The 231,823-nt window shown below is 44.7% G+C and overlaps 1 protein-coding gene across 20 annotated transcripts; it reads left to right on the forward strand.

Annotated features, from left to right (window-relative positions):
• Positions 1-91,638: 91,638 nt before the first annotated feature.
• Positions 91,639-220,990, forward strand: LOC122939068. Of its 20 annotated transcripts, XM_044295014.1 has the most exons (32): positions 91,639-91,729; positions 92,938-92,994; positions 96,147-96,215; positions 105,135-105,218; positions 116,324-116,348; positions 122,799-122,843; positions 128,859-128,912; positions 129,488-129,526; positions 130,009-130,047; positions 130,730-130,768; positions 131,389-131,427; positions 138,624-138,662; positions 139,148-139,186; positions 153,164-153,202; positions 154,184-154,222; positions 156,941-156,976; positions 160,065-160,103; positions 161,201-161,239; positions 163,882-163,920; positions 166,081-166,119; positions 170,025-170,063; positions 179,435-179,515; positions 187,297-187,439; positions 200,166-200,282; positions 204,881-204,935; positions 205,878-205,896; positions 207,471-207,489; positions 208,296-208,331; positions 208,449-208,556; positions 209,887-210,022; positions 211,945-213,417; positions 220,564-220,990. In XM_044295014.1, the coding sequence occupies exons 2-31, from the start codon at positions 92,989-92,991 to the stop codon at positions 213,414-213,416; spliced, it is 3,012 nt and encodes a 1,003-aa protein (XP_044150949.1). In that variant the 5' UTR covers positions 91,639-91,729; positions 92,938-92,988; the 3' UTR covers position 213,417; positions 220,564-220,990. The 20 variants fall into 20 exon arrangements, with proteins under 20 accessions (XP_044150949.1, XP_044150950.1, XP_044150951.1 ...); XM_044295015.1 differs by lacking the exon at positions 153,164-153,202; XM_044295016.1 differs by lacking the exon at positions 138,624-138,662.
• Positions 220,991-231,823: the final 10,833 nt, after the last annotated feature.

Here is a 231,823-nt window from a genome sequence, read left to right on the forward strand (position 1 = left end):
GGCAAGTTATTTAGTGTCCGTCAAAGCACAGTTTTTGTTCTGGGTTGAAATACAATTCCCAATTTAGCAATTTCCTAATTTAGTGGTTTCTGCTGTATCAGAGCTATTTGAAATCTATCCCTAAAAGGGTATATAATATTCAAGGTGCACATAGGGTCATTCTGAATAACTTCACACACACGCTACTGTGCATTTCAAGTCTAATTCTGTCAGTAAACCTATACCTGTCACCCAGCGCCTAAATACTAGGCCTCAAATTTATATCCTGCTAAATCTGTCATTACTGCTGTACTGTTGTGGCTGGGCAAGTTATTTAGTGTCCGTCAAAGCACAGTTTTTGTTCTGGGTTGAAATACAATTCCCAATTTAGCAATTTCCTAATTTAGTGGTTTCTGCTGTATCAGGCCTACTTTAAATACATCCCTAAAAGGGTATATAATATTCAAGGTGCACATAGGGTCATTCAGAATAACTTCACACACCCGCTACTGTGCATTTCCAAGTCTAATTCTGTCAGTAAACCTATACCTGTCACCCAGCGCCTAAATACTAGGCCTCAAATTTATATCCATCTAAATCTGTGGTTATTGCTGTGGCTGGGCAAGTTATTTAGTGTCCGTCCAAGCACAGTTTTTGTTCTGGGTTGAAATACAATTCCCAATTTAGCAATTTCCTAATTTAGTGGTTTCTGCTGTATCAGGCCTACTTTAAATACATCCCTAAAAGGGTATATCAGAATCAAGGTACTGATAGAGTCATTCTCAATAACTTCACACACACGCTGCTGTGCATATCCCAGTCTAATTCTGTCCGTAAAACGTATACCTGTCACCCAGCGCCTAAATACTAGGCCTCAAATTTATATCCTGCTAAATCTGTCGTTACTTCTGTACTGCTGTGGCTGGGCAAGTTATTTAGTGTCCGTCAAAGCACAGTTTTTGTTCTGGGTTGAAATACAATTCCCAATTTAGCAATTTCCTAATTTAGTGGTTTCTGCTGTATCAGAGCTATTTGAAATCTATCCCTAAAAGGGTATATAATATTCAAGGTGCACATAGGGTCATTCTGAATAACTTCACACACGCTACTGTGCATTTCAAGTCTAATTCTGTCAGTAAACCTATACCTGTCACCCAGCGCCTAAATACTAGGCCTCAAATTTATATCCTGCTAAATCTGTCATTACTGCTGTACTGTTGTGGCTGGGCAAGTTATTTAGTGTCCGTCAAAGCACAGTTTTTGTTCTGGGTTGAAATACAATTCCCAATTTAGCAATTTCCAATTTAGTGGTTTCTGCTGTATCAGAGCTATTTGAAATCTATCCCTAAAAGGGTATATCATATTCAAGGTGCACATAGGGTCATTCAGAATAACTTCACACACCCGCTACTGTGCATTTCCAAGTCTAATTCTGTCAGTAAACCTATACCTGTCACCCAGCGCCTAAATACTAGGCCTCAAATTTATATCCAGCTAAATCTGTGGTTATTGCTGTGGCTGGGCAAGTTATTTAGTGTCCGTCCAAGCACAGTTTTTGTTCTGGGTTGAAATACAATTCCCAATTTAGCAATTTCCTAATTTAGTGGTTTCTGCTGTATCAGGCCTACTTTAAATACATCCCTAAAAGGGTATATCAGAATCAAGGTGCTGATAGAGTCATTCTCAATAACTTCACACACACGCTGCTGTGCATATCCCAGTCTAATTCTGTCCGTAAAACGTATACCTGTCACCCAGCGCCTAAATACTAGGCCTCAAATTTATATCCTGCTAAATCTGTCGTTACTTCTGTACTGCTGTGGCTGGGCAAGTTATTTAGTGTCCGTCAAAGCACAGTTTTTGTTCTGGGTTGAAATACAATTCCCAATTTAGCAATTTCCAAATTTAGTGGTTCTGGCTGTATCAGAGCTATTTGAAATCTATCCCTAAAAGGGTATATAATATTCAAGGTGCACATAGGGTCATTCTGAATAACTTCACACACGCTACTGTGCATTTCCAAGTCTAATTCTGTCAGTAAACCTATACCTGTCACCCAGCGCCTAAATACTAGGCCTCAAATTTATATCCTGCTAAATCTGTCATTACTGCTGTACCGTTGTGGCTGGGCAAGTTATTTAGTGTCCATCAAAGCACAGTTTTTGTTCTGGGTTGAAATACAATTCCCAATTTAGCAATTTCCAAATTTAGTGGTTTCTGCTGTATCAGAGCTATTTGAAATCTATCCCTAAAAGGGTATATCATATTCAAGGTGCACATAGGGTCATTCTGAATAACTTCACACACACGCTACTGTGCATTTCCAAGTCTACTTCTGTCAGTAAACCTATACCTGTCACCCAGCGCCTAAATACTAGGCCTCAAATTTATATCCAGCTAAATCTGTGGTTATTGCTGTGGCTGGGCAAGTTATTTAGTGTCCGTCCAAGCACAGTTTTTGTTCTGGGTTGAAATACAATTCCCAATTTAGCAATTTCCTAATTTAGTGGTTTCTGCTGTATCAGAGCCTACTTTAAATACTATCCCTAAAAGGGTATATCAGATTCAAGGTGCACATAGGGTCATTCTGAATAACTTCACACACACGCTACTGTGCATTTCCAAGTCTAATTCTGTCAGTAAACCTATACCTGTCACCCAGCGCCTAAATACTAGGCCTCAAATTTATATCCTGCTAAATCTGTCGTTACTGCTGTACTGTGTGGCTGGGCAAGTTATTTAGTGTCCGTCAAAGCACAGTTTTTGTTCTGGGTTGAAATACAATTCCCAATTTAGCAATTTCCTAATTTAGTGGTTTCTGCTGTATCAGAGCTACTTTAAATCTATCCCTAAAAGGGTATATCAGATTCAAGGTGCACATAGGGTCATTCTGAATAACTTCACACACACGCTACTGTGCATTTCCAAGTCTAATTCTGTCAGTAAACCTATACCTGTCACCCAGCGCCTAAATACTAGGCCTCAAATTTATATCCTGCTAAATCTGTCGTTACTGCTGTACTGTTGTGGCTGGGCAAGTTATTTAGTGTCCGTCAAAGCACAGTTTTTGTTCTGGGTTGAAATACAATTCCCAATTTAGCAATTTCCTAATTTAGTGGTTTCTGCTGTATCAGAGCTATTTGAAATCTATCCCTAAAAGGGTATATCATATTCAAGGTGCACATAGGGTCATTCTGAATAACTTCACACACACGCTACTGTGCATTTCCAAGTCTAATTCTGTCAGTAAACCTATACCTGTCACCCAGCGCCTAAATACTAGGCCTCAAATTTATATCCTGCTAAATCTGTCGTTACTGCTGTACTGTTGTGGCTGGGCAAGTTATTTAGTGTCCGTCAAAGCACAGTTTTTGTTCTGGGTTGAAATACAATTCCCAATTTAGCAATTTCCTAATTTAGTGGTTTCTGCTGTATCAGAGCTATTTGAAATCTATCCCTAAAAGGGTATATAATATTCAAGGTGCACATAGGGTCATTCTGAATAACTTCACACACACGCTACTGTGCATTTCCAAGTCTAATTCTGTCAGTAAACCTATACCTGTCACCCAGCGCCTAAATACTAGGCCTCAAATTTATATCCAGCTAAATCTGTCGTTACTGCTGTACTGTTGTGGCTGGGCAAGTTATTTAGTGTCCGTCAAAGCACAGTTTTTGTTCTGGGTTGAAATACAATTCCCAATTTAGCAATTTCCTAATTTAGTGGTTTCTGCTGTATCAGAGCTATTTGAAATCTATCCCTAAAAGGGTATATCATATTCAAGGTGCACATAGGGTCATTCTGAATAACTTCACACACACGCTACTGTGCATTTCCAAGTCTAATTCTGTCAGTAAACCTATACCTGTCACCCAGCGCCTAAATACTAGGCCTCAAATTTATATCCTGCTAAATCTGTCGTTACTGCTGTACTGTTGTGGCTGGGCAAGTTATTTAGTGTCCGTCAAAGCACAGTTTTTGTTCTGGGTTGAAATACAATTCCCAATTTAGCAATTTCCTAATTTAGTGGTTTCTGCTGTATCAGAGCCTACTTTAAATACTATCCCTAAAAGGGTATATAATATTCAAGGTGCACATAGGGTCATTCTGAATAACTTCACACACACGCTACTGTGCATTTCCAAGTCTAATTCTGTCAGTAAACCTATACCTGTCACCCAGCGCCTAAATACTAGGCCTCAAATTTATATCCAGCTAAATCTGTGGTTACTGCTGTACTGTTGTGGCTGGGCAAGTTATTTAGTGTCCGTCCAAGCACAGTTTTTGTTCTGGGTTGAAATACAATTCCCAATTTAGCAATTTCCTAATTTAGTGGTTTCTGCTGTATCAGGCCTACTTTAAATACATCCCTAAAAGGGTATATCAGAATCAAGGTGCTGATAGAGGTCATTCTCAATAACTTCACACACACGCTACTGTGCATATCCCAGTCTAATTCTGTCAGTAAACGTATACCTGTCACCCAGCGCCTAAATACTAGGCCTCAAATTTATATCCTGCTAAATCTGTCGTTACTTCTGTACTGCTGTGGCTGGGCAAGTTATTTAGTGTCCGTCAAAGCACAGTTTTTGTTCTGGGTTGAAATACAATTCCCAATTTAGCAATTTCCTAATTTAGTGGTTTCTGCTGTATCAGAGCTATTTGAAATCTATCCCTAAAAGGGTATATAATATTCAAGGTGCACATAGGGTCATTCTGAATAACTTCACACACGCTACTGTGCATTTCCAAGTCTAATTCTGTCAGTAAACCTATACCTGTCACCCAGCGCCTAAATACTAGGCCTCAAATTTATATCCTGCTAAATCTGTCATTACTGCTGTACTGTTGTGGCTGGGCAAGTTATTTAGTGTCCATCAAAGCACAGTTTTTGTTCTGGGTTGAAATACAATTCCCAATTTAGCAATTTCCATATTTAGTGGTTTCTGCTGTATCAGAGCTATTTGAAATCTATCCCTAAAAGGGTATATCATATTCAAGGTGCACATAGGGTCATTCTGAATAACTTCACACACACGCTACTGTGCATTTCCAAGTCTAATTCTGTCAGTAAACCTATACCTGTCACCCAGCGCCTAAATACTAGGCCTCAAATTTATATCCTGCTAAATCTGTCGTTACTGCTGTACTGTTGTGGCTGGGCAAGTTATTTAGTGTCCGTCAAAGCACAGTTTTTGTTCTGGGTTGAAATACAATTCCCAATTTAGCAATTTCCTAATTTAGTGGTTTCTGCTGTATCAGGCCTACTTTAAATACTATCCCTAAAAGGGTATATAATATTCAAGGTGCACATAGGGTCATTCTGAATAACTTCACACACACGCTACTGTGCATTTCCAAGTCTAATTCTGTCAGTAAACCTATACCTGTCACCCAGCGCCTAAATACTAGGCCTCAAATTTATATCCAGCTAAATCTGTGGTTATTGCTGTACTGTTGTGGCTGGGCAAGTTATTTAGTGTCCGTCCAAGCACAGTTTTTGTTCTGGGTTGAAATACAATTCCCAATTTAGCAATTTCCTAATTTAGTGGTTTCTGCTGTATCAGGCCTACTTTAAATACATCCCTAAAAGGGTATATCAGAATCAAGGTGCTGATAGAGTCATTCTCAATAACTTCACACACACGCTGCTGTGCATATCCCAGTCTAATTCTGTCCGTAAAACGTATACCTGTCACCCAGCGCCTAAATACTAGGCCTCAAATTTATATCCTGCTAAATCTGTCGTTACTTCTGTACTGCTGTGGCTGGGCAAGTTATTTAGTGTCCGTCAAAGCACAGTTTTTGTTCTGGGTTGAAATACAATTCCCAATTTAGCAATTTCCTAATTTAGTGGTTTCTGCTGTATCAGAGCTATTTGAAATCTATCCCTAAAAGGGTATATAATATTCAAGGTGCACATAGGGTCATTCTGAATAACTTCACACACGCTACTGTGCATTTCCAAGTCTAATTCTGTCAGTAAACCTATACCTGTCACCCAGCGCCTAAATACTAGGCCTCAAATTTATATCCTGCTAAATCTGTCGTTACTGCTGTACTGTTGTGGCTGGGCAAGTTATTTAGTGTCCGTCAAAGCACAGTTTTTGTTCTGGGTTGAAATACAATTCCCAATTTAGCAATTTCCAAATTTAGTGGTTTCTGCTGTATCAGAGCTATTTGAAATCTATCCCTAAAAGGGTATATCATATTCAAGGTGCACATAGGGTCATTCTGAATAACTTCACACACACGCTACTGTGCATTTCCAAGTCTAATTCTGTCAGTAAACCTATACCTGTCACCCAGCGCCTAAATACTAGGCCTCAAATTTATATCCTGCTAAATCTGTCGTTACTGCTGTACTGTTGTGGCTGGGCAAGTTATTTAGTGTCCGTCAAAGCACAGTTTTTATTCTGGGTTGAAATACAATTCCCAATTTAGCAATTTCCTAATTTAGTGGTTTCTGCTGTATCAGGCCTACTTTAAATACATCCCTAAAAGGGTATATAATATTCAAGGTGCACATAGGGTCATTCTGAATAACTTCACACAGACGCTACTGTGCATTTCCAAGTCTAATTCTGTCAGTAAACCTATACCTGTCACCCAGCGCCTAAATACTAGGCCTCAAATTTATATCCAGCTAAATCTGTGGTTATTGCTGTGGCTGGGCAAGTTATTTAGTGTCCGTCCAAGCACAGTTTTTGTTCTGGGTTGAAATACAATTCCCAATTTAGCAATTTCCTAATTTAGTGGTTTCTGCTGTATCAGGCCTACTTTAAATACATCCCTAAAAGGGTATATCAGAATCAAGGTGCTGATAGAGTCATTCTCAATAACTTCACACACACGCTGCTGTGCATATCCCAGTCTAATTCTGTCCGTAAAACGTATACCTGTCACCCAGCGCCTAAATACTAGGCCTCAAATTTATATCCTGCTAAATCTGTCGTTACTTCTGTACTGCTGTGGCTGGGCAAGTTATTTAGTGTCCGTCAAAGCACAGTTTTTGTTCTGGGTTGAAATACAATTCCCAATTTAGCAATTTCCTAATTTAGTGGTTTCTGCTGTATCAGAGCTATTTGAAATCTATCCCTAAAAGGGTATATAATATTCAAGGTGCACATAGGGTCATTCTGAATAACTTCACACACACGCTACTGTGCATTTCCAAGTCTAATTCTGTCAGTAAACCTATACCTGTCACCCAGCGCCTAAATACTAGGCCTCAAATTTATATCCTGCTAAATCTGTCGTTACTGCTGTACTGTTGTGGCTGGGCAAGTTATTTAGTGTCCGTCAAAGCACAGTTTTTGTTCTGGGTTGAAATACAATTCCCAATTTAGCAATTTCCTAATTTAGTGGTTTCTGCTGTATCAGAGCTATTTGAAATCTATCCCTAAAAGGGTATATCATATTCAAGGTGCACATAGGGTCATTCTGAATAACTTCACACACACGCTACTGTGCATTTCCAAGTCTAATTCTGTCAGTAAACCTATACCTGTCACCCAGCGCCTAAATACTAGGCCTCAAATTTATATCCTGCTAAATCTGTCGTTACTGCTGTACTGTTGTGGCTGGGCAAGTTATTTAGTGTCCGTCAAAGCACAGTTTTTGTTCTGGGTTGAAATACAATTCCCAATTTAGCAATTTCCTAATTTAGTGGTTTCTGCTGTATCAGAGCCTACTTTAAATACTATCCCTAAAAGGGTATATAATATTCAAGGTGCACATAGGGTCATTCTGAATAACTTCACACACACGCTACTGTGCATTTCCAAGTCTAATTCTGTCAGTAAACCTATACCTGTCACCCAGCGCCTAAATACTAGGCCTCAAATTTATATCCAGCTAAATCTGTCGTTACTGCTGTCTGTTGGCTGGGCAAGTTATTTAGTGTCCGTCAAAGCACAGTTTTTGTTCTGGGTTGAAATACAATTCCCAATTTAGCAATTTCCTAATTTAGTGGTTTCTGCTGTATCAGAGCCTACTTTAAATACTATCCCTAAAAGGGTATATCAGAATCAAGGTGCACATAGGGTCATTCTGAATAACTTCACACACACGCTACTGTGCATATCCCAGTCTAATTCTGTCCGTAAACGTATACCTGTCACCCAGCGCCTAAATACTAGGCCTCAAATTTATATCCTGCTAAATCTGTCGTTACTTCTGTACTGCTGTGGCTGGGCAAGTTATTTAGTGTCCGTCAAAGCACAGTTTTTGTTCTGGGTTGAAATACAATTCCCAATTTAGCAATTTCCTAATTTAGTGGTTTCTGCTGTATCAGAGCTATTTGAAATCTATCCCTAAAAGGGTATATCATATTCAAGGTGCACATAGGGTCATTCTGAATAACTTCACACACACGCTACTGTGCATTTCCAAGTCTAATTCTGTCAGTAAACCTATACCTGTCACCCAGCGCCTAAATACTAGGCCTCAAATTTATATCCAGCTAAATCTGTGGTTATTGCTGTGGCTGGGCAAGTTATTTAGTGTCCGTCCAAGCACAGTTTTTGTTCTGGGTTGAAATACAATTCCCAATTTAGCAATTTCCTAATTTAGTGGTTTCTGCTGTATCAGGCCTACTTTAAATACATCCCTAAAAGGGTATATCAGAATCAAGGTGCTGATAGAGTCATTCTCAATAACTTCACACACACGCTGCTGTGCATATCCCAGTCTAATTCTGTCCGTAAAACGTATACCTGTCACCCAGCGCCTAAATACTAGGCCTCAAATTTATATCCTGCTAAATCTGTCGTTACTTCTGTACTGCTGTGGCTGGGCAAGTTATTTAGTGTCCGTCAAAGCACAGTTTTTGTTCTGGGTTGAAATACAATTCCCAATTTAGCAATTTCCTAATTTAGTGGTTTCTGCTGTATCAGAGCTATTTGAAATCTATCCCTAAAAGGGTATATCATATTCAAGGTGCACATAGGGTCATTCTGAATAACTTCACACACACGCTACTGTGCATTTCCAAGTCTAATTCTGTCAGTAAACCTATACCTGTCACCCAGCGCCTAAATACTAGGCCTCAAATTTATATCCAGCTAAATCTGTCGTTACTGCTGTACTGTTGTGGCTGGGCAAGTTATTTAGTGTCCGTCAAAGCACATTTTGTTCTGGGTTGAAATACAATTCCCAATTTAGCAATTTCCTAATTTAGTGGTTTCCGCTGTATCTGGCCTACTTTAAATACATCCCTAAAAGGGTATATCAGAATCAAGGTGCTGATAGTGTCATTCTCAATAACTTCACACACACGCTACTGTGCATATCCCAGTCTAATTCTGTCCGTAAAACGTATACTTGTCACCCAGCGACTAAATACTAGGCCTCAAATTCGTAGTCAGCTAAATCGGTGGTTACTGCTGTGCCTGTATTAGTGTAATACGGTACCTAGATAGATAGGCAGATAGTGTTAGGTGTCTGTAAAAAAAGGCCTGAATTTGAATTCAATACATTGGGCCAAATAATATTTTTGTTGTTGTGGTGAACGATAACAATGAGGAAAACATCTAGTAAGGGACGCGGACGTGGACATGGTCGTGGTGGTGTTAGTGGACCCTCTGGTGCTGGGAGAGGACGTGGCCGTTCTGCCACATCCACATGTCCTAGTGTACCAAATACCTCAGGTCCCAGTAGCCGCCAGAATTTACAGCGATATATGGTGGGGCCCAATGCCGTTCTAAGGATGGTAAGGCCTGAGCAGGTACAGGCATTAGTCAATTGGGTGGCCGACAGTGGATCCAGCACGTTCACATTATCTCCCACCCAGTCTTCTGCAGAAAGTGCACAGATGGCGCCTGAAAACCAACCCCATCAGTCTGTCACATCACCCCCATGCATATCAGGGAAACTGTCTGAGCCTCAAGTTATGCAGCAGTCTCTTATGCTGTTTGAAGACTCTGCTGGCAGGGTTTCCCAAGGGCATCCACCTAGCCCTTCCCCAGCGGTGGAAGACATAGAATGCACTGACACACAACCACTTATGTTTCCCGATGATGAGGACATGGGAATACCACCTCAGCAAGTCTCTGATGATGACGAAACACAGGTGCCAACTGCTGCGTCTTTCTGCAGTGTGCAGACTGAACAGGAGATCAGGGATCAAGACTGGGTGGAAGACGATGCAGGGGACGATGAGGTCCTAGACCCCACATGGAATGAAGGTCGTGCCACTGACTTTCACAGTTCGGAGGAAGAGGCAGTGGTGAGACCGAGCCAACAGCGTAGCAAAAGAGGGAGCAGTGGGCAAATGCAGAACACCCTCCGCCAAGAGACTCCGCCTGCTACTGACCGCCGCCATCTGGGACCGAGCACCCCAAAGGCAGCTTCAAGAAGTTCCCTGGCATGGCACTTCTTCAAACAATGTGCTGACGGCAAGACCCGAGTGGTTTGCACGCTGTGCCATCAGAGCCTGAAGCGAGGCATTAACGTTCTGAACCTTAGCACAACGTTCTGAACCTTAGAACCTTGCAGTGGAGTAAACACCTTAAAAACAAGGAAGTCACTCAGGCTCCCCCTGCTACCTCTTCTGCTGCTGCCGCCTCGGCCTCTTCTGCTGCTGCCGCCTCGGCCTCTTCCTCCGCCTCTGGAGGAATGTTGGCACCTGCCGCCCAGCAAACAGGGGATGTACCACCAACACCACCACCACCTCCGTCACCAAGCGTCTCAACCATGTCACACAGCAGCGTTCAGCTCTCCATCTCACAAACATTTGAGAGAAAGCGTAAATTCCCATCTAGCCAACCTCGATCCCTGGCCCTGAATGCCAGCATTTCTAAACTACTGGCCTATGAAATGCTGTCATTTAGGCTGGTGGACACAGACAGCTTCAAACAGCTCATGTCGCTTGCTGTCCCACAGTATGTTGTTCCCAGCCGCCACTACTTCTCCAAGAGAGCCGTGCCTTCCCTGCACAACCAAGTATCCGATAAAATCAAGTGTGCACTGCGCAACGCCATCTGTAGCAAGGTCCACCTAACCACAGATACGTGGACCAGTAAGCACGGCCAGGGACGCTATATCTCCCTAACTGCACACTGGGTAAATGTAGTGGCAGCTGGGCCCCAGGCGGAGAGCTGTTTGGCGCACGTCCTTCCGCCGCCAAGGATTGCAGGGCAACATTCTTTGCCTCCTGTTGCCACCTCCTCCTTCTCGGCTTCCTCCTCCTCTTCTTCCACCTGCTCATCCAGTCAGCCACACACCTTCACCACCAACTTCAGCACAGCCCGGGGTAAACGTCAGCAGGCCATTCTGAAACTCATATGTTTGGGGGACAGGCCCCACACCGCACAGGAGTTGTGGCGTGGTATAGAACAACAGACCGACGAGTGGTTGCTGCCGGTGAGCCTCAAGCCCGGCCTGGTGGTGTGCGATAATGGGCGAAATCTCGTTGCAGCTCTGGGATTAGCCGGTTTGACGCACATCCCTTGCCTGGCGCATGTGCTGAATTTGGTGGTGCAGAAGTTCATTCACAACTACCCCGACATGTCAGAGCTGCTGCATAAAGTGCGGGCCGTATGTTCGCGCTTCCGGCGTTCACATCCTGCCGCTGCTCGCCTGTCTGTGCTACAGCGTAACTTCGGCCTTTCCGCTCACCGCCTCATATGCGACGTGCCCACCAGGTGGAACTCCACCTTGCACATGCTGGACAGACTGTGCGAGCAGCAGCAGGCCATAGTGGAGTTTCAGCTGCAGCACGCACGGGTCAGTCGCACTGCGGAACAGTAGCAATGAGTCGACCAGCACTCGCTAGGATGCACGCCACGCGGGATAGGACCGATTCCACGTGCAACCAAATAGAGAATCCCAGCAGACGCGACTTGATCTTCAAGGAATTTTATTTTCACAAATCAATATGTCCCATCATCTAGGACACGTTTCGGCAACTGCCTTTTTCAACAAGTAAATTTACATGGTCAAAAGCACATATATATACAGGCATCAATGATTAAGGATAGGGAACCTCCCAGTGACATCACCGTCCATAAGGGGTGGTACATTTCAAATAGATATACAAATAAAGGGTTAATCACTCAAGTGAACGGCACTGGTGTTAGAACACATACTGATGGTATAAGAAGTAGATGATATATACCACTGCGGAACAGCACCACTTCACCACCAATGACTGGGCCTCCATGCGAGACCTGTGTGCCCTGTTGCGCTGTTTCGAGTACTCCACCAACATGGCCAGTGGCGATGACGCCGTTATCAGTGTTACAATACCACTTCTATGTCTCCTTGAGAAAACACTTAGGGCGATGATGGAAGAGGAGGTGGCCCAGGAGGAGGAGGAAGAGGGGTCATTTTTAGTACTTTCAGGCCAGTCTCTTCGAAGTGACTCAGAGGGAGGTTTTTTGCAACAGCAGAGGCCAGGTACAAGTGTGGCCAGCCAGGGCCCACTACTGGAGGACGAGGTGGACGAGGATGAGGAGGAGGAGGAGGATGAGGATGAAGCATGGTCACAGCGGGGGTGGCACCCAACGCAGCTTGGGCCCATCACTGGTGCGTGGCTGGGGGGAAAGGCAGGACGATGACGATACGCCTCCCACAGAGGACAGCTTGTCCTTACCCCTGGGCAGCCTGGCACACATGAGCGACTACATGCTGCAGTGCCTGCGCAACGACAGCAGAGTTGCCCACATTTTAACGTGTGCGGACGACTGGGTTGCCACCCTGCTGGATCCACGGTACAAAGACAATGCGCCCACCTTACTTCCTGCACTGGAGCGTGATAGGAAGATGCGCGAGTACAAGCGCACGTTGGTAGACGCGCTACTGAGAGCATTCCCAAATGTCACAGGGGAACAAGTGGAAGCCCAAGGCCAAGGCAGAGGAGGAGCAAGAGGTCGCCAAGGCAGCTGTGTCACGGCCAGCTCCTCTGAGGGCAGGGTTAGCATGGCAGAGATGTTGAAAAGTTTTGTCAACACGCCACAGCTAACTGCACCACCACCTGATACGCAACGTGTTAGCAGGAGGCAACATTTCACTAACATGGTGGAACAGTACGTGTGCACACCCCTCCACGTACTGACTGATGGTTCGGCCCCATTCAACTTCTGGGTCTCTAAATTGTCCACGTGGCCAGAGCTAGCCTTTTATGTCTTGGAGGTGCTGGCCTGCCCGGAGGCCAGCGTTTTGTCTGAACGTGTATTCAGCACGGCAGGGGGCGTCATTACAGACAAACGCAGCCGCCTGTCTACAGCCAATGTGGACAAGCTGACGTTCATAAAAATGAACCAGGCATGGATCCCACAGGACCTGTCCATCCCTTGTGCAGATTAGACATTAACTACCTCCCCTTAACCATATATTATTGTACTCCAGGGCACTTCCTCATTCAATCCTATTTTTATTTTCATTTTACCATTATATTGCGAGGCTACCCAAAGTTGAATGAACCTCTCCTCTGTCTGAGTGCCGGGGCCTAAATATATGCCAATGGACTGTTCCAATATTGGGTGACGTGAAGCCTGATTCTCTGCTATGACATGCAGACTGATTCTCTGCTGACATGAAGACAGATTCTCTGTTAAGGGACCTCTCTCCTCTGCCTGTGTGCTGGGCCTAAATATATGACAATGGACTGTTGCAGTGGTGGCTGACGTGAAGCCTGATTCTCTGCTATGACATGCAGACTAATTCTCTGCTGACATGAAGACAGATTCTGTGTTATGGGACCTCTCTCCTCTGCCTGTGTGCTGGGCCTAAATATATGACAATGGACTGTTGCAGTGGTGGCTGATGTGAAGCCTGATTCTCTGCTATGACATGCAGACTAATTCTCTGCTGACATGAAGACAGATTCTGTGTTATGGGACCTCTCTCCTCTGCCTGGGTGCTGGGCCTAAATATCTGACAATGGACTGTTGCAGTGGTGGCTGACGTGAAGCCTGATTCTCTGCTATGACATGCAGACTGATTCTCTGCTGACATGAAGCCAGATCCTCTGTTACGGGACCTCTCTCCTCTGCCTGGGTGTTGGGCCTAAATATATGACAATGGACTGTTGCAGTGGTGGCTGACGTGAAGCCTGATTCTCTGCTATGACATGAAGACTAATTCTCTGCTGACATGAAGACAGATTCTCTGTTACGGGACCTCTCTCCTCTGCCTGTGTGCTGGGCCTAAATATATGACAATGGACTGTTGCAGTGGTGGCTGATGTGAAGCCTGATTCTCTGCTATGACATGCAGACTAATTCTCTGCTGACATGAAGACAGATTCTCTGTTACGGGACCTCTCTCCTCTGCCTGTGTGCTGGGCCTAAATATATGCCAATGGACTGTTGCAGTGGTGGCTGATGTGAAGCCTGATTCTCTGCTATGACATGCAGACTAATTCTCTGCTGACATGAAGACAGATTCTCTGTTACGGGACCTCTCTCCTCTGCCTGTGTGCTGGGCCTAAATATATGCCAATGGACTGTTGCAGTGGTGGCTGACGTGAAGCCTGATTCTCTGCTATGACATGCAGACTAATTCTCTGCTGACATGAAGACAGATTCTCTGTTACGGGACCTCTCTCCTCTGCCTGTGTGCTGGGCCTAAATATATGACAATGGACTGTTGCAGTGGTGGCTGACGTGAAGCCTGATTCTCTGCTATGACATGCAGACTGATTCTCTGCTGACATGAAGCCAGATCCTATGTTACGGGACCTCTCTCCTCTGCCTGTGTGCTGGGCCTAAATATATGACAATAGACTGTTGCAGTGGTGGCTGACGTGAAGCCTGATTTTCTGCTATGACATGCAGACTAATTCTCTGCTGACATGAAGACAGATTCTCTGTTACGGGACCTCTCTCCTCTGCCTGTGTGCTGGGCCTAAATATATGCCAATGGACTGTTGCAGTGGTGGTTGACGTGAAGCCTGATTCTCTGCTATGACATGCAGACTAATTCTCTGCTGACATGAAGACAGATTCTATGTTACGGGACCTCTCTCCTCTGCCTGTGTGCTGGGCCTAAATATATGACAATGGACTGTTGCAGTGGCGGCTGATGTGAAGCCTTATTCTCTGCTATGACATGCAGACTAATTTTCTGCTGACATGAAGACAGATTCTCTGTTACGGGACCTCTCTCCTCTGCCTGTGTGCTGGGCCTAAATATATGCCAATGGACTGTTGCAGTGGTGGCTGACGTGAAGCCTGATTCTCTGCTATGACATGCAGACTAATTCTCTGCTGACATGAAGACAGATTCTCTGTTACGGGACCTCTCTCCTCTGCCTGTGTGCTGGGCCTAAATATATGCCAATGGACTGCTGCAGTGGTGGCTGACGTGAAGCCTGATTCTCTGCTATGACATGCAGACTAATTCTCTGCTGACATGAAGACAGATTCTCTGTTACGGGACCTCTCTCCTCTGCCTGTGTGCTGGGCCTAAATATATGACAATGGACTGTTGAAGTGGTGGCTGACGTGAAGCCTGATTCTCTGCTATGACATGCAGACTGATTCTCTACTGACATGAAGCCAGATCCTCTGTTACGGGACCTCTCTCCTCTGCCTGTGTGCTGGGCCTAAATATATGACAATGGACTGTTGCAGTGGTGGCTGACGTGAAGCCTGATTTTCTGCTATGACATGCAGACTAATTCTCTGCTGACATGAAGACAGATTCTCTGTTACGGGACCTCTCTCCTCTGCCTGTGTGCTGGGCCTAAATATATGCCAATGGACTGTTGCAGTGGTGGTTGACGTGAAGCCTGATTCTCTGCTATGACATGCAGACTAATTGTCTGCTGACATGAAGACAGATTCTCTGTTACGGGACCTCTCTCCTCTGCCTGTGTGCTGGGCCTAACTATATGACAATGGACTGTTGCAGTGGTGGCTGATGTGAAGCCTGATTCTCTGCTATGACATGCAGACTAATTTTCTGCTGACATGAAGACAGATTCTCTGTTACGGGACCTCTCTCCTCTGCCTGTGTGCTGGGCCTAAATATATGCCAATGGACTGTTGCAGTGGTGGCTGACGTGAAGCCTAATTCTCTGCTATGACATGCAGACTAATTCTCTGCTGACATGAAGACAGATTCTCCGTTACGGGACCTCTCTCCTCTGTCTGTGTGCTGGGCCTAAATATATGACAATGGACTGTTGCAGTGGTGGCTGACGTGAAGCCTGATTCTCTGCTATGACATGCAGACTGATTCTCTGCTGACATGAAGCCAGATCCTCTGTTACGGGACCTCTCTCCTCTTCCTGTGTGCTGGGCCTAAATATATGCCAATGGACTGTTGCAGTGGTGGCTGACGTGAAGCCTGATTCTCTGCTATGACATGCAGACTAATTCTCTGCTGACATGAAGACAGATTCTCTGTTACGGGACCTCTCTCCTCTGCCTGTGTGCTGGGCCTAAATATATGACAATGGACTGTTGCAGTGGTGGCTGACGTGAAGCCTGATTCTCTGCTATGACATGCAGACTGATTCTCTGCTGACATGAAGCCAGATCCTCTGTTATGGGACCTCTCTCCTCTGCCTGTGTGCTGGGCCTAAATTTATGACAATGGACTGTTGCAGTGGTGGCTGACGTGAAGCCTGATTTTCTGCTATGACATGCAGACTAATTCTCTGCTGACATGAAGACAGATTCTCTGTTACGGGACCTCTCTCCTCTGCCTGTGTGCTGGGCCTAAATATATGCCAATGGACTGTTGCAGTGGTGGTTGACGTGAAGCCTGATTCTCTGCTATGACATGCAGACTAATTCTCTGCTGACATGAAGACAGATTCTCTGTTACGGGACCTCTCTCCTCTGCCTGTGTGCTGGGCCTAAATATATGACAATGGACTGTTGCAGTGGTGGCTGATGTGAAGCCTGATTCTCTGCTATGACATGCAGACTAATTGTCTGCTGACATGAAGACAGATTCTCTGTTACGGGACCTCTCTCCTCTGCCTGTGCGCTGGGCCTAAATATATGACAATGGACTGTTGCAGTGGTGGCTGACGTGAAGCCTGATTCTCTGCTATGACATGCAGACTGATTCTCTGCTGACATGAAGCCAGATCCTCTGTTACGGGACCTCTCTCCTCTGCCTGTGTGCTGGGCCTAAATATATGACAATGGACTGTTGCAGTGGTGGCTGACGTGAAGCCAGATTTTCTGCTATGACATGCAGACTAATTCTCTGCTGACATGAAGACAGATTCTCTGTTACGGGACCTCTCTCCTCTGCCTGTGTGCTGGGCCTAAATATATGACAATGGACTGTTGCAGTGGTGGCTGACGTGAAGCCTGATTCTCTGCTATGACATGCAGACTAATTCTCTGCTGACATGAAGTCAGATTCTCTGTTACGGGACCTCTCTCCTCTGCCTGTGTGCTGGGCCTAAATATATGACAATGGACTGTTGCAGTGGTGGCTGACGTGAAGCCTGATTCTCTGCTATGACATGCAGACTGATTCTCTGCTGACATGAAGCCAGATCCTATGTTACGGGACCTCTCTCCTCTGCCTGTGTGCTGGGCCTAAATATATGACAATGGACTGTTGCAGTGGTGGCTGACGTGAAGCCTGATTCTCTGCTATGACATGCAGACTAATTCTCTGCTGACATGAAGTCAGATTCTCTGTTACGGGACCTCTCTCCTCTGCCTGTGTGCTGGGCCTAAATATATGACAATGGACTGTTGCAGTGGTGGCTGACGTGAAGCCTGATTCTCTGCTATGACATGCAGACTGATTCTCTGCTGACATGAAGCCAGATCCTATGTTACGGGACCTCTCTCCTCTGCCTGTGTGCTGGGCCTAAATATATGACAATAGACTGTTGCAGTGGTGGCTGACGTGAAGCCTGATTTTCTGCTATGACATGCAGACTAATTCTCTGCTGACATGAAGACAGATTCTCTGTTACGGGACCTCTCTCCTCTGCCTGTGTGCTGGGCCTAAACATATGCCAATGGACTGTTGCAGTGGTGGTTGACGTGAAGCCTGATTCTCTGCTATGACATGCAGACTAATTCTCTGCTGACATGAAGACAGATTCTCTGTTACGGGACCTCTCTCCTCTGCCTGTGTGCTGGGCCTAAATATATGACAATGGACTGTTGCAGTGGTGGCTGATGTGAAGCCTGATTCTCTGCTATGACATGCAGACTAATTGTCTGCTGACATGAAGACAGATTCTCTGTTACGGGACCTCTCTCCTCTGCCTGTGCGCTGGGCCTAAATATATGACAATGGACTGTTGCAGTGGTGGCTGACGTGAAGCCTGATTCTCTGCTATGACATGCAGACTGATTCTCTGCTGACATGAAGCCAGATCCTCTGTTACGGGACCTCTCTCCTCTGCCTGTGTGCTGGGCCTAAATATATGACAATGGACTGTTGCAGTGGTGGCTGACGTGAAGCCTGATTTTCTGCTATGACATGCAGACTAATTCTCTGCTGACATGAAGACAGATTCTCTGTTACGGGACCTCTCTCCTCTGCCTGTGTGCTGGGCCTAAATATATGACAATGGACTGTTGCAGTGGTGGCTGACGTGAAGCCTGATTCTCTGCTATGACATGCAGACTGATTCTCTGCTGACATGAAGCCAGATCCTATGTTACGGGACCTCTCTCCTCTGCCTGTGTGCTGGGCCTAAATATATGACAATGGACTGTTGCAGTGGTGGCTGACGTGAAGCCTTATTTTCTGCTATGACATGCAGACTAATTCTCTGCTGACATGAAGACAGATTCTCTGTTACGGGACCTCTCTCCTCTGCCTGTGTGCTGGGCCTAAATATATGCCAAAGGACTGTTGCAGTGGTGGTTGACGTGAAGCCTGATTCTCTGCTATGACATGCAGACTAATTGTCTGCTGACATGAAGACAGATTCTCTGTTACGGGACCTCTCTCCTCTGCCTGTGTGCTGGGCCTAAATATATGACAATGGACTGTTGCAGTGGTGGCTGACGTGAAGCCTGATTCTCTGCTATAACATGCAGACTAATTCTCTGCTGACATGAAGCCAGATCCTCTGTTACGGGACCTCTCTCCTCTGCCTGGGTGCTGGGCCTAAATATATGACAATGGACTGTTGCAGTGGTGGCTGACGTGAAGCCTGATTCTCTGCTATGACATGCAGACTAATTCTCTGCTGACATGAAGACAGATTCTCTGTTACGGGACCTCTCTCCTCTGCCTGTGTGCTGGGCCTAAATATATGACAATGGACTGTTGCAGTGGTGGCTGACGTGAAGCCTGATTCTCTGCTATGACATGCAGACTAATTCTCTGCTGACATGAAGACAGATTCTCTGTTACGGGACCTCTCTCCTCTGCCTGTGTGCTGGGCCTAAATATATGCCAATGGACTGTTGAAGTGGTGGCTGACGTGAAGCCTGATTCTCTGCTATGACATGCAGACTAATTCTCTGCTGACATGAAGACAGATTCTCTGTTACGGGACCTCTCTCCTCTGCCTGTGTGCTGGGCCTAAATATATGACAATGGACTGTTGCAGTGGTGGCTGACGTGAAGCCTGATTCTCTGCTATGACATGCAGACTTATTTTCTGCTGACATGAAGCCAGATCCTCTGTTACAGGACCTCTCTCCTCTGCCTGGGTGCTGGGCCTAAATATCTGACAATGGACTGTTGCAGTGGTGGCTGACGTAAAGCCTGATTCTCTGCTATGACATGCAGACTGATTCTCTGGTGACATGAAGCCAGATTCTGTGTTATGGGACCTCTCTCCTCTGCCTGGGTGCCGGAGCCTAAATTTATGATAATGGACTGTTACAGTGGTGGCTGACGTGAAGCCTGATTCTCTGCTATGATATGAAGACTGATTATCTGCTGACATGAAGCCAGATTCTGTGTTATGGGACCTCTCTCCTCTGCCTGGGTGCTGGGCCTAAATATCTGACAATGGACTGTTGCAGTGGTGGCTGACGTGAAGCCTGATTCTCTGCTATGACATGCAGACTGATTCTCTGGTGACATGAAGCCAGATTCTGTGTTATGGGACCTCTCTCCTCTGCCTGGGTGCCGGGGCCTAAATTTATGATAATGGCCTGTTACAGTGGTGGGTGACGTGAAGCCTGATTCTCTGCTATGATATGAAGACTGATTATCTGCTGAAATGAAGCCAGATTCTGTGTTATGGGACCTCTCTCCTCTGCCTGGGTGCCGGGGCCTAAATTTATGATAATGGACTGTTACAGTGGTGGCTGACGTAAAGCCTGATTCTCTGCTATGATATGAAGACTGATTATCTGCTGACATGAAGACAGATTCTGTGTTATGGGACCTCTCTCCTCTGCCTGGGTGCCAGGGCCTAAATTTATGACAATGGACTGTTACAGTGGTGGCTGACGTGAAGCTTGATTCTCTGCTATGACATGCAGACTGATTCTCTGCTGACATGAAGACAGATTCTCTGTTACGGGACCTCTCTCCTCTGCCTGGGTGCCGGGGCCTAAATATCTGAGAATGGACTGTTCCAGTGGTGGGTGACGTGAAGCCAGATTCTCTGCTATGGGACCTCTCTCCAATTGATATTGGTTAATTTTTATTTATTTTATTTTTATTTTTATTCATTTCCCTATCTACATTTGTTTGCAGGGGATTTACCTTCATGTTGCTGCCTTTTGCAGCCCTCTAGCCCTTTCCTGGGCTGTTTCACAGCCTTTTTAGTGCCGAAAAGTTCGGGTCCCCATTGACTTCAATGGGGTTCGGGTTCGGGACAAAGTTCGGATCCCGAACCCGAACATTTCCGGGAAGTTCGGCCGAACTTCTCGAACCCGAACATCCAGGTGTCCGCTCAACTCTAGTGAGGACCCATTCATTTTCAATGGGGCCGGAATGTGCTGTCTGCATCCGCATTTGCAGATCTGCACTTCCGTTCAGCAAAAAAATAGAACATGACAAAGGCATTTTCTATGAGAGAGCTGGTGATGTGCATTCCACAAAACACATACGGACATGTGAATGGACCCTTAACAATCTTCCTGCTAATCTCCACCAGCCCTGCGCAGCCAGGAGAGGCAAAAGGCACCTCTGATACAAGCAGGGTGCTTTTAGGACCCAGACAGCAGCACAGGCTTCAGGCATGGACCAGGCAGTTCCTTCATGGCAGGAGGGGCATGGACTAGACAGGCTGCTGTGAGCGCAGGACAGAAGGGGCGTGGCTTCGAATAGCAAGGAAATGAGGCAGATCTGCGTAACCCCTTCAAGACCCTGCCATTTTTCACTTTAAGGACCATGCCGTTTTTTTTTTATTTGACATGTGTCACTTTATGTGGTAATAACTTTGGAATGCTATTATTTATCCAAACCATTCTGAAATAGTTTTCTCGTGACACACTATATTTCGTGATAGTGGCAAATTTCAATATTTTCCCCTCCCCACGACAGCACCACTGAGAGATGGCTCCGCCTCCATGGACAGGAAACCTGTAGCATAAAAAAGGTGGAGCCACTCTCTCACCTCAGTGAGGTTTCCTGTCCCTGGAGTGGGAATCCTAGTAGCTTTCTTTCCCTAGGGACCCATGACTAGGAAATCGTAGGAAAGCCTAGAGAGTCATGCGGTCTTAACAGCCAGAGACCAGGTGCCGGGTCCTTCTCTCTAGGAAGACAGGGGATGGTCTGGGCCGTTCCTTGAGCTTCACGGCTGGAAGCGCGAGTCCCTCAAAAGAGTGAGACCGCGTGGTGGGCCGCAGAACGCCGGGATGTTGGGCGGCTGGAGGAGGAACATCCCAGAGGGGTAATGTTCCGGGCGCACACGTGGAGGCTGCACGCTGCGTTTAAAGTCAGCAGAGCAGTAGAGACGAGCCAGGAGCCAGAACCAGTCACAGAAGAGTGACGTCACAGGTGAGACATGCATTCCACAGGCCGGGTTCCGGTTATATGACCGGAAATAAAAGCAAAGTTCGGAAAGCCGGCATTTCCAGAGCTGGGAGCACCCTTTTCTTCAATCTACTGGTGAACAAAGTCTATTCTAACCCCTCTGGGCCAACCGGATTGTTTATTATCCAGCTCCCGGGACAAACAAAGCTCAGGCTCCGGGATCTGCTATTGGTGAGAACCTGCAGGGTGGATTTCTGGCACGAGTTGGCTCCCAGGGAACAAGTGGAACTCTCAAATGAGAGGTGCTGTTCCATGCTACATCTAAATATGTTCAAAAACCTCTATGCCCTCAGGAGTAAGCATGGAGGAGGATAAGAGGTCTGAAGAGATGGAGGCAGAGAGGCAGACTCCGGTATAGAAGCTTCTGAAGGGGTAAGGTACATTGGTTGGTATCCCAAAAAATTATATATGGTTGTGTATATACCTTTTTCTCTTTAGATGGTGCCAAAAAAGGTCATGGCGAAAAGGAAAAATAATGTGCCATATGTAGATGCCCCTTGTTGTCCTCCTATCCTAAATAATTGTGCCAGCAGTATATCGAGAGGACGCTGGCGGAGGAATCCCCAAGTTTTATGAAAGACATTAGGGCTTTAATTAGATCTGAGGTTAAAGATTCCCTTAAATCATCTAAGAAGTGTAAGAGATCAAAGGAACAGGTGGAGTCAGAGGTGGAATCCTCTGGCGATAGTGAAGGGAATAAAGACGAAGAGTCCGAGGATTTGTCTTCTTCAGATGAAGACAGTGAGAAAAAAATCCTATTCCCAGTGAGTGATACGGATAAATTACTTAAAACTATATGGGCCACTTTAGAATTAGAGGACGTTAAAGAGGACAAGTCAGTAGCGGACGCAGTTTTTGATGGTTTACGTGAAAGGAAGAGATGTTTTCCCTTACACAAAAGTATAACAGCCCTAATAGAAAAAGAATGGAAAAAAACAGATAGGAAGGCCTTTGTAACAAAATTTTTAAGAGAAAATATCCCTTTGAGGAAGAAGCCTCTACATCTTGGGATAAAGCACCTAAATTGGATGTACCCATATCTAAAATATCTAGAAGGTCTTCTCTACTGTTCGAGGACATGGGGTTTTAACCACCTCAGCCCCCTTAGCTTAAACACCCTTAATGACCAGACCACTTTTAATATTCTGCACTACACTACTTTCACCGTTTATTGCTCGGTCATGCAACTTACCACCCAAATGAATTTTACCTCCTTTTCTTCTCACTAATAGAGCTTTCATTTGGTGGTATTTCATTGCTGCTGACATTTTTACTTTTTTTGTTATTAATCAAAATTTAACAACATTTTTGCAAAAAAAATGACATTTTTCACTTTCAGTTGTAATTATTATTTTTTTAAACGACATCTATATATAAATTTTTCCCTAAATTTATTGTTCTACATGTCTTTGATAAAAAAAAATGTTTGGGTAAAAAAATGAAATGGTTTGGGTAAAAGTTATAGCGTTTATAAACTATGGTACAAAAATTTGAATTTCCGCTTTTTAAAGCAGCTCTGAATTTCTGAGCACCTGTCATGTTTCCTGAGGTTCTACAATGCCCAGACAGTAGAGAAACCCCACAAATGACACCATTTCGGAAAGTAGACACCCTAAGGTGAGTTCATAAAACTTTTTATTTTTTGTCACAAGTTAGCAGAAAATGATGATATTTTTTTTCTTACAAAGTCTCATATTCCACTAAGTTGTGACAAAAAATAAAAAATTCTAGGAACTTGCCATGCCCCTCACGGAATACCTTGGGGTGTCTTCTTTCCAAAATGGGGTCACTTGTGGGGTAGTTATACTGCCCTGGCATTTTAGGGGCCCCAACTCGTGATAAGTAGTTTGAAATCAAAATCTGTAAAAAATGGCCTGTGAAATCCGAAAGGTGCTCTTTGGAATGTGGGCCCCTTTGCCCACCTAGGCTGCAAAAAAGTGCCACACATGTGGTATCGCCGTACTCAGGAGAAGTTGGGCAATGTGTTTTGGGGTGTCATTTTACATATACCCATGCTGGGTGAGAGAAATATCTCGGCCAAAGATAACTTTTCCCATTTTTTTATACAAAGTTGGCATTTGACCAAGTTATTTATCTCGCCCAGCATGGGTATATGTAAAATGACACTGCAAAACACATTGCCCTACTTCTCCTGAGTACGGCGATACCACATGTGTGACACTTTTTTGAAGCCTAGGTGGGCAAAGGGCTTCAAAAAAGAGGACCTTTCGGATTTCACAGGCCATTTTTTACACATTTTGATTTCAAACTACTTCTCACGCATTTGAGCCCCTAAAATGCCAGGGCAGTATAACTACCCCACAAGTGACCCCATTTTGGAAAGAAGACACCCCAAGTTATTTCGTGATGGGCATGTGAGTTCATGGAAGTGTTTATTTTTTGTCACAAGTTAGTGGATTATGAGACTTTGTAAAAAGATAAATAAAAAAATCATCATTTTCCGCTAACTTGTGACAAAAAATAAAAAATTCTAGCAACTCGCCATGCCCCTCACGGAATACCTTGGGGTGTCTTCTTTCCAAAATGGGGTCAGTTGTGGGGTAGTTATACTGCCCTGGCATTTTAGGGGCCCCAATGCGTGATAAGTAGTTTGAAATCAAAATCTGTAGAAAAATGGCCTGTGAAATCCTAAAGGTGCTCTTTGGAATGTGGGCCCCTTTGCCCACCTAGGCTGCAAAAAAGTGTCTAACATGTGGTATCGCCGTACTCAGGAGAAGTTGGGCAAAGTGTTTAGGGGTGTCATTTTACATATACCCATGCTGGGTGAGAGAAATATCTCGGCCAAAGACAACTTTTCCAATTTTTTTATACAAAGTTGGCATTTGATCAAGATATTTATCTCACCCAGCATGGGTAAATGTAAAATGACATCCCAAAACATATTCCGCAACTTCTCCTGAGTACAGCGATACCACATATGTGACACTTTTTTGCAGCCTAGGTGGGCAAAGGGGCCCACATTCCAAAGAGCACCTTTCGGATTTCACAGGCCATTTTTTACACATTTTGATTTCAAACTACTCACGCATTTGGGCCCCTAAAATGCCAGGGCAGTATAACTACCCCACAAGTGACCCCATTTTGGAAAGAAGACACCCCAAGGAATTTAGTGATGGGCATAGTGAGTTCATGGAAGTTTTAATTTTTTGTCACAAGTTTGTGGAATATGAGACTTTGTAAGAAAAAAATAATAATAATTTTCCGCTAACTTGTGACAAAAAATAAAAAATTTGAGGAACTCGACATGCCCTTCACGGAATACCTTGGGGCGTCTTCTTTCCAAAATGGGGTAACTTGTGGGGTAGTTATACTGCCCTGGGTTTTTAGGGGCCCTGATGCGTGAGAAGTAGTTTGAAATCGAAATCTGTAAAAAATGCCCTGTGAAATCCGAAAGGTGCTCTTTGGAATGTGGGCCCAATTACCCACCTAGGCTGCAAAAAAGTGTCACACATGTGGTATCGTCGTACTCAGAAGAAGTAGGGAAATCTGTTTTGGGGTGTCATTTTACATATACCCATGCTGGGGGAGAGAAATATCTCGGCAAAAGACAACTTTTCCCATTTTTTTATACAGAGTTGGCATTTGACCAAGATATTTATCTCACCCAGCATGGGTATATGTAAAATGTCACCCCAAAACACATTCCCCAACTTCTCCTGAGTACGGCGATACCACATGTGTGACACTTTTTTGCAGCCTAGATGCGCAAAGGGGCCCAAATTCCTTTTAGGAGGGCATTTTTAGACATTTGGATCCCAGACTTCTTCTCACGCTTTAAAAATCCAGGGCAGTATAAATACCCCACATGTGACCCCATTTTAGAAAGAAGACACCCCAAGGTATTCAATGAGGGGCATGGCAAGTTCATATAAATTTTTTATTTTTTTGGCACAAGTTAGCAGAAATAGATTTTTATTTTTTTCTCACAAAATCTCCCTTTCCGCTATTTTGGAAGAAAAATTTCAATCTTTCATGGACTCAATATGCCCCTCAGCAGATACCTTGGGGTGTCTTCTTTCCAAAATGGGGTCATTTGTGGGGTGTTTGTACTGCCCTGGCATTTGAGGGTCTCCGCAATCATTACATGTATGGCCAGCATTAGGAGTTTCTGCTATTCTCCTTATATTGAGCATACAGGTAATGAGATTTTTTTTTCCGTTCAGCCTCTGGGCTGAAAGAAAAAATGAACGGCACAGATTTCTTCATTCGCATCGATCAATGTGGATGAAAAAATCTCTGCCAAAAAAAAAAAAGGAGGGAAAGGCGTCTGCCAGGACATAGGAGCTCCGCCCAACATCCATACCCACTTAGCTCGTATGCCCTGGCAAACCCGATTTCTCCATTCACATCAATCGATGTGGATGAATAAATCATTGCCGGGATTTTTTTTTTTTTTTATATACAAAGTGTTTGCCAAAGCATATGAACACCGCAGCCTCCTCAGCTCATATGCCTCGGCAAACGTATCTTTTACTGCAGAGGAGAAATCTCGTCTTACAACGCCACATACACCGACTTTTGTGTAATCTGACAGCAGTGCAATGCTTCTGTCAGAATGCATATCAGTGCTGCAGCTAGTCGATCAGTTGGTCCACCTGGAAGGTAAAAAAATATAAAAATAATAAAAAGAAAGAAAAAACCAGGCCGCAACGCAATAAATTTATTAACTTTATAATAACATTTGAAAGGAACATATAAACTTTATTTAAGTTTTTAAACACAACGTAAACTTTTTTGCTTACTGGTGATTTTCCCCAATTTTTTTTTACCTTTATAGGACAAACCTCTCCTTCCCCATGGGACAATGTGCAAAGCGCAAATCGCCCAAAGATGTGGCGAAGTACATTATGCACTTTGTCCCAGGTGAAAGGAGAGGTTTGCAGCAGCTGTGAGTGAAAGGGCCCTAATAGCCCTGTGTGCCTGTCCTGTGAGATGCAATCCCTATGCTAAGTGTACCTGTGTGTGGTACTTCCGGAAACACTCCCCTAAGCACAGGGCAGGGTGGTCAGAAATAGCGGGTGTCACGCCTTATTCCACTCCTGCTACAGACACAACATCTTTTTTGGGGGGACGGTTGGGTTGAGGTACCAGCAACGACATTGGGGAAATGTTGCTCGTGTAGACAGCTCACTACACTGGTGGATGGGGCCACGGAACCTCCTGGATACAGGAGGTTCTCGATGATCTCTTCCTGAAATTTGAGGAAGGATCCTGTTCTCCCAGCCTTACTGTAGAGAACAAAACTATTATATACAGCCAATTGAATTAAATATACAGACACCTTCTTATACCAGCGTCTGGTGCGTCGGGAAACTAAATAGGGAGCCAACATCTGGTCATTGACCCCTCCCATGAGCAAATTATAGTCGTGGACACAGAGGGGCTTTTCAATGACACTGGTTGCTCGTTCAATTTGTATTGTCGTGTTTGCGTGAATGGAGGAGAGCATGTAAACGTCACGCTTGTCTCTCCATTTCACCGCGACCAGTTCTTCATTACACAAGACAGCCCTCTCCCCCTTGCAAGACAGGTGGTAACGAGCCATTGGGGGAAGCCCCGGCGACTAGATCACGCGGTGCCACAGTATCCAATCTGTTCTAGGAACAAATGCCTGAAGAGGGGCACACTTGTGTAGAAATTGTCCACATAAAGATGGTACCCCTTGCCAAATAAGGGTGATACCAAGTCCCAGACTGTCTTCCCACTGCTCCCCGGGTAGTCAGGGCAACCGACCGGCTCCAGAGTCTGATCTTTACCCTCATAGAGCCGAAATTTGTGGGTATAGCCTGTGGCCCTTTCACAGAGCTTATACAATTTGACTCCATACCGGGCGTGCTTGCTTGGGATGTATTGTTTGAAGCCAAGGAGCCCGGTAAAATGTATAAGGGACTTGTCTACGCAGATGTTTTGCTCAGGGGTATACAAATCTATGCAAATTTGTTGTTGAAGTGGTCTATAAGGGGCCGAATTTTGTGGAGCCGGTCAAAAGCTGGGTGGCCTCTGGGACGGGAGGTGGTGTTATCGCTAAAGTGCAGGAAACGCAGGATGGCCTCAAATCGTGCCCTGGACATGGCAGCAGAGAACATGGGCATGTGATGAATTGGGTTCGTGGACCAATATGACCGCAATTCATGCTTTTTGGTTAGACCCATGTTGAGGAGAAGGCCCAGAAAAGATTTTAATTCGAAAACTTGGATGGGTTTCTACTGGAAAGGCTGGGCATAATAGCTTCCCAGGTTGGCGGCTATAAATTGAGTGGCATACCAATTTGTTTCTGCCACGACTATGTCCAAGAGCTCCGCAGTCAAGAACAGCTCAAAAAATCCCAGGGCCGAACCGATCTGAGCTGTCTCACCCCGAACTCCAGACTGGGCGGTGAAAGGGGGAACTAATGGTGCAGCTGAAGTTGGGGACTGCCAATCAGGGTTTGCCAGCACCTCAGGGACTCTAGGGGGTCTACGGGCCTGTCTGTGCGGTGGCTGCGACGGGGTAACTATTGCACGTGCCACCGTACCAGCTTCAACTGCCCTTCTGGTGCTCGCCACTTCACCATGTTGTACGGCAGTGCTGGTACTAGGTCCAGGGTGGGCTGCGCTGCTGGTGTATTCCTCACCACGTAATCCGACAGCGCCAGCCCCACTCTGCTGCCCTTGAAGCGGATCCTGCGCAACCTGTGGTCTAGCAACACATGGCCGGGTACGCCTGGTGCTATTAGGGACCTCAACCTCCTCATCCGAACTTTGGGTCAGACTGCCACTGCTTTCTACAGGTTCATATTCGGACTCGCTGGATTCGTCAGATGAGGGTTCCCATTCCTCATCCGACTGGGTCAGAATCCTGTAGGCCTTTTCAGAAGAATACCCCTTGGTTGACATTTAGACTACTAAATTTAGGGGGTATTCCCTGAGACTACCCAAGAAAAAAGGCAAGCCTGTCTTACAAATGGGAGGCTAGCGAAGTACCGGTGGCCGCTGCGATTGATAAAAAATATTAAAACTGATTTTTTTTTATCGCCGCTTGTAAAGTGATTGTGCAGTGATCAAAAAAATAAATGTTTTGTCACTGCAGCGGGGCGGGCGTGGGTGAACGCACGTGTGGGCGACCGATCAAGCCTGATCGGGCAAACACTGCGTTTTGGGTGGAGGGTGAGCTAAGGTGACACTAATACTATTATAGATCTGACTGTGATCAGTTTTGATCACTTACAGATACTCTAAAAGTACAAATGCTGATTAGCGATAAGCTAATCAGCGAATCGGTGACTGCGGTGCGGTGGGCTGGGCGCTAAACGATCGCTAACTACTTAACCAAGGGGCCTAAACTATCCTAAAACCTATCAGTCGATACCAGTTAAAAAAAAAAGTGACAGTTTACACTGATCACTTTTTTCCCTTTCACTAGGTGATTGACAGGGGCGATCAAGGGGTTAATTGGGGTGATGGAGGGTGATCTGGGGGCTAAGTGTGGTGTTTGGTGTACTCACTGTGAACTGTGCTCCTCTGCTGAGACCAACCGATGAAAAGAATCAGCAGAGGGGCACAGCAGCCATTTAACACCTTATATTTTTAAATATAAAGTGTTAAATGGCCTGTGATTCGTTTTTTTTTAAATCATCAGCCTGTCAGCGAGTCATTGGCTGGCAGGCTGATGATGTAATCCCCCTCGAAATTTTGCCGGCGCGCGATGCGCATGAGCGGGCCGGCTGTAAGCGTCATCTCGCGTCTCGCAAGATGACGCATCCCTGCGTGACTCTGCCTGAGACTGCCGCCTCCACACCGCGATCCTGCGTTAGGCGGGTCCGGAGGCGGTTAAAAAGACCCATTGGATAAGAAGATAGATTCCTGTCTTAAAAATACATGGGAGGCATCTACCGCATCCTTCAGACCCAATATAGCGGCAACGGTTACCGCCAGATCTTTGGCCATTTGGCTTGATAGGCTAGAAGGGCAGATAAGGGATAAATGCCCTAGAGATCACATTCTGGCCTCTTTGCCGAACTTACAAAAAACGGCGGATTTCTAACTGACGCTTCAGTGGAGGCGGTCAGATTGTCAGCCAGTTCAGCCTCTATTTCTAACTCTGCCCGTAGAGCCTTATGGCTTAAGAACTGGAGAGGGGGAGATATGGCTTCCAAACAATGTCTATGCAGTATTCTCTGTCAGTGACAGTTTCTGTTTGGCCCAGAGCTTGATGCCCTTCTGGAAAAGGCAGCAGACAGAAAAAAGAAGTTACCTCAGGAGCACTCCTTCTCACAATTTAAGAGTTACAGGCGTCCCTTTCGAAATACCTCGAGGTTTCAGGGGAACAGGCAGCCAGGGGATAGAGATCAGTTTCCCAGAGCAAGAGGTTCAGGGAGTAAGGGCTTCATGTTCAGGGGTGCTTCCTCCCCCCCCCCCCAAAAAAAAAAATGTCCAAAAAATGACGCCAGGCTGCAGGTAGGAGGAAGGCTAAAATACTTTCTCCATGCATGGGAAAAGATCACAGGAAATTCGGTCAGGAATACTATTACAGAACAGCTAAAATTAGAGTTCAAAGGACATTGTCCACAGAGGTTTGTGATTACTAGAGCATATCCAAACTTGTCAGCAGAAGTGGAACTGTTAATAAAGAAAAGAGTGCTAATACCAGTACCGGAAACAGAGTGGGGGAAGGGCTTCTACTCAACGCTTTTCCTTGTGTTGCGAGCACATGGTGAAGCAAAAAAAAATGGGGAAAATTCTATTATAACCTTGATTAACCAAAAGGGAGTCCCTCTCATGCTCTGTAAACTCACTCCGTGGGAGTCAGAGTGGCTCCACCTTTTTTATGCTACAGGTCTCCTGTCCATGGAGTCAGAGCCATCTCTCAGTGGTGCTGTTGTGGGGTCAGGAAAATCCGATTACCGGTAATTGTAATCATTATTTTTTCATTTTTAATAAAAAAACAAAAACTAATTTACAAACAAATTTGAAAAAAATGTGCAACTTTCCAAATTTCAATTTCTCTGCTTTTAAAACAGATAGTGATACCTTACATAATAGTTACTTTACATTTCCCATATGCCTACTTTATGTTTGGGTCATTTTGTGAATGCCATTCAATTTTTGGGGGGACGTTAGTAAATGAATGTTGTAAATAACAAAAAATAAAAACGGTGCCAAAACAGCTATTTCTTAAAAATATCACATGATCTAACCTGTCAGATGAATGTTGTAAATAACAAAAAATAAAAACGGTGCCAAAAACTGCTATTTCTTAACAAGAAATAGCTGTTTTGGCACAGTTTTTATTTTTTGTTATTTACAACATTCATCTGACAGGTTAGATCATGTGATATTTTTATAGACCAGGTTGACATGGACGCTGCGATACCTAATATGTATACTTTTTTTTTATTTATGTAAGTTTTACACAATTTAATTTTTGAAGCCAGTTTAGGGTACATATGATTTTTGGTTGCTCTATATTACACTTTTTGTGAGGCAAGGTAACACCTTACCTCACAAAAAGTATAATATAGAGCAACCAAAAATCATATGTTCCCTAAACTAGTACCAACAATACTGCCACCCTATCCCGTAGTTTCTAAAATGGGGTCACTTTTTTAGAGTTTCTACTCTAGGGGTGCGTCAGGGAGGTTTCAAATGGGACATGGTGTAAAAAAAAAAACAGTCCAGCAAAACCTGCCTTTCAAAAACCGTATGGCATTCCTTTCCTTCTGCGCCCTGCCGTGTGCCCGTACAGCGGTTTACAACCACATATGGGGTGTTTCTGTAAACTACAGAATCAGGGCCATAAATATTGAGTTTGGTTTGGCTGTTAACCCTTGCTTTGTAACTGGAAAAAAATTATTAAAATGGAAAATCTGCCAAAAAAGTGAAATTTTTAAATTGTATCTGTATTTTTCATTAATTCTTGTGGAACACCTAAAGGGTTAACAAAGTTTGTAACATCAGTTTTGAATACCTTGAGGGGTGTAGTTTATAGAATGGGGTCATTTTAGTTTTTTTTTCTCTGTAAGCCTCGCAAAGTGACTACAGAACTGAACTGGTCCCTAAAAAAGATTCTAAACTTCTAAGTCTTGTAACATCCACAAAAAATTAAATATCATTACCAAAATGATCCAAACATGGAGTAGACATATGGGGAATGTAAAGTAATAACTATTTTTGGAGGTATTACTATGTATTATAGAAGTAGAGAAATTTTTACTTGGAAATTTGCCATTTTTTTTACAAATTTTTGTAAAATTTTGCATTTTTTATAAATAAAAATTATTATTTTTTTACTACATTTTACCAGTGTCATGAAGTACAATATGTGATAAAAAAAAACTATCTCAGAATGGCCTGGATAAGTCAAAGCATTTTAAAGTTATCAGCACTTAAAGTGACACTGGTCAGATTTGCAAATGGCCAAGTCCTTAAGGTGAAATAGGGCCTTAAGGGGTTAAGAACCAGTTTAGTCACTTTGTGAGGCTTAGGCCTCTTGCACACGACCATGTGTACCCCGTGGCTGTGCTGCGGCCCACAAATTGCATGCAGTAATGCAGGAACACCAACCATGGGGCAGCCGCAGCAGATCGTGGAATCATTCACTTTAATAGGTCCGCGATCCGCCCATTCCGCAAAAAGATAGGACATGTTCTATCTTTTAGTGGAACAGAAGTATGGGACGAAACCCCACAGAAGCACTCCCTAGTGCTTCCATAAAGTTCCGTGCTTCCGTTCAGCATCTCTGGATTTGAGGACCCATTCAAGTGGGTCCTCAAATGCCCACAGAACTCCACCCGTGTATTGCGGATCCGCAAATACAGTCCGCAATACGGCCACGGAGCGCACACGTTCATGTAAAAGAGACCTTACATAGTACAAACCCCCCATAAATGGCCCCATTTTAAAAACTACACACCTTAAGGTATTTACAAACTTTGTTAACACTTTAGGTGTTCCACAAGAATTAAAGGAAAATGTAGATTAAATTTCAGAATTTCACTTTTTTCGCAGATTTTACATTTTATTCCAAACAAACAACCAGCCAAACAAAACTCAATATTTATTATCCTGATTCTGTAGTTTACAGAAACACCCCATTTATGATCATAAAACTGATGTACAGGCACACGGCAAGGAGCAGAAGGAAAAAAACACCATATAGTTTTTGGAGGGCAGATTTCACTGGGATAATTTTAAGTTGCCATGTCACATTTGAAGACCCGCTGATGTACTCCTAGAGTAGAAACTCAAAAAAGTGACCCCATTTTGGAAACTATGGGATAAGGTGGCAGGTTTGTTTGTACTATTTTAGGGTACATATGATTTTTGGTTGCTCTATATTACACTTTTTGTGAGGCAAGGTAACAAAAAAGCTGTTTTGGCACTTTTTATTTTTTATTTACAATTAGGGATGAGCGAATCGACTTTAGATGAAACATCCAAAGTCGATTTGCATAAAACTTTGTTCTAATAGGCCCCTTTCACACACAAGAGAGTATTCCGCGCAGGTGCAATGCGTGATGCAAACGCATTGCGCCCGCATGGAATCTGGACCCATTCATTTCAATGGGGCTGTGTAAATGTGCGTTGGTTTTCATGGATCACTTGTGCGTTGTGTGAAAATCGCAGCATGTTCTATATGCTACGATTTTCACACAACGCTGGCCCCGTAGAAGTGAATCGGGCTGCGTGAAAATCGTATCCGCAAGCAAGTGCGGATGTGATGCTTTTGTCACTGATGGTTGCTAAGAGATGTTGTTTGTAAACATTCTGTTTTATATCACGCGCGTGCAAAACGCATTAAATTGCATTCCACCTGCGCAATAAAAACTGAACAACTGAAAGCGATCGCAGACAAAACTAAATGACTTTGTTTGCGAAATTGCAAAGTTTTCACTGAATGCATTCACAACGCATCCGGACATAATCCGCACACTGTCGTCTGCAAGGGGCTATACTGTACGGAGAAGGAGCTCCGTACAATATTAGAATGTATTGGCTTCAATGAGCCAAAGTTATTGCTTCACAAAGTCTTGCCAGACTTCGCGCAATAACCTCATAAATTAAATTGTACTGTAAAAAAACATTTCCCAAACTCGGGTTCAGTTCCAAGTGGTACCTATTTTAGCGTTTCCATATTCTGAAAGCCATATTATTATTTTTTGGGTGGCGACAGTCTTATGTAGGGTCTTATTTTTGGGGGGATGAGATGACAATATGACTGGTACTATTTTAGGGTGCATATGACTTTTTGATCGCTTGGTATTAGACTTTTTGTATTGTAAGGTGACGCTTTTTTGACACACTTTTATTTTTGGTATTTTTACGGTATCCACCTGAGGGGTTAGTTTATGTGATATTTTATACAGCAGGTTGTTATGGACACGGCAATACCTAATATGTATATTTTATTTCTTTTTTTAAGTTTTACACAATAAATGCATTTTTTAAACAAATACTTTTTTTTAGTCTCCATATTCCGAGAGCCATAGTTTTATCTTTTTTTGGGCGATTGTCCTAGGTAGGGTCTAATTTTTTGTTTGTGGGATGAGCTGACGGTTTAATTCATTCTATTTTGGGGTGCGTATGACTTTTTTATCGCTTGGTATTACACTTTTTGTAATGTAAGGTGACAAAAAATGTTTTTTTTTACATAGTTTTTATTTTTTAACGGTATTCATCTGAGGGGTTAGGTCATGTGATATTTTTATATACCAGGTCGTTATGGATGTGGCAATACCTAATATGTACGGTATACTTTATTTTATTTAATTAAGTTTTACACAATAAAAGCATTTTTGAAACATAAAAAAAATCACGTTTTAGTGTCTCCATATTCTGAGAGCCATAGTTTATTTTATTCTTTTTACCAATTGTTTTATGTAGAGGCTAATTTTTTGCAGGATAAGGTGACGATTTGATTAGTACTATTTTGAGGGACATACGCTTTTTTGATCGCTTGGTGTTTTTGTGATGTAAGGTGGCAAAAAAATGCACAGTTTTTATTTTATTTTTTCTACAGTAAGGGGGTGGATCATGTGATATTTTTATAGAGCCGGTCGTTACGGAAGCAACTAATACCCAATATGTCTGATTTCCTTTTATTTTTTTCAATTATTTTTTTTACGATTTTGTGTTTTATTTTTCCAATTTTTTTTTTTACTTGAAGCTTTATTTTTTTTATTATGAAAAACTATTTTGTTTACTTTTTTTTGTCCCACTCTTGGACTTCAACTTCTGGGGTCTGATCCCCTCTGCAACGCATTACAATCCAACCTGTATTGTAATGCCTGCCTGTGAGACCCAGCCTAAGGTTCTATTCAGACGTCTGTTTGAATGGTCCGGATCCGTTCCGCAATTATGCGGACCCATTCATTTTCAATGTGGCCGGAAAAGATGCGAACAGCACACAGTGTGTTGTCCGCATCCACACTTCCGTTCCGCGGCCGAACTTCTGATCCGCGGCTCTGCAAAAAAAAATTGAACATGTCCTATTCTTGTCCACAATAGCGGACAAGAATAGGCATTCTCTATTATAGTGCTGGCCATGTGCACATGGCCGCTGTCAGTGTTTTGCGGATCCGCAAAACACTTACGGACGTGTGAATGTACCCTAAGTGGCTGGATCTCACAGGCATCCGTAGAAGGCAAGTCCCGATGCCTTCTCTGCCATCGGCTCTCTGCAACTGCAGCGCGGGGACCCGATGGAGATGCGGAGGGCACCCGTATCCTCCGCATGCTGCAGTCAGCTTTGACCATGGCATAGGAGGGGCTAATACGCTGACATCAGTGTTTTCTCCCATGCTGGAGTATGCAGCAGGGGCCCGGCTGTCAGTGACTGCCGGGTCTGTGCCGCTGATAGGGCGAGCGTAGCTCCTGTACCCGCCCGATCAGCCCACCGTACATCTACGGCGCTGCTCCTTAAATTATGTCCATCAGCACCGTACATGTACGGCGAGGGTCCTCTACGGGTTAAGAAGATATATTAAAAAGTGTAATATCTCCCTACTTTCTTTACAGTTTTAATAAGTGCTAACAGGGTGGCCAACCCCTTTAATTTTCATAAATCTGAAGCGTTATCTTCCGCACAGCCAGGAATCATTGGGGTAATTTATTCCCATTTTAGTGGCTGACTGAGTCCATTACATATTCGGGGGTAAGCTATTGGCTAATCCGTCTCATCTTTATAAGATGAATTTCCGTCCCCTCATCTCTTCTATTGTTTCTTTAGTACAGTCTTGGCAAAATGTTACTTTGTCTTACTCTGGTCATCTTGTTAAAAATCGTGGCTTCCCTAAATTATTATACTTACTTCAGACTCTTCCCCTATTGCTATCTAAATCTGACATTAGACTTCTTCAAAGACCTTTTTGGAGATAAATATAGGGTAGTGCCTGAAGAAGTCGTAGTACCTAGTTTATTTAAATTGCAGCAACCCAGAGCAATGGGAGGTTTCAACTTTGCTGATATACAGTCAGGTCCATAAATATTGGGACATCGACACAATTGTAACATTTTTGGCTCTATACACCACCACAATTGATTTGAAATTAAACGAACACGATGTGCTTTACCTGCAGACTGTCAGCTTTAATTTGAGGGTATTTACATCCAAATCAGGTGAACGGTGTATGAATTACAACAGTTTGCATATGTGCCTCCCACTGGTTAAGGGACCAAAAGTAATGGGACAATTGGCTTCTGAGCTGTTCCATGGCCAGGTGTGTGTTATTCCTTCATTATCCCAATTACAATGAGCACATAAAAGGTCCAGAGTTTATTTCAAGTGTGCTATTTGCATTTGGAATCTGTTGCTGTCAACTCTCAAGATGACATCCAAAGAGCTGTCACTATCAGTGAAGCAAGCCATCATTAGGCTGAAAAAAAACAAAACAAACCCATTAGAGAGATAGCAAAAACTGTTTGGAACGTTCTTATAAAGAAGGAACGCATCGGTGAGCTTAGCAACACCAAAAGACACGGAAGACCATGGAAAACAACTGTGGTGGATGACCGAATAATTCTTTCCCTGTTGAAGAAAACACCCTTCACAACAGTTGGCCAGATCAAGAACACTCTCCAGGAGGTAGGTGTATGTGTGTCAAAGTCAACAATCAAGAGAAGACTTCACTAGAGTGAATACAGAGGGTTCACCACAAGATGTAAACCATTGGTGAGCCTCAAAAACAGGAAGGCCAGATTAGAGTTCTCCAAACGACATTAAAAAAGCCTTCACAGTTCTGGAACAACATCCTATGGACAGATGAGACCAAGATCATCTTGTACAAGAGTGATGGGAAGAGAAGAGTATGGAAAAGGAAAGGAACTGCTCATGATCCTAAGCATACCACCTCATCAGTGAAGCATGGTGGTAGTGTCATGGTGTGGGCATCTATGGCTGCCAATGGAACTGGTTCTCTTGTATTTATTGATGATGTGACTGCTGACAAAAGCAGCAGGATGAATTCTGAAGTGTTTCGGACAATATTATCTGCTCATATTAAGCCAAATACTTCAGAACTAATTGGATGGCGCATCACAGTGCAGATGGACAATGACCCAAAGCATACTGCAAAAGCAACTAAAGAGTTTTTTAAGGGAAAGAAGTGGAATGTTATGCAATGGCCAAGTCAATCACCGGACCTGAATCCGATTGAGCATGCATTTCACTTGCTGAAGACAAAACTGAAGGGAAAATGCCCCAAGAACAAGCAGGGACTGAAGACAGTTGCAGTAGAGGCCTGGCAGAGCATCACCAGGGATGAAACCCAGCGTCTGGTGATGTCTATGCATTCCAGACTTCAGGCTGTAATTGACTGCAAAGGATTTGCAACCAAGTATTAAAAAGTGAAAGTTTGATTTATGATTATTTTTCTGTCCCATTACTTTTGGTTCCTTGACAAGTGGGAGGCACATATGCAAACTGTTGTAATTCCTGCACCGTTCACCTGATTTGGATGTAAATACCCTCAAATTAAAGCTGACAAGCTGCAGTTACAGCACATATTGTTCGTTTCATTTCAAATCCATTGTGGTGGTGTATAGAGCCAAAAATGTTAGAATTGTGTCTATGTCCCAATATTTATGAACCTGACTGTATATCTGTATAATCTGGCAGCTGATTTTAGATATGCTCTTGACTGGATGCGTGGTAAATCTCATTTTGCCAATGATGAAATGGAAAGGCAATTCTTTCCTAACATATCCCCTTTAGTTCTGCTTTATCTTTCGGTAGATAATATGACAAAAGATGTATAAAACTATTAAATCTTATGGAACACAATTAAAGCCCTGCGTAAAGTTTGGAAACTTTGCAATTTGGACAGTTACCATACTGTTATTTCTCAACCTTTTGTAGGCTATCCTGGATTTCTTGGGGGTAATCCGCCAGTGGTATATCACACCCTAACACCCTAACAGCACAGGGGTATATCTGGATCCTTGATCTTCTGGATTCTAATTACTCTACTCTTTCCTTTGCAGATGCCTCCCAAGAATACCCCACTTTTGATCAGAATCAATTTCTTTTTCTACAGGCCCATAGATTTGTTCAACATTGTTTGGGCTTATTCAGAGCTTCTGGACAGAGGTCCACGCTTATATAAACACTAAAGCTGGCTTTCCAGATATTTGCATACTGATGATGAATCTATTAGGGCTAGTTAAAGGGGTTGTCCGAGTTCAGAGCTGAACCCGAACAAACCTCTATTTTCACCCAGGCAGCCCCCCTGACTTGAGCATCAGAGTATTTCATACTCCGATGCTCTCTTTTGCGCTGTGTTAAATCATGCAGGGCAAAGGCTCTTTTGTTTACAATAACACACTGCCCGGCGGAAGCCAGTGTGTTCGCTGACATCACAAGCTCTGATGGACGGGTTTTAGCACTGCCCTAGCCGCTTTACTGGTTAGAGCAGCTCTAAAGCCCGCCCATCAGTGCCGGTGACCTCACCGGGCTCCCTGAGCAGCTGGAAGAAAAGGTTTCAGCGCTCCTGCAAGGGACCCGGTCTAAGAAAAGTTCACTTCCGGCGAATCATTTCCTATAATTAAATGGGGCTTGAAAAACCTGTGGAAAAGGTAGGACATGGATGTATGTTATATGTTTGTCTGTATTGTACTAATGTAACAAAGTCCTTAATCCCGGACAACCCCTTTAATGATGTTATTCCTACTAAATACGGTAGATGATTATACAGATCACTTCTGTATTATGCAAAGAAAACCATTCTTCTGAAGTCTTCCAAAATTCCCACAAAACAGCATTAGATACAGTCAACTCTGATCTAGAACTATACAAGATCGTCTATGAGCATAGGGGGATTCCTGACCATTTACTTAAAATTTAGGATCCTTGGATTAGCGTCCTACAGTAATACCTTAGCACCCCAGGACGAGGATGCTCGTCCTCAAACGCCGGCACTTAGAACTCGAGGATGAGCGCTCTCGTCCTGGAGTCATTCCTCCCCCGCGTGCGGTCCCCCCGGTCAGCAGCAGAGATCTGGCGGTTACTGACCGCCGGATCCCTGCTGCATCCACCAGCATCGGCAATAACGCTGATGCCGGTAAATTAACCCCTCATATGCCGCGGTCAGCGCTGACCGCGGCATATGGGAGGTTTGCACTCCCTCACCTGATGGATCGGGTCCCCGCTGTGCTGTGGCGGGGACTCGATCGTTGCCATGGCAGCCCCAAGCCATTCTGAGGCTTAGTGCCTGTTAACTACGGAAGCCTAAGAGGCCCAGCCCACAGGCTGGGTCTCCTAGGCAACTGTTAGTGTAAGACTAACAGTTCAAGACACTAACAGTTCAATACAGCACAATACAGATGTATTGTGCTGTATTGAAACAAGGATCAGACCCTGTAATGTTGAAGTCCCATAGTGGGACAAAAAATAAAGTGAAAAAAAGTTAATAAAAATAAAGTTTTACAAAAAAATTTAAGTTTCAAGTAAAAAAAAAGCGTCATTTTCCAAAAATAAAGTAAAAAAAAAAATTGGTAAAAGACATATAGACATATTAGGTATCATTGCGTCCGTATCAACCAGCTCTATAAACATATCACATGACTTAACACGGTAAAAAATAAAAAATTAAAACTGTGCTAAATAAACAATTTTCTTGTCACCTTACATCACAAAAAGTACAACAGCAAGCGATCAAAAAGGCGTACGCCCATCAAAATAGTACCAATCTAATCATCACCTCATCCTGCAAAAAATGAGCCCCTACTTGATTATGTCTCAGATTATGGAGACACTAAAATATCATTTTTTTTGTTTAAAAAAAGCTGTTATTGTGTAAAACTTACATAAATAAAAAAAATTATACATATTAGGCTTTGCCGCATCCGTATCGACCGGCTCTATAAAAATATCACATGACCTAACCCCTCAGGTGAACACCGTAAAAAATAAAAACTGTGCTAAATAAACCATTTTTTGTCACCTTACATCACAAAAAGTGTAATAGCAAGCGATAAAAAAGTCATATGCACCCCAAAATAGTGCCAATCAAACTGTCATCTCATCCCGCAAAAATATGAGACCCTACCTAAGATAATCGCCCAAAAACTGAAAAAAATCTATGGCTCTCAGAATATGGAGACACTAAAACATTTTTTTTGTTTCAAAAATGATATTATTGTGTAAAACTTACATAAATAAATAAAAAGTATACATACTCGGTATCACCGCATCCGTATCGACCAGCTCTATAAAAATATTACATGACATAACCCCTCAGATGAACACCGTAAAAAATAAAAACTGTGCTAAATAAACCATTTTTGATCACCTTACATCACAAAAAGTGTAATAGCAAGCGATCAAAAAGTCATATGCACCCCAAAAGTGCCAATCAAACTGTCATCTCATCCCGCAAAAATCATATCCTACCCAAGAAAATCGCCCAGAAACTGAAAAAACTATGGCTCTTAGACTATGGAAACACTAAAACATTATTTTTTTTGTTTCAAAAATGATATTATTGTGTAAAACTTACATAAATAAAAAAAGTAAACATATTAGGTATCGCCGCATCCGTATCGACCGGATCTATAAAAATATCACATGACCTAACCCCTCAGATGAACACCGTAAAAAATAAAAACTGTGTAAAAAAAAGCTATTTTTTGTCATCTTGCATCACAAAAAGTGTAATAGCAATCGATCAAAAAGTCATATGCACCCCAAAATAGTGCCAATCAAACCGTCATCTCATTCCACAAAAAATGAGACCCTACCTTAGATAATCGCCCAAAAACTGAAAAAACAATGGCTCTCAGACACTGGAGACACTAAAACATGATTTTTTGAAAAATGAAATCATTGTGTAAAACTTACAAAAATAAAAAATTGTATACATATTAGGTATCGCCGTGTCCGTGACAACCTGTTCTATAAAAATACCACATGATCTAACCTGTCAGATGAATGTTCTAAATAACAAAAAAAAAGTGTGCCAAAAAAGCTTAAAAAAAACATTGTTTGGGCAATATGCCTATGGAATCAAGAGGTGCTTTTGAATGTTTTTCATACAAGGGCTAGAACTCAGATTTTGTCCATCAGTCATATTTGTTTTCTTAGGCCGGTATTATTGTCGGACACAAGTGAAACTTGGACTAGGGATTTTCCTAACTATGATGTTAATATGCTTTTAGGGTGTTACCTTGAAAATACATAAACATACGCCAATCAGTAGTTATACTGATATGGCCTTGTTAATATTTCATAGAGCCTACATTATGCCTTATATAAAAATAAAAATAAATCAAGATGCCCCCTTCCTCCTCTTTCTCTAAATGTAATACTCTCAATACAAATATTGTCCACCATTTATAGAACTGCCTTCAAATTCAGTCTTTGGGTGGAAGTGCAATCTCATATACGAAACACCTATAATGTTGATTTTAACATTACTCCTCAGTGGGCCATCTTATCAGATAAACAAGTTCATCTTTCTAGACAGGATAAAGCTATGTTACACATTTGGACGGTGTATTTGTAGAGTATGCTACACAGATGGCTTGATCCAGAGATTCCTTCTATTTCTTTTATTCACTCTAAAATCCTCTATTTAAAATAGATTGGATTTATACTTTGACAAAGACAAATTGACCAAGCGATTCTTTGAAGAGTGGACATCATGGTTCTTCATGGACGGACAGTATCTGTCAATGGATGATTGCTGCCATGAGGAGGTTGCTTGGTGATACTGGTGCACATGGGAGGGGGGGGGGGGGGGGTTGCTGGTTAGCATAGGTTCTTTTCATTTTGTTGTTGTTCGTCCTTATGATTGAGGATGAGACTGATTTTATTACTCTACTGTTTTAAAACTTTAATAAACTGATTAAAAAATAAAGTGTAATATCAAATGATCAGAAGTTCACGTGTACCCCAAAATGGTACCAATAAAAAGATCACCTTATCCAGGAAAAACAAGCCCCCACACAAGACCATTGGCAGAAAAATAAAAAATATTTATGGCTCTCAGAAAATGGCATTGCAAAACCATGATTTTGTTTAAAAAAATGCTTTGAGTAAAACTGGTAAAACATAAAAAAAATTATACAGTGCCCAGTGCTCCCCGTCTTACTTGCTCCTGACTCCTCCCCTCTGTATCGTCCGGCCAGCCCTGTATCCTTGCTGGGTCATTCTCATTCTCCATTCATAATCCAGCACCTGTGCACTTCACCGTTGGGTCCGTTACTTAACTGGCGCATGCACACTGCATTTCAGTATGCCACTGCCCACAGTGGGCAATGTACTGCGCATGCCCGGACCCGGTGGTGAAGCGCACAGGCACTGGATAATGAATGGAGATGAGAATGACCCAGCAAGGATACAGGGCTGGCCGGACGATAGAGGGGAGGAGTCAGGAGCAAGTAAGGCGGGTAACACTGGGCACTTGCAGCACACACCGATCCTGGGCACTTGTGATAGGTAATTTGCATATCTTTAAAACTTCCTTTTTGGCACTTAGGAGGCTCTGAAAAACTAAACATGGGTACCATCAGCGTTATGGATCTGCCTCCCACAGAGCTATATCATCAGTTTAAAACATTTTATGTAGGTGACAGACTCACTTTAAAGTCTGGACCCATATAAAGTAGTCTTTAACACATAATACAGGAGGCAGGTGCCAGCAGCAGAACCACATAGCCGGCACCCTGCCTTTGACGCTTAGCTCATAGCCTGAGAGGCTTTTTTTCTCCCAGGCTATGAGCTGAGTGCTGTGATTGGCCAGCACTCCAGCCTGGGAGAAGGAGACGCCCAAGAGAAGAAAGAGCAGGCTCCTCCCGGTTGAGTCGAAAATCTGAAGATACCGGAGCCTATATCGGGAGAACGACGCGGCGCCCAGGGATAATAGTAAGTGCAGGGAGATCTCTGGACGCCGCTATCCATGTCAGCATGCTTAGTTTAGATTTTTTTATTGTAATGAAAGGTCTTCTTTAACCACCTCAGGACCGCCGTACGCAGGATTGCGTCCTGCCGGCGGTCCTGCTCTTCTGGGTGGACGCATATACGCGTCCTCCTGCGAGAGCCGAGATTTCCTGTGAACGCGCGCGCACAGGCGCGCGCGCTCACAGGAACGGAAGGTAAGCGAGTGGATCTCCAGCCTGCCAGCGGCGATCGCTCGCTGGCAGGCTGGAGATCCGAATTTTTTAACCCCTAACAGGTATATTAGACGCTGTTTTCATAACAGCGTCTAATATACCTCCTACCTGGTCCTCTGGTGGTCCCTTTTGTTAGGATCGACCACCAGAGGACTCAGGTAGGTCAGTACAGTCGCACCAAACACCACACTACACTACACTACACCCCCCCCGTCACTTATTAACCCCTTATAAACCCATGATCACCCCATATAAACTCCCTGATCACCCCCCTGTCATTGATCACCCCCCTGTCATTGATCACCGCCCTGTCATTGATCACCCCCCTGTCAGGCTCCGTTCAGACGTCCGTATGATTTTTACGGATCCACGCATTGGATCCGCAAAAAGCATACGGACGTCTGAATGGAGCCTTACAGGGGGGTGATCAATGACAGGCGGGTGATCACCCATATACACTCCCTGATCACCCCCTGTCATTGATCACCCCCCCTGTAAGGCTCCATTCAGACGTCCGCATGATTTTTACGGATCCATGGATACATGGATCGGATCCGCAAAACACATGCGGACGTCTGAATGGAGCCTTACAGGGGGTGATCAATGACAGGCGGGTGATCACCCATATACACTCCCTGATCACCCCCCTGTCATTGATAACCCCCCTGTAAGGCTCCATTCAGACGTCCGCATGTGTTTTGTGGATCCGATCCATGTATCCATGGATCCGTAAAAATCATGCGGACGTCTGAATGGAGCCTTACAGGGGGGTGATCAATGACAGGCGGGTGATCACCCATATACACTCCCTGATCACCCCCTGTCATTGATCACCCCCCTGTCATTGATCACCCCCCTGTAAGGCTTCATTCAGACGTCCGCATGATTTTTACGGATCCATGGATACATGGATCGGATCCGCAAAACACATGCGGATGTCTGCATGGAGCCTTACAGGGGGGGTGATCATTGACAGGGGGGTGATCACCCTGATCACCCCCTGTCATTGATAACCCCCCTGTAAGGCTCCATTCAGACGTCCGCATGTGTTTTGTGGATCCGATCCATGTATCCATGGATCCGTAAAAAATCATGCGGATGTCTGAATGGAGCCTTACAGGGGGGGTGATCAGTGACAGGGGGGTGATCATCCTGATCACCCCCTGTCATTGATAACCCCCCTGTAAGGCTCCATTCAGACGTCCGCATGTGTTTTGTGGATCCGATCCATGTATCCATGGATCCGTAAAAAATCATGCGGATGTCTGTATGGAGCCTTACAGGGGGGGTGATCAGTGACAGGGGGGTGATCACCGTGATCACCCCCTGTCATTGATAACCCCCCTGTAAGGCTCCATTCAGACGTCCGCATGTGTTTTGTGGATCCGATCCATGTATCCATGGATCCGTAAAAAAGTCATGCGGATGTCTGAATGGAGCCTTACAGGGGGGGTGATCAGTGACAGGGGGGTGATCACCCTGATCACCCCCTGTCATTGATAACCCCCCTGTAAGGCTCCATTCAGACGTCCGCATGTGTTTTGTGGATCCGATCCATGTATCCATGGATCCGTAAAAAATCATGCGGATGTCTGAATGGAGCCTTACAGGGGGGGTGATCATTGACAGGGGGGTGATCACTCTGATCACCCCCTGTCATTGATAACCCCCCTGTAAGGCTCCATTCAGACGTCCGCATGTGTTTTGTGGATCCGATCCATGTATCCATGGATCCGTAAAAATCATGCGGATGTCTGAATGGAGCCTTACGGGGGGGTGATCAGTGACAGGGGGGTGATCAGGGAGTCTATATGGGTGATCACCCCCCTGTCATTGATCACCCCCCCCCCCCCCTGGTAAGGCTCCATTCAGACATTTTTTGTGGCACAAGTTAGCGGAAATTTTTTGTTTGTTTTTGTTTTTGTTTTTTCTTACAAAGTCTCATATTCCACTAACTTGTGTCAAAAAATAAAATCTCACATGGACGCACCATACCCCTCACGGAATCCAAATGCGTAAACATTTTTAGACATTTATATTCCAGACGACTTCTCACGCTTTAGGGCCCCTAAAAAGCCAGGGCAGTATAAATACCCCACATGTGACCCCATTTCGGAAAGAAGACACCCCAAGGTATTCCGTGAGGGGCATATTGAGTCCATGAAAGATTGAAATTTTTGTCCTAAGTTAGCGGAAAGTGAGACTTTGTGAGAAAAAAACAAAAAAAAAATCAATATCCGCTAACTTATGCAAAAAAATAAAAATTCTAGGAACTCGCCATGCCCCTCATTGAATACCTTGGGGTGTCTTCTTTCCAAAGTGGGGTCACATGTGGGGTATTTATACTGCCCTGGCTTTTTAGGGGCCCGAAAGTGTGAGAAGAAGTCTGGGATCCAAATGTCTAAAAATGCCCTCCTAAAAGGAATTTGGGCCCCTTTGCGCATCTAGGCTGCAAAAAAGTGTCACACATGTGGTATCGCCGTACTCAGGAGAAGTTGGGGAATGTGTTTTGGGGTGTCATTTTACATATACCCATGCTGGGTGAGAAAAATATCTTGGTCAAATGCCAACTTTGTATAAAAAAATGGGAAAAGTTGTCTTTTGCCAAGATATTTCTCTCACCCAGCATGGGTATATGTAAAATGACCCCCCAAAACACATTGCCCAACTTCTCCTGAGTACGGCGATACCACATGTGTGACACTTTTTTGCAGCCAAGGTGGGCAAAGGGGCACCTTTCGGATTTCGCAGGCCATTTTTTACACATTTTGATTGCAAGGTACTTCTTACACATTTGGGCCCCTAAATTGCCAGGGCAGTATAACTACGCCACAAGTGACCCCATTTTGGAAAGAAGACACCCCAAGGTATTCCGTGAGGGGCACGGCGAATTCCTAGAATTTTTTATTTTTTGTCACAAGTTAGCGGAAAATGATGATTTTTCTTTTTTTTTCTTTTTTCCTTACAAAGTCTCATATTCCACTAACTTGCGACAAAAAATAAAAAATTCTAGGAACTCGCCATGCCCCTCACGGAATACCTTGGGGTGTCTTCTTTCCAAAATGGGGTCACTTGTGGGGTAGTTATACTGCCCTGGCAATTTAGGGGCCCAAATGTGTGAGAAGAACTTTGCAATCAAAATGTGTAAAAAATGCCCTGCAAAATCCGAAAGGTGCACTTTGGAATATGTGCCCCTTTGCCCACCTTGGCAGCAAAAAAGTGTGACACATCTGGTATCGCCGTACTCAGGAGAAGTTGGGCAATGTGTTTTGGGGTGTCATTTTACATATACCCATGCTGGGTGAGAAAAATATCTTGGTCAAATGCCAACTTTGTATAAAAAAATGGGAAAAGTTGTCTTTTGCCAAGATATTTCTCTCACCCAGCATGGGTATATGTAAAATGACACCCCAAAACACATTCCCCAACTTCTCCTGAGTACGGCGATACCAGATGTGTGACACTTTTTTGATGCCAAGGTGGGCAAAGGGGCACATATTCCAAAGTGCACCTTTCGGATTTCACCGGTCATTTTTTACAGATTTTGATTGCAAAGTACTTCTCACACATTTGGGCCCCTAAATTGCCAGGGCAGTATAACTACGCCACAAGTGACCCCATTTTGGAAAGAAGACACCCCAAGGTATTCCGTGAGGGGCATGGCGAGTTCCTAGAATTTTTTATTTTTTGTCGCAAGTTAGTGGAATATGAGACTTTGTAAGGAAAAAAGAGAAAAAAAAAAAATCATCATTTTCCGCTAACTTGTGACAAAAAATAAAAAATTCTAGGAACTCGCCATGCCCCTCACGGAATACCTTGGGGTGTCTTCTTTCCAAAATGGGGTCACTTGTGGCGTAGTTATACTGCCCTGGAAATTTAGGGGCCCAAATGTGTAAGAAGTACCTTGCAATCAAAATGTGTAAAAAATGGCCTGCAAAATCTGAAAGGTGCACTTTGGAATATGTGCCCCTTTGCCCACCTTGGCAGCAAAAAAGTGTGACACATCTGGTATCGCCGTACTCAGGAGACGTTGGGGAATGTGTTTTGGGGTGTCATTTTACATATACCCATGCTGGATGAGAGAAATATCTTGGCAAAAGACAACTTTTCCCATTTTTTTATACAAAGTTGGCATTTGACCAAGATATTTTTCTCACCCAGCATGGGTATATGTAAAATGACACCCCAAAACACATTCCCCAACTTCTCCTGAGTACGGCGATACCAGATGTGTCACACTTTTTTTCTGCCAAGGTGGGCAAAGGGGCACATATTCCAAAGTGCACCTTTTGGATTTCACCGGTCATTTTTTACACATTTTGATTGCAAAGTTCTTCTCACACATTTGGGCCCCTAAATTGCCAGGGCAGTATAACTACCCCACAAGTGACCCCATTTTGGAAAGAAGACACCCCAAGGTATTCTGTGAGGGGCATGGTGAGTTCCTAGAATTTTTTATTTTTTGTCGCAAGTTAGTGGAATATGAGACTTTGTAAGAAAAAATAAAAAAAATAAAATCATCATCATTTTCCGCTAACTTGTGACAAAAAATAAAAAGTTCTATGAACTCACTATGCCCATCAGTGAATACCTTAGGGTGTCTACTTTCCGAAATGGGGTCATTTGTGGGGGTTTTCTACTGTTTGGGCATTGTAGAACCTCAGGAATCATGACAGGTGCTCAGAAAGTCAGAGCTGTTTCAAAAAGCGGAAATTCACATTTTTGTACCATAGTTTGTAAATGCTATAACTTTTACCCAAACCATTTTTTTTTTGCCCAAACATTTTTTTTTAATCAAAGACATGTAGAACAATAAATTTGGCGAAAAATTTATATATGGTCGTTTTTTTTGCAAAATTTTACAGCTGAAAGTGAAAAATGTCATTTTTTTGCAAAAAAATCATTACATTTTGATTAATAACAAAAAAAGTAAAAATGTCAGCAGCAATAAAATACCACCAAATGAAAGCTCCATTAGTGAGAAGAAAAGGAGGTAAAATTCATTTGGGTGGTAAGTTGCATGACCGAGCGATAAACGGTGAAAGGAGTGTAGTGCCGAAGTGTAAAAAGTGCTCTGGTCATGAAGGGGGTTTCACCTAGCGGGGCTGAAGTGGTTAAGGCTACTGGCAGGTTTAGCTGTATACACATATAAGCTATAGTAGCAACCTAGGACAGGTCTTAGCTAGCCAGCTACAGACCTAGGATTGAATATGACTAAGGACTACCTTTGTATGGTCTCCCCATGTTTGGGAACTTGTGATCCCCATTGGGGACAGCGTGATGACAATGTCTATAAAAATATATGGGGGGAGATTTATAAAACTGGTTTAAAGTAGAACTGGCTTAGTTGCCCATAGCAACCAGATTCCGTGTTTCATTTTCCAAGCTACATTAGGTTATGACCACATATGGGGTGCTGCCATATTCAGGATAAAATGAATAAAACATTTTGAGGTGCATTTTTTTCCTGTTAACCCATCTGAAAATAAAAAAATTGGGCCTGAAGCTACATTTTCTTGTAAAATTTGTAATTTTTCATGTTCACGGCCAATTGTTTCTAAATTCTATGAAATGCCTGTTGGGTCAGGTTGGTCACTGCACCATTTGAAAAATTCTCTGGGGAGTGCAGTTTCCAAAATGGGGTAACTTTTTGGGGGATTCCACTGTAGGGGTACCTCAGGGCATCTTTAAATGCAACATATCACCAGGAAATTATTCCAGTGAAATCTGCCCTCCAAAAGCCATATGGGTCTCCTTCCCTTCTGAGCCCTGCTGTACATTAGTTTACGACCACATATGTTGCCATATTCAAAAGAAAACTAGTATTAAATGCCTGTTGGATCAAGGTTCTCAAGTTCCTTGGGTGGGGGGTAAGTTCCAAAATTGGGGCTTCCACTGTAGGAATGCATTTGGGTGCCATAAAATGCAAAATAGCACCCTTAAACTCTTCCAGAAAAATCTACCCTCCAAAAACCATATGGTGTCCGTTCCCTTTCGAGCCCTGCCGTGTGCCTATACAGTAATTTTTGACTGGGTGTTTCTGAAAACATCATGGTAATAAATATTAAGGTTTATGTTGCTGTTAACCATTGCTGTGTTACAAGAAAATTTTTACTAAAGTGGAAAATCTGCAAAAAAGTGAAATTTTACCTCAATTTTCCTTTCTTGTGGAACACCTAAAGGGTTAACAAGGTTTGTAAAATCAGTTTTGAATAACTTGAAAGGTGTAGTTTCTAAAATGGGGTCATTTATGGGCTTATGTAAGAGCCTCAAAGTCACTTATGTCGGGCATATTTATATCTGCACATTAACGTCTGACAATATTAGAACCAAAAAAAAGATTCACATTACCTTCAAGAGGCCAAACTCTCTGATGGAATAAGCCAGAAAAGGTCAGGATAAGTTTAACTGGTACGGAAAGTCACTGGCATGTAATGTATATTGTTTTAAAAGTTATTGCAAACAGATGTGGTATCTTAAAGAATATAATGGGTCTTACATAAACTGTCTTAAAGAGGACCTTTCACTCGTATATAAACTAAAAATTAACTATATCAGTGGGCAGATCGGCACCCAGGGGTCCCCCTGCACTTACTAGTATGCCTGGACGCCGCTCCGTTTGCCCGGTATAGGCTCCGGTGTCTCAGCTCCGTCTGTTGTATTGGACTGATTTTTTGTAGGAGGCGTGTCCCTTGCTGCAGTGCTGGCCAATCGCAGCACACAGCTCATAGACTGGCTACAGATAGGAATGGCTATATCGATGCCACTAGTTGTCATTATAGCCTATGGCTACAGGGGGTCCCCAAGAGTCAGCTCCAACGCATAAAAATAAATTGCACCCACCAGGCAGACTATGAGACACAGAGTGAGATTGTTGTAAATAGGTTCAAAGAAAAGGGTTATAATGAGGAGGTACTACAAGATCAAAGAAGGGTAGTTGGTGAAAACAAAGGTGGAATAAAAACAGCTAGAGAGAATTCACTGATAGATTCAAGTGGGCATTTAAAACTGTGTATTCAGCTTCTTGTCCTGAGATCAAGCACGCAATCAGGAAGAACTGGAGAATATTGAAGAATGACGAGGTCATTGGTCCTCTGATCCCAAACAAACCACCTTTTATTTTTAAGAGGGCACCCACTGTACGGAACAAAATAGTAAGAAGATGTCTAAAAGCAAAGACCAAAAGGTCCACCAAAAATAACTTTGTGTGGTGTGGTTTTTGTTTGGGTTGCAAAAATAGATCTATGATGGATAAAAAGTGCAGTACTCAGAATACTATATCTTCCTGCTCCAATCAAAATGAATTGCGCATGAGAGGACAATTATCTTGTGAGTCCGCAGGGTTAATCTTTGTTTTAGAGTGCCCCTGCGGGCTACAATATGTTGGTAGAACCTTAAGAAAATTAAAAACTAGGATTGGTGAACATATAGGCAATATAAAACGGGGTCTTGAGTCACACTGTGTATCTGCACACTTTAAAAGAGTCCACCAGAAGAATCCTGCCGGTTTAAGATTTGTTGGAGTTGAACATGTGCAGAAAAATTGGAGAGGTGGGGATGCGGTTCAACAGATCAATAAAATTGAGGCAAAATGGATATACGAACTGAATACCCTGCAACCTAAAGGCCTAAATATAGAATGCCACATGAAGGCAGTTAGCATGTATTGAACGGCATCACCAGGTTACATATCTTCTAGTGTCCATCAGCTGCTCCTTATTTAGTATATGTAGGAAAATAGGTGGTTCAGGTACAGGGTGGGTTAATAGAGATTTTAGCGTGGGGTATTTATTAGGTAGTCCTTAGCACATTAACAGTTTCCATGATATAGGTGTTTTTTTTATATATAAGTAGGCATTGGGGTTATCATAATTCCTTTTATTGTATGACATGTGTAGAAAATATAATGAAGTATGACACTTAGATTATATGTGTGGCTCATGTCCAACTCGCGCACACTGACACTTTGCTTTAATGTGCTTGTTGTGACACTTTGCTTTAATGTGCTTTTCAACAATGTAGCAATGTGTTGGCGATTTTATGTGTGAAAATTTTCATGAAAGGAAGGGAGAGAAAGGAGAAAAGAGGAGAGGAGAGGAGAAAAAGAGAGAAGGAGAGAAGGGGAAAGAGAAAGAGAAAAAAAAAAGAAAAAAAAGAGGAAGGAGAGAAAAAAAATTATTTTTTTTGTCTTACGATTTTATTGTATGTTTTAAAAGGGTTGATTGTATACGATTATATGTGAATCAGAATTCAGGAAACAGGATCTGACATAAGAGTTGGGAGGTATAAGAACACAGCTTTGGCTGATTAGTTTGTAAAGCCCCAGATGAAGCAAAGGCAAAACCCGGGTCGGGCATCTACACACGCTTTTACCTATTGATGTTTGTAAGTACAATAAACCTTACTTAATATTAAACACCCTGGGTATTGCACTATGTTCTGTTTCTCCTGAAGGAGAGGAGGAAAGAAACTTTGCTGGTCGGTATCGGGATTGTTATTGGAGATATGCCTGTAACATCGTGGAATCTCCATAGAATCTTCCTGTGAGTGAAAGCCTGCCTGTGGAAACCTAGCGCGGACCCATACATATGTACTTTGGCTGATATACAGTTATTGATAATGTATCATTGTATCCATTTATATATATATATCATGCCAAATATGTGTCAATGAGAGTATATTCTGTAGAAGCATATAAGCTGGTTTTCTACTCAGGGATATTCTTTTAGAGAAGAGCTCAGTTATCTTAGATGGCAATTAATTAGTCATTTGGATGGCTAAGATACACAAACTGGGTAAAACTTTCTAAGGACTATTGTACTCGTATCTGCCACATAAATTCAAGGATTAGGGACCGCCAGTCGGTCTGAGCAAAGTGTCAGAAAGAGTACCTCCTTGGTTGAAATAATGGGAAAAGGTTAATAAAAGTCATGTGAATAGGTTAGATATGTGTGCATTTGGCATTCCTGAACATTAAATTTTTTATATGATACAACAGTGCCATCAAGTGGTAGATGGGAAGAAGTTTCTAAGGAATGCCAATTAAGTAATCGGATTTTATTATTCGTAGTTAGGCCAACGGGCGTATTTATAAGGTGTCTCTTACTGCCATATTCTTTAATTGAGCATAAGGGACTTTCCACAGATTCATTTCTATAGTTTTTTTTTGTTGCATTATAATGTTTTGATAACCAGTACACTAATCAGTAATAATTTGATTTAAAAAAAGAGTAGCATTGTATTGTACTTGGTGTAGTAAATTAAATGAGTCTGGTGTAAACGGTGGAGCACCACCTTGTGGTCAATTAAGATATTGTCCTCGTATTAATTTGTATGCCATTTTTACTGTATTTATTTGTGATAAATTATATTTTATACAATTAATTGCAAACTGTTTCATTAGCTGCACAAATTGACTTTAGATCTCATCAATAAAAGAACTGGCGTTTATATGTCCGCCAATGACATTTTTCATATTTCATAAAAATATGAAATCCTAATTTTTATGATTTCATATCTTATATGAAATAAATACTTGACATATTTGGAGGCACTGCTGAGATTGGTTGAGATATTTCTATAACCAATTTGTGCAATTAGTGAAACTTTTCCTTAATCCTTATTGGCAAGTCAAATTGTTGTTGTTATTGATTAGAATCATGAGTGCAACAGGCAGTGACTCGGGTAATGGCCATGCTACAGCAGATAGTCCATCATACCCGGAACAGATAATCCAGAAGATTATCAAATATCTTTATTCCCGGACAAGGACATGAATGAATGGATTAATGAGATGCAGACAAGAGCCTTTGAAGAACATTGTGATGTATGGATGCTAGGGGGCACAGTTGATAGATACCTGACATATATGGATTTGGCAAATGATAATACCAAGAGGGATCAACTCTTATGTGCATTGCCACCTGTTTTATATGCATTATTGGCGGTCAGTACTCTTTCACAAAAGAGATACGAGTCCATAATGGGAACGAAAACCCATATAGCCCAGATAGAAGCAGAACTAAAGTCCCCAGAGGACATGATCAAGGACCTAAAATGCAACCTTGATCATAGCCATGATGCATACCAAAAGGCAAAAAGTGAGTTAGAGGAGTTGCACTTCCGATATTCAAAAATTCAGCAGACGGGCAAATCAAGCCATACAATGATTAATGCTGATAGAGATCCGTCTAATACTGTGGGATCTCCTGGCCATCCAAATCTTACGCCCCAGCATTTAGACATATCATCACATGCTCTTAAAGCAGGATCCATCCAAGACCCTAAGCCACCCGAAAGTGATGCCCTGATTACACAGGAGGCATTGACCCAATTAAGTCAGGCATTCCAAACTAACTGCCTTACTAGGTGCCAGTAACATGGAAGCCCCTAGAAGTTCCTCTCCACATGTTCCCCTGAGGAGAGATGTTAGGGTTAAATCACCTATGTCGTATGAGTCTCATGAAAGTTGTGAAAGTGTATGTGCATCCTTGCCATAGGATCACAGGCGACCAACATATGCTAAGGTGGTTTCTAGGAAGAAAAATTCCCAATATTCAGACAAGGATCAGAGCTCCTCCAGCATAATTAAGTTTTTAAATACTACAGTATCCAAATTATCCAAGAAAGGTTCTTCTCAGATAGCCAATCACTTGGAACTGCATGAATCCACTATGAATTATTTAAAATTGTACTCTGATGCTGACCAAATCAGATTCCTTCCATGGGCATTTGATGATAAATATCGTCATTACTTTACATCCTTTAAGGAGAGAGGAGTACAAGATTGGCCAAGTGTTTTACATGAGGTTAAATTGGAATTCGGACCATACCAAACCACTACTGCTGCAAAACGGTACATATATAACCTTACATGTAGACCCAATCATAGTTCCCGTGAATTCCTCTCTGTCCTCAAAAATGCCTAAGGGTTGGCATATAGATCCCCAAAATGGGAATCCAAACAGTTATTCTATGATGCTATTCCAACCCAGATCAAACTTAACTTAGCCAGAGATCTGGATATTGATGACCCCTTGAATAGGTTGGTGACGGCTGCCACCACGCTGTATAATATCAGTTAATGCCATGCAACAGGTGAGAGAAGGTTTAAAAAATCCCCAGAGCAAAAGGTAGCTGAAGCTAAGGTAAACCCTAGCTTGGGATTTGAAAGCCAGCCACGAAGGTTCCCTCAGTCTACAGGACCTGCTCAACAAGCCCAGAAACAACAGGTAGGACCGACCAAACCCCAAAATACTAATGGATCAGAGGGGAATAATTCAGGTAATGGGAAGTCTAACTACCGTCCCTATTACAATAGGGGTCCCCAGGGATATAGTCCCTATAACAATAGGGGTTACCAGGTGTAACGGATCTCCTGGCACCCCGACCGGGTACCTCCGTCGATAGATGCTCCTAGTGCTTTCAGAGGACTCCAAGCACTCCACTTGACACCGTACGCACTGCAGACCCCACGAACCGCCGAAGCTTGGTTGAGGTCTCACCGTCTCCTACCCACCCTGGACCTACGACAAGGCTCCAGGCTCCAGTAGGTGAACCTCTCCTACATCCAGAGAGCAGGAACAGCTCTTACAAGAGCTAGTAGTTATGCCAGGGGAGTATAGCAAATCTTCAGCGTATAGCAATCCCCCAGTGTCGATCAGTTACCCAAACACCAGCCTCAACTTGGTTAAAAAACAGGGTAAAAACAGGAACTCTTTATTTGGACAAACCAGCATTGATTTATATACATTTTCCAACAAGGTTACCACCCGCAGGGTTTTGTAAAAACAGCCAATAAGTACAATACACTCAGACACTCCCACACAAAATCCTCCCCTCTGCCTGTGATATAATTACCTCACACTGGGTTGATGTAATCATCAAAGGCAGGAGAATACACAATAGTCTTCTGTCCTGGAGACAACTGAGACGTAATTCAATTATCTCTCAGGACAAAGGGACATCGCCAATACACACAGAGAGACAATGGAACAGACCTCACTACTCAACGTATACAATGTCCCACCCTTTACAATACACATAGACATTTAACATCCCAAAATGGCACGAATTAGACTAGAGGTTCAAGTAAGTACAAGTCCTTTGTGAACAAAGGAGGCCTGGCTGATGAGAGGGCCCATAATCCTGGGGCAGGAGGCAGGCAAACAGCCCCCTCCAAAACACTGTGGCGAAGTGGCTTTCGACACACCAGGGTTATAGGCGTTGGAATAATAGGCCCAGACAACAGAGGGAAGATAGGCAGGAATCCTCAAATTTACCCAGGAGTAGGTCACCTACCAATAACCAGGGTGCCCAGTAAAGCCAAAATGTGCCCAAACCAAACGGGTTTGATCAGCTGGTAGAGCAAGTGGCCCAGCTGAGCGACATGGTAAGTAAGTTGTCCCAGTTATCCCCAGAAAAACAGCCTAAATCTTTTTTAGGTGCAACTGCCGGTCCCAGCAGTTTAACATTATAAAGAATATTGGGCCGGTTCAGAACCTAGGCCACTGTAAGGATATTAAGTTGATTGTGGTAGAATCTGATGTGATTCCTAATTCTATATTTCCTTGCAGGATATTAAGTTGATTGTGGTAGAATACGATGTGATTCCTAATTCTATATTTCCTTGCAGTACCCCTGACCCTGAAATTAGGGCCAGGGGGGAAATGTCTAATATGTCATTTGTCTTGCAGTCTATTAATGTCAATTCATATGACCAGATGTCTGTTCCCGTGTGTAATCCCATCGTTCCAGCATCTAGCCATGAGCCAGCTATGACTTGTGGTGTCACACAGCTTGTCCCAAAGGGGGGGGCTAACGCTGCTTCTCCAGCTTTTTCTGGGAGACTCGGGAAAGCAGAGGTCACGGAGCTGCAGAGAGGTCAACCTCTCAGACAGCAGATGGGTAAACATCCTAACTTTCTCTGTGATTTGTTTCAGATTGATGGCCGATACTTTATGGATACATATCTCCAAAATGAACTTATCGGACCAATCAAAGACTTAATAGACACTGGATCACAAGCCACCATTTTATCTTGCACTTATTTCCAACAGGTTTTGGATTTAACATCAAAGAAGCCACGATTAAGGTAATTTGATGGCTCTTTGATAAGTGTAGGTGGAGATGCCTTACAGGTAAAAGGAACATCCTGGTTGACATTTAAGATCTGCAAGAAGACAATTAGACATCCCACATTGATTGTGGATCTTCCAAAGGATCGGATGATCATAAGAATCAATTTAGTAAAAAGATTGAGTTCCATAGTTGATTTCATTAATGAAGCAGTATGGACTCAGGTGAAGGCACCCATTGCCTATGAATACTCTTGCAACACACAAGCACAACGCAGTTGTCATGTGATTGAAGAGTAACCTAACTCTATTGAAGTGCATTTCAGGAACAATCAAATACCGGAGGTCACAATCCTGAAGAATGGTAAGCCTGAGGAAGATGTCAATGGTACCACTCACATCATTACCATCCAGAGGGACAAAATCAAGAAGGTAACTCTGGATAATTATATATTAACCATTTCTCTTGAAAGGGGGAATCACAAAGTCGTGGACCTGACCAGGCACATTCAATCGATGGTACGGATTGAAAAGGTCAATGACAATTTATTGATTTCCGTACAGGTAAACAATATAGCCCGGGTGAAATATGCCCAGTTGGATTTGAAATCCGAAGCAAGTTACATAAGCCTAGGACTCCTAAAACAGGTCGCCAATCCTAAAATGATTAAAAGTTCCTCTCCACAGGACCAATGGGTTCATGATCTGGATGGAGATTCCCAAAGTCATAATGTGGTTGCAAGATGCGTTTTGTCTATTTCCATAGGAAGTAAAACTGCGGAGCACGTTTTCATTGTGATAAATGAACCAAGGTATCAAATGTATACCTTCTGCACCGATTTGCCTTACAGATTGACCTGGTGAATAACACCTTATGGTCCAGATTGCCGGGAAACCCAGAGGGGTTCCAGGATGTAGAACAAGCCTTACGATGGGGACAACAGATGCCCTATGCCGTAAGTATCATGGTTGCTGATGAAGTTGAAATTCCTGAAGGATGCAAACCATTTCTTCTCCCCATTAAAGTAAAGAAGGGACAGAAGCTGAAGAACGCAGGAGCGTTGATCTGTTTATCCAACAGAATACAGCAACTCGGCCTAAAGGTAAAACCTACTCCCCTGATAAATATCCATCAGGATCCGTTACATATGGTAATTCATAACATGGTTCCCCATAGCATATCCCTACAAAAGGACACCGTAATTGGTTTAGCTATGGATTCGGAATACTACACATTTGGATTCCAAAATGATGTTATTGGAATAATTCCTGATGAATACCTGACAGAGGAACAACATTTTTCCTCAACCCCTGAGGGGTTATTTAACATCCACTCTGTTTATCCTTTCAGCTCTGAAGAAAGTACATGCCACAGTTGAAGCGTCAACGGCTAAAGGAGTTCCAGGAGATCCAAAATCTTCACTGCCCTTGACTGTACACAAGGATATTGGACGATTAAGGTGGATGAAAAAAGGATCAGTACAAACTGGCCTTTACATTTGGCAAACGACAGTATGCGTGGACCCGACTGCCCTACGGGTACATAAATGCGGGCCATGAGTTTGCAGTGTTCATGCATAAGGCAATGCCTGATGCCGCTGAACGAGGTACCTTATCCTATGTGGCTGACATCCTGATCAAAAGTACAACTTTTGAGGAACATATTCAGGAGTTGAGGCATGTACTAACCCGGCTGAGGAAAGCAGGTGTGTGATGAATACCACACCTCGTGCCCGCTTGACGTCAACTACGTCGAGCTCACAAGACCTGGTATGGTCACAGGGCCACCAAAAACATGAAGTTACGCCCTCCAGAGGAGCACATAAGGTCAGGCTGGTATAGTTTACACACACACCACCTGTCCACGTGGGCATAGAGAGGTAACAAGCCGAGAGAGCCTTTTCACTGCTGCACTGAAAACAGCACGCCCTCAGCCCGGGTAACTGCCACCAGTTCTCGTTTGATATAAGCCCGGTCCGCTAATGGGATTATATAGGGTCAGAAACCAACCCGCGGTAGCTTATAACTAGGCCAAAACATGGACATGGGGATTCGTGATCGAGATACAAGATAGCGCAAGATTAAATTATAGATTTAATCGCCGTATGGGCACACTAGATTTAACACAATATACACATAGAGATGTCGTGAACATAAAATTTTCCATTTGCGAACGGCGAACGCGAATTTCTGCAAATGTTCGCAAACGGGCAAACCGCCATTGACTTCAATAGGCAGGCGAATTTTAAAACCCACAGGGACTCTTTCTAGCCACAGTAGTGATGGGAAAGTTGTTTCAAGAGGACTAACACCTGGACTGTGGCATTCCGGAGGGGGATCCATGGCAAAACTCCCATGGAAAATTACATAGTTGACGCAGAGTTGGATTTTAATCCATAAAGGGCATAAATCACCTAACAATCCTAAATTTTTTTGAACAACGTGGTTTAAAAACATCCAGTGTGTGCATACGATCAGGTATGATGTTGTATCGATCAGGTAGTGTAAGGGTTACGCCCGCTTCACATTGACAGACCAAACTCCCCTTTTAATGCACCGCAAACAACCGCAAACAGTCCATTTGCCCAACCGCAAACTTCCCATTTGCACAAGGTTGGATATCAAGCTAGCCATGTCCTGTTGATGTCATTGAAGGTTTCTTCTTCCACCCAGCCACGTACAACACCAAGGGTCCCCGAAAGGTGAATTGAATAGATTTTTCAAACAGGGAGATGGTTAAAAAAACGCTGGCTCCCTCCCCATTGTTTGAATCCACGCCACGGTCACTGCGTCTGCGCCGTGCAATTTACTGTCACACCCGATATGAGTGGTATTTTCTGTAGTACTATTCTGATCAGTGTAATCCCTGTTACATGACGTCCCCAATCTGGGGTCCATTTATTAAATAGATTTTTCGAACGGGGAGATGGTTAAAAAAAAAGCTGGCTCCCTCCCCTTTGTTTGAATCCACGGTCACTGCGTCTGCGCCGTGCAATTTACTGTCACACCCAATATGAGTGGTATTTTCTGTAGAACTATTCTCATCAGTTTAATCCCTGTTACGTCCCATATCAGGGATTGCCTTTTGTGAAAAAAAATTTAGGCCGGGTACCTACGACTGCCTTCACAGTGACAGACCAAACTCTGATACACCAAACTGAATTGATTTTAGGAACCAGGAGATGGAAAAAGCAGCTTGGTCGGTCCTCTTACTCCCAAGTTGGGGCACTGCGCATGCACGGAGCAATGTGCTGTGACACCCTATATGAGTGGTGTCTTAACTAGTACTATTCCTATCAGTTTAATCCCTGTTACGTCCCCTATCCGGGGACGTGTGTTGAATTGATTAATCATTGTCGAATTAACGGCATCCTGAAATAATTTTGTTCTGAGCTCTGTACTTGCTTTGTGTTGGAATTGATGGGGATTTTTTTAATTGTCTGCATTATTTCTAATAAACTAAGAGACTTTATTATGATTTTTTTATTTTATGTATTAAAAACCCATACAACTTAAAAAAAAAAAAAAGAAGAAGAAAAATAATGTTTTTTCTATGAAAAAGTATCCAGCCGATCGCTTTTAGTCTGATCATAATAAAGCAACGGTGTTATCTGGGGTGTGGCAACATTGCCAACACACTCATAGAGGTGATGATCGCTTCATTGTGATACGCAAGCCCCTTCACCACAACAAGGTACCGATCACGAAGGGGAATTGACACATGTATGTGCATTTTTTTATATTTTTTTTGCAGCCACAGTGCAGCACTAGAGGCCAGAAAAATTAGGCATGTACACATGACAAAAAAATTAGGTATTGTTGCAGCCGCTGGAAAAATTGATGTTTTCCAGGCAGAAAGGTGACTAAAACATTGCGGCTTTAACCCTAGTTGGTGGCGGAGAATTCACAAAAAGTCATCCGGTATGCAGAGATTAAATACAGCAGCGTGGGGACCATTTTGAGGCCAAGGCATGCCATCAGGCAAACGTATCCCCCACTGTCAGTCCCTTCAGGATCCATGCCTCATTCATCTTAAGGAAGGTGAGGTAATCAACACTTTTTTGACCGAGGCGACTTCTTTTGTCAGTGACAATGCCTCCTGCTGCACTGAAGGTCCTTTCTGACAGGACACTTGAAGCGGGGCAGGCCAGAAGTTCTATCGCAAACTGGAATAGTTCAGGCCACAGGTCAAGCCTGCACACCCAGTAGTCAAGGGGTTCATCGCTCCTCAGAGTGTCGATATCTGCAGTTAAGGCGAGTTAGTCTGATCCCTGTCGGTCGAGTCGTTCTCTAAGGCTGGATCCCGAAGGGCTGTGGCGATGTGTAGGACTGAAAAAGCTCTGCATGTCCTCCATCAACAACACATCTGTAAAGTGTCCTGTCCTCGCTGTCGTGGTAGAAGGAGGATTACTTTCACCTCTTCCCCTGTTAGATTCCCGTTGTGCTGTGACATCCCCCTTATAAGCTGTGTAAAGCATATTTTTTAGTTTGGTTTTAAACTGTTGCAGCCTTTCTGACTTTCAGTAATTTGGTAACATTTCTGCCACTTTCTGCTTATACCGGGGGTCTAGTAGCGTGGCCACCCAGTACAGGTCGTTCTCCTTCATCTTTTTTATATGAGGGTCCCTCAACAGACATGACAGCATGAAATACCCCATTTGCACAAGGTTGGATGCCGAGCTACTCACTGATGGCATTGACGGTCTGTTCTTCCCCCCAGCCACGTACAACACCACGGGTGCCAGATAGGTGACAACAACGAGCACCCTTAGATGCCTGCTGTGGTTGGTCTTGCTCCTCCTCAAAGCCACATTCCTCCTCTGACTCCTCTTCCTCATACTCCTCTTCCAGCGTTGCCGCAGGTCCGGCAAGCGATGATGACAAGGCTGTTTCTGGTGGTGATGGTGACCACAACTCTTCCTCTGCACGCTCATCTACAGCCTGATCCAGCACTCTTCGCAGGGCACGCTCCAGGAAGAAAACAAATGGGATGAGGTCGCTGATGGTGCCTTTGGTGCTACTGACTAGGTTTGTAACCTCCTCAAAAGGACGCATGAGCCTACAGGCATTGCACATGAGCGTCCAGTAACGTGGCAAAAAAATTCGCAGAGGCTGTCCTAGCACCCCGGTCATACAAATACTCGTTGACGGCTTTCTCTTGTTGGAGCAGGCGGTCAAACATTAGGAGTGTTGAATTCCAACGTGTCAGGCTGTCGCAAATCAAGCGCCTCACTGGCATGTTGTTTCGGCGCTGAATGTCTGAAAAGTGCGCCATGGCCGTGTAGGAACGCCTGAAATGGTCACACACCTTTCTGGCCTGCTTGAAGACGTCCTGTAAGCCTGGGTACTTAGACACAAAGCGTTGTACGATGAGATTCAACACATGTGCCATGTACGGCACATGTGACAACTTGCCCAAATTCAATGCCACCAACAAATTGCTTCCATTGTCACACACCACTTTGCCGATCTCCAGTTGGTGCGGGGTCAGCCACTGATCCACCTGTGTGTTCAGGGCGGAAAGGAGTGCTGGTCCGGTGTGGCTCTCTGTTTTCAGGCAAGTCAACCCCAAGACAGCGTGACACTGTTGTATCCGGGATATGGAACAGCCCCTGGGGAGCTGGGGGGGATTCAGTTGATGTGCAGCCAGACGCCGCAGCAGAAAAGGACTCAGCCGAGGAGGTTATGGAAGAGGATGGAGTAGGAGGAGTAGAGGAGGTGGCAGTAGGCCTGCCTGCAAGTCGTGGCGGTGTCACCAACTCCGCTGCAGAGCCACGCATTCCATGCTTGGCAGCCGTTAGCAGGTTGACCCAATGCGCAGTGTAGGTGATATACCTGCCCTGACTGTGCATTGCAGACCAGGTATCAGTGGTCAGATGGACCCTTGCCCCAACACTGTATGCCAAAGATGCCATGACTTTCTTTTCAATCACTGAGTAGAGGTTTGGGATTACCTTTTTTGAAGAAAAAAAAATTAGTCCGGGTACCTTCCACTGTGGTGTCCCAATAGCGACAAATTTTTTGAAGGCCTCAGACTCCACCAGCTGGTATGGTAAAAGCTGGCGGGCTAAGAGTTCCGTCAAGCCAGCTGTCAGACGCCGAGCAAGGGGGTGACTCTGTGACATTGGCTTCTTACGCTCAAACATTTCCTTTACAGACACCTGACTGTGGGCAGATGAGATGGAACTGCTTAAGGTGAGAGGCGGAGTGGCGGGTGGTTGAGAGGGGGCAAGGAGGACAGCAGTGGTTGACGTGGCTGAAGATGCTGGACCAGGAGGATGGTGGCTTTGAGCTTGTATGCTGCTTCTACTCGTCATCATGTGTTGATCCCATAGGCGTTTGTGATGTGCGATCATGTGCCTTCGCAAAGCAGTTGTACCTAGGTGGGTGTTGGATTTCCCACGACTCAGTTTCTTTTGGCACAGGTTGCAAATGGCATCGCTGTTGTCAGAGGCAGACACACAAAAAAAAATGCCACACTGCTGAGCTTTGCAATGATGGCATTCTGGTGGTGGCAACAGCATGAGTTCATTGGCGTGCTGTCTGGCTGACACCGGGTGCCGATACATGCTGTCTGACTGTGCCACTAGCTCCTTGCGACGACCTCCCCCTGCTTCCAACTCGTCTCCTCCTTCTCTCTGTCTCCCCTTCTGAACTCTTCCCCTCTTCGAGCAGGCACCCACGTGGCATCCACAGACGCATCGTCATCATCAACCACTTCACTTGTATCTGACACCTCAGCAAAGGAAGCAGCAGCAGGTACAACATCATCATCATCACACTGTACGTCCATGTGTGTAATGCTGCCTGACTGAGACATATCCCTGTTATCTACATACTTTGGCAATAATGGTTGCGCATCACTAATTTCATCCAACTGATGTGTAAATAACTCCTCTGAAAGATCAAGTGAAGCGGCTGTGGTGGTAGTGGTGGTGGTGGCGGTGAGCGGGAAAGTGGTAACTTGAGAGCAGGTGACCAAAGCTGAGCTGGAAGAGGATGGTGCGTCAAGGTTCTTAGCGGAAGCTGTTGAAGATTCGGTGTCCTGTGTAAGCCAGGACATCACTAATTTCATCCAACTAATGTGTAAATGTGTAAATATCACTAATTTCATCCAACTGATGTGTAAATAACTCCTCTGAAAGATCAAGTGAAGCGGCTGTGGTGGTAGTGGTGGTGGTGGCGGCGAGCGGGAGAGTGGTAACTTGAGAGCAGGTGACCAAAGCTGAGCTGGAAGAGGATGGTGCGTCAAGGTTCTTAGCGGAAGCTGTTGAAGATTGGGTGTCCTGTGTAAGCCAGTCAACTATTTTCTCCGGATTTTTTGGGTTCAGGGTACAAGGCCTCTGAACACTGGGCATTATTCCAGGGCCAGTGGAAATCACAGCACCACGACGGCCCCTGCGGGGTGGCTTGCTTCTGCCTGTCATTTTTTTTAGATAAGTGGTACTATGCGTGCAAGGTACTGTGCCACCCTATATAAGTAGTGGGCAGTGGGCACAGTACAGTCTGTGTGGGCCTGACACACACGGGCTTGCAACTGTGATTATATCACAGAAAAATATTAAATCGAATTTTCTTTATTTGCAAGGTATTTGAGTGAGTGACACCCTGTAACGGTATGAGTGGAGGCCTAGCCACTAGCCAGTGGCCACAATACAGTCTGTGTGGGCCTGACACACACGGGCTTGCAAATGTGATTATATCACAGAAAAATATTAAATAGAATTTTTTATTTGCAAGGTATTTGAGTGAATGACACTCTGTAACGATATGAGTGGAGGCCTAGCCACTATACAGTCTGTGTGGGCCTGACACACACGGGCTTGCAAATATGATTACATCACAGAAAAATATTAAATAGAATATTATTTTTTCTGTCACACCCTGTATGAATGGTGTGCACACAGTGCTGTCTGTGACTGAGCCTGCAGCCTCTCACACATGGGCAGCCAGGCAACTGCAATATATATATATATATAATCCAGAAAAGTAGGCGGCACTCCGAGAAAGATGACAAGTGAACTTTATTCACCCAGGTGGTGCAACGTTTCGGTTCTGCACTAGAACCTTTTTCAAGGCTTGAAAAAGGTTCTAGTGCAGAACCGAAACGTTGCACCACCTGGGTAAATAAAGTTCACTTGTCATCTTTCTCAGAGTGCCGCCTACTTTTCTGGATTATACATTGGGGTAAGAAGCCTATTCCCCTGGAGACGTGCACCCTTTTTTTTATTTTCTTTGATTGTGTTCCAGTGCCGCCATTTTTCCTGTGTGTGTGTATATATATATATATATATATATATATATATATATAAATTAAAAATAAAGCAGACTGATGTACCAGCCCTGAAAAGGGCTTTTTGGGGTGCTGTCAGGACGCTGTCCTTACAGCAGATGAGTCTGTGGACACAGAACAATGCCCTAGCTAACGCTTTCCCTATTGAATCAGCAGCAGCACTGTCCCTCCTCTCACTGAGAATGCAGCTTCCGAATGAATCTAAAATGGATGCTGTCCAGGAGGTGGGAGGGTCTGGGAGGGAGGGTCTGCTGCTGATTGGCTGGAATGTGTCTGCTGACTGTTAGGTACAGGGTCAAAGTTTACTCAATGATGATGTATAGGGGGCGGACCGAACATCGCATATGTTCGCCCGTCGTGGCGAACGCGAACAAGCTATGTTCGCCGGCGAATAGTTCGGGATATCAGTATATACACAGACAATATATACAGTGGTCTGAGGTTACAGATACAGGTTATATGGTTACAACAGGGTTAAGCAATGTAAAAGTCAGTTACCGAGTATGATGAAAGTTCCTTTGAGATGTTCTTTGCTGGAGTCCACATGAAGGGCCGTGAGCTCAGCTATTTCCTGGGTCCCTCTAAACACATTTGTAGGATGTTACCCCTCTTCAGAGAAAGACTACTTGCTGGCACCAGATTTTTAACCTGTAGCCAGCCCCTCCCCTCCCGGCCTCAGGGAGGGGTCCATTCCCCCTCTTCTGGGCTGGCAGCTAATGACCCACAAAACCCTTTAGGGTTCATAGCTCCAGACCAGAGGGTCACAGGGAGATGGTTCTGGGACCAATAGACCTGCCTGGGTTCCGGCTACAAGTAGAGCCCAAACCTAGTACCATTATATGGTTTCTATGGGGAGATATGGATATCTCCCTACCCTGACCTCGTCCCAGTAAACAAAGACCATGGGAACGTACCTCGTGGCCACCGGGACACAAATACGTATCCGGTTTGCGCCTGCGATGGCCAGGCGATTCATAATTCCTTATGAAAGGTAGGTGCCAACGTGTCTGGGAGGTCTCATTGATCCTGGGCAAGGGCGGATACCCGATGCTGAGGGTTTTCCTGCAGGATTCAGTTGGCTCCAAACTGGTGCACGGAGGTGTGACCTTCTCCTTGAAGCCTGGACCCCCTGGGGGCTTTCTCCCTTGCCAACTGACACTCAGATGGCTGGGGGGGGGTGGAAACCCATTTTGCATGTACACTGAACATGCCAAGAAGTGCATCAAATTACAATCAGGGCTGGGGCTTTGAAGCAGGGCCCTCCTGTGGAGTTCCCAACCTCCGCTATCTGTCAGCAAATGGGGGTGTGAGGACATGGCTGACAGTAAATATTAATCCATATTCCTCACAAGGTATAAAACTTTCTTTGCAGAAGGCTCAATGGTGCCGGACCAAGGTTAATTTCCTAGTTCATGAAGTCACTGCAGATGGAATTAACCCACAGAAAAAGAAGGTGGAAGCAGTGACCAAGACAAAATCTCCTACAAATCTCAAGGAGTTGAGATCATTCCTGGGCATGATGAATTACTCAAGTAAGTTTATAGATAATTATGCCGAAATTACAAAACCTCTTTTGCAGTTGCTAAAGAAAGGAGTAAAATGGGAAGGGAGTGAGCGTCATGAGCAAGCTGTAACCGAGCTCAAGGCCAAACTTATCCAGGCTCCATGCCTTGCTTATCCAGAAGGGAGAAAACCTTTCTTCGTGGAAACAGGTTTCACTGATAAAAGCATAAGTGCAGTTCTTTTCCAAAAACAGGAAAACAAGATCATCGCCTATGCCAGCAAGTCCTTATCACCGGTTGAGGTAAAATTCAATGATTGTGAGAAAGCATTATTGTCAACTGTATGGGCTTTGCAATATTTTAGGAGTTTTATCCAAGGCGAAAGGATCATTGTGGAGACCACACACCAGCTGCTGCAATACTTGCAGAGTGATCGTATAAGAGATGGAAACTTGTCAAACAGCAGGATAACCGCCTGGACAATGTCCTTAATCGGATGACCATTGGAGATCAGGTACAAACAAAATAATAAAAACCCAGTTGCTCAAGGATTAGCAGAACTCTATTAATTGTATCAATGCGGAACATCAAGGTGAGTCACAGGAGAATGATTTCATGGAGGAACAATCATCATCCCCATATAAATCTTATGAAGAGGAGTTCTGCAAATCGTTACCATGTGTGTACGTAGACGGCTGTTCCTTCCATGCCGATGAAGGATCCGAACGTACATTGGTTTCAGGTATTGGAGACGTGTGGAAAATACATTCGTAGATGTATCCGTTGGATACAAAATTGGTTCCAAAAGCAGCCAGGTTGCAGAACTTACTGCTGTATACAAAGCCGTGCAAATGGCTATCGAATATGATGTTAAGGAGTTTGTAATCATCACAGATTCTGATTATATTCGTAACAGCTTTGTGGAGTACTTTCCGGGATGGAAAGGATCCGACATGGTGAGAAGTAATAACAAGCCAGTAAAGCATGGTAAGATGTTTTGTAAAATTGATGAGATGGTTACTGCCCACAGTCTTACCATTTATTGGAAGAAGGTAAGAGGTCATTCAAAATATCCAGGCATGGATAAAGAGGGGAATGACCTAGCAGTTTCCCTTGCCAAGCAAGCAGCCATTGACGGAGAAGTCTTTGACGTTGATGACCTCATGGGAACTATATAAGTGGATGCTATGACAAGGAGTCAGGCCCAAAAGGGAGCTGAAGCCAATGTGGCGCAGTGGAGCCAAGATTCCCCTAGTGAGGATCTCATTGCGAGCCAAAAGGGGATTCAATTATTGGTCTCTTTTATAAGCACATTGAGGATCCACACACCTGTCCCATAACCACGGAAGACTGTGTGGGTAAGGAGGAGTTACGAATTTTGATGAAAGGTAAGTCCCAATTCTCATTATAGGATGGACTGCTTATAAGAACCTCGAAGAACGGTATCACGCAATGGGTAGTACCTGCAGCATACCGAGGTCTGATGTTGTAACATGCACATGATGCCCCAGCAGCTGGTCATCAAGATGAGAAAATAATGTACGAGTTACTACGGGACTACGCTTACTGGCCACATATGTTACAAGATGTGCGAACATATTGTCAGGGATTTCTAATCTGCCCTCAATTCCAGCCACAAGGACCCACTCATCGGGCACCGCTAATGAAAAGGGGGGATTTCCATGCCATGGTCAGACATCCAAATTGACTTCAGTGTTTACCGTAACTTGTCTGTTTACCAAATGGGTGGAATGTTTGCCGTGCAAAACATGCAGTTCAAGCGTATGTGCATCTCTGTTCATTAACCACGTATTTTCTAGATTTGGTCTTCCCCAGCACATCGAATCCGATTGTGGAAGTCACTTAACCAGTGAGGTGATGACAAAGATGTGGGAAATCCTGGGGGTAAAGAGGAAGATACATATAGCTCAGTGTTTCCCAACCAGTGTGCCTCCAGCTGTTGCAAAACTACAACTCCCAGCATGCACAGACAGCATTTGGCTGTGCGGGCATGCTGGGAGTTGTAGTTTTGTAACAGCTGGAGGCACACTGGTTGGGAAACACTGATATAGCTTATCGACCAGCCTCTAGTGGTGGAGTAGAACATTACAACCAGTCCATTGTGAACATCCTGAAAAAGTTTGTCAATGAATATGGTAAGGACTGGGATGTCAAGTTGCCTTTGGTGCTTATGGCCATCAGAGCCACCCCAAGCGCAGCAACTAAGCTTTCTCCCTTCGAGATGATCACGGAAAGGAAGATGGTGTTACCCCAGCATTTACTTTACAGGACAACAGACCATAACTTGATCAATGCTACAACATTGCATCAGTATGTGGAAAATGTACGCAAGCACCTTCAGTATGCTTTTGCGTTCACCCAGAAGAATATAGAGAAAGCCGTAGTGAGTTCTAAGACATACTAAGATCTGAAGACTACACAGAAGGAGTATCAAATTTCCGATTGGGTGTATCTCTATAACTTTGCTTGGGATCAAGTGAAGGAGAGAAAATTCCTACCTTCCTGGAAAGGTCTCTATGTCATCACTGACAAATTATCTCCAGTGGTCTACAAGATCAAAATCCCTAAGGGGGATGAGTTTATTGAAAAATGGGTGCACATTAATCAGCTACGTGTTTGTCATCCTAGTGCATGACTTCGAGAGATTGAAGAAGCTGGATGAAAAGAGAGAAGAGACTTTACGATCCCAGCTAAAGATGGAAATAAGGATTGGTATAGTATGAACGGAAAATTGTTATCTGTTATTCTACATCTTTAAAATCATACTAACCCCTCCTGATGTACGTTTCCTCTGTAACAAAATGTCTCCTAACTCACCTCTGAAACCAGAATTTACTCTGTCCAAGAAAAGAACTTATGCCAATCAGAGGTATATGGTATTAGTAACTCTTTTCTTGCAGGATAAAGTTGAAAAATGTATGTACTCATAAGTGTCATATAATATTTTATAGGCGTAAGATGTCATCAAAGATGATTGCCATTATCTACGTCGTCCTGATCTTGGGGAAGGAGTTCCATGCTGGGTCGATTGCTGTGCCAGGTCCTTTGCCCGGAATCATGCTACAAGATAAAGCGGGGTTCATCTTGACGAACAAGAGGATATTATCCCAGAAGGTAATTTTGAAGAAAGGTCTCAGATTCAAATTGGATCCATGTTAAAACTGCTTCTTTATTGGAACATCATGTAGACATGACAAACTGCCACTTAGTACAACAGAATGGCGTTGACGACTAAGGGTCCTAGTACCCAAAACGCGTCAACGCCATTCTGTTGTACTAAGTGGCAGTTTGTCGTGTCTACATGATGTTCCAATAAAGAAGCAGTTTTAACATGGATCCAATTTGAATCTGAGACCTTTCTTCAAAATTACCTGCAGCCTACGACGGGGTCACACCCCTAGGGTTTCGGAATCGGGATTATACAAGACTGGGAGGTGAGCTGGATAAAGTTTTTCTCTATTATCCCAGAAGGTCTACATCAGCCTGGATCCACGCGTTTTCGTCGAAAGGCAATTCAACGTGTCCGAAATCCAGTCACCGGAAATCCAAGCCTGGTACCAGATGCACATCGGATATTCCCAAGAGCGGATTACCCAGATCCTGGAGCAAGCAAGGAAGACCTTGACCAGAGAGCAATTCTCTACAAGCCAAAGACTGTGGCCAAGCTATGGTTAAAACATCACAAACAAGGCCTATGCTCCGTGCATCACAAAGAAAATATATGAGAAGCCCAATTGAACATTCCAAATATATTCACACTTTCTGGAATATTTTGGAATGAAGGGGGATTTGTCGGGCATATTTATACAGTACAGACCAAAAGTTTGGACACACCTTCTCATTCGAAGAGTTTTCTTTATTTTCATGACTATGAAAATTGTAGATGCACACTGAAGGCATCAAAACTATGAATTAACACATGTGGAATTATATACATAACAAAATAGTGTGAAACAACTGAAAATATATCATATTCTAGGTTCTTCAAAGTAGCCACCTTTTGCTTTGATTACTGCTTTGCACACACTTGCAAAGCACCCCCACACCATCAAACCAGGATTGTACAGTCCATCCGTTCACCTTTTCTGCGTCGCACAAAGACACAGTGGTTGGAACCAAAGATCTCAAATTTGGACTCATCAGACCAAAGCACAGATTTCCACGGGTCTAATGTCCATTCCTTGTGTTCTTTAGCCCAAACAAGTCTCTTCTGCTTGTTGCCTGTCCTTAGCAGTGGTTTCCTAGCAGATATTCTACCATGAAGGCCTGATTCATACAGTGTCTTCTTAACAGTTGTTCTAGAGATGTGTCTGCTGCTAGAACTCTGTGTGGCATTGACCTGGTCTCTAATCTGAGCTGCTATTAACCTGCATTTTCTGAGGTTGGTGACTCAGATGAACTTATCCTCCGTGGCAGAGGTGACTCTTGGTCTTCCTTTCCTGGGGCGGTCAGCATGTGAGCCAGTTTCTTTGTAGCGCTTGATGGTTTTTGTGACTGCACTTGGCGACACTTTCAAAGTTTTCCCAATTTTTCGGACTGACTGACCTTCATTTCTTAAAGTAATGATGGCCACTCATTTTTCTTTACTTGGCTTCTTTTTTCTTGCCATAATACAAATTCTAACAGTCTATTCAGTAGGACTATCAGCTGTGTATCCACCTGACTTCTCCACAACGCGACTGATGGTCCCAACCCCATTTATAAGGCAAGAAATCCCACTTATTAAACCTGACAGGGCACACCTGTGAAGTGAAAACCATTCTAGGTGACTACCTCTTGAAGCTCATCAAGAGAATGCCAAGAGTGTGCAAAGCAGTAATCAAAGCAAAAGGTGGCTACTTTGAAGAACCTAGAATATGACATATTTTCAGTTGTTTGACACTTTTTTGTTATGTATATAATTCCACATGTGTTAATTCATAGTTTTGATGCCTTCAGTGTGAATCTACAATTTTCATAGTCATGAAAATAAAGAAAACTCTTTGATTGAGAAGGTGTGTCCAATCTTTTGGTCTGTACTGTATCTGCACATTAAGGTCTGACAATATTAGAACCAAAATGGAGATTCACATTACCTTTAAGAGGCCAAACTCTCTGTTGGAATAAGCCAGAAAAGGTCAGGATAAGTTTAACTGGTACGGAAAGTCACTGGCATGCAATGTATATTGTTTTAAAAGTTATTGCCAACAGATATGGTATCTTAAAGAATATAATGGGTCTCACATAAACTGTCTTAAGTACCGGGGTCAAGAGAGGTTATTGCTTAAGACACTGGTATGCAGCGTTATTCCATATAATCACCAGTATAAAGTATATATTCACGTGTGATTGCATATAATTTAATATATTTTAACCAATGAGATATATTTATATCCAGTTATTGATAATGTATCATTGTATCCATTAATATATATGTATATATATAATGCCACATATGTATCAATGAGAGTATATTCTGTAGAAGCATATAAGCTGACTTTCTACTAAGAGGGTATTCTTTTAGAGAAGAGCTCAGTTATCTTAGACGGCAATTAATTAGTCATTTGGATGGCTAAGATACACAAACTGGGTAAAACTTTCTAAGGACTAATGTACTCTTATCTGCCCCATAATTTCAAGGATTAGGGAAACTTCTAATACCGCCAGTCAGTCTTAACAAAGTGTCAGAAAGAGTACCTCCTTGGTTGAAATAATGGGAAAAGGTTAAAAAAAAGTCATGTGAATAGGTTAGATATGTGTGCATTTGGCATTCCTGAACATTTACATTTCATATATGATACAACAGTGCCATCAAGTTGTAGATGGGCAGAAGTTTCTAAGGAATGCCAATTAAGTGACATCATCCCCATGATTAACATACGTCACACCCACCTTATCTAATTGGAAATCCCTAATCCAAGAGGGGATGGGCATAGATAGGGATTAGAATATCTGCTCCAGTTTTGGAGATCAGGGGATCATCACTTCACACGTCAGGAAAGTACCACAGGATGTCACAGATCACAGAACATCTTCACCACTTCCAGTCCTAAGAAAAAGCTCCCTACACCCTAAGGAATTCTTCCAGGGACCCACTCGAGACTCGCATAAAGAAACTGACAGATCTAAATCTTGGAAAGCTGGGTCCCTTCTAAAAGCTCTTTATCCCAAAGCCAGACGTAATGTATAAATTATTTCATTTGCAGTAATTATAAATCGCTCCAATTGGCATATAGTTGAGACCCCATTATTAGTGGGTCAATAGTGTCAAAACAGTAATTTTATGGGAAATTTAAATGAACGTGCACATCATTAGAATTCCTGTAATAGTGGGATCTCTGATCGGATTTTATTATTCGTAGTTAGGCCAACGGGCGTATTTATAAGGTGTCTCTTACTGCTATATTCTTTGATTGAGCATAAGGGACTTTCCACAGATTCATTTCTATAGTTTTTTTTTTTGTTGCATTATAATGTTTTGATAACCAGTACACTAATCGGTAATAATTTGATTTAAAAAAAAAAAAGAGTAGCATTGTATTTTACTTGGTGTAGTAAATTAAATAAGCCTGGCGTAAACGGTGGAGCACCATCTTATGCTCAATTTTGATATTGTCCTTGTATTAATTTGTATGCCATTTTTACTGTATTTATTTGTAATAAATTATATTTTATATAATTAATTGCACCCTGTTTCATTAGCTGCACAAATTGACTTTAGATCTCATCAATAAAAGAACTGGCGTTTATATGTCCGCCAATAAAAAATTTCTTTTTTCATAAAAATATGAAATCAAAATTTTTATGATTTCATATCTTATATGAAATAAATACTTGACACTTAACTGTATAGAAGGGTGTTAATTAGTTGAGGTGTGTCCCTGCACAGTCTGACAATGGCAGCACTGACAGAATAGAGTGAAACTCTGTAGGGACCCCCCCCCCCATTCATATCTTCTAGTTGACATAACAAAGGAATGGCAGAACATAGAGCCATAAGAATAGACGCTCCAGAATTGTTATTACATGGGGAATGCATGTAGCTATTAAACAGGCATGTCAGGAGTGGTTATAGGTCCTCTTTAAAAGCAGAGAAATTCAAATTTTGAAAATTGCAATATCAGTATCGGTTAGATAAGTAAAAGCATTTGAAAGTTATCACATAAAGTGACATGTCAGATATGCAAAAATTGGCCTGGGCCTTAAGATGAAAAGAGGTTCATTCTTGAGGGGTTGTCCAGACTACATATATTGTTAATCTATCCTCAGGATGGGTCACCAATGTCAAATTGGTGGAGATCCGACTCCTAGCATGCCTGATGGTCAGCTGTATTAGGGGGCCAAGGTGCAAGCTCTGCACCCTCTTCAATGTTTACCTGCATGCCATCTCCATTGTAGAGGAAGTGCAATATAATTACAGCTTCCTTTCCCATTCACTTGAACAGCTATAATTACACTGCACTGTGCAGCTAAACATTGAAGAGGACGCAACCCTTGCATGAGTACCATGGCTTCTTCAAACCGCTGATATACAGTTAGGTCAATAAATATTTGGACAATGAAACAATATTCATGATTTGGGCTCTGCATGTGTAGACTAATATTTGAAACATGAAATATTTAGGAATTGTTAACCATTTTTCTACGAAGCCTCCACATTTCAGGGGCTCAAAAGTAATTGGACAAATTAACATTACCATAAATAAAATGTTCATTTTTAATACTTTATAGAGAATCTTTTGCAGGTAATGACTGTCTTAAATATGGAACCAATGGACATCACCAAGTGCTTGGTTTTCTCCTTTGTGATGCTTTGCCAGGCCTTTACTGCAGCCGTCTTTGGTTGTTGCTTGTTTGTCTGCCTTATGTTTTGTTTTAAGCAAGTGAAAAGCATGTGCAATCAGGTTGAGATTTGGTGATTGACTCGGCCATTGCAGAATAATCCACTTCTTTGCCTTAAAAAGCACCTGGGTTGCTTTCATAGTATGTTTTGGGTCATTGTCCATCTGTACTATGAAAAGCTACCCAATCAAATCTTGCTGCATTTGGTTGAATCAGAGCAGAACGTATATCCCCATACACTTCTGAATTTATTCAGCTGCTTTTTCTTCAGTCATATCATCAATAAACATTAATGACCCAGAGCCTTTGGAAGCCATGCATGTCCATGCCCTCACACTGCCTCCACCATGTTATACAGATGATGTGGTGTGCTTTAAATCATGAGCCATTCCAAGCCTTCTCCATACTTTCTTCTTCCTATTATTCTGGTACAGTTTGATCTTAGTTTCATCTGTCCAAAGAATGCTATTCCAGAATTGGATTGGCTTCTTTAGATATTTTTTTTCTCAAAGTCTAATCTGGCCTTTCTATTTTGAGGCTGATTAATGGTTTGCACCGTCTGGTGAACCCTCTGCAATTGCTCTCATGAAGTCTTCTCTTTATTGTAGACTTGAGAGAGTTGTTCACATGTGTGGATGTTTTGAAGGGCTTTTTCTTCACCGTGGGAAGGATTCAGTTATAATCCACCACTGTTGTTTTCTATGGACATCCAGGCCTTTTTGCGTTCACAAGCTCACCTGTGCTCTTCCTTTTTTTTTTTTTTTGGCCACTCCTAACACTTCCGCTCTCTGATAGATTTATTTTTTTAAGCCTGATGATGGTCTCTTTCACTTCCATTGAGAGCTCCTTTGATTCAATTTTTGTGGGTTCACGGCAGCAGCTTCCAAATGCCACACCTGGAATCATCTCCAGACCTTTTACATGCTTAATTGATGATTGATTAATGACGGAATAGTCCATTAAATATCTTTTGATCTATTGAAAGAGGCAACTACATATTAAAGAGCTGTAATCCCTAAAGCTTTCCTCCAATTAGAATGTGAATACCCTCAAAATAAAGCTGAGAGTCTGCACTTTAAGCCAATATTGATCATAATTGATCATATAACTGTATCTTTAATATGTTTTAGTACCTTGCTACCTTGTACATGGTCACCAGGACTCGGACCCTCGTCAATCTGATATTAGTATCTCCTGAGGATAGGTGGTCTCTAGTCCAGACAATTTTTTTTTTTTATGACTCGGCAAAAGCCAATATGCCCTCTACTGTTAAGCCAAGTCCTACAGCTGCCAATACTTGATATGTCAGAATAAAATGGTTGATTTTGGGAAACCAAATGAAAAATTAAAGGAGTATCCCATATCAGATTGGTAGAGGTTATACTGTTGGAGTACAGGGGGCCACAAACCACCTGCTGCCCCACTGAAATCCTGAAATAAGCAGAGGGCTCAGCTATCTCCAGAACTCCCATAGAAAGGAATAGATCTGCTGCGCACATGTGCAACCAGCCATTCCAGTAATTTCAGGGGAGCATCAGAGGGTACATGGTCCACAGCCCTCTGATCAATAGGGGTTCCCAGTGGTAGGACCCCACCGATCTCATAGTTAACCCCTATCCTGTGAATAGAGGATAACTTTTACCTACTGTAATACCCGTTTAATGCAATTGTTTAAAGGTAAAGGCATACTTTTGTCTGCCAAAATGTGATCAGCCAGGTTAGAAAATTTTAGTAGCTGTGTAAGTATGATCGGCTGAATTTGCCAAATCACTTACTACTTTTCTCAAAGCCACATTGGCCAGTTTCTCTTGTGTTGCTCCCATGAATTACTGTTTGGCAATCATTAACTTATGTGCAGGAATGGATTTGGCCGCCATGCAGAAAATGCAATTGCATTCTTTGCAATTGCGTTTGAGATGAAGAGGACACCTAGTGAGGTGCCCGGGCTGCCATACCATTTTCATCTGCAGACACAGATACAGCTGAATACAATGTGGAGAGCCTTGAGGTCCCTGCTCCACCATTCACCCTGGTGCAGGTACAATGAAGGAATGCCATTGTGCCTGATGCTCCTAGCCAGCAGACACACTGGAGCAGATCTGCAGACAGAGATCTGCTCCGTTTGATGTGGGAACATGGGCTAGGTAAAAATTTTTAGACTCTAAAAAAGGGCAGCATACTGTGTTGTTGTACATAAGGGGGTATTATACTGTGCATTGTATCACAAGGCCCCCAAATTACCCCCTTCCCACATATGGACATTACTGCACGTGCGGATTGCATGTAATTTACCACAATCAGGCATACTGCTACGTCTGAACTGTTAACCGGGGCTGTGACAACATAAAGTGGCACAGCCCCAGAATATCCACTGTCACAGACAATCAGAGTGTATTTCAGCGTAACAAAGCTGGTTACAGGCTTTGATCTCCTCAGTGAAGATCAGAACCTGTAACCATATCCACTGCTGCCTTATCTGTATAGCCTGGTGCCTCCTCTGTGTCTGCTGCCGCCTCCTGTTTGGCCCCTGCTGCGTCCAATGTCCTTCTTCTGTCTTCCATGTTCCCATGGTCTGACAGGTAATGCCTCCGATATGCCTGCTGCCAGGTACTTCCATCGGACCCCTGCAATGCGTTTCCAGGGTCCTGATGGTTGCCATGGCAGCTGGAGGCCTTACTAGAGGCAAGGTCTCATCAGGCGAAACGTTAGTGTAAAACTGACATTACAATAACCTGAAATGATTATAGATGACCATTGTAGGATATAGTACAAGTCATCAGACCACTCTGGAGCTCCAAAAACCCAAGTGTGACAGGTAAAAGAATCAATAAAAAAAACAAATTCTAATAAATCTGAAAAAACAAACAAACACTATACATAATTGGTATCGCTGTATCTGTAACGACCTGATCTATAAAAGGATTATGCTACTTATCCCACACAGTGAATGCCGCAATCAAAAAGTCATATCTACCCCAAGATGGTACCAATAAAAACTACAGTCTGTCCCGCAAAAACCAAGCCCCCACATGGCTACATTGAAGGAAAAATAAAAAAGTTATGGGTCTTATATATGGCAATGTAAAATAAAATATATTTTTTTAAAGAGTCATTTTATGAGGCAAAAGTGGTAAAACATGAAAAAAATAAAAAAATAAATGTGGTATCGCCATAATCATATCAACCCACAGAATAAAGTTATATCAAATATACCAAAGAGAACCCCATAAAAAATGTAAAAAACCACTGACAGAATTCCAATTTTTGCACTACCTTTAAAAAAATGAAATAAAAAAACGATCATGGTACCAATAAAAACTTCAGTCTGTCCCCACACGGCTACATTGAGTTAGGGGTCTTATATATGGCAATGCATAAATAAAAAAAGATTTTTCCAAAGTGATTTTAAGATGCAAAAATGGTAAAACATGAAAAAACTATTTGGTATTGCAATAATTGTATCAACTTACAGAATAGAGTTATCATATAGAATATACCGCATGGAGAAGATAGAGATAAAAAAAAAAACGACAGAACAGTAAATAGTGGCCTTCACCTCCTAAATAATAAAATAAAAGGCGATCAAAAAGTCATTTGTACCCAAAAATGGTACCAATAAATATCACAGCTTGTCCTGCAAAAAATGAGCAGTCAACAGAATAATAAAAATAAATAAATTGCTCTTAAAACACTTTAAAATGTTCCTTCCCTTCTGAACGCTTCATGTCCCCAAACAGCAGTTTATGACCCCATATGGGGTGTTGATATATTCAGGAGAAAATGCATAACAAATTGTGGGGTGCATGTTCTCCTGTGTTCACCCTTTGTGAAAATGAAAAATTTTGGGCTAAAGCAACATTTTATTGGAAAAGCAAATTTTTCATTTTTGCAGCCAAGTGATTTAAATTTTATGAAGCACTTGCTGGGTCAAGGCACTCACTCCACCCCTTGAATAGATCTTTGAGTAGTGCATTAGGGTTTTTCCACTGTAGGGACACCTCAGGGTCTCTTCAAATTTGACATGGCACCTGAAAACCATTCCAGCAAAATTTGACCTCTAAAAACCATATGGCACTCCTTTCCTTCTTAGCCCTGCCACGTGGATATGAAGAAGTTTAGGACCAGATCAGAGGTGTTTCTGTAAACTGCATAGTCCAGCTAATAAATATTGGAGGTTTGTGCCGCTTGTTGCGTTATAGGAAAAATGGATCAACCCCTTCAGTACCGAGCCACTTTTCATCTTAAATTCCAGGCCGATTTTTGAAAATCGGACACTTTTTGTGGTAATAACTTTGGACAGCTTTTTCTTATCCAAGCCATTCTGAGATTGTACTTCATGTTAATGATAAATTTGAGTCAATATGTTTTACCTTTATTTAAAAAAAATCCCCAAAATTAGAGAAAATGTACTATTTTCTAAGTAGGAATTTCTTTGCTTTTATGGCAGATAGTGATACCCCACGAAATAGTAATTACTTTACATTTTCCATGTCTACTTTATGTTAGCATCATTACATGTAATTTAATTTTTTTAGGACATTACAAGGCTTTTTTAAGGAGATTTCCAAAACCATTTTTTAAGCACCAATTCAGTAAGTGATTTTGAGGGGCTTATATAATGGAAACCACCCATAAATGACCCATTTTAGCAACGAGGAGAGAGAAAAAAAGAAAGAACCCAACCACTGTGTGGGCGCCAGTCCACAGATTAAAATCGGATCAGATAGTACTATAGAGCCGTAGGAATAAAAAAAAGTATTCAGCATTTATGGCAAATATGAAATATAAAGTATAAAATAGATCTTAGTGTGAGATAATCATAAATAAGAAGCTGGGTCAGTGTATAATGACCATAAGAAGCCTTGCAAACCAGTGTATATCTGAACAATCAAAGACGATTAAAAATATCAATATAGATAAATATGCAGGTGTGCATTGGATAACTCCCTTCACGAGGGGAGATAATCTATGGGATAGAGTTCAAGGCACCCATAGGCTAACCTCCCCTGCCAGGATCGCTTGTAGAATCACAGGAATAACCGCAGCAACCACAGATGGTACTTCTGGCAGATTCCCTTTATTGAAATCAAGGCATGTCAAGACGTGTTTCAGGGGTTTACAAAAAACACCCCATTCCTCAGGAGCAAATAGTATGCACAAAAACATAAACATACATGGTACCTATGGTTTTATATACCTATCTGTGTAATGTATCAGTTTGGAAGAAGCGCATTGTGAGGAGGGACCAGAGGTAAACGTCACTTTCGGTTCAGGGTTGTTTCTGGGCCAATCGTGTATTTAATTTGTAAAAAATCTATAAAATAAGTTTCTATAATGGCATGGGGTGGTGGGGACGTATGTGTCCCTGATCAGAAGTGCCGTGGATGGTACCTGAATACCGGAGGCCGCCATTTGTTCCGGACCAGTAAGTGAAACCACTTCCGGTCTTTGGAACACATCCGTGGGCTGCATCAACCATGTGACAACCGGTCCTCGACCCTCTCCTATTTTCCTTCCATTTTAAAAACTACACTCCTCAAATTATGCAAAACTGATGTTACAAACTTTGTTAACACTTGAAGTGTTCCACAAGAATTAAAGGAATTTTTTTGGGGGAGATTGTTCATGTTAATTTGTACTTACAACATAGCAAGGGTTAACAGCAAAATAAACCTCAATATATATTATTCTGATTCTGCAGTTTACAGAAATTCCCCATATGTGGCGGTAAATTGCTGTATGGGCATGTAGCAGTGGTCAAGAGGAAAGGAGCGCCATATGGTTTTTGGAGGCAGATTTTGCTAGAATGGTTTTTGGGCACCATTTTGTATTTGAAGAGACCCTGACGTACCCCTACAGTGGAAACCCTGAAAAAGTGACCCTATTTTGGAAACTACACCCCTCAAAGAATATATTAAAGGGGTGTACTGAGGATTTTGACCCCATAAGCATTTTACGGAATTTGGAAACACTTGGCTGTGAAAATGCAAAGCTTAATTTCTTCCAATAAAATGTTGCTTTAGCCCCAAATTTTTAATTGTCACAAGGGGTAACAGGAGAAAAAGCACCCCATAATTTGCTACCCATTTTCTCCTGAATATGGCAACACCTGCCATCAAAATCTGCAGCGCAGATTTTGATGGATTGGTTTACAGGTGCCATTGGTTTTTATTTTTTTTAGTGATTGCAGGATGAGGTAATGTTTTCATTGGTACCAACTTGGGGTATATATATGACTTTTTGATCACTTGATATTATACATTTTGTAAGGTTAGGTGACAAAAAACGACTGTTCTGGCATTATATGTATTTATTTTTATAGCATTCACCTGACAGAGTATATCATGTGATATTTTTATAGAGCAGGTTGTTACCGACACTGCAATACCTAATGTGTCTAATGCAGTCTAATTGACACCCGGCTCAGTCGCCAGGACCGCGCTTGTACAGGCGGCGCATGCGCCGTCGGCCTCAGTAGCAGCGCAATCCTGTCTGACGCACGGACTCAAGCACGATCCTGTAATTCAGTTACAGGATCCCGCTTGAGTCCATCTGATAGACGGGATCGCGCTGCTACTGAGGCCGACGGCGCATGCGCTGCCCGTACAAGCGCGGTCCCGGCGACTGAGCCGGGTGTCAATTAGACTGCATAGAGAATGACACCTAGAATATGACATATTTTCAGTTGTTTCACACTTTTTTGTTATGTATATAATTCCATGTGTGTTAATTCATAGTTTGATGCCTTCAGTGTGAATTTCATGAATAGTCATGAAAATGAAGAAAACTCTTTGAATGAGAAGGTGTGTCCAAACTTTTGGTCTGTACTGTACATGACAGAAAAGCGGGACAAGACTGTATGATAACACAATGAGGATGATCTATAAAGGTACTTTTGATAGTTTATTAAGTGAAATACAGGTGAAAGGTTCGCTTTAAGTTTTACACAGTAAAAGCATTTTTGAGAAGAAAAATATCTTGTTTTTGTATTGCCATTTTCTGAGAGCCATGTTTTTAATTTTTTGAGTGATTGTCTTATGTAGGGTCTCACTGTTTGCGGAATGAGATGACTGTTTGATGGGTACCATTTTGGAGTACATACGAATGGCAGGTGGCTGCAGTGAACTGTAATATACCCATTTCTGTATAGGATAATGGAGAAAATTCCATTACCCAATACAAATTGCAATCTGATAATTGCATGTTGTGTTTCACTTGGAGACCTAATATAAAAAGTTTTAAAAAAGTTTTTTTTTTTTATAAACAAAAAATATAAAATCACTCAACCTTCCCCAAAATAAAAAATACTTAATTAAAAAAATAACAAACATCATGGCATCGCCATATGCAAAATTACCTGTACTATTAAAATATAAAAAATACATCACAAATGGCATAATGGGAAAAAAAAAGTTAAAATGGTCAATTTGCTGTTTCTTACATCACTTTACCTCCCCCAAAAAAATGAATAAAAAGTTAACAAAAAGTCATACACACCCAAAAACGTATAAAAAAAAAAGAAGAGACCAACCTGCAAAAAACGAGCCCCCACATATCTCCATAGACTTAACTATGAAAAAGTTATGTAGGGTCAGAATATGGCGAAGAAAAAAATATTTTTTTTTCAAAAGTTTTATTATTTTTTCAGTAATAAAACAAGAGACAAACTATACATACGTGGGATTGCTATAATCGTACTGACCTGGGAAATGAAGAGCACAAGTCAGTTTTATAGCATAGTGAACGCAGGGCCGTCTTTAAGGCAGGGCAAAAGGGGCAGCGGACCCGGGCCCAGTTGGTCCTGGGGGGCCCAAGGCAGGTGCCTCTTGAGCCCCGCTGGCCACTGGTGATGTGGGGAGGAGGGAGCAGCAGGGCACAGGGAGATGAGCACTTCCATTGTGGAAGTGCTCATCTCCATAATCATCTGTATCGCCGTTCTCAGGACAGCAATACAGATGGAAGTGCTACGGTGGGGCAGGGGAGGAAGAGGCCTATCAGAGGCCGATGCAGGCAGCGCGATGACGTCATCGTGCCGTCTGAGCCGTAGAGTGCAAAACATAGGCCGGAAGAGGCTTGCATCGCATCGCTGCCAGGCTGATGAAGGTAAGTATAAGTGTTTATTTTTTTTATATGGTACTACTACTGGCACATGATTGGGGGGCATCTATGTGGGCACCTGTTACTGGCACATGATTGGGGGGCATCTATGGGGGCACCTGTTACTGGCACATGATTGGGGGCACTTGTTACTGGCACATGATTAGGGGGCACTGTGGGGCATCTCTGGGGGCACTTCTTACTGGCACATTATTGGTGGCACTTTTTACTGGCACATTATTGGGTGGCATTACAATCTACAATTTTCATAGTCATGAAAATAAAGAAAACTCTTTGAATGAGAAGGTGTGTCTAAACTTTTGGTCTGTACTGTATATGCATGAAAAAAAAATCACCTTATAAAGTACTCTTCTCCAGCTCCACAAGTCACGATAGAAGTCAAGGGGGTAGCCCTTCCCTCACTCCAGGCTGTAACTCCCCTGCCCTAACCCCGCCTCTATGCAGTCTAATTGACACCCGGCTCAGTCGCCAGGACCGCGCTTGTACAGGCGGCGCATGCGCCGTCGGCCTCAGTAGCAGCGCAATCCTGTCTATCGCACGGACTCAAGCGCGATCCTGTAATTCAGTTACAGGAAAGCCTTTGAGTCCGCCTGATAGACGGGATCGCGCTGCTACTGAGGCCAACGGCGCATGCGCTGCCTGTACAAGCGCGGTCCCGGCGACTGAGCCGGGTGTCAATTAGACTGCATAGAGGCGGGGTTAGGGCAGGGGAGTTACAGCCTGGAGTGAGGGAAGGGCTACCCCCTTGACTTCTATCGTGACTTGTGGAGCTGGAGAAGAGTACTTTATAAGGTGATTTTTTCATGCATATACAGTACAGACCAAAAGTTTGGACACACCTTCTCATTCAAAGAGTTTTCTTTATTTTCATGACTATGAAAATTGTAGATTCACACTGAAGGCATCAAAACTATGAATTAACACATGTGGAATTATATACATAACAAAAAAGTGTCAAACAACAGAAAATATGTCATATTTTAGGTTCTTCAAAGTAGCCACCTTTTGCTTTGATTACTGCTTTGCACACTCTTGGCATTCTCTTGATGAGCTTCAAGAGGTAGTCACCTGAAATGGTTTTCACTTCACAGGTGTGCCCTGTCAGGTTTAATAAGTGGGATTTTTTGCCTTATAAATGGGGTTGGGACCATCAGTTGCGTTGTGGAGAAGTCAGGTGGATACACAGCTGATAGTCCTACTGAATAGACTGTTAGAATTTGTATTATGGCAAGAAAAAAGCAGCTAAGTAAAGAAAAACTAGTGGCCATCATTACTTTAAGAAATAAAGGTCAGTCAGTCCGAAAAATTGGGAAAACTTTGAAAGTGTCCCCAAGTGCAGTCACAAAAACCATCAAGCGCTACAAAGAAACTGGCTCGCATGCGGACCGCCCCAGGAAAGGAAGACCAAGAGTCACCTCTGCTGCGGAGGATAAGTTCATCCGAGTCATGGATGGACTCTACATGCCTGGTTCCCACTGTGAAGCATGGAGGAGGAGGTGTGATGGTGTGGGGGTGCTTTGCCGGTGACACTGTTGGGGATTTATTCAAAATTGATATTCAATACTGAACCAGCATGGCTACCACAGCATCTTGCAGCTGCATGCTATTCCATCCGGTTTGCGTTTAGTTGGACCATCATTTATTTTTAAACAGGACAATGACCCCAAACACACATCCAGGCTGTGTAAGGGCTATATGACCATGAAGGAGAGTGATGGGGTGCTGCGCCAGATGACCTGGCCTCCGCAGTCACCGGACCTGAACCCAATCGAGATGGTTTGGGGTGAGCTAGACCGCAGAGTGAAGGCAAAAGGGCCAACAAGTGCTAAGCATCTCTGGGAACGTTACTGGATGTAAGAGGTATGTGGCGCTGTAGTACCCTGTATGTAGGGGTGGATGGAGGGGTAAGTAGTACAGTACTGTCTTCACATTGTAAAAAAATGGTCTTGGCGCCGCCATCTTGCGGAAGTGACGCCAGGTGACGTCACTTCCGGGTCTTTCTCCGGCCGATCGCAGCTGCGTCGGCCGGGGAGTATTTTCACTGTTTAGGGCTATTGGGGGCCTTTAGTTGATTCAGGGTCCCTCTCTGGGGTCCAGAGGAGGGTGTTTTTTTACTCAAAGCTAAAAAATAAGCTTTTGAGGTTTACCCCGCCCCTTTGTGGGCGGGGCTTCTGTTTGGCGCCCAAACACCCTATTTAAACTTGGTGAGGCTCCAGGTTCAGTCTCCTGGAGTGCAGTTACCTGTTAACCTTGAGTTGTGTGGTTGGTGCTAGAGTTGTTTGCGTGCAAACCTCTGTGTTGCTGAAAACCTTTTCCTTTTCAATAGAGCTTGCTAGAATCTTCTGGGTAAAGATCCTGAAGCTTGCGGTTAAAGGTCTTTTTTTCTTGAATTATGCTTAAATTCATATCTCTTCTATTTTCAGCCATGTCTTCTACCGGGGACGGTGAGCGAGAGCCCGGCAGGAAGTCCACGGGCAAGAGAAGTCACCTGCAGTGTCATGACTGCCAGATCGTGCTGGAGGACTCCTACGATTTTTCCCGGTGCCCACCCTGTAGGACCAAGTCTCTCCCCCAGCTGGAGCCATCGGTCCTCGACGTGGTCGATTGGGTTAAGGGCTATATGGAGACCAATATGAACCAGATGAACGCCTCCATACAAGAGCTGAAGAATACCCTGGTTTTCAAACGCCATCGTCCCTCCTTCCCCCAGCGGCCGATGGAGGTATCAGGGTGTCAGGAGGCGAGAGATGGTTCAGCCTCTTCCTCCTCGGATGAGGAGGATGGGTTTTCATATTTTTTCCCGCTGGAGAAAGCCCAGCGGCTACTAAAATCCGCCCGGTCGGGGGACCAGGACGTTGATCCGGGGGAAGCCTAATCCTCTGCCTCTAGGGGGCCTAGGGCCTTTAAAGCAGATGATTCTCTCCTGTCCCTCATGAAGACGAAATGCAGAAAGCCGGAGAAGGGTCCAGTGTTGACCAAAAGATTCAAGGCTGTGTTTCCGGTCAAAGAGTATCAAGTATCTTCCTGGGGGCCTGTCCCCAAGGTGGACATGGAAATTGCAAAGCTCTCTACAAGGACCCTGATCCCATCAGACGACGGGTCAAGTTTCAAAGACCCAAAGGACCGGAAGGCGGACTGCGCCCTTAGGCGCGCTTATTCCGCAGCCTCGGCCTCCGCCTTGGTTGCGATTTCTTCATCTGAAGTGGCGAACTTTTTGAAAACTAGATTCAACCAGATTCAGTTTGACCTAGACCAGGGGGTCTCTAGGGACGACATTCTGGCCTCATGTAAGATGGCCAGCCTTGCCATAGACTTCCTGTGTGACGCAGCTCCATAACAGTTGAAGCTGGCATCTAAGTCCATGGCTCTCTCAACCGCGGGCAGGTGTCCGCTTTGTTGAAACCTTGGAAGGCCGATACGACCTCAAAGCACAATCTTTGTGCCATGGCATATGAACCCGGCAAACTTTTTGGTGCAGAGCTTGACCAAATAATGAAAGGGCTGTCGGACAAGAAGGGCAAGTCCCTTCCCCAGCAGTCCTTTCGTGGTCGGGGCAAGGGGTTTAGTTCCAGGGCGGAACCTCAACCCAGAACCCAGAGGAATTGGGGCTCCCGTAGAGGAGGAAAATCCTCTTGGGGTTCTAGACCCCCCAAGAAGTCCTCGGCGCTCTGATTACGGGCCTCCTTGAGGTTTTTGGTATTTAGCCGGTCTGACTGGAAATCTCAGGCTCCCTTCTCCTCACATTCCAGTAGGCGGTCGCCTACAGCACTTTCTACCTTGTTGGCAGGATCATATCCAGGACAGTTGGGTCATGCGGGTAATTTCTCAGGGCTACCTTGTAGACTTGAGCAGTCCACCTTCGGACAACTTCATCCATACAAGGCTTCTTCCCTGCAACAAGCAAAAGATTCTAGAAAATTTTGTGCTAGAATACTTCCAGAAGGGGTCCTTAGAAGATGTTCCTCTCCAAGAGAGGGGAACAGGTATCTACTCCCCAGTTTTCCTGGTACCAGAGGTTGGAGGATAATTATAGATTTGAGGTTCTTCAACCGTTTCATAAAACAAAAGAAGTTCCGTATGGAAACGATACAGTCAGTCACCAATCTTCTTATGCCGGGAGATTTCTTGGCAACCTTAGTGTCACGACCATGTTTATGGCCGTGACTCCTTGGGAGCCGCATACAGTTGCCCGCGGTTTGGGTTGTAGTGTCAACCGCAGCTGGAGGCATAATGTTGTTTGCCTCAAGTGCGGTTGCCGCGGACAACAGGTATGTGTGCGGTTTCCTTGGAGTTGTGTGTGTGTTTGGATGCACTGTTGTATGTCTGGTGTGCACTCTGTGTTATGTGTGGTGTGCACTGACATCTTTCCTACACTGTGGTTGCCCGTGGCAACGTTTGGTTGTAGTTGTACATGAGGGGGCAGTGTCCCGGCCTTCGGGCTGACTCCCAGGACATGGTTGCCACCCATGTCGTTGCCAGCGGCAACAGCCACAGTGTGTTCTTGAGTTGGACACTTCTCCTTTTAAGTTGTGTTTTCCCTTCCCTGGTGCTGGAAGGGTTAACTCCCTTCCCAGTGTGTGTGTGAGTCACTGGGTGTGTCCGACTGTGGGGTGTGGCTTCTTGGCCTATAAAGCCTCTCTGTTAGCACAGGTCTGAGGATTGCTTCAGCCATGCTTAGCTGGAGCAGCCTCCTGTGTTTTCTACCTGCCAGTGAGAGCCACCCCTGTGGTCATAAAGATATTGTCACATTACGTTTATGTCTTGTTGTGTGTGATCTCCATGTGATGTTCTGTTGGGACTTACCTTTGTGGTTTTGTGCAGCTTATGGTTCTGGATCCCTGTGTGCACAGGGATCCAGTCAGCAAGGCTGTGGCAGGTAGGTGGAACTACTTAGTTCGCCTGCCATTTCCGTAAGTCTGTTTGTGTTCCCCTTTTCCCAGCAGCTTGGCCATTGAGACCCCTGTTCCTCCGTGTCCTGGAGGAACAGGCCGTCTTACCCTGACTCCTAGTCCAGGGACCGGACGGAGGGTGAGTTAGGGATCCGAGGTTCCGGAGCATGGGTCCTCCTACCTTAAAGGTCGGCCCATGCAGCTAGGAGTTAGGGTCAGGTTAGGGACGCGTTAGGAGGTGACCTGCTCCCTAAGGCTCCATTCACACGTCCGCAAAATGGGTCCGCATCCTTTCCGCAATTTTGCGGAAAGGGTGCGGACCCATTCATTCTCTATGGGGACGGAATGTGCTGTCCGCATCCACATTTGCGGATCCGCACTTCCGCATCGGTGCTTCCGTTTCCACAAAAAAATAGAACATGTCCTATTATTGTCCGCAATTGCGGACAAGAACAGGCATATTCTATTATGTCGGCAATGTGCGGTCCGCAAAATGCGGAAAGCACATTGCCGCTTTCCGTGTTTTGCGGATCCGTGTCTCCGTGTATCCGCAAAACACATTGCGGACGTGTGAATACAGCCTTATCCTGTTCTCCTGGCCGAGCAGCCTAACATCATCCAGCACCGCACGGCTGGGGATTTTCCCCATCCTCAGCCGTGACACTTAGACCTCAAGGATGCTTATCTCCATATTCCCATCCATCCTGGGTCCAGAAGATTCTTAAGGATCGCGGTAAACATCGGGGGGGGTCCTAAAACTTTTTTTTTTTTCGTTTGTGGCCCTCCAGTTTGGGATTTCTTCAGCCCCACATACTTTCACCAAAGTGGTGGCCGCGCTTAGACTTCAGGGCCTGAGTATAGTTCCATACCTGGATGACTGGCTCCTCAGAGCTCCTTCCCAAGCGATCCTGTCCCAACACATTCAACAGGCTGTTACATTCCTATATCAATTAGGATGGATAATCAATTGGGACAAATCCCAACTTCAACCAGCCACCTCGGTAAGGTTCCTGGGGTTCATGGTGGATTCAGTCAGGATGACGATTCATCTCACTCCCGAAAGAAGGCAATCCGTGCAACAGACAGCCCGTTCTCTCTCTGTACCAAAACAGGTAACGATTCGAACGTTGATGAGGATGTTGGGACTAATGTCTTCAACCGCAGAGTCGGTACCTTGGGCATTATGGCATCTACGTCCGCTCCAGTCGGAAGTATTAGCCAAGTGGAATCACAGTCCAGTGGGACTCAATTCCGTGCTCTCCCTGCCTTACAAAGTCTGATCCTCTCTAAGGTGGTGGTCCCACCTCATGGACGGCAAGTCCCTGATCCAGCCCTCTTGGATCATACTTACTTCAGACGCATCCCTAGTAGGCTGGGGTGCGCACCTTCATTACAAGACAGTCCAGGGAACTTGGACACCTCAGGAGAGGTTATTGTCATCGAATCTTCTGGAGATCAGAGCAATCAGACTAGCTCTTTTTCATTCTGCTCCCGTCATTCGAGGGAAGGCAGTGAAGGTACAGTCAGACAGCATGACCCTGTGCTGTATATCAACAAGCAGGGAGGAACGAGGTCACAAAGAATCCTAAGAGAGATAGGGGTGATATTGGATTGGGCAGAACTGAACCTCACCCACTTATCAGCCGTTCACATTCGCGGAGTTCACAATGTGATTGCGGATCGCCTGAGCTGAGGTCTTCCAACCGGAGAATGGTCACTTGATCCAGAGGTCTTCAACGAGATAACGCTCAGGTGGGGCATGCCAGAGATCGATCTCAAGGCAACGAGGTTCAACACCAAGGTGGAGAGGTATTGCTCCCTCTACAGGGAGGACAACCCAGTGGCAATAGATGCACTGTCAATCCCATGGGGGTTCAGGCTGGCCTACATCTTCCCTCCAATTTCCTTGATACCAAGGGTCTTGATGAAAATCAGGCAGGACCAAGCGTCAGTTATCGCCATTATCCCATACTGGCAGAAAAGAGCTTGGTTTACCCAACTCTTACAGATGAGTCGGGGTCAATTTCTGAGGCTTCCCCCAGAGAGAGTACTGGTGTCGGGGGGCACCCAGGTCTCCTCAAACCTTCAAATGTTCAACCTGACGGCCTGGAGGTTGATCAGTCCCTTCCAAGGATAGCTAGGGTTCCAAGGGCTACCAGGGTCTGTCTTGAGAACCTTAGAACACTCCAGATCAGAAGCTACCAATAAGGCCTACTCCAGAATCTGGAAGATCTTTTCATCCTGGTGTACAAGGAATCAGCAAACATCCGCTGAAGCTTCTATCCCGATAATTCTTCAATTTCTCCAAGACGATCTGGACAGGGGGCTATCACCAGCTACCCTTAAAGTGCAGATTTCAGCAGTCTCTCTCCAAGGTATTTAGGAAGGATGAAAACCTCCTTATCCTTTTTTCCGGTGCCCATAAAGGGAGGAAAGCCTCTAAGCCCTCCATCAGTCGCTGGATTAAAGAGGCAATTCGGGAGTCTTATATGTCTCAGGGCTCGGAGCCCCCTGAATTTGTAAGGGCCCACTCTACTCGAGCAGTGGCCACTTCTTTTGCAGAGAGAAGCTCAATCCCATTGGACGTGATCTGTAAGTCAGCTTCTTGGAGTTCTCACTCCACTTTTATCTCACACTATAGAGTGGATACTAGAATACATAGTTATTCCTCATTTGGCCGGACAGTGTTATCTTCCGCCAGGCATGAGGACCCTCCCATGGGGGTTTCTACTTGCTAAATCCCCATCTGTGCCACTGGTTAGGACGTAAGGGAATCATTAATTTCTAACGATAATTAGTTTTCCCTTACGCTGGGTTCAGACCTGAGCGTTCTGCAACGAGCGCTCTGTATGCGCGATTGTACGGGCGTTTACAATCGCGCATACAGAGACTGGCGTTCACACATTGTCGCGCGTTCCCGAATTTCTATGTGCGGGAACGCGCGACAAACGCCGAAATAAAAGCTCAAGCACTTGTTTGAGCGTCGGGCGTTTTACAGCGCGATCGTACGCGCTGTAAAACGCCCAGGTGAGAACCATTCCCATAGGGAATCATTGGTTCTTGCCTGTTGTGCGTTTTACAGCGCGTAGGAACGCGCTGTAAAACGCTCAGGTGTGAACCCAGCCTTAGTCCTAACAGTGGCACACAAATTCCCCCCCTTTTTTCTTTTTTAATTGTGGTCATTTTTGTCTACTTATAATTACACAAGGTTCTGAAGGTCACACCCCTCTTTATTGGGGGCAGTGAGGGCGTGTATATGTCAGTTTTTTATTAGTTCATTAAAACTTCCACCTGTCCTAACCAGTCCACAGGGGCAGAATACTCCATCTGTGCCACTGTTAGGACTAAGGGAAAACAAATTATCGTTAGAAATGAACGAATATTTGTGTCGGAAGTTTTTTTTTAAATACTTTTAGAATAATAATACAGCCATTTTATTTGATACTTTTGTACTGATTCTTTTTTTTCCTCTATATTAAGGGACACTATAGTCACCAGAACCACAACAGCTAAATGTAGTAGTTCTGGTGTCTACAGCATGTATCTGCAAGCTTTTTAATGTAAACACTGTTTTTTCAGGAAAAAAAAGGCAGTATTTACATTACTGGTTTTTTGTGTGTTGTGGTGGAGGGCGTGATTGCATGCTAGGGAAGGCAGGATCCAGGGGGCCCAAGTAAATTCCTGCCCAGGGTCCAATCAATATTAAAGACGGCCCTGGAACGCCATAAAAACAAAACCCGTAAAACTGTGGCAGAATTGGGTGTTTATTTTTCAATTTCCATCCCATTTGGAGTTTTTTTTTTTTCTGCTGTATGCAACATTAAATGGTGGCATTAGAAAGAACTTGCCCCACATAAAACAAGCCCTTGTATGTCTATGTGAATGAAGAAAACAAAAACTGTTATGGCTCCTGGAAGGTAGGGAGCAAAAAAAACAAAAACGTACCGGAAAATCGCTGTCAGGAAGAGGTTAAAATTAATCTTACTGTAACACCATGTGTGTCCCCCTCTCCTAGCTGCTCAGATGGCCTTCAAGAACCACGCATGGGGAGTCATACCACTGAGGTGACACATAATTGGTCACCATGTCCACCTCTGCTTATTGCTCCTAGCAGCAACTGAGATGACCAACAGTGCTCAGGAGTAGGGAGCGCCAGTCAGGTGCACCGCCATTTTATGTGTTTCTCCACTCTGAGGCCATGGAATATAAACCCTCCCTGAAGTTTAGCAACTGCCAGACATTGCGCCGTCATTTCCGCAGAGACCACGTGTGAACACAGCCACACTGCAGCGCGTGCTCCCTCTAGTCTCTGTGTAATCGCGCGTCTTTGGCGCGTCATCGGCCAACCGCCAATCACATCGTTGCTTACTTCTTCTAGACGTTTCTTGGATAACAGAAGGGTGGCGTCTAAATCCCATGCGCCGTAAGGACCTTGTGACGTCACAAGTTCAGACAGCAGGAGATTGGTGTGGCTCGGTGCGGAAGTGACGTCATTGTCATTTCCGGATGGTTTCGCTGGACGGAGGCAGTGTAGTGCAGGTAGAGATGATTATAAACTGTATGCGTGTGTTATGGTGGCTTTGATTACAGTAAGACGAGTAGTCCACTCCCAGTGCAGGCTGGTATGTAGTGCATGCTCGAACCTGGAGGGGCACTTCGTGTTGTCTGTATACACTCCCACCTGATATGCTAACAACGTTCACAGGTCAGATCGTGATCGTTGGACATTTCACCTTTCAGGCACTTCTGTCTCCGTTGTTCATGTACTCCAGGGTATATGGACCCATCTATATCAAGTTATCTACTTGATAAGCAGAACCAAGCAACATGTGCCTTCCTTGCTGTAAATGGCATTAAAGGGTTTTTTCCATGTTTCAGGATAGGTCATCAGTATGTGATTGGTGGAATCATACCCCAGGCACCTCCGCCAGTAAGCTCCTATGAGTGCCGTAGCCTCTTCCTAGTCCAGTGACGCCCCTGAATACATTTGGCGCGTCTCCAGGCAGTCCATGTACCAGAAATTCCAATCTACACCGGTGATGTGCTAGGGTAGATGTGAACTATCTTTGTAAATGATAGCAAGCCTATTGGGCTTGCAGGAGACCATGCCATGTAGACACATCCACTTTTGAAAAGTGTCAAGACTTGGAAAAACCGTTATTACGGCTTGCGCTATCATTTATTATTATTTTTTTTTTACGCCATAATAGAGATGAAAAGCATGTGATAAATGTCCCTGTACGACTTTAAAGGGGTTGTCCGGTTCTCAATAGAGATGTATTCTCAGGATAGGTCATCAGTATCAGTTTGGTGGGGGTTCGACTCCCAGTACCCCTGCTGATCAGCTGTTTGAAGAGACTGCAGCACTTGTATAAGCCCTGCATTCCCTTCACTGTTCACAATTGACATTACGTTGGCGGGCAGTGTAATTACAGCTCCTCCTTCCCATTACTACAACTGCTCTCGTCTGCATTGTCGACGGCATCGTATGAGCGCCACTTTCTCGTTAAACAGCTGATTGGCTGAGAGTCGAATCCCTGCCAATCTGATACTGATGACCTATCCTAACGGTACGTAATCAGTACTGGAAACCAAAAACCCCTTTAATGTTTTCACTGTGCTGTTAGTTTTAAACACAGCCCTTACTAGAAAACAAAGAAACCACTAGATGTTTAGAATAGTAACTTTATTGTGGCCGTGAGACTTATCTTACTATGCATATTTTAACTAAATGTTTTTCTCCACAGAAGTCTACAGCTGGTGATCGATGTTTTATTCCTTAAACTACAACTGAGAAAATGCAGGTTTGGAAAATGTGTGATGTCTTTTGAACCTGTAGAATGTCTGGGATGAGATATTCTATTTTGGAAGGCTTAAAGGGGTTCTCCGGGCTTAATCTTTTTTTGGCTATCCAAAGCTAACATGTGGAGGAAAGATTATTGGTTCCAGAGTGCAGCTGTTCTTGAAATCTGGCTCCCGTTCCCGTGGTCCCTCCAGATGGCTTTTCTTTGGTTCCGGCCAAAGTCCGACTTCTTTTTTTTCCTGTCAAAAGCAGGAGACGGATCGTCACTAATGATGTCACCGCCTCCTGCGAGTGGAAGCGCCGTCCCCATCTTATTCCCCAGCCGGCGCAGTATGCACAATTACAGTGCGCTTGCGCCGGTATCTCGGCTCCATACAAACATGCACTGCGCATGCGCCAGTGAAATATAGAACGAAACGGACAGCGCTTCCAATAGAAAACCGTGATTTATTCTGCCCAAGTGGCACAGTGAGGCAACGTTTTGGCTCGGACACAGAGCTTTTTTCAAGCATAAACCATAAGTGCAATACAGAGTATAAATGGACAACTATGATTAAGGGGTGGAGCAATCAATCAACATGATCATTACAATAGAAATATAATAAAAATAATGAATACAATGTGAAATAACATGATACAGTGTATTACAATGATTATAAAAAGCATGATTGCATGGGAATTACAAAAATTGATAATTATAAAGTGCGGACAATGAATAGAATCCATAAATGACACCAATACATATCAGCTGCCGTGTATCATGATAATTAGATTAAAATATGAAAAGGTGGAGCAAAGGATAAGATCAGTAACATACCACACAGAACCATCGTAAATCCACATGCGGTCAATGGCCAAACTCGGCGTGTAACAACTATCAATGCGCAAGCGCCAGGTTGCGTCTCGACTGTATGATCTCATTCCGTACGTCCGGGGTGGACGTATCACGCATCTCCTCCCCATTCGGACACGGCCAGACCGGAAGCTGCTGCCAATGTTCCAACGCGCATGCCCACATCAAGCCGAGTCGGGAAGCGCCATATTGAATATTGGCAAAGTTGTCCCAAGTTGTAATACTATTATAATATTGGCTAGCAGGAAGCAAATGTAGGACGTAGACACTCCTTGTCAAGGGGGTACATTATCCTAATAATTGGCATTTAATATGAGCCCAACCGGTATTGCTGTGCCAATCGTGCATCTAAGCACCACCCCATACACGCCTCCTATCCCAGCCGAGAACAGGGTTCTCCTGACTACAATGGGGTACAATATAAAAAATGTACATCAAGGCTCAACCTGGACAATGGCACAGATAATAACACAATTGTACTAGACAAGCATGGGATAACAATGTTCATCCATAAAGTATGCTAGTGTCTTCTCTATCACTCCTCGTCTTTCATTGAAAATACTATAAGAGAAAGAGAATAGAATCATCAAAAACTATTACGATCACTTATGTTTAGCAATAATCACCACTACAGAACAAAGACAAAACAAAAATGCAAAAGGACATTGAGGCAAACCAATCCCTTAAGAATATACCCCTGGATTGTAATGTATGTATCCAAAACAATTCCCTCCACGTCTGGGTAAAGAAATATGGTCAATAATCCAACATTTTATTTGTTTCTCTGAGTGATTTAACTAAAAAATGTTTAGGGATGGGCAAATCCTGGCGTTTCTTCCTGATAGTGGATCGATAGTTGTTTAAATGGGTTTTCAGATCTGTTGATGTCTCGCCCGCATACAATAATTTGCAGGGGCAGCTGAAGGCTACTTTCACACTAGCGTTCAGAGCGGATCCGTCTGAGACGGATCCGCTCATATAATGCAGACGGTGGCTCCGTTCAGAACGGATCCGTCTGCATTATATTGTAAAAAAAATTCTAAGTGTGAAAGTAGCCTGAACGGATCCGTCCAGACTTTTACATTGAAAGTCAATGGTGGACGGATCCGTTTGAAGATTGAGCCATAGTGTGCCCTTCAAACGGAGCTCACAAGCGGACACCCGAACGCTAGTGTGAAAGTAGCCTAAGACATATATCACAAAGTTAGAATTACATGTGAGGTAAAAAGGAATAGAATACCTCACATCAGTGATTGGATGTACAAAAGCTTTGCCCTTGCAAATATGTTTACTGTTGACACAGCTGAGACATGGGAAGCATCTCAGACTCCGCTGGGTCAAAGTGCCCTTTACTGATCTAGGACCGGGACCAATATCAGCTCTCACTAGCTAGTCAAACAACCCCGATGTCCTTGATGACACGCTTGAAGTCATGGTTGACAAGTTTAAACAAAGGGGTTATCCTCCTAGATTATTAGTCTCAATTTGACAAGGTACATGCTATTGACAGACACGATACATTGATGAGAAAGGATGTAAAGGGATCCCATCATAGGATTCAATTTATCTCACAATATACTGAGCATAGCAATGAACTCAACCGGGTCATCAGGAAGCATCGGGGTATTTTGGGAGGTTGCTTGAATCAAATTCCGGAATTCGGGTCCCCTCCTTTTGTTCTCCTATCGGTGATCTAGGAATTTGCGTGACCAGCTGGTAAGAGCTGATATTGGTCCCGGTCCTAGATCAGTACAGGGCACTTTGACCCAGCTCTCTAGTATGTACCGTTCCTGAGAGATTCCCAAAAAATGACCCACGTTAGCCAATACAAGCCTGCAATTCTTTCTCTTCAAATCCCAACTGCCATAAACACAGTTTTACTCCAGGTTTTAAAGGGAACCTGTCACCAGGATTTTGCTGATAGAGCTGAGGACATGGGTTGCTAGATTGGTTCTAGCACATCCGCAATACCCAGTCCCCATAGCTCTGTGTGCTTTTATTGTGTAAAAAAACAACAACGATTTTATACATATGCAACTTAACCTGAGATGAGTCCAGCGTGAAGGAGCCCAGCACCACCCCACATCCTCAGAATCTCCTCCTTGCTCCCCGACATCAGAAAGCTACAGCGCCGTAATCTCGCGATGCTATTGTGGACTGGGTATTGTGGATGTGCTAGTGGCCATCTAGCAACCCATGTCCTCAGCTCTATACACAAAATCCCAGTGACCGGTTCCCTTTAAAGGGGCGGACACTGTGAAAGTCACTGTTAAATAATCTTCCAACTTTTTATTTTCCAGAACAACTATAAAGGCGACCCAAATCAAGCAGCTCCGAATCCAAATGGGAAAGCAAAATTCTCATGCGATGTAAGTACTGATGTGATTGTCTTTGTATTGGGTGTGTGTACCTAAATGATAGATCAGGTCTAATGGAAAGCAGTTATTTCTATTACAGTGCATTTATGTACACTATCCAGGCAGGTCACATTGCAGTGGGGGCTTCTTGCTTAATCATAAATAAAACTGTCATGGAGCAGTGTATAGTTATCCTTCAACAGATGTATTTTTTCTTCTACAAGGATTCGATGATTCAGGGGCACCAAACATAATCGATTCAAGTTGGCAGATAATCGACCAATAGTAGAAGTACCACCCAGTATGCACGTGTAACTACTAGTCTGCATGCTGTTTGTCTGAAGTTTTACAAACTTTTTATGGGCTGTTCACATCTCAATTTTGCTTATATACTTGAATTCAGCAAACATGTGTTCATGCTTATTACTCGACATATCCATATACTGTCATTTGGAAAGTGTAATTCAGAAGTTTATACTTTTGATTCAGTTTGTTTATATTTCTGTACTTTTTCTTTAACCCCTTGAAGACTGAGCCAGTTTTCATGTTTAGGCCTCTTGCACACAGCCGTGGCCATATTGCGGCCTGCGTACAGCGGGTCCGCAATATGCAGGCACTGACCGTGTGCTCCCCACTTGAGTGCTTCTGTGGTGTTTCTGTCCGTCCCTCTGCACTGCAAAAAAAAACATGTTCTATTTCTTGCAATGTGAACGGCTGCACAACAGTCGTGTGCGTGAGGCTTAAAGGGGTTGTCCAACCAAAAATATTCCACATTTTTAAAACCAGCACCAGGATCTGAATTCTTTTGTAATTGCGTGAAATTAAAATCTTTTGATTTGTCACTTTGTTAATTACTCTGGAAACTTTTACTTATCCAAGCCATTCTGAGACTGTATTCTCGTGATACATTGTGCTTCATGTTAGTTGTAAGTTTTAGTTGATGTAATTTACAGAACATTTTTAAAAATTTGCAATTTTCTCTGCTATTAAGACAAACTAATCATCATTCCCCATATGCCTACTTCATGTTGGCATCGTTTTGTAAATGTCATTTCTCGCCCAATTCCTTGGGGGACACAGGAACTCTTGGGTATAGCTTATCTCCATAGGAGGCGTGACACTAAGTAAAAGACTGTTAAGCCCCTCCTCCAGCAGCTATACCCTCAGCCTGGAGAGAGAGACTTCCAGTTTTTTGCTTAGTGTCAAGGAGGCAAGACACTCTCTGCACTGCAGAGTTGTCTTGAGAAGATTTTAGAGTTTTTAATTTTTTATTTTATTTTTTTCACTTGGATTTTTCCACAGGGACAACAGAGTCGCAGTAGACTTCTCTGTTTTCCCGGGGTTGAGCTGCACCAGGGCCGGTTATCCGCCCTGCTGCCTCCCCCACAGAAGAAAAGGAGGACCAGGGCAGCTCATGCTCCCCTGCATCCCGCCAGCACTGGGTCGCCCACCTGCAAGCCCCTCTCCAGCTACTGTCACTTTTGTGCCAGTGGCTGAAGGGGCGTCCCAGCTGGATGGACTAGAGGGTGAAGACGTCGCATGGTGAGGTGGCTAGTGCAGCCGTTCCGCTCCCCTCCACCTCCCTTCCTCTCCTCTCCGTTCTGTTCTAGGCTCTCCCTTTTGCTGATGGCCTCGTTGCTCCGATTCGGAGGCGGCCTGGCGCCCTGTCTGTACTGAGCGGCGCTCATGGGGGGGGCTTGTTTGGGAGCGGCCGGGTATGCGACCGCTGTGCCGTTGTTCTGCAGGACGCCTAACCCGGTCCTCCTCTTTCGGCTTCCTACCTCTCGCTTCCGCTGCGGCGGGGGCCATTGGGAGACCTGTGATGGTTCAGAGCGGGATTTGAATCGCGCGCGCGCGACAATGTTTTCGGCGGGGGGCGGAGTTTCGGTCCGTCCCAGCGTCCTGCTTGGTCTTCAGTCAGGGGCCGGACGTCCTTCTTCCCGCGCCTCACTAGTCCCGCCCACTCTCGTGCCTGCGTGCTTCTGGGATACTCACTGCAGGACGGACCATTGCTCTGGTTGCCGCCGCCGTTCTTCTGCTGCTGCCGCTGCCGTTCTGCTTCCTCTGTGACCTGGTAGGACTGTTGACCCTTCCTCCACTGTAGCCCCCTGGCCTGGACGCAGGGTTTTTTCTATTGCTCCTACCAACATGTCTGACCCCTTAGTGCCTGTGGGACCTTGGTATCATACCTGCACCGCATGTAAGGCGCCCCTTCCTCAAGGGCAGTCTGACCCACATTGCTCGCTTTGCAAAGACCCATCGCAGGGTCCGCCATCTGTTGTGTCACCCCCTGGCCTCTTGGATCCCCCTGACTGGGCTAGATCCCTCTCCCAGGCTGTGGTTAGTCTCACTAGCGTTGTGGGCCGACTTGCAGATGTGTTGCCCTTGTCGCAGCCGGATGATTCCCCTGCTGGGCCCTCCGGGTCCGCTATCTTGGCCGACCCGTCTGAGTCTCTCAAGGGCGGATCACCGGTCATCCTCGGATGCTTCGGTATCCCCCCCAAGGGTGCGTTCTCAGTCGGGTCCTTCCTCTTTGCAGGATTTGCCCTCTGAAGGGGAGCTGGTTGATTCCGATTGGGATATGGATTCGGCACTGCCTTCAAAGCTGGCTTCCGCTGTGGGCCACCTTATAAACAATATCCGTGATACCTTTAAGATTCGCGATGATCCTCCTGATCCTGAAAAAAACAGTGTTTCCTTTTTTCGCCAGAAGCAGGCTTCTGCGGTTTTTCCCCTCCATGCTGACTTTTCGTCAGTGGTTTCTAAGGCCTGGGCCCGTCCTGATGCACGTTTTACCCCTCCAAAAAAGTTAGATGTTTGTTATCCGTTTCCGGCGGATTGCATCACAAACTGGGCGTCTCCTCCTAAGGTCGACCCCCCTGTGGCCCGTTTGTCCAAGAGCACGGCTATTCCCGTCGCAGATGGTTCTTCCTTACAATCCACTGAGGATCGCCGTATAGAGGCCCTCACAAAGGGTATCTTTTCGGCCTCCGGATCCGCGCTTAGGCCAGTCTTTGCCTCCGCTTGGGCTGGAAAAGCGGTTTCAGAATGGGCGTCTCAGCTGGATCTGGAGCTTGAATCCGACGTCCCTATTCAAGACCTCCGTGCCTTGGCTCAACTTATCGTTCAGGCTGGTAGATTTGTATGTGAAGCATCCCTGGATGCAGGGGCTCTTATTGCCCGTTCGTCTGCCCTGGCCGTTTCGGCTAGGAGGGAGCTTTGGTTAAAGGTTTGGTCGGCGGACGCCGCGTCAAAGCGGTCTCTTACTAGCCTTCCTTTCTCTGGTTCTCGTTTGTTCTGGACCCGTTTGGATGAAATCATCTCTGAAGCCACGGGGGGGGGGGGAAGAGTACCCATCTTCCCCAATCCAAGGCTAGGAGCTCCACTCGTGGTCGTCCCACCTTCTCCCGCTTCAGGTCTTCTCGTAGGGCTTCCGCTCCTCGCACCGCCTCAGGTCCGTCCGCTAACCCTGTCCAGGACAGGCGTAAGAAACCCTTTTTTCGGACCCAGCCCTCCTGGTGCAAATCTCAACCTGCTCGCGCTCCCGCGACCAAGCAGGCCCCCGCCTGAAGGTGCGCCCCCACCCACCCGGGTGGGGGGACGTCTCCTCCTGTTCAGGGACTTCTGGCAGGCGCACGTCTCCGACGCCTGGGCTCTCGAGGTTGTGTCTTCCGGGTACAAACTCGAGTTTGCGTCCCTTCCCCCAGTTCGGTTCTTTCGCTCTCGGGTTCCCCGGGATTCCCGAGGGGCGGCCGATTTCTTTGCTGCCGTTCACACTCTTCTAGACAAAGGAGTCATCGCCCCGGTTCCTATGGGAGACAGGTTCAAGGGGTTCTATTCGAACCTTTTTGTGGTCCCCAAGAAGGAGGGTTCGGTGCGACCCATTCTGGATCTAAAACGGCTGAACCGCTTCCTTCGTCTTCAGCGTTTCCGAATGGAGTCTCTCAGGTCGGTGGTGGCCTCTCTGGAACAGGGGGAGTTCCTGGCCTCCATCGACATCCAGGACGCCTACCTTCATATTCCAATCGCACGGTGTCATCAGTGCTTTCTGCGTTTTGCAGTGGGGTCCGACCACTACCAGTTCGTTGCCCTTCCCTTCGGGCTGGCGACGGCCCCTCGTGTTTTCACAAAGGTCCTTGCCCCGGTCCTCGCCTTACTTCGTTCCAGGGGAGTTTTTCTGCTTCCATATCTGGACGACCTCCTAATCAAGGCGCCTTCTCTGTCACTGACTTCCGCCAGTGTGGATCTCTCGCTGCAAACCTTGCGCCGGTTCGGTTGGGTTATCAACCTACCCAAATCCTCTCTTGTTCCTTCCCGGCAATTGGTCTTTCTGGGGATGCTGCTGGATACGGATTCAGCGGTGGTTCGGCTTCCGTTGGAAAAGCGCCTGCTCCTCCATCGGTCGGTTCAGAGCCTTCTGTCCCACCGCCGTCCTTCTTTCCGGTTCAGCATGCGGGTCCTGGGACAGATGGTGTCCTGCTTCGAGTCGATTCCTTACGCACAGTACCACTCCCGCACCTTTCAGACGGCCATTCTGTCCGCCTGGGACAAGTCCCAGGAGAGTCTGGATCTGCATTTTCCCCTTTCCCCCCAGGTTCGTTCCTCTCTCCTCTGGTGGCTGCGGACCCCTCTTCAGGGGAAGTCTTTCCTGCCAATGACTTGGCTGGTGATTACCACCGATGCCAGTCTGCGGGGTTGGGGGGGAGTGTTTCCTCCTCGGTCCGTCCAGGGCACTTGGTCTCCATCGGAGTCCAGACTGCTGATCAATGTTCTGGAGCTGAGGGCCATCCTCCTCTCGCTCCGACACTGGACTTCGTTGCTTCAGGGTCGCCCTGTTCGGGTCCAATCGGACAATGCCACGGCTGTGGCGTACATAAATCACCAGGGGGGCACTCGCAGCGCGGCGGCGATGAGGGAGGTGTCTCTGATCCTTCGCTGGGCGGAGGTTCATGTTCCTGCCCTTTCGGCCATTTACATTCCGGGGGTGGACAATTGGGCGGCGGATTTCCTCAGCCGGACGACGATCGACCCGGGGGAGTGGTCTCTGCACCCCGACGTCTTCGAGTCTCTTTGTCTCCGTTGGGGTCGTCCGGACGTGGATCTCATGGCCTCCAGATTCAACCACAAACTTCCCATCTACGTGGCCAGGGCCAAGGATCCGGACGCTTACGGCGCGGACGCGCTCGTCCTCCCCTGGACGGAGTTTTCGCTCCTCTACGTGTTTCCGCCCCTGCCTCTTCTTCCGCGTGTCCTTCGGAAGATTGCGGCGGAGGGCACGCCAGCAATCCTAATCGCCCCGGACTGGCCGCGTCGTCCGTGGTACGCCGACCTTATGTTGCTTCTGGCAGACGCTCCCTTGCCTCTCAGAGAAGACCTCCTCTCTCAGGGGCCCATCTTCCACCAGCATTTAGGGTCGCTACGTTTGACGGCGTGGCTATTGAAACCGCGGTCCTGACGCGGCGGGGGTTTTCTGCTGACGTGGTCCGTACCATGATTCGTGCGCGAAAACCGGCCTCGTCCAGGATTTATTATCGTACCTGGCGGGCCTATTTGGCTTTCTGTGAGGCCTTGGGGACTCCCCCTCTGAGGTTTTCCCTTCCTACGGTTTTATCCTTTTTGCAGTCTGGTCTGGTTCTGGGCTTGGGTCTCAGTACCCTGAAGGGTCAGATTTCGGCTCTTTCGGTCCTTTTTCAGCGTCCTCTGGCTCCGCTCGGTCCGGTTAAGACCTTTCTTCAGGGGGTTGCTCACTGTGCTCCCCCCTATCGCCCTCCCGTTCCTGCTTGGGATCTTAACGTTGTATTGACGGCTCTCCAATCTTCCCCTTTCGAGCCTCTGCGCAAGGTTTCCCCTCGCTTGTTGTCTTGCAAAGTTTTCTTTCTCGTCGCTATCACGTCTCTTCGGCGTGTGTCTGAGTTGGCGGCTCTTTCTTGCGTGGAGCCTTTCTTGGTTTTTCACCAGGACAAGGTGGTCCTCCGCCCTGTTCCGGATTTTCTTCCGAAGGTGGTGTCCGCCTTTCACCTGAATGAGGATATTGTCCTTCCTTCTCTGTGTCCGTCCCCGTCACATCCCCGGGAGCGGGAGCGGGAGCTTCACCGTCTGGATGTTGTTCGGGCTCTCAGGATCTACCTGGATGTGACCAGACCCTTTAGACGCTCAGATTCTCTGTTTGTGATTCCGGAGGGTCCGCGCAGGGGGCTGGCGGCGTCTAAGGTGGTTGTTGCCCGCTTCCTCAAGATGGCTATCGTTGAGGCTTACCGTGCTCGGGGCGGGGATCCGCCCTTTGGTGTTACCGCTCATTCTACCAGAGCGGTCGGGGCTTCCTGGGCTCAGCGTAATCGTGCCTCGGCTGAACAACTGTGCAAGGCGGCCACCTGGTCTTCTTTGCACACGTTCACCAAGTTTTACAGGGTGAACACTTATGCCTCGGCGGATGCTGCTTTGGGCCGCTTGGTCTTGCAGGCGGCGGTGCCTTAATGTTTACGGTGCCTGGTTCGCTTTTGATTGTGGTCCCTCCCTGTTTGTGGACTGCTTTTGAACGTCCCAAGAGTTCCTGTGTCCCCCAAGGAACTGGGCGAGAAAACGAGATTTTTGTATAACTTACCAGTAAAATCTCTTTCTCGCTCTTCCTTGGGGGACACAGCGCCCACCCATTGTTTTTTGTTGCCCTACGGGTGTTTTTTTCTGACTTGTTGGTATTGGTTTGGTTACTCCTTGCCTTTGTCTTGCACTACTTGGGCACATAACTGGAAGTCTCTCTCTCCAGGCTGAGGGTATAGCTGCTGGAGGAGGGGCTTAACAGTCTTTTACTTAGTGTCACGCCTCCTATGGAGATAAGCTATACCCAAGAGTTCCTGTGTCCCCCAAGGAAGAGCGAGAAAGAGATTTTACTGGTAAGTTATACAAAAATCTCGTTTTTATTTTATATGGGAGTGTATTTTGTAAATGCAAATTTTAAACTAAGGGGGGTCATTTTTTTAGCTGAAATACTCCTATATTAGGCGTATTACAGTCGCAGATTGCGGGGAATGGGACAGGCTGGCAGGCCTGTCTCATTAACTATTTTCTATGCCTGTTTTAGGCAAGAAAAATGTTGAATGCCCCTTGCAGATGAGCATTCCTCCCGCAGCAAGTCAGCAACGCAGCTCCTGGCTTGACCTCCCAGCGCTGCCGGGGGTCACATAGCAATATATTGATTTATGATGCTATGTAACTCTTACAGTTCTGGAATGTATTGGATAACACTGGCATAATACGGTCAGTGTTATCCAATACATTCCAAAACTGTAAGGGTTATATCGCATCATAAATCAATACAGTGCTATGTGAATCCCTTCAGTGCTGGGAGGTCAGGCCCGGTGCTGCGATGTGGACTTGCTGCGGGAGGAGTGCTCGTCTGCAAGGTGCCTAAATGTAAGACAGCTAGATGCTGTGCTAGTACGTCACTGCCGGGACGGGGTTAAAGAGGAAGTAGCGCTTGCACAAGCACCACCTCCTCTTCTTAAAGGTTCACATACTTTTGCCACTTAGTCATTTATTTATTGAGGAAAATGATCCAGTATTACATGTATAAGTCTAATATTTTTTACTTATTTGATTATCTACTTTTATGACTTGTGTGAAAATCTCATGTAGTTTTAGGTCATATTTATGCAAAAATATAGAGAATTCTTACAGATTCACAAACTTTCAAGCACCAATGTACTTAAAAAATAAACAGCCCCTTTTTAACCCCTTCCCGACATAGGGGTTTTGCATTTTAGTTTTTCACCCTCTGCCTTCATTTAGCTATAACTTTATTCTTCTGTTCACATAGCCAGACGAGAGCCTGTTTTTTGCAGGGCAAGCTATACTTTCACTTTCTTTGAGTACTTTCACACTAGCGTTTTTTCTTTTCCGGCACTGAGATCAGCATTGGTGTTGTGCAGGTATATGACATATGATGACTGCAGCCAATCGCTTTCCTCAGCAGTATTCTCTAACTTCAGCCACTACCAGAGTCGTTATGCCCCTTGATTGGGTGTCTCTTTAGATGTGTAAGGCTGCTGTGTGGTCTTTTCTACACACCTTCAACAATGCCAGGTGCATACTTTTGCATCCTTGGATGCTTTGGGGTGCAAAGTACAACAGGCCGCAGTAACCAAGGTGCATCCGGCAGTGTGGTCTTTTTTTTTCATAGTTTTTCCTACTCCTATGTACTGTTTCGAACATCCCATGGTCCTGTGTCCCTCAAATTACACAAGCAAGAAAAGTTTTTTTTTTTTTTTTTTTTGTGTTACTCCCACCAAGTTCTAGGCTGTTGTTGTTGTTCCTTTTTTTTTTTTTTTTGTTCCCGCTAGGTTCAGACCCATCGTAAAAGGGTTATCCGAAATGCGGCTGCCATACGTTCTTCATGTGACCCCAAACTGGTATTACAACCTGCAGCGCATACGTGAGTCTGAATCTCTCACGGAAGTGCTAGCAAGCAACTTGGACGCGTGCATGTGCTGCAGGTTGTAATCCTAGTCTGGGATCACATACTAAACATATGGCAGACGCATTTTGGTTAACCCCTGTGCTTTTAATAATCTATCCTCACGATAGGTCATCAATATCAGATTGGCAGGGGTCTGACTCCCGGCACCACCAACGATCAGCTGTATGAGGAGACGGCGCGCATAGTGTGTATGTACCATCTCTTTTCCTGCTTTGCCATAGACATAGCAGCAGCAGGTAGAGAGATGGGAGACAGAACATGCACGCTGCACCATTTAAATGCATTCACAGTTTTTATTTGATGCATGATAGACAATCGCACCCAGTCCTTCAGTGTTTGTAGGATTTTATCGTATTACCAGTATGCTTCCTGTATTTCACCTTTATTGCTATTTGTTCAAACTAATTAAACCTTTACCTTTTTTATTTTTTTTTTGTTTTCATTGTCTGGCTCTGCAGGACTGCAGCTTTTCCTGTAATTCCTTGCAAAATTTTAGAATACATCTGCAAATTGTACATAACAAGTCAAGTGAAAGCCTTCAGGTACGACAGTTTCCATGGCATATTTAATGTCACACATAAAATGTTGATTTTTCTGTATTTGTGCACTTATTGTGCATTGTTCAAATACTAAAGGGGGCTATACTAGATTGTCAGCTGAGCCCACCAATTACGGTGGCACTGGCTGACCATTTATTGTTTAAGGGGGTTTTCTCTATCATGCCACATGTAATAGTTAAGTTCAGCAACTCAAGATAAAATAACAAATCTGCAGCTTAACATATAAAACATTATAAAGTGACTGGTGTTCAAAAGACTTAAAGGGAGTCTGTCATCACGGTTTCACCTTTTTAAACCTTCCCATAGCTTTCTAGCAGCATTAGTTGATAAAAACGTTGCCTTTATAAGCAATCGTGGACTTATAAAACTGGCAAAAATCATCTTAGTAGGATAGCCGGCGCATGCGCATTAATTACTGTGATGCCGTACCAGGAATGGCCATCGCAGTGCGCATGCAGCGGCCGAAGGCAGGCGTGGGATCTCAGCGAGAGAAGTAGTAAGAAGATGGGCGGGCAGAGGGAAAGACTGGGCGGGGGGAAGCGATGATAAGGCAGAGCTGCCTGGGCACCTATGAGGTTGACACCGCCCCTGGGCGCTTGCGAGCCCTCATTTGCATATCCTACTAAGATGATTTTTGCCAGATTTAGAAGTCCACGATTGCTTATACAGGTAACGTTTTTATCAACTGTAATGCTGCTAGAAAGCTATGGGAAGGGTTAAAAAGGTAAAACTGTGATGACAGACTCCCTTTAAAGGGGTTTTCTGATATTTTCGAACTGATCAACTCTCCTCTGGATAGGTCATCAGTACATGATAGGTGAGTGCCTAGGCCATGTTAGGTCACGTCTGTTGGTCACATGGTGTAGGCGCAGCTCAGCCCCATTGAAGTGAATGGGGCTAAGCTGTAATACCAAGCACAGCCGCTATGAAATTGGTGGCACTGTACTTGGAGAGCAGAGAGAAGGCCGCATCGCCACTTGGAGCTCCGGTGCCTTCTAAAACAGTTGATTAGTAGGGGTCCTGGGTGTCTGACCCCTACCGATCAGATACTGATGACCTCTCCAGGGGTTCTAAAATCCCAGAAAACCCCTTTATTTTAAACTCCAGTCGCATTTTAATATTTTACCCGTTAGGCTGGAGATTTGTTATTTTGTCTGTTGATTAAAAAAAACACACTATTACATTTGGCATGATATCTAGATTAAGGTGGTCATACACCTTACATAAATGTTGGATGAACCCATGGGTTATTGTGAGACAGACTGATATATAATATATATATTGTATACTGTGATATTATTAGGGGGGGGGGGGTGTTTCAGGCCTGTTGCGTTTTAACATGCCTGATCCTTTTGTTCTTGAGGGAGATGTGCCTTGCAGATCTGTACTCCCCTCTTGCTCTTGAGATAATATGCATGTTTATGAGGTTTAGTCAGCATGAATAATTGTCAGCTGAAAGAGTTGTATAAAATGTATTGCCAGTTTTAAAGGGGTTGTGCAAGAATGAAGGGAAAGGGGGTTTGGCCAGATCACCATCATGACTAATAGTCACATGGCGCAAGGGGATTCGGTCACCGGGATTCGGCAGGCGATCTCAAACGGAATGTTAACAGAGAGGGAACCCAGCAGAGCATCTCAGGCCTGGAAGTAGCGGGGATCCAGCACAGAGAAGCAGGTAAGTGTAAGTAAGCTTCTCTTTACAGGTCCGGCCAAGTTGGGGGGGTTTGCTAAAAACCCCTCCATTCTTGCACATCCCCTGAGGTTTTATGATAAGTGTTCAATTTTTTTTCTTTTTCAATTAGAGTTTAGATCAGCAGGCTGACATAATTGTGTCTTAAATACACTGCTGTTTATATGAAAATATGGCAGTGTGTTTTGTTACACTTTTTTTCTCTGTTTGGGCTACAGAGATTATGGCCTTGTTTTTATCAGAGCTCAGTGGCGTACAATGGGTAACCAGGCAAAAGGCGTGCGCTTTGTCAGAAGTTGGGCCTAGCATCCAGCAGTCCGTGTGCTTGAACTGGCAAGAAAATAAATGTGGCAGGGCCACCATGCTCAATTTTCGGGACAGTGACAAAGCCAGTGACACATAATTGTGTCTTAAATACACTGCTGTTTATATGAAAATATGGCAGTGTGTTTTGTTACACTTTTTTTCTCTGTTTGGGCTACAGAGATTATGGCCTTGTTTTTATCAGAGCTCAGTGGCGTACAATGGGTAACCAGGCAAAAGGCGTGCGCTTTGTCAGAAGTTAGGCCTAGCATCCAGCAGTCCGTGTGCTTGAACTGGCAAGAAAATAAATGTGGCAGGGCCACCATGCTCAATTTTCGGGACAGTGACAAAGCCAGTAGTGTAACTGCACTCGTGCAAAAAATGTTGCACAAGTGCCATTGAAAAAGTTGCAGCTGTGCAGTTTGCAAGTTTTTTTACACCACTAAAAGTGGCATATTTTAATAAGTTCGGCCCCATGAGTTAATCACATTGTGTCCTAGGATCTGCTGATGCTAAGAGAATTCGCCAGGATGGCCAAAATCGCTGCAACAGTGGGAATGAAGTAGCTTATGCCTCCTTTTGAAATTTGGAGAGCCCTCATTGTTATTTAAAGGGGTTGCCCCATTATAGCAACTTTGCACATATCCCCTTATACTGTGGACAAGAATGGGGGCTCCAGTTGCTCTGTTAGAATGACTCCGCAGACTCACTTGATTTTACTGTATGATGCTACTGGAGATAGTACTCCGCTATCTCCAGCAGTCTTGTAGAAAGTGGAATGCAGTGCATGTGTGTGTCTGCTACTTTATTCAAACTGAAGAACTTGGGCTTCTTGCACACGACCCCATGGCTTTTTTTTTTCAGTTTTCCGGAACAGCTGGCCCCTGATAGAACAGTACTATCCTTGCCCGTTATGTGGACAATAATAGGCATGTTCTATCTTTGAACGGAAATACATTTTTTTTTTGGGCGGATCCGTTGATAGGAATGGTTTTGTAAACGGAACGCAAAAAAAGGAACGTATGCAAGAGGCCTTAGGCCCATGTTCTAGTGATTATGGGGCTCACAGAGGTCGGACCTACGGTGATCAGACACTTATCCCCTTGTCCCGTGGATAGGATATACTGTTTTAACCCATTTATCACTTTGGCAAAGTCTTTTCCTTGGCTGAAAAAGGCACAATGCACTTGTTTGCTAAATCTGGACTATTGCAGTGGTTCAGCTTGCCTACAAATTATGTCATTCCTTCGTCTATCCACCTTCCTGTCTTTTGTGCAAACTCTAAGGACCCTTTTCATGGCCACTACTTGAAGAATCTTCTGTGCAAACTTTTAGGTAATCTGTGTTTATAATGTTAGAGATTACTGAGAAGAAAGAGATGCAAATGAGCTCTTAAGCTCTGCAGTCAATGTTCCACAAGACTACTGAGAAACTTTGAAGAACTTAAACTGGACGGTAGTAGGATGCTAGGATGAGAAGGCTTTACATTAGAAAAAGACTTGCTATAACTTTGAAACAAAATATTTTGTCATTCAACTAACCGTTCTGGGCAGAAGACTGGTTCAGTGTACTCATTATAATAAAGATGTAACTATTAAAACTGCTTTACCTTTGGACAAAAGCCATAAAGTAATGAAATGCCTTTTCCAATGCGCAATGTAGAATTTGATGTCTAGAAGAAAAAACTATATGGACAGGCGAACAAAACAAAAAAGTATATTGTTACTGGAATTCTCTATCTGGAATTGTGGGCCCTGTGAATGAAGGTTTCTCTTTACATCGGACAACCTATGGATACTATGAATACTAACTGTATTTCATGAAATTTGACTGACCATTGTACATTTCCTTAAATCTTGGATTGAGAAGACAAGATGACAGCTGGATTGGTTCTTGGTTTCAAGGTCGATGGTTTCTGCATACAACAGGCTATACTTGAAGAAATACATACATACCTGCATAGAAGATATACTGGAGAGGAATTTCTTCGCATTTCCATTTTTCATGCATTAACTGGCCTACCTACATGTAAACATATGTGTGAGTGGGCCTCATGTCCAGTGTAGGATGTGCTGTTATTTTCTGTATCCTGCAGGAGTTCAGAGGGAGGGAGGGTGAGGCTCTTGTGTCTCCCTGGGGGCTTCACCGGCTGAACAATTTGCTGAGCAGTCCAGTGACAAGACCTGGAATGTGTTGGAGGGAGGACAAATGGGCTTTTCACCTTTTACTCATGGACATAGAAGGATGGTCGAGGGCATGTAGTTGTTCACGCCCCTACTTGCCCTAAGCGAATTATGAAAAAACTAACTAGAGGAAGTAGAGGTTCCTGTCTGTACTGGAATGGTCAGGATCTATGTTGAAGCCAGGAAGTGAGGCTATTTGTGAAGATCGCTGGGTTGGGGTCTTCCCCTGAGATATCCGTGCAATATTGGACTATAAATAAAAGAGTTGAACTCCATCTGGCTATTGTAAGAAGACCCACAGTCGCCCCCTTGTGATAGTTTGTCCTGTTAAAGAACATTGCAGACCCATATATTTATGTGAAAGCTTATCATGGTATATTGATTTTGCCAAGATATATACTTGTTCCATAGTTAACAGTAAATACCCTTGTCATATTTAAAGGTAATTTAGACCCTGAAACCACTATCACATTAAAATGTTGAGTAATTGCTTTATAAAGTGGTCCCTAAATACATTTTCAGTTTCAGCATTATTTAAAAAATTAACCTATGTAGTGCTTTCTGTATGCTAATTAGGGTTAACTAGTCCTAAAATGTCTGGTCGTGAATACCTCACTTCCAAGTTGATTGACATCCCTTGCCTCTTCTAAGTCTCAGATATACAGTTGCATTGTGCTCCCTGCACATGTGGAGTCTGTCTATAGAAATGTACTGAATCCAGCTTTAACCCTTAGGATAGCAGAGGTTTTTCCGTTTTTGTGTTTTAATTTTTCTTCCCCATCTTCCTTGAGCCATAACTTTTTTATATTTCCGTTCACATAGCTGTATGAGGGCTTAATTTTTGCGGGACAAGTTGTACGTTCTAATGCCACCATTAATTATGGCATACAATTTAGTGGGCAGCGGTAAATAAATTCCAAATGGGGTGGAATTGAAGAAAAAATGCAATTCCTCCACCATTTTATAGGTTGTGTTTCCCACGGCGTTTCTGTATGCTGCAGAACTGACCCATGACCTTCATTCTCTGGGTTAGTATGGTTACAAAGACACCCCATATGTATATATATATATTTTTTTTTTATGTCTACATAGTGTACAAATGTGAACATTTTTTATATATTTTTTTTTTTTGCATCACCATATTCTGCCCCCACAACTTTTTTATTGTTATATCTACTGAGCTGTGTGGGTGATCATTTTTTGCAGGACAATCTGTAGTTTTTATTAATACCATTTTGGAGTGTGTGACTTTTTGATGACATTAAAAAAAAAAATAATTGGTAAGAGAAGCAATGAAAAAATTTCAAATTGGCCATTTTGACCATCCCCCCCCACCGTTATTGGACAAATATATTTTTGTTTTAATAGTACGGGTGTTTCCGGTTGCAGGGATACCCATGATGTTTATATTTTTTGCTATTTAGGTATTTATATTTTTATTATACGAAAAAGGGGGTGATTTGAACTATATATATATATATATATATATATATATATATATATATATATATATATATATATAAAATTATTTTATTTTTTTACTTTTTGTCATGATTTTGACGCTTGTATTTTAGAGTACAGAATTCATTTTTTAATTTTGAACAATCATGGATTCTTAAAATGCATTTGTTACTGACTATTACTCATTTCTTATGTTGGCCTGCCACCTGGTGTCCAAAATAAGAATTGCAGCTTGAGTGCCCTTAGCTTCTTCAGCGAGGCTGAGCACATTAAAAATCAATTACCAGCATCCTCATTGGCCACATAGGATGCCGTTAACAAGCCGGAAGCGTGAGCGTCTGGGTTTTTGATCTTACTTGATCACAGCATCTAAAGGCTTTACTTACTGCAATCGCAATTATTGCCGGCCATGTTTGTATAGTGCGCCAGTGCCCTACATGTATTAAATATTATCTGGTATTAATATTCACATTACTCTATTACGTCATATACATTTAGAAATGTTAATCATAAATGTAGTTCATGTTCTATCAAGCTAAAGCCCGTTTCACGCTCTCCTGCTGGATCTGTACTATTGTTTGCACACGTGTGCTGCCAGAAGTCCACCCGGCCCCATTCACTATAAGGCCTCTTTCACACGAGTGTGACAGATTGGCTCCGGATGTGTTTAGTGAAACGCGCACCATTTTGCAAGCAAGTTGTCTGCACATGCGTTCAGTTTTTTACACGCAGGTGCAATGCATTTTTCACGCGCGTGATAAAAAACTGAAGGTTTACAAACAACATCTCTTAGCAACCATCAGTGAAAAACACATTGCATCCGCACTTGCTTGCGGGTGAAATGTGTTTTTTGCTGAACCCCCATTCAGTTTTATTGGGCCGGTGAAAAACCTAGAACTGATGCATGAAAAAAATGCTCATGTACACAGACCCATTAAAATGAATGGGGCAGGATTTAGTGCGGGTGCTATGCATTAATGTCACGTATCGCACCTGCGTGGGAAAACTCGCTTGTGTTGAAGAGACCTAAAGGGTAGGGGAGTAGATCCGGCTGCCCTTTGGCATGTGTGCCGGGCTGCGGCCAGATTTCCGGCTTGTGCCCATTATAGTGAATGGGGCCGGGGGGACTTCCGTTGCTGGAAAAGCTTAACGCCAGTGTGAAACTGGCCCTACTTATTAAAAAGAGTGATAAGCAGGGGTTCTAGTAGTGATAGAAAATCAGTTTTCACCTCTCCTATTTTCTCTCCTGTCCCTTAGGCAAGGGCTACATGGCGGCACTAGTTGCGAGCAGGATCACTGAGTAGTGGTGAGCCCAAAGAAATCCAACCGTGTTTGATTTCTTGCAAGTGCCTCGGCAATCCCATTAATTTCTATGGGATAGTCGCTACTCAGCCATCCTGACCACGTCAGCTGTCGCGTTACCAGTGTCGCCATGTAGCCCTAGCCTTATACTAGGTATCTTCATTCTGCTTCAAGGCCCTTTACAATGCCTGAAACTGCGCTGCACATGTTCAGTAGTAAGTTCTTCCTCTAAAGACCTGAGGAGGAAGTTCACTACTGGGCATGTCTGCAGTCATCTCAGAACAGCTACAAGTAAAGTTAATTAGATGGTTCAGTGCTTCTATATGTTAGGTATAATGTGTTGGGGTATGTTCACACAACGGATTTTGAAAATGCACTGAAAAAATTAGCATTGAATCTGTGCTGATTTCCCATCTGATTTTTGGTTCTGAAGACAGGATCAGGAGCAGTTAAGCACTGCCAAGCTATCAGACGCAGTTAGAGCACTGCTAGTCTAAACATGGAACACCATAGAACAGGTACAGAAGATCAGACAAGGCAAAAACATCAACAACACTTTACCAGGTGACACCACACAGAAGGGCAGATGGCAAAACCCTATGGGTCAGCAGCAAGGGGCTACACCCAGCAAGGCACAAGACCGACTGACCCCAAGCCCCACATCTCACTGGTAGAAATGGCTGCAAGAACAGGGGCGCCTGATAAGCCACACCCAGGAACAGATCAGGGAATGTTAACCCCACCAGAACCAGGAGTACAAGAACCATAGAACACACAATCACACGTGGATCGGAATCTGTGCTGATTCTCCCATTGAAATGAATGTGAAGCTGAAAAAAAATAACTTGGGAATCACTTGGGAAATCAGCACGGTTCACACACAAGGCCGCAACCAGCACGCATGGCAGAACCAGCAAACATGGGAACACCCACATCCAGTACACAAACCGCATGCAGCCAGCCTGCACTGCATCGGTGGCAGGAACCACAGAGATACAGACATGGGGAGTACACATGTTCACAGGCATAGTGCACACAATACACTGCAGCCAGCATGCAGCCCATGCAACCTGCATACACAGGTTTCAGCCTGCAGCCAGTACGCAAGAGAGCATGCAGCCAGCCTGCACGATCACAGTGGTCACAGTGAACCGCACCGTGACAGCTCACCTTAAGTCCAGTGAGTACTTTGGTCTCTTCACAGATTACCAAGCACAGCGCCGTACATTGTATAGTGGCTGTGCTTGATATTGCAGCTCAGCCCCATTTACTTGAATGGGACTGAGCTTCGCCTAGGCCACATGACCGATGTACAGTGATGTCACTGGCCGAGGAAGAGGCTTAGCACTCAAACAGTTGATCAGCGGGTGTCCTGGGAGTCTGACCCCCGCAGATCTGATATTGATGACCAGTCCTGAGGGTAGGTCATCAATATCACATTCCTGGATAACCCCTTTAAAGGCTATGTACCGCGGCAATTTTATTTTTTTGATTGCATTTTACTCATCATAGGCTTAACATAAATTTTTTCAATTTGTCTTTATTAAAAAAAATGCTGCCTAACTGTTAGAATGCTGCTTTTATTTTGTGCCAGTCATCTAATAACCCTGATCTATAAATTACTAATAGCTCAAACATTTATTTACAGGCTGTGTACACCTTTGGGACAATTTTTTTGGGGGGCGAATTTGGGGCTAAAATTTGTTCAATTGGTCTTTATTTATATTGAGCTGTTCAGTAACAAAGGGTTAACTGTTTTGCTTGCTGTGTGCATTCTACTTTCAATTTATGCTGGTCTTCTAATAACCCTTATCTGTAATCTACTAAGAGGTCCTAAACACTTATTTAAGCCACATTGTTATCAGTAAGATATAAATTAAGCTTTGAGTGTTCAAAATGTCAGAGATAAGGAGCCTGTTAGCTCCCTGACTGATGGAAAAGAGAATTCAAATCTCTCTCTTCTCTAATCTTTCTAAGGATTCCATATTTTTAATAAAGACCAATTGAGAAAAAGATTTTCAGCTCATAATGAGTACAATGCAATAATAAATAAATAAATTACCCCAAGTTGTACATGCCCTTTAAGCCACATTCTTGAACAATTGAGCTCTAATGAGTGTTTATACATCAGAGATGAGGAGCCGTCAGCTGAGCTACGGGGAGCATGATACTGGAGAATTTCAAGGCTGTACAGAGAAAGGGGCTCACATTTTTAATAAGGACCCATTGAAAATATGATTTTTAGCTCAAAATGAGTACAATGTAATAATGAAAAAAAATGCCCCCAAAGGTGTCCAGAGCAAAGAGACACTGAATACAACAACTCCTGCTATGGCAGATCTAGCATTTAAAAGGCTAGCAAGGATTTCTTCAATTCCTGCATAGTGGCTGCTGCAGATGAAACGTATGGCAAAGTGCAACTTGTCCCAGCAATAATGGCCATCATTTCTGAACCTGGGGCCACAGCTTTTTTTTTTTTTTTAAAAAGGCATTGCATTATAGAGGGCAAATCTTCTAAATACATACTTGGTGAAATGCTGCTGGTTTTTCACAATACTGCAGAACTGGACTTAACCTATAGCAGTTGCCTTTCTTCCCCAAGGACTTGCAGTAGGTTAAAATTGTCAACTGGAAAATAACTGAATGGCCACAAGAAAAAAAATATATGAAGCACTTAATGACTTTGGCATGCAACATGTACACAGAAATGACTCACTAGATGACTGAAACTCAATGATGGTGGCAATGGGTAAAGCAGATGGAAGTCTGGCAATGGAATAGGCTGAAGATGATAATGGGATTTAAATAGAGAGCGGTGAACAACAGACAGCAAAAATAAGAGCTGCAGAAACTGACCTTGTTGTGCAGTATAACCCAGCAAGATGGCCCGGACAAATCAAACACTAACGTAGGGTACACAAATACAATACCAATAGACTAGATTCTGACTGTGTGATCAAGAAACTGGGAACAAATGCACAGGTCTTTCACTTTACCCAGAAACATTGAAGATCTAAAGGAAGGCTAATCAATCAATAACGCCTCCCTAAATTAACCAGGCTAAGCGAGTCAATAAAAGTGAGCCTGATTCAGGTGCTGTGTTTGTTATGCAGCTGTCATACAATCAGTGTCCATAAAGAGGCGAGGATGAGGCAGCAAGGAACTGTCTGTTGCTTATTATTACACTTGGCTTTTATTTGTTATTAAACTGAAGTATATTTCTAAATTCAAACTATTTTGATAAAAATACACATCTGTTAATACAATAGGGAAAGCCCACAAGTAATCTTTCACTTCTCAGTTGCAGAGAAATTGTTCCGGTGCAGCTTTCCCCGACAACGGGAAAAGGCCTTTATAAGACAACCCCTTTTAAATAATATATGGTCATATAATGTAGATATTTTGTTAATAATTTACATACATACAGACAATGGTCTGTTCTAAGAACAGAGCTGAGGTAGTGGGTAGTAGTGGTCTGCTTGGCCCAATAAAGTAAATGGGTAGGGCCACTTAATACTATACGGGGAGACTGGCAGCCTGAACCCTATGGATACTCCATGTGTGTTTTGATGGGAATACCCCTATAGTGGATTTATGAACTGGAATATACAGCAATGTAAGTGCGTTTATAGGGTTAGTCATGATATAATTTAAGAAATCGACCTGTACTTTTGCAAGTAGCGTCCAGTAATTCTTCCTTCTTGAGGGAATATTGGCACTTCCTTGTGCATAGTGATTGATTTACTGACACATTCTTATTGTTGGTGTGCTTGTGGCATTGCATGATCTAGTCCACAAAACATCACCTTGCCCGTCGGGTCAATGATTAAAAGCACTGTGACATTACTTAAAACAGGTATTTTTTTTTCTGTGCAGAAAACTTGTATATGACTGCTTGTATTGAACCGTCTGCAGCAATTGCCTCATCGGGGTAAAACGTCTCTGGGTGGCCTGCTTCTTTTCACTTCTCCACAATACAACAGAGGATTCCTTTCCACATGGGGATAACTGGATCCTAAAGGCTTTAACTTGCTATTCTTTCAGTGGAAAAAGTTTATTTTCCCAAGTAATTGTGAACTTGTTTTTTTCATAAGGTTAATTGTTTTTTTTCTTTTGTTTTGGGGCTGATTTGCTTCTTCACTTTAAAGGCTTTGGGCACAATACATAAATCAGGTAAGTGTATTTTAATTCTGACATGGATCCATACTTCTATGCATTTGCTAGGGAGACTGTGAGCTTCTGTGCAATGCTATTGTCTACTCTTTTACAAAAAAACTCATTTTTAGGCACTGCATTTACCATTTACATGTTTTTGACACTAACTGGAGTGGCAAGCTGAATAAAGTATTTTCTATACAATTCACCATCACATTAAACCTTTAGATTGGGTTCAAGTACAGTTTCCTTTACCCTCGGGAGAAATCCACCTGTCATAGCATTTATTTTAACACTACTGTAAGAAGTAATGTCGGTGAATGATGGATATAATTCTTAGGGTATATTCACACAGCAGAAAATACATGTCAGTACCCAGTGTGTTTGCAGAGGAGTCCGCATCAGAAATCCGGGGCTGACGCTTGGGTATATGCTGCGAATGTGTAGTTTGAATGCTGCAAATTACCTGTATTGATTGGGGCTAATCCCTCTGCGGACACCCTGCCCAGTTTCCCTTTAAAGATGAGCTCTTTGCTTTGTGAAGGCACAGCTGATTCCCTTTGAGGAACAATGGGAGACAGAATAAACAGATTTATTGAGAACATCACACCAAATCTCCGACATGAATGTGTCTTTAGCATATATTTTAAAACATACCTATTGCTTTTTTCCGTGCAAAACTATGTATTATCTTGGACTTTTTCCTGCAGGCCCTTTCTGTAAGTGTTGAGAATCCTCCTCTGGATCCCCATCCTATTGTTGGGTTTTCTAAAACCTGGCTGAGATAATGGAATAAAATAAACGTTTAAAACCCACCTCCTGCCAGAAGTGGTGAATTCACTCAATCATACAGATGACCTCTTGCAACCCAGTCACTGACCTCAGTGGTCGCATGCTCATTTGGGGCACATGACAATTGAGGTTAGTGATTGACTGCACTAGTCAAATGAATGACCTACATGATATCGTTGAAGTACCTGCAGTTACAGGAGGAGGATTGAACTTATACTCATCCATTCAGTCCAGCATCTCCAGTCCTTGTTGGTCTTGCAGTGAAAATGCCACGTGTGTCATAATTGCTGCAGCCAGTCATTGTTTGTGCATGTGCATATGACCTCTGTGGCCAGTGATTGGCTGCTGTAGTCTTTTGAATTGTGTACATGACATCACTGCAAGTTTGGCGGGTGGTTGAGAAGATAATATTTTTATTATAACTTTGCCTACTCTAAAGTGAAGAAAAACTGAAGAATATCTACATCTAGTAACCATCAGTGAAAAATACATTGCATCTGGATGCCTTCTATTTTTCACAAATGCCCCATTCACTTCTATATAGCCAGGGCTGAGTGAAAAATATACATTATAGAACATGCTGTGATTTATTTCTGGAACGCAGTGAAATTAATGGGTCAGGATTCAGTCCGGATGCTATGCATTCGCTACATGGGAAAGAGCTACTCGTGGGAAAGAACCCTTGTGCTGAAGATTGCCCTCCAAGGATTTCACCTTGTGCAAAGCTTGGGGTGAAATGTGCTTCAAATCCACCGTCCATTTATTTCTATGGGGCTACAAAAAACGTGGACTGCACACTGATCTGCCCTATTCTTGCCTTTATGTGGACAAGAATAGGTATTTTTTCAATGGGGCTAGTGGAAAGTACAGGATGTACACAGACAATGTCCATATTATGTGGATCTGCAGTTTGCGGACCACAAAACTGATAGTCGCGTGAATGCTCCCTAACTAGAAGGTGATAGGATGACGTTGTACTAAAGTGTGACTGTCATATTTTTAAAAAAATTTTTTGCTAATGTGTAGGGTTAGGGATCATTTTTCAAATATACTTTTACTTAGGGAAAACCTTTATTTATAGTAGAAAACTAGGGCTGAAATGTCCCTTAGCAGCCATCCTTTTCAGAGCCGTTGCTAAGGGACGTACGTCTGCGCTGACTAGTAAGACTGGCTGGAAGCTGGTGGGCGTCTGCCTGCACTGCTCCTTCATATAGTGAGGCCAATAAAGTGATAACTAATGTAAACATATATTCAATATATAAATAAATATACATTCTTCCTTTCTGCTCACTGACCAGCTTAGCCAGTGCTGTCGGTGAGCTCTCCCCCTGTACTCCCGCCAGGAGCGAAGCCTGTGTGAGCGGCAAGTGCTCACAACAGGCAATGCAGGGGGACAATCCTCTATGGTATATAGGGACAGTTATAGTATATAACATGTCCCTATGTACAGTAGCAGTTTAACTGGTTGACATGTTGTGATGACCTTTTCACTACATGGCCCTGTCAATCAGAGGGCAGAGGGTGTGGCAGAAAGAGCAAAGTCTCGGAGTAACAGCAACGCCCCCGCTGCTCCTAGAGGCTCATTTACATATATTAAAACCTCATTTTGCTCAGCACTGCGAGAACATATGAACATGGGACCTACACAGATGTCTTCAGCTGCCAAGTGCACATGTAACAGGCCAGCCAGTCTCGTACTGTAGGTACAAATCTGCTGAGAGATGTCTTTTTAAGCCTTGCCTCTGGAGAATGTACAACTGCTAGAACTGAGCGCTTTTTAGAAACAAGGAAGTTGTATGTGGATATCTTCAACATCAAAATGTGTTGCTTGGCCAGGAAATAATAATAATAATAAAAAAATAAATAAATAAAAAGTCCATGCTATGGCTGTTAAAATTTTGTACTATTAGTGCATGTTTTTAATTGACGTTACACATTTATGGAATTCACAGCTGTCCATTGGCTAGGCTTTGGGAATCTAGATTCACACGACTATATAAATGGATCCTCATCCGTTCCGTAATTTTGCAGAACAGGTGCGGACACATTAATTTCAATGGTGCCGCAAAAGATGTTGACAGCACACCATGTGCTGTCCGCCTCCGTTGTTCTGTTCCGCAACCCTGCAAAAAAATATGGAGCATGTCCTATTCTTGTCTGTGGTTGCGGACAAGAATAGGCATTCTCTATATAGCGCCGGTCATGTGCGGTCCGCAAAATACGGAACACACACAGCACGTATCCATGTTTTGAGGATCCACAGTTTGCCAACCGCAGAACACTTACGATCGTGTGAATGCATCCTTATAGTTGCATTGTCCTGCAGTCAGAAGATTACTGTATTACAGCTTTATAGGTGCTGTTGGCAGTCTTCTGTCTGTTTGGCTACCTGACAATGCTTTCAGTTTTTAGTGGTTGCAGGTGGGAAGTTAGGGTTGTTTTCCCCTCATTCTTGCTGCAGGGTTAAACGCCTTGTTTGATATGGCTGTGAATGAAGAATCCAAGGAGCAGAAGTGAGTAACTTAATGTTACATTATCAAACTTGTTGATGGTCCTGTTCCCAAACTGCTCGCATAAACTGAGACTCATGTGTGTGTCATGATTCTTTTGTTTTTGTTTTATTTTTTAGACTGGGGAAAACCAACGTAAGGGGAGAGATTTTTTTTTTTTCTTCTTAGAGCTAGTTCACTTGGAAGTCGAGTAATTTCCCATAGTAGGCCCTTTTGAAAATGCAATGGCTTTATTGCTATGGAACAAACAGCTCCACTTTTCTGTTGCCATGAGCGTTTGGGCATTTTGCATTTGTAGACAGGACAGTTTTCCCAGTATAACCCCATATACCTACCAATGTGTGTGTGTATGTATAAGCACTTTACAGGGGCATGGAAAAGTTTGGGCTCCCCTGGTCAAAAAGATTAAATGATCTCCAAAAGGCATAACGTTAAAGATGACACATTCCCTTTGTACAGTATTTGAAGCAAAAACAAATTTTTATATTTTACATTTTCAAAATGGCAAAAAAGGAAAAGCACACAAAGCTAAACTTTGGGCACCCTGCATGTTTAGTACCTAGTATCACCTCCTTAGGCAAGTATCACATCTTGTAAGCACTTTTTGTAGCCAGCCAAAAGCCAAGATTCTTCCTTGCAAAAGTCTGCTATTTCTATGAGATTCCTGGGTTGTCTCGCATGCACTGCTCTTTTAATGTTTATCCACAGATTTTCAATAAAGTTCACATTAGGGGACTTTGAGCGCCATGGTAAAACCTACATAGACACCTTTTACGCAACTTTGTGTCATTATAATTGCATAAAAGTTGATATCGGTGGGTAATAGTGAGACCCAAGCAGAAATGTATATGCACAGTTCCTCCTAAAAATCAATGTCCAACATTTGCAGAGTTCATACATACCACTTAGGCCCAAAGTTAAATTCACATATCGTTATAATTCACAAGAACTACAAAGAACCAAAATCTGGTTTTAAGAGGTAAATTTTAAAAAAACTAATAAAGTATCTGTAAAAAAAAAACAGACACCTGACGATTGCAGTTGCCTTTATGGACTATTGACGCCATTATTCAACTTCATTTATGCTAGTTTCATACTGGCGTTTACTTGGTGCGTGTAGCAGTCTTTGTCGTGCTGCCGACAGATTTACACTGCTCCCCATTTATAGTGAATTGGGTCGGGCGGACTTCCAGCAGCGCATGGGTGTACACTGTTCCCCTGCGGGAACAAGATAAATGCCAGTGTGAAAGTAGCCTAAAGGGAGTTTTCCAGGCTCCTGATATTGGCGACCTATCCTTAGGATATGTCATTAGTGTCTGTTGATGAGGGTCTTACACCCAGTATCCCCGTGATCAGTTGTTCCCTGGAGACTTCAGTGCTGGAACTAGCATTTTTGAATGAAATAGGAAGCACAACTCCGTTCGAAGTGTGGTAGTTGTGCTGGCTAAATAGAGCTTCCTGCCTTCCGGGAGCCATTCATTTTTATCTTTTTCAGTTCACGTAGCTGTAAAAGGGCTTATTTTTGTGGGACAAGTTTTGATTTTTAATGGCACCGTTTACTACTGCATAGGATATAGTGGGAAGCTGTAAAAATATCCAAATGTGGAATTGAGGGAAAAAAAAAAGCTATTCTGGCTTTTTTTTTTTTTTATGGTAAAAATGACCTGTTACATTCATTCCCCAGGTCACAAAGATTAGGTTGATGCCATAATTTGTCTAGTTTTTCAATCCAAAAAATTAAACCCCCATAACTTTGTTTATAGTTATTTTTACGGAGCTCTCTGAGCTCATTTTTGCAGGATCGGTAGTTTTTATTTGTACCATTTTGGAGCGTGTACAGCTTTTTGATTTACTTTTTAAAAAAAAAAAAAAACTACCTTTTTTTTTTTTCTTTTTTTTTTCCGTTTCGCTGTATGGGATAAATATTTTAGTAGTATGGGCGTTTTCGGATGTGGTGATGCCCATGAGGTTTAGAGTGTGTTTGTTGTTTTTTTTTTTTTTGTTTTTTTTTTGTTTTTTTTCCTAAGTCAACCTCGGTTACTATAACTTGCAATAATTAAATTGCATCTTGTATTCTATATCTATGCACTATAGAATACTGAATTCGGTATATTCCAGTGCAGTGCTGCCACCTACAGGCCTGCATTGGTATATACTAGTAATATTGGCCTGTACCCATCTGGTAAGATGCCCATTTTGCTCTTGAGGGGGCTCCATCTTTAATTAGCGCGAGTTACCTTTCCTCAGTATAGGTCATCAATATTAGTAGCCTGGAAAACTCGTTTAAGGCCTCATGCACATGACCGTATGTATTTTGCGGTCCGCAAAAAGTACGGATAACGTCTGTGTGCATTTCGTATTTTGCGGAAATGAAAAGCTGGCCCCTGATAGAACAGTCCTAGCCTTGTCCAGAATGCGGACAATAATGGGACATGTTCGTATTTCCGTTCCGCAAAATAATAGGACATGTGGAAACGGAATGCACACCCATTTTTTCAAGACCCGTTTAAATAAATGGTTCTGTATACGGTCCGCAAAAAAAAATAAAAAAAATTAATGGACACTGAAAGAAAATACGCTCGTGTGCATGAGGCCTAACTTTGTGACAAACGGGAATTATAAAAAATAAAATAAAATTTGGATCTAAAATAGACATCCAAGCAGAAATTTACACACAAAAGCAATGCAAATGAGGTCGTCTCATCTCGCCGTTACTAAGGCAAGATGAGACACAGTCCCGACCACCTTACGGCCGGGAGGCTCTGTTTATACTGCCATCATGGAGTCTTTACAACTTTCTTGACTGTTGAGAAAAAAGTTGGTACATCATAGATTCCATTTTCTTTTAATGGCTTACTTGAGCTTCCTTTTAATTTCTGTGTTTTTAATATATTTTAACAAGGGAGAATTAGTTAAATGCCTGTCAGCATAACCCTCCTACTGCTCTGTTATGGCAAAGGCTCGTATCCCCTTCATTTACACAAGTACAGTGACTTGTCCATAACAGCCGACTGCAATTACGACCCCATAAATGGCCTCTTTTACGTTAAACTTGTAGAATCCTCTAGAATGTAATGTTGTATGTTAAAGGAAAATGCTTTTAATCAGAATTCTCTTGTAATGCCAATGTCTGTGTTGATGCATAATTACTTTTGTTATTTTTAAGTTCCAGAAAAGCCAAAATGGAGTGTGGTACTGGAAGCTCAGCCAGGTATGAAAATCTATATATTATTTTTTTCTTTAAAAGCTCTACATTGTAGCCCTGTTCCAAGAGAATCACAACCCTTTTATTCTGGGCCAGAGGATAGGTCATCTATGCTGGGGGGGGGACATTTCCCTGAATTAATATAATACTGATTCGCCAATAGCTTATAGGTCACAAATAACCTCCTTCTTTTTTTTTTTTTTTTTTTAACTCGTTTTATTGAAGTATAAAGTTGCAATATTGTCATACATGACAGTTTGACCGGACCATAAAGTCAATATTGCGAGTATACAGAGTCAACGTGCAAGTTGACGTTAAACAAACAAAGGAAACAAACATTCCGTGGTACATAATCCCAAAAATAATTTCCCCTGGACGCAGCAGGGTTGCGTGGCAGACACCATTCCCAATCTGAAAATAATTTCCCACCATTCATGTCAGGGACAACATCATATATGGCAATTAAGATCAAAGGAGAAAAAAAATGTACGGTATATACGCATAATAAAGCAATTACAGAGAAGACCTACATTTCCCAGCAAGGCCTGCATAGCTAAACGTAAATAAGAGGCTATCGAGAATTCAGCGTACTAGCGGACGCGCACCACTCCCCCCACACTTTCTCAAATTTCTGGGGGCATCCCCTATGAATGTAGACCACTTTCTCCAGAGGAATAATCTGGTTCACCACCCGCTTCCAGTGGTTAACATTAGTCATCCTATCTGCCATCCACCTAAGAGCTATCGCCTTCCTGGCCAGAAATAGTTTCCTCCAGGAATATCCTGTGGTGATGAGACCACATCTCCTCATCAATAACTCCCAACAGGCACATCTTGGGACATAGAGGAACAGTACCTGGCACTAAGTTAGACAATAAGGCCGTCACATCCCTCCAAAAGCATTGTATCGCTCTACATTCCCACATCATATGCCAGAAGTTAGCATTGGGCTGTTGACATCTTAAGCAGTTGTCATTCTGCATCCTACCCATTCGAAATAGCCTGCTCTGTGTGAGGTAGCTCCTATGAAGTATATGTAGCTGTATCATCTTATTATTAACCGAGGGGGAAACTCTTGTGGGAGCTGCCAGCGCCTCGGCCCATTCAGTCTCAGAAAGGGACGGGATGCAAAGCCTCCATTTGTCCTCTACACCCAGAGGGGAGGCAATCATCTTCGTGGTTATGAGGTGCGTATAGATAGCCGATATGAGTCCTCTGGGACCTTGTGTGGATAGCACTCCAATCAGCGGGTAATTGGAAATCTTTCTAGATCCTCTTCCGAACTGTGCGGAGAGAGCGTGTCTAATCTGCAGAAACCTAAAAAACATGTGTCTCGGGATTCCATATTTATCCTGCATTTGAGTAAAGGACCTCAGGGATCCTCCCTCGTATAAGTCTCCCAGGGTCAGTACCCCATGATCCTTCCACATCGCAGCGCCGTCATGACTACTCAAATGCGGAAACATAGGGTTTCCCCATAGGGGTAATGCGTCCGGTAGATCAGAGTATACCTTCAATTTAGCTGCCTCCCAAACCTGATGGGCCAACCTATGTAGTAAGAGGGTTTTACCGTGGAAAAGGTTAATATCTTCCAGCACCGGCCATAAGGAGTGTAGCTGGAGAAAGTCCTGCAAATAGAATTCCGCATTGGGGAGGGGCTGCGAAGAAACCCAGGAGGTTAGATAACGTAGTTGACCCGCTAGGAAGTACATGAACAGGTCCGGGAGTGCCGCACCCCCCTGCAACTTGGGTCTCTGAAGAGTGCGCAGCGCCAGCTTCCTTCTAGCCCTACCCCAAATAAAAACGGACATCATAGAGTGGAGGCGGTCAAAGAACCGTCTCGGGATAGTCGTACTAGCATGTTCCAATAAATATAAGGCTTTGGGTAGAAGGACCATCTTTATGAGGTTCAGACGTCCCATCAGGGAAATAGGGAGAGACCGCCACGCTGCAAATTTCTTCGTGAAAAACAAAGTTAAGGGCTCTATGTTCAAAGCGTAAGCTGAGGGAGGATCCCTAGTTATTATAATACCTAAGTATTTAAACCTATCCACAACAGGGAGATTGTGATATGTCGCTGGCCATCCCTCAGGCCGAAGGGGCATCAGGGCCGACTTGGTCCAATTAATATGCAATCCAGAGAACCGGCCAAAAGTTTCAATTAACTCAATCGCCCTGGGTAACGACTGCTCCGCTTTATCCATAAAAAGGATCAGGTCGTCAGCGTATAACCCGACTCTGTCCTCTCTATCCCCCAAGGATATTCCTCTGTAGACCCCATCCTGCCTCAGTCGAAGTGCTAAGTGTTCTATTGCGACTGCAAAGAGAAGGGGTGACAGAGGGCAACCTTGTCTTGTACCTCTACCCAAACCAAAACTACCTGAGTGCGAGCCATTCACGAGTATATTCGCTTTAGGCTGTCTATATATCATTCGTACCCACTGGGCAAATACTGGACCAAAGCCAAAGCATTTCAGCGCTTCCAGCAGATACGGCCATTCCACCGAATCAAAGGCCTTGGCCGTGTCCAAGGAAGCAAGGACCCATGGCTGTTCTAGAGCTCTCCTAATTTGCGTTATAACTTGCGCCCTCCTGATGTTATTGGATGTGGACCTCCCGGGTATGAATCCAGATTGATCCTGGTGTACAATAGAGGCAACGACCCTATTCAATCTATTGGCAATCATTTTCGTAAGAACCTTATAATCTAGGTTTAGCAAGGATATGGGCCTATATGAGCCACAATCCAAGGGGTCCTTATCCGGCTTCAAGATGATTACAATGGTGGCGTCATAAAAGGAGTCCGGCAGTTTCTGTTGAGACTTAGCTGCCTGCAGCATACTCCTCATTCTAGGGGCCAAAATGTCACCGTACCTATTGTACACCTCGATCGGGATGCCATCCGGCCCGGGAGCTTTCCCAGTATTTAGACCTCGCATGGCATCCTGTATTTCCTCCAAAGTAAAATCTCTCTCAAGCGAGTCCCTATCCTCAGCACTTAATTGGGGATGCGTCACCTCCTGTAAATATGTCGTGAGTTCCTGGGATGAATATCGTGACACCGAACTATATAATTCTTGATAGAATTCCTGGAATCTAGCAAGAATGTCAGGCGACCTTTCCTTTATCTCACCGTCCGACCCTCTTTATACGTAGGACAGGGGGGGCTGAGGAATTATTCCGAGCAATATGTGCCAAAAGCTTACCTGCCTGGCCTCCCTGTTCAAAAGACTGCTGTTTAAGAAAGAAAAGTTTCCGGTCACTCTTTTCCTGCAGATGTTGCATGTACTGTCTCCCTTTAAGAAGCCAGTCTACCCTGTTAGCCTCAGAGGGATCTCCAATAAAGGCAGTCTCTGCTACCTTACAAGTCTCCTGCAGTTCTACCTCCCTGCGGTGGGACTCCCTTTTAATATAAGCTATGGATGATTTAATACAGCCCCGTAAGTAAGCTTTTAACGTTTCCCAGATTAGTAGTTCGTCTGATGTGTCACCCTGCACCTCAAAAAAACATACGGAGTTGATCCGGAATCCGATCATTAGGCCCGATCAGGGTGAGCCAAAAGGGATGTATGCGCATCTTGTTCCCTCTCTCCCGGCCATCTAACAACAAGAACTTTGCCAACAGTGGGGCGTGGTCAGAGGGACCCTGCGGACAGTACTCAATGCTCTCCAGTTCAGTAAGGGTTAGTGCATTACCCATGATGTAATCTATCCTAGATAAGGCACCTCTAGAAGGGGTGAAGCAAGAATACTGCACCGCTACGGGATGCCTCTCCCGCCAGAGGTCCAGCCAGCCCATTTCAGTGGCCACTTTCAGGAGTGCCGAAGTTGAGCTAACGGGCCCCATACTTCCCGCCTGGCCCCGAAAACGGTCCAGCTCCGGATCCATTAGCATATTAAAGTCCCCCATACAGATCAGTCTGACATTCGGATACTGCACCACAAAGCTCACCACAGCCTGCAGGACAGACAAACTGGCCGGTGGGGGATTATACACATTAATGATGACGTACGGAGTGCAATTAACATACGCATGCACAAATATGTACCGGCCGTCTGGGTCCTCCACGAGCCTCTGCATTTCCCATCGTAGACTACTGTGTACCAAGACCGCCACCCCTCTCGAGTATGAGTTCCCATATGCGTTGGCGCTCCACTGGACCCATGACTTCTTTACTCTGTTGCCCGTCTCCAATGTTAAGTGGGTCTCCTGCAAACCCAGAATATGTGGGGCTAGCCGACGCACATGTGAAAACACCGCTAATCTCTTCCTAGGCCCACCCAAACCCCTCACATTCCATGACATAACTGTTAGTCCCGCCATGCTATCTGGAATCCCATGGATATCATAAGTAATGTGTCCCTAAACAGAATCTCGGGGCCCCACTCACTGCCATCCACTCCATACATCTGCGTCATACATTCCCAGGGAATAATAGCGTACCACCAGAACAAACACAGAAAAATAATGTAACATCTAGATGTCAGTAACATCAAGTGTAAAGCAGGCACAAGGCCTGCAACATTCGTGACCGTGTATACGGGGACCTGCATGGTGTACCTAGATGTTAACCCAGTGCAGGTAATCGCCGGGTGAGACCCGTGGCTATATAAACTAGCAAAATAGCAAGATACCAACTAACACAAGTGCAGGAAAAACAAAAACATTTCAGGGTACATAACACTCCGCATATCCTAAGAAGAAAACCATGATGATCATACGATACCAATAGAGTGTTCCTGCAAGCGAAGTCCAACTAGAAACAAATTAAAGTCCTGCACGAGTCCACTCAGAGTAGGTTAGTGTAGTAAGAAACCCAAAGTTCCTCAGATCACTATCTCGGTCTGCTGGCTATCCATTCATCGGCTTCCCTCGGGTCCGTGAAAAATAAGGATTTCCCGCCGTCTACAACCCGGAGCCGCGCTGGGTATGACATGGAGTACTGGGTATTCAGCTCGCGTAGCTTCCGCTTGACCGCCACAAAGGTGGATCTTTTTTTCTGTAACTCCGCCGAAAAATCAGGGAATAGCGAAATCCTGGAGTTGTTATGCGATAAGTTCTGCGCAGTTCTAGCCAAGGTAAGGAGCAGATCCCTGTCCTTCCAGTTCAAGAGCCTGGCCAGCAAAGGTCTGGGGGGAGCCCCCGGTGGGGGAGGTCTCGCCGGGACCCTATGGGCCCTCTCCACCGCGTATGTTGCCGAGAACGCTGCCCCAGGAAATGTGGTCTTGAACCAATTTTCTATAAAAGATGCAGGATCCATTCCTTCAGCCCGTTCCGGAAGGCCTAAGATTCGGACGTTATTTCGTCTGGATCTATTCTCCAAATCATCGCATTTTTGCTGCCACAGCTGTACTTTCTGCTCCAGATCAGACAGCTTGACCTGCATCGGCCGGGTGATGTTTTCCAGCTCTGACACCCTGTGCTCAGTCTGTCTCGCTCTTTCCCGCAGCTGCTGCACATCATGCCTCAGGAGCCCTACATCCACCTTTTACCTCCTCAATTTTGCTGGTAAGGGAGGTCTGGCACATAGAGATCGCTGTCATGAGCTGCTCATGGGCTTCTTTAGGTGAAAGCTCAGCTTCTTCCTCACTTTGAGGATCCTGTTGCAGGGCCGGATTGCCGCGTGTCACATGCGCGCGCTGGGTAGATGGAGACACAGCGCCATGTTGAGTCTCGGCTCTAGCGAATTCACGGAGCCGTTCCGCCGCTGCCTGTGCCTTGCTTGGGCTCATTTTGCTTCTCCTAGTGGACCCCCTCCGTTTCTGCACTTGCCACTCTATGATTGCGGCTATTTAGAAATCAGGATGGATAAGGATTGTGATCGGGTCTCGGAGCGGCGCTCAGAAGCGTGCGCTCATACCGGAAGTTGGTCACGCCCCGAATATCACAAATAACCTCTTTAAGTTTAACTTGTAGCATCCTCTAGACTGTATTGTTGTACTTTAAAAGAAAGTGCCTTTAGTTAGTTTTCTCTAGTGATATCATTATCTGTGTTTGATGCATAACATTTTTCTTTTTAGTTATGTATGTTCAAGGAAAACCGAAAGGTAGCGAAGAAGTGAAAGCCCAGCCAGGTATGAAACTATATATTGCTACACTTGATTGACAGGGCCAGGCAGCTGTGCTGGTCTCCTCTTGCCGGCCCTGTGTGTCGGGGAAATCTCACGCCGCCCCGTTTAGTATTAGGCGCAGTGAGTAAAGGCATCAGCCGGCGAGTGTCCTTCGAATACTGAACGGGACGGCACAGGCGTGAGATTTCCACGGCAGACAGGGCGGGCAAGATAGGGCCAGACAACGCTGGTCTCATCAATCAAGTGTAGCAGGTCGTGAGCAGAGGTGGGAGCAACCCCACCCCCGCTCCTAGAGGCTCATTTGCATTTTATAAAAGTTTTTTTTATTTTTTCTCAATAACAGCGGCACGCAGTGAGATGGCACAAATATAGTTATGTTCAGCTGACATTAGCACAACGCTAATGTCAGCCAGCTTAATACCCATTTTCCTGCTGACAGAAACCCTTTAAGTTAAGCTAGAATGCTCTAAATTATATTGTTGTACCCTAAAGGAAATCACCTTTACTCAGAATTCTTTTAATGACAATATCTGTGTTGGTGCATAATTTCTTTTTTTGTTGTTATTTTTATGTTCAAGCAATTCCAAAACTAAACCAGATGGTGCAAGCTCAGCCAGGTATGAAAATCTCAGTTGTGTTTTTTTCTTTAATAGCTCCAGGAGAATTGCAAATCTTTTATTCTTTGCCAGAAGATACGTAATCTGTGCATTTGGGGGGGATAGATCTCTCTGAATGAATAAAACACTGGTGGCTGGTTCTAAATACCCCTTTACACTGCTCAATTAAGCAGATGATTGTTGGGTAGGAAACATTCTTTTCTAGAAATTGCCTGCTCATCAGTGGCATGCAGAGATCTCCTCCACAGTATAGGGAGGAGTGATCACTAATGCCATTGCTCGCCGTCATACAGAATCATTGTTTGCCGGCAGAAGAGGCTGTTTAGATGGCATTATCTGCCGCCAGTAAACGATGATTTAGTTGTCCGCATTAACAATCCTATTACCCGATGCATAAAGGAAAGCACCTTTACTCAGAATTCTTTTAATGACCATATCTGTGTTGGTGCATAATTTCTTTTTTTGTTATTTTTATGTTCAAGCAATACCGAAACTAAACCAGATGGTGCAAGCTCAGCCAGGTATGAAAATCTCTGTTGTTTTTTTCTTTAATAGCTCCAGGAGAATTGCAAATCTTTTATACTTTGCCAGAAGATACGTAATCTGCACATTTGGGGGGGAAAGATCTCTCTGAATGAATAAAACACTGATGGCCAGTTCCAAATGCCCCATTACAGATGCAGAGATCTCCTCCACAGTATGGGGAGGAGTGATCACTAATGCCATTGCTCGCCGTCATACGGAATCATTGTTTGCCGGCAGAAAAGGCTGTTTAGATGGCGTTATCTGCCGCCAGTAAACGATGATTTAGGTGTCCGCATCAACAATCCTATTTCCCGATGAATAAAGGAAAGCACCATTAGGCTATTTTCACACTTGTGGCAGGATGGATCCATCCTGCCGCTATTTCGCTGGACCGCTGCTCCGTCCCCATTGACTATAATGGGGATGGGGACGGAGCTCCGGCGCAGCACAGCAGTTCGCGGTGAGAGGCCGTTGGACTAAAAAGTCGGACATGCAGTACTTTTAGTCCGGCAGCCTTTCGCCGTGGGACGGAGCGGCGGCAGGACGGATCCGACAGGGTGAACAGCCTGTCGGATCAGTCCTGCCGCTAGTGTGAAAGTAGCCTTACTCAGAATTCTTTTAATGACAATATCTGTGTTGGTGCATAATTTCTTTTTTGTTGTTATTTTTATGTTCAAGCACGTCCGAAACTAAACCAGATGGTGCAAGCTCAGCCAGGTATGAAAATCTCTGTTGCTTTTTTCTTTAATAGCTCCAGGAGAATTGCAAATCTTTTATTCTTTGCCAGAAGATGCGTAATCTGCGCATTTGGGGGCGATAGATCTTTGAATAAAACACTGATGGCCAGTTATAAATGCCCCTTTACACTGCTCAATTAAGCAGATGATTGTTGGGTAGGAAACGTTCTAAAATTGTCTGCTCGTCAGTGACATGCAGAGATCTCCTCCCCAGTATGGGGAGGAGTGATCGCTAATGCCATTAGGCCTCATGCACACAGCCGTTGTTTGGGTCCGCATCTGAGCCGCTGTTTTGGCGGCTCAGATGTGGACCCATTCACTTCAATGGGGCTGCAAAAGATGCGGACAGCACTCCGCGTCCTGTCCACATCTGTTTCTCCGTTCCGTGGCCCCGCCAAAAAAATATAACGTCCTATTCTTGTCCGCGCTTTGCGGACAAGAATAGGCATTATATGGAAGGCTGTCCGTGTCTTGCGGATCTGCGATTTGCGGACCGCAAAATACACCACGGTAGTGTGCATGAGGCCTTACTCAGTATTCTTTTAATGACAATATCTGTGTTGGTGCGTAATTTCTTCTTTTGTTATTTTTATGTTCAAGCAATTCCGAAATTAAACCAGATGGTGCAAGCTCAGCCAGGTATGAAAATCTCAGTTTTTTTTCTTTAATAGCTCCAGGAGAATTGCAAATCTTTTATTCTTTGCCAGAAGATACGTAATCTGCGCATTTGGGGGGGATAGATCTCTCTGAATGAATAAAACACAGATGGCCAGTTCTAAATGCCCCTTTACACTGCTCAATTAAGCATATGATTGTTTGGTAGGAAACGTTCTAAAATTGTCTGCTCATCAGTGACATGCAGAGATCCTCTCCCCAGTATGGGGTGTAGTGATCACTAATTATATGGGGGAGAAAAAAGAACTGGGTCGCACATCCACAGTGCTTGGCTTTGACCTAAAAAGTGTACAGCCCCCCGTATTGCATGCTGTACAAGAGGCATTAGTGTACATTTTGATCAAAAGGCATAAGCCCACTCACCACGTCAAGGAAGCCTCTATTGAGTGGGACCTACTCTGACAAAAGGGCGCAGCACGGTGCGATGACAAAGCGGTGATGTCCTGGTAGGCGGCGGGACCCAGGAGTCAAAACAGCAACCATGCTGTCTGACAATGCCACCCATGGCACTGGGTCCCACCAACCCACCAGAACAGCACCACAAAAACAAAGGCCACCACACAGTACTGCACCATGTGAACAGCTGTCTAACACAGCATGTCCATTACTATCAGGAGCTACAGGTCAATGACCACTATATGCAATCCTGTGTGATTAAAACCACCTGTGCCGAATGGGAGGAGTGCTGACGCCAGTAATAAAGAAGAAAGATACAAATAACAATTATATGGGGGAGAAAAAAGAACTGGGTCGCACATCCACAGTGCTTGGCTTTGACCTAAAAAGTGTACAGCCCCCCGTATTGCATGCTGTACAAGAGGCATTAGTGTACATTTTGATCAAAAGGCATAAGCCCACTCACCACGTCAAGGAAGCCTCTATTGAGTGGGACCTACTCTGACAAAAGGGCGCAGCACGGTGCGATGACAAAGCGGTGATGTCCTGGTAGGCGGCGGGACCCAGGAGTCAAAACAGCAACCATGCTGTCTGACAATGCCACCCATGGCACTGGGTCCCACCAACCCACCAGAACAGCACCACAAAAACAAAGGCCACCACACAGTACTGCACCATGTGAACAGCTGTCTAACACAGCATGTCCATTACTATCAGGAGCTACAGGTCAATGACCACTATATGCAATCCTGTGTGATTAAAACCACCTGTGCCGAATGGGAGGAGTGCTGACGCCAGTAATAAAGAAGAAAGATACAAATAACAATTATATGGGGGAGAAAAAGGAACTGGGTCGCACATCCACAGTGCTTGGCTTTGACCTAAAAAGTGTACAGCCCCCCGTATTGCATGCTGTACAAGAGGCATTAGTGTACATTTTGATCAAAAGGCATAAGCCCACTCACCACGTCAAGGAAGCCTCTATTGAGTGGGACCTACTCTGACAAAAGGGCGCAGCACGGTGCGATGACAAAGCGGTGATGTCCTAATGCCATTGCTCGCCGTCATACAGAATCGTTTGCCGGCAGAAGAGGCTGTTTAGATGGCATTATCTGCCGCCAGTAAACAATGATTTAGGTGTCCGCATAAACAATCCTATTACCCGATGAATAAAGGAAAGCACCTTTAGGCCTCATGCACACAGCCGTTGTTTGGGTCCGTAATCTACGTAATCTGCGCATTTGGGGGGGGGGATAGATCTCTCTGAATGAATAAAACACTGATGGCCAGTTCTAAATGCCCCTTTACACTGCTCAATTAAGCAGATGATTGTTAGGTAGGAAATGTTATTTCTCGCCCATATTCATTGGGGGACATAAGAACCGTGGGTATAGCCATGTCCTCTAGGAGGCGTTGACACTAGTAAAAGCGGTTAGCTCCTCCCTTGGCAGCTATACCCCCTCCAGCCTGGAGAGAGAGCTTCAGTTTTTTCTAGTGTCAATAGGAGGCAAGACCTCCCTGCTCTGCAGGGATCTCCTGAAGATTTTTTTTATATTAGTTTATTTTCTTCCTTCTTTTTCAGATGGGAAAACAGTGGACGCCTTTGCCTCCCTGTTCTCCCGGGACGAGTTGCGCCAGTGCCGGTCACCTGCACTGCTGCCTCCCCCACAGAAGACAAGGTGGACCAGGGCAGCCTCGCTCCCCTGCATCCCGCCAGCCAAGGGGTCACCTAGGTCCGCCAAAGTGAAGACCCTTCCGCCATACCAGACTCCTGCCACTCCGGTGCCAGCTGCTGAGGAAGTGACCCTGCTGGAGAAGGTGACCTTGAGGGTCCACTTAGGGAGGGTGAAGAGAAGAGGATGAGAGAGGTGAGTACACTGGACTAGGTAAGTATCCCTCCCTCCCTCCCTCTTGGTGACAATTGGCCTAGGATTTGGGCACCAGGAAACAGGCACCAGCCTTATTATTCCCCCCTTGGCTGAGCAGGCGCTGGCTATCGTGGGCACAAAGGGGGTTAATAACGCCAAGGCAGCCGCTGTTGCACTGCGGGAGGCCCTGTGCAGGAACCAGTGGTCCGGGTGCTGGGGTCAGGTGAGAGTGCTGTCCTTTCAGCCCAAACCGGTCCAATTCCGCAGCCACAAATTCCACTCTTTTGGGAGAGGGGGGGGAAGAGAATCAGTGACGGATTATATTTTCAGCGGCAGGAGAGCTCTTGAGCTCTCACTCAGGTACCTCGGCGCCCCAGCCGACCGACAGCTTTGGTCCACCGTGCGCTAATGCATAGACCCGACTGCCCCCGCTGCAGACCGAGAACATGCACCGGCGGAGACATGGGGAAGGGAGCGAAGGAGGCTCTCCCCCATCTGTGATCCTCTGGTGTCGGGGCTCTTAGGGGGTTAATAACTTCCCTGACAGGAGTGTGCTCTGGCGCAAATCTTCCCGCGGGCCCTGCCCTCTCCAGGAAACCTTAACCCTTTCTAGCCAGCCACTGACGGCCAGCACCAGATTATTCTGAGGATTCTATCTCGGTACAGGTGCCTCCACGTTATACAGTTAACCCCTTCCTGCCTCTCTGCCCACTTGATGTTGGGCATCCAAGTTTTATTTAAAAAATAAATAAATATGCCCGTTTATACGGGCCCCCCTCAGCCTCATCACCGCAAGACCACCCTGTCTGTGTGGTACCAGGCTGTGCCCGTGTCCTATAGTGGACAAAGGAGGACATCTCATAGTTCCCAATCCCCCTCCTGGGTCGTTGGTTGATATTCCTCCACCTGTGCAGATCCAGGGAGGACAGCTGAAGTATTCCCAATCCATCCTCTGTGTCGTGTGGTTGATAGTTCTCCAGTACAGGACCTCTGTATTCCCAATCTGTCCTCCGGGGCCGTTTGGTTGATAATTTGCCACCAGTGCAGACCCTCTGGAAGTTCCCATTCCATCCTCCGGGGTCGTCTGTTTGATAATCCTCCACCTGCACGATCCATGGACAAGATTCTGAGAGTTAAGACTGCATACAACGGGCCAGAGCAGCATATTTTACTCCTCGGTCACCTCCACACCCCCACCCTTCCTCCCTAGGGTCACGCTCAGTCGCACCCTCCTCTCCCTGGAGAGGTTCGGTCTGAAGGGGGGGATCAGTGGTTCGGTCTCTGCTGTGATTCCGGTGCGATCTTCCTAGATGGCGTCTGAGGTAGACAGCAGTACTTGTCGTATGCATTACCCCCTTCCTTAGGCGGAGTATTTGCATTACTACTGGATGCAGTACTCCCTTGGATATTACCTCCCTCCATTGGGGTCTAATCGCACTAGAACTGTTTCAGTGCTGGCAGGTGGTGTTCCCCCATTTTGGTAGGTGGCGGAACTGCATTCCCACTAGGGTCAGTACTTTCTGTATGCATTAGCCTCTTCCATAGGCGGCGCTATGGCATTATCCCTGGTTCAGTGTTTACTGTATGTCTTATCCCCTTACGTAGGTGGGGTATTGATACAGGACTCTCCATATGCCTTGCCCTATCCGAAAGAGGCGTACTCTCTCTGCTTGGATTCGGTTCCTGCTAGATGCATTACTGCATTGCCACCCTTCATGGTGGAGTATTTGCACTACCACTGAGTTCAGTGCTTGCCGCAAGCATTACCCCCTTTCATTGGTGAGATAATTGCAACATTGCCCCTTCCACAAGTGATCCACTACCGTGGGGAATGAGTACACATCTTGGATGTTGCACTTCAACTATGCCACGGCTATAGATGCCTTAGCTTCTACAAGTGGAGTGTAGCGAGTATCGTTACACGCTGGTGCCCTGTACTCTTCTAATGGTATTTCAGTGCCGCCAGTGGATACCAGTGTTTCCACGTTGTGTCCTTTTTCCTTCGGTGCCAGTTCGGGGCATAATTATGACAACCTCTCTCTTCAGGGGGTTGCCCAGCGTCACTCATGTGTCCTAGCTTCCCCTATATCCATGGTCCTCCACTGTTCCAATATGTGTCTTCAACAATATGTAGTGCGTACACCATGGCACGTAATATTGTGATTATGTTCCAGCAAGTCGAGTGTTAAACTGACTCTCTATTCTCTATCCACCATTCCTGATGTGCGAAGAGGTTGTGCTGGCAGTCTGGTTTGTCTTTGCAGTGTGTTCTCCATTGGTGCGGTTTTTAAGCTGGTACTAGCGTTCGCAGTCGCTGCAGTGCGGCATCCTCTCAGTTAGGCGTTCCACCCGAATGCTGGCTTGGCGGTTGTTCCTGTTTAACGCCCTTCCCAGGTGGGGTGTTTAAGGTTAGCTCCCCTTCCCTGAGGCAGTATGGTACCTTGGCTTCTACCGGATTTCTCTAGTCTGCCCCTCAGTTTGTTCTGACGGGGCATGCTGCGGCTCTTACGGTATGGGGGTCATGGAGTAGCCATTACGTACTCTGGCTCCTCCTGCACGGCTCCTTCGTCAGGTGACGGATTCTTCTAACGCCGAATTCGGTGGCGTACGCTGCATGGCCTCCTCCTTAGGCGGAGTATGGCACCGCAACGATCATCCAGTGGCTACGTCTGTATAGTGCCAGTCTCAGATGGGGAATGGGCTTCGCCCTGTCCCCTTTTCCTTCCGTTTTTTCCTTCTCTGGCTCAGGTTTCATGGTCACTCCGCAAACCTTGGTAGCTCCTATGTTACTACTTCCCCTCATCTACTTTGATGCAGGGTATTGGTTCTGTGTTTTTTTTTTTTTTTTTTTTCTTCCAGTCTCGTTCCGAACTGACTGTTGGGCTGTAAGGTTTTCCATATTCTCCTTCTACAGGTGAATCCTACCCGTTGGTCCTGGGTGTACTAGCCGTATCTACAGGACTTGACTACTGACTGCCACGTCAGTCTGATGGTAGTCATGCCTTTTTACTGCACATTCCGTGGCTAGACTACGAGACTCAGCACGCCAGGCGGAGCGGGGGTGCTGTCACGACTGGCCACCGTTGATGGAGTTTCGTTCATTGAACGGAACACCCCTTCTATTCTTCCTCCTCAAGGCAGGAGCTTTTCTCTCATCTTGGTCTCATCAAAATTTCCGTCGAGCTACATGGTCACATATCGTCTCTACTTCTACCTATCCAATGTATTGATTGCTTGGCTTGCGGTTAGACACGCCTCATTCAGGTGTTTTTTCTTGGTAGTTTATCAGCCGGCTTCTCAGTCTCCCCACAAGCCTCTTCGGCTCGAGGGACTTCGGTGGTCCAATTACCGTTTCCGTGGAGCGCTTCCCTTTAGCAGGGGTGGGTCCTGCGGTCCTGGGTTTTTTGGTTTAGCTCTTGGTTTCTTGATGGGTCAGGTTCGGCGCTTTCTATCCTTTTCCAGCATCCTCTGACCCACCCGGGGCCCATAATAACCTTCCTTCATGGAACGGCACCTCCGTACCGTCCTCCTTTTACCGCCTTGGGATTTGAACTTAGTCTTTTTAGCGCTCCTGAATCCCCCCCACCCCCCGAACCCTTGCGGAAGATGTCTCTCTGACTCCGGTCCTGGAATGTAGTTTTGTCTTGAGGCTATCACATCCATCAGACGGGTGTCCGGGTTGGGGCGCTCTCTTGCAGAAAACCTTCCTGGTTCTTCACAGGGATAAGCGGTTCTCCAGCCCGTTCATTTTGTCCTTCCATCACAGTGTCCCTCCCCTTCACACCCTAGGGAAAGGGAGTTACACCATTTGGACGTTGTCAGGGCTCTGACGATTTATTGCCAGCCTCCAGTTCCTTCCGGTGTACGGACGCCTCCTTTTTTTTTTTTTTTTTTTTTTGTCATCCCGGAGGGTCCTTGCAAGGCATTGGCGGCTTCCAGGGTGGCAATTGCTGAAGCATACTGCACCCGGGGCAGGGTTCCGCCCTTTGGTGTCACGGCTCACTCCACCAGAGTGGTGGGCGCTCTTGGGCTCTGAGGATTCAAGGTTCGGCCGTGCAGTTGTGCAAGGCGGCTACTGTCGTCCTTACGCACATTCACAAAATTTTGCCAGGTGCATACTTGTGCATCGGTGGGCGCTGTATGGTCTTGCAGGGGGCAATTCTTAGTTGCCTGCAGGGGCGCTTGCTCGATGGGTCTGTGGTTTTCCCTCCCTGTGGACTGCTCTCGGAGGTCCCATGGTCTCTGTGTCCCCCAATGAATATGGGCGAGAAAACAAGATTTTTGTAAAACTTACCAGTAAAATGTCTTTCTCGCTCTTCATTGGGGGACACAGCACCCACCCAGTATTGTTGTTCGGCCACAGTTGTGGCTGTTGCTGGTTAGAACCTGGTTCGGTTCTCAGCATTGTTGCTGTGTATTGCGTTGTTGTGCATGTTTTTTCGTTTGTTTACTTGCTTCTCCTACAGCTTCTCACAAACTGAAGCTCTCTCTCCAGGCTGGAGGGGGTATAGCTGCCAGGGAAGGAGCCAACAGCTTTTACTAGTGTCAACGCCTCCTAGAGGACATAGCTATACCCATGGTCTCTGTGTCCCCCAATGAAGAGCGAGAAAGAGAAAAATCTTTTTTCCTGAAATTGCCTGCTCATCAGTGGCATCCACAGTATAGGGAGGAGTGATCGCTAATGCCATTGCTCACCGTCATACAGAATCATTGTTTGCAGGCAGAAGAGGCTGTTTTAGATGGCATTATCTGCCGCCAGTAAATGATGATTTAGTTGTCCGCATCAACAATCCTATTACCCGATGCATAAAGGAAAGCACCTTCACTCAGAATTCTTTTAATGACAATATCTGTGTTGGTGCATCATTTCTTTTTTTTGTTATTTTTATGTTCAAGCAATACCGAAACTAAACCAGATGGTGCAAGCTCAGCCAGGTATGAAAATCTCTGTTGCTTTTTTTTTTTTTTAATAGCTCCAGGAGAATTGCAAATCTTGTATTCTTTGACAGAAGATACGTAATCTGAGCCTTTGGGGGGGAAAGATCTCTCTGAATGAATAAAACACTGATGGCCAGTTCTAAATGCCCCTTTACACTGCTCAATTAAGCAGATGATTGTTTGGTAGGAAACGTTCTTTTCCTGAAATTGCCTGCTCATCAGTGACATGCAGAGATCTCCTCCACAGTATGGGGAGGAGTGATCACTAATGCCATTGCTTGCCGTCATACAGATTCGTTGTTAGCCGGCAGAAGAGGCTGTTTAGATGGCATTATCTGCCGCCAGTAAACGATGATTTAGTTTGTCCGTATCAACAATCCTATTGCGCGATGAATAAAGGAAAGCCCCTTTACTCAGAATTATTTTAATGACCATATCTGTGTTGGTGCATAACTTCTTTTTTTGTTATTTTTATGTTCAAGCAATTCCGAAATTAAACCAGATGGTGCAAGCTCAGCCAGGTATGAAAATCTCATTTTTTTTATTTTTCTTTAATAGCTCCAGGAGAATTGCAAATCTCTTATTATTTGCCATAAGATACGTAATCTGCGCATTTTGGGGAGAAAGATCTCTCTGAATAAAATACTAGTTCTAAATGCCCCTTTACACTGCTCAATTAAGCAGATGATTGTTGGGAAGGAAACGTTCTTTTCCCGAAATTGCCTGCTCATTAGTGACATGCAGAGATCTCCTCCACAATATGGGGAGGAGTGATCGCTAATGCCATTGCAGCCCCTTCATTCTGTTCAGTTGAGGAAGGATCTCCATGAATGAGTAAAACATTGATAGCCAATTCTAAGACTACGTTGTTAGTGTCCCAAATGAAGCCCCTTGAAGGAAATGTGTCACCAAAATTTTTATCTGCCAGCTAAAACCAGATAGTAACACACATCCCTTTTTTCTAATCTAATCTATTTTTATTTTCTGATTGCAGATTTTTTATTCTCTTTCTTGAACATTATTATGGGGCAGCCATCTTGCCTGAGCTGTTCTTAAAGGGCTTCTGTCAGCCCACTAAACCCTTTTTTTCCCCCCCGTTAATATTAATCCCTACACTGCAAGCTCCCTGTACATATGCTAAATATAAATTTTCGTTCAGTAGATATTGTTAAAAATCAAGTTTTATCATATGTAAATTACCTTGCTACCAGCAAGTAGGGCGGCTACTTGCTGGTAGCAGCCGCATCCTCCTCTCATCATGACGCCCCCTCCGCCGTTTGATTGACAGGGCCAGGGAACGGGTTCGTTCTCTGCTGGCCCTGTTCGAATTCAAAATATCGCGCCTGCGCCGTACCTTTCTTTAATCGGTGCGGGCGCACTGAGAGGCGGCCTCTCTCCCGGCCGCTCCATCCTCAATGCGCCTGCGCCGGTTGTGGATGTGACGTCATCGGCGCAGGCGCACTGAGAGGCGGCCTCTCTCCCGGCCCTTCCATCCTCAATGCGCCTGCGCCGATGACGTCACATCTACACCCGGCGCAGGCGCATTGAGGATGGAGCGGCCGGGAGAGAGGCCGCCTCTCAGTGCGCCTGCACCGATTAAAGAAAGGTACGGCGCAGGCGCGATATTTTGAATTCGAACAGGGCCAGCAGAGAACGAACCCGTTCCCTGGCCCTGTCAATCAAACGGCGGAGGGGGCGTCATGATGAGAGGAGGATGCGGCTGCTACCAGCAAGTAGCCGCCCTACTTGCTGGTAGCAAGGTAATTTACATATGATAAAACTTGATTTTTAACAATATCTACTGAACGAAAATTAATATTTAGCATATGTACAGGGAGCTTGCAGTGTAGGGATTAATATTAACGGAAAAAAAAAAAAGGGGTTTAGTGGGCTGACAGAAGCCCTTTAACAACATTTACAAAGCATTAAATAAATTGCTTTACGGCAGCCCCATAGACACAATTGAAGTTAAGCGAACCTGCCTTTTGGCAGGTTTGAGTTTGGGGTTTAAATGAATTACGTAATGGATTCCGTTCTCACAGAATTTATAACGTAATTCAATGCCGGCATGCCAAACAGAATGCCTTGAGACCTCATTTGGAGTATTGTGCCCAGTACTGGAGACCATATCTCCAGAAGGATATTGATACTTTGGAGAGAGTTCAGAGAAGAGCTACTAAACTGGTACATGGATTGCAGGATAAAACTTACCAGGAAAGATGAAAGGACCTTAACATGTATAGCTTGGAAGAAAGACGAGACAGAGGGGATATGATAGAAACTTTTAAATACATAAAGGGAATCAACAAGGTAAAAGAGGAGAGAATATTTAAAAGAAGAAAAACTGCTACAAGAGGACATACTTTTAAACCTTTGCCCCTCTAATTTAAAACTAATATCAGGAAGTATTACTTTACTGAGAAAGTAGTGGATCCATGGAATAGCCTTCCTGCAGAAGTGGTAGCTGCAAATACAGTGGAGGAGTTTAACACGTTCAGGACCTTGGACGAGTATACTCATCCTGGAGCGAGGGTACTTACCGTATGGACCGCGGTATGGAAAGGGTTAAGTCAGGGAGCTCCCCCCCCTCTGCCATCGGGGGGCTGCTGTGCCTTTGCAGCCCCCAGATGGATGCGGGGACAGAGGGAGGGAGCTCACCTCCTTCCCCGTCTGCTCAGTTGTGGCAGTCGGGGAAGGTTCCCATGGCAACAGGACGCCATGGTGCTGAACAGATCTATGCTAAAAGCATAGATCTGTTCAGTGTAAGTAAAATACAGTACAGTACAATATATATTGTACTGTACTGTATTATACACACATCAGACCCACTGGATCTTCAAGAACCAAGTGGGTCTGGGTAAAAAAATAAAGTAAAAATCAAAAAACACATTTATCACTGAATAAAAATTAAAAAAATAAAATACACTACACATATTAGGTATCGCCACGTCCGTAACGACCTGATCTATAAAACGGTCATGTTACTTTCCCCGCACGGAGAACGCCATAAAAATAAAAACTATCAGGAAATTGAAATTTTCCCACCTTAATTCCCAAAAAAGGTAATAAAAGTGATCAAAAGAGTCGCATGTACGCCGAAATAGTACCAATCAGTCACCTCATCCCGCAAAAAATGACACCCTACATGAGACAATGGCCCAAAAATTAAAAAAACTATGGGGATACTATAACATTTTTATTTTTTTCGTTTCAAAAATGATATTATTGTGTAAAACTTACATAAATAAAAAAAAGTATACATATTAGGTATCGCCGCATCCGTATCGACCAGCTCTATAATATCACATGAGCTAACCCCTCAGATGAACACCATAAAAAATAAAAACTGTGCTAAATAAAAAAAAAATGTCACCTTACATCACAAAAAGTGTAATAGCAAGCGATCAAAAAGTCATATGCACCCCAAAATAGCGCCAATCAAACCGTCATCTCATCCCGCAAAAATCATACCCTACCTAAGATAATCGCCCAAAAACTGAAAAAACTATGGCTCTTAGACTATGGAAACACTAAAACATGATATTTTTTTTTGTTTCAAAAATGAAATCATTGTGTAAAACTTACATAAATAAAAAAAATTGTATACATATTAGGTATTGCCGCATCCGTGACAACATGCTCTATAAAAATACCACATGATCTAACCTGTCAGATGAATGTTGTAAATAACAACAAAAAAACGGTGCCAAAAAAGCTATTTCTTGTTACCTTGCCTCACAAAAAGTGTAATATAGAGCAACCAAAAATCATATGTAACCTAAACTAGTACCAACAAAACTTCCACCCTATCCCGTAGTTTCTAAAATGGGGTCACTTTTTTGGAGTTTCTACTCTAGCGGTGCATCAGGGGGGCTTCAAATGGGACATGGTGTCCAAAAAAAAAACATCTAGCAAAATCTGCCTTTCCAAAACCGTATGGCATTCCTTTTCCTTCTGTGTCCTACTGTGTGCCCGTACAGTGGTTTACGACCACATATGGGGTGTTTCTGTAAACTACAGAATCGGGGCCATAAATAATGAGTTTTGTTTGGCTGTTAACCCTTGTTTTGTAACTGGAAAAAAAAATAGTAAAATGGAAAATTTGCCCAAAAGTTTAAATTCTGAAATGTCATCTCTATTTGCCAATAACTCTTGTGGAACACCTAAAGGGTTAATGATGTTTGTAAAATCCGTTTTGAATACCTTGAGGGGTGTAGTTTCTTAGATGTAGTCACTTTTATGGAGTTTCTACTCTAGGGGTGCATCAGGGGGGCTTCAAATGGGACATGGTGTAAAAAAAAAAAAACTGTCTAGCAAAATCTGCCTTTCAAAAACGTATGGTATTCCTTTCCTTCTGCGCCCTGCCGTGTGCCCGTACAGTGGTTTATGACCACATATGGGGTGTTTCTGTAAACTACAGAATCAGAGCCATAAATATTGAGTCTTGTTTGGCTGTTAACCCTTGCTTTGTAACTGGAAAAAAAAATATTAAAATTGAAAATATGCCAAATAAGTGAAATTTTGAAATTGTATCTTTATTTTCCATTAATTCTTGTGGAACACCTAAAGGGTTAACAAAGTTTGTAAAATCAGTTTTGAATACCTTGAGGGGTGTAGTTTCTAGAATGGTGTCATTTTTGCGTGGTTTCTATTATATAAGCCTCACAAAGTGTCTTCAGACCTGAACTGGTCCCTAAAAATTGGGTTTTTGAAAAGTTCAGAACAATTTCAAGATTTGCTTCCAAACTTCTAAGCCTTGTAACATCCCCAAAATATAAAATATCATTCCCAAAATGATGCAAACATGAAGTAGACATATGGGGAATGTAAAGTAATAAATATGTTTGGAAGTATTACTATGTATTATAGAAGTAGAGAAATTGAAACTTGGAAATTTGCAATTTTTTACAAATTTTTGGTAAATTTGGTATTTTTTTTTATAAATAAAAATGTATTTATTTTACTTCATTTTACCAGTGTCATGAAGTACAATATTTGCCGAAAAAACAATCTCAGAATGGCCTGGATAAGTTAAAGCGTTTTAAAGTTATCACCACATAAAGTGACACTGGTCAGATTTGCAAAAAACGGCCTGGTCCTTAAGGTGAAAATGAGCCGGGTCCTTAAGGTGTTAAGTAGGGGTGCACCGAAATGAAAATTCTGGTCCGAAACCGAAAATTCAGGATGCCCTTGACCGAAAACCGAAACTGCCTTTTTGCCCAAATACTTTTAAAATACTTTTTTTTTAAATGATATTTATAACAGTGCCATCCACAGACCCCCCCCCCCACCTCATGACAGTGCCATCCACAGACCCCCACCCACCCCATAACAGTGCCATCCACAGACACCCCCCCCACCCCACAACAGTGCCATCCACAGACACCCCCCACCCCATAACAGTGCCATCCACAGACCCCCCCCCCTCATAGTGCCATCCACAGACCCCCCCCACCTCATAACAGTGCCATCCACAGACCCCCACCCACCCCATAACAGTGCCATCCACAGACCCCCCCCCCCCCCCCCCCCCATTGCCGCTCCAGTACAGACTAGTTATAAAATGTGTACAATTAATAAGGATTCTATTCACGAGGCCCCCTCTGCAGTAGAACATTCAATATAGCCACATCCTACTCACAGGGCTGTTATCTTAATGCTGGCCAGCCGGGCAGACGAGCGGCAGCGTCACGACTGACGTCACATGCCTGCGCCGCCTCCTTCATTCAGAAAGTAGGCCGGGCACATGACGTCAGTCGTGATGCTGCCGCTCGTCTGCCCGGCCAGCCAGCATTAAGATAACAGCCCTGTGAGTAGGATGTGGCTATATTGAATGTTCTACTGCAGAGGGGCCTCATGAATAGAATCCTTATTAATTGTACACATTTTATAACTACTGGAGCTGGGGGCCGGAGCACAGTGAACGCACCGGCCCCCAGCTCCTCCTCCCAGTCCCTCCCCGCTGATACATCGCAGCCGGCGATGCTGGAGCATGGCAGGCTGCGATGTCAAAAGGTGGCGGAACGCCGTTCCGGTGCGTTCCGCCAGAAAAAAAGCCCTGTATATAACCAACGATATTTTCTGCCGATATGTACCAATATCGGCCTAAATGGATTAGGCCCATTTTCGGCCGATATTTTCGGCCACCGGAATTTCGGTGCACCCCTAGTGTTAAGCATGCATGGGATAGGCATAAGGCCTTCCTTCATATAAGATAGGGCCAGGGGCTATCCATAGTATCTAGTATATTGGGCAGACTAGATGGGCCAAATGGTTCTTATCTGCCGACACATTCTATGAGAGGCATTCCGTTTTGCATGCCATCATAATACAAGTGTATAGCCAGCAGAATGGAACTCTCTTCTGGCCATACAGTTGTATTATGCAGCATGCCGGCATTTAATTACGTGATGGATTCTGTGAGAATGTAATCTATTACGTAATTCACTTAAACCCAGAACCCGAACTCTAGACAATGGTCTGAAGGAGAGCTCATTGACTTCAATGGGAGAGTTTTCTAGGCATGCTCTGTGAAGGAAAGAATAGATAACCTTTGACAAGCACTTATTGTGAATGGAGGATCCTGTCTTATCTATACACAGAGATGATATCAGAGGCAGGAGTAGAATGATAGATAACTGCAGTAAAGTAATCTTTATAGACCAAGAAGTGGTGCCAATAATTTGGCTTAGTGGCCAGTGAAAAAATTGCAGAAATGTATGGTTTTTATAGCTATTGATATAAAAAATTAACATTTTATTTTATTTTTTACATAAAAAACATGATCTTAAAATTAGGTCATTTTCTGATTACACATTTCCTTTGAAGGCTATGGACACCCTTTTGGAGGCAATTTTTTTTATGATTGCATGCTACTCATTTAGGCCCCAATTTTTTTTTTTTTCAAGTAGTCTATAAAAAATATTGAGCTGTAACAAAGGGTTAACTGTTTTTCTTGCTGTGTGACTGGTACTTTCACTTTTACTTTGTGGTGGTCATCTAATAAGCCTTATCTTTAAACTACTGAGAGGTCATAAACATTTATTTAACCTGTTTAGGACATGGGGTGTACCGGTACACCCTGATTTCCCGGTCCTTAAGGACACAGGGCGTACCAGTACGTCCTATGTATTTCTGATCACCACCGCTCGGCGGGCGGTGATCAGAACAAGGTGCCTGCTCAAATCATTGAGCTGTAGGGTGGACCCTGTGGCATGGAAGGCAGCGCGATGAGGCAGCCTTCCTGAGGCATCTGCGCTGTTTTCCGGTGACGAGCCTGTGATATCCAGCCCCCTGGATCTCACAGGCAGGAAGCTGTATGAGTAATACACACTGTATTACTCATACAGCCAATGCATTCCAATACAGAAGTATTGGAATGCATTATAAAAGGATTTAGACCCCCAAAAGTTGAAGTCCCAAAGTGGTACAAAAAAAAAGTAAAATAAAATTTTCCACCCAAAAAATTTAGTTTCAATTAAAAATAAACAAAAACGGCATTTTCCCCAAATAAAGTAAGGCTACTTTCACATTTGCGCTCGGGGCTCCGCTTGTGAGTTCCGTTTGAAGGCTCTCACAAGCGGCCCCGAACGAGAATGCATCAGTCTGGCTCCGTCTGTCCTCCACTCCGCTCAGCAGGTGGACACCCGAACAAAGCCCCACACCAAAAGGAAGAGAATAAAGAGGTGCTGTCGTGGGGTAGGAAAATCCGATTACTGGTAAGCGTAATCATCATTTTTCCCCTCCCCCACGACAGCACCTTAGAGAGAGATTTGAGAGATCATCCTCAGGGTGGGTGACAGTGCCCAAGACCTTTGTGCCAAAGAGTAGGTCAGAAATAGAATGAAGCCTATAGTGCTTATAGAAAGTGGACGGAGAAGACCAGGTAGCTGCCCGACAAATCCTCTTATGTGTATGGCTGAAAGATGTAGAACTTTCCCTTCTATTTCTTCAAAAATCCATTCTGTCTCCCTCCGTAAGGAATCTTACCTGGTTCCCCCCTGATGATTGAGGTACGAGACGACCGCCCGATTGTCGGACATTACTCTCACATGCCTGTTCTGGATCATTGGTAGCGCTGCTCTCAAAGCTAGTAAGACCGCCCGTAGCTCTTTCCGATTTAAAGAAAAATGGCTCTGACCCTGGGACCATTCTCCCTGAAAAATCTGATCCTCCACATGAGCACCCCATCCCCAGGGGCTGGCATCTGTAGTTACTACTACTGGTTCCGGAAAGGACCATGTAACTCCCTGAGTCAAATTCTCTGCTTCCTTCCACCAGTTCAGGGATGGAAGCGTTGGATCTGATAGCTTTATAATCGACTCCAGGGAAGTCCCTGCCCGTTTCGTGGCGGCCAGGATCTCTCCTTGTAGTTGCCGACAGTGCCTCTGAGCCCACTGGACTTCTGGCATACAGGATGTCAGAACTCCCAAAAGGGACATAGCTTTCCTTATGGACAAGGCCTCTCTTGACTGCACCCTCTGAACTGTCTCCTGAGCCCCGGCAACTTTCTCCACTGTGAGTAAAGTTCTCTCCTGTTTGGAATCCAATACCAGACCCAAGAAAACCTGACTTGTTGATGGCTGCATCCTCGACTTCTGGAAGTTCAATAACTTTCCTAGGGACTGCAGTACATCCATCACCCGATTCAGCACCCTGACACATGTCTCCCGAAACGGGGCCACCACCAGAAAATCGTCCAGGTAAGGCATGAACGTGATATTCTCCCTTCTGATGAAGGAAGCCATCTCCGCCACTACCTTGGGAAAGATCCGAGGTGCCATAGAGAGGCCGAACGGTAGTGCCTGGAACTGAAGATGAAGAACACCGAAATCAGATCTTACAGCCACCCTGAGGAATCTCTGGTGGTGTGGGTGTATCGGGATATGATGGTAGGCATCCTTTAGATCCAGAACCGCCATATGGCATCCTGGAGATAAGATAGATCGCTGACCTAATAGTCTCCATTTAGAATTTTCTGGCCCTCAGAAATTTGTTCAGATGCTTTAGATTTATGATCGTCCGTTATGACCCATCTGGTTTCTTCACTAGGAACAGAGTAGAATAGAAACCTCTCCCTAGCTCTAACTCTGGGACATGAATAAACACCTTTTTGTTTGTTAATTTTTTTATTTCTTGCATTAGTGCGAGAGAAGATCTCGAGATCACAAATCTTTCTGTGGGATATTTCATGAATTCCAACTTTAGCCCTTCCTGCAGAAGTCCCACCAGCCATTTTCCTGCAATCTTCTCCCAAGCAGGTAGGCAGAATTTTAATCTTCCCCCTACTGGGATCATGGCGTCATTGCTTTCCCTGTTTCTCTGCACGGGCGGAGGCTGATCTGAACAAAAAACCCTTATTCCCAGATCTAAGCCTTGCTCCCTGCTCTCTGTCTCCCGTCTGCTTTTTACTCTGGAATCTGGACGGGTTCTGAAAGTGCAGTTTATATTGCTTAAACTGGGTAAAGGACTCCTTTTCAAGCAGAATTAGAAAGGGATGCGGCTCTGGCCTCCAGTCTCACTGCATCCACTGAGGCATCCGCAATAAAGTCTACGGCCTTTTGGAAAATAGGTATGGATGCTAACAACTGCTCCCTAGGATATCTGTCCCTGATCTGCCCCTCTAGTCTTTCCAGCCACAGAGACATTGACCTTGCGGCTATACTAGGCCTGAATGCAGCCACAGAAGACTCCCAAGTATTTTTAAGTGAAGAATCTATTCTTTTGTCTAAAGGGGCTCTTAAAAAACCCATATGCTCAAAAGGCAAGGAGGATCTCTTAGAAATTTTTGAAATAGCTACATCTAGTCTTGGGGCTTTATACCAGGATGTAGATTCTTCTTCCTCAAAGGGGTACGTCCGTTTATAGGTCTTTGAAATAGATGGCTTCTTATCTGGCTTTTTCCATTCTTTCTCTATTGCCGCTAAGATAGACTTATGAACTGGGAAACCTCTACGCTTCCTTTCCCTAAGACCCTCAAATACGGAATCCTCCACTGATCTATCCTCCCTGGTGTCCTCTAATTCCAGGGTAGATCGAATAACACTTTTAGTAATTTGTCCGTATCTTCCGCTTGGAATAGGAACTTCCTTTCGCTTCATCCTCTGAAGAGGAGGAATCATCAGTCCCCATCCAGAGAATGAGACTCGCTGTCTTCTGACTCCACATCCGACTCCTGCCTCACCGCTCTTCTCCTCTTTCTACCGGCTTTCAGGGACACTTTAACTTCGGACATAAGAGACTTCAAATCCCTCAGAATACGCGGAGTCTCTTCCGCCACAGTTTTTTCAATGCACTGCTGACAGAGCTTCTTGGCATACGAAGATGTCAGCGAACATTTGCAGATAGTGCATTCCTTATTCTTTTTCTCGCCCATTCCATTGGGGGACACAGACCATGGGTATAGCTTAGGCTACCACTAGGAGGAGACACTATGCAAATAAGAAAAAACGGCTCCTCCTCCACTGGCTATACCCCCATGCTCTAACAGGAGGACCTCAGTTTTAGCTTATTGTCGGATAAGGAGGTGACACTCCTGCTCCTGCAGGGTTGTCCCTGTAGTTTTTTCTTCTCCTGTTTTTTTCTAAACAGAGGACGCAGGGTCGCATGGTGCGTCCCTGGTCTCCCGGCGGAGCGCGCCGGGGTCGAATGGCCGTCCCAGGCTACCTCCCTTTCCCCCCAGAAGATAAGTGGAACCGGGCTCGACCTGCAGCTCCGGTGGCCTACCAGATCCAGGGTCACCTAGTCCTGCCCTCTATCCAGTGCACTACCACTCCTTGTGCCAGATGACTGAAGAGGTGACCCCCTGCTGGTCCGGAACAGAGGGTGAAGACTGCAGGACTCAGATAAGTACAGCGGCTCTCCTGCAAACTCCTCCCCCCCGTGCTCACACTGACACAGCTCTTTAGGGCTTATCTGGGAGGGCCTGCTGGGTGAGAGGGAGGAGGGATTCATTCTTGGGGCGGTGGCTATTCGCAGCGCCATGCTGCTGCGCCTTTCCAGTTTTGTTCGGAGGGCTCCTTAACCCCTGCACGGCAGGCGCCATTTTCGGAGTCGGGTCTGCATATTTTTTCGCGTGATCTGTGATGCGACTGGGGGGCGGAGCCTATCCCGTCAGCTCTGGCGCTTCCACTTTGCCTCAGCGCTTCATCCATGCTTGGCTGCTACTCCAGCTCCTCACAGGTCACGGTAGGACAGATAGTGTTCCACATGTGTTCCAACTGTAGGAGACCCTGACTCCGGGATTACCGCCATCATGCCAAGACCTGGGGCCCCCCATAAATCTAAAGAGACACCTCAGGTCCCACTGGGATCCTGTAAGTTTTGCTGCTTGCCACTATCGGTTACAGGCTCCTGTGACTCTTGCCTTGCCTTGGGACAGGATCATCCACCACCTCCTCCACCAAACCAGCCCAATCCCTCCTCCTCCCCTTCGGAGCCCGCAAAGCCCTCCTGGGCCTCTGCCATAGCTAGGGCGGCCGCAGACTTGGTTTATGGAACGCATGGCGGCCCCGGATCCACCGCCTGCTGTGCCTGTGGTTAGCACTGCTCCACCTCCCGGTGCCCCCCACAGAGGACGCTCGACCGTTAAGAGGCAGTGTACGCAGCAGCATCCCTCCTCAGATGACTCTGCTTCTCCCCCTCGCCTGGAGGCATGTTCAGCCTCTCCCCCTCATAGGGACTACAGGTCTGAAGGGGAAAGGTCCGGCTCGGACGAGGACACGGAGCCAGAACCCTCGCCTAAGCTCTCCACCATGGTGGCAGACTTGCTCACGGCGGTCCGTGACACCTTTGACATCCAGGGGGAAACTCCTTGTGCTAGTAGCCAGGAATTCCCCCTTTTCCACTCCAGAAGGGGTGGCGCACCAGTGGCAGTCACATTCCCCATTCATGGCGAGTTCGCCAAGGTCTTTTCAAAGGCTTGGGAGCGCCCTAATCACAGTTTTTCTGCCACAAGGCGAATGTATACTCTGTATCCTTTCCCGGCAGATAATGTGCAGCAGTGGTCTTCTCCTCCTAAGGTGGCTAAGAATACGGCAATACCAGTCCTGGACGGGTCCTACCTACAGAACTCCGTTGACAGGCGTTTGGACACTCTTTCCAAAGCCATCTTTACTCTGGCGGGCACAGGTCTGCGGCCCGCGTTCGCTTCGGCCTGGGTAGCCAGGGCGCTTTGGGTGTGGTTGCAGCGCCATCATCAGGACCTCGCGGAGCAGGATGCCTCTGCGGACACCTTAAACTTCGTCCTCCAGATGTCCCAAGCCCTCTTGGTCATGCAGCGCAGGGAAGTCTGGTTGAAGGTCTGGGACGCCGACGCTCCCTCCAAGTACTCCCTCACTAACCTCCCCTTTGTGGGCTCCAGGCTCTATGGTGCGAAGCTGGACGATATTATCTCTGATGCTACGGGGGAAGGGGGGGCAAGAGCACACACCTGCCCCAATCTAGATCCAAGCGCGCCTTCAGAGCTCGCCCCTTTGGCTCTAGAAACCAGTCCTTTCGGCGCTTCTCCTCCTCCTCCTCCTCCTCCTCCAGGTCTGCGATAGCCCCCTCCTCCGGCGGCTCTCAGGACTCCCGCAAGAAGCCTTCCTTTAAGCCTCAAACTTCCTGGCGCCCGCAGGCACAATTCCAGGGGAGTTTTGCCCGCCCCGCGGCTCCTAAGCAGTCCTCCGCCTGAAGGGGTGCCCCCACCGCCTGCGGTGGGTGGCCGTCTGCTCTCCTTTCAGCAGGTCTGGAGAGCTCACGTTCAAGACGCCTGGGCCCTGGAAATTTTAACTTCCGGTTACAAGATAGAATTCGCTTCCAGACCTCCGGAACGTTTCTTCCCTTCTTGGGTTCCGGGGGATCTGGCCCGAGCCTCGGCCCTTTTACAAGCGGTCTCTTCCCTTCTGCCCTGGGAGTACTAGGGTACAGGGTTCTACTCAAATCTCTTTGTAGTGCCAAAGAAGGAGGGATCAGTAGGTCCGGTCCTAGACCTGAAGCTCTTAAACAAGTCCCTGCGGGTGCGGAGGTTCCGGATGGAATCCCTTCGCTCAGTTATTGCTTCTCTTCTTCCAGAGGAGTGCCTCGCGTCAGTGGACATCCGGGACGCCTATCTGCATGTCCCTATCGCAGAATCTCACCACAAATTCCTGCGCTTCGCCATTGGCGGCCGTCATTATCAGTTCGTCGCCCTTCCCTTTGGGCTGGCGACAGCCCTGCGGGTATTCACAAAGATCTTGGTGCCGCTCATGGCGTTTCTTCGCACCAGGGGCATAGCTCTGTTGCCCTACCTGGGCGACATACTGATAAAGTCTCCCTCTCGTCCCCAGGCCGAAGACAGCGTCAGGATCACTGTTCAGACTCTGCAACAGTTCGGCTGGCTGATCAACTTCCCGAAGTCCTCTCTCAAACCTTCCCAGAGGGTGACCTTCCTGGGGACGATTCTGGACACCACTGCAGCCCGGGTATTCCTACCGGATTGCAAGTTCTCACGCATTCGGGAGCCAGTGTCTCGCCTTCTGCATTCCCTGTCTATCTCCATCAGGGAGTGCATGCAGGTTCTGGGGCTTATGGTGGCCTCCTTCGAGGCTGTCCCCTTTGCCCAGTTTCACACTTGGCCTCTGCAACAGCCAACCCTGTCCTCCGGGGAGGACATTGAGGGGGTCTGGACTCTCAGATCCGCCTCCCTCCTCCGGGTTCGCATGGAACTCCCGTGGTGGCTGTCCCCTCAGAATCTGGCTTCAGGAAGATCCTTCCTCCCAATCTTCTGGTCTGTCGTCACCACCGATGCCAGTCTCCTGGGTTGGGATGGCGTTCTCTGGGCTCGGACAGTTCAAGGGGTGTGGTCAGAGGTGGAAGCCCGCCTTCCGATCAACATACTGGAGCTCAGAGCAATTTTCCGCTCTCTGTCTCATTGGACCCCCCTCCTAGCGGGTCTCCTGGTAAGGGTCCAGTCGGACAATGCCACAGCTGTGGCCTACATCAATCATCAGGGCGGAACCCGCAGCCGGACGGTGATGCAAGAGGTGAAAAGGATGCTCCAGTTGGCGGAAACTTATGTTCCAATGAGACAGAAAGTTCCTTTAGTCCTAATTCTTTATTATTGTCAACATCTGTTTTCATGCTTTTTTTTTTTTTTTTTTTTTTTTTTTTTGTTCAAGAAAACCCAAAATTGAGAAAGCGGAAAGCTCAACCAGGAATGAAAATCTATATATTGTTTTTTTCTTTAAATGCTCTACAGAGATTTGTCCATACAGGCGACTGTAGCCAGGGTAATCACAACCCCTTTATCCTGTGCAGTGGGGAAAGCTCTCCCTGAATTAATAAAATACTGATGGCCAGTTCTAAGGCTACATCATTAGCGTTTAAGCCCAATTACCCCTTTAAGTTAAACTTGTACAACACTACATTCAGAGAATTGTACATTAAAGGAAAATGCCTTTAGTTAGATTTCTCTAGTAATGCCAATTTCTGTGTTAATGTTAAAAAAAAAAAAAAATTTTTAGTTTTGTATGTTCAAGGAAAACCAAAAGGGAGCATAGAAGTGAAAGCTCAACAAGGTATGAAAATCTGTATATTATTTGTTCTTTAACCCCTTAAAGCATAATGCCATACATGTATGACATTATGCACCCGCAATTGTATGGAGCTTGCTGCTGCGGTGAGCCTGCTCCATAAGTGGCGGTTGCTGGCTGTATCATACAGCAGTCACCCCTCATATGCCGTATTCATTGCAGATTGCGGCATCTCTAGAGTCAGGCAGAAGGATGCTGCTTCCTTCTGATCTGAGCCCATCCAGTGAAATCTCAGAGTTCCAATCGGTTACCATGGCAGCCTGGACACCTGAAGCTTACCAGGTCTGCCTAGCTCCCTGCTGAACTATGCATGAGGCACAACTCTGCAGGGAGCATGTCAATATCTCGGTGAATGGGACAAGGGATTGAAAGATCGCAGGTTCTGGCCTCCTAAGGGGGACTAATAGTTATTTTAAAGAAAGTGGGGGAAAAACCCCCCACCAAATATTAAGTTTAAATCACCCCCACCCACTTTACCGGTGTTACATATAAAATATATAAACAATAAAAGCAGTTATCAAAAAGTCAAACATAGCACAAAAATGGTACCATTAAAAATTACAGTTTGTTCCGCAAAAAGCGAGACCTGATTCAGCTCTCTAGATCTTTTTTCAATTTATTTTTATTTTTTAAGTACTTAAAAAAAAAAACACTCTACAAGTTTGGTATCACCATAATCTTACTGAGCTGCATAATAAGGATGTCATGTCATTATTGGCACACTGTGAATGCCATGATGTCAAAACCCTTGGCAGAATTGTGTTTTTGTTGGTAGTTTTTTTTTTTTTTTTTGTTTCTTCAATTTTACCCCATATTTTTTTTTTCACGTTATATAATACAAGACATGGTAAATTAAATCGTGGCATTAAAAATGCATCTTTTCCCGCAAAAAAATTGTTGTATGTTAAAGGAAAGTTAGACAGTCTGTGTTGGTTAAAAATTTATTTTGTTATTTTTATGTTTAAGAAAAACCGAAATGGAGCACGGTAGTGGCAGCTCAGCCAGGTATGAAAATATATATATTTTGTTTTCTTTAAAAGCTCTATAGTGATGTGTCCATACAGGGTGTTGCAGCTCTTTTCCAGTAAAATTGCTGCTCCTTCAGAGCTCATTCAAAGGACCTATGTATTTGGCAGTCCGCAAAATGTTGATCTTTAAAATACGGATGCAGCATTTTCTTTATAGAATGGCCTGTTCCTGTTGCACGTGCGCTTGCCAGCTAAAGGCATCTGTGTTGATCCTGTGTTCATATAATATGTGCCCGCATTGCTGAGGAAAAACAATGTTTCAATTTATGGAGATGATGTTTTAGGAGCAAAGGGGGCATTGCTGTTACACCCAGAGTCTCTGCTCTCCAACTGTAGCGCCCTCTGCACCTTGACAGGGCCAGGCAGTATAAATGCACCTATAGGCTCATATATTAAATAATCATTTTTCTCATCAGTGTGGGCACATATGAATATTTAATCAATATCAAATTGGCAGGGGCCCGTCTCCCGGAAACCCCACCATCAGCTGTTTTGTTTACCTGCTCGCCACAGCAATTGCAGTGGTGATCAGGTGTAATTTCAAGTATGGTGTCCCCATTCACTTCTATAGGACTGCTCCTTTCTATTCACTTAAACAGACTGAGCCGTCCCATAGAAGTAAATGGGGACACCATATGTGTAATTACACCTGCTCACCCTGCAATTGCTGCTAATAGCATGTAAACAGAGCAGAGAAGGGAACTCTCGTATGAGCGCTGCCTTCTCTTTAAAAAGCTGATCGATGGGGGTTCCGATCTGATATTGATGACCTATCCTGAGGCAATAGTAAAAAGTGGACAACCCCTTTAAGTTTAATGCCCAGTGGGAAAACTGCAGGCTTTTATGGATTTTGTTTAAATATACAATGCCTTGCAAATGTATTCACCCCCCCTTGACTTTTTTCATATTTTGGTGCCTCACAACCTGGTATTAACATGGATTGTTTGAGAATTTGCATAATTTAATTTACAGACCATACCCACAACTTTCAAGATCATGTTTTTTTTTTTTTTTTTGTGAAGCAAACAACAAATAGGACAAAATAACAGAAAAAGTCAATGTGCATAACTATTCACCCCCCCCCCCCCCCTTAAAGTCAATACTTTGTAGAGCCACCTTTTGCGGCAATCGCAGCTCCAAGTCGCTTTGGATAAGTCTCTGTGAGCTTGCCACATCTTACCACTGGGATTTTTGCCCATTCCTCCTTGCAAAACTGCTCCAGCTCCTTCAAGTTGGATGGTTTGCGCTGGTGAACAGCAATCTTTAAGTCTGACCACAGATTTTCTCTTGGATTGAGATCTGGGCTTTGACTAGGCCATTCCAACACATTTACATGTTTCCCCTTAAACCACTCAAGTGTTCCTTTAGCAGTGTGTTTGGGGTCATTGTCCTGCTGGAAGGTGAACCTCTGTGCTAGCCTCAAATCACACACAGGGTGGTACAGGTTTTGATCAAGAATATCCCTGTATTTAGCACCATCCAGCTTTCCCTCAACTCTGACCAGTTTCCCAGTTCCGGCTGCTGAAAAACATACCCCACAGCATGATGCTGCCACCACCCATGTTTCACTGTGGGTATGGTGTTCTTTGGGTGATGTGTTGGTTTGCGCCATACATAGCGTTTTCTTTAACCGAAAAGTTCAATTTTAGTCTCGTCAGACCAGAGCACCTTTCTCCATACATTTTGGGAGTCTCCCACATGCCTTTCTGTTTTTTGCTGAAAGTAATGGCTTTCTTCTGGCCACTCTGCCATAAAGCCCAACTCTATGGAGCGTACGGCTTGTCGTCGTCCTATGTACAGATACTCCAGTCTCTGCTGTGGAACTCTGCAGCTCCTCCAGGGTTACCTTAGGTCTCTGTGCTTCCCATGAGTTTTGGTGGGCGTCCGTCTCTTGGCAGGTTTGCTGTTGTGCCATGTTCTTTCCATTTGGTTATGATAGATTTGATGGTGCTCCTGGGAATCGTCAAAGATTTGGATATTTTATTATAACCTAACCTTGACTTGTACTTCTCAACTACATTGTCCCTTACTTGTTTGGAGAGTTCCTTGGTCTTCATGGCAGTGTTTGGTTAGTGATGCCTCTTGCTTAGGTGTTGCAGCCTCTGGGGCCTTTCAAAAAAGGTGTGTCTATGTAATGACAGATCATGTGACACTTAGATTGCACACAGGTGGAGATCATTTCACTAATTATGTGACTTATGAAGGTAATTGGTTGCACCAGAGCTTTTATGGGCTCCCTAACAAAGGGGGTGAATACATACACACTAGCCAATTTTCTATTTCTAAACAATAGGTTTATATATTTTTTTCATTTCACTTCACCAACTTAGACTATTGTGTTTTGATCCATTACATAAAATTCAGATTAACAAAACATTGAACTTAAGGCCGTAACAAAATATGAAAAAAGTCAAGGGGGTGAATACTTTTGCAAGGCACTGTAGATATTGATATGGAAATTTAAAAATAACCATAAAAAATTATTGAAATTATGTTTAACATATTTTTAAACAATTGGTCATTTTCTAATGACACATTCCCTTTAAGTCCCAAATGACCCCTTTATGTAAAACTAGTAGCATTCTTACAATGTAGTGTTGTACGTTTAAAGGAAAGAGTTTTTAGTCCGAATTCTCTAGTAACCTGAATATCTATGTGGAGCATAATTAAACTTTTTGTTATATTTATGTTCAAGAAAAACTGAAAGGGAGCGTGGTGGAAACTCAGCCAGGTATGACAATCTGTATATTGTGTTCTCTCTAAAAGTTCTGATGGTTAAAGGTGTTATGCCCACATTGTCTAACATGGGATATCGCTAGGATACTCCCCCATTGTCTGATAGGTGCGGATCCCACCTCTGGGACCCGCACCTACAAGGAGAAAGTTGAGGAGGGTGCACTGCGCATGCGCAGCCGCCCTCCATTCATTTCTATGGAGCCGGCTATTTCAGTCAGCCCCATAGAAATGAATGGGAGCGGTGGCCGCGCATGCGCAGTGCGCTCCCATTCACTTCAATGGGAGAGGCGGGGTCCTCCAGCCACACTCTCTCCGGCTCCATTCTCCTTGCAGGTGCGGGTCCCAGAGTTGGGACCCGCACCTATCAGACAATGGGGGCATATCCTAGCGATATGCCCCCATTGTCGAAGATGGGATAACCCCTTTAAAGGGATTCTGTCACCTCCCCTCAGCCAAAAAACGATTTAAAAGCAGCCATGCAGCACAGCTTACCTGGATTAAGCTGTGCTGTTTAATCTTGAAATCCGTCCAGCAGTTACTTTAAAAAACGACTTTGATCAATAAGGAAATGCGTCCTGAAGGTGCCCAGAGGGGAGTTTTTTTCTTCCTAGTGAGCCCAGTACCGCCCCTCTTTCAGTGCCCAGCCCGCCTTCCTTGTATTTTCTAACTGCCGCCCCCAGCCTGCCACAGCCTCTCCTCCCCCTCCCTCACGCCGAACGAAGTCTCGCACAGGCGCAGTACCCAGTGAGGGCTGCGCCTGTGCGATCATCAGGAGACTGAGGGCAGGAGCTTCATCCTCGTCACTGGGCATGCGCCGAGCCCAGTGACGTCCGATGCTCTCTCTTCCCTGCTGACTGAGGGAAGAGCGAGCATCGGACGTCACTGGGCTCGGCGCATGCCCAGTGACGAAGATGAAGCTGCCGCCCTCAGTCTCCTGATGATCGCACAGGCGCAGCCCTCAGTGGGTACTGCGCCTGTGCGAGACTTCGTTCGGCGTGAGGGAGGGGGAGGAGAGGCAGGAGAGGCTGTGGCAGGCTGGGGGCGGCAGTTAGAAAGTACAAGGAAGGCGGGCTGGGCACTGAAAGAGGGGCGGTACTGGGCTCACTAGGAAGAAAAAAACGCCCCTCTGGGCACCTTCAGGACGCATTTCCTTATTGATCAAAGTCGTTTTTTAAAGTAACTGCTGGACGGATTTCAAGATTAAACAGCACAGCTTAATCCAGGTAAGCTGTGCTGCATGGCTGCTTTTAAATCGTTTTTTGGCTGAGGGGAGGTGACAGAATCCCTTTAAATTAAGCTTTCTGATACCTCAGTTAGTGCCTTATCAGTGAGGAGTCATTTGCCTCTGGTACCCCCACAAGCGAGTAGTATTAAAGGGGTTATGTGGGAAAAGATACTGCTCTCCAACTGATCAGCTGTTAGGAGACTGGGTGCTCAGTGAGCGCTTTGGCCTCTTCATAGGCCAGTGATGTCACCGTACATAGGTCATGTGACCTAGTTGCAACTCAGCCCAATTGAAGTCAATGGAGCTGCGCTTCAATATCAAGCACAACTGCTATACAGTGTACAGCGCTGTGCTTGGTAAGGTACCCGGAGGCCGCAGCATACACCAGAGCTCCGGTGAGCATCACGGCCCCCTGAAATGGCTGATCAACAGGGGTGTCAGGGGTGATGATGATAAACTATCCTCTGGATGGGTTATCATTATTTCACATTTCTCTTTAAGAGCGTTGCATGCCCTTCATTGCATCGGTACAGTGATTTGTCTATGCAAGCGTCTGTGGCTTTGTTCCCCTTGATTCTGTTCGGGAGGGGGAGAGAGAATCTCCCCTGATCGCCTCTGAACTATCAACACTGGTGACACCTGCTTTAAGGCTACCTCTTTGGCATTTAAAGGGGTTCTCATGGAATTAAGAAAATTAAAATACTTAAATATTACTTTATTATAAATATATTCCCAAATACCTTTCATTAGCTATAATGGTTTGTTTTGTTTTGGATGCAATCATCAGGAGAAATAAAATGGCCGCTGTCCTATTAGTACACACAAAACCTGTCCTAATCACACAGGAGGACAAGTTACTTCACAACACTGAGCTAAAGAGCTGCCTCATCCTCCTCTCTGCTCTGCTTGTCAGGAATTATGATCCTGAATATAGATGAGATCTTCAGCTGAATCTCTGTGAGAATGGAGTTCATGAGGAGACAAGTGCAGAGAGGGGTGGGGATGTGAATAATAAGCAGCAGCTCTTGTATGCAGTCTCCATTACCACAGCCCCACATCACTATAATCTGTCCTGTCCGTCCTCACTGTACTTCATGTCTCCTCATGAACTCCTTTACTACAGAGATTCAGCTGAAAATCATATTAAACTGTATTCGGGGTCATAATCCCTGACAAGCGGAGAATGAGGCAGCTCTTACCTCAGTGTTGCAGGGGCGTAGCTATAGGGAAGGCGGCTGCTTTGGGACCCTGACCCAAAAGGGGCCCATCTAGAAGGAGGAGGACAACAAAGATTGTCAGGGCCCCCTCAACAGTATAACACAATGAAATGATATACAGTGACAGTATAGACAGTGTAGGAAACTGATGGAACATCTGCCGGGCCTGGTCTGGGAGAGCGATCTTTACTAGCCACAGGAATGGGGGTGGCATGAAAGGAAGGGGTTGCGAAAAAATTACTGGGGGAGGGGGGGCCCCATTCAAAAATTTCCTGTGGGGCCCAGTCATTTCTATGCCACTGTAGTGTTGTAAAGTAACTTGACCTACTGTGTGATTAGGACAGGTTTTGTGTGGCCATTTTATTTCTCCTGATTGCTCCCTAGACAAAATGAGCCATTATAACTAATGAAAAGTATTTTTGAATATATTTATAATAAAGTAGTAATTAGGTATTTTCCTTTTCTTAATTTCCAGAGAACCCCTTTAAGTTCCAAATTACCTCTTTAAGTTAAATTAGTAGCATTCTCTGGAATGTAGTGTTGTACGCTAAATGTAAGGAAAGTGCCATTAGTCAGAATTCTCTAGTAATGTCAATATCTTTCTTGGGGCATAATTAATTTTTGTTATTTTTATGTTCAAGAAAAACCAAAAGAAAAAGCAGTAGTGAAACCACAGCCAGGTATGAGAATGTGTGTATATATATATTGTTTTTTTTTTTTCTAAAACCTTTACCGTGATGTGCCCATACAAGTGACTGCATCTCTATTCCAGGAGTATTGCAGCCCCTCATTCTATGCAGTAGGGGGGTATCTCCCTGAATGATCAGCAATGATTTCCTGTTCTAAGGCTATGCCATTACCATTTAAAGGGCTTCTGTCACCCCACTAAAGTGTTTTGTTTTTTTTTTTGTTTTTGTTTTTGGGCTAGTGAAATTAGTTATATTGCGATATATGACAATATAATTGTGTTACTTACTTTGATCCAGCAGTTTCTGCAAAAAACTAAGTTTTAATATATGTAAATTCGGTCTCTACCAGCAAGTAGGGCGGCTACTTGCTGGTAGCTGCTGCAGAAATCCGCCCCCTCGTCGTGTTGATTGACAGGGCCAGCCGGGATCTCCTCCTCCGGCCAGCCCTGTTGGCATTTCAAAAATCGCGCGCCTGTGTTGATTTGGCGCAGGCGCTCTGAGATGAGGAGGCTCGTCTCCTCAGCACTCCCTCAGTGCGCCTGCGCCGATGACGTCTTCTATTTCGGTGATGTCATCGGCGCAGGCGCACTGAGGGAGTTCTGAGGAGACGAGCCTCCTCATCTCAGAGCGCCTGCGCCAAATCAACACAGGCGCGCGATTTTTTAAATGCCGACAGGGCTGGCCGGAGGAGGAGATCCCGGCTGGCCCTGTCAATCAACACGACGAGGGGGCGGATTTCTGCAGCAGCTACCAGCAAGTAGCCGCCCTACTTGCTGGTAGAGACCGAATTTACATATATTAAAACTTAGTTTTTTGCAGAAACTGCTGGATCAAAGTAAGTAACACAATTATATTGTCATATATCGCAATATAACTAATTTCACTAGCCCAAAAAAAAAATAATCACTTTAGTGGGGTGACAGAAGCCCTTTAAGTCCAAAATAACCCCTTTAAGTTAAGCTAGCAACATTTCCTATCGTATAGTGTTGTATGTTAAATGTAAGGAAAGTACCTTTACTCAATATTCTCTATTAATGTCAATATCTGTGTTTGTTCATAATTTCTTTTTTGTTGTTTTTATGTTGAAGAAAAACTGAAAGGGAGACTATTAGTGAGAGCTCTGCCAGGTATGAAAGTCTTTATTGTTTTCTCTCTAAAAGCTCTTATGTTAAAGGGGCTTAATGGGACTTCAGTTAGTGTCTTTTCAGCAGGGGCTCATTTACCTCTGGTATCTCCACAGGCCAGCAGCATTAAAGGGTTTGGCCCATCTGGGACATTGATGGCGTGTTGCTAGAATATGTGATCAGTGTCAGATAGGTGGGGGTCTCTGTACTCACTCCTATCTCCAGGACAGGGATCTGAAGTGTATAGAGAGAAGCCACACACACACATGGCCACTTTTTGTTCAGTGCTATGGGAATTCCAAAAATAGCAAATTTCCGGCAGTGCACTCTCCCTTCACCGCTATGGGACTTCTAAAACAGTCTAGTGTGCTCGCTCAGCTGTTTTCAGAAGCCTCGTAGCGATAAACGGAGAGCACGCCAGCATGTGCGTCAGGCTTGCCTTCACTTCGGCTACCCCATTCTGAAAATAGGAGTATGTCCCAGAGATGGGACCCGTATCTATCTGACGTTGATGGTATATTGTAGCAATATACCATTAATTCCCAGATTGGTGATTGCCTTTGAGCGTTGCATCACCTTCAATTCTGAGGTGCATGTTTTAACGTGAATTTGATTATTTAAGAATAAATGGGCTTAAGCAGGCTACGTGAATAAATATATTTACTTTTATATATATATATATATATATATACAGTCGTGGCCAGAAATTTTGAGAATTACATAAATATTGGAAAAGTTGCTGCTTTAGTTTTTATAACAGCAATTTGCATATACTCCAGAATGTTATGAAGAGTGATCAGATGAATTGCATAGTTCTTCTTTGCCATGAAAATTAACTTAATCCCCAAAAAACCTTTCCACTGCATTTCATTGCTGTCATTAAAGGACCTGCTGAGATCATTTCAGTAATCGTCTTGTTAACTCAGGTGAGAATGTTGACAAGCACAAGGCTGGAGATCATTATGTCAGGCTGATTGGGTTAAAATGGCAGACTTGACCTGTTAAAAGGAGGGCGATGCTTGAAATCATTGTTCTTCCATTGTTAACCATGGTGACCTGCAAAGAAACGCGTGCAGCCATCATTGCGTTGCATAAAAATGGCTTCACAGGCGAGGAAATTGTGGCTACTAAGATTGCACCTCAATCAACAATTTATAGCATCATCAAGAACTTCAAGGAAAGAGGTTCAATTCTTAAGAAGGCTTCAGGGCGTCCAAGAAAGTCCAGCAAGCGCCAGGATCGTCTCCTAAAGAGGATTCAGCTGCGGGATCGGAGTGCCACCAGTGCAGAGCTTGCTCAGGAATGGCAGCAGGCAGGTGTGAGCGCATCTGCACGCACAGTGAGGCGAAGACTTTTGGAAGATGGCCTGGTGTTAAGAAGGGCAGCAAAGAAGCCACTTCTCATCAGGGACAGATTGATCTTCTGCAGAAAATATGGTGAATGGCCTGCTGAGGACTGGGGCAAAGTCATATTCTCCGATGAAGCCTCTTTCCAATTGTTTGGGGCATCAGGAAAAAAGGCTTGTCTGGAGAAGAAAAGGTGAGTGCCACCATCAGTCCTGTGTCATGCCAACAGTAAAGCATCCTTAGACCATTCATGTGTGGGGTTGCTTCTCATCCAAGGGAGTGGGCTCACTCACAATTTTGCCCAAAAACACAGCCATGGATAAAGAATGGTACCAAAACACCCTCCAACAGCAACTTTTTCCAACAACAGTTTAGTGAAGAACAATGCATTTTCCAGCACGATGGAGCACCGTGCCATAAGGCAAAAGTGATAACAAAGTGGCTCGGGGACCAAAACGTGGACATTTTGGGTCCATGGCCTGGAAACTCCCCAGTTCTTAATTCCATTGAGAACTTGTGGTCAATCCTCAAGAGGCGGGTGGACAAACAAAAACCCACTAATTCTGACAAACTCCCAAGAAGTGATTATGAAAGAATGGGTTGCTATCAGTCAGGAATTGGCCCAGAAGTTGATTGAGAGCATGCCCAGAGGTCCTGAAAAAGAAGGGCAAACACTGCAAATACTGACTCTTTGCATAAATGTCATGTAATTGTCGATAAAAGCCTTTGAAACGTATGAAGTGCATGTAATTCAATTTTTGTGAAAATGAATATTTGTCATTCTCAAAACTTTTGTCCACGACTGTGTGTGTGTGTATATGTGTGTATATATATATATATATATATATATATATATATAGCAAATCACATACAGAATAGTAAAGGTAAATAATAATCAGATGCCCTACAATACAATGTGACTCCTGTTGCCATGTCGTAGCTCATGGCCAACACCCCATAGTGATACGAGATAGAGATAGTGACCTTACAACATCCTGTCTGGATGATGTTCTCAGTTGAGTTCCAATTATCTGTCTTTGTGCAAAAAGGCTTATACTTTTCAGCCCCTCCTCCTCCTAAGGATGCCCAGTGTGCTGCATGCATGTCTCTGAGATAATCACTCAGAAATGTGGCCTTCTCAGCACAATGGGGGGTTTATATATGTCTAACTATCCCTAACTCACTACATTACAAATAATATAAAGGATAATATAATTAAAGGGAACAGAACCAATCGGTACTTAATAAAGTATGTAAAATGCCCTTAACAACGCACTGTTTTTTTTTTTCATCTTCAAGAAAAACCAAAAGGAAATGTGGTGGCAAAAGCACTGCCAGGTATGAAAATCTTTATATCGTTTTGCGTCCTGTCATGAAAACAGATTGTGTATCCATGCTTCTTCTTGTAGCTGTGATATTAATGGGATTATCCTATTATAGACACATCCCCTAGCCGCAAGATAGGAGGTAAGTGTCTAATTGGCAGTAGTCCAACTGATGAGATCTCTGGCATTCACAAGAATTGAGGCTCTGTGTTACCCGGTTTGAAAGGAGTGCCTCACTGGTCATGTATGCACGCTACTGCTCCATTCAGCTGTATGGGAATGCCAGAGATTGCCCATTGCTTGTACATGGCTATCTTTGGCAGTGACTGCCTTTCCATTCAAATGGGGGAACATGAGGCCCTGCGGATCAGTTGGACCCATGCCATTCAGGCACTTATTTTCTATCCTATACTTTTAATGGCTTTTATAAGTGTTTGTAATGGGCAGACACCTTTTTGCATGAAAATGATGTTACTAAAATGCTGTAACGAAAATATGTGCACTGTTTTTTGCATTAACTCTTACACCTGGCTTTCAGCCACTTCCACAGTTCTGGCTCTGTGGTATTTGCCTTCAGCTCTACTGTCTCCTTCTACAGTCTCTGGGTTTGTACAATCCAACCCACGCACTGTTAGACAGCTCCTTACAGGTTTATGTAGAACCCACTCTCCCTGGAAACCAGGTTCTACATAGACCTGCATGGGACCAGGCAAGTTGGCTTTGATAAATCTATCCTGTAATGGCTCAGGTTTTGTAAGTGTGATGTGTCTTTATTATTATTGAGTAACCTGTTAGTAGCAGTTGGAGAAAGAACTGGTGACCTTCGGCAGCTGCTTTACTTACCGGCATCACAGACAAGGCTCCTGCTTCATGCCTGTGGTCTGTACTGCTGATATTGAAAGCCATCAAAGCCTCTGGGTCACTAGCTCTGCAGTTATTAGGGCAGCCCTGATCCTTCTCCACCTCCTCCCCTGGAACTATCTGCACCCCTGTCCACTCATGCTCTTCTACATCAGCTTACAGAGGCACATACCTTCCTCCCTGCACTTGCTGTACTAAACTAGCATCGACTGTAAGAAGCTCTGCCATCTGGTGAAAAAGTGAAAGTAAAATATGGGAGTCAGAGCAGCCAATAAGTGCTATTGTACAATGCCTCCTTGCCTGGCAGCTCTATTATAAGGCTACTTTCACACTGGAGTTTTGGTTTCCGTTTGTCAGATCCGTTTAGAGCTCTCTCAAGCGGTCCAAAACAGATCAGCTTTGGCCCAATGCATTCTGAATGGAAAAAGATCCGCTGAGAATGCATCAGTTTGCCTCCGTTCAGTCTCCATTCCGCTCTGAAGGCGGACACCAAAACACTTCAGCGTTTTGCTGTCCGCCTGACAAAGCGGAGACAAACGGATCCATCATGGCACACAATGTAAGTCAATGGGGAGAGATCCGTTTTCTCTGGCACAATAGAAAACTGATCCGTCCCCGATTGAATTACAGTGGTGTTCAAGACGGATCCATTTTGGCTATGTTTAAAGATAATACAAACGGATCCGTTCTGAACAGATGCATGTGGTTGTATTATCTGTACGGATGCGTTTGTGCAGATCCATGACGGATCCACACCAAACGCGATTGTAAAAGTAGCCTTTGGCAGTAACTGCAGTTAGAAGGCTGCCTGTGCCAGCCTCAGCTACTCACTCCCTGAAATCTTTCCCTGGTCGAATTTCTTATTCTGCACAATTCTTATTCTTTCTAATCGTTCTCTTCTCCCTGACAACCAAATAGAAGCTTGATTGTGACTGTACACTGTCCCTAAGATCGTTTTCTGCTAGTGACCGCTATCCACAGCCCAACACAGGATGGCGTTAAGCTAGGGCAGCTCCCTGCCTGCTGCCCCTCTGATTGGCTCATCCAGGCTGTCAGCCTGTGAGGCAATCAGGACAAGCCTGGTTTAGGTAAGACCACGACATGGGCTAGGGTGGATTGTTGAGAAAAGGGAAAGGTTGGAAAAATGGTTGCAATAAAAAGGTTTTGTAGAAGAGGATATTTCCAATGTTTAAGTTAGACTATTAACATTCTCTAGACTGTATTGTTGTACGTTGCTTTTAGTCAGAATTCTCTGTTAATGTCAATATCTGTCTTGGTGCATAATTTTATTTTTGTTATTTTTATGATCAAGAAAAAATGAAATGGAAAGCGATGGTGAAAGATCAACCAGGTATGAAAATCTGTATATTGTTTTCTCTTTAAATAAAGCTCTGTAGCTCTGTTCCAGGAGAATTGTGCCCCTTAAGGGCTCGTGCATACGACCATGTGTATTTTGCAGTCCGCAAACCGCATATCTGCAAAATGTGGATATCTGCTTTTTCTTTAAGGAGGACCTTTCACCACTTTTGACTGTTTTATTGCTACATGCATTCCCCATGTAATAACAGTTCTAGAGCATCTATCCTTATGGCTCATTCCTGTGTTTTTTCTACTAGAAGATATGAATGATTTGCTAGCAATCTGCAAAGTGGTGTTAACCAGTTGGGGGTGTGCACAGTCTGACAAGGCAGCACTGATTTGTTACCACCTCCTCTGTCTTCTCTTTACATAAAACAGTTAGGGTTAGCAAGTCTCCAATGTTATGTAAACAGAAGACAGAGGAGCGATGCTAAGGCTCAAAATGGGCCACTTTACAGCTATTTTTCTAATAGAAATGTATGATTTCAGTAATTAAAGTATATTACAAAAATGGTCAGCATCACTGCCCCGATACATTACAAAAATAAAAATAGAATGGTGCAGACTACTAGCAATTCATTCATAACTTCTAGTTGAAATAATAATGGAATGGCACAATCTAGATAGAGCTTTAAGAATAGATGCTCCAGGATTGTTATTACATGGGGAATGTGTGAAGCTATTAAAATAGGCATGTCAGGAGTGGTGAAAGGTACTCTTTTTAATAACTGCCTATTTTTGTTCACAAAACGGACAAGAATAGGACAAGTTTTATAATAACGATTCTTTTAAGGACATTGTGTTACACTGTTTAAATGGAGCGACTCGCTGGTCAAGTATGCATGCTACTGCTCCATTCAGCTTTAGACCTCTTTCACATGGGCGTCTGTGCCACGTTGCCGTATTGCGGACCGCATCTGCGGACCTGCAATACACGGGTGCCGTTCCGTGGGCATTCCGCATCACGGATGCGTACCCATTCACTTCAGTGGGTCCGCAAATCCAGAGATGCGGAACGGAAGCGCAGAACGGAAACCTTCTGAAGCTCTGTGCTTCCGTGGGGTTTCGTCCCGTACTTCCGTTCCGCAAAAAGATAGAACATGTCCTGTCTTTTTGCAGAACGGCCGGATTGTGGACCCATTCAACGGCCGGATCGCACACCCCCATGTGAAAGAGGCCTTATGGCAGGCATGCTCAACCTGTGGCCCTCCAGCTGTTGTAAAACTACAACTTCCACAATGCCCTGCTGTAGCTGTAGGCTGTTATGGCATGCTGGGAGTTGTTATTTTGAAACAGCTGGAGGGCCGCAGGTTGAGCATGCCTGCCTTATGGGGATGCCAGAGATAGCCGAGTGCTTGTACTTGGCTATCTCTGGCAGTGACTGCCTCTCCATTCAAATGGGGGAACAGGAGGCCCAGTCTATCACAAGAACAGGGGCCCCAACCATTGAACCCCTGCCATTCAGGCAGTTATTCCCTATCCTAAGTGCAGGCCTCTTAGTAAGTTTGGCAGCAATGAGCTTGCCTACAGCTACGCTGTAATTTATGCCAGTCTCCATAGTAAATTTGCGGAAGACCACAACCCCTCCTGCCAAGCTCAATCCACTTTTTTTAAACGGTGGCATGAGCAGCTTAAAGAGGACCTGTCGCCACTGTGGACATGTTAGCTTTAGTAATTAATTATATTCCAGATGAAATGATAATTCTTGAGCGTCTTGGTGTGCCATTCCTTTATTACTGTTTTATTATTCAAATGTTTATTCATTTCAAATAGCATTACAAAACCTGAAAAGATAGGCTGCATTTGCAATAAAAGAAAATATTAACCATAAAGGTTCAACACTGATAATATGGTATGGAAAATAGAAATAAAAGGGGGGAGGGGTGTAGCAAGTTTGGTATAAAAAAGTATCAAGAAAGGGTAGTGAAAGTTGTGAGAAAAGTTAGAAACATATAAAGAAAAAAAGGAAAATGCGAACGAAAAAGGAGGAGAATGGAAAAGAAAGGTTGTGTGTGTGGGGAAAAAAGTTGAGTTGCTATAAGTCTTAGCAAATTGAAAATCTGGCATAAAAGGAGATGTAAAGCTGAAAGTTTCCCAGTAAAATCGGGTTTTTAGTGTAATGATTCCTTTCATGCGTTGTGTTATAGCAATCTCCTCCTACCATTCAGCAAGCATTGAAGGATCAGTGGACTGCCACTGGTGCAGGATAGGAAGTGTCATGTCAATGATTTTTTTTATAACATGAGCAAAATAAATCAGACATAATCAGAAGCACTGATTTCTCGTTATTTGGGATAGGAGTGCCTGTTACTATGTGGATTATTTTCACAAACCACCCAAAAAAGGGCAACCTTACTGTGCATGAGTCTTAGTACCTTCTAGGGTGCCACAGCCTGTAACAGTCAGATACCATTGATGTAAGAGAGATGGGACTGGATAGCATCTGGACATTACTTTATAACATGTTTCTTGGGCTTTCATAGCTATTGATGCTTTGTGTGAGATAGGAGACATTGCCCAATAGTCAGTGTTCCTAAGTTCAGATTCCCATGCCTAGGGGAAAAGGAGAGGATCCAAAGTTCAAGATGCTACAAGCTTTTATATTATGGAAATGGCTTGGGGAGTTGTGGCAGACTGGAAGCAAATTTTTTTTTTAAGAGAGTCTGTTCTCGAGTTAGAGGTTTTCCATAAACTACTTTTCACTCTAAAGTTAACTTTCATCAAGTACTCCAGCTCCCATTCCTCCTTTTCTGTCAAATGTACTTAATTTGCAATTGCCTGCTCGTCAGTAGAGGAGACCGCTGCATTAACCTGCAGCGATCTCCTCTACAGTAATGGGGAGGAGTGATTGCTAATGCCATCACTCGTCCCCATACAGACTCATTGTTTGCCGGCAGCAGAGTGATGTTTACCCCCAGTAGGGAATTGGCAGTTAAGGATAGTTCTTGCTTTGTGAATGCTTCCTCCAAAGTTGCTGAAACATTAGCAGGAAGAATGAAGTAGCATCAGCCACTGTACCAAAGGCTGTCTATGTTTTATATATGTGATTGAGCGAACAGTCCCCCACTCTTATTTACATATTCATAACATTTACTGTGACACACTTATATTAGTAGTATGCTTTTATACAGGCAAATTGTAGAACCTGAAGGGTAGCTAAGGAGAGTGCACACTTGTAGCTGTCTCTAGCAAGCTGACTTGCTGAAGAGTTTCATAAAGGTAGCAGACCCATGTTTCATGAAGGTAACTCATAGTACAGATTTAAGAGCTTCCCAAGGGAGGTAGAGTTAGAAGAGAGGTTGGAGATAAAATAAGAAATGCTTCGAGAGATGTCAGAGGTACAAATATTGTCAAGAAGGGATTCGTTCAGTCTTCAAGTCCATTCCCTTTTAGAAAGGAAACGGAGCTGAAGAGTACAGAAGACAGGGATATGGTAAGACCAAAGGTATTCCTAATGTTTAAAGGCCCATTTACACCACCCGAACATAGGGTAGATTATAATCTGCCTGTGTAAAGGTGCCGCCGACTACCAAATGAACAAGTGTTTCACTCGTTCATTGCGGAATAGGATCATTCATGTGGTCACCTAAATCATCGCTTGTCGGCAGCAGGACATGCTGTCTAAACAGCACTCTGCTGCCGGCTAACAAAGATTCTGTAGGGGGACGAGTGGAGGAGATCGATGTATACAAGCAGCTGAATGGCATGAAGGAATGATTCCTTCCCGACAATAGTGTGCTTAATTGAGCAGTGTAAAGGGGCCTCAAGTTAAACTAGTAGCATTCATTAGAATATAGTGTTGTACGTTAAAGGAAAGTACCTTTACTCTGAACTGTTAATGTCAATATATGTGTTGGTGAATAATTTAATTTCTTTTTTGTTTTTTTTATTTTCAAGAAAAACCAAAATGGAAACCGATAGTGGAATCTCAGCCAGGTATGAAAATCTGTAAATTGTTTTTCCTTTAAAAGCTCTGTAGTGATATGTCCATACACGCGACTGCAGCTCTGTTCCAGGAGAATTGCAGCCCCTTCAGGGCTTATACATATGACCGTATGTATTTTGCAGTACGCAAAATACGGATATTGTCCGTTTGCATGCAGCATTTTCTTTAAAGAACTGGCTATAAAAACAATTATTTTAATGGCTGGTTCCGCATTATTGTAGGTAAGAGTTTTCAAGTGGCAAAATTGGTATTAAAGAGTTTATATTATTACAAATACTTATTTCCCTATCCACAAGATAGGAGGTGTCTATTTCACAGTAACTTAAAATTTACTTAAAGAGGACCTTTCATCAGAATTAAACTTCTAAAGTAACTATACAGGCGTGTAGAGCGGCGCCCAGGGACCCCCCTGCACTTACTGGTATACCTGGGCGCCGCTCCGTTCTCCGGTAATTGCCTCCGGTATCTTTACAGTTAGGCTCCACCCAGGGGAACCTGCCGGTGCCTCCTTCTCCCATGCTGCAGCGCTGGCCAATCACAGCGCTCAGCTCTCTCTCAGGCTATGAGCTGAGCGCTGTGATTGGCCAGTGCTGCAGCATTGGAGAATGAGCCGACGGCAGGTTCCCCTGGGTGGAGCCTAACTGTAAAGATATCAGAGGCAATTACCGGAGAACGGAGCGGCGCCCAGGTATACCAGTAAGTGCAGGGGGGTCCCTGGGCGCCGCTCTACACGCCTGTATAGTTAATTTAGAAGTTTAATTCTGATGAAAGGTCCTCTTTAAAGAGAACCTGTCACCAAAAAATGCAATGCAATCTGACAGCAACATGTTATAGAGCAGGAGAAGCCAAGCAGACTGATATATAGTTTTGTAGGAAAAGATTCAGTAAATCTTGTAACTTATCTATTTATATCTGCAGCTCTGTGAATACCCATCGGTACAGGAGGGGTTATCAGTGATTGACAGTATTGTGTGTGTATAAGAGATAGCTGTCAGTCACTGATAATCCCTCCTCCCTGTGCCGATAGCTCTTCACAGGGTTGCTGATGTAAATGTAAAAATTACACGTTTTACTGAATCTTTTCCAATAAAAATATATTTCAAGCTGCTCAGTTTACCCTGTTCTATAACATGGAGCTGTCAGATTGCAATACATTTTTTGGTGACAGGTCCTCTATAATTTGCAGTTTTCTCTTATCCGCCCAGGCTTGAATCCTACTTCCTGGTTTATCATGTGTCTGACGTCCCATCATGCCTTAAGGCGGTGACATGTATCCTGACCTCAGCAGGATATGTGAGACTAACCAGTTAATTTTTTACCTTCACCTATTCAAAATGCTCTGTGTAACTTTATAACAGATGCAGCGTGAGCTAATGTCTATGATTTGTTAGAGAGAAAAAAAATCATCATTACTGTATTTCCTGCACCATAAGATGCACCTAGGATTTAGAGAAGAAAAATAAGAAAAAAAATGTGTTCGCCAGACCGCCAGTCTTCATTAGATCCCAATCCAGACTCCCAACAAACATCAAATCAAACATAAAATAAAAGAACTTGCCTCTGCTGTTCAGGATGGAGACACCACTCGCAGTGCCAGCACAGCCTTCCTGATCTCACTGCTCCCTGGTTTTCTGCCGGTGCCGTGCTACACTGTGACCTGATGCCGCACAGCATAAGGTCATACTGCGCAATTATGCTGTGCGACAGCACAGTGCGTGGTGCCGACGGAAGACTAGTGGTGAGTACAGCCAGCACCAGGAGCACTGTATTCACAGCTCCCAGTCTTACTGCGTTCTAGTGAGCGCTTCCATAAGGTAAATGCTCATTAGTATTCACTTCATAAGACACTGCCATTTTCTCCCCACTTTTTTATCTTATGGTGCAGGACTTAAAGTATTTTTATATGTTTGTCTATTTATCGATCTATCCATCTATAATTAGTTATTGAAGAGAAGGACAAGAAGCGCTGTGAGGCTTCACTACAAATGATGTAACCAACAGCAACTGAATTGCCACAGGGCACAATTTTAGTCAAATGACATTAGAATAAGACCGTTTTTATAACTGGTGGTATTTTGGGGAAGTGATGTAACAGTGTTATCTGTTGGGTAGGATACATTTATATTAGTGGCAGAACCCCTTTGTCATTTTTTTTTTTTTTAAACCGAGAATTTATTTTTGCAATTGTGTGTGTTCAAACTGATGATGGGGCAACTTGTTTTACAAAGCAAATGGTAACTGGGATCTGAAATACCAGGGTCCATTTGTGGACAGAGAGATGATAGAAGGCCAGGAAGGTATGGCGATGGAATGCACTTTTTAGCTCTTGCAGGAACATGAGTAGTATATGTAGAGTAATAGTCTGACACCCATGGTGAACATTAAGAGCAAAGGAGAATCCTCATTGATATGGGATAGTTGTACTCACGGAATAGGACCAGGAGTGGTTTCAAGACAGTTCGTTGTACCAAGGTATGGTTTGACAGGTCTTTAAGGATAATGAGTTGGATGTTGATGGATTGTTGTTGTCTTGCTTTCTGCATGATTAGTTCCTTGACAGTGTAGAAATGGAAGAATCAGATGACATCTATAGAATGAGAGCTATCATATATAAGTATTTGGAGAGAGTGATTGTGTACTGTCTACTGTAGAGAAGTAATGTTGGAGGCGTCTGTAGCTTGAGATTTGGATAAAGAGTCTACTCCAGGCATGTCCAAACTGCGGCCCTCCAGCTGTTGCAAAACTACAACTCCCAGCATGCCTGGATAGATTACAGCTATTAGGGCATGTTGGGAGTTGTAGTTTTGCAACAGCTGGAGGGCCACAGTTTGGACATGCCTGGTCTACTCTGTTGGAGAGAGAGCAGAAGTTGGCCTGTAGGTGTGTACATTCCTGGATAAATCCTCATGTGTTGGGAGGGGTTGCAGCATGGCTCAAAAGTCTGCCGTGTAGACGGTCTGGAGTAATGCCTTGGGAAGCCATAGGTTTCAGGCAATATGGTGGGCCCATTGTCAGGTTTAGAAGGGAAGAAGAATTTTTAATTAGACCTGTCCGACACTGTCATGGTTGCACAGGTGGGGAGGGTCCTACAGCAGATTTGCCCAAAGATGTATAGGGTGAGCCTGGTTAGAGGTTTCCCCAGGAGGAGCCTGTGGACCAATAAGGATATGCTTCAGGCAAAGGCTGTATATTATATGTGCAACTAGATGGAAGTGCTGATGGCGGGGGGCAGAAGACAGGTGAGCTGTTATAGTTTGGCCAGTAACAATGGAAGTTAATGAAGGGAAAGTTGAATTCCCATGTAATTTAGAAGAGGTGGGCAGGTCAAGGTCTTCCATTAATAGTGTGTATGTGCATAAGATTCAGAGAGGGATTAAACAGTGACTGTTCCCATAGACTGACTTTCTGGTGATTGCTGCCTCCACTGTGCTCTGTCTGTTAGGTCATTAGAAAGTGATATGGCTTGGCTGCCTTTTGGTTACACTAGAACTTTAGTATAATTTCTCTCTGGAACTTCTGGGGGGTTTGTATGGTCTTCCCTCAAGACGTTATATCCTAACGAAGTGTGCACTGGAGTTGGGTAGACAGGTAACCTGGGTTTCAGGTGGATTGTTAAGGTAGGGAAGGTTCAGGTTTACCATAGTATAAAGGACACTGGTGGAAGCTGCATCATGGAGGTTTCACTTTCCAGGTTCAGTGTTGTAGCAGATCTCCATTTGATGAATTTTGATTGGGTATTTTGTAGAGAGTGCATTAGGATCATGGTAGTAGATTCTCTGGATGCGGAATCAGAAGTGTGGAAGGAGCCTGATCAAGCTTAGTCACAATACACTGCAGTACACTTGTATATATGAGGTGTTTCTTTAAACTGCAGAATCGGTGTAATAGATATTGAGGTTAGTTTGGCTGTTAAACCTTGCTGTGTTACAGGAATTTTTTTTTATAAAATTGAAAATCTGCCCCAAAAGTGAAATTTAGAAATTTCATCTCCATTTTCCCTAATTCTAAAGTTAGTAAAATCGGGCTTGAATAACTTGAGGGGTGTAGTTGCTAAAATGGGGTCATTTATGTGTGGTTCCTATTATGTAAGCCTCACAAATTGATTTAATTACTGAACTGGTCCTTAAAGAAAAAAATTAAAAAATAATTTGTAAAGGATCTCCTGGCACCACGACCGGGTACCTCCATTAATGGATGCTCCCAGTGCCTCTCGAGGACTCCAAGCACTCCGCTCAACACCGATGCCACCACAGGAACAACTTTTACAAGAGCTAGGAGTAATAGCCAGGGGAGTATACACGTATAGCAATCCCCACACACATGAGACGAGGCTCTATGTTGAATGTAAAACAGCAACTCTTTAATGGGTTATTTTTAAGCCTTTTATGCAGGTCTCCTAGCAAGGGACACTCCCCCTGGGGCCCTTGTAGAAGACTGTGACAGTTTTATATTTTAGCCAGTCACATGCATTTACAGTATTTAAACCTTCCCAGCAATTGTACACAAAACACCCTTCCCTCTGTCTGTAACGCAATTAACAAAATGCAATGAGCATTGTCTTTGACGCAATTAACTAACACACTGGCATTGTCTGAGATGCAATCAACAAAATACAATTATTAATAACACAAAGGCTACAACCCGCATAGAATCCTCCCCTCTGCCTGTGATCTAATCATGATACACCATGGTTAACATATTCATCACAGGCAGGAGAATACACAATGTCCTCTGTCCTGGAGACACCCGAGTTGTAATTCAATTATCTCTCAGGACAGAGGGCAATTGCCAATACACACAGAGAGACAATGGAACAGACCTCACTACTCAACATATACAATGTCCCACCCTTTACAATACACATAGACATTTAACATCCCAACATAGCACGAATTAGTTGTAAAAGTCTCTTGGGCCTGGCTGTACTCATGGCTTTTCTGTCCAAAACCGTTCCACAGATTTAAGCTGTGTGGCCGGTCTGTCTTCTCCTTCAAAGTTAGTATGGGCCATAATCCTGGGGCAAGAGGCTGGCAACCAGGCACCTCCAAAACCCAGTGGCGAGGTTGGTTTCGCCACACATCTCCCCCTCCCAGGGAAGACTAACCAGATACCTGACCTCACGCCGGTCGGTACCTGAGTTAGTCTGGCAGTCCAGCCACAACCAAATACTGGACCTGTTGAATTTGGTAGTCTGTCTCTGTCCAGTGAGTCCACCAAGGTTATGTTGGTAACTGGTGCTCCCGGTCTCTGTGTTGCTCCCTGGCTTGGAGTGGAGGTTGCTTTGTGGGCAGGGATCAGCAGTACTCTGCCCTGGTGCCAGCACTACCACGGAAGAAGCCTGGTTGTTGGAGGGGAGACCGACTGTCTCCCCTTTGGATACTCAGCTTTGCTGCTGGAGGGGGAGACTGACTGTCTCCCCTTTGGCTAAACAGCCCTGTTGCTGGGGGACAGGACCGACTGTCCCTACCCCCTGTGCTGTAAGTGCAGAGACCACGGTCCTATCTGCACAGTTGTGGGGCTTACTGTCTCCCCCTGGTAAGTTAAGCTGCTGCTGGGGAATGGAGACTGGGCTCCCAATTCCCAACAAATCCTTCTGTTGCTGTGTGATGGAGACTGGGCTCCCAATTCCCAACATCTCAATCTGCTGCTGGGGGACAGGACCGACTGTCTCTGCCCCCTGTAACTCAGCCTGCCGCTGGGGAATGGAGACTGGGCTCCCAATTCCCTGCAATTCACACTGCCAAAAGGGAGAGGGGGTAACAAGCTCCTCTCCCATACATACTTCCAGCCTCTGGGGAGGGAGACCGACTGTTTCCGCTCCCAATACAGTGTCCTGTTGCTGGGGAGAGGAGACTGGGCTCTCTATTCCCTGTAGGACACTCTGCCGCTGGGGGACAGGACTGACTGTCTCTGCCCCCTGTAACTCAGCCTGCCGCTGGGGAATGGAGACTGGGCTCCCAATTCCCTGCAGGAGCAGTGGAGAGACCTCGGTCCCATCTCCACCGGCCACCTGGGGTTCTTCCCAGTAAACATCCACAATATCCTCCCAGCTGAAGGGCTCTGGACCTCGGCCTGACACTCTGCTCTCCTGCTGAGCCTTCTCACTGGAGTGGAACAGCTGCTGGTAGCTCTGTTCCAGCTCCATCTCCCGGGTCACCTGATGGACCAGGTCCTGCTCAATCTCATTAGTGTCGTCCCAGTCATACCTGCTCTCCCTCCATTCCAAGAGATCACAGAAACGGGCTTGTGTAGGGCTCCCAAACTCCAGCTCTGAAAAAGTCTCCCATAACAAGCCAGGACCATCAAACTCCTCTCCCTCTGGCTTATCATGCTCAGCTGTCCTGGGTAGGTACTGTGCCCCATACCACCAGAGTGCCTGGTAGGCATCTTCCAGCCAACGCTCCTGCCATGCTAGGAGTTCCAATTCCTTTGGAGATTGTTACCCCCTCTCCCTATTGGCAGTGTGAATTGCAGGGAATTGGGAGCCCAGTCTCCATTCCCCAGCGGCAGGCTGAGTTACAGGGGGCAGAGACAGTCGGTCCTGTCCCCCAGCAGCAGATTGAGATGTTGGGAATTGGGAGCCCAGTCTCCATCCCACAGCAACAGAAGGATTTGTTGGGAATTGGGAGCCCAGTCTCCATTCCCCAGTGGCAGCTTAACTTACCAGGGGGAGACAGTAAGCCCCACAACTGTGCAGATGGGACCGTGGTCTCTGCACTTACAGCACAGGGGGTAGGGACAGTCGGTCCTGTCCCCCAGCAACAGGGCTGTTTAGCCAAAGGGGAGACAGTCAGTCTCCCCCTCCAACAACCAGGCTCCAACCAGACTTCTTCCGTGGTAACGCTGGCACCAGGGCAGAGTACCGCTGATCCCTGCCCACAAAGCAACCTCCACTCCAAGCCAGGGAGCAACACAGAGACCGGGAGCACCAGTTACCAACATAACCTTGGTGGACTCACTGGACAGAGACGGGCTACCAAATTCAACAGGTCCAGTATTTGGTTGTGGCTGGACTGCCAGACTAACTCGGGTACCGACCAGCGTGAGGTCAGGTATCTGGTTAGTCTTCCCTGGGAGGGGGAGATGTGTGGCGAAACCAACCTCGCCACTGGGTTTTGGAGGGGCCTGGTTGCCAGCCTCTTGCCCCAGGATTATGGCCCATACTAACTTTGAACGAGAAGACAGACCGGCCGCACAGCTTAAATCTGTGGAACTGTTTTGGACAGAAAAGCCATGAGTACAGCCAGGCCCAAGAGCCTTTTACAACTAATTCGTACTATGTTGGGATGTCAAATGTCTGTGTATTGTAAAGGGTAGGACATTGTATATGTTGAGTAGTGAGGTCTGTTCCATTGTCTCTCTGTGTGTATTGGCGATTGCCCTCTGTCCTGAGAGATAATTGAATTACAACTCTGTTGTCTCCAGTACAGAGGACATTGTGTATTCTCCTGCCTGTGATGATTATGTTAACCATGGTGTATCATGATTATATCACAGGCAGAGGGGAGGATTCTACGTGGGTTGTAGCCTTTGTGTTATTAATTGTATTTTGTTGATTGTGTCTCAGACAATGTCAGTGTGTTAGTTAATTGCGTCAAAGACAATGCTCATTGTATTTTGTTGATTGCGTTACAGACAGAGGGAAGGGGGTTTTGTGTACAATTGCTGGGAAGGTTTCAATACTGTAAATGCATGTGATTGGCTAAAATATAAACTGTCACAGTCTTCTACAAGGGCCCCAGGGGGAGTGTCCCTTGCTAGGAGACCTGCATAAAAGGCTGAAAAATAACCCATTAAAGAGTTGCTGTTTTACATTCAACATAGAGCCTCGTCTCAAGTGTGGGGATTGCTATACGTGTATACTCCCCTAGCTATTACTCCTAGCTCTTGTAAGAGTTCTTCCTGTTCGTGGTTCCTGTGGTGGTATCTGTGTCGAGAGGAGTGCTTGGAGTCCTCGGGAGGCACTGGGAGCATCCATTAACAGGGGTTCCCGGTCGGGGTGCCAGGAGATCCTTTACAAATGGGTTTTGGACATTTTCTTAATTTTAAGAATTGCTTCTAAAATTCTATGCATTCTATTTTTTTATTTTTTTTATTTATATTAATGAAGGTGGGGTTTATATCGACTCAAATTTAACACCATCATGAAGTACAATGTGTCAAATTTAACACCATCATGAAGTACAATGTGTCACAAGAAACCAGTCTCAGAATGCCTTGGATAAGTAAAAGTGTTCCAAAGTTATTACCACATAAAGTGACGCATGTCAGATTTCCAAAATTCAGCCTGGTCCTTATGGTGAAAAATGGCTCTGTACTGAAGGGGTTGAAAGACCCAAAACGTTGCCTAATTTTTATGCAAATGTGCTAAGTTATGACAAATTTCCTCAATTTACTTTGTGACTGCCTTTTCAAATTTGTGTTACCACATACTTGATACTTTAATACTGGAAATGTTGTGCACAGTGAATTTTTTAAAAATTGTATAGGCCAGTAGTTCTCTACCTTTTCATGCCAAGTTTAGTAGCTATAAAGCCCACCATAATGTCCCCAGTAGTATTAGGGCTTCCTCAATGTGCCGCAGTAACCATTTATTCCCCTTTATAGTGCTTCCAGTAGTAATGACGCCCTCATAGTATGCCCCCGAAGTTATCATGCCTGCCTATAGTTCCCCGGGTAGTACTATTGCCCCCTAGTAGTAATAAAGTCCCCATAATATGTCCCAGTAGTAATAAGTGCCACCAGTAGTAATAAAGACCACATAGTGCCCCCCAGTAATATTGTCTAGTGGAAACAGTAGTAATAAAGACCCCATTGTCTGCCCCAGTATTAAGTGCCCCGAGTAATATTAATGCTCTACTAGTGTACCCGAAGTAAAAAAGGCCTCCATAGTGCCCTCTTAGTAGTAATGAAGCCCCATAGTGTTCCACAATATCACAAAAGCCCCCATAGTGCCCTAGTAGTACTAATGCTCCCCATAGTGCCCCCCACAAATGGTAAAGCCCACCATAGTGCCCCCAGTAGTAATAAAGATCCCATAGTGTGCCCCAGTGGTAAAAAATGCTCGATCCCATAGTGCCCAAGTGGTACTAATGTAATCCTATAGTGCGCACAATAGTGGCCCAACAACCCCCTTTAGTGACCCAACAGTATGCTTCTCAGATGGAAAATAACAAAATAATATATTTACCTCACTCCCGTTCCATGTCGTTACCTGCAATGTGGTGCAAGACACAGTTTTCCTCCGGCGTATCGCAGGTGGAGAAACACTGGTATAGACAATGTGTTATGCCAGGCAACATATCTCTGCTGACCATTTATATCCTCTATCTGTTTACAGTTTATTTTTATTTTTTTGCAGGGACTGTGCCCGGGAACAGCGGAAGAAATATTGCGAAGTTAAAAGATTATATAGCAAGAACAGACAGGGAGCCTCTCATTGGTACGTCTTCAGAAAACTGAGTTTAAAGAGGACCTTTCATGGGTTTGTAGTAAGTGAGATAAAAGGAGATTTTTGTGAAACTCGCCTGTAAAATCTTTTTCTCGTCTTTTCCATTGGGGGACACAGACCATGGGTATAGCTTAGAGGTATTACTAGGAGGGACACTATGCAAAACGAAACTCCTCCTCCTCGGGCTATACCCCCAGACACCTCCAGGAGGACTTCAGTCGTTGCAAAAGCAGTAGGACAAGGAGAACTGAAAAAACCACAGTGGAAACCATCACACCAACACACCCTGAGCATAAACGAAAAAAGTGGGCGGGAGCTGTGTCCCCCAATGGAAAAAGACGAGAAAAAGATTTTACAGGTGAGTTTCACAAAAATCTCCTTTTCTCGTACATTCCATTGGGGGACACAGACCATGGGACGTCCAAAAGCAGTCCACGGGGTGGGAAAAACCAACACCGCCAGGAGAAAAAACGTCCAGCCGTTAAACGGGCACCACGGCCTGCAATACCCTGCGCCCGAGGACAGCATCAGCCGAGGCCAGCGAGTGCAACTGATAAAACTTTGTGAACGTATGCAAGGACGACCAAGTGGCAGCCTTACACAACTGGGAGGCGGAGGCGCGATTGCGACTGGCCCAGGAAGCTCCCACTGCCCTTGTGGAGTGAGCGGTAATCCGCGACAGGGGAACCTGACCACGAGCGCGATAGGCCGCAGCAATAGCAGAACGGATCCACCGCGCCACAGTAACCTTGGAAGCCGCCAGACCCTTACGAGACCCCTCGGGAACCACAAAGAGGGAGTCCGAACAACGAAAGGAGGCGGTGGCCCCCAGATACACTTTCAGGGAGTGGAGCGCACGTTCCTTGGGGTTCGCCGGAGAAGGACAAAAAGAGGGCAGGACAAGATCCTCGTTAAGGTAGAACGGAGAAACCACCTTGGGCAAAAAAGAAGGAACCGGCCGTAGCACCACCTTATCCTGGTGGAAGACCAGAAAAGGCTCCTGACAGGAAAGCGCGGCCAGCTCCGAAACCCTCCTGATGGAGGTAATGGCCACCAGAAAAACCACCTTCCAGGTGAGGAAGACTAGGGAGACCTCCCTCAGAGGCTCAAAAGGCGCCTCCTCAAGGGCGCGCAGGACCAGGTTAAGATCCCAGGGGGGGTAAGGGAGGAACATACGGAGGAACCGAATGCGCCACCCCCTGCAGGACGGTTCTCACAGGCCCCAAAAAGGCAATAGACCGTTGAAAAAAGACCGCCAAGGCCGAAACCTGACCCTTCAAAGAACTGAGCGACAGCCCCACCTCAAGGCCGGACTGTAGAAAGGCCAGCACCACCGGAACAGAGAAACGAAGCGGCGGAAAACCCGACTTCTCACAAAAGGTTAGATAGGCCCTCCAGGTGCGATAATAGATCCGCGAAGAAGCCGGCTTTCGAGCTCTGATCATGGTTCTCACCACCGCATCAGAGAAGCCTCTCTTCCTCAGGATGTAGGTCTCAATAGCCACGCCGTTAAACGCAACTGACGTGAATTCTGGTGGAAGAGCGGTCCCTGAGATAGAAGATCCTCTCTGTCGGGAAGAGGCCACGGAACGTCCGCTAGCAATCGGACGACGTTGGAGAACCAGGCGCGGCGAGGCCAATCCGGAGCAATAAGAATGGCCGGTATCCCCTCCGCCTCGATCTTACGCAGCACCTTCGGCAACAGAGGAAGTGGAGGGAAGACATAGAGGAGGTCGAATCGCTGCCAAGGAGACACCAGCGCGTCCACTCCGCACGCCCTTGGGTCTCGAGCGCGGGCCAGGAACACCGGCACCTTGTTGTTTAGCCGGGACGCCATTAAATCCACGTCCGGACGGCCCCATCGGCGGCAGATGTCCTCGAACACCTCCGGATGTAGGGACCCCTCTCCCGGATCCACCTTGGTGCGGCTCAGAAAATCCGCTGTCCAGTTGTCGACGCCCAGAATGTACACCGCCGACAACACTGGCACATGAGACTCCGCCATTAGGAGGATCCTCGCCACCTCCTGCATCACTGCCCGACTGCGCGTTCCGCCCTGATGATTGACGTAGGCTACAGCCGTGGCATTGTCCGACTGAACACGCACCAGCCGAGCTGCAAGGAGGGAAGTCCAGTGGGAGAGGGAGTTGAAGATCGCCCTTAGTTCCAAAACGTTTATCGGAAGACGGGATTCCTCCAGGAGAACGGAAGGAAGGACCTCCCTGATGAGAGATTCGGGGAGGCCTGCCACCAAGGGAGAGACAACCGAAATTGCCGGGACAGGCGGACGGGAGCGTCCAGACCTCGAGAGGTCTTGTCCCAGAGGGCAAGAATCCACCGTTGTAACGGACGAGTGTGGAACTGGGCATACGGAATCGCCTCGAAGGCGACCATAAGGCCCAGAACCCGCATGCACTCCCGAATGGTGGGACAAGGAGCTTGTAGAAGGAGCGACACCGCCCTCCGAATCTGAGAGGACTTGGAATCCGGAAGAAACACCCGAGAACTCGAGGTGTCCAAAACCATCCCCAGGAAGGAGAGTCTCTGGGAAGGGTGCAGAGAGGATTTGGGTAGATTGATCAGCCACCCGAACCGTTCTAGAGATTGAACGGTGATTTGGACGCTGTCCTCGGCCTGTGGAAGAGACAGGGCTTTTATCAAGATGTCGTCCAGGTAGGGCAACAACGAGATGCCCCTGGTGCGAAGAAGCGCCATGAGAGGCGCCAAAACCTTGGTAAAAACGCGAGGGGCGGTCGCCAACCCAAAAGGCAGGGCGACGAACTGATAATGACGGCCCCAGATGGCAAAACGCAGAAAGCGATGGTGAGACTTCGCAATCGGGACGTGTAAGTAGGCGTCTTGAATGTCCACAAACGCGAGAAATTCCCCTGGAAGCAGAGAAGCAATAACGGAGCGAAGGGACTCCATGCGAAACTTCCGCACCCTTAGAAACTTGTTCAGAAGCTTCAGATCCAGTATCGGGCGCACCGACCCCTCCTTCTTCGGAACGACTAACAGGTTTGAGTAAAAACCTGTTCCCTGTTCCTCCGGGGGAACGGGAAAAATGACACCCCGGTCCAGAAGAGAGGAGACCGCCAAAAGGAGGTCCGAGGCCCTGGCTGGATCCCCCGGAACGCGAGACGGGGAAAAAGCGTTTCGGCGGGCTGGACGCGAACTCCAATTTGTAACCGGACGTCACAATCTCCAGAGCCCAGGCATCCTGAACGTGAGCCCTCCAGACCTGTTGAAAGGAGAGCAAACGGCCCCCCACCACGAGGGGTGGGGGCACCCCTTCATGCGGAGGGCTGCTTGGGAGCAGGGGGACGGGTTGACTGAGCCCGTGGTCGCCAAGAGGGCTGGGGTTTGAAGAAAGGCTTCTTGCGGGATTCCTGGGATCCCCCAGCCGACGAGGACGAAGACGTCCTGGCCATGGAGAAGCGACAAAAGGACTGGCCTCGGAACCCTGAAGCCCGAGATCGAAAGGGCCGTTTGTATCTGGGTTGAGGCAGATGAGTACTCTTGCCCCCCGGCAGAAATGAATTAGTCCATCTGGGCTCCAAAGAGTCTAGATCCTTGAAAGGGAAGGTTAGCGAGGGAACGCTTGGAAGAAGCATCAGCATCCCACACCTTCAACCAAACCTCTCTACGCTGAATGACCGAGAGGGCCGAAATACGGGCAAATAGGGAACCGATATCCATCGAAGCCTCACAGAGATATTTAGAAGCCTGAGACATTTGGAGAATAAATTCCAAAGTGTCTGCAGGGGTGCCCTGTTCCATCAGATCCTGGTGGTAAGGGCTCTGGCAACCCAAGCCGACGCAAAAGCCGGTCGCAGGGAAGCGCCCGCCAGAGAGAAGATGGACTTGGAAAGTGAATCCAGGCGTCTGTCCACCGCATCTTGCAGGGAGGAACCGTCCAGGACAGGAAGGGCCGTGTTCTTGGCCAACCTGGCCACCGGAGGATCTACCTTAGGGGAAGAAGTCCACTTTTCCACCGAGTCAGAGGGGAAAGGGTAAAGCGTATCCATACGCTTGGTGGCCGAAAATTTCTGATTGGGTCGGTCCCAAGCCTTTGATATGACCGCTGTGAATTCCTCATGAACGGGGAACACCGCGGATTCGGGCCTTTTGGGCGGAAAGAGGGAGAACTCCCGACTAGTGGAGGGAGTGGAATCTCCTTGGATATTAAAAGTGTCACGGACAGCCTCCACCAATTCGGATACCATGGTGGAAAGCTTAGGCAGGGGTTCCCGCTCTGTGGCCTCGTCCGATCCGGATAATTCCCCTTCGGATTTGCGCTCCCCACGAGAGGGAGAGTCAACCGGGCATGCCTCAAGGCGTGGGGGAGAAGCGGAGTCATCTGATGAGGAATGCTGCCGCTCACGCTGCCTCTTAGACGTCAGACGCCCCCTGTGAGAATCACTGAGAGGAGATGGAGCGGTGGACGCCACTGGAGTAGTAGCTGCCATACGCTCCATGAAGGACATGGCTGCCTTGGCAACTAGGGCCAGATCCGCTGCCGCACTAGACATGGCGGAAGCCCAGGCGGGTACCACCGGTTCCGCAGGGGCAGAGGGAGGACTGGGCTGAGCAAGAGAAGGAGGCTGATCCTGTCCAGGAGCAGGGCACGAGTCACAGGTGCCAGAGACAGAAAAAGGCAGAAGGCACACCTTGCATGACCCCAAAAGAGCCTGAGAGGAGGCCTTGGCAGATTTAAGTGCCCCAGGCTTTGGCATGATGGAACCCCACAGTAAAAGATCTCCTACCAGTTGCTGCAAAGATCAGGAGCAGAGCAAGCTGTTCTCCTACCACCCAGGCAACGCTAGCAGAAGTCTCCGGTGTAGAGAGATGAGGAGCTGCACGGCCGTGAGCAAACAGAGTCTCCGGTGTAAGGAGAGTCAGAGTGGCATGCCGAGGCTCCGCCCCCCCGAACGCGTCATCATGGCGCGAAATAAGCGCACACGCGCGATTAGAACAAACACCCCGATTCCCCTCACGCGGCGCAGCAGGGGTTAACGAGGCCTTGGAGGAGCGGCCTGCCGGCGGGCGCTGTGAGAGCGCAGCAGCCAAGGCCTGACGAGAGAAGCGCTAAAGCCCACAGTTTAAGGGGGAGGAGATGCCAGTACTCCAGTGCCAAAATGAAGAAAGTGCCCCCATCAGGATCCTTCTTCAAGCTCACCCAGGTAGCCACAGACAAACAGACACAGAGGGAGGGGGAGGGACTGGGCAATACTTATCTGCTCAGCATGCTCCCTCGATGTCCAGACCAGCAGGGATGCACCTCTTCAGACTTCTGACTCCAATCCAGGAGAACAGTGCTCTGGAGGAGGGTAGGCAGCAGGTGTCCCAGCAGCTGGTGGGATGCCAGAGCTGACATGTTGATCCTGGATCCACTTTTCTTCTGTGGGGGGATGGGAGGTAGCCAGGACACGTCGAAAGACGGTGGCAGACACTCCACGGGGGCCAGGAAAGCGCAATGCTGACCTGCATCCCCATCTGAAAACAGAAAAAAATAACAAACAGGAGAAGAATAAGCGTCACCTCCTTGGACGGACACTAAGCAAAGACTGAAGTCCTCCTGGAGGTGTCTGGGGGTATAGCCCGAGGAGGAGGAGTTTCGTTTTGCATAGTGTCCCTCCTAGTAATACCTCTAAGCTATACCCATGGTCTGTGTCCCCCAATGAAATGTACGAGAAATATCTGTACCTGTGGGGTACCCCTCCCCCCACTGATGCTACCACCCTGCCTGTTTGTTTTTAAAAATAGCGCTCCTGCGGCCTGTTATAGCCCCCCGTAAAACTCACGCTCAGTATGCCAATACTGAGCAATGGGGAGGAGACAGTCTTTCTCTGTGGGCGTCTCCTTCTCCCTGGCTGTAGCGCTGTCCAATTGCAGCGCAGAGCGTCACAGCCAGGGAGAGAAAACCCGCAGGTACAGATATTTATCTTACTTACTACAAACCCATGAAAGGTCCTCCTTTAAAACTAGACCACAAAAGATCTGCATATTGAAAATATACTGCAAATAAAAAAAAATTCAGCTCTACTAATGGCGGGGGGATTTTGTCTAAAAAGGAAGTGGATGGGAATAAAGGGAATGGGTTATTTTAAATAGCAATTTGCTGTATTTTTCAGACTGACCAAGGGCTTATACAACAAAAACACTGTAAAAATATCTTATACTAGTTATGCTTAAATAGCAGGTAACCCTTATTCTGTGGGTTATTACGATTATACCAATACCATTTAGTTATAGGGTTTTATGTTCTATTGCTTTTGAAAAAAAAAAAAGTGTGTGTATGTATATGTGTGTGTGTGTGTGTGTGTATGTATATATATATATATATGCGCACCACCAACCAAACTCACTTTATGGAAGTGCCACGGTATTCGTATTTTTATAATACAATATTATAATACTTTTTCCTTTTTTTTTTTTTTTTTTTTTGCAGCTTTGTGAGGTCTTATTTTTTGTGTGGGATTACTTGACTTTTTCATTGGTTCCACAATTGGGTGCAGAACATTTTTTGATTGTAGCGCGCTGAACAAAAATACGTCTTTTATGTTATTGGGACATATTTATTAAAATATCAAGAAAATATATTTAAACATTCTGATATTGCACCATATTGTATTGAATATAAGGAGATATATATATATATATATATATATATATATATATTTAGAATAGCTGCAGGGCCATGTTTTTCGGGACTAGATCACTAATATGTTGTATTATGCACATTTTTTGTATCTCATTATTGGTTTTAAGACTTTATCTAGGGTGGATACCATCCTTATTAGAGGGGTTATCCCACGAGTAATGTAAATATAGTACATGACTGTCTCTAACAAACTTAAGCCTGTATTAGACTGGCCAATTGTCTGCCAGTTCAACATTAACGAGCGTTCGCAGGAACACTCGTTAGTGATTATCTGGCAGTGTAATACTGCCTGCGTTGAAAGAGCATTTGCTTGTACATCGGGCAAACCAGATTTTAAAGCATGTTTAAAATGCATTATTTGCGAGTGGCAGATTGTGGTGTCTAATCACAATCTGCTGCCTGTAAACAACTAGTCAATATGGGGGCGAGTGATGGCATATAGATAGCTCCTCCCCATGCTGTGGAGGAGATTGTTGCATGTAATAGCAACAGTCTCTGCTGGCGAGCAGTTGATTGCTGGGAAGGAACTATTCCCTCCCAACATTCCTCTGCCAGATCTTTTAATCTAATACAGTCCTTAGAACCAGCCCTCTACCTCACATGGATCCAGAGATCGCTCTATTCATTGCCAGGATACGCCATAAATGTCAGATATGTGTGTGTCCCGCCTCTGCAACCAACTCCTACCTAAATACACCTGCTCACCGCTGAAGATGCGACAGCGAGCAGGTAAACAATGAAGAGGCGGCAGCGCTGGCATGGAGCGCACCTTCTCTTCAAACAGCTGATCAGGGGGGGTACCTGCTGCTGGACCCCTGCCGATCTGATATTGATGACCTATCCTGAGGATAGGTCATCAATAAATATAACTTGGACAACCCCTTTAATGGAGCAGCAGACAGAGCATGCACAATGCTGCTCCATTCATTTTCTATAAGAGTGGTGGGGAGCAGAAAAACTTCCTGCCTACAAGTGTAAAATAAACTCACTTTATTGTCTTTTCATTGGAAATTCTCTTTAAAGCTTATGTACACCTTCGGTGACCATTTATTATTGCATTTTACTCATTTTGGGCTTAATAACTTCAGATAATTTTATATTTCTGCAGGTTTGGAGTATGTCCTAGAATATTGTTTAAAAAAAGGAAATGAATCGGAAATTAAATATTTTTGTCATCTGTGTGAATGCGACACAGATGTTGACCCTATGGTAGAGCATCTGGCTGGGTTTGGACACCGAAAACTTTATCTGGTGAGTATTTGTAACTTTTTCTGGAATTGCAGAATGTGTACTAATGTATCTAAAAAAAAAAAAAAAAAAAAAAAAAAGGGGGGAGCAGCAAAAATCAAACATGCCTGTATATAGATTTTTCAATATTGCACAGATATGTCTTGCACTGGCTTCTTTAGAGGCATTCTCTTCCTTTCAATTATTGTAGATATACTGTATTTTTTGGCTATCGGACACACTTATGGAAGCGCTTATTAGTACGGGAAGACTGGGAAGCGGTGAATGCAGCGCTCTCTGGACGCTGTACTCACCGGTTTGTGGTCGTCTTTGGCATTGGGTGAAAAATACGGTATTTTATTTTAAAAAATAATCCGTTTTTTTCTCTTCAGTTTGGGCATGTGGTAAATTCCCTAATAACACGGACACTAGGTTCACACTAGTGTTATGTTATCTGGTATGCTGTTCCAGCATAAATGCCAGCTGCCTGCCAGACAAAAACTGCTGCATGAATGACCGAAAACCTGGCATTAATGCCGTAAAGTGGACTGATCCCATTTTAGTCAACAGGGATCCAGTGGTTATCCTACTGGTTCTGGCAGTGCTGGATACAGTGAAATCAAGCAGGCATTTTTCTTCCGGAACATCCTGTTGGATTTCGTAATGCAGATGTCAACGTACCCTAAAGTTGTTACTGCTCAGTGACCAACATGTATTCATCAGTTTATACCAGATTTGTGAGGTCTTAAAGGATATGGACTCCCTTGTTAAAAAAAAAAAAAAAAAAAGTACACAGATTTATTTTGTGGAGAAAATCATTTCTCCAGTTGGTTCTATTTATATATATCTTTTTTCGTTTTTGTTCTACAGCCTGTGCTTCCTATTCACAGCAGGCTGCTCTGTGAGTTTACAGAGCAGGGATTTTCTCCCTCTCCCACCTACTCCCCCCACCCCCCTGTATCAGGTCTGGCACACATGAAGCCCTGCCCCTCTCCAGAGAAGTCCCACCCCTCACTGACATCTCTTTCACCAGGAGCAGCTCCAGAGTCTGGACTAAACACTGCATTGTGGTTGCAGGACCTGTGGTGATGTCACAGTCATGTGATCAGCCATATGTGTGGGAGGAGTTAGGGAAGCACATGCTCTGTGTAGGACTGTGCTGGTGGAGAATGCAGAGGTACTTTATGTATGGAGGTGTGTATAAAGCAGGGCTATGTCAGTGTAACCAGTCTATTGTACAGTTTTCTGTGTGTAATGTGCACACAGTAGTTCTATCTGTGTAATGGACATGTAGCAGAGCTGTGTGTGCAATGTGTATATAGTAAACTATCTGTGTAATGGGCATGTGGTAGAGCTGTGTAAAAAATATGTATATAGTAGTGTTAGGTGGGCGCTGTGTATGGCAGCAGTGGTCTTATGTTTAGTGTATGGTGTTGGATAAATGTAAAATTGTCTACATTTATTTCTGCATGGGAGACTAGCAATGGTTTCCCTGCAGAAATATCAGCCTTGTAACATTATTTGGGCCCATGCATATTATAGATGTACCGTATTTTTCACTCTATATAAGACGCAATGGCAGTGCGTCTTATGGGGCGAATGCTGCCGTTTTTACACTGATACACCGCCGACCGCATGCTGCACAGCGTAGCAGGCGTGTGCATCAGCGAGGAGGGGCTGGGGGCCAGCCTCTAGTTTTGTAATGGCAGCGGGCTCCGGTGCAGTCACTGTATTCTATTGCACCAGGCCCCGCTCACTGTACTAATCGTATCTACTGTAACTGCAGGCAGGCAATGTTTAACTATAGATATGTTCGATCCAGCACTGAGCAGCGTGTACTTACAATCATAGCAGGCTGGGCGGGCACTGGCAGCGTAGCTTCCTACGTCACGTGCCTGCTCCACCCACTTTATGAATGAAGCATGTGGCGCAGGCAGGTGACGTAGTGAGTTACGCTGCCAGTGCCCGCCCAGCCTGCTATGATCGTAAGTACAGGTTGCTCAGTGCTGAATCGAACATATCTATAGTTAAACATTGCCTGCCTGCAGTTGCAGTAGATACCATTAGTACAGTGAGCGGTGCAATAGAATACATTGACTGTACTGGGCCCCCGCTGCTATTTAAAAACTAGTGTCTGACACTGTTATGGGGGGGATCTGTAGATGTTAAATAGCATAAGATGCTATTTATCTGTCATCCACAGATCCCCCCCCCCCCCCATAGCAGTGCCATGCCATCCACAGGTGCCCCCATAACAGGGCCGTCTTATAGGGCGAAAAAATACGGGTTGGTTGTGTGTGTGTGTGTGTGTGTGTGTATATATATATATATATATATATTAGGGCTGCACGATGGGCGCTGTGTTGTGGGGGATCTGTGGAGGGCGCTGTGTTGTGGGGGATCTGTGGAGGGCGCTGTGTTGTGGGGGATCTGTGGAGGGCGCTGTGTTGTGGGGGATCTGTGGAGGGCGCTGTGTTGTGGGGATCTGTGGAGGGCGCTGTGTTGTGGGGGATCTGTGGAGGGCGCTGTTATATGGGGGATCTGTGGAGGGCACTGTTATATGGGGGATCTGTGGAGGGCGCTGTTATATGGGGGATCTGTGGAGGGCGCTGTTATATGGGGGATCTGTGGAGGGCGCTGTTATATGGGGATCTGTGGAGGGCGCTGTTATATGGGGGATCTGTGGAGGGCACGGTTATATGGGGGATCTGTGGAGGGCGCTGTTATATGGGGGATCTGTGGAGGGCGCTGTTATATGGGGATCTGTGGAGGGTGCTGTTATATGGGGGACCTGTGGATGGCACAGGGGATGTGTGAAGGACACATAGGGCCATGAGGGGGACCAGCTTAAGACATAAAGCATCTTATGCTGGTCCCCCTCATGTGTCCTAAACTGCGCACATAACTGCTTTTTGCATGTAAAGTGTTTTACTAGTGTGTGTGTGGGTGAAACAATCTCTCTCCTAACGGGTCCGGCCTCTGTACTCACTATGAATGCAATGCTCTGCAACGAGCGGCAGCGAGGTGGCCGGCCGGCGCGTGACTGACGTCACTTAGTAACGCTCCTGCTTCCTGAAGTGGGAGGAGCGTTACTAAGTGACGTCAGTCACGCGTCGGCCGGCCATCTCGCTGCAGTGCATTGCATTCATAGTGAGTACAGAGGCCGGACCTGTTAGGAGAGAGATTGTTTCACCCACACACACACTAGTAAAACACTTTACATGCAAAAGGCAGTTATGTGCGCGGGGCCCCTTTATATATAATCGCGGCATTTTCGGGTCGTCCAAATCGCCATATCGCATTTGGCGATTATCGCGATTCGATTATTGTTTCGATTTATCGTGCAGCCCTAATAGATAGAGATAGATAGATAGATAGAGATATATATATATCTATCTATCTATCTATCTATCTATCTATCTATCTATCTCTATCTAGCTATCTCTATCTCTATACATACATAAACTCACAAATACCGCAGCAGCACAGTCAGACCACGTGTACTGGGTGCAATTCCTCACAGGGGTCGGCTTCTCCTCCACAATACGTACTCTCCAAATAACGAGGCAGCACTTTCGGTGACAGGGTGAAGACCCCAAAACTTTATTCCCAGCAACGTTTCGGCCTACTCAATGAGGCCTTTGTCAAGCTATACAATAGTGCTTACTACTGGGAATATATACCCACAAATCAATATACACACAGTGCAATTAGTGAATCCACATGTTTTCAATAAAATCACATGATCTTCAACAACAACATCACATGACACTCAGTGTCTGGTACATATTCGGGTAACATCCATACATATCAAATATAAAAATGTAAGGCCCATATTATCAGTGTTCTTCCTTCAGTGTTATACAGTACCACCCATGGGCCTGCCGAGTCGGCCAGCGCTGGCGTCCCCCTCTCTGCACCGCTCATGCGCCAGGCCAGACGTTCCTCACCCACCCCCAAATGCTGCTACGCCACCACGCACGCTACCTGGAACGCAGCGTCATGCAGTGGAGCGCATCGTCGGCGCAGCAGTGAAGGGAGGAGGGTAAAGCCATGTGACACGGCCATAGTAGCAGTGCATTGGGGGGGGCGTGTCAGTGACCATGGTAACATGGGATAAACATCCCGGTGTGGACAACAGCGGGGGCATCGGGACCGACACATCGTGCATACAATCCACATATATCTTCCTCTCAGTGTGTAGGGGGGGGAGGAACAATCGGCACCAAGGTTAACGTATCAGCCATAAGGTGCCTATAACATCGTCCCTGGCTTTCCCCCACACTGCGAGACTAGACTGGTGCAGCTCCAATGGGATAAACCCTTCCCATCTGCATGCACCTAACCATTGTGCGCCAAACACATGCCAACTAGCACCAAGGTTTATGGCCAGAACCAAGCATTCATAGCCACCATCGTACCGGTTACATCAATCTTGACATTATGCACCATGCTACACGTCCCAGAAAACACGCGCCGGGGTCCGCCAGATCTTCACACGATAGTCACTACCACACTAGCGGGCTCAGAGAGTTCATCCATGGCATCGTCCACTACAGTAGACAAAGGGTCATTAGGCTTGTCCAAAGAATCTCTGAAACAAACAAGAGATATATAAAAATATTGGAAAATGCAATAAGTTCAAATTAGCACTATTGTACATCCCCCACACCAGACAAGACCGTTCAGACCCCCCATGCATGATGAGCTGACCGAACACTCTATCCACAGAATTCCCATCTACATTCTACATTCTGCATTAAGGCCATCAGGCTTCAATGTGCATAACCTATAAATCCACATTATCTCACTGCTTTAATAATCTCTCCCTATTACCTCCCCTTTTGAGTGGAGGAATATGATCTATCACCCTGAACTTAAGGTCCTTCTCTGTGTCCAGCTTCTACAAAATCCTTGGGCACAGGGAGGTCCCTCCGTTTTTGACGAATGGAGTACCTGTGATAGTTCTTTCTCGTCTTGACATCACAGAGAGTTTCCCCTGCATAAAGGAGATTACAGGGGCAGGACAGAAGATAGACGACAAATGAACTATCACATGTAAGAAAGTGTCGTATTTCAAACTGTGTATTCAATACAGGGTGCATGAATTTCTCCCCTAAGCATATAGCTACAATTCACGCAATTCAAGCACGGATAGCATCCATACTTTTTACGACCTATAGAGGTTTGAACGGAGGCCCTGTCTCCAGCTACCTCTGCCCTGACCAATTTATCTCATAGTCAGTTCTCCTATATGACATTAGGGGGGGGGGGGGGTACAGCAAATTCTTTAACATTACCAAAATTGCTATTCAATATAGACCACTCCAGTGCCTCATAATAACATCTGGTAACTGCCCTCAGTGTATGTAGAAATGATTGACACTCTAACTTGCTTACTAACTACCTTGGGACCCTTGGGCTCCAAGTCGTCCAAGTGTCTCTGGACCAATTTTTTTGGATACCCTCTGTTGGTAAATTTGTCAGCCATTTCTGACAGTCTCTTCATCCTTAGTTGTGGATCTTTCACAATCCGCTGCACACGGAGAAACTCACTCCGTGGCAGTGATTTCACCATGGACCGCGGATGGCAGCTCTCAAATCTCAGTAATTTGTTGCAGTCTGTCGGCTTAGTGAACAAATCAGTCACTAGTCCGGTATCCTGCTTCTTGACCATGGTGTCCAGAAATTGAACCTGCTCGGTGGAGTGCGTGAGAGTAAATTGGATTAAACATGTAAGTAGAGATACCGGCTCACTTTTTTTTCTTTAAATGGTATTTATATCCGCGTGCCCGGTGTCTTAGTTTTTTCCAAAAACTCCTTTGCAGGTATACAGAAACAATAAACAGATTTTCAGACTCCAGCACTCACTTTTTTTTTGAAGTTTCAAGTTCTCCGGCTTTATTTGTCAAAAGTGCACAGATAATACAAGGTTCAATTCTCATAGGTGTAGGCTGTTGACGCGTTTCGAAAGTTCTTATTCGTAACAGTGTTACGAATGTTACGAATAAGAACTTTCGAAACGCGTCAACAGCCTACACCTATGAGAATTGAACCTTGTATTATCTGTGCACTTTTGACAAATAAAGCCGGAGAACTTGAAACTTCAAAAAAAAGTGAGTGCTGGAGTCTGAAAATCTGTTTATTGTTTCAGTAAATTGGATCTCTGGATCCATTTTGTTAAAAAAAAAACTTGTGGAACTCAGCCAATTCACTCTCTGTGCCGTCCCAGATGACAAAAACGTAATCTATGTATCTCTACCACCCCAGCACATGGTTGAAGTGGTGGGACACAGACGTGCTCCGCCTCCAGGCCCGACATGAAAATGTTGGCGTAAGTCGGCGCCATATTTGAACCCATTGCGGTTCCTCGCAATTGTAGGTAGTAGCCATCTTGGAAAGCAAAATAATTGTATCTCAACACTACACCAAGCAGGTCAATGATGAACTCTTTACATTCGTCAGTATACTGCGTCTTCACCATACACCTTCTGACAGCCTCCACACCCCTATCATGATTGATAGAGGTGTAGAGGCTAACCACATCAAAAGATGCTAGTATAGTGCTTAAAGTCACTTCCACCTGTGCTGTTCTGTCCAAGAAGTCACAGCGTCCTCTACAGATCCCCCATAACAGCGTCCTCCACAGATCCCCCATAACAGCGTCCTCCACAGATCCCCCATAACAGCGTCCTCCACAGATCCCCCATAACAGCGTCCTCCACAGATCCCCCATAACAGAGTCCTCCACAGATCCCCCATAAGCGCCCTCCACAGATCCCCCATAAGCGCCCTCCACAGGTCCCCCATAACAGCGTCCTCCACAGATCCCCCACAACACAGCGTCCTCCACAGATCCCCCACCACACAGCGTCCTCCACAGATCCCCCACCACACAGCGTCCTCCACAGATCCCCCACAACACAGCGTCCTCCACAGATCCCCCACAACACAGCGTCCTCCACAGATCCCCCACAACACAGCGTCCTCCACAGATCCCCCACAACACAGCGTCCTCCACAGATCCCCCATATAACAGCGTCCTCCACAGATCCCCCATATAACAGCGTCCTCCACAGATCCCCCATATAACAGCGTCCTCCACAGATCCCCCACAACACAGCGTCCTCCACAGATCCCCCATATAACAGCGTCCTCCACAGATCCCCCATAACAGCATCCTCCACAGATCCCCACAACAGCGTCCTCCACAGATCCCCCATAACAGCGTCCTCCACAGATCCCCCATAACAGCGTCCTCCACAGATCCCCCATAACAGCGTCCTCCCCAGATCCCCCATATAACAGCGTCCTCCACAGATCCCCCATAACAGCGTCCTCCACAGATCCCCATAACAGCGTCCTCCACAGATCCCCCATAACAGCGTCCTCCACAGATCCCCCATAACAGCGTCCTCCACAGATCCCCCATAACAGCGTCCTCCACAGATCCCCCATAACAGCGTCCTCTACCGATCCCCCATAACAGCGTCCTCCACAGATCCCCCATAACAGCGTCCTCCACAGATCCCCCATAACAGCGTCCTCCACAGATCCCCCATAACAGCGTCCTCCACAGATCCCCCATAACAGCGTCCTCCTACCGATCCCCCATAACAGCGTCCTCCACAGATCCCCCATAACAGCGTCCTCCACAGATCCCCCATAACAGCGTCCTCCACAGATCCCCCATAACAGCGTCCTCCACAGATCCCCCATAACAGCGTCCTCCACAGATCCCCCATAACAGCGTCCTCCACAGATCCCCCATAACAGCGTCCTCCACAGATCCCCCATAACAGCGTCCTCCACAGATCCCCCATAACAGCGTCCTCCACAGATCCCCCATAACAGCGTCCTCCACAGATCCCCCATAACAGCGTCCTCCACAGATCCCCCATAACAGCGTCCTCCACAGATCCCCCATATAACAGAGTCCTCCACAGATCCCCCATATAACAGCGTCCTCTACAGATCCCCCATAAGCGCCCTCCACAGGTCCCCCATAACAGCGCCCTCCACAGATCCCCCATATAACAGCGTCCTCCACAGATCCCCCATATAACAGCGTCCTCCACAGATCCCCCATATAACAGAGTCCTCCACTGATCCCCAAAACAGCGTCCTCCACAGATCCCCCATATAACAGCGCCCTCCACAGATCCCCCATATAACAGAGTCCTCCACAGATCCCCCATATAACAGCGTCCTCCACAGATCCCCCATAAGCGCCCTCCACAGGTCCCCCATAACAGCGCCCTCCACAGATCCCCCATATAACAGCGTCCTCCACAGATCCCCCATAAGCGCCCTCCACAGGTTCCCCATAACAGCGCCCTCCACAGGTCCCCCATATAACAGCGCCCTCCACAGATCCCCCATATAACAGCGCCCTCCACAGATCCCCCATATAACAGCGCCCTCCACAGATCCCCCATATAACAGCGCCCTCCACAGATCCCCCATATAACAGCGTCCTCCACAGATCCCCCACAACACAGCGTCCTCCACAGATCCCCCACAACACAGCGTCCTCCACTGATCCCCCACAACACAGCGTCCTCCACAGATCCCCCACAACACAGCGTCCTCCACAGATCCCCCACAACACAGCGTCCTCCACAGATCCCCCACAACACAGCGTCCTCCACAGATCCCCCACAACACAGCGTCCTCCACAGATCCCCCACAACACAGCGTCCTCCACAGATCCCCCACAACACAGCGTCCTCCACAGATCCCCCACAACACAGCGTCCTCCACAGATCCCCCACAACACAGCGTCCTCCACAGATCCCCCACAACACAGCGTCCTCCACAGATCCCCCACAACACAGCGTCCTCCACAGATCCCCCACAACACAGCGTCCTCCACAGATCCCCCCATATAACAGCGTCCTCCACAGATCCCCCCCATATAACAGCGTCCTCCACAGATCCCCCCATATAACAGCGTCCTCCACAGATCCCCCCATATAACAGCGTCCTCCACAGATCCCCCCATATAACAGCGTCCTCCACAGATCCCCCCGTATAACAGCGTCCTCCACAGATCCCCCCGTATAACAGCGTCCTCCACAGATCCCCCCGTATAACAGCGTCCTCCACAGATCCCCCCGTATAACAGCGTCCTCCACAGATCCCCCCGTATAACAGCGTCCTCCACAGATCCCCCCGTATAACAGCGTCCTCCACAGATCCCCCCGTATAACAGCGTCCTCCACAGATCCCCCCGTATAACAGCGTCCTCCACAGATCCCCCCGTATAACAGCGTCCTCCACAGATCCCCCCGTATAACAGCGTCCTCCACAGATCCCCCCGTATAACAGCGTCCTCCACAGATCCCCCCGTATAACAGCGTCCTCCACAGATCCCCCCGTATAACAGCGTCCTCCACAGATCCCCCCGTATAACAGCGTCCTCCACAGATCCCCCCGTATAACAGCGTCCTCCACAGATCCCCCCGTATAACAGCGTCCTCCACAGATCCCCCCGTATAACAGCGTCCTCCACAGATCCCCCCGTATAACAGCGTCCTCCACAGATCCCCCCGTATAACAGCGTCCTCCACAGATCCCCCCGTATAACAGCGTCCTCCACAGATCCCCCCGTATAACAGCGTCCTCCACAGATCCCCCCGTATAACAGCGTCCTCCACAGATCCCCCCGTATAACAGCGTCCTCCACAGATCCCCATAACGATGTCATACCCAGCCGCGTCAGCGGCTCATATGGGAAAATCCAAGCAAATAGACCTCTAGCACAATTCCTTTAAAATATCGCATCGCATATCATTATCGCAATTTTTAGGGCCCTAATCGCAATCGCACAAAATTCCCATATCGTGCAGCCCTAATCCATATAGTGCAAAATCGCAAAAAATACATGATTAACAATCAAATATGGTAAAGTGTACAGGTGTGTTTCAATAATAAATCAATTAAAATATTAAAAACCTTTGAATGGATCGCATTAGGCCAAAGAAACCTGGTGGGAACTGTTGGCGTCCGGAAAGGCAGTCGGCGCGTGCGCCACTCCATCTGCTGCAACCACTTAAATTTGCCAATATGACTTTCAGCAGAGATGGCGGCACTTAGAGATCTGGCTTCGGACCGCAGCCTCACCATCAAGTCCGCGGACAAGGGTGGTGGGGTTGTGGTCATGGACACCAGATCCTATGTAGCTGAAATCAGACTGCAGCTTGCAGATACTAATGTATATTAAAGGATCTATAATGATCCCAAGTTTGTGCTACTTGGAGAGCTCAAGGAAATATTGATTGGAGCTAAGGAGAAGGGCATCAATGATGATAATATCTTTGCCTTTTTATATTGTGATAAACCGCCTACACCCATTCTGTACACTTTACCTAAAATACATAAGTCTTTGACTTCACCTCCGGGACGTCCTTTCGTCTCGGGGAGGGATTCATTGTTTTGTAAAGCAGCCATCTTCCTTGATAAGATTTTGCCTCCCTTTGCCCTGTCAGCTAGATCCTACATTAGAGATACCAATGATTTTTTGACTAAGATCGATGGATTATTTATTCCCAAGGGGGCACTGTTGGCTTCCTTTGATGTGGTAAGCTTCTATACTTCCATAGAACATGAACTAGGTATTCAAGTTATTGAACAAGTCCAACAGAAGACACAATACAGCACTGACTGCCAGCAATTTTTTAGTACTTTGTTGAGGTTTATCCTCACTCAGAATTATTTTTTGTTTCAGGATGATTTTTTCCTACAATTACATGGGACCGCGATGGGGTCCAATGTGGCGCCGACCTATGCAAATCTTTACATGTCACATCTTGAGGAGTCTGTCGTGTATGTGAGCCACCACTTCAGCCATGTGCTGGGGTGGTGGCGTTACATCGACAGCATTTTCCTGATTTGGGTTAGCGCTGCAGAGGACCTCATCGCCTTCCACTGTTTTTTGAACACCATTGATCCTAGCATCAAATTTACATTGACGCATTCTGAGGAAACTATACAGTTTCTGGACACTCAGGATAGCATTCATAATGATAGGCTAGTGACTGACCTATATGTGAAGCCCACAGATAAAAATACTTTGTTACGTTTTGAGAGTCACCATCCAAAATCTGTGATAAGGTCACTTCCTTTTAGTCAACTTCTTAGAGTCAAGAAAATTGTGCAAGATCCTGTTGTAGTAGACAATAGATTGCAAGAAATTGGGGGCCAAATTTCCGACACGTGGATACCCCCAAAAACTTATTCGAGAACATTTGAGCATTTTTGGCATTTTTTTGTCGGTCTGTAAAAGTGGCATACAACATGGTTCCCAGCAGCGACATTGGAGTCCAAGATGCATCCAAACATCGTCCCCCTGCTGTTCCAGATCTATTTCAGAGGTGTTTCCATCACTTTCAGACCTTTTCCTATGAACCAGGCACCCTCCCCTCTTCCGAGCAGGGGGTGCCTGGTTGTCTCCCATTGACTTCCATTATACTCGGGTGCTCGGCCGAGCGCACGAATATCGCTATGTGTTCGGACCGAGTACCCGAACACTTTGGTGCTCGCTCATCACTATTTCCTACCACTTTCTCCTCAGCTGCTGCTGGCTCTGTGTGTATGTAGTGCAGCAGCTCTTTCCTCCTCCTCTAGCAGATAAACCCTTTACAAGCAGCCAAGTCGTCTTCTAGGTGGGGCTGCATTATACACAGGGAAATCTTATTACAGAGAGAGTTCAGGCTTCTGGCTGGAGGTAAGGGAATTTTTAGCTCTATTTGCGTTTCACTGATTTGCAGCTTAGGATGCACTAGCAAGTGCAACTTTTTTTGGTTTTATTTTGGTGAATTTATGAAGAAAATGGTTGAATTGATTTTCGTATTGTGTTCAACAGACAGCAAATTAATAAAACATGCAAGTTAAATTGCTGACCAAAAATCCTTGCCAAATCTGGACACAAAACAGTTGGTACTTTCCAGAGAAAGAAATTTCGCAGTGCTGTCAAATTGTCTCAAAATTCTCATTTTGCTAATTGTTTGCAATTACCACTCGAGTATAAGCCGACCCGAATATAAGCCGGGGCCCCTAATTTTACCCCCAAAAAATGGGAAAAATTATTGACTCGTGTATAAGACTAGGGTGGGAAATGCAGCATATGTGGGGGATCTGTGGAGGACGCTGTTATGTGGGGGATCTGTGGAGGACGCTGTTATGTGGGGGATCTGTGGAGGACGCTGTTATGTGGGGGATCTGTGGAGGACAGTGTTATGGGAGATCTGTGGAGGACACTTATGGGGACCTGTGGATGGCACTGTTATGGGGTGGATCTGTGGAGGACGCTGTTATAGGGGATATGTGCTATGACACATAGGGCCATGAGGGCGGGGCATTTACTAAGTGACGTCAGTCACGCGCCGGCCGAGCCGCCCGCTGCAGTGGCATTTTCGGGTCGGCCAAATCGAGACTCGAGTATAAGACGAGGGGGCTTTTTGAGCACAAAAATATGAGCCAAAAAACTCGTCTTATACTCGAGTATATACGGTATTCATCTAATAAAATGTTACTTTTTGTCTCCAAACTGGTACTTTCTCTTTAATCATAACATTTCACAATATTACGTTATAATGCTTACAGACATGGTTATTTAGTGATGTAATGCTGTCCTCCAGAAAGCAAAGACTTCTATGTAAAAGTGATTTACAGTAAATGTGCAAATGTCCACTTGATGTGGCATAGTTAAAGTGTCAATTATTTTAATTTGCAACACTTTTCAAACAGGCAAAAGAATATCCATATGTTCTAAAAGCTCAGCCCAGCAGCAAAGAAGATCAATCTCAATTCATAAGAAGAATGGCTTTGGAGATAGAACGGGAAGAGGGAACAAAGATGTACATGGTATATTTCATTGAGTTTTAATAAATGTTTTGAAGTTGCATGAAAGAAGCTTTGTATTATAATCTGATTCACTGCCCAAAAAAAAGAGGGCAACTTACGAAAGGTAATTTGTTTGGTGTAGTGATGTTAAGAAATGTTGCTGGTAAGATCCTTCATCGTTATCCTTTAACCCCTTCCCGACCTATGACGTGTATACTCGTCATAAAACACTGCTAGTTAGTGCTCCATGACGAGTATATTCGTCATGGCATTAAACTGTCACCATGTCTGCAGACATGGTGACAGCGCTGAGTGCCGGCTGTTACACACAGCCAGGCACCCAGTGTCAATGCCGAGGGGGGTCCTGTGACCCCCCCCCCCTATCGGCGATTGCTTCAAACCGCAGGTCAATTCAGACCTGCGGTTTTTAGCGCTTTATGCCGTTTCTGATCCCTGCGGTCCCTGACCGCAGGGATCAGAAACTTTAAAATTACCAAAATCACGTTTTTTTACCCCCCCTGCACCCCTGAATAGTATTATGTGGGCGGGTGGTGCAGGGGGAGGGTTGCGGGCCGTGCGGGAGGCGGGCGGTGCGGCAGGCGGGATCGCGATCCCCCGCCCGCCTCCCCTTCAATAATCGTTCGTGTACAGTGGGTATACCAGGGTGCCAGCACATTGCTGGCACCCTGGTATAAACGGCTGACATCGTTGATGCGATGTCAGCCGTTTAACCCTTTCCATACAGCGGTCCGTACGGACCGCTGTATGGAAAAGGTTAACAGTAAGAGAGAGCTCCCTCCCTCTCCGATCGGGGGGCTGCTGTGCCTTTGCAGCCCCCGATGGGAGAGGGAGAGAGCCCCCCGCCAGCCCCGTCCTCACCCTTCCCCGTCTGCGCAGTTGTGACAGACGGGGAAGGTTCCCATGGCAACAGGATGCCTTCTCAGGCATCCTGCTGTCCATGGTACTGAACAGATCTATGCTGAAAGCATAGGTCTGTTCAGGCAAACTGTAAGTAAAATACAGTGCAGTACTGTATAGTATATTGTACTGTACTGTATTATACAGACATCAGACCCACTGGATCTTCAAGAACCAAGTGGGTCTGGGTCCAAAAAAATGTTAAAAAAAGTGAAAAAAGTAAAAGATAAAAAAAAAAACATTTATCACTGAATAAAAATAAAATAAATAAAAAACGCTACACATATTAGGTATCGCCGCGTCCGTAACGACCTGATCTATAAAACAATCATGTTAATTTCCCCGCACGGTGAACGCCATAAAAATAAAAAAATAAAAACTATGAGGAAATAGAAATTTTGCCCACCTTACTTCCCAAAAAAGATAATAAAAGTGATCAAAAAAGTCACATGTACGCCAAAATAGTGCCAATCCAACCGTCACCTCATCCCGCAAAAAATGAGCCCCTACATGAGACAATCGCCTAAAAACTGAAAAAACTATGGCTCTCAGACTATGGAGACACTAAAACATGATTTTTTTTTGTTTCAAAAATGATATTATTGTGTAAAACCTAGATAAATTAAAAAAAGGTAGACATATTAGGTATTGCCACGTCTGTAAGAACCTGCTCTATAAAAATACCACATGACCTAACCCCTCAGGTGAACACTGTAAAAGAAATTAAATAAAAACGGTGTCAAAAAAGCCATTTTTTTGTTACCTTACATCACAAAAAGTGTAATAGCAAGCGATCAAAAAGTCATATGCACCCCAAAATAGTACCAATCTAACCGTCATCTCATCCCGCAAAAATGATACCCAACCTGAGACAATCGACTAAAAACTGAAAAAACTATGGCTCTCAGACTATAGAGACACTAAAACATGATTTTTTTTGTTTCAAAAATGATTTTATTGTGTAAAACCTAGATAAATTAAAAAAGGTAGACATATTAGGTATTGCCACGTCCGTAGGAACTTGCTCTATAACAATAGCACATAATCGTACCTGTCAGATGAACGTTGCAAATAATAAAAAATAAAAACAGTGCCAAAACACCTATTTTTTGGGAAATTTTCCATTTTAATCAATTTTTTCCCGTAACAAAGCAAGGGTTAACAGCCAAATAAAACTCAATATTTATTGGCCTGATTCTGTAGTTTATATAAATGCCCCATATGTGGTCGTAAACTGCTGTATGGCCACACGGCAGGGCACAGAAGGAAAGGAATGCCATATGGTTTTTGGAAGGCAGTTTTTGCTGGACTGGTATTTTTGACACCATGTCCCATTTGAAGCCCCCTGATGCACCCCTAGAGTAGAAACTCCAAAAAGTGACCCCATTTTGGAAACTACACCCCTCAAGATATTCAAAACTGATTTTACAAACTGTGTTAACCCTTTAAGTGTTCCACAAGAGTTAGTGGCAAATGGAGATGAAATTTCAGAATTTCTATTTTTTGTTACTTTGCCTCACAAAAAGTGTGTAATATAGAGCAACCAAAAATCATATATACCCTAAAATAGTACCAACAAAACTGCCACCTTATCCCATAGTTTCCAAAATGGGGTCACTCTTTTGGAGTTTCTAACCTAGGGGTGCATCAGGGGGGCTTCAAATGGGACATAGTGCCCAAAAAAACTGTCTAGCAAAATCTGCCTTCCAAAAACCATATGGCATCCCTTTCCTTCTGCGCCCTGCCGTGTGCCCATACAGCGGTTTGCGACCACATATGGGGTGTTTCTGTAAACTACAGAATCAGGGCCATAAATAATGAGTTTTGTTTGGCTGTTAAACTTTGCTTTGTAACTGGAAAAAAAAAAAGTAAAATGGAAAATTTGCCCAAAAATTGAAATTCTGAAATTTCATCTCTATTTGCCAATAACTCTTGTGGAACACCTAAAGGGTTAGCAACGTTTGTAAAATCAGTTTTGAATACCTTGAGGGGTGTAGTTTCTTAGATAGGGTCACTTTTATGTAGTTTCTACTCTAGGGGTGCATCAGGGGGCTTCAAATGGGACATGGTGTCAAAAAAACTGTCCAGCAAAATCTGGCTTCCAAAAACCATACGGCGCACCTTTCACTCTACGCCCCGCTGTGTGGCCGTACAGTAGTTTACGGCCACATATGGGGTGTTTCTGTAAACGCCAGAGTCAGGGCAATAAAGATACAGTCTTGTTTGGCTGTTAACCCTTGCTTTGTTAGTGGAAAAAATGGGTTAAAATGGAAAATTAGGCAAAAAAATGAAATTCTCAAATTTTATCTCTATTTGCCAATAACTCTTGTGCAACACCTAAAGGGTTAACCAAGTTTGTAAAATCAGTTTTGAATACCTTGAGGGGTGTAGTTTATAGAATGGGGTCATTTTTGGGTGGTTTCAATTATGTAAGCCTCACAAAGTGACTTCAGAGCTGTAGTGGTCCCTAAAAATTGGGTTTTGGAAATTTTCCGAAAAATGCTTCTAAACTTCTAAGCCTTGTAACGTCCCCAAAAAATAAAATGTAATTCCCAAAATGATCCAAACATGAAGTAGACATATGGGGAATGTAAAGTCATCACAATTTTTAGGGGTATTACTATGTATTACAGAAGTAGAGAAACTGAAACTTAGAAATTTGCTAATTTTTCCAAATTTTGGGTAAATTTGGTATTTTTTTTGTGCAAAAAAAAATTTTTTTTTGACTTAATTTTACCAGTGTCATGAAGTACAATATGGGACGAAAAAACTATCTCAGAACGGCCTGGATAAGTAAAAGTGTTTTAAAGTTATTCACACATAAACTGACACTGGTCAGATTTACAAAAAATAGCCTGGTCCTTAAGGTAAAAAATGGCTTGGTCCTGAAAGGGTTAAAGGGGTTCTGTAGTTTGTTTAATCTGATTATCTATCCTCTGGATAGATCATCAGCATCTGATCGGTGGGGGTCCGACACCTGGGACCCCCCGCCGATCAGCTGTTTGAGAAGGCAGCGGCGCTCCAGCAGTCTAATTTTCTAATCATTCATATTTTTTTTTATATGTGGCTGAGGAGCACTTAAAAGGGGTTGTCCAACATAATTAATAAGTGCGTGGCAGGCAGCAACGTGTTAGCAAGAATAAAAGAAACAAAACCTAACTCACTTTTCAAAATACTCTTCGATAGTGATGGGGATCTGTCCTTGGTCACGAGGTTGCTTCTGCTGTCATGTCCAAGAACAGCACATCACTGCCAGTTCTTGATCACGTGTGCAAGGATGATGTACTCTTCTTGCACACATGACCATTGAGGCCATTGGCTGCAGCAGTCTCGTGACCATAAACATGTTCCCGGGAGCCACGGGGCTGAAACAAAAGGCATTTTGAAAGGTAAGTTTCTAGACTTTTTATTTTTGCTAACACACTGCTACCTGCCACTTGCTTTTTATTTATGCTAGATAGACGGTATTTGATGGGACAGTTGGTGAGTGCTGCAGCCTCTTCCCAGGCCAGTGACATCACATTTATTGGTCACATGGTCTATGTGTAGCTCAGTCCCATTCAAGTGAACTGGCTTAGAGTGCAACACAAAGCACAGACACTACATAGTCTACAGCGCAACAGGAAGTCAGCAGGTCACAATATCAAAAGAAGTGACCAGTTGAGAAACAAGAATTTAGCATTGTTTTGAATGCTTTTCAGATTAATTCATCAATATGGACGGAAACTGTGATGACTCTCAGAACAGCAGACAAAAGTGAGTGTCTTTTTAATTTGTGTTTTTTTTTTTTTTTTTTTTTTTTTTTTCCTGTAAATCATTAAGTCAACTGTTTAAAAGGTTTCTACCACTTGCTGTGGACACATTTCATTTTCAGACGCTAGTGTCTGAAGTATCATACAAGCCAAGTATTATATTCCTCCGTTCCGCCATTTTCTTTAAAAAAGCACTTTTATATTTATGCAAATGAGCCTCTAGGTGCTATGCAGGCGTCTTTTCAGCACCTAGAGGCTCCGTCTACCTTCATAAACTGCTGCCCAGCTCCTCGCTCCAGCACGCCCATCTCCTAGTGAAATCGATCCTCCCCCTGCTTCTGGCGTCCGAAATCTCGCGCCTGCGCCGTTCGTCTCTGCATTCGGCGCAGGCGCAGTCAATGTCTGACCGCTCAGACATTGACTGCGCCAAATGCAGAGACGAACGGCGCAGGCGCGAGATTTCGGACGCCAGAAGCAGGGGGAGGATCGATTTCACTAGGAGATGGGCGTGCTGGAGCGAGGAGCTGGGCAGCAGTTTATGAAGGTAGACGGAGCCTCTAGGTGCTGAAAAGACGCCTGCATAGCACCTAGAGGCTCGTTTGCATAAATATAAAAGTGCTTTTTTACAGAAAACGGAGGAATATAATGCTTGGCTTGTATGGTACTTCAGACACTAGCGGATCGCTAGTGTCTGAAAACGAAATGTGTCCACAGCAAGTGGTAAAAACCCTTTAAAGCAATTGCCAGTCTAAAAGCTATATTCTTTTGTGCCCACAATTTGGTAAAGACCTAAAACATTCAGTGGGGCTAATCTTCATGTTGTTATCCACAGCAGTTACCATGCTGAAATCCGCAGGGAAAATACATAATGTAAACATGCCCTAAGTATACTTTTAGGTTTTGCATTCTGTAATATAATAAAATGTTTTTGTTTTGTTTTTAACAGAAATGAGAAAGAAAACAAGGTAAGGAAATGCTTTCCTTCTGGTACCAGAATCAAATTAATGTTGGCCGCAGATGTCACTGACATATTCCTAAATATTGGCATATGCTGCATGTATAATAATTGGCAAATGTTATTGAATAGATCTGTTAATGCCCACATACTAGTGAAGCTAATGCATTTTTCTAGTCTCAGTTTTGTAGCATTGTAAAATATTGCAATAAAAATTTTAATTTGTTTGTAGATACTTTAGTACACTTCTGGAGCTGCTGTTCCTCATGTAAATAAATGAATAAATTGACAACCGGGCATAGCCATACAACAGTTCCAGTAAAAAAAAACTGAAGGATGGCAAACTGCAAAAAAAAAAATTATTGTTACTTTATGCTGAATATGAGTGCATTATATGTACAAAAGTATGGGAACGCCTAACACATTACACCTTCAGAAGCTTTTATGATATCCCATTCTAAATCTATAGATATTAATATGGAGATTCCACTCTTCTGGGAAGGATTTCTGCAAGATTTTGGAGTGTTTCTGTGGGAATTAGAAATACTCTTCAAGATGTATAAGAAATGAGGTCAGACACTGATGTTGGACGAGAAGGCCTGGGTCACAATCTCCATTCTAGTTTATCCCAAACATGTTTAATGGGGGTTGAGGTTTGGGCTCTCTGCAGGAAACTCAAGTTCTTTCACACCAAACTCTACCAACCATGCCTTTAAGGACAATGCTTTGAGCACTGTTGCACAGTCACAGTGGAATAGAAAAGGGCCTACCCAAAATTGTCCAAAATGCCTTGGTATACTGAAGCATTAAGATTTCCCTTCACTGGAACTAAGGTGACTAGGCCAGCCCTTGAAAAACAACCCTATAGCATTATCTCTCCTCCACCAGACTTCACAGTTGGCACAATGTAGTCGGTCAGGTAAGGTTTTCCTGACATTTGCCAAACCCAGACTCGTCCAGAACATGTTTCCACTGCTTCATAGTCCAGTGGCAGCGTGCTGCTTCATAGTCCAGTGGCAGCGTGCTTTATATCTCTCCATCCTATGCTTAGCATTGTGTTTGATGGTTTACATTCAGCTCCTTGGCAATGGAAACCCATGCCTTGAATCTTCCAGCACACAGTCAAGAGTATTGGTGACCTTTTATACACTATGCACCTCAGCAATGGGTGACTCTGCTCTGTAACTTTGGCTTCTAAACACTTCCAGTTTTTAACAATACCACTCACTGTGGATTCTAGAATGATTAGGAGGGAATAAATTGTACAAACTGACTTGTTTGCAACATTGCCATCCTATTACAGTACCATGGTGGAGTTCAGTGAGCTCTTTAGAACAACCCATTTTTTCACAAATGTTTGTAAAGGCAGACTGCGTGGCAAGGAGCTGCATTTTATACACCTATGGTAATGGGACTGAACGAAACACCTGAATTTAATGATTAAGAGGTGTGTCCTAATACTTTTGTACATCGTGTATATTTACTGAAATTCCATTTTTAATGTGACCTTCACTTCAGTCTATTTATAAAAAAATATATACAAATTTCCCAGTAACTGTAGTGTATTGTGTTTTCTGTTTCCAGGTGGGATGATAACAAGAATGTAAGTAACATGTATATGTTGTGTGTTATATATGTGGCAAAGTGTGTGCACTTAATTATTATCTGTCAGTGGGGTCAGTAAGCTAAAGGAATTCTAAGGGCTGTTTCACACGAGCAGATGCCCTGCGTGACATCCGCTGCGTGAATGACAGCCAAGACCCGATGCGGACAGCAGAAGCATGGAGCATTAACATGATTGATAATGCTCCGTGCCTCTCTGTGATCTCTTTACTACAAAATCACAGTGACCACTTTATCTCACTGTGATTTCGTAGTAAAGAGATCACAGAGAGGCACGGAGCATTATCAGTCATGTTAATGCTCCGTGCTTCTGCAGTCTGCATCGGGTCTTGGCTGTCATTCACGCAGCGGATGTCACGCACGGCATCCGCTCGTGTGAAACAGCCCTAAGGCTTCTTTAGAAGCTCACCAGTTTGTTTGTAATTTGCTATGCAAAGACATTTGGTCAGAGTGGCTTAAAAACACAAATGAAGCAATGCTTGCCATTTCAACGCTTCCACCGTCCCTGATGCGCTCTACTTCTGGCTACTGTCTTGATATGCAGGAAATGCCTTAAATTGCTACCCAGCCATTCACTCACTTAGGTGGGTTGGCAGTGATTAGCCAAGTGGGCATTTACTGAATGTTGATGTGAAGGCCAGTGGGGGGTTGGCTGGGTCTACCATTGGTACACAGGCAACATGTTTGTTCCCGGTGGTTGTGGGCCAGTTGTAACTTAATAATTAAGTATGGCTTTCATATTGAAATGTTCATATCCGTGTTGTTCACTTGTGTATGTTTCAACAGGATGAAACAAGAATGAAGAAAGCACTAAAGTTTCTGGTAGGGAAGACACATCTTTGATTACAGATTGACATAGATTTTATATTATTTTTCCATAAACGCAACTGATTTGTATTTTTGGATTGTCTAACGGTCTGTTTTGTTTTTCCGGTGCAGGAAACATTTGAGATTGAAAGTGAAATTGAAGCAACAACTGTATCTAGACTCTGTGAGAAGCTGACAGCTAATCTGAAATTCTATAACACCAAGACAAAGGACGATGCAGTAAGTCTGTCTTGTGGTTTTCTGTTTTTTATTCCCCTTACAGGCAGCACATTTTAATATCTGACCAGCCATGTATTGTATTGTTTCTTGTTGTTCAGGCTACTTCATTAAAGCTTGTGGTTTATGTGGTCTTTGCAAGCATACACGCCAAACATGCACAATAGCAGCTCTGTATAATTGTTAAAATAACGCAAATATTTGGAAATGTATTATATATTACTGTATGGATACATAGTGTGTAAAGATTTTAAAATTGATTTACATGCATTTTGGGGGAAAATGTTTGTTCGTTTTATTTATGTGGCCTCTGCAGTTTGTGTTTTTCAGTACAGAATGCTGCTCTTTAATAAGTCCGCCGGACTGGTTGACAACTCGGTCTTCAGTCCCCTTCTTAACAAAATTCTGGCTGATTTAGGACCAAATCAAAATTCAACTTTGATTTGGTTATAAAGCAGCTTAGAAGATGGTTAAACAGGAGGAGACAAATGGTGAATTTACACATGCAAATATTCGGGCAGATTATTAGGGACGAACGTTCCTGCATATACTTATTCCCAACAATCTGCCTGTCTAAAGGTGTAGCCGATCACCCAATGAACGAGCGAAATTTATTTTCATTGAGTGAAACTGTCGTACGTGCAGGCAAGTAACTTATTGTTTCTGGGAAGCAGATCGTGCTGTTTAAACTGCGATCTGCTGTCCAGAAACAATAAAGCTGTATGAGGACGAGCAATAGCAATCAGTCGTTCTCATACATGTAAATGCAGCACTTCACCTCCACTATCAAGCAGCCAGTTGTCAGGAAGGAACACTTCATTCCCCATAATTGGGTGCTCCTCTGTACGTGTAAATCCAACTTGAGCTGCCAGAGACCCAGTCTGATGGGTTTATTACACAACAGCAGTCTGCAGATCTTCTGTACTTTAAAACATGGGTCGGTGTTTGCTGATGGATATATGCCTTGGCTGTTTTCCCTTCTTGTGTTCAAAGATTTGTTAAAAATCTGGACATTGACTCCTAGGGAGCCACTTCCAGAAATGTTAAACAGAACTACACTTTAAGCCTATTACAACAACCTGTGTTATGTGCCAGTTTCTAGTTAGCTTGTGGTCTTTAGCAAGGTGCTCCTCTAGCTGCCACCAAATACAGTGAAGCTGCACTTGTGCTGTAAATGCTGGAGGCTTTAGGTAACAAGACCCCTTATCCGAAACACTTGATATGTATAACATGTATATAGTTTGGCTTTACTGCACAGTCTCTATTGTTTTATTATATAATCCAGGTTTACTGATGTTTATAATATGCTGTTGTTTGCTTTATCTTTGTTAAGCTTTTTCCAGCTAGAGTTGCCAGAGCACAGGATGTGGCCATGGCCTTGATGAGGAACGTTGCAAAACAGCGTCTGCAGAATCAAGCCCAGAAGCCAAAACCTCAAGTGTCTCCACAACTTAACACGAGACCACCACGTAGGTTATCATGGTTAATATGATTGGGCAGGACATTTAATTTTGAAAAAAAGTTTTGTGAGGCTACTTTCACATCTGCGCTTTCCTTACTGGTATTGAGATCCGGCATAGGTGTCAATAGCGGAGGAAAACTCCTCAGTTTTGTCCCCATTCATTGTTACTGGGGACAAAACTTAATGGAATGGAGTGCAACAGAATAAATTTAATTTTGTTGTGTTCCCATGCTGCACACAAAAGCTCTGCAAGCAGCGTATTTGTGTGCGTGATGGGATACTGACCAAGACTGATTCGGCATGAAACACAATGCAAGTCAATTGTGATGGATCCCCTTTCTTGGACACGAAAGAAAATGGATTCCATTGACTTACAACGGTTTTAGTGCTGCATCCGCCTTGGTCATTTTAGAGATGATACTACCGGATAAGTTCAGCATTTTTGTCTGCAAAAATGCTGATGTGAAAGTAGCTTAAGACTAAGGGCTCCATGAAAACATTGGTTGTGGGAAAGTTGCACAACTAATCTCTTCATAGAATTGCATTTTGTCAGTAGAAATTGGACTTGATATTGCGGTTGTAATACAAGTGCTAAATGAGGCTTACTATGGAAGTCCCTGCAAACTGAAAAGTGCTTGTGTAGTTTGATTTTAACTCATGGTGCTGAGGGGTTGCTATTGCAGCTGCAAGAGCCTTATAACTGCCCTCCTGGCTTGCTATATACACCTTTTAGGCCCTGCCATTGTCAGGTCCACATAGGAAATATGTCAGTTTTTACAGTAACCGATATAATACAGAAGTATTCCAGTGTATTATATGAGCGATCAGAGGATCGCGTTGATGTTCCCTAGTTGGACACTGAGGGGGGAAAAAATATTTTGGTATTTTTTGGGGGGAGAGGGTGAAAACAATAACAAATCAAAGATTTATTTTTATTTTTCACCCCCCCCCCCCAATACATTTGTTTACCTGAAAATATGCATTAAAAAAATCTTTTTTTTTTAAATGGCAATTGCAGGTTTTTTGTTTTTGTTTATTCCACCGTCTATGTACCACAACATTTTTATTACTGAAAAATACTACTCATTCTTCAAAAAACAAGACCTCCTACAGCTCGCTTGACAGAAAAATAAAAATGTTATGGGTCTTTTTGAATGCAACACAAAAAGAGGTTTTATTGTGCTACAGTAGACAAAAGATATACATTTGGTATAATTGTAACTGTCGCTTATACTGTGAAAAAAAATAAAAACAGAAGACAATGGGGACATTTTTTCACAGTATCGCCCTAGAAATTGTTTTACGTTGTACAATACAGTAGATGTACCTTAGATTGTGCCAGTAAAAATTCAGCTTGTCCCACAAAAGACAAGCCTGCATATGCTGATAGAAAAAGAGAAAAGTTATGGCTTTTGAAATTCAGAGATGAGAAAAGCCACAGTGTCCTAAATAGGTTAGGAGCCTCTGATCTCAGCCATTTAACTCCTTAAATGTTGTGGTCCATGGCCACAGCCTCTAAAGTGTTTGTTAGAGGGAGGGGGTTACCTCCATGATGCGACCACATGGTACTGATGGACTAAAATGACACACCGCCTTTGCCCCAACAAAGTCTGCCTATTAGCCTAAACTTAAAAAATGCATTTTTAGTACCACTGCAATCATAATCAGCTTCATCATATCAAGAGATTTTATTTTCTCTGTACATCATATCCACAATATTTCAGTGGAACCATTCCCAGTTTCTCAAGTTTGAGGGCATTGCTTCCAAGAAACATTGAGTAGTCTGCCACTGTGAAATGTAGACGCAATTGACATACCTCTTAAAATTATTAAAACTCCTGATGTGAGGAAACATGTTTTACCACGCACCTGCACTATTAAATTGTTTGCTACTTTCATATTTGTTGACATGTCTTCTTGTGTTTACAGCTCTTCAAGGAAATGCCAATTTGACACACAACGCTGGCATTCAAAGTGGTTTTCCTGGGGCAAATTTTCAAAAATTTAATATTAAACAAAATATGCCAAAGGCAACTCAGTATCCACAGGGGCAGCAATATCCATTTGGTCTCCTGAACCAGAAACAAGGAATGCACATGAAAGAACCCCTGCAGAAAGCTGAAAATACTCAGCTTGGTGATTCCTTTATGAAGAACCTAAGCCAGGAAGATGCTCAGTTTTTTAAGAAATTAACGGCGTTGCTTGATGTTCTTCCACAAAATGCCTCATCGTCTGACAGTTCACAAATGAATTCAAAATTGCTGATGTTAAAGTCGCTGATTGTAGACCAAAAGAGTGCAGAACATGAACAAGCAAACCAGAAATTGATGATGCAGATTGCCTCTATGGTGAAGGATACTATAAGTGCACAGAATGCCTCTCTAAATCAGCAACTAATGATGTTAATGAGCTCTCAGAATAGCACGGCTATGGCCATGCAGACGGCCTCCCTTAGAAATAACCTTATGGGCCCAGATGGCATGAGTTCAGCTGGTTTCGTTCAAGGACTTCAGAGTTCGGGAAATATGCAGTCAAATATGAGTTCATTGATGCCTTTTAACCAGAATATTGGAAGCCAAATGTATGGACAGACGGGAAGAATCGGAGTGGGGCCAGTGGATCAGAGTGCCTATCAAGTTCCACAGGTTGACATGCAAAATTTTCCTACCAGTTCGCAAAACTATCCTAGCATACCCCAAAAGTATCCTGGTACATCACACAATCATCCTAGCACGTCCCAGAACTATCCTAGCACGTCCCAAAACTATCCTAGTAATTCCCAGAACTATCCTAGTACATCACAGAACTATGACAATTTCGCATATAGAAATTCAGTGGAAGGAAATTTTTCAGGACAAGGAGAACCATACGTCAGTAAGCGTGATGGCATTGTTAGCACTCTGACTGCGGGGCAAAATGAACGAACAACTCTCACACATACTGATGAACCTAGCGTGTATGACAAAGAATTGGATAAATCTTATTATAGCAACCCATCAAAACAAGTTCCAGAGTCTAGATATAATGACCGTATGGAAAAGCAGGCATCATATACTAGAGTTTGCCTCTCGCCAAGTTCTCCAAGAAATCAGTATGCTGATTATATTGAAAATCCAAGAGAAGAAATCGGAATACAAGACCAGAGACGACACAGCTTAAGATCTTACAATTCCTCTAACTGGGATGATCAGGAGGAGGATATGCGGTATATTAAGCGTGCTAGACTGGACTTAGACAAAAGATCTGATAGATCGGAAGGTTACAGTAATCAGTCACTTGAATCTCTTGGCATGAATACAGCCAGCATGCCGGAGGAGCTCCTAAAGAGGATTAAAGGAAAGGATTTGTTTACCACGTCAGCAATTATTAGCGAGTATTCAGAAAGACATTCTGGAAAATAAGGTAAGTGTAACAACAGTTTTCTCTCCATATAGACACATTTATACAGGCATTTTACTTCTTAAAAGGATGGATACTAATCTGAACTATGATGCATTTAACCGCTCCACGACTCCAGAACTCCCTGTACATCCGTGGTACGTGAGGAGTGTGTGAAATGGGCTCCCGAGCTGACCCGGGTGTGATGTAGTGGACATGTGGTCACGGTGACCAGGCTCAAAGATAAATCCAATCCCAGTCATATAACCCCCTAAGATGCTGCAATCAATGGTGAAGGCGGCATCTGAGGGGTTCAATGGAGAGAGGGGGCTCTCTCTCTCTGTCTTTCAATTGGATTCCTCACTGCAAAATCTCGGGGCTCTGATCAGTTCTTATGGCAGCCAGGTGCCTTCCAGGTCTACTACATCAAGCTGCCTTTTAAGGGTGCCCTTCACATGTAGCGGAAAATATGCAGGTTAGGATTTTTACACTACTGTGGATTAGGTTTTGGATTTCTTTGTATATTTTGATCTGGAATTCTGTGTAGATTAAATTCAGCACTGAAATGAATGGAAACATTCTGCCTCAAAAAAGCCACAAATCATTATTGAGCTGTAAACCCCATAGGAAGTTTTTATGCGCTGTATTTTCTGCCAGATTTTTCCACCAAATGTGAAGGCACCCTCATGGGATGTATCATTACAGGTTTAAAGGGCTTCTGTCACCCCATTAAACAGTTTTTTTTTTCCCCTTTACTAATAATCCCTACACTGCGATCTCATCATACATAAGCTAATTAATGATTTTCATTCAGTAGAATTTGTTAAAAATCGATTTTTGAAATATGTAAATTACCTTGCTACCAGCAAGTAGGGCGGCTGGTAGCAGCCGCATCCTCCGATGGTAATGACGCCCCCTCTGCTTGTTGATTGACAGATCCCGTCCGCTGGCCCTTTCTCTGCTGGCCCTGCCTGTTTTGATTCAATATCTGGCGCCGCAGCCGTACCGCTCTTCAATCTGCGCAGGCGCACTGAGAGGCGGCCACTCGCTCGGCCGCTCCATCCTCAATGCGCCTGCGCCGATGACGTCACATCTACACCCGGCGCAGGCGCATTGAGGAGCGAGCGGCCGCCTCTCAGTGCGCCTGCGCAGATTGAAGAGAGGTACGGCCGCGGCGCAGGCGCCAGATATTGAATCAAAACAGGCAGGGCCAGCAGAGAAAGGGCCAGCGGACGGGATCTGTCAATCAACAAGCAGAGGGGGCGTCATTACCATCGGAGGATGCGGCTGCTACCAGCAAGTAGCCGCCCTACTTGCTGGTAGCAAGGTAATTTACATATTTCAAAAATCGATTTTTAACAAATTCTACTGAACGAAAATCATTAATTAGCTTATGTATGATGAGATTGCAGTGTAGGGATTATTAGTAAAGAAAAAAAAAAACGGTTTAATGGGGTGACAGAAGCCCTTTAAAAAAAAAATTAAATTGTTTTTAAAAATATAATAAATGCAAAAAAAAATCACCACCTTTCCTAATTTTTTGTAGTAATTTTTTTTAAACTTTTTTGTTATTTTAACATAATTGGGGTTGAGCGAATTGGATTGCTGTGTGCGAACAAGATTATTTTTAAAACTTTGTTAGAGTATCAGCTCTGTCCTACTGTAAAATGTATTGCCTCGCGGAGGTCTTCGAAGTGTCAGAAAATCTTGCGAGACTTACTTCCGAGGCTTCATGCCTCATTAACAAAGCCAAGTTCAGCTTTGTATTTTTAAACAGTAATTTATGCAAATAAACAAATTGACACGAGATAGACACAAGACGAAGTTCAGTACAGACCAAAATTTGGACACCACCTCATTCAAAGAGTTTTCTTTATTTTCATGACTATGAAAGCATCAAAACTATGAATTAACACATGTGGAATTATATACATAACAAAAAAGTGTGAAACAACTGAAAATATGTCATATTCTAGGTTCTTCAAAGTAGCTACCTTTTGCTTTGATTACTGCTTTGCACACTCTTGGCATTCTCTTGATGAGCTTCAAGAGGTAGTCACCTGAAATGGTCTTCCAACAGTCTTGAAGGAGTTCCCAGAGATGCTTAGCACTTGTTGGCCCTTTTGCCTTCACTCTGCGGTCCAGCTCACCCCAAACCATCTCAATTGGGTTCAGGTCCGGTGACTGTGGAGGCCAGGTCATCTGGTGCAGCACCCCATCACTCTCCTTCATGGTCAAATAGCCCTTACTTTCAAATTTTTCCCAATTTTTCGGACTGACTGAGCTTCATTTCTTTAAGTAATAATGGCCACTCGTTTTTCTTTACTTAGCTGCATTTTTCTTGCCATAATTCAAATTCTAACAGTCTATTCAGTAGGACTATCGGCTGTGTATCCACCTGACTTCTCCTCAACGCAACTGATGGTCCCAATCCCACTTATTAAACCTGACAGGGCACACCTGTGAAGTGAAAACCATTTCAGGTGACTACCTCTTGAAGCTCATCAAGAGAATGCCAAAGTGTGCAAAGCAGTAATCAAAGCAAAAGGTGGCTACTTGAAGAACCTAGAATATGACATATTTTCAGTTGTTTCACACTTTTTTGTTATGTATATAATTCCACCTGTATTAATTCATAGTTTTGATGCCTTAAGTGTGACTCTACAATTTTCATAGTCATGAAAATAAAGAAAACTCTTTGAGAAGGTGTGTCCAAACTTTTGGTCTGTACTGTATGTATTTACTGAACCTTCGGAAAGACCGCCGCAGAGGCAATACATTTTGCAGTAGGATGGAGCCTATATTCATAAGGTAGACTTTAAAAGAATCGGGTTTGGATACAGCAATCCGAACCCGATTTGCTTAACCCTAATAATAATCAAAGCATCTGAACTATTAAAATATAAAAATATTTATTGTTCGTGGTGAGCGCTGGAATAGAAATAAAAAGAATAAAAATGACCCATTTTACTTTTTATTTTATTTTTTTATATCAATTCCCCCCTCCCACAAAAAAAAAAAATATATGAAGTGATCAGAAAGTTGCGTGTAATCCTGTGTACTCCAAAATGGTGGCAATAAAAACGACAGCTTACCGCTTGATAAACAATTCCTCACACAGATCTCGAGACTGAAATATAAAAAAATATATGGATCAGAATACAGTGAATAAAAAAAAAATTTTCCAAAAGTTTTTAATTTTTTAAAGCGGTAAAAATAAAAACGATGTAAATGTGGTATTGCTATAATTGTACTAACCACACATAGTGCTGTCTCACTGAAATCCATCAGATGATCTGTCTTGCTCAGTCTGTAGCCCTTGTCTCTACGTTCCTGACATCTCATAAACACTGCTCATTTGAGAAGAATTTATCTTAAAGGGACACTACCATAAAAATTGATCACACATTTAAAGGGTTTTTCCAGAAGTGCAGTATTGATGACCTGTAGCCAGAGATGGAAGGGGGATGATCAACATTAGACTAAGTACAATGCTTTTTTGTAAGCATCTTTATCTAGGGCCTATCAAGAGAACAACAGCATCCTATTGCTATCCTAGAGTCAACATCTGCCATTATACTAGTGGATAACCTTTTTCACTCACAGCAGCAGTGATATAACAATAGGTAGGAGTTTTCTCTCTATGCTGACTGCAGAAGGGCAGTATTTTGTATTTAATTTTCAGTGACAGGCTGAAATGAAAAAGAGAAAAAAAAAATTATGAATATAGTTTTTAAAAAAATACATCACTGACAGAAGTGTCCCTTTTTAAATGGATTTTTGTGAGCTGTTAGGAAAGTAATCTCCCACCCCCCTATAATGTTGAGTTCACATCACCGTTCAGCCTTTCCGTTCTCCTGCTCCTAAACTGAGAAGAAGAACGGAAAGTCTGAACGCTGAACTCACCCTAAGAGCTTTATCCCAAATACATAATTGCAAATCCGGACACTTACTGTTATACATTAACAGATACTGATTTCATGTAGAACTAGTGGAAGTTTTTGTTCGCGGTAACAATTATATAGGTGAAAATGTAATTTTTGACTGATACAAATCTGTTCCATTGGTCCAAATCTAATAGGCATTTTTTTTGTGACAGTCATTTTTACTGTTGAAGCAGTCAGGATTTTATGGTTACATTTAGATACATACAGGTAATATGTATAACCTTTACGGTTGCTATGAGGGATTGGTATGACTTAAAGGGGTTTTCCCATCTTAGACAATGGGGGCCTATCGCTGGGGTATGCCCCCATTGTTTAATAGGTGCCGGAGAACCTACAAGGAGAACGGAGCGAAGAAAGTTGAGGAGGGTGCACTGCACATGCGCAGCCGCCCTCCATTCATTTCTGTTGAGCTGCCGAAAATAGACAAGCACTGGCTCAGCTATTTCCATCTGCCCTATAGAAATGAATGGGAGCTGTGGCCACGCATGTGCGGTGCACTCCCATTCTCTTCAATGGGAGTGGCAGGGAGGTGTGCCTGGTGGTGAACGGACCCTGGGAAACTCTGGGTCCTCCAGCCACAACTCTCCCCGACTCTGTTCTCCTTCTAGGTGTGGGTCCCAGAGGTGGGACCCGCACCTATCAGACAATAGGGGCATATCCTAGTGATATGTCCCTATTGTCTAAGATGGAATAACCCCTTTAACACAATAACCCAGGCACAGTAAGCACCTTCGGTCACGCTTCGTTTTCTGGTAAAAGGTGAATTGAGTTATGGATTCCGTTACCACGGACCATAATGTAATTCTATGACTGAATGCCTTTAGAGGCATTTAGTTATTCATTCCGCCATAATAGAAGTTTATGGGCTGCCATACGGATCCGTTCCGTTTCCGTTATGCAGGGGAGTCCTCTAATATAATATGTTAGATATTCTAATATATTGGGCTACTTTCACACTTGCGGGAGAGTGATCTGGAACTGCCTGCCGGATCTGGTAATCTGCATGCAAACGGACAGCATTTGTAGACTGATCCGGATGCGCATGTGCAGACCGGAAGGATGGATCAGGCATTGCGGTATTTTCAATGCCGGATCCGGCACTAATACATTTCAATGTAAATTAATACTGGATCCGGAATTTTGAACGGAGATAACGGCGTTCAGTGACTGAACTGAAGACATCCTGATGCATTTTTGAACGGATTTCAGAATGCATTCAGAATGCATGGGGATAAAACTGATCAGTTATTTTCCGGTATTGAAACCCTATCACGGAACTCTGTGCCGGAATAGAAAAACACTGGTGTGAAAGTACCTTTTAGATATTCCTATCTAGTAATAATCATTATCGCTGTTACTGCAGAGTGTAACGGGTATCACTAGAGAAGCAGAAATGGGAACTGTATTCTTGTTTGTGTGTTTGTGATATGTTTGGTGCCACTTACTTAGGGCCGTGATCCAGTAGCAGGTAAACGTCTGGGTCATGGCGTCAATAAACGGCCTAATTAGACTCGAGGGGTGATTAGATAAGCAAATGCTCATCTTCTCACGCCTTTTCTGGAAAAGGAGAATGAAAATATGTATGCTGTCTGATTGATGGGTGAAAGGAGTTAATAACATGGGTTTACTCCCCTGTGACATGTACCGTTTTACAGGGAGAGACCATCTATGTCTCCTTGGGCAGCTTGTCACTCAGCCCCCTTTCCATCTCCACTCTTGCAGACATCTCAGCCGGCTCGATGGGGTGGAGGGCTTCTGCTGGCATATCTTGGGCGGACAATCTCTGCTTTAAAACAAGACCTCGATCATTTAGCCGTGATAAATTGCAAGTTAGAACACTTAGGCTGCGTTCACACGGGCGAGATTTCCGCACGGGTGCAATGCAGTAGGTGAACGCATTGCACCTGCACTGAATCCTGACCCATTCATTTCAATGGGTCTGTGTACATGAGCGTTTTTTTTCATGCATCACTTCTGCAATGCTTTAAAATCGCAGCATGTTCTATATTCTGCGTTTTTTACGCAGCCCTGGCTCCATAGAAGTGAATGGGGCTGTGTTAATAACGCATTGCATCTGCAAGCAAGTGAACGAATCCGGGCCTAATCTGTCACGCTCGTGTGAACTCAGCCTTAGGCTCCTTTCACACTAGCGTTCACTGGTCCGCTCGTGAGCTCCGTTTGAAGGAGCTCACGAGCGGACCCGAACGCAGCCGTCCAGCCCTGATGCATTCTGAATGGAGCGGATCCGCTCAGACTGCATCAGTCTGGCGGCGTTCAGCCTCCGCTCCGCTCGCCTCCGCATGGACAGGCGGACAGCTGAACGCTGCTTGCAGCGTTCGGGTGTCCGCCTGGCCGTGCGGATCCGTCCAGACTTACAATATAAGTCAATGGGGACGGATCCGTTTGAAGATGCCACAATATGGCTCAATCTTCAAGCGGATCCGTCCCCCATTGACTTTACATTGAAAGTCTGGACGGATCCGTCCCAGGCTATTTTCACACTTAGCTTTTTTTAGCTAATATAATGCAGACGGATCCGTCTGCATTATTACGATCGGATCCGTTCAGAACGGATCCGATCGAACGCTAGTGTGAAAGTAGCCTTAGATGGGTCAAGAATAAAAGCTGCAAGTAAGGGCCCTAGCTCTCAATTTATCTTGGTCTTGTTTTAAAGCTCAGATTGTGAGCTTTAAAGGAGTTGTCTCCTTTTTTATATTGATGACCTATCCTTAGATCACCTATCTAAGGATAGGTGAAATGAATATTGTAATTACACCTTCTCAATGTTGCAATTGTGACGATGAGCAGGTATACAATGAAGAAGAGGCAGTGCTCATACGAGCTCTGCGTTCTCTTTTAAAAAAAAAAAGCTGATTGGCGGAGGTTCCTGAGGATAGGTCATCAATATAAATAAAATTTAAAAAAGTGGATAGCTCCTTTTAAAATTAGAATGTAGCTGTTACACAGCCTTAGGTAGAGTCATCAGTAGCAAGGCTGCTACTAAATTGCCACCCTGGAAGGATGTATGCCATGTGTCTGGCAGGGAAAGGGTTAAATAGGCCAAATTAATAGATTCTGTGTACATTTTGTTGAGGCCTTAGTTTGGTTCCCTTTTATAACTTGGTGAACACTTAAAATATGTAACCACGAAGGCTTATTTACACTACAGCGTTAATCACTGTTTTTTTTTTTGTTTTTTTTTTTGTTTTTTTTCTCCCCACAGGATATTACATGTGGCCGTGGACAGCTACAAGAATATACGCTGATGTCCAGTATCTCCATGAAGGAGTCCTGATTGTTTTATTTCCTAAGCAAATGAGTTTTGCCTAGTTTTATGTAAAGATTGTTTATTTTGTTTAAAGTAGGTCTGTGTTCACATTTACATGCAGCTCGAGTTTGTATTCGATGGAAAAAGTCTCACTTTGCTAGACAGGAAAACATTGCATCTGCCTGTGTGTAGGTGTGAACACAGGATACGTTTTTTGTTTCCTCAGTAAATATGTACAGGCGATTATTGTGCAGTTTTAGTAACATCCTACAGTGGTTGCTGGTGTCTTGTGAAGTGTTTTGTTAATGACTTTGCCATTTCAATTCATGCAGTAGCTGGTGATTTGTATAGTTTCATTAAATTCATAATTTGGCCACCTGTATACTTAGTTTTACTCTTGACTTCTCGGCAAAATCATTGGAGAATGAAATGTAGGTAAACATTTAAAATGATGTAACAAATGGCTTTACTAAACTGGATGATGGCTATGAGTACAACTCTTCTCTGCCTCTGGATAAGCACCTTTTTAAAAGGCTTGTGTCTTACACATAGGGGGCATATCGCTAGGATATTATTATTTATTATTAAAGCGCCATTCATTCCATAGCGCTGTACATATGAGAATAGGTATACATACATAATACAGACAATTGCCCTAATCATACACAAGACGGGTTACAAACTGGTGCAGAAGGAGAGAGGGCCCTGCCCGTGAGGGCTTACAATCTACATGGTGTGGGAGAAGGAGATATGTCCCCAATGTCTGATAGGTGCACCTATTTCTAAAACAGAACCCACAAAGAGGAGGAGCGCAGACCTGGCAGCCCTCCGTTCATTTTTATAGGCTGTTGAACGCCAGCTTGACTATTTCAGTCAGCCCTATAGAAATGGGTGGTGGCCATGTTTCTGCGGGGTGCTTCGAAACGCACCACTCGGCCATTATCAGCACTCCCATAGACTGAATAGAAGTTGGCCATGCATGTGTGGTCCGCCCTCCTTTTTGCAGGCTCAGTTTTTTTAAAATAGGTGCGAGTCCCAGGGGTGGACCTGCACCTTTCAGACATTGGGGACATATCCTAGTGTGATGGGCCAACCCCTTTAATAGTCTCTACACTGGTCATTCTCAATCTTTTAACGCCAAGTACCGCATAGCGAAAAATGTTTGAATCAAGGAGGCGAACAGTGATGAATGTTCATAAAGTTTATTTGGACCACCACATCCAATAGTAGAGGTGCTACACTGACAGGACATCATGATCACCCAGCCACCCCATTGTACTTTTATTATACCTGACGTGATAATATATGGCGACATGTGGGATCTTTTAGGTGACCGATATATCACAGGGCCACTAAAAATTCTATTACCAAGCATGTTTATGTCTAGGCCACTGCACAGATGACACTTCCTGAGAACTGAGGAAGACATTGGGCAATGCTACAGTCACATCTACAGCAGTCTGCATTGTACTTTACCCCATCCCTAACAACATAGCCATTCACCAGCAAATTAATGACTGACCTCCTGACTGGTCAGAGGTAAGCCTCACTGGCTCCAGGCAGCCACTGTTTACTTAGTGTGGGCCCTGACAGGTGAAGCTCTATGAATGGGGCAATAGGGAGCAGCGTCCACATCCTCTACCATGGAGACACGCCAGGCCTGCTCAGGTGGCTCTTCATCACACAGAGGATAAGGCCAGAATCTGGGATAAAACGCGCAGCCGGTATCTCTTCTGTCTTCGTCTGTGAGGTAAAGGACCTGTGGTGACGTCACTGCGCTTATCTCATCACATGATCCATCACCATGGAGATGGATCGTGTGACGGACCATGTGATGAACGCAGTGACGTCACCACAGGTCCTTTACCTCACAGATGAAGACAGAAGAGATGCCGGCTGCGCAAACAAGTGGATTAAGGTGAGTTAAATTATTTTTTGAACCCCTCTAGCCCTATTTTACTTAGCATTCTGTATTCAGAATGCTATTATTTTCCCTTATAACCATGTTGTAAGGGAAAATAATACAATCTACACAACACCTAACCCAAACCTGAACTTCAGTGAAGAAGTTCGGGTCTGGGTAGCACATACATTTTTTTTATCACGCGCGTGCAAAACAAATTGCACCCACGCAATAAAAACTGAACAACGGGACGCAATCGCAGTCAAAACTGACTGCAATTGTGTACCTATTCGCGTGGGTTTGCCTCAATACACTTGGGACGCATCCTGAACAAATCCGTCACGCCCGTGTGAACCCAGCCTAATTAGAGTTGGAGAAGAAAACAAAACCACTGGGGGGAGAGGACAGGAGTGTGCAAATACACACAAGAACACCCCTGCTTTTGGAGCGATCAGAGGAGCATGACACAAATATGTGAAGAACTGGGGAGGAGGGAAGAGGCCTGGACTCGGAGTAGAGAAGCACTGGCGCTAACCGAAACAAAATATCCAACATGGCCAACATGTTTCAGTTAGTCGCCCAGGCCTAGCCGGCGGTCTCTGGTGCACAGGCTTTATCGTGCAGACTGAGTATTGTGAAACCTGGCCACCAGAGATTGCCCACCCGCAACTATTACAGTTATATTAACTTTGCCAGCGCTGCATAGTAGGATGTGCAGGCAAAATGAATGTAACAGCTGTGGGGATAGAGGCTTCAGCTTCAAAGAGGGAGGACGGGCTTCAATGTTTACAGAGCGTGTGCTGCATTTACCTAGCAACCAGCAAGGGAGAGTATATATATATTTTTTTTTTATATGTGTTAGTGCATACCCTCTGTGGTATGCATGTCCTGAGAACCTCAGTTATTCACAATAGATTTTAAGTTTATGTCCAGTTGTTCTGTTTAGATTCTAGGAAATACAAGCACAAAAAATAAGGTGATTTGATAAGAACTTTGGGAGTGATTTATTAAAACTAGAGCAGATGAAAACTGGCTTAGGGCTCTTTCACACTTGCGGCAGGACGGATCCGGCAGGCTGGTCTCCCTGTCGGATCCGTCCTTCCGCTGTTTCGCCAGACCGCCGCTACGTCCCCATTGACTATAATGGGGACGGGGGCTGAGCTCCGGCAGTGCACGGCGAAAGCCGCCGGACTAAAAATTCGGCCGTGCAGGACTTTTTAGTCCGGCGACTTTCGCCGTGCTGCGCCGGAGCTCAGCCCCCGTCCCCATTATAGTCAATGGGGACGGAGCGGCGGCTCGGCGAAACAGCGGAAAGAAGGATCCGACAGGGAGACCAGCCTGCCGGATCCGTCCTGCCGCAAGTGTGAAAGAGCCCTTAGATGCTCAAAGCAACCAGTTAGATTGATTATTTTATTTTACAAAGGAGTGCTGAAAAAAAAAAAATATATGATGTGGTTGCTGTAGACAACCTAACCCTTTCAAGAAGGGGTCATTTTTTTAGTTTTCATTTTTTAATCGCAGGCCTCCCAAAGCCATAACTTTTTTTATTCACATAGCTGTATCAGGGCTTGTTTTTTGCTGGACAAGATGTACATTCTAATTGCACCATTTACGGTTGCATACAGTGTGGTGGGGAGAAGTTAAAAAATTCCTTCACATTTTTTGTTTTTGTTTTATTTCTTCTTTACAGTTTACTATGTGGTATAGACTAACCACTTACTTTATTTTTAAATGCCTGAAAGGGATTTGGAAATGGGTTAAAAGCTATGTACACCTTTTGGGGCAATTTTTATTATTGAGTTGTGCTCATTTTGAGCAAAATATTTTTTTAATTGGTCTTTATTAAAAATATGAAATCCTTTTTACTGTAAATGACACTTTTTTGTCTAATATATATATATATATATATTAAAAAACTGGCTGAATAGGAAACCAACTTCAGCCTTGTCCTGACTTCAGTGTCACAGCCGAGAGGTAGAGGGGGAGTTTGGTGAGCCCACCGTGGTGTGCAGCTGGACAGTGGGTCCCAATGGATAGTCTTTCTTCAGCTGACCCATCAGGACCGTGCAAATGGGCGGCTTCATGGAATACAAATGCTCTGGTATGGGAGCACATCACTTCCTGTCATGGTTTGTAATCTGAGGATCTATACACCTCTGTGTAGAACTGAGGGGGCACCGTGCTCTGTGTGCATGAGGAGAGGGAGAGTGTGATTAGTAATAGAGATACAGTGGGTCAAAAAAGTATTTAGTCAGCCACCAATTGTGCAAGTTCTCCCACTTAAAAAGATGAGGCCTGTAATTTTCATCATAGGTATACCTCAACTATGAGAGACAGAATGGGGGGGGAAAGAATAAGGAAATCACATTGTTGGATTTCTAATGAATGAATGGTAACTTCCTGGGCAAAATAAGTATTTGGTCACCTACAAACAAGGAAGATTTCTGGCTCTCACAGACCTGTAACTTCTTATTGTCACATTCCAAACTCCACTATGGCCCAGACCAAAGAACTGTCGAAGGACACCAGAAACAAAATTGTAGACCTGCACCAGGCTGGAAAGACTGAATCTGCAATAGGCAAGCAGCTTGGTGTTAAGAAATCAACATTGGGACCAATTATTAGAAAATGGAAGACACACAAGACCACAGATAATCTCCTTCGATCTGGGGCTCCATGCAAGATCTCACCCCGTGGGGTCAAAATAGTCACAAGATTGGTGAGCAAAAATCCCAGAACCACACGGGGGGACCTAGTGAATGACCTGCAGAGAGCTGAGACCAAAGTAACAAAGGCTACCATCAGTAATGCACTACGCCGCCGGGGACTCAAATCCTGCAGTCCCAGACGTGTCTCTGTGCTTAAGCCAGTACATGTCCGAGCCCGTCTGAAGTTTGCTAGAGAGCATTAGGATGATCCAGAAGAGGAGAATGTCATATGGTCGGATGAAACCAAAGTAAAACTTTTTGGTAAAAACTCGTGTTTGGACGAGAAAGAATGCTGAGTTGCATCCAAAGAACACCATACCTACTGTGAAGCATGGGGGTGGAAACATCATGCTTTGGGGCTGTTTTTCTGCAAAGGGACCAGGACGACTGATCCGTTTAAAGGAAAGAATGAATGGGGCCATGTATTGTGAGATTTTGAGTGAAATCAGCAAGGGCATTGAAGATTAAATATGGCTGGGTATTTCAGCATGACAATGATCCTAAACACACCGCCCGGGCAACGAAGGAGTGGCTTCGTAAGAAGCATTTCAAGGTCCTGGAGTGGCCTAGCCAGTCTCCAGATCTCAACCTCATAGAAAACCTTTGGAGGGAGTTGAAAGTCTGTGTTGCCCAGCGACAGCCCCCAAACATCACTGCTCTAGAGGAGATCTGCATGGAGCAATGGGCCAAAATACCAGCAACAGTGTGCGAAAACCTTGTGAAGACTTACGGAAAACGTTTGACCTCTGTCATTGCCAACAAAGGGTATATAGCAAAGTATTGAGATGAACTTTTGTTATTTAGCAAGTACTTATTTTCCACCATTATGTGCAAATAAATTCTTTAAAAAAATCAATGTGATTTTGTGGGGGGGGAGGGGGTTCCTCCTTACAGGCCTCTCATCTTTTTAAGTGGGAGAACTTGCACAATTGGTGGCTGACTAAATGCTTTTTTGCCACACTGTAAGTGGAGGTAAGTAAGTGAACCATATGCATGGTATAAGGGGCTTACACATCTGTCTGTATAATAACTGCCACCTGATTTATAAGCATTTTCATCCAAATACTGAGCTTTAATAGATTACTAGGGGAGGACTGACCTGCTGTGGTACGTGGATGTAATAAAAGGGGGTCCCCGCGATCAGCCAGAGCAAAGAGCTGCTGCATCTCCTGAGCCTATGTATCACATGGAGGTGCCGCTGATTTCACTGGACACAGTCTGGCAGCATCCGGGTCCAAAAGTGATGGCAGCTGATCATGGGGGTCCCCTGTAGAAAAGAACTGAACCCTGAGTTCCAAGATGCTTCTTGGCAGATGACCACACAGGATGGAAAACTTCCATCACACATCTTGAAGCAAATCTGGGGTAATTTTGCCGCATTGCCTGTGGATTGCCCCATATGCATACATAGGCAGAAATCCATTCTACTGAGATGATGAACATAGACCAGCTGATAATTCAGACTATCGCTAACGGACATCGCAGGAGAGCTATGAAGTGACATGCACAGTTTTGTGGTGAAAACATTTCAATTTTTTTTACATATATGCAGGTAATGCATCAGATGGCAAGTGCTTCTGCAGTCAGTGTATTACTATTTCGGGGGTACTGTCTCTCCTTGGGGAGCATGAGCAGATTGGCCACAGACCCTACAGGGACATTTCCTGGTGGGCCGATGCCCTGGGGGCCACTTAATCCTTTCTCTTGGCCGTTAGCAAGGTACATAAAAATCTGGTACTTGTGCACCTGGCCAGTGGTCGCAGGTGCCCTACCTGAATTCAATGATATTGCCGTCCTTAGGACGATGATATAGCTTCATACTGTGGGGCGGGGGGCAGTATTTAGTGCTCCACTTTGGTATTTGGTTCTGCTGAGGTAGTATTTCACAGTATTGCTGGCTCTGCCTACTTGTGTTGTCCTGGCTTTTGTAAATTTGGACCTGCTTACAACATGAGACAATGTTTAGTTTTTTTTTCCAGGGCCACTTTAAAGGGAACCTGTCACCGAGATTTTGTGTATAGAGCTGAGGACATACAGTACAGACCAAAAGTTTGGACACACCTTCTCATTCAAAGAGTTTACTTTATTTTCATGACTATGAAAATTGTAGATTCACACTGAAGGCATAAAAACTATGAATTAACACATGTGGAATTATATACATAACAAAAAAGTGTGAAACAACTGAAAATATGTCATATTCTAGGTTCTTCAAAGTAGCCACCTTTTGCTTTGATTACTGCTTTGCACACTCTTGGCATTCTCTTGATGAGCTTCAAGAGGTAGTCACCTGAAATGGTTTTCACTTCACAGGTGTGCCCTGTCAGGTTTAATAAGTGGGATTTCTTGCCTTATAAATGGGGTTGGGACCATCAGTTGCGTTGTGGAGAAGTCAGGTGGATACACAGCTGATAGTCCTACTAAATAGACTGTTAGACTTTGTATTATGGCAAGAAAAAAGCAGGTAAGTAAAGAAAAACGAGTGGCCATCATTACTTTAAGAAATGAAGGTCAGTCAGTCCGAAAAATTGGGAAAACTTTGAAAGTGTCCCCAAGTGCAGTCACAAAAACCATCAAGCGCTACAAAGAAACTGGCTCACATGCGGACCGCCCCAGGAAATGAAGACCAAGAGTCACCTCTGCTGCAGAGGATAAGTTCATCCGAGTTACCAGCCTCAGAAATCGCAGTTTAACAGCAGCTCAGATTAGAGACCAGGTCAATGCCACACAGAGTTCTAGCAGCAGACACATCTCTAGAACAACTGTTAGGCTGGTTTCACACGGGCGTTGCGGATTGGGGCCGGATGCGTTCAGAGTGCGTTCAGTGAAACTCGCACTATTTTGCAAGCAAGTTCAGTCAGTTTTTTCTGCGATTGCGTTTAGTTGTTCAGTTTTTTCCGCGCGGGTGCAATGCGTTTTGATGCGTTTTTCACGTGTGTGATAAAAAACGGAATGTTTACAATCAAAATCTCTTAGCAACCATCAGTGAAAAACGCATAGCACCCGCACTTGCTTGCAGATGCAATGCGTTTTTCAAGCAGCCCCATTCACTTCTATAGGGCCAGGGCTGCGTGAAAAACGCAGAATATAGAACATGCTGCGATTTTCACGCAACGCAGATCTGATGCGTGAAAAACAACGCTCATGTACACAGACCCATTGAAATGAATGGGTCAGGAGTCAGTGCGGGTGCTATGCGTTCACGTCACGCATTGCACCCGCGCGGAAAACTCGCTCGTGTGAAAGGGACCTTAGGCTGCGTTCACACGGGCGAGATTTCCACGCGGGTGCAATGCAGTAGGTGAACGTATTGCACCCGCACTGAATCCTGACCCATTCATTTCAATGGGGCTGTGTACATGAGCGTTTTTTTTCACGCATCACTTCTGCAATGCTTTAAAATCGCAGCATGTTCTATATTCAGCATTTTTCACGCAGCCCTGGCTCCATAGAAGTGAATGGGGCTGCGTGAATAACGCATTGCATCTGCAAGCAAGTGCGGATGCAATGCGTTTTTCACTGATGGTTGCTAGGAGATGTTGTTTGTAAACCTTCCGTTTTTTATCACGCGCGTGAAAAACGCATTGCACCCGCGTGGAAAAAACTGAACAACTAAACGCAATTGCAGACAAAACTGACTGAACTTGCTTGCAAAATGGTGCGAGTTTAACTGAACGCACCCTGAACACATCCGGACCTAATCTGTCACGCTCGTGTGAACTCAGCCTTAGGGTCCATTCACACGTCCGCAAAATGGATCCGCATCCATTCCGCAATTTTGCGGAACGGGTGCAGACCCATTCATTTTCAATGGGGCTGGAATGTGCTGTCCGCATCCACATTTGCGGATCCGCACTTCCGCATCCGTGTTTCCGTAAAAAAATAGAACATGTCCTATTCTTGTCCGCAATTGCGGACAAGAACAGGCATATTCTATTAGTGCCGGCAATGTGCGGTCCGCAAAATGCGGAATGCACATTGCCGCTTTCCGTGTTTTGCGGATCCGTGGCTCCGTGTATCCGCAAAACACGTTGCGGACGTGTGAATGGAGCCTTAAGAGGAGACTGTGTGAATCAGGCCTTCATGGTAGAATATCTGCTAGGAAACCACTGCTAAGGACAGGCAACAAGCAGAAGAGACTTGTTTGGGCTAAAGAACACAAGGAATGGACATTAGACCAGTGGAAATCTGTGCTTTGGTCTGATGAGTCCAAATTTGAGATCTTTGGTTCCAACCACCGTGTCTTTGTGCGATGCAGAAAAGGTGGACTCTACATGCCTGGTTCCCACTGTGAAGCATGGAGGAGGAGGTGTGATGGTGTGGGGGTGCTTTGCTGGTGACACTGTTGGGGATTTATTCAAAATTGAAGGCATACTGAACCAGCATGGCTACCACAGCATCTTGCAGCGGCATGCTATTCCATCCGGTTTGCGTTTAGTTGGACCATCATTTATTTTTCAACAGGACAATGACCCCGAACACACCTCCAGACTGTGTAAGGGCTATTTGACCATGAAGGAGAGTGATGGGGTGCTGCGCCAGATGACCTGGCCTCCACAGTTACCAGACCTGAACCCAATCTAGATGGTTTGGGGTGAGCTGGACCGCAGAGTGAAGGCAAAAGGGCCAACAAGGGCTAAGCATCTCTGGGAACTCCTTCAAGACTGTTGGAAGACCATTTCAGTTGACTACCTCTTGAAGCTCATCAAGAGAATGCCAAGAGTGTGCAAAGCAGTAATCAAAGCAAAAGGTGGCTACTTTGAAGTTGTTTCACACTCAGTTGTTTCACACTTTTTTGTTACCGTATGTATATAATTCCACATGTGTTAATTCATAGTTTTGATGCCTTCAGTGTGAATCTACAATTTTCATAGTCATGAAAATAAAGAAAACTCTTTGAATGAGAAGGTGTGTCCAAACTTTTGGTCTGTACTGTAGGTTGCTAAATGGCTGCTAGCACATCCGCAATACCCAGTCCCCATAGATTTTATACATATGCTAATTAACCTGCAAACGGCCAGGAACTCCACGGAATCCGATCCACGGGTTCCGATCCGTGCTTCCGCACCGCATCACTGGGTTTGTCGACACATTCAATGGGTCCGCATCCGTGATGAGGGGTGCACATGGCCGGTGCCCCGTGTTTTGCAGACCTGCCGTATGCAGGCTGCAATACGGCGGGGCAACAGCCGTGTGCATGAGCCCTAAATGTGATATACACCTAAATTGTCTTTAGAAATGAAAAATCCCTTTTTTTTTTTCGAATCTAAACCACTTACTAATAAGTCTAAATTCCTTCTGTCATGCATCACCCCCTTGTTAGTATAGTCTCTCTACATCACTGACATTATGCCACTACACTCCAATGCAGCTTGTAATACAGGGGCACATAATCCAACATATTCATCATTATCCCTCAAGTATGCACTGTGGTTTTCGACACAGCTGCAGATGGACACATTGGGACACGTGCCCCTCCACCAGCAGCTGTATGGGACGGGAGCAGTATATAGGACCAGCCAGAAACACCACGGAAGCACTCCGTAGTGCTAACGTGGGGTTCCGATCCAAGTGATTGGGTCGGCGTGCGGGTTGCACACGGCCTGTGCCCAGTGTATTGCAGACCCGGCGTATGTGGACCGCGGTCGTGTGAATGCACCCTTCAGGCGTCATGCACACGGCCATTGCCATATTGCGGCCCGCATACAGCGGGTCCGCAATACAAAACGGTCACCGGCCGTGTGCACCCCGCACATGGACCCAATCACTTGAATGGGTCCGTATCCGGAGCTGCGGTGTGGAACAGAGGCACGGAACCCCACGGAAGCACTATGGCCTCCACACTGCAAAAAAATAGTAAATTTTTTTACGATGTGGACGGATCACGGACCCCTTCAAGTTGAATGGGTGTGGATCCGTTGCGGCTGCGTACTTCCTTTCCGTGTCCGTTCCATTTTTTTTTTGCGGACCGTATACGGAACCATTTATTTCAATGGGTCCGCAAAAAAACAGAAGGTACTTTGTGTGCATTCCGTTTTTTGTATTTCTGTTCTGCAAAAAAAAAATAGAACATGTCCTATTCTTGTCCGCATTACGCCAGCTGTTCCGCAAAATACGGAATGCACACGAATGTCATCCGTATTGTTTGCGGATCCGTTTTTTTGCAGACCGCAAAATACATACTGTCATGTGCGAAAGACCTTAGGGCTCGTTCACACGACTGTTGATCCTCTGTGCCCTACCGTGGGCCAGCCGCATGCAGTTCGTTAACCCATTTACTTGAATGGGCCCGCGATCCGTCTGTTTTGCAAAAAGATAGAGCAAGGTCTATCTTTTTGTGGTGTGGAGGCACAGAACGGAACCCCAGGAAGCACTCCGTAGTGCTTCCATGGGGTTCCGTTCCGAACCACATCTCCATATTTGCGGACCCATTCAAGCGAATGGGTCAGCATCCGTGATGCAGAATGCACACTGCCGGTGTCCCGTGTATTGCGGACCCGCAGAGCCCTTACTCTGTTCATGTATTATTATTTTTTTTTTCACTTTTTATAGAGTGGGTTACACACTACATACACTCCTGTACAGTCTATCTCCATTTTGAATT

The sequence above is a fragment of the Bufo gargarizans genome, chromosome 5 (genome assembly GCF_014858855.1).
Source record: "Bufo gargarizans isolate SCDJY-AF-19 chromosome 5, ASM1485885v1, whole genome shotgun sequence".
NCBI classification, from domain to species: Eukaryota; Metazoa; Chordata; class Amphibia; order Anura; family Bufonidae; genus Bufo; species Bufo gargarizans.

Coding starts and splice junctions, on each gene's coding strand:
- LOC122939068 (XM_044295014.1), top strand. Junction 156,977..160,064: donor CGTGGTGGAAACTCAGCCAG/GTATGACAATCT, acceptor TTTATGTTCAAG/AAAAACCAAAAGAAAAAGCA. Junction 187,440..200,165: donor GACACCGAAAACTTTATCTG/GTGAGTATTTGT, acceptor CTTTTCAAACAG/GCAAAAGAATATCCATATGT.